Source organism: Chiloscyllium plagiosum, unplaced genomic scaffold (assembly GCF_037043375.1).
Source record: "Chiloscyllium plagiosum isolate Xiang-an unplaced genomic scaffold, Cpla_swu_hap1 HiC_scaffold_36, whole genome shotgun sequence".
NCBI classification, from domain to species: domain Eukaryota; kingdom Metazoa; phylum Chordata; class Chondrichthyes; order Orectolobiformes; family Hemiscylliidae; genus Chiloscyllium; species Chiloscyllium plagiosum.
The window spans coordinates 4,863,707-5,096,207 of NW_028270174.1; the positions used below are offsets into that span (position 1 = coordinate 4,863,707).

At 44.1% G+C, this 232,501-nt stretch overlaps 3 protein-coding genes across 4 annotated transcripts; all 3 read left to right on the plus strand.

The window, feature by feature from the left end:
* Positions 1-23,829: 23,829 nt before the first annotated feature.
* Positions 23,830-115,777, plus strand: arhgef38 (Rho guanine nucleotide exchange factor 38). The gene is made up of 14 exons (XM_043674467.2): positions 23,830-24,091; positions 63,897-64,084; positions 65,167-65,290; positions 68,349-68,496; positions 69,209-69,226; positions 77,614-77,813; positions 79,975-80,108; positions 81,172-81,276; positions 84,885-85,007; positions 92,490-92,828; positions 95,371-95,523; positions 101,009-101,207; positions 105,175-105,452; positions 111,372-115,777. Exons 1-14 carry the CDS (start codon positions 23,893-23,895, stop codon positions 111,555-111,557), a joined length of 2,394 nt encoding a protein of 797 aa, XP_043530402.2. The 5' UTR covers positions 23,830-23,892; the 3' UTR covers positions 111,558-115,777.
* A 12,190-nt stretch (positions 115,778-127,967) lies between these two features.
* On the plus strand, positions 127,968-213,039 carry abcg2a (ATP-binding cassette, sub-family G (WHITE), member 2a). 2 transcript variants are annotated; one of them, XM_043674466.2, is made up of 16 exons: positions 127,975-128,283; positions 138,045-138,262; positions 150,252-150,311; positions 154,263-154,377; positions 156,650-156,802; positions 159,428-159,585; positions 167,355-167,506; positions 173,318-173,422; positions 177,909-178,162; positions 190,383-190,465; positions 191,945-192,034; positions 193,374-193,498; positions 195,655-195,809; positions 197,042-197,131; positions 199,241-199,344; positions 206,732-213,039. In XM_043674466.2, the coding sequence occupies exons 2-16, from the start codon at positions 138,060-138,062 to the stop codon at positions 206,877-206,879; spliced, it is 1,995 nt and encodes a 664-aa protein (XP_043530401.2). In that variant the 5' UTR covers positions 127,975-128,283; positions 138,045-138,059; the 3' UTR covers positions 206,880-213,039. The 2 variants fall into 2 exon arrangements, with proteins under 2 accessions (XP_087836025.1, XP_043530401.2); XM_087979899.1 differs by lacking the exon at positions 199,241-199,344 and having other exon boundaries at positions 127,968-128,283.
* Positions 213,040-221,714: 8,675 nt separating this feature from the next.
* On the plus strand, positions 221,715-224,457 carry LOC122539293 (histone H2A.Z). Its single transcript, XM_043673987.2, has 5 exons — positions 221,715-221,790; positions 221,958-222,035; positions 222,317-222,430; positions 223,116-223,245; positions 223,963-224,457. The coding sequence occupies exons 1-5, from the start codon at positions 221,788-221,790 to the stop codon at positions 224,022-224,024; spliced, it is 387 nt and encodes a 128-aa protein (XP_043529922.1). The 5' UTR covers positions 221,715-221,787; the 3' UTR covers positions 224,025-224,457.
* The last annotated feature ends 8,044 nt before the right edge of the window (positions 224,458-232,501 follow it).

The following is a 232,501-nucleotide window of genomic DNA, read 5'->3' on the forward strand; positions in this document are numbered from 1 at the left end:
GTTCAGCACTGAAGGGCACCTTCCTCGGAATTTTGCAAAAGAGATTATTATCAGGAGCCATGAGTGACACACGGGATGACAAAGTAGCCTCTAGCAAACACAGTGTAAATATTTTAGCCAACGTGTGTTCAGCAGCAGCTTTCTAGACACAAGAGAAAAAGAAGTTCAGGATTATCAAATCAACCATGATCTCGTTGAATGGGGAAGCAGACTCAATGGGCTGAATGCCCTACTCCTGCTCCTATATTTTATGGTCTTTATAGGATTTGCATTTATAAAGAGCTGAAGACTCATCTAATTGGTTCCTATCCAGTGAGGTACTTTTTAACACTGTTGTGTAGAATTTGCATTTTGGAAACTCCATCTTTTGGTATAGGTCAAGTCCCAGCCCCAAGACTTGAGCACCAAGTCTCGGCTGACATTTTGTGTGCTGTTCTGACAGAGTGTCTGAGGTGGCATCCTCTACATTAATCTTTATTCAAATCCTGCTCTGTCTCCTCAGCTTGACAGAAAGACCACATGCACAGTATCATTTGAAGAATGGTGGACGATTCTCCTCAGATGGCCTGCCTGATATTCATCCCCTAACGAACATTAGTGAAAGCAGGTTATCTGGTTATGATAGAATAGAAATCGATAGAGCAGCTCAGCACAGTTCAGGCTCTTTGGTTCTCGATGTTGTTCGACCCATGATCCTGTTACTTTTTTCAGGGATCTTGCTGTGTGTATATTTACTGCCTTTCTTCCTACATGACAACTATGCCTTCACTTCAAAAGCACATAATGGTCTGAAGAGGACTTTGGGATATGCTGATGTGCTATATAAATGCAAGTTTTTCTTTCCCTCCTTCACTGTTATGCACCAAATACAGAGAATGCTGGAGAAACTCAGATGTTGTGCAACTTGAAAGGGTTCAGAAAAGATTTACAAGGATGTTGCCAGGTTTGGAGGATTTGAGCTATAGGGAGAGGCTGAACAGGCTGGGGCTGTTTTCCCTGGAGTGTCGGAGGCTGAGGGGTGACCTTATAGAGGTTTACAAAATCATGAGGGGCATGGATAGGATAAATAGACAAAGTCTTTTCCCTGGGGTCAGGGAGTCCAGAACTAGAGGGCATAGGTTTAGGTAGAGAGGGGAAAGATATAAGAGAGAACTAAGGGGCAACTTTTTCACGCAGAGGGTGGTATGTGTATGGAATGAGCTGCCAGAGGATGTGGTGGAGGCTGGTACAATTGCAACATTTAAGAGGCAATTGGATGGGTATATGAATAGGAAGGGTTTGGAGGGATATGGGCCGGGTTCTGGCAGGTGGGACTAGATTGGGTTGGGATATCTGGTCGGCATGGACGGGTTGGACCGAAGGGTCTGTTTCCGTGCTGTACAACTCTATGACTCTATGAGTCTGGCAGCAGTGGAGAGAGAATCTGAGTTAACTCTGAGTCCAGTATGACTCTTACATACACTGTACGTTGGGGTGCCGTTGTTCAGTTTATGATTAATGAGGTGACAACAAACAAGCTGTGAGAGGCAGCCTTTCCATTTCACATTGTTCACACAAGACACTGGAGATAGAATAGGCCCCTTGTTCTCTCCAGGGCGAAAATGAGTATTGCAGACGCTGAAGATCAGAGTCAAGATTAGAGTGCTGCTGGAAAAGCACAGCAGGTCAGGCAGTATCCGAGGAGCAGGAAAAACCTCCAACCTGCTCTTCCCTTTAATGCAGTCATGGCTGATCTTCCACCTCAATATTTCTGTCCTATCCCCACCCCCTTAGCATCCAAACATCTAACAATCTCTGAACAAGCACCCACAACCCTCATCAGGAGAGATTTTCAATTCTTTAGAGTTGAAATTAAAATTCCTCCTTATCTCACTCTTAAATGGCTGATCCTAATTCTGAGAGTAATCCAGCAAGTCCTATACTTCCCAGCCAATACAAACACCTTCTCAGCATCTCACTCAATAATTGGACATGTTTCAGCTGTAAATGCATGTGGGTGGTTTTCTTTTTGCTGCTTAGTCCCTGAAGTTGTCATCTCTTGCCTCTTCCATGGAACTGGTTGAGTAAAACTCCCAAACTGTCCCCATGCCATCCCTGTCATTAACGCTGACTTCCACTTACCAATGCAGACCCTTTGAACTCAGCCTCCTTGGCTACCAGTTTGGTGGGAGGGTGACCTCTCAGGGTGCTCAGCCGTCTGCAGGGTGCCTGCTCCTGGTGACTCTTACTGCCAGGAAGGACTTATGGCTAATCGAAAAGCAAAAGGTTTTGCCTTTGTGTTAGTGTGTGGCAGGATCAACATTGGAGCTGGGAGTTGTCAAGATTGAAGATGAGGTAACACAAAGGAGGTCCAGAAATTGTCAGTGACCTGCCTCAGATAGGTCCTACCATTAAAACCTGATGAAGGGCTTTTGCCCGAAACGTCGATTCTCCTACTCATTGGATGCTGCCTGACCTGCTGTGCTTTTCCAGCACCACACTCTCAACCCCACCCTTAAAAACTTGACCTGGATGACACAGCATGGAAACAGACCCTTCAGTCTAACTCATCCATGCCAACCAGGTATCCTACATTAATCTAGTCCCATTTACCAGCACTTGGACCATATCCCTCTAAACTCTTCCTATTCATGTCCCCATTCAGTTGCATTTTAAATGTTGGAATTGTACCAGCCTCCACCACTTCCTCTGGCAGCTCATTCCATACACGCACTCCCCTCTGCATGATAATGTTGCCCCTTAGGTCTCTTTTAAATCTTTCCCCCTCACCCTAAACCTATGCCCTCTAATTCTGGACTCCCCCAGCCCAGGAAAAATACAATGTCTATTTACCCTATCCATGCCCCTCATGATTTTATAAACTTCTATAAAGTCACCCCTCAGTCTCCAACATTCCAGGGAAAACAGCTTCAGCCTAGTCAGCCTCTCCTGAAAGCTCAAACCCTCCAACCCTGGCAACATCCTTGTAAATCTTTTCTGAAACCTTTTCAAGTTGTACAACATCCTTCTGATAAGAGAGAGACCAGAACCGCATACATGACCTCCCACCTCCCGTACTCAGTGCTCTGACCAATAAAGGAAAGCATACCAAATGCCTTCTTCACTATCCTATCTACCTGAGACTCCACTTTCAAGGAGCTATGAGGAACAATCATCAAATATCCGATTCCTTTCTCAGCTGGAGACTGGTACTTTATGGATTGCAACGTTATTTTTGGCAGAAGTCTACAGGTGGTTTTCAGAAACGAAGTTTAATGAAAAATCGCTCACATGTGGCTTTCAAATTATTATGTACAATAGTTGATGCCCTACAGCAGCTGTGTTAACATCAAATGAATAGAATCCACATAAACAGTCTATTCGACAAACTGCTCCTTGCTAGTGTTCATGCAAGCCCTTTTCCAGTTTAATTAATCCTGCCCGATCTACACCTTTTCACTCCATTCCCTTGTCCAGCATGGATGCATCAGATTCTTCCTCAAATACATTGGTGCTCTTTGCTTCAAACATTCCCTGTGACAGCCAGTTCCATATTCACATTCTATAGGTATATCAGGAATAAATGAATGATTAGTGTAAGATTAGGGCTAATCAAGCATAGCAGTGGGAGGTTGCGCGTGGAGTCAGAGGAGATAGGGGAAGTGCTGAATGAATACTTTTCATCAGTACTCACACTAGAAAAAGGCAATGTTGTCGAGGAGAATACTGAGATACAGGCTACTAGACTGGGTGGGACTGAGGTGCATAAGGAGGAGTTGTTAGCAATTCTGTAAAGCATAAAAATAGATAGGTCCTCTGGGCCAGATGGGATTTGTCCTCGGATTCTCTGGGAAGCCAGGAAGGAGATTGCAGAGCCTTTGCCTTTGATTTTTATGTTGTCATTGTCTACAGGAATATGCCAGAAGGCTGGAGGATAGCAAATGTTGTTCCCTTGTTCAAGAAGGGGAGTAGAGACAACCCTGGAAATTATAGACCTGTGAGCCTTACTTCGATTGTGAGTAAAGAGTTGGAAAGTGTTATAAGAGAGGGGATTTATAATCATTTAGGAAGGAATAAGTTGATTCGGGATAGTCAACACAGTTTTGTGAAGGGTAGGTCATGCCTCACAAGCCTTATTGAGTTCTTTGAGAAGGTGACCAAACAGGTGGATGAGGGTAAAGTGGTTGATGTGGTGTATATGGATTTCAGTAAGGTGTTTGATAAGGTTCCCCACAGTAGGCTATTGCACAAAATACGGAGACATGGGATTGAGGGTGATTTAGCAGTTTGGATCAGGAATTGACTAGCTGAAAGAAGACAGAGGGTGGTGGTTGATGGGAAATATTCACCCTGGAGTTCAGTTACTAGTGGGGTACCACAAGGATCTGGTTTGGGTCCATTTTTATAAATGACCTGGATGAGGGCATAGAAGGGTGGGTTTGTAAATTTGCAGATGACACTGGTATTGAATAAGCGGGACACCATGGGGTGGGGTGGGTAGCTAATGAGGTGAGTTTGATAAGATAGCACCAGGTAACTTGCTCAGCCTCGTTCAGCCTCTGTCACACTCAATGAAAACATCACTGAGACAAATTATTGTTAGATTCAGCCCAGTGAGTCATAAATTCTGTTGAAACCACAAACAGTCACAAAGCTGCAGTTGCTTGTCCAATGCTCTCCATCACAGAGAAGGACATAAACTTGACCTACCCTTGGGAAATAAGGTAGGGCAGAAGATTGAGTTATCAGAGGGGAAGCACTTTGGAACAAGTAATCATAATTCTATTAGTTTTTAAATCAGAGATGGAAAAGGATGAACTGGGTCTAAAAGATAATGGGTTTAACTTGGAGGAAGGCTAATTTGATGATATTAGGCAAGAACTTGGATGGGGTAAATGGACAAAGTCTTTTCCTTGGGGTCCGAGAGTGCAGTACTAGAGGGTATAGGTTTAGGGTGAGAGGGGAAAGATATAAGTGACCTAAGGGACAATGTTTTCACACAGAGGGTGGTACGTGTATGGAATGAGCTGCCAGAGGATGTGGTGGAGGCTGGTACAATTGCAACATTTAATAGGCATTTGGATGGGTACATGAATAGGAAGGGTTTGGAGGGATATGGGCCGGATGCTGGCAGGTGGGATTAGATTGGGTTGGGATATCTAGAGGGCATGGACGAGTTGGACCGAATGGTCTGTTTCCTAGCTGTACATCTCTAAGGTCGGTAAAGTTGTCGATAGTGATGAAGGATATTGTAGGTTACAGAGAGACATAGATAAGCTGCAGAGTTGGGCTGAGAGGTGGCAAATGGAGTTTAATGCAGAAAAGTGTGAGATGAGTCACTTTGGAAGGAGTAACAGAAATGCAGAGTACTGGGCTAATGGTAAGATTCTTGGTAGGGTAGATGAGCAGAGAGATCTTGGTGTCCAGGTACAGAGCTCCCTGAAAGTTGCCACCCAGGTTGATAGGGTTGTTAAGAAGGCATGTGGTGTGTTAGCTTTTATTGGTAGAGGAATTGAGTTTCGGAAATGCTGCAGCTGTACAAAATTCTGGTGCGGCCACATTTGGAGTAATGTGTATAGTTCTGGCCACCGCATTATAGGAAGGATGTGGAAGCTTCGGAAAAGGTTCAGAGATGATGTTGCGTGGTATGGAGGGAAGATCTTACGAGGAAAGGCTGAGGGACTTGAGGCTGTTTTCGTTAGAGAGAAGAAGGCTGAGAGGTGACTTAATTGGGACATATAAGATAATCAGAGGGTTAGATAGGGTGGACAGCGAGAGCCTTTTTCCTCGGATGGCAATGGCTAGCACGAGAGGACATAGCTTTAAATTGAGGGGTGATAGATATAGGACAGATGTCAGAGGTAGTTTCTTTACTCAGAGAGTAGTAAGGGTTTGGAACTCACTGCCTGCAACAGTAGTAGACTCGCCAACTTTAAGGGCATTTAAATGGTCATTGGATAGGCATGTGGATGAGAATGGAATAGTGTAGGTTAGATGGGCTTCAGATTGGTTCCACAGATCGGTGCAACATCGAGGGCCGAAGGGTCTGTACTGTGCTGTAGTGTTCTATGTTCTACGTTCAACCATTCTTTCTTTGACCTGTGAACATTGTCGTATAATTGCGTCTCCTTATTCTGGATCTGACCACAAGTGGAACCATTTTCTCAATGTCCACCCCATTGAATCCTTTCATCAATTTAAGGACTTCAATTAAGTGTCCTCTTAGTCTTTCCATTTCCTAAGAGGAAACTAACCTCAATCTATTATTTGGTAATGTAGCAATAACTATCCAATCCTTCCTGATAATTACCAGCTCTCAATTCTGGGAAGATAGTTGTGAATCTTCTCTTCAGTGTTTCAAGATTCTTCCTGGTGTGTAAGACCATAAGACCATAAGACATAGGAGTGGAAGTAAGGCCATTCGGCCCATCGAGTCCACTCCACCATTCAATCATGGCTGATGCGCATTTCAGCTCCACTTACCAGCGTTCTCCCCATAGCCCTTAATTCCTCTAGACAACAAGAATCTATCAATCTCGGCCTTGAAGACATTTAGTGTCCCGGCTTCCACTGCACTCCGTGGCAATGAATTCCACAGGCCCACCACTCTCTGGCTGAAGAAATGTCTCCGCATTTCTGTTCTGAAATGACCCCCTCTAATTCTAAGGCTGTGTCCACGGGTCCTAGCCTCCTCGTTTAACTGAAACAATTTCCTAGCGTCCACCCTCTCCAAGCCATGTATTATTTTGTACGTCTCTATTAAGTCTCCCCAGAATTTCCCACAATATTTCGAGCGTGGCTTAAGCAAAATTCTGTATAAATTTGACATTGTCTCCTTGTTTTCTGCTTTCAATCTCTTCAGTAGCTTTGATGTTCTTTGTGGATTCATCAATTTGTTACTTCATTTAAAGATTTACTCATTTATTATCCCTGCTCTCTTTACTCTTCTTCCATATGATACTTCTTTACCATCCAATGGTGTCTTTATTCCTTATCTCAGAACGAACCACCTGAATATTGTAATACTGAATTTCATTTTCTGACCTGCACTCACAGGCTGGTATTCTTCTTGTACTTTGGGGCAAACTCCAGACCTTTAGCTTGAAACATAAGGCTGGCATTCTGAATTACTAATCCAGTGTCACTACCACTATGCCACCTACTTCAAAAGTGCCCTCTCCATTTTCAATTCTAAATCAATGATTCATCTGATGAACAACAATGGTCCCAACATCACTGTCTGTGAAACAATAACCTGTCAATCCAAAAAAGCCTCTTTCAACCTTCTCCGTTGGTTTCTGACTTGCATTTTTCCAGTCAGCCTCTGAGGGTGTTTGCAGTGCTATGGTAGTGTCCCAACCTTTGGAACAGAAAGCCCAGTTTGAGTCCCACCTGATCCAAATGTTACAACATTTCTGAGCAGGCCAATTAAAGTTCCCAGACTGGAAATTAAAATTTGGAGTGACTCCTGACGTGTAATAAACCCATACCTCTGAGCCAGCATGTCCTGACGATGTTACAAGAGTCTGATGTGTTACTTTCTCAAAGGTTTCCAGATATGGGTTCACTGATGGGGTAGTACAGCTCTGTATGACACATTCTAATTGAGAACACAATAATAATTTCAAAGGCAGTCAGTCAAGGGTTCATGATCACTCCAGAGAAATACAGGCTGACATTCCTAATGCAGCACTGAGAAAGTGAAAGTGGCTCTTGTACTTTGGGAGGGTCAGTGCTGAGGGAGTGCCACACTGTCGGAGGGTCAGTACTGAGGGAGTGCCGCACTGTCGGAGAATCAGTGCTGAGGGAGTGCCGCACTCGGAAGGTCAGTGCTGAGGGAGTGCCGCACTGTCAGAGGATCAGTGCTGAGGGAGTGCCACACTGTCAGAGGATCAGTGCTGAGGGAGAGCCACACTGTCAGAGGATCAGTGCTGAGGGAATGCCACACTGTCAGAGGGTCAGTACTGAGGGAGTGCCGCACTGTCGGAAGGTCAGTGCTGAGGGAGTGCCGCACTGTCGGAGGATCAGTGCTGAGGGAGTGCTGCACTGTCGGAAGGTCAGTGCTGAGGGAGTGCCGCACTGTCAGAGGATCAGTGCTGAGGGAATGCCACACTGTCAGAGGGTCAGTACTGAGGGAGTGCCGCACTGTCGGAAGGTCAGTGCTGAGGGAGTGCCGCACTGTCGGAGGATCAGTGCTGAGGGAGTGCCGCACTGTCGGAGGATCAGTGCTGAGGGAGTGCCGCACTGTCAGAGGATCAGTGCTGAGGGAGTGCCGCACTGTCGGAAGGTCAGTGCTGAGGGAGTGCCTCAGCAAAGTTAAAAATCACACAACACCAGGTTATATATTAGATTAGATTAGATTACATTACATTACAGTGTGGAAACAGGCCCTTCGGCCCAACAAGTCCACACCGACCCGCCGAAGCGCAACCCACCCATATCCCTACATTTACCCCTTACCTAACACTATGGGCAATTTAGCATGGCCAATTCACCTGACCTGCACATCTTTGGACTGTGGGAGGAAACCGGAGCACCCGGAGGAAACCCACGCAGACACGGGGAGAACGTGCAAACTCAACACAGTCAGTCGCCTGAGGCGGGAATTGAACCCGGGTCTCTGGCGCTGTGAGGCAGCAGTGCTAACCACTGTGCCACCGTGCCGCCCACTATTATAGTCCAACAGGTTTATTTGGAAGCACTAGCTTTCGGAGCGATGCTCCTTTGTCACAACCACCTGATGAAGGTGCAGGCTCCGAAAGCTAGTTGCTTCCAAATAAACCTGTTGGACTATAACCTGGTGTTGTGTGATTTTTAATTGAAGACATAACAGTCAATTTTTAATCAGTTACTTGATTCTGAGAGTTTTTTGCTGAAACTGAATCTATTTGAACAGTGTGTCTGGAGCTACAGAATCCGTAATTCAACTCGAGTTTGCACTGATGGATACGTGAAATCTGTGGAGAAAGGTGGGGAGATCCCAGTGAAGTAGATGAATAGGTACGTACTGCCAGGGGACCCTATCCTTCAGAACTATCCCACATTCCAATGCCCACCACACCCCCCACCACCACTTCTGGCATCATGCAACACCCTCTCTCCCCCCACCTTGGTGTGCCAACCCCACCTTAAGCCCACACCTCCCTTACTCCACAGATTGTCACAAAGCCAAAATGTTCATATCAGCAGATCTATTCCCCCTCTCCAGTTCCCTGAGGCTGGCATCTTGTGGTTCTAAAATTTGTTGTGAGAGTTGGGGAGTGCTGTTTCATCGAGCCGGAGGGTCCCAGTGCCCTGGAGTGAGCAAATACCATTATTATAGCAACACTTGGCTCGCATTTGCGTGGGTTTATTCAATCCAGTTCTGAGGAAGAGTCATTGCACTTGAAACATTAACTCTGTTTATCTCTCCATGTATGCTGCCAGACCTGCTGAGCACCTCCAGCAGGTTCTGTTTCTACTTCAAATTTCCAGCATCTGCAGTATTTTGCTTTTATTATAGATGCAGTGCAATTGCTTCAGTTCACACCCCGCGTTCATTAATGCATGGGCCAATTGAAATACAAAGACAGTGATAGCCACAATCTTCTCAGTGGAACAGTATCTTTAAAAAGGAACTTGAGTCATCACAATGACAGTGATGACGGGGGATGGGGTGGCGGTCAGTTTACAGAAGTAATTGTAGACAAAGAGATGCCAGTTTTTAAATTCCTATCTTGTACTGTCTTGTCTTCATCCTGCACAACAAACATTATGTAAAGTGCTGCACTTAACATCTCATTTCCCCGCCACTGAAACCCCAGATTCTTGGTCAGTTTGTGGTCTTTCACAGTTTTAAACGCACCTTATTCCTATCCTCTTCATCGTCAAAGCGTTACGTCCAATCCAAAAAACGCCCTGGATTTAGAGTTATCGTCAACGTGTTCAAATCCCAGGCCCTCTCCCTCCCTTCTACTGCTCCCTGCTACCAACGGATTCATTCCTCCCATTGACCAACCAGGTTGTACCGTCTGTGACGCCTGTCTTCACCTCACCCCAGGAGACAGGGAGCTCTGCAGATGCTGGAGGTTAGAGTTGAGAGTGTGGTGCTGGAAAATCACAGCAGGTCAGGCAGCCGCTGAGGATCAGGAGAATCGACCTTTCAGGCCGGTCGCCTTCGTCAGGAAAGGGCCAATGAAGGGCTCCGGCACAAAACGTCGATTCTTCACTTAACCCCACTTCACCACCCGCCCACCCCACCCCCTTTACCTGCAGCTCCCCCTCACACCCATCCCCCACTCCTGAAGAAGGGTTACACCCAAAATGTCAACTACCCCCCTCCTGATGCTGCCTGCCTTGCTGTGTTCCCCCAGCCTCCTGATGCTGCCTGCCTTGCTGTGTTCCCCCAGCCTCCTGATGCTGCCTGCCTTGCTGTGTTCCCCTCCCTCCTGATGCTGCCTGCCTTGCTGTGTCCCTCTCCCTCCTGATGCTGCCTGCCTTGCTGTGTCCCTCTCCCTCCTGATGCTGCCTGCCTTGCTGTGTTCCCCTCCCTCCTGATGCTGCCTGCCTTGCTGTGTCCCTCTCCCTCCTGATGCTGCCTGCCTTGCTGTGTCCCTCTCCCTCCCGATGCTGCCTGCCTTGCTGTGTTCCCCTCCCTCCTGATGCTGCCTGCCTTGCTGTGTTCCCCTCCCTCCTGATACTGCCTGCCTTGCTGTGTTCCCCTCCCTCCTGATACTGCCTGCCTTGCTGTGTTCCCCTCCCTCCTGATGCTGCCTGCCTTGCTGTGTTCCCCTCCCTCCTGATGCTGCCTGCCTTGCTGTGTCCCTCTCCCTCCCGATGCTGCCTGCCTTGCTGTGTTCCCCTCCCTCCTGATGCTGCCTGCCTTGCTGTGTTCCTCTCCCTCCTGATGCTGCCTGCCTTGCTGTGTTCCTCTCCATCCTGATGCTGCCTGCCTTGCTGTGTTCCTCTCCCTCCTGATGCTGCCTGCCTTGCTGTGTTCCCTTCCCTCCTGACGTTGCCTGCCTTGCTGTGTTCCTCTCCCTCCTGATGCTGCCTGCCTTGCTGTGTTCCCTTCCCTCCTGGCGCTGCCTGCCTTGCTGTGTCCCTCTCCCTCCTGATGCTGCCTGCTTTGCTGTGTTCCTCCTCCGCCTGATGCTGCCTGCCTTGCTGTGTCCCTCTCCCTCCTGATGTTGCCTGCCTTACTGTGTTCCTTTCCCTCCTGATGCTGCCTGCCTTGCTGTGTCCCTCTCCCTCCTGATGCTGCCTGCCTTGCTGTGTTCCTCACTTCCGGATGCTGCCTGCCTTGCTGTGTTCCCTCTCCCTCCTGATGCTGCCTGCCTTGCTGTGTTCCTCACTTCCTGATGCTGCCTGCCTTGCTGTGTTCCCTCTCCCTCCTGATGCTGCCTGCCTTGCTGTGTTCCCTCCCCCTCCTGATGCTGCCTGCCTTGCTGTGTTCCCTCTCCCTCCTGATGCTGCCTGCCTTGCTGTGTTCCCTCTCCCTCCTGATGCTGCCTGCCTTGCTGTGTTCCCTCCCCCTCCTGATGCTGCCTGCCTTGCTGTGTTCCCTCTCCCTCCTGATGCTGCCTGCCTTGCTGTGTTCCCTCCCCCTCCTGATGCTGCCTGCCTTGCTGTGTTCCCTCTCCCTCCTGATGCTGCCTGCCTTGCTGTGTTCCCTCCCCCTCCTGATGCTGCCTGCCTTGCTGTGTTCCTCTCCCTCCTGATGCTGCCTGCCTTGCTGTGTTCCCTCTCCCTCCTGATGCAGCCTGCCTTGCTGAGTTCCTCACTTCCTGATGCTGCCTGCCTTGCTATGTTCCCTCCCCCTCCTGATGCTGCCTGCCTTGCTGTGTTCCCTCTCCCTCCTGATGCTGTCTGCCTTGCTGTGTTCCCTCTCCCTCCTGATGCTGCCTGCCTTGCTGTGTTCCCTCTCCCTCCTGATGCTGTCTGCCTTGCTGTGTTCCCTCTCCATCCTGATGCTGCCTGCCTTGCTGTGTTCCTCACTTCCTGATGCTGCCTGCCTTGCTGTGTTCCTCACTTCCTGATGCTGCCTGCCTTGCTGTGTTCCTCACTTCCTGATGCTGCCTGCCTTGCTGTGTTCCCTCTCCATCCTGATGCTGCCTGCCTTGCTGTGTTCCTCACTTCCTGATGCTGCCTGCCTTGCTGTGTCCCTCTCCCTCCTGATGCTGCCTGCTTTGCTGTGTCCCTCTCCCTCCTGATGCTGCCTGCCTTGCTGTGTTCTCCCCTTCCTGATGCTGCCTGCCTTGCTGTGTCCCTCTCCCTCCTGATGCTGCCTGCCTTGCTGTGTTCCCCTCACGCCTGATGCTGCCTGCCTTGCTGTGTTCCCCTCACGCCTGATGCTGCCTGCCTTGCTGTGTTCTCCCCTTCCTGATGCTGCCTGCCTTGCTGTGTCCCTCTCCCTCCTGATGCTGCCTGCCTTGCTGTGTTCCCCTCACGCCTGATGCTGCCTGCCTTGCTGTGTTCCTCTCCCTCCTGATGCTGCCTGCCTTGCTGTGTCCCTCTCCCTCCTGATGCTGCCTGCCTTGCTGTGTCCCCCTCCCTCCTGATGCTGCCTGCCTTGCTGTGTCCCCCTCCCTCCTGATGCTGCCTGCCTTGCTGTGTTCCTCCCCGCCTGATGCTGCCTGCCTTGCTGTGTCCCCCTCCCTCCTGATGCTGCCTGCCTTGCTGTGTCCCCCTCCCTCCTGATGCTGCCTGCCTTGCTGTGTTCCCCTCCCTCCTGATGCTGCCTGCCTTGCTGTGTCCCTCTCCCTCCTGATGCTGCCTGCCTTGCTGTGTTCCTCTCCTCCTGATGCTGCCTGCCTTGCTGTGTCCCTCTCTCTCCTGATGCTGCCTGCCTTGCTGTGTCCCTCTCCCTCCTGATGCTGCCTGCCTTACTGTGTTCCTTTCCCTCCTGATGCTGCCTGCCTTGCTGTGTCCCTCTCCCTCCTGATGCTGCCTGCCTTGCTGTGTCCCTCCCCCGCCTGATGCTGCCTGCTTTGCTGTGTTCCTCTCCCTCCTGATGCTGCCTGCCTTGCTGTGTTCCTCTCCCTCCTGATGCTGCCTGCCTTGCTGTGTTCCTCTCCCTCCTGATGCTGCCGGCCTTGCTGTGTTCCTCACTTCCTGATGCTGCCTGCCTTGCTGTGTTCCCTCTCCCTCCTGATGCTGCCTGCCTTGCTGAGTCCCTCTCCCTCCTGATGCTGCCTGCCTTCCTGTGTTCCCTCCCCCTCCTGATGCTGCCTGCCTTGCTGTGTTCCTCACTTCCTGATGCTGCCTGCCTTGCTGTGTTCCTCTCCCTCCTGATCCTGCCTGCCTTGCTGTGTTCCCTCCCCCTCCTGATGCTGCCTGCCTTGCTGTGTTCCCTCTCCCTCCTGATGCTGCCTGCCTTGCTGTGTTCCCTCCCCCTCCTGATGCTGCCTGCCTTGCTGTTTTCCCTCCCCCTCCTGATGCTGCCTACCTTGCTGTGTTCCCTCCCCCTCCTGATGCTGCCTGCCTTACTGTGTTCCTTTCCCTCCTGATGCTGCCTGCCTTGCTGTGTCCTTCTCCCTCCTGATGCTGCCTGCCTTGCTGTGTCCCTCTCCCTCCTGACACTGCCTGCCTTGCTGTGTTCCCCTCCATCCTGATGCTGCCTGCCTTGCTGTGTCCCTCTCCCACCTGATGCTGCCTGCCTTGCTGTGTTCCCTCCCCCTCCTGATGCTGCCTGCCTTGCTGTGTTCCCTCTCCCTCCTGATGCTGCCTGCCTTGCTGTGTTCCCTCTCCCTCCTGATGCTGTCTGCCTTGCTGTGTTCCCTCTCCCTCCTGATGCTGCCTGCCTTGCTGTGTTCCCTCTCCCTCCTGATGCTGTCTGCCTTGCTGTGTTCCCTCTCCATCCTGATGCTGCCTGCCTTGCTGTGTTCCTCACTTCCTGATGCTGCCTGCCTTGCTGTGTTCCTCACTTCCTGATGCTGCCTGCCTTGCTGTGTTCTCCCCTTCCTGATGCTGCCTGCCTTGCTGTGTCCCTCTCCCTCCTGATGCTGCCTGCCTTGCTGTGTTCCCCTCACGCCTGATGCTGCCTGCCTTGCTGTGTTCCCCTCCCTCCTGATGCTGCCTGCCTTGCTGTGTTCCTCTCCCTCCTGATGCTGCCTGCCTTGCTGTGTCCCTCTCCCTCCTGATGCTGCCTGCCTTGCTGTGTCCCCCTCCCTCCTGATGCTGCCTGCCTTGCTGTGTCCCCCTCCCTCCTGATGCTGCCTGCCTTGCTGTGTTCCTCCCCGCCTGATGCTGCCTGCCTTGCTGTGTCCCCCTCCCTCCTGATGCTGCCTGCCTTGCTGTGTCCCCCTCCCTCCTGATGCTGCCTGCCTTGCTGTGTTCCCCTCCCTCCTGATGCTGCCTGCCTTGCTGTGTCCCTCTCCCTCCTGATGCTGCCTGCCTTGCTGTGTTCCTCTCCTCCTGATGCTGCCTGCCTTGCTGTGTCCCTCTCTCTCCTGATGCTGCCTGCCTTGCTGTGTCCCTCTCCCTCCTGATGCTGCCTGCCTTACTGTGTTCCTTTCCCTCCTGATGCTGCCTGCCTTGCTGTGTCCCTCTCCCTCCTGATGCTGCCTGCCTTGCTGTGTCCCTCCCCCGCCTGATGCTGCCTGCTTTGCTGTGTTCCTCTCCCTCCTGATGCTGCCTGCCTTGCTGTGTTCCTCTCCCTCCTGATGCTGCCTGCCTTGCTGTGTTCCTCTCCCTCCTGATGCTGCCGGCCTTGCTGTGTTCCTCACTTCCTGATGCTGCCTGCCTTGCTGTGTTCCCTCTCCCTCCTGATGCTGCCTGCCTTGCTGAGTCCCTCTCCCTCCTGATGCTGCCTGCCTTCCTGTGTTCCCTCCCCCTCCTGATGCTGCCTGCCTTGCTGTGTTCCTCACTTCCTGATGCTGCCTGCCTTGCTGTGTTCCTCTCCCTCCTGATCCTGCCTGCCTTGCTGTGTTCCCTCCCCCTCCTGATGCTGCCTGCCTTGCTGTGTTCCCTCTCCCTCCTGATGCTGCCTGCCTTGCTGTGTTCCCTCCCCCTCCTGATGCTGCCTGCCTTGCTGTTTTCCCTCCCCCTCCTGATGCTGCCTACCTTGCTGTGTTCCCTCCCCCTCCTGATGCTGCCTGCCTTACTGTGTTCCTTTCCCTCCTGATGCTGCCTGCCTTGCTGTGTCCTTCTCCCTCCTGATGCTGCCTGCCTTGCTGTGTCCCTCTCCCTACTGACACTGCCTGCCTTGCTGTGTTCCCCTCCATCCTGATGCTGCCTGCCTTGCTGTGTCCCTCTCCCACCTGATGCTGCCTGCCTTGCTGTGTTCCTCTCCCTACTGATGCTGCCTGCCTTGCTGTGTTCCCCTCCCTCCTGATGCTGCCTGCCTTGCTGTGTCCCTCTCCCTCCTGATGCTGCCTGCCTTGTTGTGTTCCTCTCCCTCCTGATGCTGCCTGCCTTGCTGTGTTCCTCTCCCTCCTGATGCTGCCTGCCTTGCTGTGTTCCTCTCCCTCCTGATGCTGCCTGCCTTGCTGTGTTCCTCTCCCTCCTGATGCTGCCTGCCTTGTTGTGTCCCTCTCCCACCTGATGCTGCCTGCCTTGCTGTGTTCCCCTCCCTCCTGATGCTGCCTGCCTTGCTGTGTCCCTCTCCCTCCTGATGCTGCCTGCCTTGCTGTGTTCCCCTCCCTCCTGATGCTGCCTGCCTTGCTGTGTTCCCCCAGCCTCCTGCATATTTTAAATCTTTACACGGTGGCCTCTCTCTCCATGTCTCTGTGACCCTCTCCAACCCGCCTCGATCTCAACAGGGGCTGAGAAGATCACTCCCTGTCAGATCCTTGGCTCTCTCTACCACCGTACACCACCCTCAAAGTGGCTGCTGGGGTGGTGGAGGGAGCAGGTGGTTACAGACTGTCACACACCTCCTTCTGGGATGTGCGTTTGCAGAGAGAGGCTGGAGACAGTTAGAGGGGTTTTTGTCAAAATTCATTCCAGGCAAATTCCCGGGACAACTACAGGGAAACTCCGAGGCATGTCAAATTCCAATGAGATTGCTTTTTCTCTGCAAAGACTGTACATAACTCTTCCAGGACCTTTGCACGTACTTATGATCCTAGAATTATGCCCTGGAAACAGACCCTTCATTCCAACTCATCCCTACCACTTACTTGCAGATAAACTTTTGTAAATAATTATATTGTTGTAATAAAGAAAAACATGCAGTGTTTCATTGTTGATGGCTCTACATTTATTACTTAGCTACTTTTTTTTAATGAACAACAAGCCTGAAATGGGAAGGCCCTGAAGTTGATGACTGATTATTGTCTGGGCCGCCTAAGAGTGGAACATACTGGAGACTGGTTGATATTATTGCACTTGCTGTAACTTTCACGTGGAAATGTTTTGTTTTACAAAGTCTATGAAGGACTGATGTTTTTGGACAAAAAGAGCTTACATTTTGTATTGCCCTTTCACCATCTCATAATTTCCCCAATTTCTTTTCAGCCAATTACACAGTTGCTATATAAAAAAGTGATTGTTTTTTGGTGGGGGAAGGGTTTTTTGACATGCCCCCTCCCCGAGTACTTGGTAACCTTTTTTGTTATTCAGTGTTGACACATCCATATTCAGACAGTTGTGAGTGTGCTTTTCAAATGTACTCAGGTTTAAAGTAGTGTAGAACATCACATTTAAAAGCTTGTAATACACGCCCAAATGCTGGCTTTACGTAATTACTTACACCATTGCTAACAACAATTGCATTTATATAGCTTGTTCATCACTGTGAAACACTCAGAGGGACTTTAGGGGATGATTAACTCCTATATTTGACACTGAGCCACATAAGGAGCTATCAGATGGTAGGGGAAGTAAGGGATAAGGGTTATGGTGGAGAATAATGCATCAGACAAGATCCTATTGAATGGTGGTGCAGGCGTGAGGGGTCAAATGGCCTACACCTATCCCTATTTCCTATGGTCTTATTGGGACAGTTGATCAACAGATCGATCAAAGGTGGGGTGGGGGTGGGGGGGGTGGAGGGGTGGGTAGATCTTAAGAAGCAATGTTTCAGCCAGGTACAGATGTAAGGATGATGAAAGCCTTTTCACCCAGTGAGTACTTAGGGCGTCTGGAATGCACTGCCTGGAAATGTAGTGAGGGCTGGTTCAGTTGAAGCATTGAAGAGGGTATTGGATGGTTACTTGGATAGTAACGGTGTGCAGAGACATGGGGAAAAGGCAGGAGATTGGCACTCGAGGATAGAATCACTGAAAACACGATGGGCCAAATAGCCTCCTTCTGCACCATAATAATTCTGTGATTTTGAGGCAGCTGCAGGGATTTATAACCACTTCCAGCCCCAGTGTATACCCACCCACTCAAGCAGAAAATCATGTTTCCATTCAAGCCCCCCCTTCTCCCATGCCACCACCCTCCTGTACCCCGCATGCCCACTCCTTCCTGTTTACCCCTCCCCCGCATATCTATCCCTTCCCTTTGCCTGCCCACAGCCCCCTCCACCACAAGACTGCTCCTGAGCCACCCCCGTCACCTCACCAGAGACTCCACGTTTTCTAATTGAGTTTAAAAGTCGGACACCTTTATCCGTTCCCTCTTGAATAGGCACCTGTCAGCAGGTGGGAACATCCCAAGTGTACACAGAATACCTCTGTCTCTAAACTGAAAGTAACCACCTCCAAGGTCACATGACGACACCAAGTCACAGTGCACAAATATATTTTTCCAAACACACAACAGCGTTGGCATTCTATTGCATTGGAAGCAGTTCAGAGGAGGATTCCCAGACTAATCCCTGGAATGTGTGGGTTGGTCAGGTTGGGCCCATGTCAGTAGGAATTTAAAAGAGTCACAGGTAGCTTGATCAAAACACAGAGTCACAGAGTCATACAACACGGAGACAGACCCTTCAGCCCAACTCGTCCATGCCAACCAGATATCTCACATTAATCTAGTTCCATTTTATATTAGGTTAGATTCCCTACAGTGTGGAAACAGGCCCTTCGGCCCAACAAGTCCACACTGACCGTGTGAAGAGTAACCCATCCCACTCTGACTAATGCACTTAACACTATGGACAATTTTGCATGGCTAAAAATAACTCACCTGATCTGCACATCTTTGGATTGTGGGGGGAAACCAGAGCACCCAGAGGAAACCCACGCAGACACGGGGAGAATGTGCAAACTCCACACAGGCAGTTGCCTGAGGTTGGAATCAAACCTGGGACCCTGGTGCTGTGAGGCAGCAGTGCTAACCACTGAACCACCGTGATTTGCCAGCACTTGGCCCATATCCCTCCAAACCCTTCCTATTCATATACCCATCCAGATGTCTTTCAAATGTTGCAATTGTACCAGCCTCCACCACATCCTCTGGCAGCTCATTCCATACACGTACCACCCTCTGTGTGAAAAAGTTGCTCCTTAGGTCCTTTTTATATCTTTCCCCTCTCACCCTAAACCTATGCCCTCTAGTTCTGGACTCCCCCACTCCAGAGAAAAGATCTTGTCTATTTATCCTATCCATGCCCCTCATGATTTTATAAACCTCTATAAGGTCACCCCTCAGCCTCTGACGCTCCAGGGAAAACAGTCCCAGCCTGTTCAGCCTCTCTCTATAGCTCAAATCCTCCAACCCTGGCAACATCCTTGTAAATCTTTTCTGAACCCTTTCACAACATCCTTCCGATAGGAAGGAGATCAGAATTGCACGCAATATTCCAAAAGTGGCCTAACCAATGTCCGAAACATGTAAGACCCTGCGAGGTCTTCACCAAATGGTGCAGTGAGGATACGCTTATGGGAGAGTCTAGAACTGGAGGGACCCTGCTAAATAGTTAGGAATTACCCATGGAGATGAGGTGATTTTCTTTTCTCTCTCACAGGGTGTGCGTCTTTGGAACTACCTTCCTAAAGACCTGGTGGAAAGCAGAGACGTGAATAACTTTAAGGAAGAGTTGGATAAACTCTCGTCAGGCAACAAAGGAAGTAACAACAGAGATAATGGATACACTGGTAGTAATCTTCCAGGAATCTTTAGAGTTTGGAAAAACCCTGGGGGTTTGGATAACAGCCAATTTATGCAAAAAAGGGATGAAGAGAGAAAAACAGGCAACTCTAAGCCAGTTAGTTTGTCATTTATTATCAGGAAAATGTTAGAGTCAATTACAAAGAATGTAATAACAGAGTATTTACAAATATATAATATGATCAACATGGCTTCATGGAGGGTACATCAGACCTTGATAAATTTACTAGAAACCTTTGAGGGGGTAATAAGCAGGATTGGTAACAAGAAGAAAGGGGGAGCAGTGGATGGAATATACTTGGATTTTCAGAAGTTATTGGCTAAGGTAAGAGCTTATGGTGTTGACAGTAATATATTAGCATGGGTAGAGGATTAACCATATAACTAATATATTAGCATGGGTAGAGCATTAGAGCTGAAAATGTGTTGCTGGAAAAGCGCAGCAGGTCAGGCAGCAACCAAGGAGCAGGAGAATCGACATTTCGGGCATAAGCCCTTCTTCAGCCCTCCTGCTCCTTTGATGCTGCCTGACCTGCTGCGCTTTTTCAGCAACACATTTTCAGCTCTGATCTCCAGCATCTGCAGTCCTCACTTTCTCCTGGATAGAGGATTAACCATCTAATATAACTAATATATTAGCATGGGTAGAGGATTAGTTAGCTAATATAAGACAGTTGGGATAAAGATGGCATTTTCATGATGGCAACAGTGAGGGGTGAGGAAGATGCAGAGATGCTTCAGTGTGATTGGACAGGCAGAGTGAGTGGGCAAATGCATGGCAGATGCAGAATAATGTGGGTAAATGTGAGGTTATCCACTTTGGAAGCAAAACAAGAGGCAGACTATTATCTGAATGGCTATAAATTGAGAGGGGATTGTGCAATGATGCTTGGATGTCCTTGTACACTAACCACTGAAGGTGCAGCAGACGGTCAAGAAGGCAAATGGATCATTGGTTTCAATAGCAAGGGGCTTGAATACAGGAGCAGGGGTGTCTTGCTGCAATTGTACAGGCAATTGGTGAGACCACCCCTGGAGTATAGTGTGCAGTTTTAGTCTCCTTATCTGAGAACAGATATTCCTACTGTAGAGGGAGTGCAGCAAAGGTTTACCAGACTGGTGCCTGAGATGGCACGACTGATGTATGACTGATGTAATTAGGATTATTTCAGAAGAATGACAGAAGATCTCATTGGAACCTATAAAATTGTAACAGGATTCAAGAGGGCAGATTCAAGAAGGAATACCTTCCCTGAGGGCATTGTGAATCTACCTACAGCATGTGGACTGCAGCGGTTCAAGAAGGCAGCTCACCCCCACTTTTTCAAGAGGCAACTAGGGGCAGGCAATAAATGCTGGGCCCGGCCAGTGACCCCCACATCCCACATTATGAATTTAAAAAGACTCTGCTTTGATGACATGGGGAGCCCAGAACCAGGGGTAACAGTCTAAGGATACAGAGTAAACCATTTAGGACTGAGCTGAGGAGAAATGTCTTCACCCAGAGAGTGGAGAACCTGTGGACTTCTCTGCCACAGAAAGTGGTTGAGGCAAAACATTGAATGCTTTAAAGAAGGGATTTGATGTTGAACTTGGAACTAAAGGGATCAAATGAGTATGAGGGAAAGCTAAGAGTGAGTTGGATGATCAGCCATGATCCTTACAAATAGTGGAGGAGGCTTAAGGGCTGAATGGCCTACTCCTGCTCCTATTTTCTATGCTTCCATGTAGTGGAATGCCACAGGAATTAGAGTCATGGAGTCAAACAGCACAGAAACAGGCCCTTCGGTCCAACTCCTCCATTCCAAACAGGTGGGCCACAATTATTTCCAATCTATATTAACGACTTGAACGAGGAAATTAATCGTATTATCGTCAAGTTTATCACAAAAATAGGTGAGAAGGAAAGTGGTGAGGATGACACAAATATTCTGCAGACAGATCCAGACAGAATGAATAAATGGGCATAAACTTGGCAGATGGATTATCATGTGGAGAAACGTGAGGTGATGCAACTTGATGGAGGAGTTGAATGTTATTTAAATAGGGAAAGACTACAGGAAGCTACAGAATAGAGGGATTTGGGGATCTAGTGCATGAATCACAAAAATCTAGCATCCAGGTTCAGCAGGTAATAGGGAAGGTTAATGGAATGTTGGCTTTTATTTCAAATACAATGGAGTATAAAAGTAAGGAGGCTTTATTAAAATGAAACCAAGCACCTATCAGACCACATTTGGCAGACTGTGAACAGTTCTGGGCCCTTATCTAAGCAAAACAGATGTAGATTGGCATTGGAGACAGTCCACAGCCAGGTTCACTCAGCTCATCCCAGGTAAGGAGGGACTGTCTTACGAGGAGAGATGGTGTAGATTGGGCCTGTACGCTTTGGAGTTTAGAAGGATGAGAGGTGATCTTTTTCAAATATACAGGATTCTTAAGAGATTTTGACAGGTTAGATGTGGAGAAGTTGTTTCCCTGTGTAGGAGAACCCAGGACCCGAGGGCAGAATCTTAAATTCAGGGGTCAGACATTTAAGACAGAGATGAGGAGGAATTTCTTCTCTCAGAGGGGAGTGAATCTATAGGATTCTTTACCACAGAGGGCTGTCGAGGCTGGGTCATTAAGTATATTCAAGGCTGAGAGAGACAGTATTTTAATTAGAGTCAAAAAGTGTGGCGCTGGAAAAGCAACATCCGAGGAGCAGGAGAGTCGACATCCTGATGAAACAGGAGAATCTTCACCAGGAATGTTGTGGGGGGGGGGGGAGTTCAAGGGGGCTAAGAGATAAATGGGAGGGTGGGGAGTGGGGCTGGGGGCAAGGTAGCTGGGAATACGATAGGTGGATGCAGGTGGGGGGTGATAGTGATAGGTCAGAGCGGAGGGTGGAGTGGATAGATGGGAAGGAAGATGGACAGGTAGGCCAGTTCAATAGGGCTGCGCCAAGTGGAAGGATTGGATCTGGGATGAGGTGGGGGGGAGGGGAAATGAGGAAGCTGGTGAAATCAATAATGATGCTATGTAGTTGGAAGGTCCCAAGGGGAAAGATGAGGGCTTCTTCCTCCAGGCGTCAGGTCACTTGGATTTGGCGGTGAAGGGAGGCCCAGGACTTGTATGTTTTTAATTAGTAAGGGAATTAAGAGTTAGTAGAGGAAAAGGCAGGAAAGGGGAGTTGAGGATGATCAGTTTGGCCCATCAGTGCATGGAATAGTCTACTCGTGCTCTGATGCCTGATAGTATTAAGCCAGTGAGAGGTTTTCAAGGTAGGTGGGAGTATAGATTTGATGAGCAGCCATCAATGGAAGAGAAGGCTTGAGGAGCTGAATGGCCTATGTCTGCCCTGATACCTATTGGATGATAAGTGTGCCCCATTCCCCCCAAACATTAATTGGCCAATGGGGGAAATGACTGCATGCACAATCCCCGGTTCAGGCTCCTATTTGATCCTGACCTTAGGGTTGAGAAACCCACAGTGGGAATCACCCCCATGTGAACTTTGGAGATTTCTAAAAGACGTACTTGTCGATGGTTATGGGTGTCACTGATTAGGCTGCCATTTGTTGTTCATCCCTGATTGCCCTGTAGTGTTTTATGTGAGGCGTTTCACTCTGTGAGTACATCTAGTCTAAGTAAAGACAGACTTTGGAATCTTCCTTCAGGAGTGACCCTTTGGGGATGGGGATCTGGGCTGGGTTTGCCTATTGCTGCAGTTGACCCTCATATAACCCGATCTCACACTCCAGCCTGCTGCCAAGCTCTGCATCCCAAATGGGAGGGTTCCAACTGCTTTCAGAGTTGAAGTTCAACAAGTAATCATTCTAAACAAAGCCTGACAGAATTATTACAGCAAGAATGGAGGCTATTTGGCCCATTGCTTCTCTGAACAAACAGCTCACTCGCTGCCAACCTCTGGCCTTTTGCCTGTAACCCTTCCCTTTCAGATCCATCTAAATCCCTTCGAAATGTTTCAGTCAAACTTGCCTCCCACACTGTCTCAGGCGCAGCAATCCAGATCCCAGGCCATTCGCTGCATGAATCAAATTTCACAAGAAGAGACTATTTGGCCTCCATGTTTGTACTGACCTCTGACAGAGCCAGTGCCACTCCGTCTTGCACGGTGCACGTAGCCTGGCTCAGTGATTGGCACAGTGGTCTCACAGCACCAGGGACCCGGGTTCGATTCCACCCTCGGGCGACTGTCTGTGTGGAGTTTGCACATTCTCCCCGTGTCTGCATGGGTTTCCTCCAGATGCTCTGGTTTCCTCCCACAGTCCAAAGATGTGCAGGTCAGGGTGAATTGGCTGTGCTAAATTGCCGTATAGTGCCGAGGGATGTGTGGGTCAGCCATGGGAAACAGGGTTGGGTCTGAGTGAGCTGCTCTTTGAAGGGTTTGTATGGGCTTCCACACTGTAGGGATTCTGAGGTATTTTCTCTTGTGTAACACACACCTAATTCCCTTTTGAAAGGTGAATTCCAACCACATCACGGTAGCTCACTGCTCCCCTGATCTCCCCTCTGCCCTAGTCTGACTGGCAGAACAGGCTCCAGTCCTCTATGTCCCCCTCGTTAAAAAAGATCATACCAGAAATCCAGGTTATATAATCCAACAGGTTTATGTGGAATCACTCGCTTTCGGAGTAGCAGGTAATTCACCAACCTTCCTTCACGGGAAATATTTGTGGTCCAGAACTCTTTTTCCTGGGAATGGATTTTATTTGAATGCCTGACATTTGAGGGACGGGGGGTGGGGTGGGGAGTGTGAGTGAATCGACAAGGAGCTCACATTGCAGGCAGTCTGTACTGGGAGGAGCCAGTGTGTGTGTCCCAGGGACTGGGGCAGGTACACACACACACACACACACAGGGAGAGGGAGAGGCAGTGTCCCGGTGCTCAGTGACCCCCATCTCTCTCTCTCTCTCTCTCTCCGGCTGATGGAGCCCAGCACAGCCCCCGGGGCGGGCAGCAAGCGCAGGAACCTGGGCTTCTTCAAACCCCCGAGGCTGTACATCCAGGAGAGGCGCCGCACCGACACCATCATCAGCGAGAGTGCAGCCAGCAGCGAGGAGGAGAGATGCGGCACTCTCAGGAGGAGCCAGTCTGATCGCACCGAGTACAGTCACAAACTGAAAGGTGAGAGGGAGCCTGCGAGGGTGGGGACACGGGAGGGAGGGGGAACACAGGGGAAAAGGTTTTTTAAAAAAGGGGGAGACTCAACCCATTTAACATATCACTCCTTAAAGGTCTCAACTCTCATTCATTCCCCTGTCTGCCCAAGGGCACCTTGTCAAATCCAGGTTATAACTGTGGGGATGGGCCGATCGGCCTCTTCTGTGCTGTGGGATTCTCTGACTGTGTAACTGGAGCTGGGGACCGACCTGTTGCCCAGCTCACCTGAACCTGCGCACTCTGATACACATGATTTGGAGATGCCGGTGTTGGACTGGGGTGGACAAAGTTAAAAATCACACAACACCAGGTTATAGTCCAACAGGTTTATTTGGAAGCACTAGCTTTCGGGGCACTGCTCCTTCCCACCTGACGAAGGAGCGTCACTCCGAAAGCTAGTGCTTCCAATTAAACCTGTTGGACTATAACCTGGTGTTGTATGATTTTTAACTTTGTCCACTCTGATAGAGTCATCGAGATGTGAAGCACGAAAATTGACCCTTCAGTCCAACTTGTCCATGCAGACCAGATATCCCAACACAATCTAGTCCCATTTGCCAGCACCCGGCCCATATCCCTCTAAACCCTTCTTGTTCATATACCCATCCAGATTGCTTTTAAATGCTGTGATTGTACCAGCCTCCACCACTTCCTCTGGCAGCTCATTCCATACACACACCACCCTCTGTGTGAAAAAGTACCCCTTAGGTCCCTTTTAAATTTTTCCCCTCTCATAAGACCATAAGACATAGGAGCAGAAATTAGGCCATTCCGCCCATCGAGTCTGCTCCACCATTCAATCATGGCTGATAAGTTTCTCAACCCCATTCTCCCGCTTTCTCCCCATAACCCTTGATCCCCTTTACAATCAAGAACCTATCTATCTCTGTCTTAAACACACTCAATGCCCTGGCCTCCACTGCCTTCTGTGGCAATGAATTCCCTGGATTCCCCACTCTCTGGCTGAAGAAGTTTCTCCTTATCTCCATTCCAAAAAGGCCTTCCCTTTACCCTGAGGCTGTGCCCTCGGGTCCTAATCTCTCCTGCCAATGGAAACACCTTCCCAACGTCCATTCTCAATTTTAATTCCCAACGTTAATCACTCCACTGTCAGTGACTGTCCCTTCAGCTGCCTGGGCCCTACATCCAGGGATTACGGCTCAACGATACCCCTCAACAACACCACTCTCAGCCTAAGCCTACACCCTCCAGTTTTGGAGTCCCCTACCCTGGGGAAAGGTTCTTGTCTATTCACCCTTTCCAGGCTCGTGATGATTTGATAAATGGAGTCATGTGTGACTTTCAGTGTCAGTGCAAGACCATGGGCTGTATGTCCCAAAACTGGCTGATCAAATCCAGTAGCTGAGTCCTTTGGCTGTTTGCAATATATATAACATGCTTTATATCAACCAGCCTTCACTCTTAATATGGGGAGAAAGTGAGGACTGCAGATGCTGGAGATCAGAGTCGAAGAGTGTGGTGCTGGAAAAGCACAGCAGGTCAGGCAGCATCTGAGGAGCAGGAGAATTGACGTTTCGAGGATAAGCTCTTCATCAGGACTTTTACCATCCACTTTTAATACCCAAAATATCTTGGGTTAGATGTGATTCCAAGATTAGGGAGCACTTCCTGACTAACTCTGAGTGTGCTAATAGTGACACTAACAACCAATTTAAAATGATTAGTCAAGTTCATGCTGAGGCCCAGCTATACAGGCTGGAAGGGAGATGTAGTCATGTCCAGAGACCTGTTCCCTGCACACAAAACAAATACGTACAAGCCTGGCATTTTTTAAATTACAAGATATTATAATTCCCTGTTGTTTTCCACATGATAACACAACAATCAATTGGACCAACGTGCCAATCAATCAGCACCTTGTTTTCCTGTTTTATACATCAAAATTTGGCATTCTTGCATTTGTCCTGATAAGTGCACAACGAAAAGCCTCACAAACATCTTTTCAGCAAGATTCAAGCTCTGTAATATTTTAACATGCACCCCACCTGCTCCCCTATCAGCCCCTCATGCTGACTGCCCTCTACCAGCTCCCAGGAGAAAGTGAGGTCTGCAGATGCTGGAGATCAGAGCTGAAAATGTGTTGCTGGAAAAGCGCAGCAGGTCAAGCAGCATCCAGGGAACAGGAGAATCGACTTTTCAGGCATAAGCCCTTCTTCACACTTTCCTCATTCCTGAAGAAGGGCTTATGCCCGAAACGTCGATTTGGAAACTCATAGCCTCTTTTGTGCAAAATCAACTCTCTTGGCCCTCCCTATTTCTGGAACTTTGTCTCGCCTAAAGCCCTCATAGATATTGGTGCTGCTGCAGTTCTGGCCATTTCAGCATCCCCCAACTTTAATCCCCAACTTGAATCGCTCCACCATTGGGGACTGTCCCTTCAGTTGCCTGGGCCCCACATCCAGGGGTTACTGCCCCTCGAAAACCTTCAACAACACCAACCTTCTCTCGGCTTTGATGATGTTCCTTGAAGCTCACTTGTCCTCGATCACTGTTTAGGCAAAAGTGAGGACTGCAGATGCTGGAAATCAGAGTCTAGATTAGAGTGATGCTGGAAACGCACAGCAGGTCAGGCAGCATCCGAGGAGCAGGAGAATCGACATTTCAGGTAAAAGCCCTTGTCCACTGTTTGGTGGATTGTGGCCTGTGATGTGCCAATCATGCATCGTGTGATGCTTTATTGTATTAGAAGCCTTGGTTGAAAGTAAATTATTCTCACGTTAATGATAACCTTCAGTCCATCAGTTTGAAAACAATGAATAAGGTCTCCTACTTCATTGCTGTAGAACAAGGAATTCTCATAATTGTGTAACATTCCAGAAAAAATAGATTAACTGGTCATTAATTTTGAGTGTTTTTGGACTCTTAATTGTGTTTCAGAAAATATTTATTTTTAATAGTGTTTTCAAGATGTAGTGATATAAATACAAGTTTTTTATTTAGTTAAAAAGATTGAATTCAAATCATTGAAAAGATCTTTTTAACATAGAATCCATAGCAATTGTGTTAAGGGTTAAGATTAGGTTTACAGAGTAATGAATGATGATTTATTGTCACTTGGACTCTACTATGAACAACACAGTAAAACACAGTGAAAAGCTTCAACTGTTGCCACAGTCTGATGCCATTTTCAATAGTTTAAGAATAAGAAGATATAGCTGGAACATAGTGAGAAAAGATCTGGCTAAGTGTTATGTGGGAAAGTGAGAAATGGTTCATTTTGACAGAAAGAATTTTAAAAAGTATATTATTGAAATAATGAGAGTTTGCTGAGCTCTGAGGTGTAAAGGGATGTGGGTGTCCTAATGCATGTGTCACAGAAGGTTAGTATGAGGGTACAAGTAATCAGGAAAGCCAATTGAATGTTTATTGTGAGGGGAAATTGAATGCAAGACTATGACTATGTTTCAGTTAAACAGGGTGTTGGTGAGACTGGATCTGGAGGCCTGTTAATTGTCCTGCTCCCTATACTTATGGACGGATGTTTATGCGTTGGAAGCAACTCAGAGCAGGTTTCCCAAACTAATCCCTGGAACGAGTGGATTGCCTGATGAGGAAAGGCTGGACAGGCTGAGACCTGTATTCTCTGGAGTTTAGAAGAGACAGAGGTGACTTTATTGAAACATTTCAGATCCTGAGGGACCCTGACCAAGTGGATGTGGAAAGGATGTTTCCTCTTTTGGGAGAGTCTAGAGTTAGGGGTCAGAGTTTAAAAATGAGCCTGCACTCATTTAGACCATAAGACCATAAGACATAGAGTGGAAGTAAGGCCATTCGGTCCATCGAGTCCACTCCGCTATTCAATCATGGCTGATGGACATTTCAACTCCACTTACCCGCATTCTCCCCGTAGCCCTTAATTCCTTGTGACATCAAGAATTTATCAATCTCTGCCTTGAAGACATTTAGCGTCCCGGCCTCCACTGCACTCTGCGGCAATGAATTCCACAGGCCCACCACTCTCTGGCTGAAGAAATGTCTCCGCATTTCTGTTCTGAATTTACCCCCTCTAATTCTAAGGCTGTGCCCACGGGTCCTAGTCTCCTCGCCTAACGGAAACAATTTCCTAGCGTCCACCCTCTCCAAGCCATGTATTATCTTGTAAGTTTCTATTAGATCTCCCCTTAATCTTCTAAACTCCAACGAATACAATTCCGGGATCCTCAGCCGTTCCTCGTATGTTAGACCATTCCAGGATCATCCATGTGAATCTCCGCTGGACACGCTCCAGTGCCAGTATGTCCTTCCTGAGGTGTGGGGACCAAAACTGGACACTATACTCCAAATGGGGCCTAACCAGAGCTTTATAAAGTCTCAGTAGCACAACGGTGCTTTTATATTCCAACCCTCTTGAGATAAATGACAGCAATTTAAGGCAGTGATGAGGAAACATTTTTCTCTAAGGGTTGTGAGTCTTTTGAATTTCCTTTATCAAAAGGCAGTTCATGCAGAAGTTCTGAATATTTTTAAGGCAGATTCTTGGTGGTCCAAGGGGATGATTGGTGACACACTGGAATGTAGAGTTGATGTTAAAAGCAGATCAGCCATGATCATATTGAATGGTGGGGTAGACTTGAGAGGCAGAATGGCCTCTTCTTGTTCATTCCTTATGTTATTGGACCTTCCCTACAGTGTGCAATTCGTTTAAAAGTGATACCTTATAAGCCGCTCAGTACTTAGAAGAATCAATAGTCATTAATGTAGTCCATTTGTTTGTTTTTAATGTAATGGTCATTAATGCTCTATACTTAGTTGGTTTTAATCTTTAACTTGAGTTTTAAAAGCCTCAAATTATTACAAATATTTGGGAATGGAAATTGGGAAGTGGTTTAGGATTCAGATTTACAGGGTACATTACAGCTGCCTTTGAATTGTTTGTAACTTTATGTATGTCACATATTGCTGACTGACTGATAGGTGCCTAATGTAACCCAGCACCAGTGAAATAAAACCCTATTAACCTTTAAGGCTGTTTTTGTCTTTAGCTGTATCCAGTCATGGAATCATGTAGACCCTTCGGTCCAACCAGTCCCTGCCGACCATAATCCCAAACTAAACTAGTCCCACCTGCCTGCGCTTGGCCCATATCTCACCAAACATTTCTTTTTATTCATATACTTATCCAAATTGTCTACTAAGTGTTGCAATGTACCTGCAACCTTTGGATGTTCATTCCACACATGAAACACTCCGTCTCCTTTAAATCTTTCTCCTCTCGCCTTAAAAATACATCCCCTAGTTTTGAACCCACTCACCCGAGGGAAAGAAACCTGCCAGTCACCTTATCCATACCCCACATGATTTTGTAAACCTCTATAAGGTCATCCCTCAACCTTGTACACTCCAGTGAAGAAACTCCAGTCTATCCAGCTTCTCCTTATGACTCAAACCCTCCATTCACAGCAACATCCTGGTAAACCTCTTCTGAATCATCAAAGTCAGTCAGTGTTCCTTTTTGGGGTAGGTGTTAACTGAATTTGAACACGTATGTAAGACTGTGATTGTGTGAGCTGGAGCTCACTTACCTCTAGGCACAAGAGAGGGTTAAGTATGAGCTCATCCCTTGATGAATCACACTGTAATTAGACTCTAGCCTTGGCTCAGGTACATCCCACATCATAAGCATAATGTGACCAACCTGAACCAACAGGTGCATAGCTGAAGACATGATGTAATGTGTTACAGTTCCCGGTGAACAGGTGAATACTGCGCCATCTGAAGCCCAGACACACAAGGCAACTGCAAAATTCATAGCTTTTAACAGCAGGCACTACACACGTTACGATAATGAAGTAAATGCATTATTCAGAATATTTTAGAATTCCCCAACAGCTTTCTAGTCGTTTGGATTGTTTTTATTTTGCAGCAGAAAGTCAGGACCTTCTAAATTTAACTTTTTATCCTAAATATTACAAATTGTATTGTATTCGGGATCATGGGGGGGGGGGGGGGGGTTATGAAATTGGAATTAAAAAATAATTCAGGCTAAACAATAGACCATCCTACATTGAATCAACCAAATTAATACCAGCATCTGCTTGTCAGGGTGACCTGCACTGGGTGAACTGCTTCCTCGTTGTTGTTAACAAGGTGCATACTGCAATCTGAAACAAACGAGACAGGTGTAATGTCTGTCCTCCGTATGATCATGGCTGGGAGCATAAAACCAGATCCCTTAAAATACAAGAGAAGTTTTTCTGAAATTTGTTAGAACGAAAGCAAACTAGTCTTTCACAGCGGCAACCTGCATTAGTAAAACAGCTTTGATGTGGTAAAGCATTTCAGGGTTTCTGACAGGAGTATTGTCTGAGACAAAAAATACTACAGATGCTGGAATCCAAAATAGACAAGCTGGAGGCTGGAAGAACACAACAAGCCAGGCAGCATCAGGAGGTGGAGAGGTCAATGTTTCGGCTATAACCCTTCTTCAGTATTGTCCAGCAGGTTTTGACAAGTAGGCATGTTAGGAAATAGTGTGAACAGGTGAGTGAAAGCTTGATCAAGGGCATAAGCCCTTCCTGAAGAAGGGCTTATGCCCGAAACGTCGATTCTCCTGTTCCCTGGATGCTGCCTGACCTGCTGCGCTTTTCCAGCAACACATTTTCAGCTCTGATCTCCAGCATCTGCAGACCTCACTTTCTCCTCAAAGCTTGATCAAAGGAAAACGAGAGAGAGAGAGAGAGAGATGGGGGGATAATGTGTATGAGAAAGAGAGAGAGAGTGTGTGTGTGTGAGTGTGATAGAGAGAGACAGGTCCAAGACAAAAATCCCAAATCTCAGAATTCCTAATCGGAGCCAGACAGCTGAAGGTAAGGCTGCCTGGCCAATGGTGGGAAAATGGAGGCCAGAGATGGTGCCTTTGATCGTGCCACCTGTCTTTGTGTTTAAACAATCAGGCGCAGGCTTCCAAGAATCTGGTGCAGAAACAGTTTCAAACATAAACAGTCTATCTCCATCCAACTGCAATGACTCATATGTCACATTTTGCATACATGTTACAGTTCTGAAGAAAGGTCACTGGACCTGAAACATTAACTCTGCTTTCTCTCCAGATATGTTTCCAGATCTGCTGAGCTTCTCCAGCAATTTCTGCTTTTGTTTCTGATCTCCAGCATCCGCAGTTCTGTGGATTTTTGTATGGTGTTTTGCTAGTTCCCTGCAGAACATTGTGTGCCAACTACACAGTCCCCTGCCCAACTCAGAGGAAGAGATGAATGGTTCACACTCACTCATTCAGTGCCCCCATCCCCACCAGAGCCTAATCATTCAACAGGACAGTTGTGCCTATCCTTCCTTCCCACCTGGTCTCCATCATTGTACGTTGCCTGCACCTGACTGAGGTAGGCTGCTTGGATGCAGCTCAGGCCTTCAGCTCCTGACTGAGACGCATACATGCACCTATTCAGACACAAGAATCATAATAGTGACACTGCCCTGCACCACCTCTAATCCCCTCACTCCCCAGCTCATCCTCAATTCCCTTCCAGCCCCAGTAAACCTACATTAAACATGGTCCGAACCCATGGCAAGCCCTTTGCTGTTTTTAATGGTGAGTGCTTGGCAGTGTCTCCTGCTCCAACCTTTGGTCAGCTTGCCTAATAATCTCCTATGTAGTTCACTGTCCAATTCTGTTAGTAATGTGTCTGCAACTTACCTTGGGGCATTCTATGTAGTTAAAAACAATATGTAAATTCAAGCTGCTTTATAAGCTATTTTACTACATTAAAGACACTAACTAAAAGGCAATGTGTTTTGTTATTATTAATGAAATTGAAAATAAAATGTAGGAGCTGAGGACCAGGGATAATTTTAGTCATGCTACACTAGAAACATAACTCCGCCCAGCCCTCAAATATATGGAAGATAATCCCTCAACAAAATTTTAATTAACTTTGCATACATCAGGATTTTATTTTTAATTGCAGGAAATAGTCACCCATTGACAGTATAATTTCCTCAATTTAACAGCATCGGGCTATTTACAAGTAAAGATATTTCTTTGAGCAGGAAACTATATTCAATTAGAATTCCTATTTGCAACAATAAAAGTCTGTCCCCTCTCAAAGTAACCTATTACAAAGCAAAACAACTATTAAATACAAGGAACTGGGATCCTATTACCCAGTAAAAAACGCTTTAACACCAACCTGACGGATTTGTGAGCTGTAACAGATGAGTTCAGTAAACACTGACAGCCTGGAGCCAATGGATTTCAATAAGCCAATTGTAAAGCTTGCCCATTTCAAAGGATAATAATCTGAGAAATCGGAAGATGAGTAGGCTGTGTGGTTGCTCAAGATTGCCCCACATTTAGTAGGATCACAAGTAGTCTTCGAATTCCACTCTGCTCTCCCGCCCTCTCCATACCCATCATTCACCAGAGCTCGTTCTGTCTCAGCAACTCAATTGGCCTCCATAGATTCCCAACCCCCCTGAGTGAAGGAAATTCTGCTTATCTCAGTTTCAAATTACCCTGATACTGGCCCCCCCAGCAGTATGGCACACCCACCTCTACCTTGCCAAAGCCAGACGCCAACTCACTGACACCTCCTCCTACTGCCCCCCAGCCACAACCTCACCTCCCATCACCAAACCATCATCTCCCAGACCATCCACAACCTCATCCCCTCAGGGGATCTCCCACCCGCAGCCTCCAACCTCATAGTTCGGGAACCCTGCACCGCCCGGTTCTACCTCCTAACCAAAATTCACTAACCTGACTGCCCCTGTCTCAGCCTCCTCCTGCCCCACGGAACCTACCTCCTCATTTTTCAGCTCCATCCTGTCCCACTTGGTCCAGGAACTCCCTACATAAATTCGAGACACCACCCATGCCCTCCACCTCCTCCATGACTTCAGTTTCCCCGGCCCACTACACTTTATCTTCACCATGGATATCCAGTCCCTGTACACATCCATCAGCCACGACAAAGGCCTCAAAGCTCTCTGTTTCTTCCTCTCCCGTCAACCCAACCAGTACCCTTCCACCGACACATTCATTGGATTGGCTGAACTGGTCCTCACCCTCAACAATTTCTCCATCAAATCCTTCCACTTTCTCCATTGGCACCCACATGGGCCCTAGCTATGCCTGCCTCTTCGTCGGGTACATGGAACAGTCTATCTTCCACAGCTACACCGGCACCATCCTCCACCTTTTCCTCTGCTACATTGATGACTGTATCACAAGGAGATTGAACAGTTCATCAACTTCACAAACACCTTCCACTCTGACCTCAAGTTCACCTGGATCATTTTGGACACCACCCTCCCCTTCCTGGACTTCTCTGTCTCCATCACCGGCAAACAACTCAACACGGACATCTATTACAAACTCACCGACTCCCACAGCTACCTGAACTACACCTCCTCCCATCCCCCCTCCTGAAAAACGCGATCCCTGACTCCCAATTCCTTCGCCTTCTGCCGCATCTGCTCCCAAAAGGAGAAATTCCGCTTCAAAACATCCCAGATGGCCTCCTAATTCAAGAACCACAAATTCCATTCCCACATGCTCAACAATGCCCTTCAATCTCCTCCACTTCCTGCACCTCTGCCCTTGAACCCCACCCCTCCAATCACAATATGGACAGAACCTGCCTGGTCCTCACCTTCCGCCCCACGAATCTCCTGATAAGGCATAATATCTTCTGCCATTTCCACCATCTACAATCAGACCCCACCAGCTAAGATATATTTCCCTCCCCACCCCCATTTGCGTTCTGCAGAGACTATTCCCTCTGTGATCCCTCATTAGGTCCATGCCCCCAGTAACCCACCCTCCTCTCCTGGCACCTTCCCTTGCCACCGCAAGAAGTGTAAAACCTGCATCCACACTTTCCCCCCATCCCTCCTTTCACCTCATCCCACAAGGATCTTTTCACATCCGGCAGAGATTTTCCTGCTCATCTACCTACCTCATCTACTGTGTGCATTGCTCTTAATGTGGTCTCCTCTACATTGGGGAGACAGGACGCCAACTTGTGGAATGTTTCAGGGAACATCTCTGGGACACATGCATTAAACAACCCACTGCCCTGTGGCTGACTACTTCAACTCCCCCTCCCATTCCACCAAGGACATACAAGTTCTGGGCCTCCTCCACTGCCAAATCCAAGCCACCCGACGTCTGGAGGAAGAACGCCTCATAGAACATAGAACATAGAAGAATACAGCGCAGTACAGGCCCTTTGGCCCTCGATGTTGCGCCGATCCAAGCCCACCTAACCTATACTAACCCACTATCCTCCATATACCTATCCAATGTCCGCTTAAATGTCCATAAAGAGGGAGAGTCCACCACTGCTGCTGGCAGGGCATTCCATGAACTTACGACTCGCTGAGTGAAGAACCTACCCCTAACTTCAGTCCTATATCTACCCCCCCTTAATTTAAAGCTATGCCCCCTTGTAATACCCGACTCCATACGCGGGAAAAGGTTCACACTGTCAACCCTATCTAACCCCCTAATCATCTTGTACACCTCAATCAAGTCACCCCTAAACCTTCTTTTCTCTAATGAAAACAGCCCCAAGTGTCTCAGTCTTTCCTCATACGATCTTCCTTCCATACCAGGCAACATCCTGGTAAACCTCCTCTGCACCCGTTCCAGTGCCTCCACATCCTTCCTATAGTATGGCGACCAAAACTGCACACAATATTCCAGATGCGGCCGCACCAGAGTCTTATACAACTGCACCCTGGGACCCTCCAACCACACGGCATCAATGTCGATTTCACCAGTTTCCCCATCTCTCCTCCCCGACCTACCTTATCCCAGATCGTAGATCCAACCCTCCAACTCGGCACCGCCCACTTGAACTGTCCTATCTGCCCATCTTCCTTCCCACCTATCCACCCCACCCTCAGCTCCGACCCCCCACCTGTATCTAATGCCTTCCCACCTACCTTCCCACCCATTGGCATCCCCCTACTTATCTCAACCCCATATTCTCCCCCACATTCTCCTGAAGGGCTTATGCCCGAAATGTCGATTCTCCTGCTCCTCAGACACTGCCTGACCAGCTGTGCGTTTTCAGCTCCACACTCTACGATCCCCAGTTTCAGCCTATCCAGCCAGGGACAACAAACTCTCAACATTTGCCTGGTCAATCCCTCTCAGTTTCTTAAACATTTCAATAAGATCAGTCAGTCTTTGAAACTCTCCTTGCTGTGTTAATAGCTGTTACCTGTGGGACCGTTCAAAACCATGGGTACTATAAAGGCCTAAATTCAGGTTTTAGTTTATTTCATTGTCATCTGATAACTCTTACAAATAGGAGTATGTTCATCCTGGCCTAAATGAGTATGCACTATCCATGAAACGAGAAGGTAGACTTGCATTTATATAGCACTTTTCACAACTGCAGGCCATTTCAAAGCCTGTCATAGCTATTCAGGTCAGTCCCTGTTGTGATATAGGGAAACAGTGCAGCCAATATGCATACAGCAAGCTTCCACAAAGAGTAATGTGATAACGACCAGATCATATTTTTTGCGATTGTAGTTTAAAGATAAATATTGATCAGGATACTAGAGATATCTCCACGGATCTTCTTTTGCGTCCAGCTGAGATGACAGCTAGAGCCTTATTTTAACATCTGAAAGCCAGCATTCCTGACAGTGTGATATTCCCTCAGTACTGCAGGGAGATATCAGCCTGAGTTATAGGCCCAAGGTTTTGACGTGGGACCTGAACCAATGTCCTTTGGTTTCAGAGGTGAGGGTGTTAGCCATTAAGCCACATTTGGCAGCTGAAGGACAAGGAAAGACAGATTCCAATCAGGCAAGGAGCGATGTTCCGGCATGTTCCGACACTTGACATTTACTTAGATCATGGATGATTACCATTGACTCAATGTCACTGCTTGACTGTTCACACTGTTGTTGTCTCAATTTGGAGATGCCGGTGTTGGACTGGGGCGTACAAAGTTAAAAATCACACAACACCAGGTTATAGTCCAACAGGTTTAACTGGAAGCACACTAGCTTTCGGAGCGCTCTCCTTCACCAGGTAGTTGTGCAACCACCTGATGAAGGAGCGTCGCTCCGAAAGCTAGTGTGTTTCCAATTAAACCTGTTGGACTGTAACCTGGTGTTGTGTGATTTTTAAGTTTGTTGTCTCAGTTTTTAAAATTTTCAGTGGAATCCCAGCCCTCATTGTTTGTTTTGTGGTTTGAAAGGAGAGGGGATTTGTTTGTGTGTGTGTGTGTGTGGGGGGGGGGGGGTGGAGAGGCGATTTGTGTGGGGGGGGTGGAGAGGGGATTTGTGTGGGGGGGTGGAGAGGGGATTTGTGTGGGGGGGTGGAGAGGGGATTTGTGTGAGGGGGTGGAGAGGGGATTTGTGTGGGGGGTGGAGAGGGGATTTGTGTGGGGGGTGGAGAGATGCACATTTCTAGTGAATCCTGTGTGAGCCTATGCTTCTATTGCTCTCAGACACACACACTGATACACACACTGATACACACACTGATACACACACTGATATACACACTGATACACACACTGATACACACACTGATATACACACTGATACACACACTGATACACACACTGATACACACACTGATGCACACATTGATACACACACCGATACACACACATCGACACACACAGGAACACACACACCGACACACACACATCGACACACACACCGGCACAAACACTGATACACACACACTGATACATACACCGATACACACACTGATACACACACCAATACACACACTGATACACACACTGATACACACACCGGCACACACACTGATACACACACAGGAACACACACACCGGTGCACACACTGATACACACACCGGCACACACACTGATACACACACACTGATACACACACAGGAACACAAACACTGACACACACACTGACACACACACTGATACACTGATATACACACATCGACACACACACCGGCACACACACTGATACACACACAGGAACACACACATCAACACAAACACTGATACACACACTGATACACACACTGATACACACACAGGAACACACACATCGACACACACACTGATACACACACCGGCACACACACTGATACACACACAGGAACACACACACCGGTGCACACACTGATACACACACCGGCACACACACTGATACACACACACTGATACACACACAGGAACACAAACACTGACACACACACTGACACACACACTGATACACTGATATACACACATCGACACACACACCGGCACACACACTGATACACACACAGGAACACACACATCAACACAAACACTGATACACACACTGATACACACACAGGAACACACACATCGACACACACACTGATACACACACTGATACACACACCGGCACACACACTGATACACACACACTGATACACACACAGGAACACACACATCGACACACACACTGACACACACACTGATACACACACTGATACACACACATCGACACACACACTGACACACACACTGATACACACACTGATACATACACATCGGCACACACACCGGCACACACACTGATACACACACAGGAACACACACATCAACACAAACACTGACACACACACTGATACACACACTGATACACACACAGGAACACACACATCAACACAAACACTGACACACACACCGGCACACACACTGATACACACACAGGAACACACACATCGACACACACACTGATACACACACAGGAACACACACATCGACACACACACTGATACACACACTGATACACACACAGGAACACACACAGGAACACACACACCGGCACACACACTGATACACACACTGATACATACACATCGGCACACACACTGATACACACACAGGAACACATACACCGACACACACACACTGACACACACAGGCAAACACACTGATACACACAGGAACATACACACTGACACACATAAGCACACACACCAACACACACAGGTGCACACACCCCGGCACACACACATACACACACAGGAACACACACATCGACACACACCCCGGCACACACACATCCACACACACATCGACACACATAAGCACACACACCGGCACACACACTGATACACACACAGGAACACACACAGGAACACTCACACCGGCACACATAAGCACACACACTGATACACACACATCGACACACACACCGGCACACACACTGATACACACACAGGAACACACACACCGACACACATAGGCAAACACACCGATACACACACCGACACACATAGGCAAACACACCGATACACACACCGACACACATAGGCAAACACACCGATACACACACCGACACACATAAGCACACACACCAACACACACAGGTGCACACACCGATACACACACCAGCACACACACCGGCACACACACTGATACACACACAGAAACACATACATCGACACACACTGATACACACACAGGAATACACACATCGACACACACACACCGACACACACACTGACACACACAGGCAAACACACCGATACACACACAGGAACACACACACCGACACACATAAGCACACACACCAACACACACAGGTGCACACACCGACACACACACATACACACACAGGAACACACACATTGGTGCACACACTGACACACACACACAGGAACACACACCTACACACACTGATACACATACAGGCGCGCGCGCACTGACACACAAACAGACACACACACCGACACACACAGCCACACACAGGAATACACACAGGCTCACAAACCGACACACAGGCACACACACATACACACAAAGGAACACACACACTGACACACACACACAGGAACATATACAGACACACACACAGGCACACACACAGGAACACACACTGACACACACAGACACACACACAGGAACACACACTGACACACGCACTGACACACACAGGAATACACACCTACACACACAGACACACAGGCACACACACAGGCACACACACATACACACACAGGAACACACACATTGGTGCACACACCGACACACCTACACACACACTGATACACATACAGGCACGCGCACACTGACACACAAACAGACACACACACACACCGACACACACAGGCACACACAGGAATACACACAGGCACACAAACCGACACACACAGGCACACACACATACACACAAAGGAACACACACACTGACACACACACACAGGAACACATACAGTCACACACACAGGCACACACAGGAACACACACTGACACACACAGGAACACACACACTGACACACACAGGAACACACACCTACACACACAGACACACACACTGACACACAAACAGGCACACACACCAACGCACACACCGACACACACACACACAGACGCACACAGGTGCACACACTGACACATACACAAGTGCACACAGTGACACACACAAGTGCACTTCAGACACACACATCGACGCACTTCAGACACACCCAGAGGTACACTCATACTCACACTCAGACCCTCACTCACATTCAAATTCACTGTCTCTCATTCTCTCATGCTCTCACACTCACACTCACATTCACACATTATCTCTCACTCTCTCTCTCCTTCATTCTCTCTCACTTTCTCTCTCACTTTCCCTCTCACCCTCTCGCTCAATCTCTCAGTCATTCCTTTTAGGGTTTTGAAAGTACACAACATTTCAATGTAATTCTTTTGAGAACTACAACACTCTTATGTACAACCGCTTCAGTTCTGGGGCATAGATATACCTTGTCCTCATGTTGCTGAAATAGTTTTTGATTATTATGCAGATAGAATAATTCTCTAAGGGCTTCCTACTGTTTGATGTAGGCAGCTGGCCAACACTGTTACGCTGGGTGAGGATTTTAAATGTAATCCAAAAGGTATTCCTGCAAACTTGCAATCAGAGGTTGCACACAATACTGTCTGTAAAACAGGAGCCTTTAATTCAGCTCAATGTGAATGTTTTCATTAATTTAACACTGCCTTAACCCCTGCCCATAGCATGGAGCTGGTGATGGATACACACCTGGAATAACACTGCACTGTCAAGTCTAATCCTCTTGCTGATCTATTTTTACACCCACTGTTTAAAGCAATGGGCAGCAGCGGTGATACTAGTTTCTCTTTCACTGAAACCCATACTGATCCTGCAAAGAGCATCCAAGCCAGACCCACCCCCTTACTCCATCCCTGGCCACTACAGGCAATTTCCCACAGCCAATCCACCCTGTCCTGCACATCTTTGGACTGTGGGAGAAAACCAGAGCACCCAGAGGAAATCCACACAGACACAGAGAGAATGTGCAAACTCCACACAATCATCTAAGGCTGGAATCAATCAATTGGGGGTGGCACGGTGGTACAGTGGTTAGCACTGCTGCCTCACAGCACCAGGGTCCCAGGTTCCATTCCAGCCTCGGGAGTCAGTCTGTGTGGAGTTTGCACATTCTCTGCGGGGGTTTCCTCCGGGTGCTCTGGTTTTCTCCCACAATCCAAAGCTGTGCAGGTCAGGTGGATTAGCCATGCTAAATTGCCCATAGTCAGGGGTGAATATGGGAAATGGGTCTGTGTGGGTCACTCTTAGGAGGGTCGGTGTGGACTTGTTGGGCCAAAGGGCCTGTTTCCACACTGTAGGGATTCTAATCTAATTAGAGTCCCTGGCACTTCAAGGCAGCAGTGCTAACCACTGAGACACCGTGCCTGTCCCTTCATTCTCTTCCATTTAGTTTGAACCCTGCTTAGTGCCGACCTGTCTCCATGTGGGAAATTCCTCATCCTCCTAATAAAGCAGGATGATCTCTCCAGTCGTGCTCCTGCAAAGCACCTTGTGAGGTTTGACTCTTTTAAAAGCGTTACAGAGGAGCCTCGAATATCTGGCATTCGTTTAACTGCATTTCGGATTATCTGAACAAGATCGCAGGGTTCCAAAGTGTGGTTAACTATGTTATCCGGCATCGATTATCTGGCATTCAATTAACCAAACGCGATATTTCTCCACCCATGTTGTTTGGATAATCGAAGTTCCTCTGTATGCTAATGCAAGTTCTTGTTAAGCTCCCATTCGATTGATTTGATTTACTGTCACGTGTACCTAAGCACAGTGAAAAGCTTTGTTTACGAGTAGTACAGGCAGATCATAGTAAGCAATAACAGACAGATCATAGAGTGGGAGAAAAAACTCTTGGACAGAATGAGGCATACAGGTTACACTGCACAGGATGTGCGCTGGGAAGGTCAATGTTAACAAGATCAGCATTAATTGAAGTTAGAGAGTCCATTCATCTGTCTAGTAACGGCAGGGAAGAAGCTGTTCCTGAACCTGTTGATGCATGTGTTCAAGCTTCTGTATCTTCTGACTGACAGAGGAAGTTGTAGGAGAGTATTCCCGGGTGGGAGGGGTCTGTGATGATGTTGGCAGCCTTTCCATGGTAACGAGAAGGGTAAATGGAGTCCATGAATGGGACTTTCCTGAAGAAGGGCTTATGCCCGAAACGTCGATTCTCCTGTTCCCTGGATGCTGCCTGACCTGCTGCGCTTTTCCAGCAACACATTTCCAGCTCTGATCTCCAGCATCTGCAGACCTCACTTTCTCCTCCATGAATGGGAGGTTGGCTTCTATGATGGTCTGGGCTGTGCACACCACCTTCTGTCCTGGGCAGAGCAATTGCCATACCAGCCCGTTATGCACCCAAACAGTATGGTCTCAAACATGCTTCTGCAGGAATTGGTGAGAATCCTAATGGACATGCTGAATTTCCTGAGCTGCCTGGGAAGAAGAGGTGTTGTGCCTTATTGACCGTCACATCGATATGGAAAGTCGGCTATCATCACTCCGAGGAACCTGACATTGTCAACCTCCTCTCTGTTGCTGCATTGATGTAGATTCCATTGACTTGTGGCCACCAGTCAGGCTGGCTGAGGGAGTGCTGCTGTCTGATGAACCATTCCATTTGGGATTTGATTTACAGAGGTGTGCAAAAGTTATCATGTCAACATTTGGGTCTTCTATCACATTGCTCCTTACTCAGTACATGTTGGTTGCTGTGTCTGTCTGCAACGTGACAGCATTTTGTTTTTGGTGGGCACTGGCTGGGCTCAGCTTTTATTGCCCATTCCTAGTTGCCCCTTGAGAAGGTGGGGGTGAGCTGCCTTCTTGACTCGCTGCAAACCATGTGCTATAGGTAGACGCACAATGCCCTTAGGAAGGGAATTCCAGGATTCTGACCCAGTGACAGTGAAAAAACAATGATATATTTCCAGGTTAGGATGGTGAGGGGCTTAGAGTGGAACTTGCAGGGGAGTGGTTTTCCCATGTATCTGCTGCTCTTGTCCTTTTAAAGTGAAATTTTATTTAATTCTTTCCTTTCATAATTACAGGGTGTTTCACAAATATTGTTAGGTGAATTGGCCATGCTAAATTGCCCGTAGTGTTCAGGGATGTTGGGTGCATTAGTCAGGGGTAAATGTCAAGTAATAGGGTAGGGGAACGGGTCTGGGTGGGTTACTCTTCAGCGGGTCAATGTGGACATGTTGGGCCGAAGGGCCTGTTTCCACACTGTAGGGACTCTCTGATTCTATGATTCTACAGCTGATTAAAGACTTTGATGAAATGTAATCACTGCTGTAAGAAACACAGGGCCTGATATGTGCACAGCAAGATCCCACAAATAGCAATGTGATCATAACCAGATAATCTGATTTTGTGGTGATAATTGAAGAAGAAACTTCATGATCTTCATGATATTAGTTGGGGGGTGGTGGGGGTGGTGGTGGAGGTATTTGTGTGCCCACAATAGATTGGGGTTGGGATGTGCAGTGCCCCCCCCCCCCCCCCGGTACCCAGTTAAAAGACGACGAGCCCACCCAGCAGGGGTAGAGTGGGGGTGCCCTACCACAGCATGTGCCAATAACACCAGCGCAGGCGTAGTGGTGACATGACCCCGGTGTGAGGAGGTGGCAGGTGAAATAGATCAGAATGAGTATGTTTTTTGATGTTGGTGAGGGGGAGGTGAGAGCTGGAGGAAGAAGAGGAACGTGGGAGTCTGCCCATAACTGGAGCCAGTGAAAGGAAAGTGAGCTGGAGGGCAAGGGGGGGGTGTGCCCTATCTCAGTTGTCTTTAATGGGTGGGTGGGCCACCCGAATCCCTGATAGCTGCCTAACTGTGCTGGGCATGGGCGGTGTGTGGGCAGGAGAGAGTTGTATCCAGTTCTATCTGTTTAACATCTGATTGAAAAGACGGCTCCTCCAACATCACAGCAGCCCTGCAATACTCCCGCAAAGCCAAAATCCTTCTGAGCTCAAATTCTGAATGAAACTTGAAACCAGAGCGGCAGAATGAGACGAGAATGTCCCTCCCTGCACTGAGTCACATTGACACCCCTCAGAAAGCTGTGCAGGTCACAGGCCTCAGGAGGTGCTCATGACAGTTCTCCTCAATCCTACAACACATTTTCAAATCCTTTAATTGTGGACTGCTCGGGATTGTTTGAGGAAATATACCTCAATACAAGTTCTTTCACCCAACTAGTCAACAAAACGAATTATAACGTGTCTGCTTCCTCATTGTTGTGACCGAACTAACCAGGCAAACTATTGAGGAACTTCCTTGAAGTCTTTGTTCTTATGAACAATACATAGTCGGCAGCGAAGTCCGTTTAATTCTCAGTGAGGTGTGGCGAGTTTATTTGCTTCCACTTGTCGATGTTGCAAAACCCAGCTGCCTCTTCCGATCCAGCCGCTGTGCTGGAATGTCGCGTTTATACAGATTGAAGTGAACAGGAACTAAGCTTTGTGGTTGAATATATTAAAAGTCACTATTGTGAGAATTGTTTGTGAGGTGGAGAATTTAACATAATTTAAAAGACAATGGGCCAGCATTTCAAAAGGTGGATAAAAGATGATGAAATGTAATTGGTGCAGGTACCTTTTGTTGAAGAGTTTCCAACAACAAGGTTCATATACACAGGATAGCACCTTTTGTTTCCCCTGAGAGGGCTGACTAGGCCTTATTTAACATCTCAACTGAGAGGTAGCACTTTCAAATAGGATTGGAAGTAGGTTACTCAGTTTATCAGGTAGGCGCCACCATTCAGTGAGATCATGGGCTGATTTAATAATCCTAAACTCCACTTTCCCACATAATGTTTGGTTCTCTTACTGATTAAGAATCTCTCACAACCTTAAATATCGAACTGTGCAGCATTGCCTCAGTATTGCACTGGGAGTCTGGATTAGTGGTGCTGGAAGAGCACAGCAGTTCAGGCAGCATCCGAGGAGCAGTAAAACGTCAGCCTCAAGTTGAGATATTCTTTATCACTCACTGTTTCATCAATAACCAGCTAACAATCTGAATCAACAAGATAAAGACTCTTCTTAATCAGGATAGTGTACTCTTCTCTGTGATAGTGTGTAGCCTCTATGATATCCATTAATCAAGGAACTAGCTATTGGGTTTTTTTCTTCACAAAAGTATCCTTTATCTTTATTGTTCATTCATACGATGCGGGTACTGATGGCTGAGCCAACATGTTGCCCTTCCTTAACTGCTCTTGAGAAGGTATGCTGAGTTACCTTCTTGAACTGCTGCAGTTCCTTGGGTGTAGGGACACCCACAATTACTATTAGGAAGTGAGATCCAGGATATTAACCCAGCAACATTGATGGAATGGTGATATATTTCCAAGTCAGGATGGTGAATGGCTTGGAGGGAAGTTGCAGAGGGTGGTGTTCCCATTATCTGCTACCTTTTTCCTTCTAATTGAAAGAAATCATTGATTTGAAAAGCGCTAAGGAGTCTTAGCGAATTGTGGCAGTGCATCTTGTGGATGGTACACACTGTGCATTGGTGTAGGAAAGAGTGAATGTTGCAAGTGTTCAGTGGGGTGCAAGTCAAGGGGATTGCATTGACTTGGATGGTGTTGAGCTTCTTGAGTGTTGTTGGAGCTGCACCCATCCAGGCAAGTGGGGACTATTCCATCACACTCCTGACTTGTGCCTTGTAGATAGTGAGCAGTCAGGAGGTGAGCTACTCACTGCAGGATTCCTAGTCTTTGAGCTGCTTTTGTAGCTGCAGTATTTATGTGGCTCGTCCACATCAGTTTCTGGTCAATGCTCAGTCAAAGAATGTTGAAGTGGGAGTTGCTGTTCCAGAGAGTTGAGCAAGCGATCCAGGCAACCACGTGACGAAAATGAGCACTGCAGATACTGGAGATTAGAGTCAAGAGTGTGTTGCTGGAAAAGCACAGCAGGCCAGGCAGCATCCGAGAAGCAGGAAAATCGACATTTCGGGCAAAAGCCCTTTATCAGGAATCTAGGCAGCCACCCATGTTGCCATTTAACCAGGGAATACTGCACTGTTGGGGATGCTGTCTTTCGTTTGCAATATTAAACTGAGGCTCCATCTGGCTTTGTTGGCACATCAGAGAAATCCTATGGTCATTGTTTCAATAGAGAGCAGGAGAGACTTCCTCCTGCTGGTCAATATTCACACTCTGGAATCATGGAATCCCTACAGTGTGGAAACAGGCCCTTCGGCCCAACAAGTCCACACCAACCCTCCAAAGTATATCCCACTCAAACCCATTCCCCTAATCTATTTACTCGACATTTACTCCTGACTAATGCGCTTAACCTACACATCCCTGAATACTACCGGCAATTTAGCATGGCCAATTCACCTAACCTGCACATCTATGGACTGTGGGAGGAAACTGGAGCACCCGGAGGAAACCCACACAGACACAGGGAGAATGTACAAACTCCACACAGACAGTTGCTTGAGGCAGGAATTGAACCCAGGACCCTGGCACTGTGAGGCAGCAGCGCTAACCACTGGGCGACTGTGCCACTCCAAGATTATTAAAAAAGAGATTGTCAGGACCATCTCATTTTAGCTACCGGTGGGACCTGGCTGTGCATACATTTGCTGCTGTATTTTTATAACTTAACAACAGTGACTACATATCAAAGAGACAACATTACTTCAGTCACAAATCTCTTTCAGGCATTCCTGAGGGTGTGCAAGGTGCTACATAAATGCATGTTGTTTGTTCTTGTCATCTTGAATGCTGAGCTGTTAGAATTGTCAAATCCAAAAGAAGTGGAGATTTGAGTGGATCCATTTGCCTACGGTATACTCCACTCCCCCTGCAGTCCCTCACGCTTCCTCAGTTGTCCCCCACTGGGTGGATAAACTTGCTGGGAAGGTGCAGCAGGTCTAGCAGCGTGTGTGTGTAGAGATTCTCGTTAGGCAAGGGGGTGAAAACCTATTGGGGGTAGGTAGGAATGCCGATTTGAGGTTACAGCTATGGTCTTATTGAATGGAGAAGCATGCTCGAGGGGCTGAGTGGCCTACTCCTGCAACTTCTGCATGGTTCAAGAAACTACGTTAACGTTTGAGGTCATAACCAGCTTTCATCAGGACAATCCTAACCATAGAATACCGATAGTGTAGAAGCAGACCATTCAGCCCAGAGCGACCCTCCAAAGAGTGTCCCACCCAATCTCTGTATTTCCCATGGCTAATCCACATAACCTACACATCCCTAGACAATGGGCCATTAAATTATGGCCAGTCCATCCTAACCTGCACATCTTTGGACTGTGGGAGGAAACCCGCACGGACATGGGGAGAACGTGCAAACTCCACACAGACAGTCGCCCGAAGCTGGAATCAAACCCAGGGGTCCCTGCCTCTGTGAGGCAGCAGTACTAACCGCTGTGCTACCCCATGAAAACGCAGTCAGTTGGACACATTAACTGTGGCAGTGTTCTACCTCTGGTAGTGTGTTTGCATTGGGGAGCTGTTAAGATGCAGTTACTTTCCCATCCCTCAAACCCCACCATCACAGGCCCAGAAAAACCCAGCTGGATGTGTCTCACATGCAGACAGTACAGTTTAGACCAGAGGCCAAAATATCAGACTGACATCTTCATCAGGATTCTGGGTAATCCAAGATGGAGGATGGGAAAAATTTCTAAGTATAACAGCTGTTCCTTTTTTGAGGTATTTTAGGTTTTGGAGGTGATTTCCTCAAATTCCAGGAGCAGCAATGACTGTTTTATACACTGTTACATTGTTTTGGAACTTTGAAGAAAATGAGCTGCCAGAGGAAGTGGTGGAAGCTGGTACAATTACAACATTTAAAAGGCATCTGGATGGGGACATGATTAGGAAGGGTTTAGAGGGATATGGGCCGGGTGCTGGCAGGTGAGACTAGATTGGGTTGGGATATCTTGACGGCATGGACGGGTTGGACCGAAGGGTCTGTTTCCATGCTGTACATCTCTATGACTCTATGATTCTATGTCATGGTTAGTGAATTTGTGGAATTCTCTGTTGATGTTGAGTCATTTAAGTACACTCAAGACTGAGATAGACAGATTTTAATCAGGAAGGGAATCAAGGGTTATGGGGAAAAAGCAAGAATGTGGAATTGAGGGTTATCAGAACAGCCATGATCTGATTGAGCAGGCTTGATGGGCTGAATGACCTACTTCTGTTCCTTACTATTAATGTCATGGCTGTTTTGTTGCAACACCAGCCTTTGATGAGTAACCTGATGAGTTAACACACTAACTCAGGAGACAGCGTGCTATTGTTTCAATGCTGTTCTGGTATCTCATTCATTTGCTGTTACTCCTTTTTCCCAGTTGATGATCTCACTGCACCTAGTGCACAAAACGAGACTCATCAAACTGCAATGCATTGTCACCACAGGGTTTATTTCAAATTACACTTTCGAAAACAACTCTAGACCTCCATGTCAATATTTCACTCCCCAACCCTTTCAGCATTCCGCCGAGACCATTCCCTTTCCCTCTGCGACTCCCTTGTTAGGTCCAAACCACCCCCACCCCAACCCTCCATCCCGGCACCTTCCCCAGCCTCCACAAGAGGTGTAAAACCAGCACCCACACCTCCCCCTCACCTCCACCTAAGGCCCCAAAGAATCCTTCCACAGCCGGTAGAGATTTTCCTGCATGTCCAAAAATCTCATCTACTGTGTCCGTTGCTCTCGGTGTGGTCTCCTCTACATTGGGGAGACAGGACATCAGCTTGTGCAATGTTTCAGAGAACATGTCTGGGACACTCACACACACCCAAACATCCCCATCGCCCTGTGGCCGAACATTTCAACTCCCCCTCCCACTCCACCAAAGATATATAAGTCCTGGGCCTCCTCCATTCCCAAATCCAAGTCGCCTGATGCCTGGAGGAAAAACCCCTCATCTTCTGCCTTGGGACCCTCCAACCACATGGCATCAACGTCGACTTCACCAGTTTCCAAATTTCCCGTCCCCCTACCTCATCCCAGATCCAACCCTCCAACTCAGCACCACCCTCATTACCTGTTCTACCCGTCCATCTTCCTTCCCACCTTTCCGCTGCACCCTCCTCTCCGACCTATCACCATCAGCCCCTACCTTCATCCACCAATCGCATTCCCAGCTACCTTCCCCCCCCAATCTCCACTCCCCCTCCCATTTATCTCTTAGACCCCTTGGACCCATCCCCCCCTCCCCCACATTCCTGATGAAGAGTGTATGCCTGAAACATTGATTGTCCTGCTCCTCAGCTGTGCTTTTCCAGCGCCACACTTTTTGACACTGACATTGGTGTCAAATTCCCAGGTGCATTTTGTACTGTCATTCTCGCAGCTTATTTTGTTGATTCATGGGATTTAGACACCCCAGACATGACCAGCATTTATTACCCATTCCTGATTAGTCTAGAGAAGGTGGTAAAGGGTTGAACTGCTGCAGAAGTGGACTGACTGAAAAATATGCTGCACTTTCCCAATCTCCCCAAACTGAAATGTGCTTTGTGATTCTTCATTTTCAAGATCACTTGGACACCTGACCCTCAAGGAAGGAAGTTTAATGTCTGTCCACTTGCAAATGCTACTTGGCTGGAACTGCCGTCTGGTTTACATTAACTCCCCTGCTTACAGCTAGCCTTTCACTAGCGAAGAGCTCAGTTTCCACAGCAGCCTTGCACACTGGTTCTGGGAATGTCGGTATGGTTAACAAATACATTCAAATAACATTACACAAAACACTCAGTCTTTTCTGATCATTGATTCAGATATTCTCAGTAAACACAAGAGGGCAGAAAACCCATTGGGCAGCAGCAGAAATAGGATCACAACATTTCAGCCCAGATGAGCATTTATAGAGTCATAGAATCATAGAGATGTACAACACGGAAACAGACCCTTCGGTCCAACCCGTCTACGCCGATCAGATATCCCAACCCAATCTAGTCCCACCTGCCAGCACCCGGCCCATATCCCTCCAAACCCTTCCTATTCATATATCCATCCAAATGCCTTTTAAACGTTGTAATTGTACCAGCATCCACCACTTCCTCTGGCAGCTCATTCCATACACACACCACCCTCTGCATGAAAAAGTTGCCCCTTAGGTCTCTTTTATATCTTTCCCCTCTCACCCCAAACCCATGCCCTCTAGTTCTGGACTCCCCGACCCCTGGGAAAAGACTTTGTCTATTTGTCCTATCCATGCCCCTCATAATTTTGTAAACCTCTATAAGGTCACCCCTCAGCCTCCAACGTTCCAGGGAAAACAACCCCAGCCTGTTCAGCTTCTCTCTCTAACTCAAAACCTCCAACCCTGGCAAAATCCTTGTAAATCTTTTCTGAACCCTTTCAAGTTTCACAACATCTTTCCAATAGGAAGGAGACCAGAATTGCACACAATACCCCAACAGTGGCCTAACCAATGTCCTGTACAGCCGCAAAATGACCTCCCAACTCCTCTACTCAATACTCTGACCAATACAGGAAAGCATACCAAACGCCTTCTTCACTATCCTATCTACCTGTGACTCCACTTTCAAGGAGCTATGAACCTGCACTCCAAGGTCTCTTTGTTCAGCAACACTCCCTAGGACCTTACCATTAAGTGTATAAGTCCTGCTAAGATTTGCTTTCCCAAAGTGCAGCACCTCGCATTTATCTGAATTAAACTCCATCTGCCACTCCTCAGCCCATGTGCTGTTTAAAAAAACAATCCATCTGACCCTTCCTTTGGAGAAGAAAATCAGCTATCCTTCCCTTGTCTACGCGTGACTCCAGGCCAACAGTAATGTGATTGACGCTGAAATGGCCAAGTGAAACACTTAGATCCAGGGCAATTAGGGACGGAGAATGAATGCTGGTCTTGCCAGTGTCACACACGCCTCTATAAAGGAAATAAAAAGTAAAGGCACCCGTTTACCTCAAGTTACAGATTTGGCCTAGCTGCTCTGTATCAGGAGCCTCACAGAAACCAGGTGCAGGCCACTTAGCTGTTCATGTCTGCTCTGCCATTTCATGTGATCATGGCTGATCCCTGTATCTCAACCCCACTTTCTCACCAAGACTCCTTTAATATCTGAACAAATGATCAATTGCTGTCGTTAATATGTGCAGTCACCCAGCTCCACAGCCTGCTTTGGTAATGAATGGATGCCATATGTTACCTGCCCTCTGAAGAAAGCTTTCCTCATCTCGGTCCAAAATGGTCTGCCATGTATCCTGAGAATGTCAGCCATGGTTCTACACCTCCCAACCAGGGAAACATCCTCCCTGCATCGAGTCTGTCCACTTATATCTGAAAGTGATAACTTATAACTTCATACATTTTAATCAGATTCCCTCTTATCCTTCTAAACTCTAGTCAGTACAGGCCCAGTCTAACCAATCTCTATTCATGGGACAGCCCAGCCACTCCCAGTATCAGTTGAGTGAACCTCCACTGCCCTCTCTCTGTGACAATTCTTCCGTAAGGCAGAGAGAGAAAGCTGCACACAATTCTCCAGGAGTGATCTCACCACAACCTGTATAACTGCACTGAGATGGCCCTACTTCTGAACTCTCATCCTCTTGCAATGAAGACCGATACGCCATTCACCTTCCTAACTGCGTGCTGCACCTGCCTGTCTACCTTCATTGACAGATGTACAAGGGTGAACACGGTGGCTCAGTGGTTAGCACTGCTGCCTCACAGTGCTAGGAACCCAGGTTTGATTCCAGCCTCGGGCGACTGTCTGTGTGGAGTTTGCGTATTCTCCCTTTGTCTGTGTGGGTTTCCTCCGGATGCTCTGGTTTCCTCCCATAGTCCAAACACGTGCAGATTAGGGTGGATTGGCAATTCTAAATTGCTCATAATGTCCAGGGATGTGCAAGTTAGGTAGGTATGCCATGGGAAATGACTGGTTATAGGGAAAGGGGACGTGTCTGGGTGGGATGCTCTTTGGAGGGTTGGTGTCAATTTTATGGGCTGAATGGCCTGCTCCCACACCGTAGGGATTCTATGAAGTACACCCTGTGTACAACCACACTTTCCACTATATCACCATTTAAATAATGCCCTGCCTTTCTGTTTTCCACACTGGAGTGTGGTCTAGTGGCACAGTGGTAATGTCCCTATCTCTGAGCCAGGAGGTCCAGATTCACATCTCACTGTTCCAGAGATGTATAATAACACCCTTGAAAAGGTTGATTAGATTTCTCCATGTTATACTACAGCGGCAAAGATTGTCTCTGTCCAGTCTAACTCCATCAGTCCTTCTGCACTATTTACCTCAATCACTCCCTGTGGGTTCGCACTGCTTTCAAAGAAAAGATGATTTGCCCAAAGGAATTTTGAAGCCTTTTTAGCTGTGAGGACAGGCTATAAAGATTTAGAACACCTTGAAGCTTCACTGTGCTGGTACAGTGCAGCATAAACATGCAGCTTCTCCAGGGTAAAGCTCCCTGCCATGAGTCTTTAGAAACCTTTTCTTCTTGAGTTGGTTCATTAAGCTATTGCTAAGCAACTTGGTGAAAGTCAAGAATAAGTCATCAACTGGGAATTGGAAAAGGATGGGCTCTAATGGGAGTTTGACATACAGTAGCCAATCTCAACAGTGAATGTGAAAATATATTCCAGTCTTCTCTCTCCCTCTCACTTTCTCCCAATTTAAATAAAACGCACAAACATTTTCCTTTCCAAACGAGCTGAATATTTACAAGGTTTTACTTATTGGATCTTGGCTGTTGGACAGTTGCATCATTGCTTGGTTGGAAGAATGTTAAATGTAGGAGAACACATCAGCTGAAGTGTGTTGCAAGAACATAACGTGTTAAGATGTAAACATAAGCCTCAGGATAATAAGCTGAGGTTATTGAAAACCCAGGAGGTGTTGCACACATGAATCTCTCTCTAACGTATGTTGTTCGACAGGAGGTGCATTCTGTGCCCGGTTTCTTCCACTTGCAGTCCAGCACACGTGGCAGAATGGATAACAGAGTGCAGATAACAGAGAGCAGGTGTTTGAGAATCACTCCTTAAGGTAGATGTTCCACAGGGATAGATGTTCGGCCAACTGTTCTACCAGTTACAAACACAACTTGGACCCAGAAATGAGAGAACCTCCATTTCCAAATTTGCAGATGATACCAATTTTACGGTGTAGTTAATGTCTTGGGTTTCTATGAGACCACACGTGGAGCACTTAACAGTATTAGTCTTTGCATTTAAAACGTAGCTGGCATTGGAGGCTTTATTAAGAACAGTTACAGAGGTTAGACCTTTATCCATCAAAGTTTAGAAGGAGGAGGGATGATGTGAGGGGGCTTGATGGCGCAGCTATTGGGGATCATAAAACCCAAGGACATAGTTACAGAGTAAGGGAGAGCTCATTTACAATTGAGGTGTGAAGGGAATTCCTCTCCCAGAGGGGAGTGATTGTCTTGAATTCTCTACCCCAGAGAGAGGCGGAGGCTAGATTGCTGGGAGTATTTATAGAGCCATTGAGATGTACTGCACGGAAACAGACCATTCGGTCCAATTTGTCCACAATGACCAGATATCCCAACCTAATCTAGTCCCATTTGCCAGCATTGGGCAATAGGTATATTATTCATATACACATCCAGATGCACTTTAAATGTTGTAATTGTACCAGCCTCCACCACTTCCTCTGGCAGCTCATTCCATGCACACACCACCCTCTGCATGAAAAAGTTGCCCCTTAGGTCATTTTTAAATCTTTCCCCTCTCACCCTAAATCTACGCCCTCTAGTTCTGGACTCCCCGATCCCAGGGACAAGACTTTGTCTATTTACCATATCCATGCCCCTCATAATTTTGTAAACCTCAATAAGTTCATCCCTCAGCCTCCAACGTTCCAGGGAAAACAGCCCCAGCCTGTTCAGCCTCTCCCTATAGCTCAGATCCTCCAACCCTGGCAACATCCTTGTCAATCTTATCTGAATCCTTTCAAGTTTCACAACACCCTTATTTAAAACGGAGGTAGATTGATGTTTGAAAAAGCAGAGAGTTTAGGACTATGTTGATCTGGCATGAAAGAGGATTTGAGACCTGGGCAGATCGACCATGACCATATTGGATGGCGGGTTAGACCTGAGGGCTGTATCGCCTACTCCTGCACCAATTATTAATGTTGTTAATACCAGGAAAATGTGACGAAATACAAGTAGGTATTGAAAATGTTGCAGAATGGCATGTAGATGACAACTGAATTTCAATCATGATGGGAGGTGGCACATTTATTGAAAGGAATAAGGAAGAGAGGAAAATCAGAGTCTAAATGGGGTCAAGAGGTCAAGCTGTAGAGAAGTAGTGAGTCAGGTCAATAAGACCAACACTGGGCATTTTTCTACAGGAAGAGAACCAAAAATATAGGAAATATGCAAAACCTGGATTGGCTTTGGTTAGACCATGTCTGGAGTATGGTTCACTGTCGTGGTGTCCAGGTTATATAACAGACAACCAGGTACAGGAGCAGTTGTCATAAAATGATTTCCCAGAATGATACCAGGCTAAGGGGCTCCTGAGTAGGAAGGTGTGAAGGCAACATGATATCATGTAAAATCCAGCAAGATGGACTTGCCATTGCCTAGTTAATGTTCAAGGGTCATGGGTTCCCCTCCCCCAAGTCCCTCCTCCCTACCTTTTATCTTAGCCTGCTTGGCACACCTTCCTCATTCCTGAAGAAGGGCTTATGCCCGAAACGTTGATTCTCCTGCTCCTTGGATGCTGCCTGACCTGCTGCGCTTTTCCAGCAACACATTTTTCAGCTCATGGGTTCAAATCCTACCACAGTAGTTGATGCAGTACAAATTTGGTCAAAAGTCCAAATTGGAAATGTCAGTGCTGGGTACCATCAAGGATTACTGTAGAACCCATTTGGTTCATTATTCCCCTTCAGGAAGGGAATCTACCATCTACCACCCGCTGAGAAAAAGAACAGGAAATGACATCATCACAGGAAATGACATCGCCACAGGAAATAATATCACCAACCCAAAGAAACCCAGACATATAAATAGAAAGCAGGAATCATTTACACTGCTTCAACTGAGGCCCACTGAAGATGTTCTAGGAGAAAGTGAGGACTGCAGATCAGAGCTGAAAATGTGTTGCTGGAAAAGCACAGCAGGTCAGGCAGCATCCAAGGAGCAGGAGAATCGACGTTTCAGGCATGAGCCCTTCTTCAGGAAACTTCAGGATTGCATGTGACTTCAGACCCACAGTAATATGATGGAACCTCAACTGTCTTTGGAAATGGTTGAGCAAGGCACAGAGTTCAGGAAAAACTAGGAATGGCCAAACAATTTTGGGGAGGGGGCTAATCAGAAATGCCCATGAAGGAGGAAAAAACAAAGTTTTAAAGAAAAGTTTTTTCAAAAATGGGCCACTTCTTTTGACTTATTCCCACTCCCCGGTGATGCAGGGAATCACACCTGAGGAATTTAGTTTGGTTTTGATTCTCTTAATTGGCATTCCACTGAGAAGAAAGATCTATAACCTGATACATTTCAGGGCCATGAGCTGTGAACATCATATTGAGATTGAGCTTTAGAGAGGAACTCTTGATTCTCCTGTTTTCCTGGTAAGCCCAGGCAGGTTTCACGCTGGGCAAACAGAACACAGATACTAACCTACCCCCTGGGAACACAGAGAGAACAAAGAAATACATGTGATAAATTCAACAGAATCCCTCTCTGAGAGATTGATTTAAAGGACCAGGAGAATATGACAGATCAGATCAAAATCCCAACAGAGTAGCAGTTCACCACCTGTAACCAGAAATATCCTTTTCTTTCAAGAATGTGCTATTCACTGTCAATGATTGGCACATGATCATTAAATGGAAGCACAGAGTTCAAAGCTCAGCGTATCACTGTGCATAGCCATGGTTACAGGAAGTTTATAACATGTATGGACTATCTCTGAGCACTGTTTGGTTGCTGTATCTCCAGCGATAACAAACTCCCTCAAATGGCATTTGTTGTCGATTTACTTTTGACAAAGGCTAAATACATTTCCTTGATTAAATATTTGTTTTTCCATTCTACTCACCGAGAGGTCTATTCACAAGAGGACATGGTAGATAAAGACAAGAACAGCCATTTTGTCAATTCTTCTCAAAAACCCACAGTCTCTTATCACAGCACCAGTCTTCTTTTAAGAGACACCTGGGCTAGAAATTCAATTGTAAATCACTCTGCATGAACAGACTTCAATTAGCCTTTTCACCGGCCTTTATATAACATCCCAAGAAGTATTTATAGCACCACTGATCTTCATTGATGTTAATGCTGTACCTCTATCATCTGACTTTATCTTGCCTTGTCAAGTATATCCATCTAGTCCTTTCTCTCTCTGTTTGGTCTTTCTAAATTCTCTTTAATACACCAATACTTTTTGTCTCCCTATGGCAGTGAGTTCCACACCACTATTTGGGGAAACAGTCCGAGATTTCGATATTTTTTCTCAGAGATGTTACTACACAACTCTAGAGCAGGCAGGACTTGAACACAGACCTCCTGGTTTAGAGACACTACAACTGCACCACAAGAGCTCCCTAGTCTGGGTTCTTTTTAGGAGTGCAATTTTTTTTAAAATTAACCTATTTTTCTAATCAAACTGTTCAGAGTCATTATTACACAGCTCTGGACCCAGGTCTCCTGGTCCGGGGGTAGGGATGCTACCACTGCATCACAAGAGGGCCTCCCAGTCTGGGTATTACATTTTGTTGCAGGCTTCCTTCAGCCCCCGCATTTTCAATTCATCCAATCAAATGTCAGATTGCCAATTAGCGGCCAACCTGTGGGAAGGTGACCAATTAGAGAAGGGGGTTGGCTGGTGTGGAATGCTCACCACCCAATCAGGACTGCAGGCAAAGATATCAGGCATTAGGGGGTAACATTGTGTATGGCAAGTCAGTCATAGCTACAGGTTTCAAGGCCCCCTGCTCTTGGAATTGGCCTTCATCTTTGTTTTAGTCTCGAATAAAAATATTTGTTTAAAAGAGAGTCAGAAATCATATGGACAGCGCCACCCTGCTGCCTGTGCTGTGCCTGCTATAAAACCCTTCCTACATCCAACTCCCAGGAAATGCAGCACGCCACAAAACAGCACACAACTGATCCGGATTGTTAACTAGTTCAATATTTTGTTAATGAGTGATTTTGAGATGGCTGGTCAGCTGCAGAAGCCTTCACCTATTTGCTTCCTGTGATTTGGGAAATTGGCGGAATGACAGAGCTCATGATATCATGATTCCATACTTTACATACACAGTGGTGGAGGGGGAAGAGGGGGACCCAGTTGTGGGGGTATGGGAGCCCACCCAAATGGCTGATGTAAAATATATCCCAAAGTGTTTCCTATTGGAGCTATTAATGAGTACCTGACGTTCATGGCTCCTTATTTTAGGCTTATTCAGAAATGAACTCATCTTTACATCCATCCTGTCAAACTCCTCCATGATTTTAAAAACCTCCAACAGGTCTCCCCTCAGCCTTCTTATTTCTGTTGGAAATAGACTCAGCATGTGCTGATTTTCATTGCTATAACCTCCCAGTTCTGTTTCCATCCTTTTTGTATACTCTTTTTAAAACATCATACACTGGTATAGTCATGTGGAGACCAGACTGTACAGGGGACTCTTAGGTTTAATCTAAGCTGAGCTCTAAGTGTGTATTGCTGAAAAAGACAGGTTTTGTTGAAGTTTCCATCTTGCATCAGGACAATTTGAAATAAGTAGCAATCTAAAAGGGAATAACATTTGGAAATGCATAAGAAGCGAGTGCTGATTGGTTGTCAAGTGGACTTACATTGGTAGAGGTTTTCCAGTTGGGAATGCACCAGTTAGGGGATGACTGACAGTTAACTGCCAAGCTTGGTTTAAGTTTAAACCAGGCAGGTTGACTCTGATTGGCTAAGGCATTGCCTTAAGGATTGGAGAAAGTTTGAACTATTGCTTATTTAGTTATGATGAGACGGGCGCAATGCGTGTACATGTTCTTTCAGCCTGTAAAGCTTGGTTCGGCACTTCTTGCCATTTCACCATTTTGTTTCTGGGCAAGAAAGTCCATTGGCAACATTCATAACCTCCCACCAGTTTAAACCGTGAAGTGTTAATGAACAGCCATTATGGAAGCTCAAATTATCATCTCTGTGGGAAGCTAGAGAAGTGATTGCTGGGCCTCTTGCTGAGATATTTGTATCATCGATAGTTACAGGTGAGGTGCCAGAAGACTGGAGGTTGGTAAACGTGGTGCCACTGTTTAAGAAGGGTGGTAAAGACAAGCCAGGGAACTATAGACCGGTGAGCCTGACCTCGGTGGTGGGCAAGTTGTTGGAGGGAATCCTAAGGGACAGGATGTACATGTATTTGGAAAGGCAAGGACTGATTAGGGATAGTCAACATGGCTTTGTGCGTGGGAAATCATGTCTCACAAACTTGATTGAGTTTTTTGAAGAAGTAACAAAGAAGATTGATGAGGGCAGAGCAATAGATGTGATCTATATGGACTTCAGTAAGGCGTTCGACAAGGTTCCCCATGGGAGACTGATCAGCAAGGTTAGATCTCATGGAATACAGGGAGAACTTGCCATTTGGATACAGAACTGGCTCAAAGGTAGAAGATAGAGGGTGGTGATAGAGGGTTGTTTTTCAGACTGGAGGCCTGTGACCAGTGGAGTGCCACAAGGATCGGTGCTGGGCCCTCTACTTGTTGTCATTTACATAAATAAATTGGATGCGAGCATAAGAGGTACAGTTAGTAAGTTTGTAGATGACACCAAAATTGGAGGTGTAGTGGACAGCGAAGAGGGTTACCTCAGATTACAACAGGATTTGGACCAGATGGGCCAATGGGCTGAGAAGTGGCAGATGGAATTTAATTCAGATAAATGTGAGGTGCTGCATTTTGGGAAAGCAAATCTTAGCAGGACTTATACACTTAATGGTAAGGTCCTAGGGAGTGTTGCTGAACAAAGAGACCTTGGAGTGCAGGTTCATAGCTCCTTGAAAGTGGAGTCGCAGGTAGATAGGATAGTGAAGATGATGTTTGGTATGCTTTCTTTTATTGGTCAGAGTATTGAGTACAGGAGTTGGGAGGTCATGTTGCGGCTGTACAGGTCATTGGTTAGGCCACTGTTGGAATATTGTGTGCAATTCTCGTCTCCTTCCTATCGGAAAGATGTTGTGAAACTTGAAAGGGTTCAGAAAAGATTTACAAGGATGTTGCCAGGTTGGAGGATCTGAGCTATAGGGAGAGGCTGAACAGGGTGGGGCTGTTTTCCCTGGAACGTCGGAGGCTGAGGGGTGACCTTACAGAGGTTTACAAAATTATGAGGGGCATGGATAGGATAAATAGACAAAGTCTTTTCCCTGGGGTCGGGGAGTTTAGAACTAGAGGACGTAGGTTTAGGGTGAGAGGGGAAAGACATAAAAGATTCCTAAGGGGCAACTTTTTCACGCAGAGGGTGGTATGTGTATGGAATGAGCTGCCAGAGGAAGTGGTGGAGGCTGGTACAATTGCAACATTTAAGAGGCATTTGGATGGGTATATGAATAGGAAGGGTTTGGAGGGATATGGGCCGAGTGCTGGCAGGTGGGACTAGATTGGGTTGGGATATCTGGTCGGCATGGACGGGTTGGACTGAAGGATCTGTTTCCGTGCTGTACATCTCTATGACTCAATGACTATGACTCCTCAAAGATGTGCTTTATTGGTAGTCAGGAAAAGTGGCAGACCCCCTGACTGAGTAACCTGAGTGACTCCCTGCTCAGTAGTGCCAGGCCTCAATTGCCCTGATCTTGGGTAATTGGATCCATGGATTGGGGCTAAGAGGTAGCGTCTGAAATCCGCTCTCTGCCCATGCCCCTGACTCCTCTCCTAGAACCCTTATCCTATGACAAGAAGGTATGAACACTTATCTTCCGGTCATTGGATTTGCTGAGGAGTAGGCCTTGGCTGACTGTCTTTAGGACCCAGAAGCCGCCGGCCTCTGTTTAGCCTCTGAAGACCCCGGATACCATGTCATGGCCTGTGATAGACCAAAGCTTTCTATTCAGCTTTTAACAAGCAGATTGACACGTACCAAGACAAATTTGTCATGTCAGTCAACACATAGCCGAAAGGAGGCTGGAGAATTGCTTTGGAAACGATTAGTAACTAATACAAAGTACATATATTGCTTTATCAGAGGTGTCAAGGTGAAACATGGTTAGATATTATGTGGTGAGCTTTACAGCAGATCCTCACTTAAAATTGTTATTGCATTTCTGAAAATCATAACTTTAAGTAAATCATAGGATCTCACAGCAATTAATGTTAAAATTGGAGTTAGGTTCCTTCAGACATTTCTCAGGCTCCTGGCCTGGTACAGCGGCCTGCCAACATTGGCATGGCAACCTCCCGGCCTGGCCTGGCCTGGCACAGCAGCCACCCGGTGTTGGCATGGCAACCTCCCAGCCTGGCACAGCGGCCACCCGGTGTTGGCATGGCAACCTCCCAGCCTGGCACAGCGGCCACCCGGTGTTGGCATGGCAATCCCCTGGCCTGGCACAGCGGCCACCCGGTGTTGGCATGGCAACCTCCCAGCCTTCCACAGCGGCCACCCGGTGTTGGCATGGCAACCTCCCAGCCTTCCACAGCGGCCACCCGGTGTTGGCATGGCAATCCCTTGGCCTGGCACAGCGGCCACCTCCCTTAGGGGGCCTCTGGCATTGACGTGGTGACCACTTGGCCTCCTGCAGCGGCCTCCCACTGTTGGCGTGTCACTGTGCAGTCAGGAGCCAGGGCCCAGTGTGGACTGGAGTTAGGAGCCAGTGTGATCTGCTGTACTAAACATTTATTTCTATAATGCTAGACCTTTTATTAATCTATTGTTTAAAATCTTGTAACTAAAGAAAGCTGTGCCTGGGTACATTTTGTATCCAAATCAGTGCTGTAATTGGCAAGGTATATACTTTTCATGATACTCATTGAGTATATGTGGCAATTACGGCTATTCTATTAAATTCTAAAAAAAAGAGCAATGTACAGATTGAGTTGTTGCATAGTCCTGGCTGAAACAACTTGCAAAATAAAGTAAATCAATTAATATAAAAGAAAGACTTAAACATTATCAAGTTGGAATGGTGTGCATTCCTAAATGCCTATTTTCATGAAGAAAATAACCTTTAAAATACATTTGTGTTATACTGCACTACATTTATAAATGACAATATTGTAAATAAATGTTAGGAAAGTGCTCAGATGACAAAGTTTTAATGCAGGCTCCATCTTCTGGCAGGAACTGGTCAGTGCGGGCAGCCCCTGAAGTTCAGAACATCCTGCACTGACTAACTCCTGGTACCAGGATTTCAGTGCAAGTTCAGAACAGGAGCCAGAGAGAAGCAGAGCAGCAAGTCCCCACGAGTGACACCAGAAATGTTAAAGATTGGAACAGAGGGTGGGAACGGGAACTGTGGTGGGTTGGAAAATCAGGTATCAGGGCAGGGCCAGGAACAAGAGGCAGGCTGAGGGAACTTCAGGACTAAGGGAAGAGGAAAGATCTTGTGCAGAGGCAGGAAATGGACAGATGTGGCAAACTACGTTACAGTGAAATCTCTCAATATGAAACAGATATTGTCACTGTTTTATTAATGGTGTTAAGGAGAGACAGCATTACCTGAGTCACCTTGAGACTTATTGTATCTGGTCTCTGCATCTTTCTCTACAAGAGTCTTCAAAGTATTTAATTGGGCTGTGGAATGTTATTGGATGTCCTGAGGATGGTCTTTGAGCCAGCAGTGGTGCATTCTCATTCCTGAGTCACAAGGTTTTGGGTTCACATCCCAATTCAGGATGAAGGGTGACAGTTCAGTGCAGTACTGAGGGAGTACTGAAAATGTGTTGCTGGAAAAGCGCAGCAGGTCAGGCAGCATCCAGGGAACAGGAGAATCGACGTTTCGGGCATAAGCCCTTCTTCAGGAAGAAGGGCTTATGCCCGAAACGTCGATTCTCCTGTTCCCCGGATGCTGCCTGACCTGCTGTGCTTTTCCAGCAACACATTTTCAGCTCTGATCTCCAGCATCTGCAGACCTCACTTTCTCCTGAGGGAGTACTGCATTGTTGGAAGGGCTGATCTTTCCAATGAGGTGAGGAATCCGTCTGCCAGCTGTAAAAGATCCCGTTGCACTATTTCAAAGCGATCAGGGTGTTTTCTCCTGGCCGCTGTTCATGAATCAACCAAATCACAAAAACAGATTACCTGCTCGCAACAGCAGCATGTATTGGGACATCATGTTGTGTGCAGATTGCTGGTTGTGTTTCTTGCATTGTAACAGCGATTACACTTCAAAGGTTACTGCATCCGCTTTGAAACACTTTGTGATGTCCAGCGATCATGGCAAGTGCGAGATAAATGAAAATTCTTTCCTTCAAAATGGCTGCTTAAAACACAAAGGAAGAGTAACCAGTGGGCAGCTAATTACATTCCTCAGCAATATAAATCCAGTGATACCCTTTCACAGAGTGCACACTCGCCCACAGATCCCGGGCTGTTCATACACAGATCTTTGAAGGTGGAAGACCACGTTAAAAGCTGCTTAAAAATAAAACCCTATTGGGTGGAATGCTGTTGAGGGGGCAGGGGTCTTGGCTGCTGGCAGGGGTGTGTGGTCTGTTCCACTGGAGGCCTACCAAAGCAGCATCCAACCCTACACCTGGAATTAACCCCCTGCATAAAAGGAGGGAGAGAGAATGGGAGAGGGAGGAGTTGGGGGTGAGGGAGGTGGAAGCCTGCCCAGCAACAGCTGCTGGTCCGTGATATGCTGGCGGCTCTTGTGCTCAGCAACACCATGGTGAAGACCATGGCTGCATTTGGAACTGCACCCAGGCCTGTTTCAGGGAAAGTACTGTCTGGATGGGTGGGTGGGGTTTCTTTTGTTGGGGAGTGTGGCTAGAGGGGGTCAGAAGCAAGGGCAGGGGGATGGCTCTCAGTATACTGACATCTCCCCCACCCCACACTCTACAGCCCCCTCGCTCCAGCCCCCACCCCACACTCCAGCCCCCACCCCTCTCACCAGCCCCCACTCTCCAACCCCCTCACTCCAGCCCCCACCCCACACTCCAGCCCCCACCCCTCTCACCAGCCCCCACTCTCCAACCCCCTCACTCCAGCCCCCACCCCACACTCCAGCCCCCACCCCTCTCACCAGCCCCCACTCTCCAACCCCCTCACTCCAGCCCCCACCCCACACTCCAGCCCCCACCCCTCTCACCAGCCCCCACTCTCCAACCCCCTCACTCCAGCCCCCACCCCACACTCCAGCCCCCACCCTGCAGTACCTCCAGTCCTTCAATGGGGCTGTCCTTTGAAATTCAATGCCCCCCACACCCCCAGCTCCCAATTTGACTGCATGGTGACAGACCTTCCTGCAGCTGGGTTGTTCCTCACAGTGGTGGTTGGGCATCAGGCCCTTATCTGGTGATCTGTTGCCCTCCCAAATACCCCAGTTGGTGGCAGAACTGGGAGGTTGAACAAGATTCCTGCCTCATACTTGATTCCGGAGGAATGAGGAAGATACAGGGTTTGAGAGTGCCGCCACTACACCCAATACGATGTCCTTGTCAGCTCCAAGCTCACCACCTGTGGGAGCAGGAGATTCTGCTCAAAGGATCCTTTGTTTATCAATAGAAGTATGGATACTGTATAACAACCAGGAAGGTACACTAAAACTTTATAAATCTCAGAATTTGCTCAGGATGAGGAACACCAGTCAATGTGAAGAAACTGGAGGAGCTGGAATTGTTCAGAGCAGGGAGTGTTAAAGGGAAATTAAATCTAGCAGCTCGAAATTATGAAGAGGTTTTTGTAGTGGAAAGGGTTAATACTCAAATCTGTAAATGGTCAGCCTCCAAAAGCAGTGATTTAAGACATCTACTAACACCAGAGTCTGGAGAGAGGGAATTCTGTATGGGTTTTCATGTTAGGCTTAATTGTGTAAATAGTTAGCAAAATGCTAATTAAATGCAAATTTATCAACAGCTTAGCCATGAGATCCTACCAAGCACAAGACCCCATCTAAGATCCACACCCTAATAACAAATTTTGAATTTTGACTTGCATCAATAGCCAAATATTTAAGATAAGTGGCAAAAAATATGGGGTTGGTGGGTGGGTGAAAATTCTTTTGAGTTGGAATGATCATCACATAGTCCAGGGCTGATGGATACTAAATGGCAATAAAAATCTGGAACCCTTTCCAAGTAAGCTGTTGAGACAACAGGAGTTTCAAATCGGAGACAGACAGGTGTTAAAGACTCAAGGTCAGTGATGGAGTTCAGGTAAAAACCAGCCACAATCCATTCAAGTTGCAGTAAAGACTCAAAGGGCTTACTAGTCTCCCCTGTGTCTTGATTTCTTTTAGTTTCTGAATAACCTCCTTTTTATTCTCGGATCATTGATTCTGATGTTCCTTCCTTCCTGCCTTCACAGCTAAGATGACTCCCCACGCCATTCCTGAGGCACCAATGACCCCACCTCTGGACCCTGAGGAGCAGAGGCAGCGCATGATGGGCAGGAGGTTAAAGGTCATCAAAGAGCTAGTAGTGACTGAGAAAGATCACTTCAACGACTTGGATCTGTGCATCACACACGTGGTTCACCCACTGAGAGAGAAAAGGGTAATATTCTCAAAACATTACTTGAACCTTTCCTCTTTGTAGCTTTGATTTGTTGACTTGCTTTTCAGTGTGCTGACATTCTGTAGGTTTTCGCAGAGTTATAATCAATTCCACATTTTTACCTCTTGTTGTGTTTTTTTTTCTCATGAGGACATAGCAGCAGTCCCCCAAATCTGGTGACAATACTTTGAACCCTTTTCATTACCAAAGTTACCTATTTCCATTTCCATACCACCACCCGTTATGTCCCTTCCTCCACTCATCTTTCACTGCAGACCACCTACATGCCTTTGTTATTTGTAGCTCTGAATGTTTGAATGTTTTCCTGTCTCTCCTCTCTCTTTCTTCCTTCCTAAAAGCTGATCTCATCCAAAATATTACAGACCATATTCTAACTCACACCACATCGTGTTCGCACATCACCCTGTGCTCACTGATCCTCATTTAGTCCAAGTCGGACAATACCTCAATTTGATAAGTATTTTCTTTGATTTCAAATCCCTCCATGGTCTTGCTCTTTCTTATCTCTTTGGCGTTCTCAAGGTCTATGAACTTCCAAGATCATTGTATTCCTGCAGACTGTAACCTCACAGCCTTCCCTGATTTCGTCACTCTGCCATTTACACCTCTGACTAGACCCGAACCTCTGGACTTCTCTCTCCATACCACTCTTTCTCTGTTTTGAAGACACTCTTTGAACCTAGTTCCTTGATCAAGCCTTAGTCACCTGCCCTAACACTTCCTGGCGTGGTCAAGTGTGAAATGTTTTCTTAAAACAGTCCATGAAACACCATAGAGCAAAGAACAACACAGTACAGCAACAGGCCTTTAGGCCCTCTCAGCTTTGCCAACAAATTGAGCCTTTCTGTACTGAAACTGTCTTCACTTACAGGATCTGTATTCTCTTCCTTTTCATGTATTCACCCAGGTGCTGCTATTGTGTCTGCTTCCACCACCACCACCACTTTCCAGGCACTCACTACCCTTTGTAGGAAAAACGTGCCCCGCATATCTCTTTTAAACATCATTAGACAGTCTGGGTTGTGTTGTCTTTGTGATTTGACCTTGATTTGTATCTGCAGATGGAGTGTCTTGATGTCGATGGGTTGTTCAGCAACATTGAATCTGTTCATCAGATATCTGCCAAACTCTTGTCCATGTTAGAATATGCCATTGCTGAAGATGATCCAGAGATGCAGATGATCGGTATGTGAGCAGTGATATGTTTATGTTTGACAATGAAATATCCCTGTGGGAATCACAGGCACCTACAGAACAGTAGCAGGGCGCTGTCTCAGACCCACCACACTGACTTTGTGGTGGGACAATTCCAAACCAATCTCACTCTCTCTCTCCATTACCTTCACTAAAGCCGTCGGAGTTGGCCACCTACTCTCCAGTAGCACCTCACGCAAAGATAGTTCCTGTCATTCTCCTCTTCCTTTCTTAGTACATTTAGTTGTTATGCTCTCATTTCTCACTCTGCAACCAGAGGGATAATCTTACTCTCAGTTCTCTCAGTTGGTGTTTTTACGATTTTAAAAACCTTACTTAACCATTTCTTAATGGAGTCATGAATTGCGGTGATTCCTCATGCCTGAAACGTTGACTCTCCCGCTCCTTGGATGCTGCCTGACCTGCTGTGCTTTTCCAGCACCACACTCGCGACTCTGATCTCCAGCATCTGCAGTCCTCAATTTCTCCATGAATTGTGGAGATGTCAATTTGAGATATAAAGTCAGCCATGGTCTTATTGAATGGGGAAGCAGACTGAAGGAATCAAATGGACTATCCCACTGCCTTTTCAACCGATTTTTGACTTTTCTATTCTGTTGGCACACCTTTCAATATTTCACATTTCCGGTAACACCCTTTTATTGTGCTGTCTGCTCCTTATGGTTTAAAGGGTCTTTCTGAAACCACCCACACCACTCCAGCTGTGACCAACCAATGTTTTGTACAACTGATTAATCCTCAAGTATTCTGTTTCCAAAATGCAAAAGCTTTGATTTTATTTTTGTATAACTTTGCGTTCCTGTCCTTACACTTTCAGTAGTTGACATCTTTTTTCAATGATTTCACCTTGAGGCCAGCATAGCAGTATTGTACTGGTAATAACACTGGGATTAATCACATTACTGTTGGATAGCAGGAGATGAACACCAATAACAGCTGGAAATTGTGCCCTTTGTGTATTTGATCGACAATCAATAGGGAAAATGAGGAATAAGTGTAAACCTTTAACACAACCTCCCACTACACAGCCTCCCACTGTCATTTTCTCTTCTCATTCATGTGAATTGGGAGCTTATTTCAGACTGTGAAATACAGCCCCCACCTATTCCACCATCCATACCTCGGAGCAAAGAGAACTCTGGGAACTGCTACTGAGCACGTGCATAAGGAGCTGTGTCATGTTGATGTCAGATCACACGGAATAGGAAATTTTCAGAAGTCTTCTTTTAACATCCTTTGTAAATAATTAAGCTTCTTAGAGTTCAGTAAGAATGTGTGCCTCACCTTACAATATACACCCCTACCAGCAGCACACCTTCAGCATTTGCCGGACAAGATTCAAAACAAGAGGAGGCTTGACCAGGTAGACATTGAGAAGATGTTTGCACTAATGGAGGAATCACAAACTTGGGGCTGTAGGTGCAGAATATGGAGCAGGGAGGGGTCTCATTTAGTGTGAAGGCATTTTGTCTCCCAGATGGTAGTGCACGTCTGGAATTCTCTGCCTCAGAGAGCTGGATCTCTGAAAGTTTAAAAAAGAGGAATTAGAAAGTTTGTTTTTAAAATATTGAGGAGTTGAGGGGTGTAAGAAGATGAGATGACTCGAGTTGAGGCTTGGGGTGAAGCATCCACGATCGCGTTGAATAGCGGGCTGAATGGCCTGCCCCAGCTCCTGTTTCTTATGTTCTTATGACAGTAAGTGAGATATCTTGTATGGTTCAGTAAATAGCTATCTTGTACTTATTGATTTTGACAAAAATTCTGCTATCTTTAGGCAAGTTCAGGTCTGTAATCTGCTTCTCATACCAGGTTAAAGTGCAAGGACCTTAATGATGAAATGTTCGATATAACCATTAACAAGTAGTTGAGGCAGCTGATAAAGGGAGACTGATGTTCTTTTGATGGCTTGGTCTTTTTTTTAACTCCCTATCACATACTAAGCTCAAAAATCCTGTTAACCATTACATTCCTGCTGAAATTACCATGTCAATCTTCCCAAACACTTCTCTCTACATATCAATCAGTGAATATTCAGCATTCAAGGGCAAACCCCCGAAACCCCATTCAGATTACAATGCAGCCTCCTTTGTTTCCTCAGTGTCTGCATCTTTGTGAGCTTGTGGCAATAAATGTGCAACATTAATACACCACTCATGCTGAAACAAGATAGTACAGTTGCTGGAAATCTGAAATAAAAAGTGGAAATGCTGGAAACAGGTACTGGTGAAGAGAGAGTAACAGTGCTAATGTTTGAAATCAATGTCTTTTTGTGAGAACATAATCTACAACTTCCCTCATTTCCTATAAATATTGCAAAAGGGATCCAGAGAGTAAATGCTGGAGATTTCGCACATGCAAACATAATCACTGTTAACTCCAACCCAACATCTAAGCAATTTCTGTAGCTGGGAATGATATGAGTAAGTGGCCACAGCAGAAATAAAGATTATGGGGGATGGGAAGAGTATGTAGGTGTGGATGGGGGAGCAGGTAGTGAGGGTGGGGGAGGGCGTGGTGCCAGGAGCGATGGGTCTACGGAAATGGGAGGGAGAAAGCGAGGTGGGTATTTGTCACAAGAAACAGACAGGAGCATGTTTCCTGAGTTTTCTTTTTCTTCAGATGAATTGCAACAACATCCGTTTGTATACCTTCCGCAATCTGCAGAAGCATTGCTAGGATACACAATCAGACAAATTAGTCACTGGACATTATGCCCCTTTCTTTAATCGCCATTTAATTGTCATTAGGGAATGGGGACATTAATATTTCAGCAAAGAGTTTTAATGGCAGTCTTAAGGAGCGGAGACAGAAATGGAGAGATTTAGTTAAAGAATGTTATAACTTGGACCTAGGCACTGCCACCAGTGGGGGAGCAGAGAGACTGTGAGGCTAGCTTTCTCACTCTGATTCTAGCTGAGATCAGTTAAGTGTCCTGGTAGGATTAGTTTATGATTTAGTATTTCTAAGTGTGAAGGCCAGTTTCAAGGAGCTTTCTGTTTACTTACATTGTCTTCACTTCTTTCAACAGGTGAAATATTCTTACAGCTTAAAACTCCTTTGGAAGAAGTTTATAAAATCTATTGTTATCACCACGATGACGCCAATAGTTTGCTTGAAACATACGACAAAGATGATGACATTCGGCGACATTTAAGGAACCAAGTTGATGCTCTGAAGTAAGTACCTGTGGCTTTCTGAGGTGAATATCAGTTGTGGCCCAGTGGGTAGCAATCTTAACTTAGATCCTAAAGGTCTGAAGCATAAGCAGCTCAAGCCCCCATCATTGAGGCTGACATTCCCAGTGCTATAGTAAGGGAGTGCTGTATTGTCAGAGGTACTGTTTTTTTGAATGAGTTCCACTGTTTCACTCCCTTAAGTTCTCCCTCCATGTCTTGACAAACATTTATCCTTCAAACAACATCAGGGGTCATATGGTCAAGAATCATGTGAGCAAACCTCCAGAAATAGCACCGGTTCCAACTCTATGTTGACCGTAGCTGTTTGCTAAAATTGGGGTTCAAGTAGGATGGGCCAGGTCCTCATCAGAACTAGGCAGAAATGGGTACTGCCAAGAATGACAGGCATTTGCCCGAAATGTTGATTTTTCCTGCTTATCGGATGCTGCCTGACCTGCTGTGCTTTTTCAGCACCACTCTAATCTTAACTCTTCATCAGAATTAGTCAATGGTCTCTTTGGCATTAAAGTGCTCAGTGAATTAAAAAAAAATCACACTCCCCTTGAGAACAGCATGAATATACGGGTCTGAAAAGGTAATACGTAATAGTAGATCTTTTCTTAAACTATACAGCCTTCAATTTCTAAAATTGCTTTATGTTCAAGTTTTTTTAAACTTGTTTTAATTATGATTTATTTCTTTTAAAAATTAGGAAAATATACCAGGAGCAGTGAGTATACAATTTTATATATGACAAAAAAATTACTTCCACCTTTTAGTTTTCCTTGATCCTCTGGCTCTGGCTCTGGCTCTGGCTCTGGCTCTGGCTGTCTCTCTGAGTATACGATGATTTATACATTAATCTGTCACTAGAATAGTTTCTATTTGTTCCGTGGCTTTTAGTCATCTTTGGTTTGCCTGCCAATATGACCATTAACTCAGGGAAATAATCTTGGAAGTTTCTGAGTAAATGTTTATCCCAGAATTATTGGTAATCCACTAAAGCTATAAACTGGATTTGTAAATGGGATTTGTGATCAAACCATACATTTGTAGTTACTGTACTCCCTTCTTTAATCATTTATTGAGGTTTTCATCTTGCGTTCCTCGTAAAAATACCAACAAAAGGGGTTCAATAAAAACCGAAAGAACTGCAGATGCTGTAAATCAGAAACAACCACAGAAGCCGCTGGAAAAGCTCAGCTGGTCTGGCAGCATCTGTGGAGAGAAATCAGAGTTAACGTTTCAGGTGCAGTGACCCTTAATCAGAACTGGGACCTCAGTGCTGACTGGTCGGCAAGTGACCTATGGATTGTAGAGATGTTGCCATGAACAATACCAGTTCGATGATGATTGGTAGTTTACAGCCAAACCTGTAGTTCCACGTGTTATTATAGATTGACCTTATGCACATGGGACATTTCTACATGGTGCCAGTTTGATGCTGACAATAGAGAACATTATAGCCATTCTGTGGGATAATGGCTAACCTAATCAGATCATTTCTTGTTGTCTATCGTGCAAGTTCATGAACGGATGTAGGGCCATGACTTGCAGTCCCAAAAAATCCCACACTATCTCTAAAATTACCCATCAAGGGTAAATTCTGTCATAACTTTGCATAACAGGTAAAACTAGGTATTTCACAAGTAATGTTCACCAATAACAGGATGCTATCCTCAAGCTAAAAAGATGTTCTGCCTACCAAACAAATGAGCAATGTGATATTTAATTTCAGTGCCGGTGTGATGCCAGGTGTGTTGGCCATATGCCCAAATGATTGGCAGATTGTATCAAACATTGTGTCTTTTCAGCGATTCGCCACAGACAAGCTATTTACGGTACCCAACCAGATATTGCTTGTAAAACTCACAACATAGTGTGGTGTCCAACATTAGATGTGATTCTGTGACTGGACAACATTTGCTGAAGAATCCTGAGGATGCTCGGAATTATACTGACACCAGTTTAAGACTGACAGTCAGGCTCTCTCTTCCACATATACAACACAATGGGGCCAGTCCTTTGCAGACAGAAAGAACACATATGCATATAGTTATCTCTTCTATAATGCTATGGTTGCGTTCTTGTGTAACCCTGTGTTATATAAAAACACCCAATTAAAAATAGCACTTAAAGTGTTGGCGATGCAATCGCGTTACGGTCAACACACGTTTTAAAAGTTTATCCTTTGGACACAGCATCCCCTATTTGTCAATCACCTTACAGTGAATTTGCGTTGTAGAAGAATAACCTGTACTGTCCTTGTTGCAACACAGTACAAGAGGCCACAGCCATTCACTGGTTCATTCCTCAGGGCAATGCCTTGACCAATGAGTGTTGACCTTCAGTGTTCAAATATAAACAAAGCATGGTGGTTAATTGTCAGTAATCATCTAACTGGTGCATTCTACATGACAACACCTCTACCAATCAGAGTCCACCTGCCAACCAAACAGAACTCTCTTCTCCTGGAGTATTTAAAAACCTTACATTGATATATCTGCAAATGTCCTGAAGTGAGCAAAATGAAAAGCTTCAAAAAATGCCTTTTATCCTGCAATTCTCAAGTTCTGTACTACCAAACAATAATAAAGGAGAAACCCTTTTCCGAAAGGAAGTTGTGTGAGATCTGTGAGTCCTGAATAATGTGTAAAGTGATATGAGAGATATAAAATCATGAGTTCAATCTGGAATAAATAGAATATGGGATTGTCGAGTAGATCAATGTGTAATGGATAACATCAAGTGTAAACTGCATTTCTTTCACAGCTATGTCACTATACGTTACCACATTTCAACTGCATTGGGATCCAAAGTCCTTTTCCCAAGAGAGCAAATGAATTAACCAACTAACCAGCAACGTAGGGACAATATATTCCCACAAACAATATATTCCCTAAGAATCAAGAAACTATCTCCCTTACTTCCATCTCATTCCCACATTTTGCAGCAGAGTGTTAACCAACTTTGCTTCACCTCAATGCTGTGCCTTTTTCTTTTTTTAACTTCCTCCATCAGGTCTTTTTTTTAGTCACTCAAAGAAACCAGCACCATCCAGGGTAAATATAGTCATATATTTGGCCAAGGTTCCATCCTGCAATCCTTCCCCGCATACCTCAAAAAGGTCATCTTGGGGTGACACAGTAGCTGAGTGGTTAGCGCTACTGCCTCACAGCCTCAGGTTTGATTTCAGCCTGTGGCGACTGTTCTGTGTGGAGTTTACACATTCTCCCCGTGCCTGCATGGGTTTTCTCCCACAGTCCAAAAATGTGAGGGTCTGGTGAATTGCTGAATTGTCCATAGTATTAGGCATATTAGTCAGAGGGAAATGGGTCTGGATGGGTTACTCCTTGTGGACTTGTTGGGTCGAAGGCCTGTATCCGCACTGTAGGGAATCTAATCTAATCAAAAGAGGTTAAATGTATGCAAGAATTAATGTAGCACCTTTCACAACCTGTACTTTACTACACAGCTCGTGAAGTGTAGTCACTGTTATAATGTAGCAGATCAGGTGGTCTTTTATTCTTCGATGCAATGTGGCTTGCTTGGCCGTTCAGAAAGTAAACCACATGTGGATATGGTGGCACATGTAGGTCTGACCAGGTAAGGCTGCTCGATTTCCATCACTAATGGCGTTAGTGAACCAGATGGGTTTTTACAACAATCGTTGACAATTTCATGGTCACCATGGCAGAGACTAGCTTTCAGTTCTGGATTTATAAGTTGAATCGACATTCCATGGTGGGATTTGAACCCATGGCCCCAGGGCTTTACTCGGTCTCTGGATATTTAGTCCAATGAAATTAGTGCTTTACCATCATATCCCCTTTGTGCACAGCAAGATTCCAATAATCTATCTTATTGATGGTGTTGAAAGCCTGGCTTACTTAGTTGCTTACCTCCTTCCCACTGCATTAGCCTGAATTGCACTGCAGGACTTGAGCTTGTGATCCAGGCTGCTCAGAGCTGAAAATGTGTTGCTGGAAAAGTGCAGCAGGTCAGGCAGCATCAAAAGAGCAGGAGAATCGACGTTTCGGGCATGAGCCTTTCTTCAGGAATGAGGAAAGTGTGCCAAGCAGGCTAAGATAAAAGGCAGGGAGGAGGGACTTGGGGGAGGGGCATTGGAAATGTGATAGGTGGAAGGAGGTTAAGGTGAGGGTGATAAGGTGAGGGTGATAGGCCGGAGTGGGGGTGGGGGCGGAGAGGTCAGGAAGAAGATTGCAGGTTAGGAAGGTGGTGCTGAGTTCGAGGGTTGGGACTGAGACAAAGTGGAGGGAGGGGAAGTGAGGAAACTGGAGAAATCTGAGTTCATCCCTTGTGGTTGGAGGGTTCCTAGGCAGAAGATGAGGCGCTCTTCCTTCAGCCGTCGTGTTGCTATGGTCTGGCAATGGAGGAGTCCAAGGGCCTGCAAGTCCTTGGTGGAGTGGGAGGGGGAGTGAAGTTGGAGGTGGTTCGGTTGGTTGGTCCGGGTGTCCCAGAGGTGTTCTCTGAAATGTTCCGCAAATAGGCGGCCTGTCTCCCCAATATAGAGGAGGCCACATTGGGTGCAGTGGATGCAGTAAATGATGTATGTGGAGGTGCAGGTGAATTTGTGGCGGATATGGAAGGATCCCTTGGGGCCTTGGAGGGAAGCGAGGGGGGAGGTGTGGGCGCAAATTTTGCATTTCTTGCAGTTGCAGGGGAAGGTGCCAGGAGTGGAGGTTGGGTTGGTGGGGGGTGTGGACCTGACAAAGGAGTCACGGAGGGAGTGGTCTTTTCGGAACGCTGATAGGGGAGGGGAGGGAAATATATCCGTTTGGAGGTGGCGGAAATGACAGCGGATGATACGCTGTATATGGAGGTTGGTGGGGTGGTAGGTGAGGACCAGTGGGGTTCTGTCCTGGTGGCGGTTGGAGGGGCGGGGCTCAAGGGCGAGGTGCGGGAAGTGGAGGAGATGCGGTGGAGGGCATCGTCGACCATGTCTGGGGAGAAATTGCGGTCTTTGAAGAAGAGGCCATCTGGGTTGTTCAGTATTAGAACTGGTCCTCCTGGGAACAGATGCGGCGGAGATGAAGGAATTGGGAATATGGGATGGCATTTTTACAGGGTGCAGGGTGGGAGGAGGTGTAGTCTAGGTAGCTGTGGGCTACTCAGTCAGTGTGGCACTAACTGAGTGCTGCATTGTGAGAAATTCTGTGTATTAAATGAATCTTCAAGCCAAGACACTGTTCAGATATATCAAAGATGCACCACTGAAAGAAAAAGGTGGAAGTCTTCTGGTTAACATCTTTCCCTTTATTTTGATGGAGTGATTTTTTTAAAAAGTAATTCGTTGGCCGTGAAGTGTTTAAATTTTCCAGAGAGCTTGATTAGGTACGACCTATATGCCAGTTTGAATCATGGACAGAACAAGGCCATTCAGCCCATTGTGCCTTACTGGCTCTTTAAAAGAGCTATTCATTTCTTCACACTCCCCTGCCCTTTCCATATAGTCCTGTAAGCTTTATTCCCTAAAAGTATTTATCCAGTTTCCTTTGGAAAACTCCGATTAAATCTCTTTCCACTGCCTTTTCAAGCAGAACATTCCAGATCATACATCTGTTTAATATTGAATTAACTGATAACTATTGATTTGTTTTATTTCTATCAAAATTTTCAATTGAATCCCATCCTCAACAACTTAAAAACATTCCAATAAGGATCACAAGTGGGCCATTTGTACCATTGGGCCTGCTTAACCATTTAACAAGATCGTGTCTGATCTGATTACTCCACATCCTACCTACCCCAATAATCTTTCACTCTCTCTTGCTTAACAAGAAATCTATCCCCCTCTGTCTTAAACATGTTCAAGGACTCTGCTTCCATTCGCTTTTCAAGAAGAGAGCTTCCCCTCAGAGGAGGCAGTGGCCTAAGGCTATTATTGTTGGACTGTAAATGCAGAGACACCACGGCAGATGGTGGGATTTGAATTCAATAAAAATACTCAGAATCAAAAGCCTAATGATGACCATTGTCGATTGTTGGAAAAACCCATCTGATTCACTAATGTCCTTCAGGGAAGGAAACTGCCATCCTTACCTGGTCTGGCCTACATGTGACTCCAGACCTACAGCAATGAGGTTAACTCTTAAGGCTGTCCTAGCCAGTGATGCCCTTGTCACATGAATTACATTTTTAAAAATTCCAAGGATTCTCAATCCTCTGGAAGGATAAACCTTCCTCACCATCTTTTAAAATGGGTGACCCTAGTTCTAATTATGAAACGTTATTAAAAAATGAAAGCCCCCCAGCACTGAGTTTTGTGGCACAAGACTTGTTACATCATGCCAAGTAGAAAGAAGATAAGATTTAGATTAGATTAGATTACATTAGATTACATTACAGTGTGGAAACAGGCCCTTCGGCCCAACAAGTCCACACCGACCCGCCGAAGCGAAACCCACCCATACCCCTACATTTACCCCTTACCTAACACTACAGACAATTTAGCATGGCCAATTCACCTGACCCTGCACATCTTTGGACTGTGGGAGGAAACCGGAGCACCCGGAGGAAACCCATGCAGACACGGGGAGAACGTGCAAACTCCACACAGTCAGTCGCCTGAGGCGGGAATTGAACCCGGGTCTCAGGCGCTGTGAGGCAGCAGTGCTAACCACTATGCCACCGTGCCGCCCACTATGCCCACTCTTAGTTTTCTGTTAGTTTATTCAATCATTTATCAAAGCCAATATGTTACCGCTTATACCAAATGCCTTCATCATCCACACTAGCCAAACTGCTCTGCCCAGGACCGTAAGAAACTACAGAGAGTTGTGAACACAGCCCAGTCCATCACACAAACTAACCTCCCATCCACTAACTCCATCTACACTTCTCACTGCCTCAGGACTGCAGCTAATAGGGGCAGCACGGTGGCTCAGTGGTTAGCACTGCTGCCTCACAATGTCAGGGACGCAGGTTCGATTCCAGCCTTATGTGACTGTCTGTGTGGAGTTTGCAAATTCTCCCCGTGTCTGTGTGGGTTTCCTCCGGGTGCTCTGGTTTCCTCCCACAATCCAAAGATGTGCAGGTCAAGTGAATTGACCATGCTATGTTGCTCATAGTGTTTGGGGATGTGAAGATTAGGTGTATTAGTTAGGGTTAAATGTAGAATAATAGGGTAGGGGAATGGGTCTGGGTGGGTTACTTTTTGGAGGATTGGTGTGGACTTGTTGGACCGAAGGGCCTGTTTCCGCACTGTAGGGATTCTATGAACATGATCCCACTCTAGTTATAATCTCCTCTAACCTATTCCATTGGGCAGAAGATACAAAAGCTCAAGACATGCACCGACAGGTTCAGGAACAGCTTCATCCCTACTGTTATTAGAGTTGTGAATGGATCGCTCAAATTTTTCACTGTACATAGGTATATGTGACAATAATAAAACAAATTTAAAAAAATCCACTGGTTCCCCTTTATACAGATGTCACTACTTCACAGAACTACACAAAATGATTAAAATGATTTCCTTTTCACAAAACCATATTGGCTGCCTGATTATGTAGAATTTTTCTAAATGCCCTGCATTCACTCATTTAATTACAGGTTCATAACATTTTCCTCCTGATAAATGTGAAGCTAAGTGACCAATAACTCCCTGATCTCTAGTTACCTCCCTTTTTGAATAAAGGAGTTACAACTGTTAGTTTCCAATTTAATGGCACATTCCCGAATCAAGAGAACCTTGGAAAATTACAACCAATGTTTAAACTACCAGGCTAACCACTCTTCTTTACACCCTCGGACAGTGTCCGTCAGGATCCAGTGACATATCAGCCCACAGCTCCAACAATTTACTTCAGTCTCACTTCCCGAGTGATTGTAACCTTGTTTAGTTCCTCCCTTCCATTTCCTGATTCGTAGCTATTTCTGGGATGTTGGCTATATTGTACACTCTGAGGATTATTGCAGACGACCTTTTCTAGAGAGGGAGAATTCCAGATTTTCACACTCGTTTATGAAGAGTCACATTTCCAGACATCACTCCTGCAGAGGCTAGTTCGCACTTTGAGGTTATTCTCCTTTCTTTCACTCTCTTAACCACCCTGGAATCCAGAATTGGAAATTAGTCTCAGTGATAATGAGCTTGAAATGACCAGCAATTGTTGTAAATGCCCATCTGGTTCACTAATGCCTTTTAGGGAAGGAAATCTGCTTTTCTTAGCCCCTCTAGCCATAATGTGACTCCAGACCCACAACAATGGGGTGAACTTCTAAATGTCCTCTGAAATGACTGACAAGCCACTCAGTTTAAGGGCAGTTGATGAAGGGCAACAAATCATAGAATCCTTACAGTGCAGAAGCAGGCCATTTGGTCCATCGAATCCACAGCAACCCTCCAAAAAAAAAATCCCACCCTTTCTCTGTAACGCTGCACTGCTTGTGGCTGACCCACCTAGCCTGGATTAGTGGTGCTAGAAAAGCATAGCAGTTCAGGCAGCATCTGAGGAGCAGTAAAATCGACGTTTTGGGCAAAAGCCCTTCATCAGGAATACAGGCAGAGTGCCTGAAGGGTGGAGAGATAAATGAGAGGAGGGTGGGGGTGGGGAGAAAGTAGCATAGAGTACAATAGGTGAGTGGGGTGGGGATGAAGGTGATAGGTCAGGGAGGAGAGTGAGGGAAGGTAGCAAAGAGTACAGTGGGTGGATGGGGGCCCACCTAGCCTGCACGTCCCTGAACACTATGGGCAACTTCCCATGGCCATTCCACCTAACCTGTACATCTTTGGATTGTGGGAGTAAACCCACACAGATATGGGGAGAATGTGCAAACTCCACACTGACAGTCACCCGAGGCCGGAATCGAACCTGGCACTGTGAAGCAGCAGTGCTAACCACTGAGTTACCATGCCACCCTGTGCTGGCTTAGCCAGGGATGCATGCGTCCCATGGAAGACTAAAGAGCTAACCTCTGCCACAAACGTAGAAAATAGGGAAATGATATCAGCTTATTATCATAAAACACCTCAAGAGATTGAGTGATCTACTCCAGGCCCAGTGTCCCTAGATATTCAGCATGTTATAAAACGTTGGTTCTGATTGTTTGTAAGTAGGAATGATGAGTATCTCTTTCTGTCCCTGTTTCTAGAGGGAAATCCACCTTGTTGGATATGGGATCGCTGCTTATTAAGCCTGTGCAACGGGTGATGAAATACCCGCTGCTATTGAGTGAGCTTTACAAATCCACCCCAGAGTTGCATGCGGATCATAAACCAGTTGGAGATGCATTAGCAGCGGTGAGGCAAATCAACGTGAACATTAATGAGTTCAAAAGGAGGAAAGATCTCGGTAAGATCATTGCTGTTCATCGTTGTAAATTCTTCAACATGAAAGGGAGTTATTGATCGTGGGTTTTTTGAGTGAGCAAGTTGCCAACATACAGCCAGATGTGGTAATTACCATCCAAAGCCTAACAGAGGAGACTATTTTATACAAACATGTTTAGAAAAGCTTTTGTGTGATTCAATTGGTAGCAAACAAACCAATGTGGAAACAGATCAATGTGACTTCCCAGAAGCTTGTCAGTGGATTTACGTACGGAGGCATATCCACTAACACAGAGCTTCTCATTTTCTGCTTTGGGGTCCTGCAGCATTCTGGACTCAATATCGAGTTCAATAACTTGAGGGCTTTGGCTCTCCCATGTCCTTATCCCAATCCACACACACCAAGCCTTGTTATCACAGTCTGCTATTACACACACTTACTGTCCCCATTAACAGCTCTTCATCTTCCTGGTCAGATTGTGATCCACTCCTTTGTCTGTCCAGCTGCTCTTCCCTTTCTTTGGGCTCTATCCCCACCCATCATTTACTCCTTACCCCCTCCCCCCACCCTATCTTCTAAATATAAGCCTACATTTTCCTAGCTACCATCAGTTCTGAGGAAGGGTGACTCCATCTGAAACATTAACTCTGATTTCTCTCCACAGATGCTGCCACTTGTTGAGTTTTTCCAGCCACTTCTATTTTTGTCTCTGACTTACAGCATCTGCATCCTTTCGGTTTTTATTTAACACCACTCTTCTGCTCGTTTCCCCGGCAGCTGGGATTTCCGGAACCATCCGCGGTGTCCCCTGCCCTTGGTTTTATCCCCGGTGTCTACCTGCTTTTCTCATCCCTCCCATTATCCCCACACCCTGGACTGGACCAGGGTTGGCACATTGTCGTACTGAAGGGAAGACCCCACATGTTTTGCGGATGTCCTCACCCACATTCCTCCAGATTGTAAATGTATACAGTTTACAGGTTGACCCTTGCAGAAGCAGCTGTGAAATTAATTCAGTGCAAAGTAAAATCCCATTTGGAACTTTGTTCCCAGAAAACTTGTCTAAACATCTAAACAGTTAGAGAAAGAGAGTGTAGCTTTAGCCCTTTCTGCTGGGAAACGAGTGCAAATTTTGGATCAACTATAACCCCAAGAGCAACCTCAGTGACATAACCAATGGAGGAGGCAATGCTTTAACCTGAAACCTGGGCTAGGAGAATGGTAAAACCTGGAGAGTCGCACTGTGTGCTAACCTGGGAGAAGAGTGGGCAAGTCCAGTTTTTGTATCCTGACCTTTCCAAAACCTGGCGATGTGCCAGTGGATACTGAGCAGTTCAGTCCTTTTTGTGTTTACATTTTTATGATATATAATAGTAAGTAATTATGAATTAAAAGTTCGCATTTGGCTTTTGTTCAGCTTTTGGTGGTTGGCTGAAGATCAGCTTTTGAAGATTGAGCTAGATGCAAAATAGTGGATTCCAATTGTAGATATAACTCTTAATAATTTTGAGACCTGACTATGTTTGAACAAAGTAGACAATAGTGTGAAACGCTGCTGCTGTATTGAGCGTTTAGCTTCTACGCTTCACCTGCAATATGTGTTCAACAATGATGAAATTTTACCAAATGTTCTGGAGGTAATCACTTAAAACTAATCATGTAGCAGAGGCAAACATTGAGTAATGCATCAGAGAGGGAGAGACCACCCATGACATATTCTTCGAGAACTAAACTTTCAAAAGCAGTTCTACAAAACTTGTTTTCTCATCAGCTCATTCAGAGATGTTATTATGTACCTTCAGAACAGGTGGGCCTTGAACCCAGGTTTCCTGGGTCAGAGGCAGGGTCACTATCACAAGTGCCCCTCATGATTAACGTTGTTCATTATTTAACCTATTTTCCCTAATAGCCTGTTCAGAGAGGTTATTACACCCTAACCTCCCGGTTCAGGGATAGGGATGCTACCTGTATCTCTGCGCCACAAGGAGACACATAATTATAACTTTGCTTTCCGAACAACCTGTTCAGGAATATTACTTCACACCTCTGGATTAGGTGAGATTGAACCTGGACATCCTAGTCCAGTGATAGGGACACTGCCACTGGACCACAAGAGAGCCTCACGCAATGAATATTTTCTGCAGTCAGACTAATTTGCTCCACTTGCACCTTGTTCCTTCAGTGATGAAATACAAGAAAAGTGACGAAGATGAGTCTCTAAGGGACAAGCTGTCCAAGGTGAACATTCGATCAATTAGGAAAAAATCCAACCGTGTCACCAGTCACTTGAAGATCCTGACCTGGGGGGAGCTGCAGGTATTTTCCTTGTTATTAACATTGTGAGCATTTTAAACACTAGATCAATTTAATCCTCAACTGTGTTTTGACTCCATATCCTCGTTGTCACAAGATTATCTACGTCCACCTCTATAATAGCGCCTATCTCTGTCTCAGCCTGTGTGCTGCAGAAAACACTCCCAGCCTTGGCTTCGATATATTCTAGATTCAACTATTCCAAATGCCATGTTGGACTTGCACCTCCTTCATCGCAGCAAATTTCTGATGTCCTGTTTCTGAACAAGTGCTGTGGCCAAAATGGTTTTGCTAATCCAGAACCTCAGGCTAATTCTGGGGTCCTGGGTTTGAATTGTGCTATGGCAAACAGTGGAATTTGAATTCCATAAACTCTGAACTAAAAGCTAGTCTGATGGTGACTGTGTAATGATTGGGTGTAACCTTTAGGTTAACTAACTTCTGCTGTCCTTACCCAGTGTGGACTACAACAGATCCACAATATTACCTCCTAACTGCCCTCTGAAATGGCCCAGCAGACCACTCAGTTGTATCAAAACCACCGCTAAGTCGAAAGAAAGGAATTGAATTGGACAGAACACCTAGCACCAACCTAAGCACAGGAACCAAGAACTGCAAACACAGCCCCGTTGAATCCGACCACATCCTCCTTACTTACATCTGGGGCTTGTGTCAAAACTGGGAGAAGGGTCCCACAGCTATCCTCATCACATGGTCATCCTCCTGGAATCAGCCTTTGTACACCATGCCCCAGACACCATCATCAGCACCCATCCCAGCAGAGGTCTGGTCTTAGTTTGCTTGCATGCACTGCTGGAGTTTAACTAGCTGAAACCACACAGATTGGCAACAGGGAAGCACTGGTAAGCCATGGCACCTTGATGGTTTGAGATTGACTTGCAAATGTTGTTTCCCACTGGGTAGGCTGAAAATCTGTAACTGAAGTGGTAATGGCTTATCTATTGGCAAGTTGGAAGCAAGATGTTTGTGTGTGTTTTCATAAACTGTAATCCACACTGTAATCTAATCTAAATCTAAACTGCAAACTGCATTTGGTTATTTACAGGTCAAAGATGAGACATTCGATAGAGAGGAGAAAATATTTCGAAACCTGGAAAAGGCTGTGAGACTCTGTGCAAAGAATACTTTCTGTTACCATCAAAACATTCAGGTAAGGGTCAATGTTGTTATTGAGTTGATTATTCACAACATTTTTCCCAGGTTTGTTTTGGTGACTGTAATTACAGAATGACAGCCACTTTTTGCATCTGTTTCATGTGTAAGTTATCAGGAACTGAGCTGTGTCTTCGTCTGTGGAAACATACATGAAGACTGGAAAGATGATAAATTTTATGCATTGTGTGGAGTAAACTTTACTACTAAGTTAGAAAAATGTTAAGAATAAAATGAAAGATGACAAAAAGAACATTTCATCAGCAAAGTTCCTGTTATTGGGTCTGAGCAGAGCTTTGAATGAATTTGCTTGGGCAGGACTTTATGATCAATGTGCACAGATGCGTGAATGGGTAGAAGATTTTGTTGGGCTTCCCAGACGTAGCACAAAAGTAAGAAGGAATCTATTGAAACCATCTACGTTGGTGAAGAGAATTGTTTCATACTATCAGCGGACTTCACAGGACTGCAGGGAAGTGTTTTCCATTCTGCCAGCATCAAAGAAGAGCCAAAGGATGAAATTGCTGCAAAGTTAGCCATGAGAAGCTAATGCTGAGAACAAAAATGAGCAGTGCAACCAGCCAGAGGTCATTGGCTAATCTTCAGCTGAGGTTGTGGGGACAGCAGAACAGGTCACTGAACAGACTGAGACAGCAGGTTTTACTTTGATTGCAGTTGATGAGCCAACACCAGTTCAAAAGCTCAAGTACAAAAATTTGAGTTCAATCTTTTTATCCTACAATAAATAATCAGCAATGACAAAAGACAGTGATATGTGGAGAATTTGGAGTATTATGCGCAGTTTTGGACCCCATGTCTCAGGAAGGATGTACTGGCCTTGGAGTGTGTTCAGAGGAGGTTCATGAGAATGGTCCCAGGAATGAACAACTTAACATATGAGGAACGTTTGAGGACTCTGGGTCTATACTCATGGAGTTTAGAAGGATAAGGGGGAATGTCATTGAAACATGCAGCATACTGAATAGCTTGGACAAAGTCGATGTTGGGAAGATGTTTCTGTTAGTAGGAGAGACTAGGACCCGAGGGCATAGTCTTAGAGTAAAGGGAAGACCCTTTTAGAACGGAGAGAAGGAGAAACTTCTTCAGTTAGAGAGTGGGGAATCTATGGAATTCATTGCCACAGAAGGCTGTGGAGGCCAGGTCATTGAGTACATTTAAGATGGAGATAGATAGGTTCTTGAGTATCAAGGGGATCAAGGGTTATGGGGAGAAAGCAGGAGAATGGCAGAGCAGGCTCGATGGGCCAAATGGCCGAATTTCTGCTCCTATGTCTTATGGTCATATATAAGCAGCACTTCTCCAGGACTACGACCATGGAATATCAAGTTCACCAGGAAGATACCCACAGAGAGTGAATGAATGAAGATACCTAACCTACCGAACAGGGTGTTATTAAGAATTACATGTGTCAACACAGGTCAGTCAGCAGATCGAGAATAATGATTCACCTGAACAAAACGGAGATAAGCTACAAGCTATTCCATGGAGGCCAGACCAACATAGCAGCAGCAGCACAGGGCAGCATGGTGGCTCAGTGGTTAGCACTGCTGCCTCACAGCGCCAGGGTCCTAGGCTCGATTCCAGCCACTGACTGTGTGGAGTTTGCACATTCTCCCCGTGTCTGTGCGGGTTTCCTCCGGGTGCTCCGGTTTCCTTACACATTTCAAAGATGTGCAGATTAGGTGAATTGTCCATAGTTGTTAGGTACATTAGTCATGGGGGGGGGGGTGGTGGGTTACTCCTTGGATAGTGAGTGTGGACATGTTGGGCCAAATGGCCTGTTTCCACACTGTAGGGAATCTAATCTAATCAAGAAACATCAGAGTTTAGGATAAAATTAGAAACAAGGAAGAGCCTGGTCGAAAACTACAAGGAAAATGGTATTTGTTTTGACGGAGTAGTCATCTTCCATGATTAGGGCTGGTGTGGTAGTGGTAAATGTTCATGTATTTCCGTACCTGAGAGGATATGGGGGACGTGGTGATTTGGGGGAGGGGGGAGAGGGGTGAGGTGAGAAAATGTTGGAGAGAGTGCTGTTTCATGTAATAGTTTTAAAATTATTAATATTGCAGAATGTATTAGGCTCCAACTGATCTAATGAAGTCCCATTATGTTGAATGGCAAAAGCAGAAGTTCAGCCCTACAGGGCTATATTGTGATCACTCTATTCAGGGGTGTTATGACACACCTCTGGAGTAGGTGGTCTTGAACACAGGCCTCCTGCCACTGCATCACAAGAACCCTGTGTTCAGCTCTAGATCCTAATGTGTCATTTCTGATAAACTTACTCTTAGTTATTAAATAGAACTAACTCATTGCAGCTATTGGAAGGATATTGTGAAACTTGAAAGGGTTCAGAAAAGATTTACATGGATGTTGCCAGGGTTGGAGGGTTTGAGCTATAGGGAGAGGCTGAACAGGCTGGGGGTATTTTCCCTGGAGCGTCGGAGGCTGAGGGGTGACCTTATAGAGGCTTATAAAATCATGGTTAAAAATCACACAACACCAGGTTATAGTCCAACAGGTTTAATTGGAAGCACTAGCTTTCGGAGCGACGCTCCTTCATCAGGTGATAGTGCGTTGCTCCGAAAGCTAGTGTGCTTCCAATTAAACCTGTTGGACTATAACCCGGTGTTGTGTGATTTTTAACTTTGTACACCCCAGTCCAACACCAGCATCTCCGAATTATAAAATCATGAGGGGCATGGATAGGATAGGGTCTTCCTTGGGGTAGGGGAGTCCAGAACTAGATGGCATAGGTTTAGGGTGAGAGGGAAAAGAGGGGAAAGGGGCAATTTTTTCATGCAGAGGGTGGTACGTGTATGGAATGAGCTGCCAGAGAAAGTGGTGAAGGCTGGTGCAATTGTAACATTTAAGAGGCACCTGGATGAGTATATGAATAGGAAGGGTTTGGAGGGATAGGGGCCGTGTGCTGGCAGGTGGGACTAGATTGGGTTGGGATATCTGGTCGGCATGGACGGGTTGACCGAAGGGTCTGTTTTCGTGCTGTACATCTCTGTGACTCTATGACCAGTTGACCAAACAAGTATTGACCCTTAGACTCTAAATAGAAATGAGGATTGGTGACATCACCTGACTGTAATCACAAACTGCTGGTGATCAGTTCCACAAATCTGACAAATTCCAAAACTCAGGGCCTAGTATCTGTGATACAGTCACCCTCAAATTTTTAATATGAACTGCCCACAGCCTAGCCCACCTTTCATTCTTGAACCTTATTTTGTTAAAATTCTTTTGAACCAAGGAATAATTATTGTTGTACCATAAAACAGGTTTTGATGAGGAGTCAGCCAACTCAAAATGCTAATTCTGCTTTCTTCCCATAGATACTGCCAGACCTGCTGATTTTTTTCAAGAATGTCTGTTTTTATTTCATATATCCAGCATCTGCAGTTCTTTGTTTAATTTTCATGTGGCACATCTCTCCCAGGGATGCCCACCTTGATAAAGTTCTGTTCCTCTGTCTGACAGGACTTCAGTCTAACCTTTCTCCTTGTTCACCATCATTATTTGTGTTTTCTGTCCTGATATTTGAGAATTATTGTTGAATCTTTTCTTGCTCAGGAAGGCATGTTACTAGCTGTCCAGAATGTGCACAGCCTTCAGAGGATTGTTCAGGATTGCAACCACAACAACGGTGACTCTCTTCAGGAATTGAAGACCTACCAACATTCCTTTGAAAGTTTTGTAAGTACCGGATCTGATCTGAGAATTTTCTTCATGTTTCAGCTGCCAGATCCTCTTGGAGCATTCGTGAAGTCACTGGGAATTAAATGTTAATCTCCTGAACAATGCTGGGAGTAAAGGTGCAGCGCAGGTGGCTCAGTGGTGAGCACTGCTGCCTCACAGTGCCAGTGTCCTGGGTTCAATTCCAGCCTTGGGCAACTGTGTGGAGTTTACATGTTCTCCCCGTGTCTGTGTGGGTTTCCTCCCATATCCAAAAATGTGCAGGTCAAGTGAATTATGCATTACTCAGGGGTAAATGTACCTGGAATGGGTCTGGATGGGTTACTCTTTGGAGGGTCGGTGTGGACTTGTTGGGCTGAAGGGCCTGTTTCCACACTGTAAGAAATCTAATCTAATCAACAACAAAAAAAGACAAGGAGAAAAAGCCAAGGATTATTATGTAATATTGTTCACGTTTTCTTCATTTTCCTGAAGTATTTTGACTTAAGGTTAAATGAGTGATTCTGGAGAGAACTGTTGAAGTGCACAGATTGGTTGGAAGTAGAAGATATTGGGATTAGACCACGAGGACTAGGCCCTGGCACCTAGAAACCCTGTGAGAATGTGACCTGCCTTTGACCATTTTAGTCATTGGTTTTGTGCCAGATTACTGTGGGCTACTATTTTTAATGCATGATTATCTTAGTGATTATGTTAAAATGGAGGAACAGAACACTCAATCACTTCAGCATCAAGAGCTACTGCTGGTCATTGAACTCCCTCCTTCAGTTAGAACTGATTCAATGCCAGGGCAAGGGGCTGAATGGCCTCCCCCACCCCCCGTCTCATGAGGAAAGGTTAGGTAGATTGGTCCTGCAATCCATGAGGAGTGACCTTATTGAAATAAATGAGATTCTTAGGAAACTTGTCAGGGTCAATGTGGAGAGGTTGTTTCCCCGTGTGGGAGAGTCCAGGGACCAGACAGCATCATCTCAGGACAAGGGGTTGGACATTTAAGATAGAGATAGGGAGGAGTTTTTTTTTCCCTCTCAAGAGGAGTGTATCTGTGGAATTCTTTACCACAGAGGGCTGTCAAGGCTGTGTCATAAGTATATTCAAGACTGAGATTGATAGATTTTTAATCAGTGAAGAAATTGAGGTTTATAGAGAAAAGGCAGGAAAGGTTGAAGGTTATAAGATGGTAAGATATAGAGGCCATATTAGGCCATTCAGCCCATTGAGTTTGCTTTGCCATTCAATCATGGCTGATGAGTGAAAAGTGATGCAAAATATCAGCTCACTTCCTCTGCCATTTCTTTGATCATTGTTTCTGCTTCTTCAGTTCATTTTTTAAACAGTCCAATGTCCACTGTTACCTCCCTCTTACTTTTCAGAGATGTAAACAACTCTGCTACAGTCTTTTTTTGAAACTAGCTAGCTTCTTCTGATAGTTCATCTTCCTCCCCAGTTCTCATGCTCGTCCAGTTATCCTCTGCTGGTTTTTAAAGGCTTCCCACTAATCTTCACCACATTGTATGCTTTCTCTTATGCTTTTATGTTCTCCCAGACTTCCCTTGTCAGGCATGGTTGCCTCATCCTTCCATTAGTACGTTTCGTCTTTGTTGGGATGAACTTCTGCTGTGCCTCTCAAATTACCCCCAGAAACTCCTGCCATCGCTGCTCTACCGTCTTCCCGGTTAGGCTCCCTTCCAATTAACTCTGGCCAGCTCCTCCCTCATGTCTTTGTCGTTCCCTTTACTCAATTGTAATACCATTCCATCGAATTCCAGCTTCTCCCTGTCAAACTGCACGGTGAACTCTGTCACGTTATCGTCACTGCCCCTCAGGGGTTCCATCACCTTCAGCTCCCTAATCCAGTCTGCCTCATTACAGATCACCAAATCCAGAAGTACCCGTTCCCTTGTGGGCCCAACCACAAGCTGCTCCAAAAAAAAAACCACATTACAAACACCACAAATTCCTTTTCTCGAAATCCACTACCGATCTAATTTTCCAGTCCAACTGCACATTGAACTCCCCCATGAGTATTGTAATAGTACCTTTCTTACATGCCTTTTCTATCTCCTGATGTTTGGTCTGTCCTACATCCTGACTACTGCATGGAGGCCTGTACATAACTCTCATCGGGGTCTTTTTCCCTTTGCAGTTCCTCGAATCTACTCACACAGATTCTATGACTCCCGACTCTATATGATTTATTGCAATCAATTTAATTTCATTTCTTACTAACGAGGCAACCCCACCCTCCCCTTCTATCTGCCCATCCTTTTGATAGGACACGTATTCATGGATATTTAGTTCCTTGCTCTGATCCCCTTGCAGTCACATCTCTGTGATACCCACAACCTGCCAATTTCAGTCTACGCTACAAGCTCATTGACCCTTGTTTTGGATTCCACATTCATTTAAGTGCAACACCCTCAGTCCTGCATTGACTGCCTCCCTTCTCATTGTCTCATTATCTGCTGTGCATGAAGTTAGATTCCTGACCCTTGCCCTCTCCTATTACTTGTTCTCAAAATTTTAACTCTGCTGACTCCTCCCCCTTTAACTTTCCATGGAACGGAACCCTTGCCCCTACTATATCGTTTGAAACCTTATCCACAGTCCTAGTTATGGGATTCGCCAAGTTTCTGGTCCCAGTCTGATTAAGTGGAGCCCGTCCCATCTGAACAGCTCCCTCCTTACCCAGTACTGGGGCCAATACCCCATGAATTCAAACCTGTTTCTCTGACATCAATCTTTGAGCCACACATTTACATCTTTAATCTTACGTTAATTTGCTGGTGGCTCAGGGAGTTACCTGGAGGATGCTACCTTTGTGGTTCTGTTTTTTTTTAAATTTAGCTGCTAATATTCCCTCAGCAGAACCACTTTCCTCTTTCTACCTACACTGCTGGTGCATCCGTGGATCACGACAACTGGATTTTTCCCCTCCCACTCCAAGCTCCTCTGCAGCCCAGATGAGATACCCTGAACCCGGGCAGCAGGCAGGCAACACAGCCTTCGAGACTCTCAATCCTGGCCACTGAGAACAGTTTCCATTCTCTGACTATCCTATCCTGATTACAATTACATTTCAGTTTTCTCTCCCCTCTTGCACAGCTCCTGGTACCACGGTGCTATGGTCAGTTCAACCTTCCCACAGCCCCCTCCCCGCTCCCATCGACATGGAGTAAGCAGCTCCCACTCCCCCGATATTCCCTGGTCCACTGTGCCCTTTCCCACTCCCCTGATACTGCCTGACCCACTGTGCCCTTTCCCCCGATATTTCCTGACCCACTGTGCCCTTTCCTGTTCCCCCCGATACTCCCTGACCCACTGTGCCCTTTCCCACTGCCCCTGATACTGCCTGACCCAATGTGCCCTTTCCCGTTGCCCCCGATACTCCCTGACCCACTGTGCCCTTTCCCACTTCCCCCGATACTGCCTGACCCACTGTGCCATTTCCTGTTCCCTCCTCATATTCCCTGACCCACTGTGCCCTTTCCCATTCCCCCCTGATATTCCCTGACCCACTGTGTCCTTTCCCGTTTCCCCCCCCGCTACTGCCTGACCCACTGTTCCTTTCCCGTTCCCCCCAATACTGCCTGACCCACCGCACCCTTTCCCATTCCCCCAGATATTCCCGGACCCACTGTGTCCTTTCCCGTTCCCCCCAATACTGCCTGACCCACCGCACCCTTTCCCATTCCCCCACTTATTCCCTGACCCACTGTGCCCTTTCCCACTGCCCCCGATATTCCCTGACCCACTGTGCCCTTTCCTGTTCCCCCCGATACTCCCTGACCCACTGTGCCCTTTCCCATTCCCCCCTGATTCTGCCTGACCCACTGTGCCCTTCCTGTTCCCCTGATACTGCCTGACCCACTGTGGCCTTTCCCACTGCCCCCGATATTCCCTGACCCACTGTGCCCTTTCCTGTTCCCCCCGATACTCCCTGACCCACTGTGCCCTTTCCCATTCCCCCCTGATTCTGCCTGACCCACTGTGCCCTTCCTGTTCCCCTGATACTGCCTGACCCACTGTGCCCTTTCCTGTTCCCCTGATACTGCCTGACCCACTGTGCCCTTTCCCCCGATATTCCCTGACCCACTGTGCCCTTTCCTGTTCCCCCCGATACTCCCTGACCCACTGTGCTCTTTCCTGTTCCCCCCGATATTCCCTGACCCACTGTGCCCTTTCCTGTTCCCCCCGATACTCCCTGACCCACTGTGCCCTTTCCTGTTCCCCCCGATATTCCCTGACCCACTGTGCCCTTTCCCACTGCCCCGATACTGCCTGACCCACTGTGCCCTTTCCCACTGCCCCGATACTGCCTGACCCACTGTGCCCTTTCCCACTGCCCCGATACTGCCTGACCCAATGTGCCCTTTCCCACTTCCCCCTGATACTGCCTGACCCAATGTGCCCTTTCCCGTTGCCCCCGATACTCCCTGACCCACTGTGCCCTTTCCCACTTCCCCCTGATACTGCCTGACCCACTGTGCCATTTCCTGTTCCCCCCTGATATTCCCTGACCCACTGTGCCCTTTCCCGTTCCCCCCTGATATTCCCTGACCCACTGTGTCCTTTCCCGTTTTCCCCCCGCTACTGCCTGACCCACTGTTCCTTTCCCGTTCCCCCCAATACTGTCTGACCCACCGCACCCTTTCCCATTCCCCCAGATATTCCCTGACCCACTATGTCCTTTCCCGTTCCCCACAATACTGCCTGACCCACTGTGCCCTTTCCCATTCCCCCTGCTACTGCCTGACCCACTGTCCCTTTCCCGTTACCCCCAATACTGCCTGACCCACCGCACCCTTTCCCATTCCCCCAGATATTCCCTGACCCACTGTGTCCTTTCCCGTTTCCCCCGATACTCCCTGACCCACTGTGCTCTTTCCTGTTCCCCGATACTCCCTGACCCACTGTGCCCTTTCCTATTTCCCCTGATACTCCCTGACCCACTGTGCCCTTTCCCATTCTCCCCAATACTCCCTGACCCACTGTGCTCTTTCCCATTCCCCCGATACTGCCTGACCCACTGTGCCCTTTCCCATTCCCCCTGATACTCCCTGACCCACTGTGCCCTTTCCTGTTCCCCCCGATACTGCCTGACCCACTGTGCCCTTTCCTGTTCCCCCCGATACTGCCTGACCCACTGTGCCTTTCCTGTTCCCCCCGATACTCCCTGACCCACTGTGCCTTTCCTGTTCCCCCCGATACTACCTGACCCACTGTGCCCTTTCCCACTGCCCCCGATACTGCCTGACCCACTGTGCCCTTTCCCACTGCCCCAATACTCCCTGACCCACTGTGCCTTTCCTGTTCCCCTGATACTGCCTGACCCACTGTGCCCTTTCCCACTGCCCCCGATACTGCCTGACCCACTGTGCCCTTTCCCACTGCCCCCAATACTACCTGACCCACTGTGCCTTTCCTGTTCCCCTGATACTGCCTGACCCACTGTGCCTTTTCCCATTCCCCCGATACTCCCTGACCCACTGTGCCCTTTCCCATTCCCCCTGATACTCCCTGACCCACTGTGCTCTTTCCTGTTCCCCCCGATACTCCCTGACCCACTGTGCCTTTCCTGTTCCCCTGATACTACCTGACCCACTGTGCCCTTTCGCACTGCCCCCGATACTGCCTGACCCACTGTGCCCTTTCCCACTGCCCCCAATACTCCCTGACCCACTGTGCTCTTTCCTGTTCCCCCCGATACTCCCTGACCCACTGTGCCTTTCCTGTTCCCCTGATACTCCCTGACCCACTGTGCCTTTCCTGTTCCCCTGATACTCCCTGACCCACTGTGCCCTTTCCCATTCTCCCCGATACTGCCTGACCCACTGTGCCCTTTCCCACTGCCCCCAATACTCCCTGACCCACTGTGCCCTTTCCCACTGCCCCCAATACTGCCTGACCCACTGTGCCCTTTCCCATTCCCCCCGATACTGCCTGACCCACTGTGCCCTTTCCCACTGCCCCCAATACTCCTTGACCCACTGTGCCCTTTCCCACTGCCCCCGATACTGCCTGACCCACTGTACCCTTTCCCACTGCCCCCAATACTGCCTGACCCACTGTGCCCTTTCCCATTCTCCCCGATACTGCCTGACCCACTGTGCCCTTTCCCACTGCCCCCAATACTCCCTGACCCACTGTGCCCTTTCCCACTGCCCCCGATACTGCCTGACCCACTGTGCCTTTCCTGTTCCCCTGATATTGCCTGACCTGCCGTGTTTCTCCAACTCCCAGAATTACCGCTGTCTTATTCGAGAAAGCCACTTTTCAGAGAAGCTTGTATTCATCCTCAACAGTGAACATTGTGCACATCCAAACTCAAGTTTTTTTTCCATCTGTTCACCAGCTGCATACAATTAAAACACAATGAATATACAATTAACACCCACCACCTGCCAGTTCCCCTTCAAGTTGCACACCACCCAGACTCCGAATTATCTCCGTTGTTATGGGTCAAGACCCTGGTGACCCTTCCCTAACTGCACTGTCACTTTACCAACACAGTACAAGTGGACATCTTCCTCAGGGCAGTTGGAAATTACGCAGTAAATGCTGGCCTACCCAACAATGTCCAAATCCAATGAATGACATTTTGAAAATTCAGAACAGAGGACAGACACTTTGATAGACTGTCCCACTCATCTTGTCCCAGGCTGACCCCAGAGACTCCACACGGAGCAAGTGGGAAGGAATTTCTCTTCCTCTTGTTCCCTCAAGGATTCCACAGCGATGTAATATTTTTAAAGGTGGACCTTATCTGGCTGGGTGACTCCCTCTTGTGAAGTAAAATGTCTCAGAGGAGTATTGTTGACAAAGTTTGACTGTGGGACAAATGAGGAAATATTGGGTTAAAGAGGTGGGTTTTACAGAATGGTAAGAGAGAGATTGAGAAATGGAGCAGTTTTGTCAGAATTCTCGGAATTCCAAAGTTTAAGGCCCAGGCAGCTGATGGCACAAATGCTGTTTTTTCAAAAAATTCATTTGTGTAGGTCTTGCTATCTCAGCCAGCAGTTATCGTCTGTCCCTAATTGCCCAGGTAAGGACGGCAGTTCCCTTTCCTAACGGGCATTAGTGACTTGAGGGGTTTTTCTGACAATCGATAATAGTTTCAATAGACACTTAATTCCAGCATTTTATTGAATTCAAACTCTACAATCTGGGAACATTATTTGAGTCTCTGGACAGTCTTGCAATAATACCACTATTACATCACCTTTACCCAATGATGGAACAATGAAAGTTTGGGAAATGAAAGGGGACAGAATTGGAGGTGTGCAGAGATCTTGGAGGGTTGTGGGGCAGGAGAAGGTTATAGAGATGGGGGATGAATGAGCCATGGATGTGTTTGAGCACAAGGATGAATCTTGTACAAGTGGGATGCTGCCAGACTGGGATTCAGTGTTGGGCAGAACACCTGCTTGGGTCTATCTCTAACCCCAACCATAACATCTTACTCCTGACTTATCATTTCAGAAAGATCGTTTGGAAAGGCTCGTTGTGACGCCACTTGCCACGTTACACATCCTATTTTCGACTCCTCAGAAGCTCATACAGAAGCGTTATGACAAATTGCTCGATTATGTCAGCTGCCTCAAGCAGTCCGAAAGCATGAGAGACAAGAGGGAGGCAGAGGAACTGAACGAGGCAAAGAAGGATTATGAAGCATTGAATGGCCAGTTGGTGGAGGAACTTCAGAAGTTTAACAAGGCGGCAAAGAAAATACTAATTAACTGCATCTTCTGCTTCATGGCTGTCTTCAGGGACCTCATGAGCTCAGCGCTGCAGGCCTCCCCACCTGTAAAGACCATCCTGGTGGGTTTGAACCTGTGGGTGAGGGGCTTCAGTTCACCGAATTTACCTTGAAACCATTTCATTAACATGTACTGCTGAAATTCTCTGGTACTCTGCTCAGATGGATTGATTTAGAAGTATTGAAGATTAAAGGATTGTCTCATTGAGATTTTGAAGCTGGTAAAAGGATTTGATGAGGTAGATAAGGTATATCCTTTGACGGGGGAGGGTGGAACAGAGTCTAGAATGAGGAGACATAAACTTAGGGCTAGGCTATTTAAGAGGCAATGATAGATGACACTTCTCCACACAGGCTACTGATTATAACATTGCGCTATACTCATGGTGTGGAGCAGAAGTTATTGCCGTCTTTAAAAGGAGAGATATTTTAAGTACGGATGAGTAATAGATGAAATTTGGATTGTCTGTGTGCAGTGCCTACATCATAGTTTCTGACAATATGAATCCATTACCCTCTGCGGTACATTGAAATGTAAACACCCATTGACTGTTCCTGGGCCAAGCAACCTCTACTGCACACCATGGTTACACCAGGGGGCAGTGCGAGCATTCTCTCAGCAGTTCCATTCTGTATTTCAGCTCACACAATCATGGTTCAAATGCCATTGTTGTTGAATCAGAGACAAAAAATACTGCAGATGCTGGAATCCAAAATAGACAGGCAAGAGGCTGGAAGAACACAGCAAGCCAGGCAGCGTCAGGAGGTAGAGAAGTTGACATTTCAGGTGTAACCCTTCTTCAGGACTGGGGGTGGGTGTAGGGGGGAGCTGCAGATAAAGGGGGTGGCGGGAGCAGGATGGTGAAGTGGAGATAGGTGAAGACAGGTAGAGGAAACGACCTCTACATCCCATTGGTCAATGGGAGGAATGAATCCAGTAGGTGGCTGTGAGCAGTTGAAGGGATGAGGAGGGGCTGAGAAGGGAGTCGAGGGATGGGGAGGGAGGTTATTTAGAATTAGAGAATTCAATGTTGAGTCCTTCGGGCTGTGGGCTGCCCAGGTGGAAGATGAGGTGTTGTTCCTCCAATTTGCGGTTTGGTTCACTGTGGCGTTGGTGGAGGCTGAGGATGTTGAATCATATAATTCAGGAAGAATTGAAAAATGTGGCACTGGAAAAGCACAGCAGGTCAGGCAGCATCTGAGGAACAGGAGTCAACATTTCGGGCATAAACCCTTCATCAGGAATGTCAGAGAGGAAGGGTGCTGAGAAATTATTCAGGGGAGCGGGGGTGGGAGTTGAGGTTGGGGCTGGGAGTAAGGTAGGTCAGAAGGTGATAGGTGGATGCAGGTTGTGGGTAATTGTGATAGGTCAGTGGGGAGGGTGGAGCTGATAGGTGGGAGGGAAGGTGGACAGATAGGACAGGCCAAGAGGGCAGTGCTGAGTTGGAGAGTAAAAACGGAAAAGCAGTTCAGGAATAGGCCTTTCATCTTGTGTTGACTCTTTGAAAAACTAACCACTTGCCTCTGTCCTTTGCCTACAGCCCCACAATTTATTTTTTGATGTTTCTAGTATTTATCCAGTTCCCTTTTGAAACTTTTTAACTGAACCTGCTTGCATCACCCTTTCAGGCAGCGTGGCCCAGATTACAACTCCCCTCTCAGTAAAAAAAAGCAACTTTTGTTTGTCTTGTCTCTGCTTTGTTTGCCTGGAACCTACCTGGGGAGCTTTTTAAACTCCTTGGTATTTTCCCCCTGTTAGATTTTGCTGCCACTTTACAATCACTGATTTCCACTCTTCCTCAACAATGAAATGAGTTAGTAAACCAGTTGTCACCACTGCTTCCAATGTCTGTAAAAATATAAAGAAATGGAAAGAAATAGGAAGCCTTTAAACCTTTTAGCCTGTGTTGTTCCTGTTGTTAATCTGTGGTTGTATATCTGTTCAGGAGTTCAGATTCTTTCAACATTCTAGATAATTGAGTTTACTTTCGCTGGAGGATGTAGAATTTGCAAAGATACCAAGGGGGAAATGAGAAGCCTTTGATTTTTTTTTTAAACTCAGGGAGTTATCTCCTGAAATTAAGGTGGCCTGGTGACTCAGTGGTCAGCATTGTTACCTCATAGTTCCAGGGTCCCAGGTTCGATTCTACCCTGGGCTGACTGTGGAGTTTGCACATTCTTCCTGTGTCTGTTTGGGTTTCCTCCCACAGTCCAAAGCTGTGTGAGTTAGGTGGATTGGCCATGCTAAATTCTCTATAGCATTCAGAGATGTCTAGGTTAGGTGCATTAATGATAGGGTAGGGGGGATGTGTCTGGGTGGGATAATTTTCAGAGGGTCAGTGTTGGGCCAACTGGCCTGTTTCCAAACTATAGGGATTCTATTCTATTTTTTAAAAAATGCACTCCTAGAAAGGTAATAACTTTCCAATGGGAATTGGATCAATACTTGAAACGGAAATGAATGATAAGGCTATGCCAAGACAAAGAGGAGGGGTAGCATGGCTCGCTCATTCAAAGGTACATGATGGGCCAAATGGCCTCCAGCAGTCTGTACAATTGGATAACTACTGACGGGTCATAACCTGGTTTGTTTTTATACTTTAGGTTTCTCCTTCAGACAGGGTTCAAGACAGGAAAAAGCAAGCCATTGAAGAAATTCACAGTTTGTCATTTGGTAAAGAGTTTGGATCTCAGAGAGTGATTGAAAGGAGGACCAGCTTAGAAGAACGGTCAAAGAAAAGATCATCTGCCTCCGTGGTTAGTCAGCACTGTCCTTTCTCATTAAGATGCATGTTTTATGAGTGTAAAAGAACTGCCCTTCTTGCCATCTGTTTCTCAGTAGTGTAGCATTGACAATGCCTGTTATTTTTGTACTCGAGTAGTTTCTCTTCTGAATACATTAAAAGTTGCCGCAGTCCTACCAGACCATGGAGTGCTCCCTCATTAGAGAGATGACTGGTCATGGTTTAAGCTGAGGGTCACTGTGCCTCAGAGTGAGGAGAGAGGTTGAGAAGGAGAGTCCTTCAGGGTAACCTCAGCCGGTGATAGGAACGGAACCCACACTGTGAGGTCTCTCTGCATCGCAAATAGACCACCCAGCGAACTGAACTTCCCCCCTCCACCCCAGTATATTGTTGGCCGCCTGAAATAGTAGCTCAGCTTCTGGGGATCTAGGCTCTGGAATTCCCTCCCTAATCCTCTCAACCTTACTCTTTTATCCCCCATAGGATGGTACCTTAAAATCTACCTTTTTAAACCAAACTTCATGTCGCCTGCGCTCATCTCTGGTTATGTGTTGGATGCCAGATATTGCTTCATGGTACAAAGTTTCACATTGGGAAGTTTTTGATTGTCAAATGCACTGCAGACATGGAAGCTCCTGTTACTAAGGTCTTCCTGTATCCAGTCAGTTTGTTTTAATAGAACATAGAACAGTCCAAGTCCTTCAGCCCTCGATGTTGTGCTGACCTTTAATGCTACTCTAAGATCAAGCTAACCTACCTCTCCCCTCCCCAATCTATCCCAGATCCAACCCTCCAACTCGGCACCACCCTTTTGAACTTCTACCATCTGTCCATCTTCCTTCCCAAACCTCTGCTCTGACATATCACCATCCATACCCATCTGCAGCCACTTATCGCCTTCCAAGTACCTTCCACCCCCAGCCCCACACCCCTCCTATTTATCTCTCAGCACAACCCTCCCCCCCCCCCCCCCATCATTCCTAATGAAGAGCTTCTGCTGGAAATGTTGACTCTCCTGCTCCTTGGAGCGGCTGTACTTTTTCAGCCATCCTTTTTGAGTCTGATCTGCAGTCCTCACATTCTCCACCATACCCTACCTTTTACTATCAGTCACGTGCCTATCCAAGAGTCGCTTAAATGTCCCAAATGTATCTAACTCTACTACCACTGCTGGCAGTGCATTCCCTCACCCCCCACTCTCTGTGTAAAGAACCGACCACTGACATCTCCCCTACACCTTCCTCCAATCACCTTAAAATTATGCCCCCTCATGATAACTATTTCCACTATGGGAAAACATTTTCTAGTTATCCACTCTATCTATGCCTCATCATCTTGTCCACCTCTATCAAGTCACCTCTCATCCTTCTTCGCTCCAATAATAAAAGCCCTAATTCCCTCAACCTTTCTTCATAAGACATACCCTCCAGTCCAGGCAGCATCCTGGTAAATCTCCTCTGCTCCCTCTCTAAAGCTTCCACATCCTTCCTATAATGAGGCGACCAGAACTGAACACAATATTCCAAATGCAGTCTAACCAGGGGTCTATAGAGCTGCAGCATAACCTCCCAGCTCTTAAATTCAGTCCCCCGCTAATGGGACTTTCTCAATGACCTCAGTTCAAACAAAGGACAACATTTCAAGAACAAAGACAGAAATTGCTGGAAAAGCTCAGCACGTCTGGCAGCATCTGAGGAGAAAAATCAGACTTTACGTTTCAGATTGAGTAACCCTTCGTCTGAGGGGTCTGGAGTTCTGAAGAAGGGTCACTGGAACCGGAACATAAACTTTGATTTCACTCTACAGATGCTGCCAGACATGCTGAGCTTTTCCAGCAATTTCTGTTTTTGTTTCTGATTTACAGCATCCGCAGTTCTTTCTGATTTCATTTGGAAGTCAACACTTCATTATTGTAAACCCAAGGTCTCTTGGTTGCCCTGTTCTCTGAACCTGTGACCCTTTTCCTCTTTTCCGTTCCACTTCAACTTTGACATTTGTTTTTCTGATCTAGTTCTTTAGGAAAAATATGCTGCATCCTCTGAAAATTCAGGAACTCAGCCCTCCAAAACAGTTGAGGCCTTTTTAAATTTTCAGACTGAAATTGATGGGTTTTTGTTCAGTGAGGGTTATGGGATCAGGCCAGTCCAGGAGGTTAAGATACAGTTGCGCTATGATCTAATTAAGATGCACAACCTCGAATAACCTCCTCCTGTTCCTGTTACCCATTTTGGATCAGTTTGTTAATTATTCCAAATGTTCATTCCATGTCAGCAGTGCATTCCCAGTGCTTACCCACTCCATCTATCCAAGAGTAGTCTCTGCCCAATTTACACAATACCCAACCCCCAAACACCAGGCCTTGTTATTATATAGTCTGATATTACACATAGATTAGAGTGGTGCTGGAAAAGCACAGCAGGTCAGGCAGCATCCGAGGAGCAGGAAAATTAACTTTTCGGGCAAAAGCCCGAAAGCCCTTCCTGATGAAGGGCTTTTGCCCAAAACATCAATTTCCTGCTCCTTGGATGCTGCCTGACCTGCTGTGCTTTTCCAGCACCACTCTAATCTAGACTCTGATTTCCAGTATCTGCAGTCCTCACTTTTGCCAGCTAGTACACATAACCCATTGTTAGCTGCTTACAATCCCCATTCATTCTTCCAGGTTGATCATTATCCTCTCTTTTCTCTATCCAAACTGCTCTTCTCTCTCTTTGGGCTCTATCTCCACCTATCATTTACTCCTTACCCCCTCCCCCACCCTATTTTCTGTAAATAAAAACCAACGTTTCCCTAGCTGGGAAGGGCTTCCCGATGAAGGGCTTATGCCCAAAACGTCGATTCTCCTGCTCCTTGGATGCTGCCTGACCTGCTGTGCTTTTCCAGCACCACACTCTCAACTCTGATCTCCAGCATCTGCAGTGCTCACTTTCCCCTAGTTTTCCTAAACACTGCCAGTTCTGAGGAAGGGTCTCTAGGATCTAAAGCATGAACTCTGATTTCTCTCCACAGATGCTGCCTGACCTGTTGGGCTTAGCCAGCAGTTCATGTTTTCATGATACAACATCCGTCCGCTTTCATTTTTTCTCTCTTTCATTCATTCTCTCCACTTCCCTCTATTCCTATAATTTTTCTTGATGTTCCTCTTTATCAGTTAACGTATGGTTCTCGCTCTTTATTTTGTTAAATTTGTCCATTTACCTCAAAATATTCTACACTGCACACTTTTTCTCCTCACTTCTTCACTGAGTTGAAATTATGACTCACCACATTGACTTCTAATTTGTTTAATTATGGGTGGCATAGTGGGGGGGACATGGAAGGTCAGTGATTAATACTGATGCCTCACAGCACCAGGGACCTACATTCAATTCCAGCCTCGGGCAACTGTCTGTGTGGAATTTGCACATTCTGCCCGTGTCTCCACTGGTTTCCTCCCACAATCCAAAGATATTCAGGTTATGTGAATTGGCCATGCTAAATTGCCCATAATGTTCAGGGATGTGTAGGTTAGGTGCATTAGTCAGGGGTAAATGTAGAGTAATAGGGTAGGGGAATGGGTCTGGGTGAGTTACTCTTCAGAGGGTCAGTGTGGACTTGTTGGGCCTGAACGCCTGTTTCCATACTGTAAGGATTCTATAATACTATAGATACCAAACTATGGAATTCAATTTCTCTACAATATTCAGCCTATTAAATTGCATGTTAACTTGTGTCTATATCACTGCTACTTTTCCTACTTATCTCTTTCATCCTCCTCTCCTCATCCTTCTTGAATGCTGATTCCTTGTGAAGATGTATTTCCAAGACTTTGGTACCTCGTCCACCTGACTGCCCTTCATTGGCGAGTCTAGAGACTGAGCAATTTCATTACAAGTGGCATCAGATCCACTCCTGCAACTGTCTTCACCCTTAATCTGATACATAAAAGGGTAGAATTATTTAGAATTAGGTGCTCTTTGCCAGTCAGATGAATACTGTCTCAATTTAAGGGCAATGGTTGATGCAGTGGTCAATTGGCTAGATTAATAATCCAGAGGACTAGACTTCTGCAATTGAAAGTTACTTGCTGTGATGTTGACCATTAAACTGATAAGTGATTGTTGTAAAAACTCATCTGGTCCATGAGCACCTTAACATGTGACTCCAGAACAACATCATGTGGTTGACTCTAAACTGCCCCCTGGAATGGCCTCGTTAAGCTACTCAGTTCAAGGGTAATTAGAGCTTGGCTACAATCTCATTAATTCACAGGACGTGGGCTTTACTGGCAGGGTCAGCATTTACCACGTATCTCTAATTGTCCTTGAGGTGATTATGGTGAGCTGTTTTCATGAACAACAGCAGTGCATGTTCCATAGGTATACCCACAATACCACTTAGGAATAGAGTTCCAGGATTTTGACCCAGCAACATTGAAAGAATGACAATATATTTCCAAGTCAGGGTGATGTGTAGCTCAGAGGGGAATTTACAAATGGCGGTGTTCCCATGTATTACAATAGAATAGAATCCCTTCAAATCCAAGTCCACACCAGCCCTCCAAAGAGTAAACCATCTAGTCTCATTCCCCTACCCTATTACTTTATATTTACCCCTAATTAATGCACCTAACCTACAATTCCATGAACACTATGGGCAATTTAATTTGGCCAATTCATCAGACCTGCACATCTTTGGATTGTGGGAGGAAATTGGAGCACCCAGAGGAAATCCATGCAGACACCGGGAGAATTACAAACTCCACACAGACAGTTGCCCGAGACTGGGAACCTTGGTGAATTTCAGCAGTGCATCCTCTGGATGGTACACATTGCTGCTACTGTACTGTTCACTGGTGGTTGAGAGCGTAGATGCTTGTGGTTGTGTTGCCAATCAAGTGGACTGCTTTGTCGTGGTTTTCAAGCTTCTTGAGTGTTGTTGGAGCTGAACCCATCCAGGCTTAGCTTCATCAGGTGGACAGGATTCAGGGAGTCAGAAGCTGAGTTGCTCCTTGCAGTATTCATAGTTTCTGACCTGCTTTTGTAACCACTGTATTTAAATGATTGTCCCAGTCAGTTTCTGGTCAGCAGTAATCCCCAGGATTTACTTGTGGCACATATAGGCCAGACAGGATAAAACTTCCTAACCCAAAACATAGTGGCGAATGAAATGAGTCTTTACAACAAATGAACTGGTTCTGATGAAGAGTGAGTGGGCTCAAAACATTAACTCTGTTTTCTTCCCAAGTTGCCAACCATACCAAATCTAGAAATGCTGAGCTGTGCACTGCTCACCCACCCCCTTCACAAACTTAAATAAAACAAAAAAACTGCATATGCTGGAGATCTGAAACAAAAAGAGAAATTACTGGAGAAGCTCAGCAGGTCTGTGGGGAGAAAGCAGAGTTAACACTTCAAGTCCAATAACCCTTCTTCAAAACTTCATTCTCTTTGACTTTTGGAGCTGTGATTTTGTTCTGAGGTATTTACTGGTACTTGGTTTACTTCTGTTCCTCAAAGCCTCAGGCTCCCCAACAGACTGAAGATGTCAGGGCTAAGCTCTTGGCCACACACAGCCCTGACAAACTCTTTCAGGCAAAACGAAAATTCAATGCTGCCCAAGATTTAGATGCATCTCTTCATGAGGGGGAAATCGTGGCAGTCCTTGAGAAACAGGATCCTCTCGGGAGTGTGAACAGGTGGCTCATTGATACAGGAGGTGAGTGTTTCCAATTCCCATCACTCTACGTTGAGTTGAACTTTGCTGGTCTTTTAATATACTGCTGTTTACAGTCATAGAGATCTATAGCACAGAAAAAGGCCCTTCAGTCCAATGTGTCCAAGCTGGTGAAAAATAACCATCTATTTATTCTAATCCCGTTTTCAGGCACTTGGCCCATAGCCTTTTATTCCTTTTGTTCCATCACAACTGCACATCCAAATATGACTTAAACTTCTGAAGAGTTCTGCATCTACTGCCTTTGCCAATCCACTCCATTGCCCTTCTTGTATGAGCGGTTGTGTTATAATCTCAGCTGATGTTACTCCTAGTCAAGACACATCGCAGACTGAAATCTCTCTTGATAGATCGTATTTCGTGTTTCTTTTGGAATAGCAAGGTGGTCTCCCCCTGAAACACAAACATTCAATGTTATGAATTTGACTTTAATGAAAAAGCATAAGTTTATTAAGCAAGCTATATTAAGATAGAATAGAACAAACCAGACAACTTACATATATCTCAACTGTAATGATTTTGAAAATCACGGTAACACATAATGCTATTAATCCATAAAAACGCAAATCTCCGTACAGTACCCAAAAGCACCAATTGTACAATACTAACACCAGAGTAAAATCACCACCTCTAGCATCTCTATAGGTAACTGTGATTTTCACATCCAGTCTGCAAAATGTTCGTGCACCTGAGCTTAAATGTTCTCAGCTTCAAATAATCTCTTCAGGTTTTTATTCAAACACTCCTGGTCTGAACTGTTACTGAACTTCTGGCCTTAAGGTTATTCATTTTTTCTACATTCCTCCTTTACACATCCAACTTCATCTGAGACTTTTGCAGAAACATGCAAATTTGAAACTTCAAAGCAAACTTTTGTTTTTCAAGGTATGGGTGTTTTCCCTAAGCTTAAAAGTGCCAGTCCCTGAAGTTAATATTTTAAATCTTAATGCAGTTATTTACCTTGCTTAGTAACAGACTTGGAGAAAGTGTGGACTGCAGATGCTGGAGAGTCAGAGTTGAAAAGTGTGGCACTGGAAAAGCACAGCAGGTCAGGCAGCATCTGAGGAACAGGAGAGTTGACATATCAGGCATAAACCCTTCATCAGGAATATGGGGGCGCAGGGGGCTGAGAGATAAAAGGGGGATGGGGCTGGGGAAAGGTAGGTGAGGGGTGAAGGTGATAGGGTGGAGCGGAGGGTGGGAAGGAAGATGGACAGATAGGACAGGTCAAGAGGACGGTGCCAGGTTGGAGGGTTGGATCTGGGATAAGGTAGGGGGAGGGGAAATTTGGGAACTAGTGAAGTCAATGTTGATGCCTTATGATTGGAGTCCTTCCTCCAGTTGGCAGGTGGCTTGGATTTGACAATGGTGGAGGCCCAGGATTTGCATGTCCTTGGGGGAGTGGGAAAGGGTGATAAAATGGTTGGCCATGGGATGGTGGGGTTTGGTTATTTGGTGTGTATGTCCCAAACGTTCCTAATATAAACAAAAAGTCCATTAATCCTGGAGGCTATTTCTCTATCTGTATAAGGCTGTTTAAAATAAATCATAATGGCTACAGAAACGCATGCAAGTTAATCATCAACCCCTTCAGACACAGAAAAACCAACATATCACTAAACATAGAATGTAAAAATAGCTGATATTAAAATACAATCTATATAAATCGCGCAGCCCTTCCATTCCAATTGGATAAGACAAAACTACTCTCCATCACAGTGCAACCCTTATTGCATTGGAATCATTGACATTTAATCATTATTGTTGAGTAATTTTATGTTGTTTGTGGGGTTTTTCTTGTATTGAGTTTTGTTTTTAATTCACTCATGGGATGTAGGCATCAGTAGCTTACCTGCATTCATTGTCCATCCTTTATACATTCTGTGATGTTAAAATGAAAATGTAATTCTGTTCCTTAAACAAGAGGGGAGACAGAAAACAGGAAACCACAAACCAGTTGGTTCCACATCTATCATAGGGTTATTGTTAAAAGATGTTATTGAAGTTGTTATAACAGGGCACTTGAGTTCAGGTAGGTTTAACATAGTTTTGTGGAAGGGAAATCCTTTCTCACCAAAATGACTTTGATGAGGTGCCAAATTTGTTAGTGAAACACAGACAGATAGGAAGTTAAATTGTGAAGACCACTTAAGAAAGCTACAAAAAGATATAGATAGATTAAGTGAGCATAATTGTGAAATTCTCCATTTTGGCAAAAAGAATATAAAAGAAACATATTATCTAAATGGTGAGAGGCTGCTGAGCTTAGTGTGGTCTGAGTGTTCTAATGCAATCACAAAAGATTAGGCTTCAGACACAGTAATTATGAAAGGTAATGAATGTTATTGTTTATTGCAAGAGGAATTAAATACCATAAAACCATAAGAAATAGGAACAGGAGTAGGCCAATCGGCCCCTCGAACCTGGTCTGCCATTCAATAGAATCATGGCTTATCCAATGTTCCTAATGTACACTTCCCTGTCCTTTTCCTATTTCCCTTGATTCCCTGACTGATCAAGAATCTCTCTCTCTCAGCCTTAAATATACACAAGGACTCTGCCTGTCCAGCTCTCCATGGCCAGGAGTTCCAAAGTCTCACAACCCTCTGAGAGAAGAAATTCCTCCTCATCTTCGTCGTAAATTATTCTGAGACTGTGCCCTCAGGTCCTAGACTGTCCCATGAGGGAAGCATCATCTCAGCACTTATTGTGTCAAGCCCCATTAGAAGCAAAATATGTTTCAATACAAAATACACAAATAGGGAGATTATGCTTCAGTTAAGCAGAGCCCTGGTAAGACTGCATCATGAGTGGTATGTGTGCTATCACTCTCCTTATTTAAGGAACACTTGGTAACAGTTCAGAGAAGGTTTGCCAAATTAATATTTGGAATGGGAGGGTTGTTTATGAGGAAAGGTTGGGCAGGCTGGGCTGATATCTGCTGGCATTTATAAGAATTAGAGGTGACTTGATTAAAACATTTAAGATCCTGCCGGGTCTTGACAAGGTAGCTGTGGAGATGGTGTTTCCTCTTTTGGGAGAAGTTAGAACTATCACTGTTTAAAAAAAAGACATGGTAATTTTTTTTCTCAGAATGTCATGAATCATTGGAGCTGTTTTTCTGAAAGCTAGTGGAAGCAGAGTACTTGAATATTTTGAAGGCAGTGGTGGGTAGATTCTTGGTACACCAGGCAGTGAAAGGTTATTGGGTGTCAGCGGGAATGAGGAATTAACATTACAGTCAGAGCAGCCGTTGTTATTTTTGAATGGGAATCAGGCCCAAGGAACAGAACTGCATATCCTGCTACTTGTTCATATAACTCCAACTCATTCCCTGACTTATTCAAAACAAACTTTTCTTTTGAAATAACAAATAGAATTGTTAACAGAACAAGGCTGTTGTTCTTTTTATTAAAATTGTGTCAACCATGATTAGCACTCCCAGCCCTGACTCTGGACGTTTGAGCCTTTAATAACCTGAGGCCCAGTTTTGCTCTCCAGTAGAAACACAGGAATTCACAGTGCTGTTTCAATGCAGGGCAGACACACACACACACACAAACTCTCACTCACTCACACTTTCTCTGTCTCTCACATATACCTTTCTTCTCTCTCTCTCTCACACACACACACTCTCTTTCACTCTCAAACAGTCATACACACATATGGATGTTGGTTGAAGGGCCAAGTGTCAAGTGAAATCAGAGTGCTTGGTTTGAAATCTGGGACAGACCAGGATCCAATATATTTTCAGCTCATTGTTGTCGCTAGTTATTTGAAAGCACATGAAGGTTCAGCCGTCAGGCCACAGCCAGCAACTGAAATAATGTGTGATGATAGTTAATGGATAAGTGTGAACTCCATCAGTAAAGAATTTTGCTGAATGAATTCTGTTGAAAAAATGTAACATAACATTGTAGGGTGAATAACTGTTTTTGATTCCATGTAGTGTTGCAAGGTTATGTGTATTCCTCATTTCTGAGGCCATACAATCCTGCAACGGGCCAGAATGGAGTGTCCACAGATGGATCAGCGCTTGATGAAGATTTTGATGACATTAGCCTGTTTGTGTCTTCACCCTGTGGAGATACCAACAATGCAAGGAGTGTGCACTTTAACGCCAACGACGGTGAAAACCCTCTCCTCAACTCTCAGGAAGTGTCTACACCCGAGACATCATCCATTAATGGAAATGACGACACCTCAAGTGACTTAGAAGATCAGCAGGTAAAGTAGGGGAACTATTTACAAACTACCAGGCAGTGCTAACCTTTGGCTGTCGTTACTGTTCCTCTCTTCCCTGGCCACACGCCATGAACATGATGTCCACCTTCCCTGAATCTATCCTATTTTATGAGGTTTTTTTGTGGTTTGCTGACATAAAAGTCACAAATTACTGTTGGTATTCATTTCCGTGGTTCCACTTTCGTTGTCGTGTCAGATGCTGACACACTGGTAGCATTTTGTTTTATATCTGGGTCAAAAGTCATAGATTTGAAACTCTGTTATTCGGAGAAGACCCAGGGGATTGTTCAGGCTAATGTTTATTCCCTGTCACAGTGTCAGCCCCTCACTTGCTGTGAAGCCTTTGGAATATCTCAAGACCATGAAAGCTTTATTTTTTTGTTTTTAACCGGATAGATGAGATATTTAATTGGCTCCTTGTGTCACTGCACTGGCTGCAAATTGCCAGCTGTGTTTGCCCAGGGCTCGAAAGAAATCATTTGGCTGTGAAATACTTTGCATTGTTTTGTGGACTTAAAACAGTAATGGGCAAACCTATTGGTGTAAGGGTCACATTGGGAATGGAAATTGTAGGGCAGGCCATCAGAGCTCAAGAATCAAACAATCCCAGTTTAACCGGGGATGACATATCACACTGCTTCATGAGAGTCATAGAGTTGTACAGCAAGGAAACAGACCCTTCGGTCCAATGTGTCCAGGCAGACCAGATATCCCAATCTAATCTAGTCCCTTTTGCCAGCACCTGGCCCATATCCCACTACACCTTTACTATTCCATATCCCCATCCAGATGCCTTTTAAATGCTGTAATTGTACCAGCCTCCACCACTTCCTCTGGCAGCTTGTTCCACACACACAACACCCTCTACGTGTTAAAGTTGCCCTTTAGGTCCCTTTTAAATCTTTCCCCTCTCACCTTAAACCTATGTCCTGCAGTTCTGGACTCCCCCAACCCCAGGGAAAAGACCTTGTCTATTTACCCTATCCATGATTTTATAAACCTCTATAAACCTGAAACCTCAAACACTTGATGAAAACTAAAGCCTGGGATTGGCTTTCTAAAGTTATTTGCTGGTGACTCCCAGACAATTCAGGGAACTTCGGCAACTTAGAAAGTTAGCAGCAGTTTTCTATAAATATAAACAGCTATTGCTGAAAATAGATAAAACCATGCATGCTAATAATAATGACCTGTGGCAAACATAATACTGAGTGAGGGAGTTCTCTGATCGAATGGTTGTTACAGCTTACCTCTTGCATTGGTGTGACCTGTCTGAATCCACTTTCCTCATCGTCATTCTATTCATAGAACTTCATTTAATTATATACTTTCTCCTTGAAATAAAGAAAGTCCTGCTCAGGAAGCACATGAAAATGCAAATTAAGGGAAGGAGTAGATTACTCAGTCCCCAAGAGGTGACTCCACTATTCCATAAGATTGTGGCTAATCTGATCCCTTTATATTCCCACCACATCCTCAAATTGCACACCAATGCACAAATATTGGGGCATTTCCACCTGTTTTACTGCACTTCTGCAAAATGTGAGCAGTTCCTCCCTTGCAGTCATTCCTACGGATGTAGACCTGTGATATTTCCAACACCCACCCGATTAAGTGTTCCATGCCCTCCCTGCACTGCAGCTGATACAGGAATTGTAGTTCCTGTGCATTCAATCTACATGTGCCATCTGCTGCTGAGGTCTGCAGCCCCAAATCCTTCCTAACATTTCTCGGCACTCTCACCTTTACCCTGCTTGGTGTCCTTTTGAGTGTCACGTTGCAGTGACTACACAGTATCGCATTACCTATCGCATTTCCAACGCCCCTCCTCCCTACCTTTTATCTTAGCCTGCTGGACACACTTTCCTCATTCCTGAAGAAAGGCTTATGCCCGAAACATCGATTCTCCTGTTCCTTGGATGCTGCCTGACCTGCTGCGCTTTTCCAGCAACACATTTTCAGCTCTGATCTCCAGCATCTGCAGTCCTCACTTTCTCTTCGATGGTAATACTGGACAAGTCAGATCCCAGAGTGAAACCTGACTTAATAGATCATAAGTTTATTTTTGCAATTTGGTTACTGTGGCAATTAGTCACTGAACATATTCACAAGAGGCTATCAATGTACTTTTAACAAAAGAAAAGTTTATTACACAAATGAAAAAAATGCTATTCATTCGAAAGATATGTGGAAACTGCAAAAGATTCCCAGCAATGTCCGTTACAAGCATTTTCCCTAAGTAAAAGTATCACTTCTGCCTTTGCTCTTTGATTTCTTCCTCAATTAGAATCATAGAATCACACTGTGCAGAAGTGGCCCTTTGACCCATCGAATCTGTACCGCCTGAAATATGCTGCTGTGTGCCTGAACCCCAGTATCCTGCACTGAGCCCATAGCTTGGAGCGTTATGACATTTCAAGTGCTCATCCACGTAGGTTTTAAAGGTTGTGAGGTTCCCTGCCTCAACTCTCCCCCAGGTAATCCGTCCCATTCCATAACCATTCCGTAACTAAACTCATGCCCCCTTAGTTTTGATTCTTCAAACCAGGGGAACAGCTGCTTTCTATTCACCCTGTCCATCTCTCTCGTAATCATAGATCCCTCTATCAAGTCCCCTCAACCTTCTCTGCTCTGAAGAAAGTAACCTGAGCTTATCCAGCCTCTCTTCAGGGCTGAAAGGGTGGCTCAGTGCTCCAATTTTCTCTAACAATCCAGTGATGTGCAGGTTAGTTAAATTGGTCAAGCTAAATTGCCAATCATGTTCAGGGCTGTGTTGGCTAGGTGCATTAGTCAGGGGTAAATATAGGACAGTGGGTTGGGTGGGTTGCTCTTCGGAGGATCAGAGTGGACTTGTTGGGTCAAAGGGCCTGTTTCCGCACTGCAGGGATTCTATGATTCTATGAAATCCTCCATACCAGACAACATCCTTCTGAATTTCCTCTGCACCCCGGCTAATGTAACCACTGACATAGTCCCTTTGAGCTTCTGCACATTTACAGGATGTGATTCTCTGCTGCTGTTTCTCTCTCTGTGTCTCTGAGATGCACAGACGTAACCTAATTCACTAAATATTTGTACAGACCTTGGGGCTTTTTCCAGCCCTGTCTACTCGAACTGCCAAAACAGTTTAAGATGTATTTCCACTTCTGAAGTTGCCTTTCTGCTGGTATGGACCTTCTGTTTTGAACAGACCCGTTTCTGGCCCCTATCCAGCTGTTTCCCTCTGGGTCGTAATTCTTAACTTAGTAAACACTTCAGCAATTGCCTGACAGGGTAGCTTGACTCGTCTTTTAGCTTAAATCTCATGATGTCTTGCGTTGGCTGCTTTGACCTGGTGCTACAAAAAATGAGATTCTGACTCATTTTTAAAAGAAAAACCTTCACAAAATTGAAAATCAAAACCCCAGTTACCTCAACTTTAGAACCCAAGTTCTGGAATAATAAAATAATAATATGCTATTTCATACATCATCATAGGAAGCAGTAATTGAGGTTATTATTAATGTTGGAGGATGATGTAAAATCAGAAGATTTTGCTGCAGCTCTGAGGCATCCATTGCAGGATCATATGAATTGTGGGAAATGAATGCCTGTTCAGGTGCCCTTTTAATATTGTGCCTGCACCTTTGACCTATCTGCCCGTACTGCGTAATTAGCTATGCTCCTCCGCCGCATATAGCTAATTGGTGAGTCACCATGTGTTTGAATACGAACAGTAGCCTTGGAAGGGTTACTGACGTCCTGTCTCACTGCCGACCAGATCAGCAAGACCAGGGGTTCCTCCCTGGTTCTAATGAGTTAGACACTGACCTTACTCTGTGAGACCCAGAATCAAATACAGGCCAGAATCTTATTCAGTCTGAATGATCAGGCCTTTGTGTGGAGCTGCAGGAGGTGGGGGAGATACTAAACGAGTATTTTGTATCTATATGTACTGTGGAAAAGGATATGGAAGATAAAGAATGTAGGGAAATAGATGGTGACATCTTGAAAAATGTTGATATTACAGAGGAGGAAGTGCTGGATGTCTTGAAATGCATAAAAGTGGATAAATTCCCAAGACCCCAAATCAGGTATACCCTAGAATTCTGTGCGAAACTAGGGAAGTGATTGCTGGATCCCTTGCTGAGATATTTGTATCATCGATAGTCACAGGTGAGGTGCCGGAAGACTGGAGGTTGGCTAACGTGGTGCCACTGTTTAAGAAAGGTGGTAAGGACAAGACAGGGAACTCTAGACCATTGAGCCTGACCTCGGTGGTGGGCAAGTTGTTGGAGGGAATCCTAAGGGACAGGATGTACATATATTTGGAAAGGCAAGGACTGATTAGGCATAGTCAACATGGCTTTGTGCGTGGGAAATCATGTCTCACAAACTTGATTGAGTGTTTTGAAGAAGCAACAAAGTGGATCGATGAGGGCAGAGCGGTGGATGTGATCTATATGGACTTCAGTAAGGCATTCCCCATGGGAGACTGATTAGCAAGGTTATACCTCATGGAGTACAGGGAAAACTAGCCATTTAGATACAAAACTGGCTCAATGGTAGAAGACAGAGGGTTGTTTTTCAGACTGGATGCCTGAAACCACTGTAGTGCCACAAGGATCAGTGCTGGGTCCACTACTTTTTGTTATTTATATAAATGATTTGGATATGAGCAGGTATAGTTAGTAAGTTTGCAGATGACACCAAAATTGGAGGTGTAGTGGACAGCAAAGGGGGTTACCTCAGATTACAATGAGATATTGATCAGATGGGCCAATGGGCTGAGGAGTGGCAGATGGAGGTTAATTTAGATAAATATTGGAATATTGCATGCAGTTCTGGTCTCCTTCCTATCAGAAGGATGTTGTGAAACTTAACAGGGTTCAGAAAAGATTTACAACGATGTTGCCAGGGTTGGAGGATTTGAGCTACAGGAAGAGGCTGAACAGGCTGGGACTGTTTTCCTTGGAGCGTCGGAGGCTGAGGGGTGACCTTATAGAGGTTTACAAAATTATGAAGGGCATGGATAGGATAAATAGACAAAATCTTTTCCTTGGGGTGGGGAAGTCCAGAACTAGAGGGCAGGTGGGACTAGATTGGATTGGGATATCTGGTCGGCATGGACGAGTTGGACTGAAGGGTCTGTTTCCATGCTGTACATCTCTATGATTCTATGACTCTGTTGCATGTGGATATACTCTGGTCACACCTGTTCATAATTTGAATCTTTGTTCAAGTGAGTTCTGCATGGCAAAAGGGTGGCACATTGGCTCAGTGGTTAGCACTGCTGCCTCACAGCACCAGGGACCCGAGTTTGATTCCAGCCTCAGGCAACTGTCAGTGCGGAGTTTGCACATTCTTCCCGTGTCTGCATGGGTTTCCTCCGGGTGCTCTGGTTTCCTCCCATAATCCAAAGAAGCGCAGGTTAGGGTAGATTGGCCATGCTAAATTGCCCATAGTGTTCATGATGTGCAGGCTAGGTTGTTAGCCATGGGAAATGCAGGGTTACAGGGATGTGGTGGGTCTGGGTGGGATGCTGTTAGGAGGGTCATTGTGGATTTAATGGGCTGAATGGCCTGCTCCCACACAGTAGGGATTCTATGATTTCCCTTGAATTGCTTAACTTAAATATTTTTTGAGCAGATTTAACAGTAAAGATGAGATTGTAAAGATGGCACATGCTGGGGCTCTTTTCTCTACAAGTGGGGTAACTTTATTGAAGGGTCTTCAGAAAGCAATGGAAGAAAATAAGGATTGGGCGAGCCTGTGTGTGTAGCATGGATCAGTTCAGCTGAATGACCCATTCTTGTGTTGTAGGTTAATGTATCCACACCAGACAGGACATTATACAAACCACTTTTCCCAGTGATATGCCTGTTATGGTTTTTGTGATGCTTACAGTTTTATCTTTTCCAGATCTTTTATGCTGTTTATCCTTTTGAAGCACGGAGTAAACATGAACTCAGCCTACAGGAATACGAACGAGTGACAATTGTGAAATCCAGTGACTTGAGTGGGAACCCAGATTGGTGGTTGGCAGAAGTTAAAGGGAAGCGGGGATATGTCCCTGCGAACTATCTGGGAAGGATGACCTACGCATGAAGGCTCAACTTGTGACAACCTTTAAAGAAACTCTTGGGTGGAAAGCCATGTTCTTGTAGCTGTTCTCTAAGTTTACTAAATCATAGCAAAAGAGTTGAAGTTTGCTTTTTTTCTCCTTCTCTCTTGGGATGTGGGCATTGCCGGCTGGCCAGCGTTTATCGCCCGTCCCTACCTGCCCTTGAACTGAGTAGCTTATTAAGCCATTTCAGAGGGCAGTTGAAAGTCAACCACATTGCTGTTGGTCTGAAATCACACGTAGCTCAGAGCAAGTGAGGATAACACATTTCCTTCCCTGAAGTGAGGCAGATGGATTTTTTTTCCCCAACAATCAGCAATAGATTTCATGGTTGTCAGTAGATTTTTAATCCCAGATACTTATTTTAAAACTTGAATTCAAATTCCACCATCTGCCGTGATGGGATTCCATCCTGGATCCCCAGACCTTTAGCTGAGTTTCTAGATTAATAGTCTAGTGATAATACCACTTCGCCACAGCCACATAGACGCAGAGGTGTGAAGAATTGTAACAAGAAGACATGGCTACAGATACCTGGTCTGGGTCACAGTAGTCGTACTGATAGCTATGATTGAATACAGTCACACATTTTTCTGTTCCACTGGATCCAAGGCACATGGTCTCTGTGTTTACAAACTTTCAAATGCTTTGCAATCAAATGAAGGGTATTTAACTTATCATGAAGGATATGAAATTATTAGCACGTCGCAACTTTGTAGGGGATTGTAGCCCCATGTTTGTGTATGTAACTGTGTTTGTGTGTGTACAAGTGTTTGTGCGTGTACTTGTGTTTGAGAAGGAAATGAACACAAGTGAGGGAAATGGCAAAACACTTGCTTCCAGTCTAATGACCAAAGACCACATTAATGTATGTTCTTGAGACCGAAAGATACACATTACTATTAAACATTACTCCTGTGGAGTAAATGATTTTAAATTAAAGTTGAAAAACATGAATTTGCAAATATTTTTGCAAGATCCATATGTAAAATGGTGCAGCTCAGACAGAGATCTTTAAGCCTATTGTGAAAGTACTTTCAGAAAGAAATGTGTTTGTGTCACTTGTGTCACAGTTGGCAGATAAAGGCAGGGAAAGCCGGATCAACCGCATTGTGTCCCAGTGACAGGAATCAATGCATTCATTATGGGTCTGATGCACTTTGGAGAATTTTAGGGTGGCAGTCCAGAGCTTTGAAATCAATGATTATTAAATTCGGAGCACCAAATGTCAGGTGCACAGACTTCCATGCTTGTTTGGTTGGCATTACCTGACACAAAGAAAGGTTGGCGATGAACTCCATCTCTGGAAATGGAATCCTACAAAGCACATGGCTAATGTTTGTAATGGGATAAATGCGGCTTGTTCGATCTCCTTCACAATGTCCAAAAATCACAGAATTATTACAGAAGGTTGCCATTTGGCCCATCATGTCTGCAAAAGCTCTTCAAATGAGCATTGGACCTTTTGCCAACTCCTGCTATCTCCACAATCCTGCACACTCTTCTCCTTCAAGTAATAGTCCAATTCCCTCTTGAAAAGCTCAGTTTAATGGTCTCTATTACATTTTCAGGGACTGCGTTACAAATCTTAACCATCTGCTGAATCTTTTGGCATTTACCTTAAATGTTTTGGAGGTGGGCCAGGTCAGTTTTCTGCATAGCTGGTTGGTGATGTTTAGTGATGCCAATAACACGGGTTCAATTCCTGCGCTAGCTGAAGCTACCATGAAGGACTCTCTTCCTCAACCTCTCCCCTCACCCAGAGGCATGGGGACCCTCAGATTAAGACCATAAGAAATAAGAGTGGAAGTAAGGCCATTCGGCCCATTGAGTCCATTCTACCATTCAATCATGGCTGATGGGCATTTCAACACCACTTACCCGCACTCTCTCCATATACCTTAATTCCTTTGTGAGATTAAGAATATATCAATCTCAGATTAAACCACCAGCAGGCATTTTTCTCTAATGAAAGAGCGGCCCTGTCGTCCAGTAAATCTGTGGTGACTTTACCTTTTAAATGACATCTCGAGTTGTGCTAAACGCAGAGTTCCCCAACCCTCTGGAAAGAGCAGGAATGTTGTTTTGTCTTTGGGGCAAATCCCTTGTGTCATGATTAGAAAGGTCATTTTCTGCACAAGTCCATGCAACAAAAAAAAAACAAAGAGGCAAACTGTCTGATTTTACTGCTTAAATCCCTTCTTGACCTCACCTCTCCCTATCTCCAGACCTAAGCCATCTGAGACCTGTTCTGACTCTGGCCATTTGCACAATTAATACTTCTCCAACATTGGTGGCTGAGCATTCAACTGCTGGGCTGGATCCTAAGCTCTGGAATTCTCCCGAAATCTCTCTGGCTCTCTCACCTCCTTTATGGTGCTCTTTTATACATAGGCCATTGACCCAGTATCTCTTTATGTTGCTCCGTGACAATTTTATTTTGAGAAGCACTTTCAGACATTTTACCATGGTAAAGGCTCTATATACATGCAAATTGTTGTTATTGTTGTCTATTGAACTTGAAACCAATAACTAACATCAGAAGAACGATCATCAGAAAAATCCTTCTGGCTCCTAAATCTCTCCAGCAAAGAAACCTACCAGCAGGATCTGATCTGATCCTAATAGTGAGAGCAAATTACTGTAGATGCTGGAATCTGTACTGAAAAAAAAATTCTGGAGATCACTTTGGGTCAGGCAGCATCCATGAAGAGAGAGAGAAAGCTAACGTTTCCAGTCTAAATGACTCTTCATTAGAGTTCTGATGAAGAGTCATCTCAACTCAAACGTTAACTTGCTTTCTATACATTGGGTCCCACCGTGATCTTCAGTATTTTTTGTTTTTGATTCTAATAGTAATCTCTGAAGTGGCCTTGAATGTTGTTAGATGTTAAAACAATACTTACAAAACAAGACCCTGGTCAGTGGGGTCACTCCTATTGAAAGTTAACAATTCAGTCTGAGCCATATTAACCAAAGGTTCATATTTATTGTTGAATTAAGCTGCTTTATTACCTTATTTTTCATCTAATTTGTTTTGTTTCAAATTGTAATTCAACACAAAATCCTGAGCTATCATCATTCCCAGACAGTTGTAATTATGACAAACGGCAATATTCCTGAAATTCTGACATGAGGTCTGGTGCTTTATACTTATTTTCCAGTATTGATGACTAACTCACCCATTGGAACATTTAGGTGGATTAGGCATTAAAACAGAATTGATACTCAAAAGTAACTGATAGTCAGGTAACTGGATCCCCATGTGCCAACTCTTTTAAGCCATGAAATTATGAGGGTTTTATGCTAGTCTCTGATCTTTTTCAAAAATATTGCTTTTTTTCTATGTTTTATAGAAGTTTTAAGCAGTTTTTCAGAATGTATTTTATCACAGTGAGCCTGATGTAATATAGATTGCACACTAGTTGCAGACATATACAATGAAGGTCACAAAGTTGTACAGTTCGAGATGATAGGTTGGTGTGCTTTGTGAGAGGACTGAAATGATCTCAGGTAAAGTAGCACAGTGTGTGTGTATGTGTTTGTGTGTACACATCTCAGGTCTATGTTTCTCTCCCACCATATAATGCACAGAAGGTTTTTCACTGGAGCAGAGTGGAACATTATTCTGCCTGTGCTTGAGCAGGAGGAGATGTTTGAGAAAGTTTAAATGATGCATCACAACTGCCAGTCACGTTTCCAATGTACCCTAATCCAGTGAGGAATCCATAGGGGTTTGTCAAACAGTTCCCATTCACCATCAAATTGCTTGTTATGGCCACAGACTGAATCCCTGGAGTACGGACTAATGCAAGCAATCTTCCTGTTTGGTCAATAATCATTAATCCCACCACCTAACACATTGCAGTTCCATTAAAAGATTCAACCAATCATGGGACCATAAATGAATTTGATCTTCATAACTCCGAAGAGTAGTTTTTGATGATAGAGTGCACAGAAGGAATGTTTGTTGGCTTTGATATTTGCACATTTTCAATCTGTCTGGCATTTTTCTTGTGGAAATGTTATATTATTTCTTTCAGCATTTTAAACATTTGATGCAATCGTTGCTTTTCCCGTCAGGGAATGCAATTTACCTTACCAGACTTTATGATTGATTGGATGAATTTACACATACATTGTTTGATTCATGACTTGTACCTAACTTTCTGAATTAACTTGCACTATAAAATGATTATTTTTTTTTCCCTCTGCTTTGGTGTGGAGTTTCATTAAGCTGGTGGGAAGGGTAAAAATGCCTGGCTATGAGAAAGAGACTTTAAGTTCTCATTCCAGAGCTAAGTTAGCAAGGAGAATACATGAAGCTACATTAGAACATTATTCCAACGAGCCCCACCACACACTGCAGCACAGAGGAACTATGCAGAGCAGAGGAAAAATCACCTATACAGTTATTCAAAAAGAACAGGTACTCAATGAACACCGATTTCTCAGCAACAAACCCAAACAAGCAGAGAAAACACTTCCAGAAACCCTCGCCACTCTCCCCTACATCAAAGACGTCTCGGAAATGACAGCCAGACTACTCAGACCCCTTGGCATCATGGTAGCCCACAAACCCTCCAACACACTAAAACAGCAGCTAATGAGCTTGAAGGGCCCTATACAGACAATGAGCAAAACAATGTCATTTACAAAATACTGTGCAAGGTCTGTAACAAACACTACATTGGACAAACAGGAAGAAAACTAGCCACCAGGATACATGAACATCAACTAACCACAAAAAGAAATGACCCACTCTCACAAGTATCTTTACATACAGATAAGGAAGGACACCACTTTGACTGGACAACACATCCATCCCAGGACAAGCCAAACGGAGACACACACGAGAATTCTGAGAAGCATGGCATTCCAATCGGAACTCTATCAACAAACACATTTACCACCCCCTCAGAAAAAGAATAGGAAATGACATTGCCATAGGAAATGACATCACTAACCCAAGGAAACCTAAATACATAAAAAGTCGGCCATACCACCAGTGCTTCATCCGGGGGCTCACTGATGATGTTGCCTAGCTTGGTAACAAAACGTCTGAAACCGAACCTTCCAGCTCATTGAGGAACCTAATCCAGAACCTCAACTTGAGCTTCAATTCCTCTCAAAACTCAAGGATGCATGAAACATTTAACCACAAAAACAAACTACCCACCTCAGGCAATTTTTCTTGTTCTTCAAAAGGATTGAACTCATAGCGGACTTGAATACACCAAGACAAAGGTTACAACACTTTGGCTTGAAGTAGTTCATAGCTACATTCAGCTCAGCTGAAAAGAAAATCTAAACAACTTTGAGATCATTTAAAGCCAGTGCTTTGTTGAAGGGGAATTTAAGCAACCGAATCCACAGAATTATCCAGAGCAGTAGACTCACTCTGTTGTGACCATTCTAATCTCTCTGCGCTATCTAACTCCTGGATCTGACAGCATCAATTAACATCACATCAGAAGGCTCATTTTGCCCATAGTGCCAAAGCTGATTTTTTGAGGAGCAGTCTAGTTAGTTCCATGCTTCCCCAGTTCTTACCCTATCATTCTGCAATTTATTTTTCCTTTTTAAATATTTTACCCAATTCTCTTTTGAATGTTGCTATTGAATCTGCTCTACCACACTTTCAGACTGTACATTCCAAATCAAAAAAATCCCCACCTCCTTGCATTAGTTGCAATTTGTAATATCTTTTCTGATTTAGAAAAGCTTCAGACTTTTCATCTGTGATTTTTTATTTATATAGCCAGTTATTCAGTGATGTAAATATTCTAGTGATATAAATATGTCATTGGCCATTGCACATCCCTCCCATATTCCTAATCTAGCACATTGTTCTGGGTAGACAGCTAGAAAATAACATGGCTTCTTCAAAGTTTTAACGTCACAATGGTCAATGTCTTTTTTAGTAAACTCTTCTGTATATTGCTGAGAAAAAGATACATTTTGTCAAAGCTTTTTGTCTTGCATTTAACAGGATGATTCACAAGAATACTAATTCAAGTGGCAAAGCAACATCAAAACTGAATGAGAGCAGAATGCTGATTGGTTGGTAAATTATCTGATTGTTAAAGGTGTTAGACAGAAAATATGAGCAGAACTAGACCATTAGACACATCAAGCCTGTTCCACCATTCATTATGATCGATAGTCAGTTCCCACTTTTCCTCCATTTCTTTTGATCCCTTTAGCTCCAAGTGCAACATCCAATTTCTTAGAGTCATAGAGATGTAGAGCAGGGAAACAGACCCTTCGGTCTAACTCGTCCATGCCGACCAGATATCCTAAACTAATCTAGTCCCACCTGCCAGCACCTGGCCCATATCCCTCTAAACCCTTCCTATTCTTATACCCATCCAGATGCCTTTTAAATGTTATAATTGTACCAGCCTCCATCACTTCCTCTGGCAGCTCATTCCATACACGCATCATCCTTTGTGTGAAAAAGTTGCCCCTTAGTTCCATTTAAATCTTTCCCTTCCCACCTTAAACTTGTGCCCTTTAGTTTTGGACTCCGCTGCCCTGGGGAAAAGACCTTGACTTATCACATTAACAAAGCTCATTATAATTTTATAAACCTCCATAAGGTCACCCTTCAGTCTCCGATGCTCCAGGGAAAGTAGCACCAGTCTATTCGTCCTCTCCTTACATCTCAAACCCTGCAACCCTGGCAACATCCTACTAAATCTTTTCTGAACCCTTTCAAGTTCAACAACATCTTTCCTGTAGCCTGGAGAAAAGAATTGAACGCAGTATTCCAAAAGTGGCCTAACCGGCTTGAAATCATAATGTTTAGACCTAGATTGTTTTCTCAATAGCAAATTTCACAGGCTCACTACTGTTTCGGTGAAGATATTTCTCCTCATCTCAGTCCTGAATGAATTACCCCATATCCTTAGAATGTGAGCACTGGTTCTGGAATCACCAGCCATCAGAATATGCTTCCTGTGTTTACACTGTGTAGTCCTCTGAGAATTGTATACATCTTCATGAGCTTCCCCCTTCATTCTTCTGAACTCCAGTGGATATAATCTAAACTGATTCAACATCTCCTCATACATCAGTCCCACCATCACAGGAATCAGTCTGGCAAAGATTCGCTGCACTCTCTGTATTGCAAAAACATCTTTCCTCAGATAAGAAGACCAATACTGTGGGTGTAGTCTCATTATGGCTGTGTACAATTGCAGCAAAACATCCCTAACCATATCACTCCCATGGAGAAGGTACCAATTAATGATGATTGACAGTTAACAGCCAGGCTTTGTTTAAATTTTAAGCCAGGCAGTCTGACTCTTATTGATCAAGCCATTGCTCTGACAACCAGCAAAATGGCTGTCACTTATTTTTTTGAGATGAAGTAGACACTGTGTGTGTGTGTGTGTCTGTGTGTGTGGTATTCTTTTTGTCACAAATAACCAGGCCTATTTTATGCATGTGTACAGCTTCAAGTGCACACAGGTGCGCCACACTGCAAGCTGAAGTGACAATCGAAAACTAATGCACTCAGAGTTAACCATTCATGTGGTCCAATTGCAGAATCACATCCAATATTGAAGATTGTTGTGGTTTTTGAGAACACGGGCTGATTGAGTACCGGTGGTACCTTGTTTGCTGCAACCAGCTAAAGGAATATGCTGTTTAATACTTCCACATCTTTTGTAATTGTGTTGCAGGTTGGTACATCCTCATTAATCTATTGTAGACAATAGATGTAGCATGACTAGAAATAAAGCAAAACTATTTCACAGCTTATGAAGCAAAGGAAAATTGATCTCCATTCCCATTTGTTTCTATATAAATCCACCTCTGGCCTCACCTGTCCTTTTGTTCTTATATCACTCTCCTTTTGTAGGATACCATCAAATCTTCGCCTGATGATGATCTTATGAAGAGCCTGGGACATTTCACAGTGCTCAGGATGTTTTATGAATGTCAGTTTTTGTGTAAATGCACACTATTATCTTTTGCTGTAGAGTTTGAGTAAAGTACTGTTGTTTTCAGATAACTACTTGTTGTGGAGAAAAAATGTGTTATTTTAGCTACTTTGACTTGCCAAAGTTTATTGACAGGGCTGCTAGTGAAGTGAAGGATTTGTGACCATGAAATCAGCCAGAGTGGGATCCGTGAGGGTTATCTTGTAATAGAACAGATATATTTCCTTCCTCTCTATTTGTAACCTTATTTGGATAACAGATGACAGGAGTATATGGAATTGGGAAGAGACATGAAAGATAAAACTTGACCTGGATGATAAAAATGATTGATTTCAGTTGGAAAGGATGAGGACAAATGATAAAAATGAAAAGTGTATTTGTTATGTAGGACCACTTCCATCTAGAAAGACAAAGGCAATAGATATATGGGAACATCACCCCAGCAAGATCCCCCCAAGCCACTCACCATCTGTCTTGGAAATATATCGCCATTCCTTCACTGCCATAGGATCATTGAATTTCCGACAGTGCAGAAACAGGCCATTTGGCCCATTGAGTCTGCACTAACCCTCTAAGAGCATCACAGCTCCCCAACCTATCCTGGGAACTCTCCTATTCCCATGGCCAATCTACTGACCCTGCGCATCTTTGGACGATCAGAGGAAACTAGAGCACCCAGAGGACTGCAGATGCTGGAGATCAGTTGAAGAGTGTGGTGCTGGAAAAGCACAGCCAATCAGGCAGCATCTGAGGAGCAGGAGAATCAACGTTTCGAGCATAAGCCCTTGCACCTCAGATGCTGCCTGGCCAGCTGTGTTTTTCCAGCTCCACACTCTTTGAAAGCAATAACTCCACGCAGACACAGAAATATTTCACCCTAAAATGACCTTCCACACACATATTGCCCCATCATCAGCAAGATAGCTTATTTCAACTTCAATAATGTCACTCAAGTTCACCCTAGTTTCAGTTCTTCTCCTGCTGAAACTTCTGTTCTGTCCTCTAACTCTAGACTATCCTAACCCACTTTCAGCCAGCTTTCCACATTCTACCTCCTCGTAATCTTGAGGTCATTCCAAAACTCTGCTGCCATGTACTACTAACACCCAATCTGTTCACCTATCACCCCTGTACTCACTAAGCTACAAAGGCTCCTGGTTGGAAAGCAGCAACATTTTAAAATTCTCATTTCTGCCTTCCTTCTTGGTTGTGATCATCTCTCTGTGTTCTCCTCACACCACACATCGTTCAAGATCTGTGCACCTTACGAAATTCTGGCCTTGGGCACTGTAGATTTTCATCAATCCAGTATTGGTGGCTGTTTCTTCAGTTGTCAAAGAAGAATTTCTTCCCCAAAACTCTCTACCTCACCATCCTCCTTTAAAACATTCCTTCAAACCTTCCCTAGTGGGAAAATGTTCAGTTACCTTTCCGATATTTCTGAATGTGGATCAAGGTCAAGTGAATGTGGCTTGTTGAATTGCCTCAGATCATTGGATGACTTTAAAAAAAACAAATTCTTGTTGCCCTGGATGTATCTCACTGATCCTTCATCATTTCTCGGTGAATAACCTAAAATCTTATCAATGACCTAACTGGCCTATAATTTCCTATCTTTGGCCTCCCTCCTTTCTTAAATGGAGGTGGGGGGGGTTACATTAGCCACTTTCTCCAGTCCTCTGGGACCCTCCCTGACCCCAGTGATTCCTGAAAGATCACCGGCAATGTCTCCAGAATCTCCTGAGCTATCTGACCCTGGGGTGTAATCCATCTGGTCTGGGTGATTTATCTACCTTCAGACCTTTCAGCTTCCCCAACAACCTCTCCTTAAATGATGGCCACTACACTCACAGTCTACCACAAACGGCATTTATTTCCCATTCCTGATTACCCAGAGGGCAATTGAGAGTCAGTCACATTGCTGTGGGTCTAAAGTCACATTTAGGTCAGACCAGGTGAGGACAGCAGTTTCCTTCTCTAAAGGACATTACTGAACCAAATGAGTTTTCTCTGACAATCAACAACAGTTTCATAGTCATCAGTAATCATTAGGATGGCACGGTAGCTCAGTGATGAGCACTGCTGCTATCTCATAGCTCCACGGACCTGGGTTCGATTCCAGCCTCGGGCGACTGTCTGTGTGAAGTTTACATCTTCTCCTTGTGATGCGTAGGTTTCCTCCGTGTGCTCCAGTTTCATTTCACAGTCCAAAGATGTGCAGGTTTGGGTGGATTGGCCATGCTAATTGCCCTATAGTGGGCAGGCTAGGTAGGTTTGCCATGGGGAATGCAGGGTTTCAGGGATGAGGGTGGGGTCTGGGTGGGATGCTCTTCAGAGGGTCTGTATGGTCTCTGTGGATCAAATGGCCTGTTTCCACACCGTAGGGATTCTATGAAATAATCTCTGAATTCCAGATCTTTATTGAATTCAAATTCTACCATCTGCCATTGGTGGGATTTGAACCCGGTTCTCCAAATCATGCCTTGCATCTCCAGATTAATAGTCTATTGATAATACCACTAGTCTATCACCGTCCCATGATGAGCTTAGAGTAATCAGATTTTGTTAAAATGTAGACAGATTTGGCTGAATGGCCTCTTTCTGTGTTGTAAATATTTTTGAGTCTATGAGACGAGAGATGAGTTCTGTCAGGGGGTTGTGTTCTCTCAGGGGACTATATAGCTCTCTCCCTTAGATAATGGTGTAAATGGGACATAGAACATTATTTTAAGGCCGAGATAGATTGATTCCTGTTAGGCAGAGAAGTCAAAGATAATTAGTGTAGATGGCTGTGTGTGGAATTTGAATCATAGCAAATCTTGTTGAAAGATGGGACAGGTTCAAGGGGCTGAATGGTCTACTTCTGCTCCTAATTCATACGTCTGAATGAAAGTCTACCAACAGTTCCACATGCTCCTTCCCTACGGCACTAGGTTCAAGTAGAGGTGCTAATCCATTTGATGAACATTTCCTCAGAGAAACATTACTTTCTGAGAAGCCTTTCTCTGATTCTTATTCAAGGAATATTCACGGAGTTGGATTCTGAAGGAGAAGCCAAATACACAGATGTGGAAAAGGATGTGCTGAATGGACCTGATAAAGTAGGGTAGGTGTGCAGCATAAACATTAACATAGATTTATGGACAGAATGGTCGGCTTTTTTTAATGAACATTCTGTGCAATCAGGAGATCGCTGCATAGCAAATGTGCATTTTCTGATACTTCAAATGCATTTGCAGGCTAGCAAACCAATTAGCTGCTTTGCCATCAAAACAATTTGCATGGTTCACCTTCCTTCCCCCTGTCATTCTACCTCATCTACCTCTGTTTACTGTTTATTAAGTAACAATGGTATGGACTTGCCAAGCGAAGTCACGTGCCTTGAGATGACATAGATGGCCCGTTAAGTCATCTTAAACTGCTTATTGCAGAACTTGTTTGGATTGGTTGTCACGCACACTTAAAAAAAAAATTACAAGCTGGTTTCTTGGCAATAAACATTAACCAGAAAATTATACCATTAATGGTGCAACAGGCATAAGGGGAACATAGTAAAGATATTGACCTGCAATGTAAATGGCTGTTTATTGCCCATAAGCCTGATTAATCATAAATGGGGAAGGTCAAGATTGATCCTCAGAGTGGTGACTCATAGAACTGCAGTGAATTTACAGCACAACACAAGTTATTTGTTCATCACACCCACTTCCTCCCATTCTTCTTCATCTCATCCAATCTGCAGATTCTTCGATTCTTACCTTCCTCATGTGTTTGTCTTCTGCTTCACAAACCTCAAGTTCCTGCCAGTGGTAGTGAGTCCCACACTCCAATGACTCTGGATAGAGATGTTTGTACTGAATTGCCATTTGATTTATTTGTAACTATCTACTATTTCTGACCCAGAGTTCTGAACTCCTCCATATGTTGAATCAGCTCCTATATACCTACCCTATCAAGTCTTTTCACAATTTTATTCCTTTGTTTTCTCTTTCCGAAAGAAAACAGCTTCAGCTTGTTCAAACTTTCTTGATGGGTATAACATGGAATATACCTCTCAGTTCTGGTACCAGCACTTTATTTTAAATTTAAAATTATTTTAAATACTTCTTACACTTTCTCCAGGGCCTCTATATCCCTTTTAAAAAATGGAATATGGGGACGAGAACAGTTCAATGTTTTCCAAGTCTGCTCTAACTATTGTATGATACAGGTTTAATATAACTTCCCTGCTTTTCAATTCTATTCCTGTAGAAGTGTGTCCTAATATTTTGCTATCTTTATGACTTTATGTTCACTATTTTTAGTGACTTGTATTACAATTAGTCTGACCTAGGAGGGGGCAGAATGCTTTGGTTAAAACTTCTGATTGTGTTTCCAAGTCCTCTGATGAAATGCACAAGAATGGATGCAGTTATTATTGATTATTTTATTGAATTAGCAATCCAAAGTCATGAGGTAATAATCCAATGCTCAAAACCCACCATAGAGTCATAGAATGGGCCCAGTACCAAAGATCATGTCAACAGTCATTCAGAAAACCCCACTGCCCTATCTTTTCTGCACAGCCCTGCATAGTTATTTTCTCTTTGGATAATTATCTAATTTATTGTTAAAAGCTGTAACTGAATGCGCCTCTACCACTTTCTGGTGCAGTTCATTCCAGATCCTAAACAGTCACTGAGTAAAAACTTTCCTCATGTTACCTTTAACTTTTTGCCAATCACCTTCAATTGGTGCACTCTCATTCCCGATCCTTCTGTAATTGGTGCGCTCTCATTCCCAATCCTTCTGTAATTGGTGCACTCTGGTTCTTGACCCTTCTGTAATTGGTGTGCTCTCGTTCTTGACCCTTCTGTCAATGGGAATGGTTTCTCCCTATCTACTCCATCCAGACACATTCATGATTTTGAATGCCTCGAATAGATCTTAACCTTCTCAGAGGATGATAGCCCTAACTTGACCATCCCACCTTCATAACCTCATCCATCCTCGTCCATGTTTTGATTTTGGTCCATACGACAAACACTGTTCCCTAACCACAGACTCTATCCCTTTCCATGGCAAATGTCTGAGGCTGAATGAATCTATTCACAACCTGTTGCAGTTGACTGCAATTTGAACGTCCCAACCATTTTACCAAACCATAACCATTGCTCATGATGTGGAAATGCTGGTGTTGGACTGGGGTGCACAAAGTTATAAATCACACAACACTAAGTTATAGTAAAATAGGTTTAATTGGAAACACAATAGCTTTCGGAGCGCTGCTCTTTCATCACAACCACCTGATGAAGGAGCGTCGCTCCGAAAGCTAGTGTGCTTCCAATTAAAGCTGTTGGACTGTAACTTGGTGTTGTGTGATTTATAACCATTGCTGATTACTGCCACCTCCATTTAATGACCTATCTCTGACCTGCCTCAGGTCATCTGCTGGTGAAATCATGATCTGTGTCCTTGTTAGCCCCAGATGTAACTATTCTAACATGCTCCTGTCCTGCCTCTCATATTCTAACTTCCTTAACCTTAAGGTCAATCAACCAATATTCTGCTGCTTATGTTTTTACATGAAGTCAGTTCTTCTCACCCGTCTGCTTTTTTGACCTACATTTACTCCTATCTAAGTAATGGTGTGATTTAAAAGTTCACATCATTTACAAATTCCTTCCTGACTTCACCTGTCCCCTCATTCCATATCTCCGCAATCTCCCATGAACCACAACCTGACATCTGCACTACTCTAACATTAGCCTTATAAGTGGCACCACTTTTAATCACTGTAGGGAAACCTTCTGTGGATGACTACCTCTCACTTTTCCTCACCCTTTCTGTTACTTTCAGCTGATGAATCAATGCTTCTCAATGTTGTATACCACTGGGTGGAAACACTGAGGGTGACAAGGATGCAGAAGATACTCTGGCTGGAGGACTTCAGCACATTACTGATTTGAACTTGGGTTGGGTCCTAAATGACACAACTGCTGGACAGCGTGTGTGACAGGTCTTTAAGGCACCAACAAAAGGGAAAAACATGCTGAATTTTATCTTCACTAATCTTCCTGTCACAATTGCATTTATTTCATGACAGCATTGGTAGGAGTGACTGTCCTTGTGGAGATGTGGTCCTGTCCTCACATTGAGAATATCCTCCATCTTGATGGGCGGCACCATCATTGTCCTAAATGGGATAAATTTCAATCAGATCAAGCATCACATAACTTAGCATCCATGAGATGCCATGGGCCGTTAATAGCATCAGAATTGTGCTCCAACACAATCTGCAACCTCATGGCCCAGAAAATCCCTCGTTTCACCAGTACGATCAATTCTCCAATTTGCCACGGGATGACCAGAGGCCATGAGGGTGGGTATGTCCAGTGACCAATGAAGGGACAGTGAGGTCAGAAGCCTCCTTGATTATGTTTAGGCAGAGTTGGTATCCCAGAATTCTGTTCACACTGTTGTGTGGCACTATCGTTCCTTCCAAAATAAGGGAGTTTCACTTTGAGCAGGAACAGCAGACTCTGAAAAATCTAATCTCCAGCATTGCACTTTGTGAGATAAGAGAGAGGATGAGCTAGAAAGAATTGTACATAAAGCAAAATACTTTTGTGTAATCTGTCTTAGCAGATACTGCTACAGTTTACAAGTCAGGTATTCATTGTTTCCTTGCCCACATTGTATCCTGCTTTTGGAGAACTTCCAGCCAGTCTCAGGCCTGTGTATGTGTTTGTATTTTCATTTGTGTGTATGTTTTAGAGTCATAGGGTCATACAGTCCTACACCACGGAGACAGGTCCTTTAGCCCAAATTGATCTATGCTGACCAAAATGTCCGTCCACTCTAACCCCATTTCCCTGCACTTGGCCCATATCCTTCTAACCCTTTCCTATCCGTGTATTTGTCCAAATGCCTTTTAAATGTTGTTGATGTACCCACCTCAACCACTTCCACTGGCAGCTCATTCCATCTGCGTACCACCCTCTGTGTAAAAGCATTGTCCGTCAGGTTCCCTTTTATTCTTACCCCTCTAACCTTAAACTGATGTCCTCCAGTCCTCGAATCACCAACCCTGGGAAAAAGACTGACTGTATTCACCCTATCCATGCCTTTCATGATCTTATACACTTCTATAAGGTCCCCCCTCAGTCCCTTACACTCGAAAGAAAAAAGTCCTAGTTTGTCCAACCTCTCCCTATAACTCAGACCATTGAGTCTTGGCAACATCCTTGTAAATTTCTTCTGCCCTCTTTCCAGTTTAATATCATCCTTCCTAAAGCAAGGTGACCAAAACTGAACATAACACTCCAAGTGCGGCCTCACCAACATCGTGTACAACTACAACATAACTTCCCAACTTCTGTACTCAATGCCCTGACTGATGAAGGCCAAAAGCCTTCTTCACTGCCCTGTCTACCTGTGAGTCCACTTTCAGAGAACTGTGCACATGAACTCCAAGGTCCCTCTGTTCCACTACACTTCTTAAGGCCCTACTATTCACCATAAAGCCCCGTCTTCATTTGACTTTCCAAAATGCAAGACCTCACACTTTTAAATATTAAACTCCATTTGTCATTTCTCAGCCCACTTCTCCAGCTGATCAAGGTCCTGCTGCAATTTCTGATAACCTTCTTCACTGTCCACAATACCGCCTATTTTAGTGTCATTTGCAAACTTATTAATCATGCCTTGTACATCCTCATCCAAATCATTGATATAGATAACAAACAGTAATGGGCTCAGCACCGACCTCTGAGGTACTCCACTAGTCACAGGCCTCCAGTCCAACAAGCATCCTTCCACTAAACAGTTTATCTACCCATACATTCAAGCACAGGGCAGCACGGTGGCACAGTGGTTAGCATTGCTGCCTCACAGCACCAGGGACCCGGGTTCAATTCCTGTCTCGGGCAACTGTCTGTGTGGAGTTTGCACATTCTCCCCGTGTCTGCGTGGGTTTCCTCCGGGTGCTCTGGTTTCCTCCCACAGTCCAACGATGTGCAGGTTAGATGAATTGGCCATGCTAAATTGCCTGTAGTGTTCGGTGGATTAGTCAGGTGTAAATATAGGGTGGAAGCTGAAAATGTGTTGCTGGAAAAGCGCAGCAGGTCAGGCAGCATCCGGGGAACAGGAGAATCGACGTTTCGGGCATAAGCCCTTCTTCAGGATGCTGCCTGACCTGCTGCGCTTTTCCAGCGACACATTTTCAGCTCTGATCTCCAAGCATCTGCAGACCTCACTTTCTCCTTAAATATAGGGTGGGGTGGGTTACTCTTCTTAGGGTCGGTGTGGACTTGTCGGGCTGAAGGGCCTGTTTCCACACTGCAAGTAATCTTATCTAATCTAAACTACCTGTGTAGCAGAGTTTGCAGCATGTGCACTGTCTTTACCAACCCACCCAGACTGGAAGGAGAACAGGGAGTGAGAGGCTGTTCTGTGAGTGTTTGAGTTCAGAGCAGGTTAGGAGGCTCTAGCCGTGTCTACTCTGTGGCTGTGGGTGACAGAGCCTGTACGTGTCTGAGAGAGCGTGGAAATCTCTCACTGAGTAATGTCAGTGTGTGGTCGATAAGGCTGTCAGAGAGGAAGAGGCGGTGCCCACCCAGCCTGTTTGACAGTGGGAGGAATTCGCTGGAGACACGCAAAGTCCTGTTAAACGGAACGCTAAAATATTTCGAGTTGAGATGCGGCGTGTGATGTAGAGTAAATGCTCCTGGTTTTCTGTTCACCGTTATTCCTGGGCTAGAGGCACTCAACACAAAAGGTGAGAGAAAATCCTGTCCTATTGACAGAGTGAGAGGGTCATCAATCCCTCTCGGGGGTGTTAGGGGATTGGGATCTGGTGATCGCAGGTCAGGAGTAAAATCAAATCAAGAAACCATTTTTATTTTTAATGTAACAGTTTTGTTGTACATTGTTTATTTTCCTGATACTTATCAGGCCGTCATTTATGTATCTATTAGTTGTGTAAGTGTGGATGGAGAGGTTATTGCAGTCCCCGAATGATATATTTTTTGGGGTTATGTATCTACATTTAGTTTTGGGAGTTTTGCAGTTTATTGCAGTACAACAGCGTGAGGCGGAGAAAGGAAACACGGGCTTTCTTTTTGTACACACTCCCCGCTCTGCTCTGCTCTGGGCATTTACCCCACTTTCCCCCTCTCCTTGCTCTTCTCCCTCCCTTGCCCCGTGTCTCCCCCACTTCTTCCTGCCACCTCACTTTCTCCACTTCCTGGTTCCCCTCCTCTCAATTCCCACTCTCCCCAAAATCTGCAACCACATTCCCCCCCCCCCCACACCAATCCCACGCACTGTTTCGCCCCCTCCCCTTTCCCTTCATTTCCATCTCGTCCCCTGCCCCCAGTCCCCTGTCCCCTCCCCAAAAATAATACATAATGTGTATCTTACTCTTATTATCATTATAAAATGCAGTAGCATCAGTTACAATTCTCAAAGGTGTACTGGAAAGACTTGAATATGTGACAATTTGCCTGTACTCCTGGTCTTTCATCATTCTGCAGGAGCATTATTGAAAGAAACCCACTTGCTATGAAAGAGAAAACGTTCCTTGCACGAGCAGTATTTTATATTGTTTATGCAATGAGACACTCACTGGGTGCATAATTGGGCAAACGTTTTCTTAACTGATAGAAAAATAAGCACATTGCAGAAGCACAGTCTATAGCAAATGAAAATGTAACCATTTTATCAAGTGTGGAGTTCAGTTAATTCACACTATCACAATAATAGTAATATGGAGTGAGAGGTGACAGTAAAAGCTAACTATAGCTGTTCATGTGAGGAAGCAGCTTTGCAATGTATTCACCTCTGTGATTTATTTATAACTTATGGTGAATGCAACAGGGACGCGAGATAAAGACCATGAGAATATTTGGAATCACATGTGCACAAGGCCATTTGAACTGTCACATCTGTGCAGGGTCTTTGAAAGAGTTGTCCTGTCAACTCCATTTCTTCATAATTCTGTCAGAGTCTGCTTCAAGGAAATGTCTTTTGAAAGGTTTAGTGGACTTGGGTACAAATGTTACCTGCAGTGAGTGGGTCACAGTCATACAGGCCGGAAGCAGACCCTTCAGCCCAACTCGTCCATGCCAACCAAGTTTCCCAAACTAAACTAGTCCCATTTGCTTGTGTTTGACCCATATCCCTCTAAACGCTGCTCATTTGTGTACCTGTCCAAATGTCTTTTAAAAGTTAAAACTGTACCAGCATCTACCACTTCCTTTGGTAATTCATTCACATCCAAAACACCCTCTGCCTCAGGTCTCTTTTAAATCTTTCTTTTCTCACCTTAAAAATATGCTGCCTAGTTTTGAACTCATTCTCCCTAGGGAAAAGACTTTTGCTGTTCACTTTATCCATGTCATTTGAGGACACTCTGTGAAGAAATATATTCTTAGATCCAAAAGCATTTGAGGGGATCTATGATCTCTACTAATTTATTAATTGCAAGAGGCTTTTTCCTTCTTTACACATTTATATTCATAATCTTTTTTAGGAATTTAGGTTATTTCATTCAGAACTGAGATAAAATACTACAGGTTAGCTCAGTTGGATGGATATAAGCATAAGTCAGGTAAAGACAGCAGAGATTGAGTAAATCCTTAGAATAGTATAAAGGTAGTAGGAGTATACTTAAGAGGGAAATCAGGAGAGCAAAAAAGGGGACATGAGATAGCTTTGGCAAATAGGGTTAAAGAGAATCCAAAGGGATTTTATAAATACATTTTAAGGACAAAAGGGTAACGAGAGAGAATAGTGCCCCTCAAAGATCAGCAGAGAAGTCTATGTGTGGAAATGTAGGAGATGGGGGAGATAGTAAATGAATATTTTCAGTGTTTATTGTGGTGAAGGACATGGAAGATGCAGAATGTGGGGAAATAGATGGTGACATCTTGAGAAAAGGTCCATATTAAAGATGTGGTGTTGTTGTTGGATGTCTTAAAATGCATAAAAGTGGATAAATCCCCAGGACCTGATCAGGTGTACCCTAGAACTCTGTGGGAAGCTAGGGAAGAGATTGTTGGGCTTTTGCTGAGATATTTGTAACATTAATAATCACAGGTGAGCTGCCGGAAGACTGGAGGTTGGCAAACGTGGTGCCACTGTTTAGAAAACTATAGACCAGTGAGCCTGACATCGGAAGTGGTCAACTTGTTGGAGGGAATCCTGAGGGACAGGATGTACATGTATATGGAAAGGCAAGGATTGATTAAGGATAGTCAACATGGCTTCATGCATGAGAAATCATGTCTCACTAATTTGAGTTTTTTGAAGTAACAAAGAGGATTGATGAGGGATGAGCGGTGGACGTGATCTATCTGAACTTCAGTAAGGTGTTTGACAAGGTTCCTGATTGTAGACTGGTTAGCGAGGTTAGATCTCATGGAATATAGGGAAAACTAGCCATTTGGATACAGAACTGGCTCAAAGGTGGAAGACAGGCTGTTTTGCAAACTGGAGGCCTATGACCAGTGGTGTGCCACAAGGATCAGTGCTGGGGTCTTTGCTAGTCTATGTGTCGGTGTACCAGGAAGTGAGACTACGGGTCTGAGGGGGGGGGGGGGGCCTTGTTTATGTAACTCCAATAATCCATAGAATGTGTTGGATCTTTCAGGTTTCATTCTTTGGAGATCTGTCTTGTTAATTTCTATGTGGATGACACCTTTGTCATCACAAAATGCAACAAATTAGAAGAAACACATAAACAACATCCTTACCGGTATAAAGGTCACCAAAGAGGAAGAGAACAATAACAGACTCCCCTTCCTAGATGTCACAGTAGAACGAAAAACCAATGGAGAGCTGCAGACCAGTGTCTGCATGAAAGCCACACACTGACCAGATACTCAACTACAGGAGCAATCACCCCAAAACCCACAAACAGAGCTGCATCAGGGATGTTTTTTAAATGGACCATAACACACTGCAGCACCCAGGAACAACGAGAAGCCAAGGAAAAACACTTGTCCAACGTATTCAGAAACAATGGGTACGTGATACACACAGTCTGTCAATTCCTGCACAGCAGACCCAAACAAGAAGACACAACACACCCAGAGACTTTAGTCACCCTGCCATACATTAAGGACATCTCAGAGATGACGACTAGACTATTCTAGCCACTAGGTATTATGGTAGCCCCCAAACCAACAACCATGCTGAAACAGCTCCTGATGAATTTAAAGGACCCCATACCAACAACCAGCAGAACGAGCATCATCTACAAATTACCCTGCAAGGACTGCAACAAACATTACATTGGACAGATGGACAGGAAACTAGCCACTAGGTTACATGAACACCAACTAGCCACTAAAAGACATGACCAACTATCACTGGTATCCATACACACAGACAAAGAGGGACACCAGTCTGACTGGAACAATACATCCATCCGGGGATAGGCTAAACAAAGACATGCACGGGAATTCCTAGATGCCTGACATTTAAACCTGAACTCCATTATCAAACACATTAATTTGGACCCCAACCTCTGAGAGAAAGAACCGGAAATGATATCACCCACCACAACAGATCCAGACACTCGCATAGCAAATGGGACAGACTGCTAGCGTTTCACTGGAGGCTCTCTGATGATGTTACCTGGCATGGTGACAAAATGTCTGAAAACAAATCTACCAGCTCAGAGAGCAAACTTACAACCTGAGTCATAGTTATACAGCACAGAAATAGACCCTTCGGTCCAACCCATCCAGGCCGACCAAATATCCAAAGTTATCTTGGTCCCATTTGCCAGCACTTGGTCCGTATCCCTCTAAACCCTTCCTATTCATATAACCATCCAGATGCCTTTTAAATGTTGTATTTGTACCAGCCTCCATCACATCCTCTGGCAGGTTGTTCCAAACACGCAACATCTTCTGCATAATAAAGTCGCTCCTCAGGTCCCTTTTAAATCTTTCTCCTATGCCCTCTAGTTTTGGACTTGCCTGCTCTGTGAAAAATACCTTGTCTATTCACCCTATCTATGCCCCTCATGATTTTATAAACCTCTATAATGTCACCCCTCAGCCTCTGACCCTCCAGGGAAAATAGCCTATTCAGTTTCTCCCTCTAGTCCCAGTAACATCCTCATAAATCTTTTCTGAACACTTTCAATACCTTTCCTATTGCAGGGAGACTCGAAATGAATGCAGTATTCTAAAAGTTACATTTGATCTCCAGTAACCACGTGACATGTTTGCTTGTATAATCTGTGTCTTTTAGCACTCTGGATACACCTATCATCTCAAACCTTTACAGACTGGAGGGCAAAGCAGGGAATTATTATCAATGTCACTTTGGCCCAATTGCTGTGCTGAACTGTCTTTCATTGCCTGAGTGGTTTGGCCATTCCAGGTGTATTTTTCCTGATTGAGTTTTTTTTTATAACCTTTTTTGTTCAAGAGATTATATGGCCAGGGAAGAAGGGACGATGGGGATGAAGGATGTCTGGTTGTGTTGTTCCAATCTCTGTGGTATGAGGAAGCTGATCATTGTCCATCAGTTTTATCATTACTTTTGTTAGTAGCAACAACATTCCTGGAAAGCCAAACTGCAAATACCATTCGTTGTGTATCTCTGATGAACAGGTGTTACCTGTGGGTTGCAAGACATTCTTGACAGTATCCACAAGTGGTATCATTTTCTTCCTCTTCCGAATGGAAAGCATGTAGTCTTTCTACAAATTATCAGATACAACAGCAAAACCACAGAGGCAGACAAGCTCCTGTTTGGTGTTAACGATATCCTTCCAGCTCTTTAAAACTTTTCAACACTCTGTCCATTCAGTCTGCTGTGATAATCGTGATAAATTAATAAAGAATACAGTCTCCATGGTGCTACTTTTTTTTAATTTCAAAAATATACTTTATTCATAAAATAATTTGATGGTCTGTACAGTTGGACATGCCATACATATGTAAGCATTCTATTTGTTTGCATTCCGAAAACAGAGTAATCATTCCTATTTACAGGTCTGTACGATTACATTTTTAGCTGAGGCGTCAGCAGAGCCCAAATGACTGCGTGGGCCCCCTGTTCTTATTTAGGCAGGCAGATGTTACACAGTGGTCTTTCCCCACCGCGCCTTGGCGGCAGCTGCCCCAAGCTTCAGCGCGTCCCTCAATACGTAGTCCTGGACCTTGGAATGTGCCAGTCTGCAACACTCAGTCAGGGTTAACTCCTTCAGCTGGAAGATCAACAGGTCTCGGACCGCCCAGAGAGCGTCCTTCACTGAGTTGATGATCCTCCAGGCACAGTTGATGTTCGACTCGGTGTGCGTCCCGGGGAACAGGCCGTAGAGCACGGAGTCCCATGTCACAGCACTGCTCGGGATGAACCTCGACAAACACCACTGCATTCCTCTCCGGACTTCTTCTGCGTAGGCACATTCCAGAGGGAGGTGTGTGACAGTCTCGTTCCCCCCCGCAGCCGCTTTGAGGGCAGCGTGCGGTGCGGTTGAGAGTCCGGGCGTCCATAAAGGATCTCACAGACAGAGCCCTTCTCACCACCAGCCAAGCCATGTCTTGGTGCTTGTTGGAAAGTTCTGATGATGAGGCATTCTGCCAAATGGCTTTGACAGTCTGCTCAGGGAACCGCTCGATAGGATCTGCCCTCTCCTTTTCCCGAAGGGTCTCAAGGACACTACGTGCTGACCACTTCCTGATGGACTTGTGGTCAAAGGTGTTTTTCTTCATAAACTTCTCCACGAAGGTCAGGTGATACGGAACGGTCCAAATACTCGGAGCGTTCTGCGGCAGTGCGGCCAGGCCCATCCTTCGCAACACCGGGGACAGGTAGAACCTCAGTACGTAGTGACACTTGGTGTTTGCGTACCGGGGATCCATGCACACCTTGATGCAGCCACACACAAAGGTGGCCATCAGGGTGAGGGTGGCATTGGGTGTATTTTTTTCCCCTGTTGCCCAGATCTTTGTACAGCGAGTCCCTTCGGACCTGGTCCATCTTTGACCTCCATATAAACTGGAAGATGGCCCGGGTGACTGCAGCGGCACAGGTTCTGGGAATAGGCCAGACCTGTGCCACGTATAATAGCAATGACAGTGCATCTCCATGCTGCTACATTGATTCAGCCAATGGAACTGCATCTCAGCCACAATTTTATTTGCACAAGACTCAGCAGTGATGTGATGGGACACTTGGTATTATTGGCAATGTGTCTGCCATGTGGTTGAGTTTCTCTTCATGGAATGTGCCTTTTTTTTAATAAATTGGTCACAAATAACTGTTGACGTTGGTATCATGTGTTTTGCCATGTAGAAAAGCTTCAATGCCGTCTTCCAAGTTTCTGTGAAATTAGGTTGGGTTCAAATGTGCAACCTTTATGATCCAATCTCTGCCTTTGATGTCTCTTGATTGCCTCAGTGTGGTACAACCTGCCGAACAAGACAGTCCTGTTTATCATAACTTTGTTATAATATAGCCATAGTCAGTCATATTATCAGCACATCACAAGATTTATTTCTCTTGTTTACATCATAGAATCATACAGTATGGAAATAGACCCTTCAGCCAAATCATCATAGAGTCACAGAGATGTACAGCATGGAAACAGACCCTTCGGTCCAACCCATCCATGCCGACCAGATATCCCAACCCAACCTAGTCCCACCTGCCAGCACCCGGCCCATATCCCTCCAAACCCTTCCTATTCATATACCCATCCAAATGTCTCTTAAATGTTGCAATTGTACCAGCCTCCACCACATCCTCTGGCAGCTCATTCCATACACGTACCACCCTCTGCGTGAAAAAGTTGCCTCTTAGGGTGAGAGGGGAAAGATATAAAAGAGACCTATCAGACTCGACCACGAGACCTCTCTGACCTGTTCCACCATTCAGTTACATTACTGCTGACATGTATCTCAATCCCGTTTTCTTACTTAACATCTAATACGTTTGCTAAACAAAAATTAACCTAACTCAGAATCGAGATGGATTAATGGTCTTTTCTTTTGAAATGTTGAAATTTTAGTGGAAACATGAAATGATTGGGAGGATACGTCTGTTTGCAGAAACCTCTTCTAGCACAGAGTTACGTCAGTTACATCAGTTCCCTAGACTAGCAAGTACCTTGGGCTATTACCAGGCGGCTCACATGATGGCCACTATTGAGAAAGCAGTGTGGATAGCAGCCAGGGATGTTGCTTGCCCTGGGAATTTTCTACAAAAGAAATACAGGGTTATCATTTGGGTGGCAAAGTGGCTGATCGCCAGGGACCCAGGTTTGATTCCACCCTCGGGTGGCTGTCTGTGTGGAGTTTATACGTTCTCCCTGTGTCTGCGTGGGTTTCCTCTAGACACTCCCTTTTCTCCCAAGATGTATAGATTAGGTGGATTGGCCACGCGAAATTTCCCATAGTGTCCACAGATGTGCAGGCTAGGTGGACTAGCCATGATAAATGCAGAGTTAAATTGATAGGGTGGAGGGAGTCTGAGTGGGATGTTCATCAGAGGTGAATTGTGGGTTTGATGGGGATTTTACGATTCTATGTTGATTAACACTGAATATAGGGTGGCGTGAAACTGGACTGACACAATTCCTGCTGACTATGACTGGTAAAGATGAATATCTTCCTTATTTTAATGTTTCACAAATATGAGAAATGTGTTTTTAAAATCTTTTACCTGTTTCCAGAATATTTTTCTGGGGCTTCATGTCAAAGAAAGGCACAGGAGACACAGAAATTACAGAATTGTTATAGCACCTTAGGAGGCCATTTGGTCCATTTCTCTGAGCAAGCAATTCACCGAGTGTCATTTCACTGCCTTTATCCCTAAAGCCTGTGCATTCTTCATTTGCAAGTAACACACAAATTCCCCTTTTAATATTTCAGTTGAACTTGCCTCCAACACAATCTTGGACGGTATATTCCGGATCCTAACTACTCGCTGCATAAAAATAAATTTCCTCTTGTCTCTTTTGTTTCCTTTCTCAAATACATTAAATGCTCTTGATTTTTCATAGGTAAAACATTTTTCTATTTCAATTTTGTCCAGAACCGTCAAGATTTGACCATCTCCATCAAATCTCCCATTTTCTCCAAGTAAATAAATACATACTAATCACTCCTAATTCGAATATGAAATTCAGGAGAAATATCTTTATCCAGTGAGTGTGTGAAACTCAGTACCACAAGGAGTAGGTGAGACATAGATGCATTTAGGTGGAACCTGGATAAGCACACGGAGAAAAGAATATCAGCATATTGCTGATTCGGCAAGATGAGACTCACTGGGCTGATTGGTCTGGCTATTTGCGGTTAATCTTTTGTAATTGTATGTTTTATGGAGCCTAGATTTATACATGAGAAAACTATATTCCCTGAATTTAAATAATAAACAAATTAAGTAAGTTGTTTCATTTTGGGAAAAGATTTTATGTATGTGATGCTGTTGCTCCTTTTACAAGGCATGTTGTTTTTGGCTTTTTTTTCCGCAAGATTGTAAAAGACACAGATTCTGAAAAGTCTGATTTGAAGGATTTAGGGCCAATTTGATTATAGCTAACAGAAACTGCCTCAAGAGCAAGGCTTTCAAAACACTTGTAGAATGAAAGGGGAGTGGCCAGTTCTCCCAGCTCAGTTTTTCTCTGGTTTGGTTAGATTAGATTAGATTCCCTACAGTGTGGAAACAGGCCCTTCGGCCCAACCAGTCCACACCGACCCTCCGAAGAGTACCCACCCGGATCCATTTCCCTCTTGCACCTAGCACTGTGGGCAATTTAGCGTGACCAATTCACCTGACCTGCACATATTTGGACTACAGGAGGAAACCGGAGCACCCCGAGGAAACCCACGCAGATACGGGGAGAATGTGCAAACTCCACACAGACAGTTGCCCGAGGCAGGAATCGAACCTGGGACCCTGGTGCTGTGAGGCAGCAGTGCTAACCACTGAGCCACCGTGTTGGTCTGGTCTGGTCTGGTCTGGTCTGGTCTGGTCTGGTCTGGTCTGGTATTTAGCAAGCAGTAGTGGTTGGAAGCTGCTACCCAAAGAAGCAGGTCCACGCTGGTCCTCTCTCTGTGACTCCTCTCCTGTAAGAACCTGTGTTTGATTTTTCCTTTTTTGCCAAGGAGTATTTATGGGGATTGTTGCAAGTATTGGAAAGCGTCATTAAGTTGGGATAATCTGTTGGGGCTTCAGATAGGTTAAGTTATTGTTTTCTGTTGTTTGTGTTTCATTCGGTAACCTTGTAAATAAAACCTGTTTTGTTTAAAACTAAGTGGTTTGATCAACTGCATCCCTCTTGGAACATCCACTGTACACGTGATTAAAGCAACCAGCAAAGTTAGGCTCTGGGCTACTTTCTTGAAATGTTTTGAGGGGGTCTGGCCTGGTCATTGCTTGTTGTGATTTCGCTATACAGATTGTAATTTTATGGTGTTTATAGATGCTATAAACCTTAGAGAGAGGTACTGAGGAATTATTTACAGGACTGTAAGTCTTAAAATCTTTATTTTGTGTTTCATATGCCAGTGGTAACCAGATATCATGGATAACAGTGGCTCTGTCAGCGAAATGCCAATGAATGATGTAACTGTCACCTTGGAACAGAATCCTCCAGACCCGAACAAATATTCGACATCTAAAGGATCGACAGTTAGCTTCCACAACATTTACTACAGCGTGAAGATCAAGAGTGGTTTACTCTGCTGCCGTAAAACCAGTGAGAAGGAAATCCTAAAAGATGTCAAGTATGTATTTGCAGTCTTTTGATTTGCGTGGAGTCGAACAGTAACAATGATTCAATGTTTAATTATAACTTGCCAGAATGGGATTTTTCTTGAAGATCTACCAATTGTGTGAAAGGGAATGTAGCATCACTACTTTAAGAAATGGAGAGATGCTGGCTGAAAATATGACTGGAAATGTTGGGTCTGTTTTTTAGCGGAGTGTGGGAAGAAGGTGAGAGAAGAGGAAGCATCGGCACGCATTAAAGCTGGTAACTTGGAGAAAGGGTTTGATCTAAATGATATGTTGCAGTCTCCCACTGAACAAGAAGCTACAGTTAGAGATCATGGGGATTTGCCTGGCAATCGGTTGGTGCTGGGATGTGTGGAGCTCAGCGAGCGTGTGGTTGATGAAAGGACTCTTGATCTTCACATTCAGAGCTGCAAATGGACAGAATTTCGGAGAGCTCAGAGATATTAAACGGTTAATCAAGCTGGAGGAGGTTTCAAGGAGAGGAAAGGGTTCGGTAGTACATTGTGGCATCTGCAAGTAAGGACTTTAAAATACTGTGGTGACAAAATTTATAAAGTTGTTTGGAAAAAAAAACAGCCTCCTAAACGTGAACTTTCTTTGGCAAGAAATATCAATGTTCAAAAGTAGAAAGCTGAGTTCAATGAGCTAAGTGGGTTGTTTGGTTAAGTTTTGAACACAAGCCAGGACAGTAACCCTGAAAATCACCACCACAGAGTTAGCGTGCTTATCAATAGTTCCTAATCTCAACATTGACTGCAAATTCTATCGACTCACGAAGAAACTATTACCTATAAAGATGCTATGCCAGTGCATGAATCTGGTTAATTATTAATGTGGTTTATGTCAGTGAAATAAATGATAAAGGTAACTTAATCTTCCCTTCAGTCACGGACACCCTTGTCTACAGCTTACTTGCTTCCCTTCCAGTCTTGGTCACCTTGTTACAGGAAGGATTTTATTAAACTGGAACGAGTGCAGAAGGAATTTACAAGGATGTTGCCTGGACTCAGTGGTCTGAGATATAGAGAGAGGTTGGGAAAGTTAGGACCTTTTTTCTTTAGAGTGTAGGGGGACTGAGGGGGGATCTTATAGAGGTGTATGAGATCACGAGAGGCACGGATAGGGTGAATGCAGGGTTAGGAATCACAGAATAGAAGATGTCATACAGACTCTTTGGTCCAACCCGTCCACACCGACCTGATATCCCAACCCAATCTAGTCCCACCTGCCAGCACCCAGCCCATATCCCTCCAAACCCTTCCTATTCATATACCCATCCAGATGCCTTTTAAATGTTAAAGATTAGATTAGATTAGATTAGATTACTTACAGTGTAGAAACAGGCCCTTCGGCCCAACAAGTCTACACCGCCCCGCCGAAGCGCAACCCACCCATACCCCTACCCTAATACTACGGGCAATTTAGCGTGGCCAATTCACCTGACCTGCACATCTTTGGACTGTGGGAGGAAACCGGAGCACCCGGAGGAAACCCACGCAGACACGGGGAGAACGTGCAAACTCCACACAGTCAGTCGCCTGAGGCGGGAACTGAACCCGGGTCTCTGGCGCTGTGAGGCAGCAGTGCTAACCATTGTGCCACCATGCCACCCCAAATTGTAATTGTACGAGCCTCTACCACTTCCTCTGGCAGCTCATTCCACACACGTACCACTGTCTGCATGGAAAAAGTTGTCCCTTAGGTCCCTTTTATATCTTTCCCCTCTCACCCTAAACCTATGCCCTCTAGTTCTGGACTCCCCCACCCCAGGGAAAAGACTTTGTCTATATACCCTGTCCATGTCCCTCATGATTTTATAAACCTCTACAAGGTCACCCCTCAGCCTCTGATGCTCCAGAGAAAACAGGCCCAGCCTATTCAGCCTCTCCCTATAGCTCAAATTGTCAAAATCTGGCAACATCCTTGTAAATCGTTTTTGAACCCTTTCAAGTTTCACAACATCCTTCCTATAGGAAGGAGACCAGCATTACATGCAATATTCCAAAGTGTCCTGACCAACGTCCTGCACAGCCACAACATGACCTCCCAACTCCTGTACTCAATACTCTGACCAATAAAGGAAAACATACCAAAGGCCGCCTACAATATCCTATCCACCTGCGACTCTACTTTTAAGGAGTTATGAATCTGCTGTCCAAAGTCTCTTTGTTCAGCAACACTCCCTAGGACATTACCATTAAGTGTATAAGGAGAAAGTAAGGTCTGCAGATGCTGGAGATCAGAGCTGGAAATGTGTTGCTGGAAAAGCGCAGCAGGTCAGGCAGCATCCAGGGAACAGGAGAATCGACGTTTCGGGCATAAGCCCTTCTTCAGGAACCTGAAGAAGGGCTTCCTGAAGAAGGGTTCATTAAGTGTATAAGTCCTGCTAAGATTTGCTTTTCCAAAATGCAGCATCTCATATTTATCTGAATTAAACCCCATCTGCCACTTCTCAGCCCATTGGCCCATCTGGTCAAGATCCTGTTGTAATCTGAGGTAACCCTCTTCGCTGTCCACTACACCTCCAATTTTGGTGTCATCTGCAAACTTACTAACTATACCTGCTATGTTCACATCCAAATCATTTATATAAATGACAAAAAGTAGAGGACCCAGCACCGATCCTTGTGGCACTCCACTGGTCACAGGCCTCCAGTCTGAAAAACAACCCTCCACCACCACCCTCTGTCTTCTACCTTTGAGCCAGTTCTGCATCCAAATGGCTAGCTCTCCCTGTATTCCGTGAGATCTAACCATGCCAACCAGTCTTCCATGTTAAACCTTGTCGAACACCTTATTGAAGTCCATATAGATCACGACCAGTGCTCTGCCCTCATCAATCCTCTTTGCTACTTCTTCAAAAAACTCAATCAAGTTAGTGAGACATGATTTCCCATGCACAAAGCCATGTTGACTATCCTGAATCAGTCCTTGCCTTTCCAAATGCACATAAATCCTGTCTCTTGGGATTCCCTCCAACAACTTGCCCACCACTGACGTCAGGCTCACTGGTCTGTAGTTCCCTGGCTTGTCCTTACCACCCTTCTTAAACAGTGGCACCACATTTGCCAACATGCAGTCTTCCGGCACCTCACCTGTAACTATCGATGATACAAATATCTCAGCAAGAGGCCCAGCAATCACTTCCCAGGCTTCCCACAGAGTTCTCGGGTACACCTGATCAGGTCCTTGGGATTTATCCACTTTTAAGCGTTTCACAATATCCAGCACCACCTCCTCTGTAATATGGACATTTTTGAAGATGTCACCATTTATTTCCTCATATTCTATACCTTCCATGTCCTCCTCCACAGTAAACACTGATCCAAAATACGTGTTCAGTATCTCCCCCCCCCCCCCCTCCAATCTCCTGTGGCTCCACACAAAGGCTGCCTTGCTCAGTTTAAGGTCAGAGGGGAAAGAATAAAAGGGGCAACTTGTTTACATAGGGTGATATGCATTTGGAATGAGCTGCCAGTGGAAGTGGTTGAGGTGAGTACATTAACAACATTTAAAAGGCATTTGGACAAATACATGGATAGGAAAGGGTTAGAAGGATATGGACCAAGTGCAGGGAAATGGGGTTAGCACAAATGGACATTTTAGACAACACGGACCAATTTGGGCCAAAGGGCCTGTCTCCATGGTGTAGGACTCTATGACTCCATAAAATTAAAAGACCAATAGGACATTTTTTTAAAATAAAAATTAAGAACTAAGTAATTAAGATAGAGATGCCGGCCCAGGCGATGTGTTGTACCTGTTTGATGTGGGAGCTGGTGGACCCACTGGGCTTCACAGTGAGAGGCTGAATAAAGAAACAGAACCAAAAAAGTGGTTAACTCCAGGTTACTACCTGAACCCAAGATAATTGGCACAGGGTCTCCAAGTTTAAAGAGGTGAATGCATAGCTCAAGGATTTGTGTGGGTGAAACTTGCTCAAATTTATGGGATATTGGCACTAGGACTGGGGAAGGAGGGAACTATTTCAATGGGACAGACTCCACCTGAATCAAGCTGGGTTCAGAGTCCTGTCTAATTGTGTAACATGGGCTGTGAGCAGTGCCGTTAGGGAGGGCCAAGGGATCTTAATGAACAAAGAATTGGAATGGGATAGATGAACTGAGTGCAAATTATAGAGTTTTAAACTAGTGAAAGGAGTAAGATTCAGGAGAGTTTCCAGAACAAATAATAGACCGAAAACATGGATAAGTTTGGGAATCTAACTTCAGGCACAGCAGATAATGGGAGCAGGCAACACAACACTGAGGGTGTTGTACATAGCTGTTCACATTTTACAAAAAAAGATAAGTGAGCTTGTAGCGGAGATTGAAATTGGTGGGTATGATGTAGTGGATGTCACAGGGACATGGCTGCAAAGGAGCAGGGCCGGGAACTAAATATCCAAGGATACACGTCCTATCAAAAGGAGTGGCAGAAGGGGCAGGGTTGCCTTGTTCGTAAAACCTGAAATGAAATTGATAACAAGAAGAGATTAGAGGTCGGTAGGCGTAAAATCTGTGTGGGTAGGATTGAGAAATTGCAAATGAAAAATGATCCTGATTGGAGTTATGTCCAGCCCCCTAGCAGTAGTCAGGATGTGAGGCAGAAAGTACATCAGGAGATAGAAAAGGCATGAACATAAGACACCATTATAGTAATCATGGGGGACTTCAATATCCAGGTGGACTTGGGAAAACCAGGGTGGTCGCAGTAGCAGTTGTTTTTTAGAGCAGCTTGTGGTAGACCCCACTAAGGAACAGGCAATTCTGGATTTGGTGAGGCAGACTTGATTTGGGAGCTTAAGGTGAAGGAACCCTTGGGGCAGTTTGAGAGGGAGAAGCTCGAATCAGAACTAATGGTATTATAATTGAATAAAGGGAACTACAAAAGACATGAGGGAGAAGCTGGCCAAAGTTGATTGGAAGGGGAGCTTAATAGAGAAGACGGTAGAGCAGCGATGGCAGGAGGTTTTGGGGTAATTTGAAAGGCACAGCAGAAGTTCATCCCTAGAAAGAAGAAACATATTGAGGGGAGAGAGAGGCAACCGTGGCTGACAAGGGAACTCAGGGACAGCAAGAAAAGCAAAAAAAATTAAGATACAATGTTGTGGAGATTAGTGGGAAGCTAGAGGATTGGGAAGCCTTTACTAACCAGCAGAGGTCAACTGATAAAACCAGGAGGGGGCAAGATGAAATGTGAGAGTAAGCCAACTGGTCTATTAAAAGAAGATGGCGAGGGTTTTTATACATACCTAAAATGTAAGAGATTGGCAACATTGGATATGGGACCACTGGGAAATGAGGCTAAAGAAGTAGTAATAGGGATAAAAGAAATGGCAGTGGAACTGAATACATATTTTGCGTCAGTTTTTCACAGTGGAGGACACCAATAGCATGGCAGAATTAGGGGGCCAAGGTGAGTCCAGTGGCCATCACTAATGAGAAAGTACTGGGGAAGCTGAAAGGTCTGAAGATGGAATAATCACCCAGAATAGATTGACTGCACCCCAGAGTTCTGAAGGAGATAACTGAGAAGGGTGTAGAGGCATTAGTGGTGATCTTTGAGGAATCACTGGAATCAGGAGTCCCAGAGGGCTAGAAAATGGATAATGTAACACCTCATTTAAGAAGGGAGGGAGGCAGATAATAGGTAACTATAGGCCTGTTATCCTGTCCTTGATTGGCGGTAAGATTGTAAAGTCTCTTTTGCATGATGAGATTGAGGAGTACTTGGAAGTGCATGGTGAAATAGGGCTGCATCAGCAAGGCTTCATCAAGGGGAGGGTCATACCAGATACATCTGTTAACATTCTTTGTGGAGAAGTTAGATAAAGGAGAGCCAGTGGATATTATCTAGTTGCATTTTTGAATAAGATAAGCGCCCATGATGTTAGGGGCAAGGTACTGGCATGGATAGAAGATTGGCTGACTGGCAGAAAGCAGATTATGGGATTAAAGAGGTTTATTTTTTAGGACAGCAGCTGGTGACTAGTGGAGTTCCATAAGGGTCAGTGTTGGAACCATAACTATTCACCTTATACAGTAACAATTCCTGATGAAGAGCTTATGCCCGAAATGTTGATTCTCCTGCACTTGGATGCTGCCTGCCCTGCTGTGCTTTTCCAGCACCACACTCTCGACTTTTATAGTAAAAATCTGGATGAATGAACTGAGGGTATTGTTGCTATGTTTGGTAGGAAGAATAGAGGCATGGACTATTCGCTAAGTGGAAAAAGGCTTCAGAAATCTGAAGCACATGGAGAAAATGTTTCTCCTAGCAGGAGAGACTAGGACCTGAGGGTACAGCATCAGAGTGAAGGGACGACTCTTTTGAACTGAGATGAAGAGGAATTTCTTTAGCCAGAGGGTGGGGAATCTTAGAACTCATTGACACAAAGGGCAATGGAGGCCAAGTCAATTATTGCATTTAAGACGGAGTTAGATAGGTTTTTGATTGATAAGGGGGTCAAAGGTGAAGGGGAAAAGGCAGGAGAATGGGGTTGAGAAACATATCAGCCATGATCAAATGGTGGAGCAGACACAATGGGGTCAACTGCCCTAATTTGCCCCCATATTTTATGGCCTGATTGAATAAGCTGTTCTTAAGAGACCATAATTGTTCATGTCAACGGATCCCAGTACATTGTCATTTGCTTGCTGTCTTGGAGTCCAGTTTTACAGCTTTTTCTCTCACTTCACTATAAATTTAAACAGTGACATTAAATTACAAATACAAAAATAATCCTGAATGTCCATTCCATTCTGTGTATAGTATTGAGCAGGAGTAGTTGAGCAGTACTCTTGGGAAATTCAGTGCCTGCATTCTTTCTTTGTTTCCCGATTGGCTGCAGCTTCACAGCCTGCTGGGGTTCGACTGTGGTTACTTCAGAGGGCTGTGCTAGGAGAGCTCTAACATCTCTCGGCTCTGAAGGCTCAGCTGGTCTCAGCAGCTTCTTGGTCTGGACAGCGCCTGCCTAGCCTGGTTTGTTGTGACACTGAAGAGGTTACTGGTTTGAAAGGGGTGCAAGCATGTTATTGTCCTGATTGAAGACAGTAGGCACCTTTCCCTGGAGCCACAGTCACTCTCCTGATACTGTGTGCCTCACACTCCCATGGCACCACATGTGAAGAAGGGTGCAGGAGAGATCTATTCTGTGCTACAGACTGTCAACACTGGCTCTCAAAGCCAAGATTGCAGTTTCTGAGCTTCCTTGGTGCAGGGTGAGCTTGTATTTCTGAATTGTGATTTTTTTTGTGCCTATTTTGTGCTTTTTTTAATTCTACATGCTCCTTTAGTCACGCCACTTTCTTGACTTTCTCTTTTATGGTCTCTGTCCATAATATACTTCATCTTTTATTTGTTCCATTTGACTTATGTAGCTGTTAAATTATGATCCTTTAATTGCTGATATATAAACTCTCTTCCAACTTTTTTTTTTACTTTATTCAAAATGCTGCCATTTCATGAAATATTTTTTTACAGTGTTTTTTTGTATTCTTACTGTAAAATACACGTGACAGTCAAATCAAATGATATTGCCAGCTTGGATTAGTGTGATACCTTTAACACAGTGAAGCATTCCAAAATGCTTCACGGGAGAGATGTTTATCAAAGTTTGATAACAGTCACATGGAGATATTGGGACCAAAGTTAACAATGAAAATTGAGGATGGTCAAGGCCAGACCTGAAAGAAATCTCTGCAGGTAATGGCTGGAGGAAGCTACAGAGGTGGAACAGAGTGAACCTGGGAATGGAACAACAAATTACCATGACTTGCAAAACCATTGTCATAGAGCCAATGTTATGGAATGGAATTTGGTATATGTGGAATGCAGATAGCAGAGTTTTAGATGAGCTTGTTTGTTTATGCGTGCATCAGAATTTTTATGCCTGATTATTCAGCATAATTCTATTGGGAGTTAATAATTAAATATAACTTGAACTTTTCCCCTTAAATGGTGAGATGCTAATAAATAATAAATGCACACAGGTGTATTCACTAAAATTGTGCTGTACTTTCATTTTTTAAAGTCTCCGTTCTGATATATTTTCAATTAATTGCTTTCCCTCTGTATTCTATGTTCTACCTTGGGATTGTTCTCCTTCTAGTAAAGAAAGCTGAGAAGTGATCTGATTGAACTGTTGAAAATCATGAGAAGTCTGGACAGAGTGATAGGGAGAAAATGTTCCCATTCGTGAAAGAATTGAGAATAAGATGGGACCGATTTAAAGGAATTAGTAATAAAAGAGGCAAAAGTGATATGAGAAACATCAAAACTAATAGCAGGAGTAGGTCATTTGGCCCTTCGATCATGCTCCATTGTTCAATTTGATCATGGCTGATCCTCCATCTCTCTGCCATGTTCCTGTTTTCTGCCCATATGCTTTGATGACTTTAAAATCTAAAGTTTGAGCTGTCTCTTTATTCAGTGACTTGGCCTCCACCACCGTCTGTAGTAGAGAATTCCAACGGGTTCACTACGCTTTGAGTAAAGAAATTTCAGTCCAAAATGGTCCGCCCTGTATCCTGAGATTGTGTCCCTGGTTCGAGACTCTCCAACCAGGGAAACATCCTCCCTGCATCTAGTCTGTCCAGCCTTGTTCTAACTTCATATGTTCAATCAGATCCCCTCATATCCTTCTAAACTCTAGTGACTGTCAGCCCAGTCAAACCAATCTCTCCTCTGGACAGTCCTGCCATTCCTGCTTAGTGAACCTCCACTGCACTTTCTCTGTGGCAAATGTAATCTATCTTAGGTAGGGAGACCACAACTTCACACAATTCTCCAGGAATGGCCTCACCAAAGCCCTGTATGACTGCAGTAAAACATCTCTACTTCCAGACTCTCATCCTCTTGCAAAGATGTTGAGGTGTCAGTGTTGGACTGGGTGTGGACAAAGTTTTTAAAAAATCACATAACCCCAGGTTACAGGCCAACAGGTTTACTTGAAAGTACAAGCTTTCGGAGTGCTGCTCCTTTGTCAGCTAACTAGCAGGGCAGGATCATGGGGTACAGAATTTATAGTAAAAGATCAAAGTGTCATACAACTGATGCGATGTATTGAACAAACCTAGATTGCTGTCAAGTCTTTAATGACTTAGAACGGAGATGCAGATTTTGATTGATTAACATGTAAATCCCAAAACTTCTTTCAAGTCACAGTCCCAAGATAACTTAAGATAGGCAGTCAGTCCATATGACATTTTATCAATTCCACTTTGGAAAATCGCAATAGAACTAGTCTGACTCAAGATTGAGATACAGACTCTAACCTCACACCTTTAATGCATTATCTGAACTGAGATGTCACCTTATTTTTATGCTGATAAAACCTTAAGTTATCTCGGGACTGTGACTTGAAAGAAGCTCTGGGATTTACATGTTAATCAACCAAAACCTGCATCCCCGTTTTAAGTGATTAAAGACTTAACAGCAATCTAGGTTTGTTCAATACATTGCATCAGTTGTATGACACTTTGATCTTTTACTATAAATTCTGTGCCCCATGATCCTGCCCCACTAGCTACGTGACGAAGGAGCAGCGCTCTGAAAGCTTGTACTTTTAGGTAAACCTGTTGGACTATAACCTGGTGTCGTGTGATTTTTAACTTTAACCTCTTGCAATGACGACCGATACACCATTCACCTTCTGAATTGCTTGCTTTACCTGCCTGTCTACTTTCTTTGACTGTACAAGGACACACCTTATTCTTCTGTACATCCACATTTCTTGACATGTTGCCATTTAAATAATATTCTTCCTTATTGTTTTTCACATTCAGGTGTAGAACTTCCTTTTTAGCCACTTTGTTCTACATCTTTTGTACGTTTGTCATTTTCATGCAACTTGTCCAAAGGCATCACATCTCATTACTCCAAATTCTGTTTTCACATCCAATACGGCATTTGTGAAGAAAGCTGGGATGCTCACCTCATGGTAAAAGTGTTTGTTAACCATGAACAAAAGTCCTGCAAATGAAAACAAAATAAATGTCCATTTATCAGAACACATACGGATCACTAGGAGTGTGAGGGTAGAAGGAACAAGGCAAAGGGTCCTGTCTGATGCAGCAGTCACTAAATGTACTCCATCCCTAACTCCTTATGTGCAGTGATGACTTGGTGAACAGGCTGCACCTAAGACCAAATATTTGCCTGCCAGCTTTCCCTTGTCCAAGCCATGACTGCATGATCGAGTTGAAGCTGACATCTCTGAGGAGGAATTAAAACCAAGACCTATCTTATTTCCCCAAATGGATGGAACAGAATCATCCAACGCTCGATTTTGAAGAGAAACTGGGGAACATTCCCCAATCTCCATTTATCCTCCAGCCAATACCACAAAAATTGATCATGTGGTTATTACCACATAGTTGTTTGTGGAAGCTCTCTGTGCATAAATTGGCTGCGCAATCTTCTGTATTGCAATAAGGACTCCATGGGACCACTGGGGCAGAAGTATTGAGCCTGTTCTACCATCTCTGTTTTAAATGGCCTCCCCCTCATCCTATAAGAACAGAAGATCTAGGAATGGAAATATGCCATTCAGCCCATTGAATCTGCATCCCCGTTCAATGGGATCATAGCTGATCTGATAACTCTGATTTTCCCTGTATCTCTTGATTCCCTTACTGATTAAAAATCTATCTAAGCCTTCAATACCCATACTACCCCCAGCTGAACAGCCCTTTAAAATAAAGGTTTCCAGAGATTCACTACCCTCCTAAAAGAAGAAATTCCTTCTCTCTCTATCACAGATGGGTAGCCCTTATTCTGAGATTATATTGTGTGGTCCGAGACTCTCCCACAAGAGTAAACCACCTCCACACATCTACCTGCCAAGTCCCCTAAGAATTTTGTATGTTTGAATAAATTAGCCTCCTGTAGTTACAAATGCAAATGAATACAGACCTCACCTACGCAATCTCTCCTTATGGGACAGTCCCTCCGTACCTAGTATCAGTCTCATGAACCTTTTCTGAGCTGCCTCCAATGCTGGGAAATCTTTCCTTAGATAAGGTGTCCAGAATTATTCACTATGTGGTCTGACCAGTGCTTTGTATAGCTTTAGCAAAAACTCTTGACTTTTATTTGCCATTCATTTGAAATATTGGTCAAAATTCCTTTCCTTTTACCCACTGAGCCTAGGTGTTAGCTTCTTCTGCTTCATGCAGAGAGTTTCTAATCTGTAGCTTCCTGTTGTTTTCCTCCATTTTAAATATTATTTGCCTCCCCCAGTCTTCCTCCTAAAATGCCTAACCTGACAATTTCTCACATAATATTTCATTTGCCAAATTGTTGCCCACTCACTTAATCTGTTTAATATTCCTCTGCAGGCTCTTGGTATCATCTTCACCACTTGCTTTCCTTCCTAAATTTGTGTCATCTGTAAATATGGCTATAGTATATTCATTTTCCTCATCAAAGTCATTAATATATATTGTAAATAATTGTGGCCCAGGCGCTAATGACTGTGGAACTCCATGAGTTACAGGTGGTTATCCTGAAAATCACTCCCTTATCCCAACTCTGTTTTCTATTAGTTAGTCAACTGCTGTAGAAAAAAAAGTCTTAATGTAGTGAGTGGTTAAGGTCTGGAATGCACATCTGACAGTTAGATTGAGGTACATTCATATGAGGAATTCAAAAGGGATTTGGATAGTTAATTGAAAAAGAATGATCAGGTTTCTGTGGCAAGGCAGACCAATGGCACTGGGAACAATGCTCATCTGTAGGCTGGTGCAGACTCAGATGGCCAAATGGCTTCCTGTGCTGCACCAATTCTGTGTTTATTGTGTTGCGTCATACATCTGTGTGTGTGTGTGTTCTGTTGTATAACTTTCACAAGTACAAGTCATAAACTACATGATTTATTTATGACATATTATTTGGCGGTTGTTTTTCTGAAAGAAAATCTTTACTAACATTCACAATATTTACATGACCTTTGTTTCCTTTGTGTTTTTCTCACAGTGGTGTCATGGGACCTGGAATGAACGCTATCCTAGGTCCTACAGGGAGTGGAAAGTCTTCGTGAGTATCTCAGTAATACAGAATTGGATTGTGTCTCCCACAGTGAAACAGCCTAACTGGACTCGCTGGTTATATTTACTCAGCCACCTGTCCATCTTCCTTCCCACCTACCCGCTGTACCCTCCTCTCCGACCTATCACCATCACCCCTCCCACCCCACCATCTCCATCTACCTATCACATTCCCAGCTACCATCCCCCCCTTATTCCTTATGAAGAGCTTATGCTCAAAACATCGACTCCTGTTCCTCAGATGCTACCTGACCAGCTGTGCTTTTCCAGCACCACACTTTTCGACTCTGATCTCCAGCATCTGCAGTTCTCACTTTCTCACTGGTCAAACCAGTGATTTTGCTTCACAAAAGCTTTGTCCTACCCTTCTTCATTTCAACCTTACTGCAGATCCTTCTAATTCTTTCCCCCCATTTGCTTCTCCTTTAAGGGTATCAATGTTCTTCTCCTCTATGTGTTAATGTGGCAGTCATATTCACTCTAAAATAGTGACAATTTTAACTCCTCCCAAAATAAAGCTGTCCAAGCTGGTCATCAGTGAAACTTTCAAAACTGGAATTGAGAGGATTTTATTAGCTAAGAAATATTACGGTTTCTGGAACCAAGGGAAATGAATGGAATTAAGATACAAGAGAGTCATGGTCTAATTAGGAGAAAGTGAGGACTGCAGATGCTGGAGATCAGAGCTTAAAAATGTGTTGCTGGAAAAGCTCAGCAGGTCAGGCAGCATCAAAGGAACAGGAGAATCGACGTTTCGGGCTTATGCCCGAAACGTCGATTCTCGTGTTCCTTTGATGCTGCCTGACCTGCTGCGCTTTTCCAGCAACACATTTTTAAGTCATGGTCTAATTACATGGCTTGAGAGGCAGAATGACTGCCTCCTGTTCTTATGTTCCACTTTCTCACCAACATCAAAGTTGGACTGAAATGTCTGTTTCCGTGCTGTACATCTCTATGACTCTGTTTAGCACAAAGTTTAGAGAGTTGGTAGAGTGGTAGAGGTGGTTACCATTACACGTGCGAAACTGGAGCTACTTTTTTGGATGATTTCATCAAGGGACAGAAGTAGATGAGAAACAAGAGGGAGCTGCAGAGAGAGGTCCTTGGGGATACCAGAGCTACCAGTGCATTAATGGTCTAGCATTGGGAGGTTATATTAATGAGATTTTGAATTGTTGAACTATCCTTTTGAAATGTGTTTTTTTTTAATAGGTAGAGGGATAGTAGAACTATGATGTCTGTATTCGATTTGTAGAGAATTGATAGAGACTGCTGAGTTCATTGTGTTTTCTCTAACTCTCAGAAAGAACCATCAATTTGTTATGATCTTTACTTAGAGTCATAGAGCATGGAAACTCTTCCACGCCGACCACATATCCCAAACCAATCTAGTCCCACCTGCCAGCACCCGGCACATATCCCTCCAAACCCTTCCTATTCTATACCCGTCCAGATGCCTTTTAAATGTTGTAATTGTACCAGCCTCCACCACTTCCTCTAGCAGCTCAATTCACACACGCACCTCCCTCTGCGTGAAAAGGTTGCCCCTTAGGTCTATTTTATATCTTTCCCCTCACCCTAAGCCTATGCCCTCAGTTCTGGACTCCCCATCCCAGGGAAAAGACCTTGTCTATTTATCCTATCCATGCTTTTATAAACTTCTATAAGTTCATCCCTCAGCCTCTAACGCTCCAGGGAAAACAGCCCCAGCCTATTTAACCTCTCCCTATAGCTCAAATCCTCCAACCCTGGCAACATCCTTGTAAATCTTTTCTGAACTCTTTCAAGTTTCACAACATCTTTCCAATAGGAAGGAGACTAGAATTGCACGCAATGTTCCAAAAGTGACCTAACCAATGTCTGTACAGCTGCAACATGACCTCCAAACTCCTGTACTCAATACTCTGACCAATAAAGAAATACCAAACGCCTTCTTCACTATCCTATCTACCTGCGACTCCACTTTCAAGGAGCTATGAACCTGCAGTCCACGGTCTCTTTGTTCGGCAACACTCCCCAGGACCTTACCATTAAGTGTATAAGTCCTGATAAGATTTGCTTTTCCAAAATGCAGCACCTCCCCTATTATCTAACTTAAACTCCATCTGCCACTCCTCAGCCCATTGGCCCATCTGATCAAAATGTAATCTGAGGTAACCTTCTTCACTGTCCACTACACCTCAAATATTGGTGCCATCTGCAAACTTACTAACTATACCTCTTAAGCTCACATCCAAATCAGTTATATAAATGATGAAACTTGGGCCTGTTGTTCATTAATAAGGTAGAATGAGATTGTGGAGGAAGAAGATTGACACTAATATGTGGTTGAATAGATTGAGTATACTGACAGGAGGTGATATGTCCAATTTCTGCCATTGGTAAATTACAATGGAAATCCATTATAACTACATGAATAATAAAATTCCTGTCTTCTATTCTTAGCTCGTGAAGATTTAAATAAAGACTTAGCTGTCTTGGAATCCATGAAATCCTACTGTTGTAAGCAATTTGGACTATATTGAACCAATTTTTAATAGTTTTTCGCTGTATTTTCACAGTTGCTACTTGGGTTCAGTGACAAGAATCACTTTTTCAGTTATTAGTTAGGACAGATTTTGTTTTTAAAATTATCCAGATTTAAAACTGAACATAATCTGGTTTTATGGATTTGAAGTGACTATCATATGGATTTGCATCTCTTCAAGAGTCCCTGAAACTGAGCTTCCAACCCCATAATCAATCCATCACAATGTGTGCTTCCATCTTCATTGTTACCTCAGCCCATTTAATGCAGAAACGTTTATTCACATTGTTGTCAACTCCAGAATCCACTGTTCCAATGCTCTGTTGGGTGACCTTCCTCCCTCTATAAACATCAGCTCACGCACCGTTCTGCTGCCTCTTTCCTATAGTACGTCAGTTTTACCTTTCTCAGCTGACGTTAGTTATATGAGCCTTGTCTTAGTTTGTAGCATCTGTTCTGAGTCAGAAGTTTGTGGGCTCTAGTTCCATTCCAAATACTTGAGCACAAATCCAGACTGAAAGCACCAGTGCAATACTGAACAAATGCTGCATCTTTGCAAATGAGATGTGAAACTATGACTTTGTCTATTATCTCAGTTGAACATAGGATCTCATTGGCATTGTTTGAAAGATAGCAAAGAAATCAATCAATATTTATCTCAGACAAAATATACTACCTGATCATTAACATGTTGCTGCATATTGGAGATTAGCTGGAGTATTTCCCACAGTTGACTTCAAAAGTATGTAATTGGCTGTGAATCACTTTGGGATATCCTGAGGTCATGAAAACTGTGAATGTAGAGAAACTTGTGTTTTAATTAGTGAAGGCTTGTATCTCTATGAGGCTGTGTTAACTTAATATTATTCGAATTACACAGCTCTTTCTTGACACTTTTCCTGCTAGGTTGATGCTCTGTAACTAAAAACCTGAGAAAAATAGTTTTAAGAGCTGACATCCCAGTTGACTTCAGGCCGATCCACATCCAACAACCTGCTTTGAAAACTGCTTACATTTTGACAGCTTTGACAATTCCACCACAGCAGCTGAGACCTCTCGTAACATTCTGAAGGAAGGAAACGTTCTAAACACATATCATTTTAGACAAGAAGTCAATATTCCCTCTCTGCTAACATTAATTGATTCTTTAAAAAATTAATTCCAGGAGCCAGATCCAGATTTGCATCTATGCAATATACTAATCAGTTCTTCCTTCGGCCCTATCCTGCCTTGAGTAACAAGTATGATAGAAACCAGTCAGTTATATTATTGTAAGTATGTTGTTTACAAACATGGATGACAACAGTACCTCAGCCTACTTTTATTACTTCTCTGATACCAAATAGCTATCATTAACACCATAAGAGAACAGATAATACCTAATCAGTAATGACTCTGAATATTGCTTCCTAGGTTACTAGATATTTTGGCTGCAAGGAAAGATCCTTCTGGCTTGAAAGGAAAAGTGCTCATTGATGGTGCTCCACAGCCCTCTAACTTCAAGTGTATCTCTGGATATGTTGTACAGGTGGGAATCCTTTTGCTGCATTTTCTAAGACACATTTTTCAAAACTGAGATACGTTGGAGAATTCTGCACAACATACTGATTTTCTGATGTTCCCCACGTGTGCAGCCTTGATGCTTGTCGTTTGGCACAAATTAAGAAATCGGAGATTTGACTATAAGTAACCCCAGCTTCTGGCTGCCTGCAGGACACGGTCATTGAAGACCCCAGTTAGTCACTCCTGCAACCCTTTCTGATGGCCAAGTGATCCAGAAGATAGACCAGTACTATTTTGCTCTTGCCAGCTGTTGGAAGCCAACAATGTTGGCTGTGTTGTGTTACCTCACTCAGGGAGTTTTCATTATTGTGGTAAAATGCACTTTTACATGCGTGTTACTTGAGCCATTAAAAAAAAGGTAGACGTTCTAAGTTCCATTCCATCACATGGATGACTGGGAATCTTCCACTCTTCTGTATGTTGGAAGGGTTTACATGTTGATACTCAACATGCTTGGTCATGTTATGACACACTTCTCTTGGCCATCAAGTCCTCGGGTAGGATTCAAACTTCTGGCTCTGAGCAAGATATATTCTGTATTGTACCACTAAACCACCTAAACACAATTCACCAAATTGGTTGGTGATTGGCATATCTAGGGTTATTTAAAGGGCTGTTTATATTGTGCACAAATGCATTGCCTATTAAATAGAATAAAGTTTCCTTCATTATAATTGAACAGGCTATGGGGATACAGGGAAGACCTCTACTGGTTTAAGGGATGTGTAACTTGGCCAGAATTTTAACTCCTAATCAGCTATCCTGAATTTCTGTATATGGTATGGAGAGGATGTGAACAGGCTGGGTTGTGAGGCCTTCCTTTTCTTATTCAGTGCACGTTGATCATTCTGTCTTGGTCAGTAAGAAGCCTCTTCTGATTCTTATCCCCTTCTCTCAAGATTCAACAAATCAAAATAGCGGGAATGTCGCACTGTGATGTTCAGTCTATGGTATATATTTTAGTACACCTTTGAAAACACAAGCTTATTTCAGATAATACAGTGTGTAGCACTCCGACTTCTGAGTCAGTAGATTGCGTGTGTTCCCCTGCTACTCAGACATACTTGTGTATTTGGAACTGATGCTCCCAGTGCAGTACTGATGGATGCTGAATAGCAACAAAGGTTTGAACTATTAAGCTATAGATCCTGGTTGATCTGTGACCTAATTCCATAGACCTTCGTTTATCCCTGCATCTTGTAATACTATGATTAACAAGATTATCCATCTCTGATTTACAAATGACTTATTGTCCCCACATTGATGGTGGGGAAGAAGAGAAGTTCCAAATTGCTATAATCCTTTATGTGATATGTATTTCCTGATTTTATGCTTGATGCCTGGCTTTAGGCTATGTCCCTCACTCTTAATTTTCCAAACCAGAGGAGATAGTTTATCTGTATCCATCCTACTTGTTTACCTTGCTATCTTGATAACTAAGAGCAAATCATCCCTTAACCTGCTCAGTTCCAAGGCATTCCCCTTGTATAAACTTTCTCTTGTGATAACTTTTGGTGTTCATGTATTATTCTGCTAAATGGCACTGAACACCCTCTGTGGACGATATAAACTTTTTAAGGTGTGGTTCCCAAAACTGAACACTGTCATATAACTTCTCCTATGGCATCCTCTAAATATGGAGCACAAGCTTCCATTCCCCTTTTGATTATTTCAATAACATTTTAATGATCAGTGTACATTAACCCTTTTTTCAATCGACCTCCACTGTTTCTAGTTTTTGACTATTTAGCATTTTCTCTGATCTATCTTTCTATGATTCAAAGTGTGCAGTCTGACGTACTATCTTTCAATTTAGACATTAAGCTAAAGTGCCCATCTACCTCCTCAGGTGGGCATGAAAAATTCCATGGCAGTATTGAAAAAACAGCAAGAGTATTCATGCTGCTGTTTAATTTATTATTCCTCAAACAACATCACTTAAAACATATTATCTGGTCATTATCATTTGTTTTGTGGGATTTCACTGTACACAAAATTTGAACAGCTTATGAAGTGATTTGTGCTACCCTGAGGTTGTGAAAGATGTTATCAAAATGCAAATTATTTTTCTTTATTTCTTCTTTCTCAGAACTATGGAACAACAGGAGGCCATTTGGCCCAATGACTGCTTTGATGTCTATTTGAAACTTCAGTTTCTTATTTCCTTGATCTAGTAATGATTTCTTGGCTATGATTGGTCAGTTTACTGTGTGTTTTTTTATCTTTTTGTTTTACAGGATGACGTGGTAATGGGAACACTGACAGTGAGGGAGAATCTCCAGTTTTCCGCTGCATTGCGTTTACCAAAGAATATCCGCAACAAGGAAAAGAATAATAGGATTGTCCAAGTTATTAAAGAGCTTGGACTGAGCAAAGTGGCAGACTCCAAGGTACCTGAACATTTTTATCCAATACTTTGTTAGAAACTGAAATACCTTGTCCTAACGTTCCTGCGAAAGTCTTACTGATAAACCTTAAAGGTACACTTTGATAGGCAGTTTTTGACAGTAAAATGCATTAATTTCAAGTCTGCAATTCCATAGCACCAGCTGGAACTCAATAGCTGATGAGCTTGGCTAAATGTTAAACGAACAGAACACTAGAAAGCCTCTTTTATGGATATGTCTCACCTTCATACCTGCATTTTTGTGGTTATCTAATGATGGGATATGGTCCAGCCAGCTACAGCATCAAGAATACCTTTCTGCAAACCCCCCTCCCCCCAACATACCACCATCTAAAGGGTCCACCATTGTTAGTTTAGGAACTCAGTCCTTTATCATGTATAGGCTGGAGCGCTGGGTCCTCAGTACACCCAGCATCAAACCTTTCTTCACAGTGACCAGGAGCCTATTACTACTTCAGGTAAAAGTCTGACATGTTGTAGATAATTTGTTTCCATCTTTCTAATGGAACAAGCATTAGGCCAATGGGTTAAATAGCCTTCCACTGTGTTCTGCATTTTTACGATAATTGGACATGATGTAGCATCGTGGAGACACTTGCCCTACAAGTGTCTCCACGATGTCTCCTAGATTGATGACATTGTGAAGGCAGCTGATCACCACCTTCTCCAGGGCATTTAGAGAGTGGCAATAAATGCTGGAAAAACTCAGCAGGTCAGCTGGCATGTGTGGAGAGACACAGAGTCAATGACCTTTCAATCTGTTGTCTTGTTAGCCATATCCTGTGAATGAATATTAAAGTTATTTAAAGAAAATCATCACACTGAATTTCTCTATTCTAACTTCTTGGTTTGAATTTTGCTTTGATTCGATGTAGATTTATCGTGCAGTGTATATAAAAAATACAATGAAGTGTTTTTTAATGTGTTACATGCAAGGTGTTGCCACACTCTGGTGCCACCTTGAAATACTAAATATAATAAAAGATTTTACTACAATAGAGTTCATCTTTCACTCCTCATCTTGTTCTTCCTTTGCTGCCCCTCCAGTTGATGCTTGATATCAGCTGGAGTCTCTGTAATGGTCTCTGGGGTCTCAGTTACAGGCCTCTGCCACCACCACACCCACAAGCGCTATGTGCGAGTTAGAGCCATGGACCTGAGGATGTGGGGTTCCGTACCTCCTGTTCCCCATCCCAATGCACCTCCAGTTGCTGTCCACCAATCAAGTGGATTACTTCATATATATCCATGTCTACTGCATCCTCCATGCATACGTCTGCTCAACTTATCTAAATTGTTGTTAGGCCTCTTTACATCCTTCTTCCACTCCCACCTACTTTTGTGTCATGAGCAAATTTGAAAGTATTCCCTACCTAAATTGTCAATTTATGTTCTCATACCTGGGGCCCAAGCTTTAATCCTTATGGTTCCCACTTATCACTGTTTCCTATCTGCTAATTCTCAGTCCATTGCAAGCATGTTACTACCAATTGGATGTGCTTTGATTTTGCACAATAACCTCTAGTGTGAGATGTATTAAAAGCTTTCTGAAAATCCGATACACTTCATTGCTCGTTCTCCCTCATCTATTCTAATTATGACTTTAAAAAAACTCCAATAGGCTTGGCTTGTCAAACATATTTTATGTTGACTTGCAAAATTGTTGGCATTATCTAAGTGTCCTGTTATCACTTTATGACAGATGCCAATTTTGGGCTCTTGTGGCTTGGCGTAACGTACTTATCTCAGAGCTAGGAGTGCTGGGTTCAAGTACCACCTGCTCCAGGGATGTTATCATAAAATCTCTAAACAAGTTGATCACTCCAGTCCAGAAGAAAGAAACAATCTGTCCTTTTTGATTTTTAAGCTGTTTAAGACTTCACTGCAGCTGAGAACTCACCCTTTAACTTCAGCAAGATGAAAAACTGCAGGGTCTGTATGAGCCCTGACCCTGCCAACTCATTCTTTTGTCTCAGCAAAAGCCACTCAGGGATAGTTCAAACGCTGTTTAGTCACTGCCTGTCTGAAGCAGACATTCAAGTACCATTGCGACCAGTCCCTTTGTAAGAGAAACAGCACAGATCACATCTCTCTTAAAAACACAGTACCATCACATCCCTACTACTGATGTTAGGCACCCAGTTTGTTATTTCCAATTTTCTCCCTCATTCCTTTGTTTTGTTAAAAACAGTGATGTTACAGTTGCATCTCCTCAAACATCTGGGACTCTTCCACAATTCTGAGAAATTTGGAAGATGACAACCAACGCATCCATTCTTTCACAGCCAGATACCATGGGATGTAGATTAATTATCTGGTCGTGGGAATTTATTAGCTTTCAGTCCCTATGATTAGCCTTATATTCCAGAATCGTTAGTTGAGTTTAAATTCTACCAGCGCCTATGGTGGGATTTGAACATGTGTCCCCAGAGCTTTAGCTTTACTCTCCGCCCTGTGGCATTACCACTACCCCAATACCACCACCAACTGCTGCCATCGATGCCACTCTTTGGATTAGTTATATTTTTGCTTGACAGAGATATACTCATTGTCAGGAGGAGAGGGGGAAAGGGCTTTATGGTAAATGTTTCCTTTATGTTTAAAACAGGTTGGAACTCCGTTTATTCGGGGAGTGTCTGGTGGAGAAAGAAAGAGGACAAATATTGGAATGGAGCTGATCATTGACCCATCTGTGTTGTTCTTGGATGAACCGACTACTGGTTTGGATGCTAGCACAGCACTTGCTGTCCTGATGCTGCTACAAAGGTGTCTTTATGCAACCAGATCACTTTTAACAAATCAATGCTGTCAACTCTGAAAGTCAGAAAGAAAAGTAATGTGGACGATACACTTAGCAAATCAGGCAGTATTTGTAGAGGGGGAAACAGAAATTCATGTTTCATGTTTAACCTTTCGTTGGAATTGGAATACTGATACAATCAAAGAATCCGTACAGCGTGGAAACATGCTCTTCGGTCCATCGAGTCCAAACCGACTCTCTGAAGATTAACCCACCCAGACCCATTCCTCTACCCAATATTTACCCCTGACTAATGCACCTAACCTACACACCCCTGAACATTTATGGGAAATTTAGCATGGCCCAATTTACCTAACCTGCACATCTTTGAATAGGTTTTAGGCAGGTACAGATACAGGGAAAGGGAACAAAGAGGGAGAAAGAGTATAGGGAAGGTCTATGATTGAAAGGCAAGAGAAGAGATTAAATGACAGAAGGAGTGATGGTGGTAGACAAAAATAGTTGGTAACGGGACAAGAAATAAAAAAAGGGAGGTGTAAATGGGAACAAAGGAATCATCACCAATAGCTAATATCTGAAATAATGTTGGAAATAATGGGAGCAGTGATTCTGACCTGAAGTTTTTGAAATTAATGTTGTCTACAAAGCGTAGTACTTTTCTAATGAGGAGTTTTAGTATCACTGTGCAAAACTCCATGGTTTTGTGAAGTCTGGAAAATGAGGGTAAACGTTATCGGGTTTCTGGGAAGTCTCTAGCAATTTCCACGGAATCTGTCACAAGATAATGTAATTAAATATGGGAATTAATTATAAGAACTGTGGTAAGGATCTTAGAGGGTTTCTACAAAATATGTTTCAGGATTTAGAAGGCCGGAAACATGATGCAGTTCAGTAACTTAAGCTTGTTCACCATTCCGTTAGAGCCTAAAGGATCTAAACCTCAACCCCACTTACCAGATTCTGCTCCTCAACCACATAGTTACTTTATTTTTTAAATGGGGAGCTTTAAAACTTTTTCTGTCAGTGACACTGGGCAGAATTTAATGCTGTCACTGAGGAGGGTTTTGAAATGGGGGACATTTAATTGGTTTAGAGAGTGTGACACAGAGCCCCTGCTGCCTCTGTGCTGTTTATCATTGAGGTGCATAGACTTGTGGATAGTCCTCCTGCAATCATACCAATTGAGGTCATTCTTTGGACAACTACTGTCTATATAAGGATCTTATCACATTAAAAGTACTATTCACCCAGTGATGGGTGTGGGACTTGCCATGCAGAAAACCGAACGTGGCTCAGTGGTTAGCACTGCTATCTCACAGCGCCAGGGACCCAGTGTATGTGTGGAATTTGCACATTTTCCTCGTGTCAGCGTGGGTTTCCTCTGGGTGCTCTGCTTTCTTCCCATAATCCAAAAGATGTGTAGGTTAGGTGCATTAGTCAGTGGGAAATGTAGAGTAATAGGGTAGGGGAATAGGTCTGAGTGGGTTACTCTTCAGAGATTGGGGCCACTCCAATCCCCTTGTTTCTTGTCCACACCACATCCTCAGCTATATTCCCTCCTTCCAATTCCACATCCCATAGCCCCAATCAGTCACCTCTGGTTTGGGTCTCTCTCTGATCTCTGGTGTGCGGTGGGTGAGTTTCCAACAGGTACCATTTCTTCCCTGATCACACTGACAGCAATAAGGAATCACAAATGAGCTGACAACTCCCAGGGTAGAGATCTCTGCCCCTAGGCTCCTTGATCACAAGGAAGGCTCACTGCTGGCAATTTAAATGCTCAAGAGGAGGGCACGAGGCCTCACTGGGTGAACCCTAGTTACCTGGATAAATTATGCCCATTGTGTGGGTTATCTAGATTACCTATGGTAGTGTTACAATCAGAAATTATTTGCAAAGAGTGAGACTCGTATTCAAAGTGTCTATAGATGCACTGGCCTTTTTATGGCATTTACTGAATCCTGTTTCATTGTCAGTTTTGAGCAGCTTGCTGGGCATAATTGAGTGAAGAGACTTCCTTCTAGTAATTATGAATGTGCGTCATGGGAATAGATTGTCAAACCCTTGCCAAAAGATGCACTAACAACTTGCACTTAAATATACCATATTCATGCAATAGGCACGCAAGTTGTAAGAGCAGGAAAGGGACATTTAGCGTTTCAAGCTCACTCCATCATTTAATGAGATTATGGCTGATCTTCTAATTCAACAATATTTTCCGGCAATATCCCAATATCCCTTTGATATTTTTAACATGTAGAAGTCTATCAATCGTGTCTTGACCACACTCAATGACTGTGCTTCCACAGACCTCTGTGGTACAGCATTCTAAAGATTCTCCGCCCACTGAGTGAAAAAAACTCCCCTTTGTCTCGGATGGAGATAGGTTACCCTTTGTTCTAATCCTATGTCCCTCGGTTCAAGCTTGACACCCCCTGGCCACACAAGCCAGCAGATGATGTGTTAACTAAACATTACCAGACTCCTTGTAGGATTGTCAAACAAAATATGTCAATAAACCATGTAAGAAGGTCGGCATGGTGGCTCAGCCGTTAGCACTGCTGCCTCACAGCTCCAGGGACCCAGATTGGCCATGCTAAATTGCCCATGATGTCCGTGATGTGTAGGTTAGGTGCATTAGTCAGGGGAAATGTAGAGTATTAGGGTAGGAGAATGGGTCTGGGTGGGTTACTCTTCAGAGGGTCAGTGTGGACTTGTTGGGCTGAAGGGCCTGTTTCCACACAGTAGGGATTCTAATTCTAATTCAAGATATTAGGACAGGTGGCCAAGTGTTTGGTCAAAGAGCGAGGTTTTAAGGAAAGTTTTCCAGAAGAAAAGGGAGGTGAGGGATTTAGAGATGGAATTCTGGAATGTAATTCCTGAATGACTGACTGAAAGCACACCTGCCAGTGGTATGATGAAGGGGAAATCAGGGATGCACGAGATGCCAGAACTGGAGGAATACAAGAGTTCTCAGATGGTTGTTCTGGAGGAGGTCATAGATATGATGAGATGAAGTCATGAAAGGATTAGAATACATGGATAAGGATTAAATTTGAGGCATTAACTGGATGAGATATTAGTGTAAGTTAGTGAGCACAGAGGTGATGAGAGAGCAATGCTTAGTCCCAAGACAATGATGTTTATATTTAAATTATCTGTACCCTGTATTTTAAAAGTATGTTTGAAAGGTAAAGGTCAAGTTATGAGTCTAATGCCTTACATGGTGAAGAGATGGCTTGACTGCTCAATAAAGACCCAATATAAGTTAAGACAACTGCAGTGCTGAAATAATAGTTAGAAAAACAAATATTACCCTCTTATTCATCCCGAGTAGAGTGTAAATTTATTTTCTTCTGTATCGTTACCTCTATTACTGACTTTCTTTGCAATCACCAGTACAATCCAGAAATCAGTCGTTGTTAATGCCATTGTTTTTGGAATGTTACCATCATTATCTAAGCTGATAAGCTTTGAGTTTTAGCTTGGTTACTCTCAAAACCAGCTTAGCACTTGGGTCAAGGATTCCCGTCTTCAATGTTTATATGATTTTGACTGAAAATGCTTGAATAGAGGTTAAATATTGATTGAATATTAATTATTCAAAGTAGATATGGCCTTTCTCAAAATTTGTACGTAGTTCACCTTCCACATTGTGTCACCCTTTTGTGCTTCTTACATCTGCTTCCCTCAACTGCTGGAAAGTCTATATGCTGTAGAATTGTATAGAATTTACAACACAGGAAGAGGTCATTGATCCAGTAAGTTCATGCCAGATTTTATAATACACATGAGCCTCCACACACCCAACCCTTTTTATCATACCCTATCGGCATTGCTTTCTCTTCCTTTTTCTCATGTTTATCTCGATTTTCCTATACTATGCTGGTCTATACAATTCTCTTCAATCACTTCCTGTTGTGGAATGTTCTACATTCTCACCACTATCTTCATAAAGACTTTTCCCTTGCATTTCCTTTTGCTATTTTTGTGTTTGAATATTTTTCATTTCTTTCTTATCAAAGAATCACAGAATAAATCTCTATAAGTGCCTTCTGCACAATGGAGGTAGAGAACAGGAAGGAATATTTGTTGAAGTGATTTTATTTTGGTAGGAAGAACATGGAGACAATATGTAAAGCAGACCATTCTAAATGAGATATAGGAGCAGTGGGTCCTGGGTGACCAGTCCATAAGATATTGGAAGGGGTCACTCTTGAGAGGATAATTAATAAAGCATAGAGTATTCAAGGTTTAATTTATAAGGGCGTAAAGTACACTGTAGGGAGTGAATATAGTGTATTTGGATTTTCAGGACACTTTTGATTCGGTCCCTTAGAAGAGGTTAGTGGGTAAAGTTTAAAGCTCATTGGATAGGAGGTAATGTTTTGGTACATTAGATCAAGAATTAGTTGACAGACAGGAAATAGGATTGGAACAAATGGATCTGTTTCCAAGTAGCATGCAGTGACCAGTGGGGTAACACAGTGATCAGTGTTTGGGCCCCAGTTATTCATGATGGGTATAAATAACCTGGATGAGCAAACCAAATGCAACATTTCCAAGTTTGCTGATGACACAAAACTGGATGGGATTGTGAATTGTGACGAGGATGTAAAGAGGCTTCAAGGTGAACAAAGAACAGTTCAGTACAGGAACAGACTCTTTTGCCTCTATATGGTCTGAATCCCCCCCCCCCCCATTCGCTGCCTATTCATGTATCTGTCAAGATGCCTCTTAAATGTTGCTATTATATCTGCCTCCACCACCTTCTCCAGTAGCACATTCCAGGCACTTGCCACCCTCTGTGTAAAACAAAACAACTTGCCTCTCACATCTCCTTTAAACTTATCCCCTTTTGCCGTAAACTTATGTCTTCCAGTGGGAATCGGTTTAGCTCAGTTGGCTGGATCGTTGGCATACAGAGCAGAGTGATGCCAACAGTGTGGGTTCAATTCCCATCACCAGTTTGAGGTTACCATGAAGGACTCTCCTTCTCACCTCTTCCCTCACTTGAAGTCTGGTGGCCCTCAGGTTAAATCACCACCAGTCGCTTTTCTCTCTAATGAGACAGCAGCCCCTCTGATCTGGTAAGACTATTGCGACACAACAACAAATGTCCTCCAGTAACTGACATTTTTACTGTAGGAAGAAGACTCCAACTATTCATTCTGCCTCTCACCATTTTATAAACTTCTATCAGATTGCCCTCATTCTTTGACATCAAGTGAGAACAAACAAATTTGTCTAACCTCTTTTCATAGCGAATACCTTTCAAACCAGGAACAACCCTGGTAAACCATTTCTGTATTCTGTCCAAAGCCTTCACATTCTTCTGGTATTGACGCCCATAACTGTGCGCAATATTTGATATGTGGCCAAACTAAAGTTGTTTACAGCTGCAGCATGATTTGCCAATGTTTATTCTCTATGTCCCAACTGATGAAGGCAACCACGCCTCTTGACCACCTTATCCACTTGTGTCGTTGCTTTCAGGGAACTGTGGACACTTATGTCAACGCTACTAAGAGTTCTGCCATTTATTGTATATTTCCCTTCTGCACTAGATCTTCCATAATGCTTCAATTCACATTTATCTGGAATAAACTCCATCTGCCATTTCTCTGCCCATGTCTCCAGCCTGTCAACATCCTGCTGTATCTTGTGGCAATTCTGCTTACTATCCACATCTCTTCCAGTCTTTGTGTTGTTAGCAAACTTAATAATCAGGCCACTTACTTTTTCCTCCAGATCATATATATATATTATTTATATAGCAGGGGTCCCAGCACAGAGCCCCGTGGAATGCCAGTGGTCAAAGATCTCCATTCAGAAAAACACCCTTCAACTGCTCCTCTGTCTTTATCACTAAGCCAGTTCTGTTTCCATCTTACCAGCTCACTGCGGATCCTGTGTGACTTCACTCTTTGTATCAGCCTGCCATGAGGGACCTTGTCAAAGACATTGCTAAAGTCCAAATAGACAACATCTACCACCCTTCCCTCATCAATCATCTTTGTCGTTTCCTCAAAACTCAATCAATTTTAAGATATGACCTTCCCTCCACAGTTATGCTGCCTTTTGCTAATAAGTATATTTTTTCCCAAATGTGAGGACAATCCCTAAGAATTTGATCCAGTGACTTTCCTACCACTGACATAAAGCTCACCTGCCTATAATTTTCCAGGTTATCTCTGTTGCCCTTCTTAAACAAAGGAACTATGGTAAGGTAGATAAGTTGAGTGAGGGGCTAACACATGACAGATGCAGTAGAATGTGACTACATGTGAAGTTATACACTGGTGTGAAAAATGGTATTATATAAATGGTGACATATTGGGAAGTGTAAATGTACAGAGGGAGCTGGGTGTCCATGTACACCAGTCGATGAAAGTAGACAGGCAGGTACAGCCAGCAATTAGGAAGGTAAATGGTATATTGGTCTTCATTGCAAGAAGGTTTGAGTTCAGGAATGGAGATGTGTTATTGCAGTTATACCAGACCTTGGTGTGACCACAGCTGGAGTATTGCTTGCTGTAGGTTCCCTGACCTAAGGAAGGATATACTTGCCTTTGCAGGAGAGTTACAGAGGTTCACTAGGCTGACACTGGGGAGGACAGGATTGTCCTATGAAGAAAAATTGGTTTGACTGGGTCTACATTCACTAACATTTAAAAAGTATAAGAAAGGATCTGATTGAAACATATAAAATTGTAACAGTGCTGGACAGACCAGGCACGGGGATGTTTTCCCTGACAGGGAAGTCTCAAACAAGGAACTATAATCTTAGGATTGGGGGTAGACCATTTAGGACTTAGATGAGGAAAAAAAAACTTTCAAAGGATAGTGACCCCTGTGGAATTCTCAATCACAGAAAGCTGTGGAGGCCAAATCACTGAATGTATTCAAGAAAGGGAGAGAAAACGTTTTAGATGTTAAAAGTACGAAGGGGATGGGGAGAAAGTGGGAATATAGTTTTGAGATGGAGAATCAGCCGCAATCATACTGAGTAGCAGAGCAGACTCAAAGGATCAAAAGGCCTCCTCCTGCTCCTGGTTTCTATCCTTTGTGTAGAGAATTGTATCTATGCCCATAACTATACTGTCGCTTATGAACACTACATTCCTGTTTATTCTTTCAGATTGAAAAGCTTCCTATGCCATAATGTAATGGTCAGTTCACTCATCCACCTTGCAGTCCCTGCTTTTGACCATACAAGCTGCAGGAACCTGGAACTTCCTTCATCCTCTCATCCGCCTCACTCACAGTCAAACCTCCCGGCCACTGACCACATTAGAAGACCTTATCCTAAGCAGTGTAACTACTTGCAGGAATGAAGTGACTTTCCCTTTCCCTGATACAACTTTTGGAATCCCTGCACTTCTCCAGTCCTGGTATCCAGAACATCCTTAATTTTAAATGGCATTATTGTTGACAACCCTGTTTTCAGCTGCCTTGATCGTCAGTTTTGAACTTCCCTCATTAAAACTCTCTGCCTCTACCTTCCTCTTGTTCTTTAAGACATACCTTAAAATCAAACTTTTGGTCTTCTGTTCCAATAGCTCCTTCTACTTCGGTGTCAAATTTCATTTGATAATATTCCCTTACTACCTTAAAAGCACTGCATCAATGGAAAGTTATCGTTTGATGTGCAAAAGTGAACAAGTTACTAATTGAAGAGGCTGCTCTCATGAGCAAAGTTTACCTGAGTTTTGTTGTGGATAACTTGAATGCAACTTTGGCATAATGTTTAAATTTGGCATTTCTTTTGTAGAATGTCGAGGAAAGGCAAAACGATTATTTTCTCAATCCACCAGCCCCGATATTCTATTTTTAAGCTGTTTGGCAGCCTGACACTTCTGGCTAATGGTAGATTGGTTTACCATGGTCCATCTGCGGAGGCACTGGATTATTTCACAGGGATTGGTAAGTGTTTAGAAGTGAGTCATCGAATGATTGCTGAGAATCTAATTTGTGAAGAGCAGGGAGACTTACGTCAGCGCTGTACAGATCTTTGGTTAGGCCACTGCTGGAGTACTGTGTGCAGTTCTGGTCACCATAGTACAGGAAGGATTTGATTACTCTGGAGTGGGTGGAGAGGAGATTCACCAGGATGTTGTGTGGGATGGAGCATTTCAGCGATGAAGAGAGGCTGGATAAGCCTGGATTGTTTTCTTCCGAGCAGAGAAAAGTGAAGGGGGCACCTAATAGATGTGTATAAGATTATGATGTGCATGGACAGGGTGAACAAAAAGCAGATATTCCCCTCAGTTGAAGGAGGCACAATTTTAAAATGAAAAGCAGAAGGCTCAGAGGTGAATTGAGGAATGCTTTTTCACCCAAAGGTGATTAGGATATGGAATGCACTGCCTGAGATGGTGGTTGAGACAGAAAACCTCACACCCTTTTAAACAGTACTTGGATGAGCATTTGAAATCTCACAACATTCAAGGCTATGGGCCAAGTGCTGGAAAGTGGGACCAATAGAGGTTTAGTGGAGCTTTGGTGCTACGTACTCAAAGGACTAAAGGCCCCTTCTGTACTGTATGACTCTATGAAAAGGCAGTGGCTGTTAAGGAACTGGGAGATTGATTAACTTGGGGGAGGTGATGGCTGGAGTGGTACTATTGCTAAATTTTTAATCCAAAATTCCACATAATGTTCTCAAGGCCTGGGTTTGAATCCCATTATTGTGGAATTTGAATTCGGTAAAAATTCAGAATTAGGAGTCTCATGCTATCCGTGAAACTGTTGCTAATTGTCAAAAAAAAACATCTGGTTCACTATTGTGCTTTAGGGAAGGAAACTGTCATCCTGGTCTGGCCTACGTGTGACTCCAGACCCACAGCAATGTGAGTGAGTCTTAGCTGCCCTCTGGACAATTAGGCACAGGCAATAAATACTGGCCTTTTTAAGGTTTTTGCGAAGATTTGTAGTTCGGGTTGTGGATGCGGTTGTTGGTTTGCTTACCGAGCTGGGTTGTTATTGCAGACGTTTTGTCACCTTGCTGAAGTTGTTCTACTCTGCTTGATATTTCTATGGAGAAGAAAGTGAGGTCTGCAGATGCTGGAGATCAGAGATGGAAATGTGTTGCTGGAAAAGCGCAGCAGGTCAGGCAGCATCCAGGGAACAGGAGAATCAACGTTTCGGGCATTAGCCCTTCTTCAGGAATGGGGAAAGTTTGTCCAGCAGGCTAAGATAAAAGATAGGGAGGAGGGACTTGGGGGAGGGGCGTCGGAAATGTGATAGGTGGAAAGAGGTCAAGGTGAGGGTGATAGGTCAGACTGGGGTGGGGGCGGAGAGGTCGGGAAGAAGATTGCAGGTTAGGAAGGCGGTGCTGAATTTGATGGATTTGACTGAGACCAGGTGGGGGGAGGGGAAATGAGGAAACTGGTGAAATCCGAGTTCATCCCTTGTGGTTGGAGGGTTCCTAGCCGGAAGATGAGGCGTTCTTCCTCCAACCGTCGTTTCGCTGTGGTCTGACGATGGAGGAGTCCAAAGACCTGCATATCCTTGGTGGAGTGGGAGGGGGAATTGAAATGTTGAGCTACAGGGTGGTTGGGTTGGTTGGTCCGGGTGTCCCAGAGGTGTTCCCTGAAACGCTCCGCAAGCAGGCGGCCCGTCTCCCCAATATAGAGGAGGCCACATCGGGTGCAAAGGATACAATAGATGATATGTGTGGAGGTGCAGGTGAATCTGTGGCGGATATGGATGTTTCCTTTGGGGCCTTGGTGGGAGGTGAGGGGGGAGGTGTGGGCGCAAGTCTTGCACCTCCTGCGGTTGCAGGGGAAGGTGCCGGGAGTGGAGGTTGGGTTGGTGGGGGGTGTGGATCTGACGAGGGAGTCACGGAGGGAGTGGTCTTTACGGAATGCTGATAGGGGAGGGGAGGGAAATATATCATTGGTGGTGGGGTCCGTTTGGAGGTGGCGGAAATGGCGGCGGATGATGCGCTGTACATGGAGGTTAGTGGAGTGGTAGGTGAGGACCAGTGGGGTTCTGTCCTGGTGGCGGTTGGAGGGGCGGGGTTCAAGGGCGGAGGATCGGGAAGTGGAAGAGATGCGGTGGAGGGTATCGTCGACCACGTCGGGGGGGAAAATATTGATATTTCTATGATCCGGTCTGTTAAGGCGGGTGGTGTCATTTCCGGTTTTGCTCTGCAGTGGTTTGTATATGGGGTCTATTTCTATATGCATGTTGATGGCAATCCAGGTTGAAAACCAGGCCTCTAGGAATAAGGGAGAATGGGTGGTGCCATTTTGCTGCTAGTTAGTGTTCGTGTGTACGTATTGCTAGTTTTCTTCCGGTCTATCCGACCCATTCTCCCTTATCTCAATGCGTGCAGGCAAGGAGGGCCATCCATTTGACTGGGACAACGTAGCTGTCCTGGGACTGGCTAACCAGAGACATGCACAGGAATTCCTAGAGGCCTGGTTTTCAACCTGGATTGCCATCAACAAGCATGTAGAAATAGACCCCATATACAGACCACTGCAGAGCAAAACCAGAAATGACACCACCCGCCTTAACAGACCGGATCATAGAAATATTAAACAGAGAAAAACAACAACGCTTCATGGAGGTTGCACTGATGATGTTATGTTGCATGGTTACGAAACATTTGCGTGACAACCCAACAGCTCAGCGAGCAAACCAACAACTGCAAATACTGGCCTGTCCAGTGACGTCCACGCCCTGAGAATGAATAGAAAATCCAGAAAATCTCCTCCTACTTCAGACCTGTGATAAAGTTTACAACTGACATTTTTTTGGAAGATGTCAAGGATTTTTGTCTTGGAATTCACCTCACTGATGGGGAAAATGGAAAAGCAAAATAATTTTCATCAATCGCAATATTACGCTATAGTATGGAGATACTATCCTGAATAAATATCTATCAAATGAAAGGCACTTTTCACTGAAGCCATGATTTAATCTCAAAATGATGAAAGAGGGACACTAACTGACCAGCAGAGATGTTACCAATATTTTTTTACATCTGAAACTCATTGTGCTGAAGTAGATATATAAGAAGGAGAAGGTGAGGACTGCAGATCAGAATCAAGAGTGTGGTGCTGGAAAAGCACAGCAGGTCAGGCAGCATCCAAGGAGCAGGAAAATAGATGTTTCAAGCATAATCCCTTCATCAGGAATCCTCCATCCCAGAGGATATGTATAAACCAGTGAGAGAAATTAAGGACAGAAAATATTTTGATAATGTTAGTGCCATTCACTATGTCTGAAAATACTTTTGAAGCATAGTCACTGTTGTGGAACTGCAGCAGCACAGCAAGCTCCCAAAAACAGGATTGTGTTAATAAGCAGATATTCTGTTTTTATGATCTTGCATGAGGGATTAATATTGGCCAGGATACTGGGAAAACTCACCAACTGTTCTGTGGAAATGTTTTACCTCCATCCCAGCGGCCATACACGATCTCAGTTTTACTGCCATCCCACAGGATATACAGGATAATTCATAATGATTCATTTATAATAATAATTCATTTGAATGTTTGCTGGCAATGCAGTACTTTGCTCAGTACCGTACTGGAGTGATGGCATAAGTTTTTGTTCCCGTGTCCTGGAATGGGACTTGAGGATCTCCAACTTGCCGACTCGGGCAAGCGTTCTACCCAGCTGAGCGACAGGTGACTATTTAGCCGTAGTGTTATCAAGTCATTATTGTAAAAATATAACAGCCCAAAAAGAATTGGAGAGAGAAATTTAATTAGCACCCTTTTATCATGAGACTCCTAATTCTGAATTTTTACTGAATTGAAATTCCACAATGGTTGGATTCGAACCCAGGCCCCCAGAACATTACCTGGAATTTTGGATTAAAAGTTTAGCAATAATACCAGTTTGATCGTTGCCTCCCCAGCAAATCAATCTTCCAGTTCCAGAGCCACTGTCTTTTCGTAGAATCATACAGTACGGAAGGGTACGTAGTATGTAGTACCAAAGCTACACTAAATCTCTTTTGGTCCCACTTTCTATTGTTTGGCCAGTAGCCTTGAATGCTATGACATTTCAAGTGCTCATCCAAGTACTACTTGAAGATTGTGAGATTTTCTGTCTCAACCACCCCATCCCAGGCAGTGCATTCCAGACCCTAACCACCCTCAGTGAAAAACTATTGCGTAAATCTCCTCTAAACCTCCTGCTTTCCATTTTAGAATTATCCTTGCAGCCTTGTTATCGGTGGAATAGGATGCTCCTTTCAATGTTAATTTCTATCCAGAATCTTAGTTCTCTGGAGACTCATGCATTTGACCATCACAAAACTCATTGAAAGCGAGCCGTCTTTTCAAGAAGTGCTGAGATTCACCTGACAAAGGAGCAGCACTTCAAAAGCTTGTGATTTTAAATAAGCCTGTTAGACTGTAACCTGTGACTTCTGACTAGATTGAATAATTAAAGGAAAGCAGTTTTCAAAAGCTGAAGGGTCAATATGGGAATAGGTTGTTTACTTGTGGTGGTTAATAAATGAAAAGAATATCATGCATGATTTCATAATTGAAAAAACACTCTGTTGGGTGTATGACCATATTAAAAACAAGGGAACAGATTATCCTACCTGCTCCAGAGGTGTGTAATAACATCTCTGAATAGGTTGATTTGAAAAGTAATTGACAAAGGTAATTGCTACCTTGAATGACAAAATGCTGGGCTGCATTATAATTTCGTGTTGCAGTTAAGGTACTGAACACCATAGTTACTGTTCATGGTCTGCAATCAGCAGAAACTTTGTTGCAGCATTAATATCCTCGTGTGAGGACAGGGTGTGCTGTTCCCACTTGGTGAAAGTGAATGAAATTTTTTATTTCACTATCATTCTCATCACTGAGTCTTGCATTAGCAACTTTACTGGGAAATTGCTGCTGTTGTGGAAAAAGAAGACCATTCCAATTAAATAGAGTAAGAAATTATAAGGTCCCTATTGGTGCAGTGATAGTATCCCTCCCTCTGGGCAAGAATGCCTGAATTCAAATACCACCTACTCCACAGGTACGTTACAACCTGAACAATTGGTTGATTAAAGTATCTAAAAGAGACCACAAGAACATGGATATATAATTGATTGAGTCGCAGTAAAAAGTAAGGGAAGAATTGAAGGTGGTTGACAGAAGAGCTTGGTGATGTGAGGAAAATGCTTTCTTTTTACTGAATGCACTGGTGAAGGATATAAAACGGAGGGGTAATGGGGAGAAAAAGCAAGTAAGCGAGTGAAATCACCTGGATTGGTTTTTGAAAGAGAGAGCGTAGACATGATTAACTGAATGGTCTGTGTCTGTGCTGTATTGGTAAAAACAATGACTGCAGATGCTGGAAACCAGAGTCTAGATTAGAGTGGTGCTGGAAAAGCACAGCAGTTCAGGCAGCATACGAGGTGCAGTAAAATCGACGTTTCGGGCAAAAGCCCTTCATCAGGAATACGGTATTCCTGATGAAGGACTTTTGCCCGAAACGTCGAATTTACTGCTCCTTGGATGCTGCCTGAACTGCTGTGCTTTTCCAGCACCACTCTAATCTGGACTCTGTGCTGTATTGTTCTAAGGCCAGGAATATTCTGTGGATTGTGCGTTGCCATAAATTGCTGGATAATTTGGTTCCAAAACCTGTTAGGAGCTGGACAATCCAAAATAACAATGACATTGGAATGAAATTAAGCAGTTAAGTTGTTAAATATTAATTTTTTGGGGGTTAAAATTCACTCTTTTTTTTTTGACTTGACAGGATACACGTGTGAGCCATTTAATAACCCTGCTGACTTTTTCCTCGACATTATCAATGGGGACTCGACTGCAGTAAGCACACACAAAGCTTTAGACATTTATCCAGGTATGATCCTTTCAGTGGGGTTGTAATATACGTTGGCTGACCATTCATAATTCTTTTGTAGTATTTCTACCCCCACCAATGATTTACAATAAAAGGTTTTCTTTAAAATGTGTTTTTTATCTATTAAAGACTTACAAAATGTTTCCCCAGCAATGTCTTGTAATACAGTGATACTGCCCCTACCTCTGCCCTAGAAGAGATTTGAACAGATTGAATGAAAGTCTCCATATATGTCTTGTTCCTGTACTTTTTCATAATAGCTTCACTCTAATAGCTATTTACTTGGTGGGAAAACAAAACCTGACCGATAAGGGCAGAAGCAGGTGTCTAGCCCATTGAGTCTGCTCCAACATTCATCTGATGATCCTCAACTCCACGTTTCTGCATTTTCCCTATAACCGCTGATTCTCTTACTGATTAAAAATCTGTCTATCTCAGCCTTGAGAATATACTTAATAACCAAGCCTCAACAGTCCTCTGCATTTCTATAGACTCGCTATTCTCTCAGAGAGAGAATTCCTACTCATTTCTGTCTTAAATGTGTTACCTCTTATTCTGAGATGATGCCTTCTGGTCCTAGACTCTCCCACAAGGGGAAACAACCTTTCCACTTCTACCCTATTAAGTTCCCTAGGAATTGTTTATGTTTTAATAAGATCACCTCTCATTCTTCTATATCCCAATGAGTACAGGCTCACTTGATTCAACCTGAGGGGTGACCTTACAGAGGTTTATAAAATTGTGAGGGGCATGAATAGGGTGAATAGCCAAGGTCTTTATCCCAGAATGGGGAAGTCCAAAGCTAGAGGGCGTAGGTTTAAGGTGAGAGGGGCAAGAATTAGACTCTGCTTCTGTGCTGTACGACCCTGTGACTAAGATTCGGTTAACACAAACTGTGTGGTTTGATTGGAGATTCCCAACTATTCTAATTGTATCATTTCAACCTACTATGGTTGGGTTCCAGTACTACCTTTAACTGCTGACAAATATTCACTTATGCTGAGCAACACCTCAATTTCAATAAAAGCAAAATACTGCAGATACTGGAAATCTTAAAAACAGAAAATGACAGTGAAACTGGCAGCATCTGTGGAGAAAGAAATAGAGTTAATGTCTTGAATCTGATATGGCTCTTCGTCAGAACCAAAATTGTGTTTTTCTGCTGTGGACAGAGGGGAGGAGAAATAGGAACAGATCGTGAGGATACATAGAGCAAAGGGAATCCTAATGATAGGAAAGGAGGGATTGAGGTATAAAATAGATCCAAATGAAGAAAATGGGTTTGCTTTGCTAATGATGGGGACAAGATAGAATGGTGAGCTTAGGGGAGGGGTAATTGTAATCAAATTAGAGGACAGTGATCATGCTTTGAAGTTGGTGAACTCAATGTTGAGACCTAGAAACTTAAATGCCTAAATGGAAAATGAGCTTCTGTTCCTCTAACTTATGTTGAGCTTAGTTGGAACACTATAGCAGGTCAAGGATAGAAGTGTTAGGGCAGGAGTATGATTGAAATGACAAGCACCTGTATGGTCAGGTCATTCTAAAGGACAGAGCAGAGGTGTTCCCTAAAGTATCATCTGTCATATGGCTTAGTATTAATTTTTTTCTGATTGTCCCAGGACACTTCAGGAGTGACATTTTATTACTTGAAAGGTGCTACATAAATGCACGTTGTTAAAGGTTAAGAGAGACTGAAAAAAGCAATTCTGATATCTCATGCAGGTTTAACCTGGTGTCCTTTCAAAAGAATAGCAACCAACTTGGACAATCTTGGTCCATTGTATAGACTATAAATATATTTTATAATGATATCCAGTCGCTTTGTGACTTTAATCTCTGAGCTGCTTCTATAAATCACATTAAACGTCAATGGTGAACAATGAAATGGACCGAACAGGAGCATTGACTGCCTCTGGATAAAGACCTTTCATTAATAATGAATAGCTATAGCCCCTTTCATTCAGGATGACTTTCCTGTGAAAGAAGGGATAGGATAATCCTTTTGTCAAAGCTGCTTTTTTGATAGACCCAGGTATCTCCAGACTTCCTTACACATTTTTAACATTTGTAGGGTCAGTTCCATTGGTTGTAGCAGCATTTATATTAATCTATCATTTCCTAATTATATTTCTAAAAGTTAGTTAGTCTTGCTTTTGTTCATTTAACTGTGATTTTCTTTTGTTTAGATAGGAGCGGCTCAGTGGTTAGCACTGTGGCCTCTCAGTGCCAGGAATCCAGGTTCGAATCCAGCCTCGGGTGACTTGTCTGTTTGGAGTTTGCACATTCTCCCCATGTCTGCATCGGTTTCCCCCAGGTGTGCCAGTTTCCTCCCACAATCCAAGGATGTGGAGGTCAGGTGAACTGGCCATGCTAAATTGCCCCTAGTGTTCAGGGATGTGTGGGCTAGGTGCATTAGTCAGGCGGAAATAGAGTCATAGAGATGCACAGCACGGAAGTAGACCTACGGTCCAACTCGTCCATGCCGACCAGATATCCTAACCTAATCTAGTCCCATTTGCCAGCATTTGGCCCATATCCCTCTTAAACCCTTCCTATTCGTATACCCATCCAGATGCCTTTTAAATGTTACGTTATACCAGCCTCCACCACTTCCTCTGGCAGCTCATTCCATACATGCACCACACTCTGCATGAAAAAGTTGCCTCTTAGGTCACTTTTAAATCTTTCCCCTCTCACCCTAAACCTATGCCCTCCAGTTCAGGATTTCCCCGTCCGAGGGAAAAGACCTTGTCTATTTACCCTATCCATGCCCCTCATGATTTTATCATCCCTCAGCCTCTGATGCTCCGGGGAAAACAGCCTATTCAGTCTCTCCCTTTAGCTCAAACCCTCCAATCCAGGTAAGATCCTTGTAGATCTTTTCTGAACCCTTTCAAGTTTCACACCATGTTTTTGATAGGAGGGAAGACCAGAATTGTAGACAATATTCCAAAAGTGGCCTAACCAACATCCTGTACAGCCTCAACATGACCTCACAACTCCTATACTCCATGCTTTGTCGAATAAAGGAAAGCATACCAAACGTCATCTTCACTATCCTATCCACCTGTGTCTCCACTTTCAAGGAACTATGAACCTGTACCTCAAGGTGTCTTTGTTCAGCAACACTCCCCAGGACCTTACCATTAAGTGTATAAGTCCTCCTCTGATTTGCCTTTCCAAAATGCAGCACCTCACATTTGTCTAAATTAAACTCCAATGTAGAATAATAGTGCAGGAGAATGTGTCTGAGTGGGTTACTCTTCGGGAGGGTCAGTGTGAACTTATTGGGCCAAAAGGCCTGTTTTCACACTGTGTGGGGATTCTGTGAAAAGTCATTAAAATGTGAACAATAATGTTGCGGTGAGAGAATCAAGGTGTTTAGAACCTCGATGAATAAGGCTGTGTATCTCCTTAAATTAGCAGATGGAAGGATTAGGAAAGTATGGTACAAAGACTGAGAAGAGACGGTAAATCAGATCAGACATGTTTACAGTCTCCCATCCTTCAGAGTGGGCTATCAGTCTGCTTTTGGGTCAAATTAAGCTCTTGTGTAGGCAGTTATTTGGGACTGGGAGATTTGCCCTACCCCAATTAACAGTTTGATAGCCATTAACTCAGCTCGGGATTTCCTGCCATTTGGCAGCAAGTCTGCCACTGATGTTTAAAGCTGGCACAAGCTCAATGCATCTGCATGAAACTCCAGCCTTAGGGTGGGTGAACTCTGTGTCACGTCGGGTGTGGAAAGAGAATTACATTGAAAAGAAAGATTAACTTAGAGGATAAAAGGAGACTGACAGAAAAGTAAAAATAATTATGGTGTTTTAATTTTAAAAATTAAAATCTGATTTTAAAAAGTGACACTTGTTGAAGTTAATTTTCAGTCACAGAAATGTTATTTAGCAGTAATTTACACTTATCACATCGTTAATACTCAGCAGTGTGACAAGATACACTGCAGAAAGTTCCTTAGACAACACCTTTCAAACCCATGACCACTTCAGTCCAGAAGGACAACAGCAGAAGATATGGGAACGCCACCACTTGCAAGTTCTCCTCCAAACCACTCACTATCCTGACTTGGAAATATATCACCGTTCCTTCATCTACGCTGGGTCACAATCCTGGAATGTCCTCCTCAGGGGCATTGTGGGTCTACCTACAGCACATGGACTGCAGCGGAGCAAGAAGGCAGCTCATCTCCACCTTAGGGATAGACAATAAATGCTGATCCCGCCAGCAATGCCCACTGTCTGAGTGAATTTTACAATATGCTAGATTGAAATGGGCGAGACCTAACTTTCTATGCCAAGTTTAATATTAATTTTTCATGCAATTGCAGCAACTTCACACCCTTCAATGATAAATCAGAAAATTATGTGGTTATTCAACAAAGTAAACAGTATTTAAGGTGTTTAGATTTTAAATGTTATATGTTCAATTGTGTAGTTTATTGAAATGTTTATTATTCCTTTCATCGTAGAAATGGCTGACGATTCTTCTGCTTTAAAGAAAGAGACCACCATTGCAGAGAACCTAGCAAATGAATACTTGAAATCGAGACACCACAGTGAAATGATATTTGAATTAAACAAGCTATCTCAAGGAAATGCTGTAGAATCTGAACCTGTTACTAGGAGGATCACATATGCAACATCATTCTTTCACCAACTGAAATGGGTTGCTAAACGATCCTTCAAAAACCTGCTGAGGAATCCCCAGGCCTCTGTTGCTCAGGTAACGCTGAACCTTTCCACTGTTAATAATGATGAAACTCAAGGTAAATGGATTACTTTCATTTAATGCTTTTTTTGACAACGTGCAAATCTTACAAAAACATAGAAAAGGAGATTCATGTACACAATGCTTATCAATATCTTTGACAGAAAATCCCAAATGCCTTCCTGTGATTTGTTTGGAACTATGATCACTTCATATTATAGACAAATGTGGACTCGAACGGCTGTACAATCAATCAAGTGAAAGACTTGATTCATTCTTTACATTTTACAATTTAGGGAGAAACATTGGCCAAAAAATTAGAGAATGCACTGATTTTCTTTTGAGCAGTTCTTTGAGATCTTTTAGCTTCTGCTCAGAGATGTAGGTGACTCCTTTTCAAGAATTTGAATTGTGCTATCTTAGGTTGTGAGCTCTGTAGTAGGGGTATGGGTTAAGGGTCGTAGAGTTAAGGGGGTATGAATGCTACACACTAAGCCAAATTTACGCTCAGGCCAAGATGGTCACTGAACAAATGAAAATATGAAGGGAATGGGCAAAAGTAGAATTAAAAGAATTGGAAGGAAGATGTTAAAACGTGTGGAGGTGAAGGTGTAGGTTGAAAAGAAAAGTTAAATGTTAGGAGTCACCAGACTGTGTTCTTCCCACAGATTTCTTTCATTTCATAAAAAATCTTTATATACACACAGTCATGAAAGTAATTCAGTTTTGTACAGTCTTTGCACACGGAGAAACAAACATTGGAGTTTGACTTTCCCGATAGTTCCAACAAGCCAAAAGGCACTTCTTAGTCATGCAAGATACTGTTTACATATGTTTGATGTGCCTGATACTGTCGGACCTATTGAGTTTCTCTTACAATTTCTGTTTTTGTTTAAAATGCTATGTATATGACAAATCTGCTAGAATTATTTGAGGAAGTAATGAGCAGGTTAGACCAAGGAGAGCCAATGAATGTTATCTACCTGGACGTCAAGAAGGCCTTTGAAGGAGGCCACTGAGTAAGATAAGGGCCCATGGTTTTAGAGGCAAGGCGCTAGCATGGATAGAAGTTTGGCTGTCTGGCAGAAGATGGAGAGTGGGGATAAAAGGGTCTTTCTCAGGATGGCAGCCAGTGACAAGTGGTGTTCCTCAAAGGTCAGTATTGGGGCCACAACTTTTCATTTTATACATTAGTGATCTCGATGAAGAAACTGAGGGCATTCTGGCGAGGTTTGCAGATGGCACAAAGATAGGTGGAGGCACAGGTAGTATTGAGAAGGTGGGGAGGCTGCAGAAGAATTTGGACAGGTTCGGAGAGTGGGCAAAGAAATGGCAGATGGATACAATGTAGGAAAATGTGAGGTCATGCACTTTGATAGTAAGATTAGAAGCTTGGACTATTCTCTAAATGGGGAGAAAATTCAGAATTCTGAAGTGCAAAGAGACTTGGGAGTTCCAGTGCAGGATTCTCTCAAGGTAAACTTGCTGGTCGAGTCAGTAGTAAGGAAGGAAAACGCAGTGTTGGTATTTATTTTGAGAGGACTTGAATATAAAGCAGACATGTACTTCTGAGGCTCTGAAAGGCTCTGGTCAGAACACATTTGGTGTATTGTGCCCAGTTTTGGGCCCCATACCTCAGGATGGATGTACTGGCCCTGGATCGTGTTCAGAGGAGGTTCATGATGTTAGCGCGGATGAAATGATATCAGTCTGAGCCCAGAGTGCGGTTCAACAATCGATAACGTTTATTGCTACAGTAACGCCGGCGGAGACCAACCGAGGTCCGAATCTCGGCTGCTCTGCTGTTCCCGCGCACAGCTACATATTATATACTTTTAGTTGTCAGGATGTGTGGAATTTGAGGATGAATAGGATGATAGTTCCCCATCATCACTGGAGTAGGTGCAAATAGTATGTTTCCTGCCGTCCCAGGAGAGTTGCAGGGCACGCACAATAGGATGCTAATTGGTTTATGTAAAACGGGTCCGGATATTATCTGTTTGTCTCTCTCTGTGAGGGCAGGGGCAAGTACCCCCCTTTATTCCCTTGGGGTGTTGGTGTGTATTGGTCTGTCCGTTCCTGTCTGGTGGATGCCTGTCCTTTGTGTCAGGATGGTTCCGTATCGATGGGTATGGGTGTATTTCAGTCAGTCTCTTAATGTGATTAGGAGATGGGTTTCCATATTAATTAATTCCGGAGTTTTGGTCTATGAGTCATGGGTAGTGTTGGTCTAGTGTGGATTTTATCTGTCCTCTGGCTCGTATCTCCCGGTCACGTGGGCGGACCGGCAGCTGCTGAGTTTTTGTGGGTTTAAAGCTGCGACTGCTGTTTAAAACACAAAATGAATTCTTATAGTTTCCTGATGTAGGCATAGTCCCGTGGCAAATGCGGGGCGGCTATGATGCCCGCTTGCAGTCCCCCCTTTCGGCAAGGGGTTGGACACGTCCACACCCCCGATGCCGATATTTTAAACGTCGGCTCCTCGCCCGGTACATTCCGCCGGCCGTCATGCTGCAGTCTGGGGCCTTTGGATAGTCCCGGGAGAAGGTCACATTAACTCGAGCCCTGTGAGCTCACGGTGCCTGATCGCCCGCCAGGAGTCGATGGCGTGGAGCATGGTCTTCCTGGCCTTTCGTTTTTTGTGCTGGCGGCATGAATGACACGCCAGCAGGAGCCAGGCCAGAGCCAGCAGTAACTGTATGCCTACAATGGTGTGCGAGATGATTCGGATCCAGGGATGGATGTTCACGTTCAGGCCCCAATCCCACACCCTCTGTGCCCACCCCTGGGACTGCAGAGCTGTGTCTGTGTCCTCCTCTAGGTCCTTTACATGCGACTGCAACTGGTGATACAATTTCACTGAGTGTCCTACCCGGGTCCTAAGCTCCCGTAAGACCTCAGCCAAATGTGGGATGGGGGCTTGTTCAGGCTCCTGATATTCCCTGAGGGTGTCCATGAATTTGTCGGTAGTTTGTATGGACTCGGGGTTCCGTCGTCGGACCTCTGAGATGTGAGCTTGCCCAACCGTGACTGGGCGCCTGGGGGTGAAGCAGAACTCGTGCTGGGGAATCGGGCACTGCAGTCCATTATACTAAAATGAGGTTTCAAGAGTGGAGACACAATATCGTCCCCCCCCCCCACCATACCCCGCCCTAGTGAAGTGAGGGCACTGTGGGTTCGATTTCAAGGGTGCAGCCCTGTGTCCGGTTGAACCCGCAGTCCGCTGTTTCACTCCTCCGTAAGGGGTGAGGGCAGATGGTAATCGTCCCTCGCTGCTTGCAGCCTGTATGCGGCACACCGTACACAGCGCCGTTTCGAGATATGGCTATGTGGTGAGCTAATCGATATTTGAGGGAAGCGTTTTCCCGTATGACTCCGATGTTCTCAATGTGAAACAGGGGAAATGGCCCCGACTCTGGGGTGACCACGGGGATCAGGAGGACAATCCCGACTCCTGTCGCCTCACTGACCTCAAAGTCGGGAATCACTGAGTATACTCTGGTCATACCCTTCAGAGTCCGGCTGTCGAGCGGCCCGGAGCGCCCCGCGAGTGAGGCCAGTTTGGCACTGTCGATCCAGTCGGGCACCTCCCCCCTTTGGACCTGGTCAAGATTATGCCGGATCTGGGCTACCATCCACAGGCCATACGCATGGCACAGCTGTCCCTCGTGGATATGGGCCGTGTTTTCTCTTTCCCGGTCTATAAGGCGGTTAATGGTGTGGGCGTGTGTCTCCAGGACTGCAATGCTGTCGAGCTGGGTGTACGCTCCCTCTTCCCCCAGGCGTGCCTGGTCTGCCTGATTTGTGAGAGACCTCTGTAGTAGGTCCCTCGTTACCCCTTTTAGTTGCAGAGCGTACAGAGTGTCTGTACGCTCGGGAGGACCTCCAGCCAGGCGATGTAGAACGCGTCGATCTCGTCGGGCTTGTCCCTTGCAGGAATACAGATGGCGTCGGACGCGTTGAAGGCAACACCGTGGCGGTAGAAGTTGTCATATATTTTGGGGAAGGAAGGCACTAGTCGTAGGGCGAAGAGGAGAGCAGGGAGGAGAGCGGTGCACCGGTGAAGCATGATCTGTGGGAAGAGAGGGAGAGAGGCACCCTTACCAAGGGTGTAGGGTTAGTGTGTGTAGGAGCAGGTCTCCCTGGAACCGGTCCACCCGTTGCACTGTAAGGAGAAAGAAGGGCGGTTAGAGTCAAGTCAAAGGTGGGGGGGAGTGTCTGTCCGGTCGGGGTTTAAGGGTAGGGTTTCCACCTGCCCTTTCCCTTCATGTCGACACAGGCGCACGTGTCGCTGGTGAGGATGATTTCGTGCGGTCCCAGCCACTGGGGGGCGAAGCCGGGCCGGTCAGGGGCGGCCCTGACCAGGACTTTGTCCCCAACGCCGGGAAGGGGTTGGGCGGGCAGATGTGGTTGCAGTTTTGTCTGGTCCCTGATGTCCTGCTGGTCGCGCGCAGTTTGTCTAAGGGCCCGCAGCTGCTTGTCCAGCTGCCTGATATAGCACGTCATCCTGTCCCTCAGGGGGGCCATGTCTTCCCCTCCCGACCGTGACGTTCTCTGGTAGTCGCATGGCCCTCCCCGTCATGAGCTCGAAGGGAGTGAGGCCAGTGGAGCGGCCTGGGGTGGCCCTTAAGCGCATCAGTACGCAGGGCAGAACGTCCACCCAGCCCTGCCCTGTTTCGGCGATCGCCTTTGCAATCGCAGCTTTGAGGGTCCGGTTCATGCGCCCGACCATCCCGGAGCTCTGGGGATGGAACGGAACGTGGAAGCGCTGTCTGATGCCTAGGAGGCGGCAGGCCAGTTTCATAGCGCGTCCGGTGAAGTGCGTGCCCTGGTCTGAGTCTAAACATTTTGAATTGACCTGCAGGGTCCAAGGCTTTTTACAAAGTGAAAGGTTAGGGTTTCTTCCACTCTTTGTGTGAAGAAATGATTCCTGACATTATCCTTTTATTGTCTGGCTTTAATTTTACACAGTCTTGCTCTTGATTCTCCTGCCAGAGGAAATCGTTTCTCTCTGTCTGCCCTTTCAACTCTTTTAGTTATCTTAAACAATCCAATTAAATCATCCTTCATCACCTTCATTGTATGGAGTATTTGGGTCTAATCAATGTGGAATTCATGCTCAAATTCTAATTGTTCTGTCATATTTTTGCCAATAGTCTTTCTTTCCAGCAGCTTCCTGGACATTATCTCCCCAGCTCAAGTTAAGCAAATCTTGCAGCCTCATTTTAAATCCTTAAAAATTTGGCCTTTCCAATTTGAGCATGAGGTTCCATCTGCATTCCCACAAGGTAAACATAGAAATTTGTTCTTGTTAACTTTGCTATTTGGCTTCCTCTTCGATTCTGGCAGATTAACTTGTGAACTTCTGGGATATCTTTTGGAAAGCCAATAACCCAGTCCTACTCTGTCAAGGTCAATCTCCATGGCAGCATGAATCATATGAGTCTTCTTGTATCCAGCCAGATAGAAACGTTCATTAGTTAACCTTTAGTTTCCAACTATTGGACTCAAGTAACTAATTTAAAGCAAAAAGAAATTATAGTCTGGCATTCTCAATACCTGAGACTTGGAGACTAACAGTCTATTCACTTTTAACACAATCTACCATTGTCTACAAGTGTGAATTCCTCATTCCTGAAGAAGGGCCTGTGCCCGAAACGTCGAATCTCCTGTTCCCTGGATGCTGCCTGACCTGCTGTGCTGTTCCAGCAATAAAGTTTCAACTACAAGTGTGAATACCTTCCCACGAAAACAACTAAGGGACAACTTTAATCTTAACAATCCAGTTTGCTGTCGGTGAAATTCAAATCTGCCTCCATGTTACCCTAATTTACTGACAGCCCCAAAATGTAACCATCTTGTAAAAATAATTGTCTGGTAGTACTGAACTTAAAACATGTCTAAAAAGAGACATGTGGTTGAAGCTTTTAGGCTTGCACTCATCAGGATTGAAATGAAGCATAGCCTTAATAAGTTTCTTATTCTTGTCAGCTATAAAACGGGTAAGGGAACCCTCTTGCCCCCAATCTAGGTCTTCGGCCGCGTTCCCACCTATGGTAGGGGCGCAGCGGGTGTAACTTAACAGAAGCTAATTTAAAGTAAAGCTAGCAGGCGTGCTAAGGGATGGTGCTGGCACTGGCTTATTAATCTCCCAGTTGGGGAGCCCACTCCCTGTAAGTCGAACCCTAGCCCCGCGGGTCAACCTGGGCAGGGGGGGGGATAGTTACCGACGGGGCGCGTGTCGATTCCTGAGCGCGCAACCCCAGGTTTCCGTGAGTCTCTCTCTCACCGCCTGACGTTCAGCGGCCGTGTGTACCCCATAAACACTGAATCAGGGGCCCGAGTGCAAAGGGGGGGCGTGAAGTCAGACCTAACCGCGCCTGATCCTACAGAGGCCAATACCTCGGGACCGCAAGGTCAATGGGCAGAGTGTATAACCGGCGGTTGGCCCAAAGGCCCCGCGTCTCGGGCTGGTTTGGAGGACTTCCCTTCTTGTAGCGCGCGCGTAGACCTCCCAGCCTCTACCGCGTACGCAAGGAAGGCGCGAAAACCGGGCTCAACGTACAATGGGGTCCCCTAACTCCCACTGCAGAGGTCAACCAGGAAAGCTTGTTTGTCCGGTTTTTAAACAGGGGGGGTCCATCTGTCGGTGTCTCGTACCTAAAGTCGTCGGTCCAAGGATAGTCCGTCACATTGACAATAAACGACAATAATAATAATCACGCACACTGGGAGGCTGGGAGGTCTACGCGCGCTACAAGAAGGGAAGTCCTCCAAACCAGCCCGAGACACGGGGCCTTTGGGCCAACCGGCAGTTATACACTCTGCCCATTGACCTCGCGGTCCCGAGGTATTGGCCTCTGTAGGATCAGGCGCGGTTAGGTCTGACTTCACGCCCCCCCCCCCCCCCCCACTGCACTCGGGCCCCTGGTTCACGCCCAGTGTTTGTGGGGTACACACGGCCGCTGAACGTCAGGCGGTGAGAGAGAGACTCACGGAAACCCGGGGTTGCGCGCTCAGGAATCGACACGCGCCCCGTCTGTAACTATCCCCCCCCCGCCCAGGTTGACCCGTGGGGCTAGGGGCGCGTGTCGATGCCTGTCCTTTGTGTCAAGGTGGTTCCATATCGATGGGTATGGATGTGTTTCAGTCAGTCTCTTGATGTGATTAGGAGATGGGTTTCCATATTAATTAATTCTGGAGTTTTGGTCTATGAGTCATGGATAGTGTTGGTCTAGTGTGGATTTGGTCTGTCCTCTGTCTCCTATCTCCCGGTCATGTGGGCGGACCGGCAGCTGCTGAGTTCTGTGGGTTTAAAGCTGCGACTGCTGTTAAAACACAAAATGAATTCCTATAGTTTCCTGATGTAGGCATAGTCCCGTGGCAAAAGCAGGGCGGCTCTGATGCCCGCTTGCAATGAGAATGGTCCCAGGAATGAAAAGCTTAACATATGAGGAACGTTTGAGGACTCTGGGTCTGTACTCGATAGAGTTTAGAAGGATGAGGGAGGATCTAATTGAAATTTACGGAATACTGAATGGCCTGGACAGAGTAGATGTTGGGAAGATGTTTCCATTGGTAGGAGAGTGAGACCCGAGGGCACATCCTTAGAGTAAAAGGAAGACCTTTTAAAATAGAGTTAAGGAGCAACTTCTTCAGCCAGAGAATGGTGAAACTATGGAATTCACTGCCGCAGAAGACTGTGGAGGCCGGGGAATTGAGTATATTTAAGATAAAGATAGATAGCTTCTTGATTATTAAGGAGATCAAGGCTTACAGGGGAAAAGCAGGAGAATGGGTTTGAGAAACTTATCAGCCATGATTGAACGTGGAGCAAACTCGATGGGCTGAATGGCCTAATTTCTGCTCCTATGCGGTCTTATGGTCTTCTAACTTACTTTAATGGAGGTTGCTGCTACAAGGTAACATGCAAATTATGAAGAGAGAGGACAAAGGGTGGAGCCCTGATTACAGCAAAGGTGACGCTATGTACATTGGAGAAGCATCACTGGGTAAGACTGAAGACCTGAAAGGGCATTATGATAAAGGTGAATATTAGGGGAGAGCTACTGGGAACAGTGAAATGTTTAATGTTATTGAAAGCATTAGAGAGGTTGAGAAGAAAAGTGCTGTGCATCGGATGCCTCTCGGATTGGAGGTGCTAGGTGTTAAATTTTGGGATAGTCGAGAGACTTGTACTGTCAGTGCTGCGTGAGCTTGAGGTGCTCCTTGTGGAAACTTTTCCTGACCTGGCCTAGACTTAGAGTGATAGAGGTGTACAGCATGGAAACAGACACTTCAGTCCAACCCATCCATGCCGACCAGATATCCCAACCCAATCTAGTCCCACACCTAGAGAGTGTGGCTGAACAAAGAAGCCTTGAGTGCAGGTTCATAGCTCCTTGAGAGTGGAGTCGCAGGTAGATAGGATAGTGAAGAAGGCGTTTGGTATGCTTTCCTTTATTGGTCAGAGTATTGAGTACAGGAGTTGGGAGGTCATGTTGCAGCTGTACAGGACATTTGTTAGGCTATTGTTGGAATATTGTGTGCAATTCTGGTCTCCTTCCTATCAGAAAGATGTTGTGAAACTTGAAAGTGTTCAGAAAAGATTTACAAGGATGTTGCCAGGGTTGGAGGATTTGAGCTATAGGGAGAGACTGAATAGGCTGGGGCTGTTTTCCCTGGAGCATTGGAGGCTGAGGGGGTTTACAAAATTATGAGGGGCATGGATAGGGTAAATAGACAAAGTCTTTTCCCTGGGGTCGGGGAGTCCTGAACTAGAGGGCATAGGTTTAGGGTGAGAGGGGAAAGATATAAAAGAGACTTACGGGGCAACTTTTTCACACAGAGGGTGGTACGTGTATGGAATGAGCTGTCAGAGGAAGTGGATTCTGGATTAATGGTGCTGGAAGAGCACCACATCTGATGAAGGGCTTTTGCCCGAAACGTCGATTTCGAAGCTCCTTGGATGCTGCCTGAACTGCTGTGCTCTTCCAGCACCACTAATCCAGAATCTGGTTTCTAGCATCTGTAGTCATTGTTTTTACCCTGTCAGAGGAAGTGGTGTTGGCTGCTACAATTGCAACATCTAAGAGGCACACTTGACTTGATTTTCAGTAAGATAGATTGAAGCAATGGAGGAAGGGAGGTCCATTATTACATTTTTCAAATGCCAAATCACCTTCAACACACTGAGCCAATCAGTGTCTTTGAAATGGCTGCTTGCATTGATTCCAGCATTCATAACAAGAATGAAGATAATTCAGGAAATTCCACATCGGTGGTCACACCTGAAGGATTGCACTGCCATGAGTGATGGATTGATTTTACATAACTTATATAATTTAGCTACCCTCAAATCACTGTGTATTTTTTATTTGTTCATAAAATGTGGATATCACTTTGAGACCAGCATTTATTACCTATCCCTGATTGCCCTGGAGAAAGTTGTGATGGGCTTCTTGAACCACATCAGTCCTTGGGATGTAGGGAAATCTACCATGTTGTTGGAGAGGATTTCCTACTGAATTAAAACTGCTTTAGTTTTGTTATCAGCATACTCTGCTGGAATTCCAGTCACGAGCTCTGTTTGCTGTAGTTTGTAGAGAAGTTTCAAGTATATACTGCGTGTGAGAGATATTGCTCTATGGGCTAGGCAGGGAGTGAATCGACAGACTCTTATCTCCCAGAAAAGTATTCAACCAAATGAAAATGACAGTGCAACCAGGAAACAAGTCTCCAAAATGAGTTTAAACTGAACTTTAGTGGAAAGAGTATTAGCATGGTGAGCATTAGTGTGCTGTTTCGAAAGGTGAGTTTCATCCCCTCTGCTTACCCTGACTCCTCTTCCTGTAACTGCTGGCCTGCTTCCACCCCATTGGCTGAAATGGTGGCATCAATAGGTATGATATGGAAACTAGCAATTCAGGCTAATAAAGCAGTAACTTTGGATCAGCAAGTTTGATGTGAAATATCTAAATAAGAAAGATCTTTCATTGATTTTAACACCCCCACCCTCTCACCCTTATTTAAAAGAGCACTGACTGGTTTTAATATATCAGATCCACTCCCTGTCTTATTTGACTTTACTTGTCAGCATTTTAAAATTCCGATGGTACTATGCAAAATAGTGAGGAGAACTGTTACTGAATAAAATGGTGATGTTCCTACAGTGAAGTGACGCACTTTAATGGCATTTACATTCAGCATTCTGTATTTCTCACACACAATTTAAAAAGTTTAATTAATGCTTTGTTACATCATTTCTTCAATTGTGGACCCTAGTATCTGTACAATGGGGACTATGCTTCTGTGCACTCTATTTTTCTTACTAATTAAAAATTAAATTGGCAGTCGAGCCAGAGAATCTATATGTTTTCTGGTTAGGTTAGAGATTACCTACAGTGTGGAAACAGGCCCTTCGGCCCAACAAGTCCACACTAACCCTCCGAAGAGTGACCCACCCAGACCCATTCCCCATATTTACCCTGACTAATGCACCTCACACAATGGGCAATTTAGCATGGCCGATTCACCTAACCTGCACATTTTTGGACTGTGCCACCATTCAGTGCTCAGTTGGACCTGGAGGATGGAAAAGGCAGGAACTGAGAGTTCAATAGTTGCCCTAAGCCCTCTACTAAGATAGAAAAGTGTTAATATGCAGGGGGTCCTGCCTAATACTATTCATTTGGGCGGCACGGTGGCACAGTGGTTAGCACTGCTGCCTCACAGCGCCAGAGACCCGGGTTCAATTCCCGCGTCAGGCGACTGTCTGTGTGGAGTTTGCACGTTCTCCCGTGTCTGTGTGGGTTTCCTCCAGGTGCTCCGGTTTCCTCCTATAGTACAAAAATGTGCAGGTCAGGTGAATTGGCCATGCTAAATTGCCCGTAGTGTTAGGTAAGGGGTAAATGTAGGGGTATGGGTGGGTTGCGCTTCGGCGGGGCGGTGTGGACTTGTTGGGCCGAAGGGCCTGTTTCCACACTGTAAGTAATCTAATCTAATTTCTGTGGAGGACTTAGGAGCACGAGTAGATCATTCAATCCTTGGAGCCGTTTCTGTTTTTCGAATGTATTGTCATCAAGCATAGATGGGGGTCAGAATCAGTTGCAGTATATCCAGACTTCTTGCATGACTTGGGCACAGTATCTCGCTCCTTGTGTAAGATACCAAAGGGCAACATGCATGATTGGGCTATCTATCCTGCGCAGATGTTAATTTATTTTATCCATCCATAAGATGTGGATGTTGCCAGCAATGCCAAGTCCTAATTTAGCTGCGGAGGAGAAAGTGAGGGACTGCAGATGCTGGAGATCAGAGTCAAGAGTGTGCTGCTGTAAAAGCACAGCAGGTCAGGCAGCATCCTAGAAGTAGGTGAATCGACGTTTTGGGCGTAAGCCCTTCATCCAGAACCACACTCTCGACCCTAATTTAACTACCCCTTGAGAGCATTATGGTTGACTCTTGATTCAATGTAGATTTACACGTAGGCCAGTGTGGGTAAGGATGCTGTATTTCCTAATTGAAAGAAAATTAATGAATCGTATCAATTTTTTTGACAACCAATGATTATATCATAGTTACCATTACTGACGCTAGCTTTATAATGGATAAAGCTATCTATTGTAGTTTTATCTATTATAAAGATCCCTGGAGCATTAGCCTGCAACGCCAAATTTCTAGTCCAGTGACGATACCACTATATCACCTGAAACACCTTCCCTAAAGGTGTTTCCTTCCCTTAGTGGGCGGCATGGTGGCACAGTTAGCACTGCTGCCTCACAGCGCCAGAGACCTGGGTTCAATTCCCGCCTCAGGTGACTGTCTGTGTGGAGTTTGCACATTCTCCCTGTGTCTGCATGGGTTTCCTCCGGGTGCTCCAGTTTCCTCCCACAGTCCAAAAATGTGCAGATTAGGTGGGTTGGCCATGCTAAATTGCCTAAATTGCCTGAAGGGGTAAATGTAAGGGAATGGGTCTGGGTGGGTTGCGCTTCGGCAGGTCGGTGTGGACTTGTTTGGCCGAAGGGCCTGTTTCCATACTGTAAGTAATCTAATCTAATCTAAAAGCATCAAGAAAACAGATGCCCACCACTGCCTTACTTCTCAAAGGCGCCTAGGGCTGGCCAATAACTGTTAGACTTGGCAGCAACACCCACATTTAATGAATAAAAAAAAACAATTGGATCATGTATTCTTGAAATGTTTTATTGTTCTAACAAACTCTACTCTTAATTAGGTGATGGTTTCACTTGTCCTGGGACTGATTGTGGGAGCCATATTTTTTGGAGTACAAAATGATATGACGGGTATTCAGAACAGGTTGGTATAACTTGAGAGATCAACTTAAAAACTTAACTGAAAACTCTAAATTCCAAAGGAGAACATGCTAGTTGACATGACAACATAAATTACACTTATGCAGTGGCCCACCACATCTTGAAACTGAGCTACTATTTCAGTTCTTTTGTTTGTCAATCATGAATACAATCAAAAAATGATCACTTCAATTAATGGCAATTTTGTGAAAAATACAAACTTAGAAATGCGAACTTCATTGTGAAAATTGTATAAATTCTTGAGGTATGCTTGCAAGGAATGCCAGTCAATCCAGATTATAGCAAATTGTTCAGAGTATGGTGAATTGTAGAATGAGATGAAGACAGCACCATTGGTATGGGTCAGGTAGTTAATGATGTATATTTGGTAAAAGATAGTCATAAAACCCACTAGGCATCATGGTAAGAAATTATCCATAAAACCTGACGAAGTGGGGGGTAGGGGCAGCCGAAGAAATTTAAGATAGACAGGCAGGAGGCAGGAAGAACACAGCAAGCCAGGTAGCATCAGGAAATGGAGAGGTCGACGTTTCAGAAGAGTCAGTCCTTGGTGTGTTAATACCACAGTTGACAATGTATAGCACTGGGAATTGATATCACAAGCACATTATGAAACCATATATATATATTTGTACTCATTTCAACTCTGAGTATGCATCTTTAGTTATTTACTAACAGTGCTGGTTCATAAATTTGAGACTTATTGTGACAAAATGTCTGGCTGCTAAGTAATAATTGGAAATCTGTACAATGTACAGTACTGTTAATCATTTGATAATGCTTTTAGATTGGATTTTAAATCTTAGATTATTTATCTTTTGAGGTATTCCTAACCTTAGTAATATTAGACTTTGAAAATCAATTTGATCTTAATCAAAGACCTTTCTTGCAATAATGTTCTGTTTATCTGTCCAATTTTTGTATGACATTTTGCTACATAGTTTAATATCTAGAGCTCCCCCTAATTGTAAAACATTGACAATGTATTTATTTGAAAACAGTTCTATAGGCAGGAATATTCAGCTGTTTTTATATTTGCTGTTCACCCTCTCATCTTCAGTTGAATATTTCAAATCTCTCCTGGTCTCCTGCATCCTCCTCAGGCTTTAACTGACACCACATTCCTGCTGTATTGATCCTAACTGGCATCAATTATTGTTCACTGATCATCCATGGGATCACTGGATTCTCTAATCCTAACCTTATCACTTGGTCCAAAAGTTCTTATCCTCATTTCCAACAGGCTCCTCCTTTGAATTCACTCCTTACAACCTATCCCTTGGACCAAGCTTTTGATCACATGTCCCAATGTCTCTTTAAGGGGCCACAGTTAAATCTTATCTGATAATTGTTGCTAGACATCTTGCAGTACTGTAGTAGGTTAAGGTTGAACAAATGCAGTAATTGCATTGGGAAAATCTGGAATAAGTAACGTTTGGTAATGACTTCTTTTTTCTTACAGAGCAGGTGCATTTTTCTTCCTGACCACCAATCAGTGTTTCAGTAGCCTGTCTGTTATCGAGCTCTTTGTTATAGAAAAGAAGATTTTCATGTAAGTGATAACTTTGACTTTCCTGTATTAATGCTAAATCTGAAATGTTTGTCTATAATTAGAATTGTGAGTTAGAATAGTTTGCTTGCAGCAAACATTTTTGAGTTGAAACAACCAGCAATAGCTCAAATAGATACTCCGATACAGTGTGGGAATTGGATGTTGCCTATTGGGTGCTTTGTGATTGAGGAGAATTTAATATGGGGAGGGTGCCCAGGCCAGCACCTTCCCACCCACACCCAATCACACACCTGTAACACAGAGGAAACGGTGCCAAATTCATCAGCCTGCCTACTGCGCGGAAATGAATGTAAAGCTCGATTGATCCCAATAGTAAGCTGTCCACGTCATAATATGGATAGCATGGGTGTCAGGCTGGTGGAAGTGAGACACTCAATGTTTTAAAAATGCTTAACACTGTGGGAAAGAGAAGAGGTGCTATCACTGGAGGGTGCCCATTGACCACTGGGGGCACCAGTCCCAAGAAGATAGCAAGCCAACTATTTCCTTCCATTCACCCGTTCTTTAAAACACACCCTGTCAATACTCTTGACCCCTTCTCCCTAAGTTGCCAAAATTTCCCAGTCCAAAACCCCAAAACAACAGTGCCCACTATCCAGCTTAACTCCTAATTGACAGTTCTGAAGGGCGGGACTTGGCGACAAGCGTGACTCTGAGCTTGCCCCGCCATCAGCAGTATGTTATTAGCTGCGAGGTTGGTTTCCAACAGGCCAGTCTGTTGAGTGCTTGAGGCACACCTGACAGGCAAACACTTGCTTGTGGGCTCTGGAGAGTGAAAGGAAGTGTGGAGAGGTTCTGTCTTGATCAAAGGCATTCAGTGCCTAATCAGTACATCCAAAATTAGGAAGGCAACTGAGAACCAGTTCCTTAATGCCGAACAACCTCCTCCATGATTTTTCACCCTTCAACACCCATATCCACTACCTCTCACAATCATTCACTTGAGGCCTAAGATTAACACTTTTAGTGATTGCCCTTAGCAGTGATGTTGCCATTTAATAGACCTGCAAGGCTCTGTTTGATAGTAGCTCTCGACAGATGGGACTTGTGCCACCATGATTCTTGATCCTGGGGATGGCCTTCAACTGCCCAGTTAAGAGCCTGATGGGAACTTAATATTGCAGACATTCCCTAAAAGAAGCAACTTAGGGTCTCCCAAGTTTTCCAGTCAGTGAGCTACGCCTTCATCTCCTCCATTAATTTCCGTTCAGAGAAACTGTTTCCTTGGCGCTTGAGGGGAGTAGGTGGTAAAGATGGTGTTTTGCTATGTCCAATCCTGACTAATCATAATGTTATGGTGATTTTATTTTCCTCACAGACACGAATATATCAGTGGCTATTACAGAGTGCATGCATACTTCATAGCAAAGTTACTTGTTGACCTGATTCCTATGAGAGTAGCACCAGCCACTGTACTTACAATCACAACCTACTTCTTGATAGGTGAGTTGCGATGCTGCAAGGGCAAAATAATTCTAGAAAGCAGAAAGTGAACATGGAATCAGTACATTTTTCACCATTAACAAATGGCCAAACATTAAGGAGTGATCTAATTGAGATTTGCTTTTCTGTGGATTCCTGTCGTTCAAAGATAAACTATCAATATTGAAGGTGCTGGTCTCCTTCCTATCGGAAAGATGTTATGAAACTTGAAAGGGTTCAGAAAAGATTTACAAGGATGTTGCCAGGGGTGGAGGATTTAAGCAATAGGGAGAGGTTAAATAGGCTGGGGCTGTTTTCCCTGGAGCATTGGAGGCTGAGGGGTGAACTTAGAGGTTTACAAAATCATGAGGGGCATGGATAGGATAAATAGACAAAGTCTTTTCTCTGGGCTGGGGGAGTCCAGAACTAGAGGGCATAGGTTTAGGGTGAGAGGGGAAAGATAATAAAATAGACCTAAGGGGCAACTTTTTCACGCAGAGGGTGGTGTGCATATGGAATGAGCTGCCAGAGGAAGTGGTGGAGGCTGGTACAATTGCAACATTTAAGAGGCATTTGGATGGGTATATGAATAGGAAGGGTTTGGAGGGATATGGGCCGGATGCTGGCAGGTGGGGCTAGATTGGTTTGCGATATCTGGTCGGCATGGACGGGTTGGACTGAAGGGTCTGTTTCCGTGCTGTACATTTCTATGACTCTATGACTCTTTGAAGTTGTAATCTATTAAGACATTTTAGATGGTTAAAGGATTTGAGAGGGTCGATAGAGAAAAAATTATTTCCTTTGGTAGGCAGTCTGGAATAAGGGGTCAGAACTTTTAAAATTAGAAGCAAACAATTTGGGACAGTGACAGGAAGCACTTGCTCACGTGAAAGTGAGTGGAAATCAGTAACTTATCCCCTCCTAATAAAAAGTTGTTAATGCTGGCTCACTTGGAAATTTTGAAACTAAAGTTAATATATTTATTAGACAAGGGTACTAAGGGATTCAGAATTAATCCAGACAGACAGTGTTGAGATGTAGATTAGTAATGACTTAATTGAATGGCAGGATAGGAAGCAGAATGACTTTGTCCTACAGGTATTAGATTTTTTTTGTTAAATAAAATAAACCTGTTTTGACATGATACACCATGGTTCTGGGATAGATGGGGTCTTGAGCCTGGAATTGCTGGCCCAGAGCTAGGGACCCTACCACTGTGATGCAAGACCTCTCCGAAAGTGTTCTGGGCACGTTTCATCTCGTGAACATTTGCTGACTCCAACAAGAATTGAACATGCAAACTTTGTATCAGACTCTGATCATCTAGCTAACCAACCAATATAATTATTTTAATCACCCTTGTTGGAGATGTCATGACACATCTCCAGGGTAAGTAAGTGTTGAACACAGATCTTCTACCCAAAGCTGGAATGCAAAACAAAATCTCAATCCTGCTGTTACACTGTGTTGACATTCCAGCATTAAATGAGCAGCCAAACCTGTGGCAGTGGGTGCATCATTCACATGTAAAAGACCTGAGCCTAGTCTAAGACTAACCAGAAATTAACTAAATTAATGTTTGTTTAAAATTACTGTTGTCAAACATATCAAGCTCAAAAGGCCAGATAACACGGTATTTAATAGTTTCATAAAAATATCGCTCAACATTAGTTTAATGCCATAATTAGAAAACTGAACAGTTCTTTTGCTATTGTCAACTAGATTAGTACAAAGCTAGATCTAATCTCTGGTCATTGCTCAATATCTGGATGACTCCTGGTTTGGGGTTGTTTCAAAAGTAATCATTAAATGTACACTAGTAACAACATTGAAAAATATGAATGTGCTTGGTATTAAATCCCATGATATAAACAATTTTTGAAGGAAATATTCCATAAAATAAAATTTAAACAAATTTAGTTAAAGAATATTTAAAGCATGAATTCAGAAAGTTTCAAGCATGTCGACCTGTCTAATAGATAAAAAAATAAATTAAGTCTGTTTTGATTAAAAATGGTTCAGAGCCTACAAAGAAGGCTACCAAAATCTACGTCACTGAAATATAATGGAGATAGAATGTGATGCAGCACTGTGCTGTGATTATGGACTAACAGCTTTTGTGAAATATATTTGAGTGACACTGTTTTTGAAATTAGACTACACATTTTATTTTTCAGGATTCAAGCTGCAGCCTGGAGCCTTTTTCATCCTATTGTTGACATTAGCCCTAGTGGCCATTACAGCTGCATCTCTGGGATTGGCTGTTGCGACTGGACAGAGTATTATAGCAATTGCCAACCTGATGATTACTGTTATTTTTGTTCTCATGATCGTATGTTGAATATATTGCATTTTTATTTACACTGACATCTCCAAATCTCTCCCTACTTTTATCATCTGCACCGGCCCTATAATCCACCCAAATATCTTTGCTCTCCCAGTTCTGGGCTATTAAGCATTCCTCATCATCAGAATTTCACTATTCATTATTGTTCCTTCAGTTGCATATGTCTCAAGCTCTTAAAGATAACCTCTCTTTCCTCTTCTTTAAATGGTCCTTAATCAAAAAACTCACTCTGATCAAGTTCCTGGTCATCTGTCCTAATTTCCTGTTTTGTGGCTCAGTGTCAAATTTTGAGAAGGGTATTCTGAAAGGAGAGTTGTTGCATAATGTCCACCAGTGTTTTTCTTTTGTTATGTAGGTGTTTCCCATTTGATGGCATGACTCATATAGAAACATTGAACCAATAAATAGCCAACTAGAATGAAAAAGCAGTATCAAACCACAACTCTAATGCCAAATTATACACCATTGTTCACACAAAAGTAGCCCAGATATGAGTTGACGTCCTGAATATACAGGACACCATTCTCATTGGCTATTACTGGATTACAATCTCACATTACAACTATACCTGTGACCTAATGCAATTTTTAACTCCTGGGAAGTGGGTGCCGCAGTCCGTCTCTCGTTCTCCTTGAGAAGGTGATGATGAGCTCCCTTCTCGAATTGCTGCAGTCCATTTGTCCAGATCCAAAATGAAGTGGGGCAGGGAGGGTTCCAGGATTTAGACTCAGTAATACTGAAAGAATGGTGATATATTTCCAACACAAAGATAGAAGTTGCTGGAAAAGCTCAGCAGGTCTGGCAGCATCTGTGAAGAGAAATCAGCGTTAACGTTTTGGGTCCGGTGACCGTTCTGTGGAAGGGTCACTGGACCCTGAACGTTAACGCTGATTTCTCTTCACATGCTGCCAGACCTGATGAGCTTTTCCAGCAACTTTTGTTTTGTTACTAATTTACAGGATCTGCTGTTCTTTCGGTTTTTATTGATGATATATTTCCAAGTCAGGATGGTGTGTGGCTTGGGGGAGAATTTGTAGAAGAATTAATTAGTAACTCAGTTTTAATTATTTTTCTCTCTCGAGTAATAGTAGAGTGTTTATTTAAATCATCATTTCATAGTGATTATGTTTTGATTACAAAGTCTACCTCAGTGACAGCCAACATGGTTGAAATCTTGGGGTTGTGTCTTTCTGATAACTATTTGTAATTGTCTCTAGCTTTTCTCTGGCCTCCTGGTGAACTTGCCGAGTGTGGTAAACTGGTTGAATTGGCTAAAGTATTTCAGTATCCCACGTTATGGCTTGACCGTAAGTATCATGAAATTACCACCTTAATAGAAGAATGGGTGTTTGGAAATACAGTCATGCAACACAAGAGGCTATTCAGTCCATTGTGCCTATTCTAGCTTTTTGAAAGAGCTTTCAAATTAGTCTTACTCCTTTGCTTTCTCATCCCAGAGCCTTACAATATTTTTTTTCCTTTTCCATATTTGCATTGAAAGCTACTATTGAATCTGCTGCCTCCACTTGTTCAGGCAGTACATTCCAGATCACAACAATTCACTGCTTTTACAAAAAGTCCTCCTCCTCTCCACCCTGGAACTTTTTGCAAGTGAACTTAAATCATTGCCCTTCAGTTATTGGCCCCCTTGGAAGTGAAAATTCCTGTTAAAATTACTCATAACCTTCTCTGCTCTAAGGCTCCTCATCATTCTTTCCACATCACTGAAGTCTCTCACTTTTGCATTTCCTGTGCATCTTTCCCAAAGCCTATGGATCCATTCGAAAGTACAATGGCCAGAATTGAACATAATACTCTATCTGAGGTCTATCCAGTGATCTGTAGAAGTTCAGCATAACTTTTGCCTGTATTCAAAAAAATCCCATGTTTCTTTTAACTAAGATATCAGTATGTGAATTCCCCCCTAGTTTCTGCATCTGTTCTTAAAATTCCATTCATATACAGTCATCGAGATGTACAGCACGGAAACAGACCCTTCGGTCCAACCCGTCCATGCCGACCAGATATCCCAGCCCAATCTAGTCACACCTGCCAGCACCCGGTCCATATCCCTCCAAACCCTTCCTATTCATATACCCATCCAGATGCCTCTTAAACGTGCAATTGTACCAGCCTCCACCACATCCTCTGGCAGCTCATTCCATACACACACCACCCTCTGTGTGAAAAAGTTGCCTCTTAGGTCTATTTTATATCTTTCCCCTCTCACCCTAAACTTATGCCCTCGAGTTCTGGACTCCCCGACCCCAGGGAAAAGACTTTGTGTATTTATCCTATCCATGCCCTTCATAATTTTGTAAACCTCTATAAGGTCACCCCTCAGCCTCCAATGCTCCAGGGAAAACAGCCCCAGCCTGTTCAGCCTCTCCCCGTAGCTCAAAGCCTCCAGCCCTGGCAACATCCTTGTAAATCTTTTCTGAACCCTTTCAATTCTTCCTTCTAAAACTAATTACTTTACACTTCTATTAATTACTTTGTACCTGCCATTTGTTTGCACATTTCACTAAGTGTGTCCAGTGTTGTCTTGAGCCTTTGGTTTGGAAAAAAAAATCACTGGTTTCGCCTCAACTGGAGTAATGTTGGGAGCTGCACTTTGAAAGATGTGAACACTTAGGATGCAGAAAAGGTTAATGAAAATGGTTCCAGTGAAGAGAGATGTAACTTAAATCTCAAAATTCCTGATTTGTCCAATACCTCCATACAATACATTATAGAATAAGATTCTGTTACCTTTGATGCTCATTAAAGCTCTGATGAGGAACTGAACCAACAGGAAGGTTGAAAGTGACAGTTCCCATGCTGTGGTGCAGATTATTGGCTCATTGGCAATTGGCATATCCAAATTAGCCTAAATTTTAAGAAATCCTTAGAGTTTAATTTAGAAGCTAAATGTATAATTGTTGTTTTCCTGAGGGCAGAGAAAATGGAGAGATGATGAATGCGTTCTGAGTCATGAACAGCTTTGCTTAATAAGGAGTTTCCACTGTCAGCTAACCAGAGCTACGGATCTACAGTTATTCATAAAAGATGTAGAGGGGAAGTAAGAGATTTATTTTTAACACAATATTCTTGCTAGCAGGAATGCTGCAGCCAAAAGGGATATTTACAGAAGACAGTTGGATAAATGAAAACATTTTTATAGCTGTAGGGAAGAGCAGGGAAGTGGAGCTAATTGGGACAGCTCTTTCATGGAGCTGGTAGACACAGGGGCCAAGAATCAATCCTGTGACCTCCAAATGAACTTTGAAGAAGTGCTCTATATTATGAGTAGCCTAAATATACTCAGTACCTGGCTTGTGTGCTTTATTTTGTCTCTTGAACTCTCAATTTTACTTGAGTTAAGAAAGTACAAAGAGTGATCATGTTACCCGATATACTGCTTTGGTTTAACACAGGCTCTGCAAGTGAATGAATTTGTGGGACTGAATTTTTGCAACAATTCTGAATCAGTGTTTGTTCCCAATGAAAACAACTGCAGCACAAACTCCAAAATGCTGATGTAAGTTGAAAAATAGCCTAAATATTACAGAATAATTTCATTTTAATGACTCAAAGATCTATTGCATGCCACTATTTACATATGCAAATCCAATCCTTATTTCTAGTTGAATCCTAAAATGAGTTAGGGGCATTCTAGAAAAATGGGGAAGCGGAAAGGTGGAGGAGAGAGGAGGGGGTGAAGATGTAAGTAACGTTGTTGGATAGGCGTAGCTTCTAGCATTGCTTGCAGAGTAATGGGACTGGCCTTGACTGGGTATGTTTTGGCAGGATGTGATGTAATGTAGGTTGAGTGCCCAGCATGCCAACTTCACCCAGTGCTGAACTTGCTCCATCACGCAAAGAATCCATGGTCAATCAAACTTATTAAAACTGGTCCTGATAATATACTGCCCATGCCAAAATTCGTTGTTGTGCAACAGATGAGTAGGAATGGGATTTTTTTTAAACAGGATTTTATGTTAAAAGATATTGTACATCCACTTCCTTCCCAGCTTTGTTAAAAAAAACACTCCCGAAATCCCCTCATTCCTTCCATTACCCCACCCCTCAAACAAGTTTTCTAAATTTCCCTGACACAACAAGGAGTCCTAGAGATTAGTTAGTTTAACAATTGGATGGTACAGTCGCTCGGCAGTTAACACTGCTGCCTCACAGCACCAGGGTCCCAGGTTCGATTCCAGACTCGGGCGACTGCCTTTGTGGAGTTTGCACCTTCTCCCTGTGTCTGTGTGGGTTTCCTCTGGATGCTCCGGTTTCCTCCCACAGTCCAAAGATGTGCAGGTTAGGTGAATTGGCCATGCATTAGGTGCATTAGTCAGAGGGAAATGGATCTGGGTGGGTTGCTCTTCGGAGGGTCAGTGTGGACTGGTTGGGCCAAAGGGCCTGTTTCCAAACTGTAGGGAAACTAAACTAAACATCTGAGGCATGGTCATTGAATATTTGTAAGGCGCTGTTGGCAAATTGTTAATCTGCAAGGGGGTGAAGGGTAAGGTCAAAAGGCCTTAAACATTGAACAGTGGTAAGCTTGATGGGCCAAATGGCCTATACTCCTGTTCCTAATTTTTACGTTTTTATAGAGCAGTAACAGTAAGAAAGTTTCATCAGTAATTTAAAACTCGTATTTTCATGGTTGTTTTTACCACTTCATAGAGTCATAGAGATGTACAGCATGGAAACAGACCCTTCGGTCACTTCACGTGACAAAGGAGCTGTGCTCCGAAGATGTATGATTTCAGATGAACCCTTTGTACGATAACCTGGTGTCTGACTTTGTACCCCCACCCAGTCCAACACCAGCACCTCCATATCATAACTGTCATGCAGAAACACCAACTGGACTTTCTGGGAAACATTTTTATTCCTGTTGTTCTGGTTACCTGTTTCGTATAAATAACATCTATAAGTACCAAATAAATAGCAAGTTATATTTAGCAGTTGTGGCATTCTAAAATGTAATATAAAGGTGGTCATATATCTTTCAAACTTGGAACAGTATTTTCACAACAGACTTCTGAAGGTGGCTAAGAGGCTCAAAGGGAAATCAGAATCTCGCACTGAGTCAGAAACGATCATTCATCTATGATTCTCCATGAATTGACCAATCGGTAGTGTTGTAAAGATGGGTGTGTCATTGAACATGGAGGAATACTGATATAAGGGAGGAGGGGGGTCTCCACCTGATAACCAGCAGGTTTCCTTGTCCTTTTGTCCTGATGCCATGTGACTTCCAGGGGTCTGGAGATAAAGGGCCACTCAACTGCATACCATTGTCAACAACAATTGAACTTAACCTGTGGATTAGACAGGACATAAGTGAAGGAGTCTAGAACTTGACTGAGTCACCCAAATTTGCCACAAGTTTCCAAGTGAGGAAGACATAGCATAGTAGAATGGGCAAAGTGACTGTTTATTGTTTAAAGTGCCTGTAGGATGATGAAGATGTGCTTATCTGGTTTCATTCTCATTTAACTTTTCTGTACTGGTTTAGTTGTACTGAATGACTTGCTAAATCATTTCAGAAACAGATAAGGGTTAACTACATTGCCATGGGGCTAGAATCACATGTAGGCCATCTGACCAGGACAGGATGTCAGATTTCTTTCCCTGAAGGGAATTACTGAATAAGATGTTTAGCTTCATGGCCACTATTATAATATTAGATGGCAGGATTTAAACTCATGTAACCAAAGTGTTAATCTGGGTCTTTGGATTACCAATCCAGTTATTGTACTACTAAATTCCTTAGTTCTAGTCTATAAGATTGACACACCTCTAACCTTCTACCTGTAAGCTTGTCCTGTAGATTGGACAGAAATTGCTGGACATCTCTTTAAAATCTTGGAATGGTGATGATTATACAGTACTGTGAAACACTGCCACCTGGTGGCAGAGTAACCACAGTCTTCATCATTAATTACTTTGTGACTTTACAAAACTGTCCGAAGAAGATTCCACAGTTACAACACGTTTTGGCCAGAAGTGGGTGAGAATGTACAACTGTACTACAGGGAAAAGAACAGCATGTATATATTTAAGGAAAAATTAGACAAATGCATCAAAACATCTTTCCTATCTGCTATACACCCCTCCCTCCACCCTTTACTCGTTTGATGATCTGGATGCAGTCTCACCCAGACTTGAACATATTCAATAACAAAGCCTCACTAAATAGTGAACTCCAAAGATTAGTGCCCTCTGGAAGAGATTACTCCTCATCTCCTTACAAAACAATATGAATAGGAGAGCCCTTATTTTTAAACTGTTTTCCCTCGTTCCAGATTCCCAGAGAAGTATCTGGCAAGCATCTACCCGCCAAGCTTCCTCACATTCTCATTCTTCTCAACTCTATTGAAATTGGTTAACTTGGCTAATCTTTCTTCAAAAGGTGACCCTCTCAATGTAGGAATCAACTGAGTGAATCTTCTCTGAATTGCTTCCACTACAAGTAAGGAGAGTAAAACTGTACACAGTACTTGAAGTGTAGACTCAGTAATTCCTTGTATAGTTGCAGCAACACGTTTCCATTTTTATGATCCATTCCCACTGTACACAGTACCAAAATTATCCTACTTTTATACTGGAGTCATAGAGCTGTACAACATGGAAACAGATCCTTTGGTCCAACTCGTCCGTGCTGACCAGATATCCTAAATTAATTAGTCCCATCTGCCTGCAATTGGCTCATGTCTCCCCAAGACCACCTTATTCATATACCCATCCAGATGCCTTTTAAATGTTGTAATTGTACCAGCCTCCACCACTTCCTCCGGCAGCTTATTCCACACATGCACCACCCTGTGTGTGAAAATATTGCCCCCTTGGTCCCTTTTACATCTTTTCCCCCTCACCTGAAACCTATGCTGTCTAAATTTGGACTCTCGCACCCTGGGGCAAAGACTTTGGCTATTCACCTTATCCATGCTCCTCATGATTTTATAATCTCTATAAGGTCACCCTTCAGCCTCTGACATTCAAGGAAAAATAGCCCCAGCCCATTCAACCTCTCCCTATAGCTCAAACCCTGTAGATATGCTTCTAAATCTTTCCTGCACCCTCACAACATCTTTCCTCCAGCAGGGAGACCAGAATTGAACACTGTATTCCTGAAGTTGCCTAACCAATATCCCATACGGCTGCAACATAACATCCAAACTTCTATAATCAATGCACTGATCAATAAAGGCAAGCATACCAAACGCCGCCTTCGACTATCCTATCTACCTAAGACTCCACCTTCATGGAACTATGAACCTGCACCCCAAGGTCCCTTTGTTCAGCAATAGTCCCCAGAAATCTACCATTTAAGTGTATAAGTCCTGCCCTGATTGCCTTACCAAAATGCAACACCTCACATTTATCTGAATTAAACTTCATCTGCCACCCCTTGGCCCATTTGCCCATCTGATCAAGGTTCCATTGTACCCTGAGATAACCATCTTCATTGTCCACTACACCACCAATTTTGGTGTCATCTGCAAACTTATTAAACATCCCTCCTATATTGACATCCGAATCCTTTTTATACATGACAAAAAGTAATGGACACAGCATCAATCATTGTGCATACCACTGGTCACAGGCCTCCATTCTGAAAAACAACCCTCCACCACCAACCTTTGTCTTCTACTTTCAGGCCAATTTTATATCCAAATGGCTAGCTCTCCCTAGATTCTAATCTTGCTAACCAGTCTACCGTGCATACAGACAACATCCTATCCCTCAGAATCCCTCCAACAATTTAGCCACCACTGGCTCATCGATCTATAGTTCCCTGGCTTTTCCTTACCATTTTTATTAAATAATGGCAGTACATTTGCCACCCTCTAGTCTTCTGGCACCTCACCCATGGCTATCAATGATACAAATATCTCAGCAAGAGGCCTAGCAATCACGTTTCTAGCTTACCCTAATGTTCTGGGATACACCTAACCAGGTCCTGGGGATTTATCCATCTTTGTGCTTTTTAAGATGTCCAGCACCACTACCCTATGTAATATGGACACTTTTCAAGATATCACTGTTTATTTCTCCAAGTTTTCTAGCTTCTATAAACTTCTCCATTTGAAGATTTTCTTGCACAGTGGGTAGCATCCCTATCTGTAGCCCAGAAATTCTGGGTTTAAGACCAGGTTTTAATGGGCATAATGCAGGTAAAAACTGTAAATCTTTTTGATGAGCCCGTGACTGATGGTAGGAAGTTTTCTGTCAGTGAGACCCGTGTGAAAACTGTAACACAACGGTTTCCCTACTTTAAAAGGCCCATCTGCAGTTTCTTGCCAGTTGGAAACCTTCTGTCTGAGGCAGTATAATCAAACTAGTCCTAAAACCCTTCAACCCCAGACTTTTCAGAGTCTGTGTCTTTTACAATCTCGCTGAAAAGAAAAGCCAAGGACAACATACCTTGTTAAAGAAACAGCATTGTCACACTCTTTAGAGAGACAACAGGTGGTGGCTTAATCTGGAGGTCACCACAGCTCAGATGAGGACCTCAACAGTATGGGGATTGAACTTGTGCTGTATATATCAAATCAAAAACAGCCATCCAGCTAACTGTTCTAACAGACCACTACACAGGTTTATGCACACATTCCATCCAAGCTGCAGTGAAGAAAAATGGAATGTTGGCCTTCCTACTTGCTGTATCTGTGCGTATCACCCTTGTGATCAAAGGACACCCAGATCTCTCTGTAGTACAGCATTATATAATCTCTCTCCATGTAAATGGACTGGATGCACTGAACAGCATATTCCCAAGGTCTAAATGCTGTAATAGTTGCTAACTGATCTACTAATGCCAGAATTATTTACAAATCATTCTAAAGTAGAAATCCCTCCATGGCTTTGCCCTTCCTTATCCACCAGTGCATAAAGATATTTGCCTTCTTCCAATTCTGCCATCCTTGACTTACATCACTCTCTACCATTTGTGTTTATGTTTTTGGTTGCCTAAACTCTAACCTTTGGTTAAAGACAAAAAAATTGCAGATGCTGGAATCCAAGATAGACTAGCAGGAGGCTGGAAGCAGGGCTTATGCCCGAAACGTCGATTCTCCTGTTCCCTGGATGCTGCCTGACTTGCTGCGCTTTTCCAGCAACACAATTTCAGCACACAGCAAGTCAAGCAGCATCAAAAGTTGGAGAAGTCAACGTTTCAGGTATAACCCTTCTTCAGGAATAGGGGTGGATATAAAGGGAGCTGCAGATAAAGGGGCTGGGGTTGCTGGATGGTGAGGGGGGGGGGATAGGTGAAGACATGGTAGAGAGTATTACCTGGTTGGCTGTTCGGAGGAATGAATCCGGTTGGTAGCTAGAAGGAAGGGTCATTGAGAGGAATGGAAGGGAGGGGGAAGGGAAGGGATGTTATTTGAAATTGGAGAACTCAATGTTGAGTCCTCCGGGCTGTCGGCTGCCCAGGCAGAAGATGAGGTGTTGTTCCTTCAATTTGGAGTTTGATTCATTGTGGCAGTGGAGGAGGCTGAGGATGGTCATGTTGGAAAGGGGAATTAAAACGGGCAGTGACTGAGAGGTCAGGTTGGCCCCTGTGGGCCCACCCATTTTAATTCCCCTTCCCATTCCCTTTCCGACATGACCATCCTCGGCCTCCTCCTTTGCCACAACAAATGAAACCACAAATTGGAGGAACAACACCTCATCTTCCACCTGGGCAGCCTTCAGCCTGGAATACCTCAACACTGAGTTCTTCAATTTCAAATAATCTCCCTCCCCATTTCCCAACTCCCTTCCCAGCCCCTCCCCTTCTTTTCCATTCTTCACATCAACCCTTCCTTTTAGCTACCAACCGGATTAATTCCTCCCATCAATCAACCAGGTTGTACCTCCATCTGTATTCACCTATCCCCACCTCACCACCCTGCTCCCCCCCACCCCCACCCCTTGATATGCAGCTCCCCTTGTACACACCCCCAGTCCTTAAGAAGGGTTATGCCCAAAACGTTGACTTCTCCACCTCCTGATGCTGCCTGGCTTGCTGTGTTCTTCCAGCCTCCTGCTTGTCTACCTCGGCTGTAATCTTTGGAATTCCCTTCCTAACCCTCTACACGTCTCTCTCCTCCCTCCAGACACTTAGGGGAGGCAGTGGTAATATCACTTGCTAATTTCCTTGAGGATAGTGGTTCAAGTCTAACCATGGCAGATAGTGAAATTTGAATTCAGTAGAAATCTGGAATTTTAAAAAAAGAAAATTTAATGAGGACCATGTTACCTTTATCAATTGTCTTAAAAACTGAAATGTAATCACTCCTATTATTAATGAAAGAAATCTGCCAACCTTACCTGATTTGGCTTACATGTGACTCTAGCAATGTGGTTGACTCTCAACTGCCCATTAGGCAATTAAGGGTGGGCAGTAAATGCTGGCTGAACCACTGATGGTCACATCCCATGAATGAATGGATAGGTCAATGGACTAGTAATCCAAAACCCCAGAATATTGGTCTGAGCATGTGGATTTATGGAATCCGTTAACTTCATTGGATCTGGCCTACATGTGACTTCAGACCCACAGCAATATAGTTGATGTACAACTGCCTTTTGGAATGGTGCTAGTAAGCCGCTCAAGATCAAGGTAATTAGGGATGGACAATAAATGCTAGCTAGTCAGCCAAGTCCATATCCCATTAATGAATTTAAAAAAACTTTTCAAAGCAGTCTCTTTGACCAAGCTATTGTCTCCTTATGTGATTCAGTAAATTACTTTTCTTAATAGTCCTATGGAATTCCTTGGGACAATATTTTTGTGTTAAAGGTGATACATAAATGGATGTCACTTTTGTTCAATGGTAATGACTACATGGTAAAATATCAATCACCAGAGGCCTTAACTTGCAGACTCAATGAATAAATTTGTGATGTTTTGTGTATTGTAGATGCACTGGAGAAGAATACCTTACCAGACAAGGAATTGAAGCAACTGAATGGGCCTTGTGGCAGAATCATATCGCGTTGGCTTGCATAATGATTATTTGTTTCACCATTTCCTACCTGAAACTCAGATTCATGAAGAAAATGTCATAATTTATATAACTAGACACGGACTCCAATCTCCTCTGTTTGATGTCCTAGGTTTTTTGGAAGGGATCCCTTGCTCACTATGCCACTGACATATTATTTGTTTCAAAGTTAGTTAATGATTCACACTGCTCAACCATGTGTCCTTATGGAAGTGTACATCCACATGATTGGCTGTGAATTTATTTTTGTTTGTTGTGCTATTCTGTGACTGTCTGTCAGTGGAATCTTCTGTCTTGTAATGAGCATGCAATGAGGTGAAATGGTGGCATACTTGAATCTCTGTCCAGGATTAAGTTCCTGGTGGCAAAGCCCATAGTTGACCTCCCTGTCCCATCTCTTTGAGCCCTTAAGTAGCTAGTTAATGACTACTTGAAGTCTTCACCCTTTGCCATTGGGATTACCCAAGTGCAGCCAGGCCTGTTGCCAAGCAATGTGGACAGCAACTAAAATAGTGTAGCTGTTGGTGATTGTGTATGTGTGTGTTGGGGATTGGGGGCAGTATTACCTTTGACTGACAAAGGGACTGGATATTGATAGGAGGGCCCAATGGGAGCTAAGTTTCTGCCCTTGGTGAGAAGTCTGCATTCTTCTCTGTGATTACCACCCTACAAGATCATAACTTCATATTTTTTTACATGTGTCTGGGTAGCTCAGTGATCCTCTGACAGCAGCCACCATCTTCCTTGTCATTGACCTGCAGCTCTCATTAGGTCTTGGTTCCAGGGGACACATGATTGTTGTGTGGTTTGGTGGGCCTTCTCTTACCACCTGGCAGGGAGGCCCACCCTCAACACCATTCTGTCCAGTTTGTCTATCTACATCACCAACTGTCTTCAACATCTTGACTAGGATAGGCTTTACATTATCCCTATGTTGCTTGGTCTTACAAAAGCTGCCTTTTTTGTGTTTGAGGTTGCATTGATATTAGGGTTGTCAACTTTACTTGGACATAATCCTTAAATTTGCCTTATCCAATCTCCCACTTCGCCATTGATTGTCTGACACATTCATTCTTGCAATGCCTATACCAGCAGGAAACAAACAGACTCTTCATTACCCAGTTGGAAACTTCCTGACTGACTGAATAATCTTCTTTCTCTTCATGTCCAATCTTTTTATAGCTAGCAAACAAAGATTCAAAAACTTTAAATGCACATTGCTGTGTCCAGGAAGTTAATCTTTAATTCCTGGAGACTCTGGGATAATCCTTGAGGTTTGGCAGCCATTGATTATAAGAGTTTATAAATGATCAATTGCACTGCTGCCCATCTTGAGAAATCTTCAGACGTGTTTTGAGTTTTGATGCCAGTTTGGAGGTCTATGCTGTGCTGCAGTATATGAAAGAAGGCATGCTATTGTTTTCCTTTGTACTGTTAAAATGTAAAAAATTAGAACTGCAAATTGAAAATGCTGAAAAGGATAAAGGTTGTTAAATTTTGTCATGTTAATTATATATTTTTGGGAAATATATTTTGCAAATTATTTTGATACGTTTAACTTGAAAGAAATCACTATTGGATCATTACTTGTGGAAGTAAAGTTCAACATTCTGTGCATTTTCATGACTTTGGCTGATGACATAATGAATGTATGCACCCAGAGTGTACTATAAAGTTCAAAGTTTGTGTACTATAAAGTTCAAAGTTAGTGTACTATAAAGTGGCTGCAATTTTCGCAGTGTTTGAAATTGTGTATCTGTATAGCATGTGCCTGTCTGTTTAAACACCCCAAGCCCTACACAAGCAAACAATTCCCACCTACCCCAAAAAGCCTTTAACCACTTGCTTACCAAGAATCTATATATCTTTGCCTTAATAATTAACAATGGTGGTGGTGGGAGGAGAGGTGGTGAATGCTGGTTGTGAGTGGGACACCGTGCTGTGTTGGAAACCAGGGGAGGTGACTTTAGGCCTGGAGTAGCACTTGTCCACCTGATTTCAGCCTTGGCCCTTGTCAGGTCCCCTCAGGAGGACCTCCTGTTTCAAATCAAGACACTTTTTTTATTTTTCTAAATTCCAGCAGATATATTCCCAGTCTGTCCAATCTTTCTTAATAAAACAACCCAACCTTCCAACTTTTAGTCTCATAAATCTTCTTTGGGCTGTGTCCAATGCACTGACGTCCTTCCTTAAATAAGGAGATAAACACTGTATACAGTTGGTCACACTCTGTGTCCTGTATAACTGAAGCATGACCTCCCTACTTTTGCATTTAAATCTCCTTGCAATTAACAATTATAGTCTACTAACATTCTTAACTACATGATGTACTGATATTTAAACCTTTGTAGTTCATGCATTAAGACACCCAGTTACCTCTACGTCTTGCAGCAATCTCTCACTATTTAGATAATATGCATTTTTTAATTCTTTCTGCCAAAATAAAAAATCTATTGGAATGCTGCCTTATCAAAAGCCTTCTGGAAATATAAGTTCAGTACATGTATCAACGCCTGTTTAGTCACAGAACTTCATTTGATCAAAGAATTCCAATAAATTGGACAGTCTTTCTGAGATCATTGCATTCTTCCAATTCTAGTTTCTGGACCATCCCTGAATTTTTTTTAATCACTCCACTATTGGTGACTCTACCATTACCGGCTTAGGCCCCAACTCGGGAATTCCTTCCCTCCCTAAACATCTCAACTTCTCTTTCCGTCTTTTAAACAGTTATTTTTAAAAAAAAGATCAAAAGGACAGGTTTTGTTGTTAGCCCTAACTTCTCCTTGTGTGCCTTGGAGTCAAAAGAAATACCCTTGAGGTGCTATGGAATGTTTTATTATGTTCAAAATACATACCCATTGTGGTGACCTGTTCGTTACTGTCTGTCACCCTCTCCAACACTGAAGTGTAATTAATTAAGATTGAAGTCATATCACTTAAGATTACATTGGAGATTTTAAAAATTCAATTTTAAATTTCAAAATATTTTTCATTGTCTTTTTTCCCTCTCTCCTAATCCAATCTGTCTTTGTTCCTTTTTGTGTCTGTATTCTGGATCAACACGTCATTTGTTGAGATGCATAAGGCACATCCCTAAATACTCTCCATTCCTCTTTTCTGCATCTGATTCAACATTGCCTTCACCCACTGTAATGATTTTTGTGGGAGGTGTTAAGATGCATTGGGTTGCATCCATGCCTCTGAATAGGTCCCAAAGATCTGATGACCAAAAAAAGTATATTAATGCAGCCAGAGTATGATCTTGTAAATCCTTCCAATATGTTAATGGCAGGCAGTAAAGACAGCAGGAGAGTTGCCTGGTACAGATACAGATCAATGCCCTTCAAGCTATCGCCTCTGGTTTCAAGCTTGCAAGTTGTTCATTGGGGAAACTAACTAATTGTGGAAATAGGTTTAATCACATGCTTTGTCTCATGTGCAAAGAAGATAAAAATTATAAACTGTTTCCTACAGATACTGCCAGGCCAGCTGAAAATTTCCAATATTTTCTGTTTTTAAAATACTTAACTGCCATGTTCCCAAAGTGGTTCAGTTTTCTACTGTTCATTTTGTTGTGAATTTAGGGGATAGTTGCAGATGTACAAACAGGCCATCACGTTTATTTGTTAGCTGTGGCTTAGTGGGTAGTACAGTAGTGCCTCGACTTACGAACGACCCCGTTCATGAACAAATCGGTTTACGAACAGGATTGTACGTAAAATTTTGCTTCAACGTATGTACGAAGTTCAAGGTACGAACGCAAAAAGCCCGTGTGCGACCACGTGGTTTCATTGTTCTGCTTTGCTACGCGCTTGTTGAACGCAAAAGCTCTCAGGCCCTGTGTGATCTCATTCAGTTCATCTTTGGCGCGTGCGCTGTGAACAGCCGTCCAAGTATTCTTACGCTATCTGAACAATGGGAAAAATTGATTCAGTTCGCGAACTTTTCGGTTCGCGAACCAGGTCCCAGAACGGATTAAGTTTGTAAGTCGAGGCACTACTGTATTCTCATTTTCAGGGTTTCAAGGTTGTGGGTTTAAGTCCCACATAGGTGACTTGAACACAAAACTCCATGTTGACACTTCAGTGCAGTACTGTGGTAATGCAGCATTGTCAGAGTCATCACTGAGGTGATATGCTACATTGTTAGAGACGCTATCTTTCACATGAAGTGTTAAACTGAGGCCTGCTCTTGCCTCTCAGATTGACATACAACTTCAATAGTAATCCCTCTAAAGCAAACATTATCTAGTTGCTACCTCATTTACTGAGTCTGGGATCTTTGTGCACAAAATGGCTGGCACGTTTGCTGTATTCCAAAGATGACTACACTTGGAAAAGTATTTCACAGCTGTAAGGCATTCTGAATTTATGAAAGATACTATGAAATTGCGAGTCTTTCCAGTTTGAGACTAGTTAAAAATGCAGAAATCTGTCAACAAAAGTGATCTTGTCAATCCATTTAATTGCGTTAACCATTATTTTCAAGTTCTAATAATTGACTTCTTGATTCTCAATTTCTCACAGTGGCCAGTCTCTTGGTCATTCTCTAACATACTAATGAAATAGTTTGTAATAATTCATTAACGTTTTCTGTTGTGTTGCTATTAACTTTTTTATTTCCAATGTTCACCTCAATTGTAACCAGCTTGGGCTTTTCCCATTTCTATAATTATTTATGCTTATGCTCTGCCAAATTGATCTTCCACCATGTAGAATATTTAAATCATTTGAAGGTATTTTCGATAAGTTATCAAAGCTCAACTAATCCCAGGAGCAAATAAAATGCAAACCAAAACCCCTCCAAATGGTAAAAATGTGTAAAATAAACAGAAAACTCTAGATGGACGGGCTAGTAAATCTCTGTGGAGAGAAAACAGTTAATGTATTAATAACCGTGACGTTAATTCTACCAAAAATTGATAGTCTATCTAACTTAATCTTAATGAGCCAGTGAATTTTGTATGGCGCGTAGAATTCACTCTATACTGGAATTTATTGATGATTGTTACAGAGATTGGTACTTTTACTTTTGTTTGTCATTTATATAACTGATTTAGAAAGAATATAGAAGGCAAGGTTAGTAAGTTTGCAGATGACAACAAGATTATTGGTATATGGTCAGTAAAGAAGGTTATCTAAGATTATAAGGAGATCTTGATCAACTGGATTCATGGCTGAGGAGTGGTAGATGGAATTTAATTTGAATGAATGTGAGCTATTCCATTTTGGTAATACAAACAAGGGCAGGACTTATTCAATTAATAGTAAGGCCCTCGGAAGTATTATAGAACAGAGAAACCCGGGGTTTAGGTACATAATTCTTTGAAATTTGTGTCTTATGTAGATTATAGTAAATAATACAGTAAAATACAGTGAAAAGTTTCAATAGTTGCTACAAACTGACACCATTATGAATACTTTAAAACTAAAAAGGATGGAAGATAATCAAAAGAGAGTCCTGAGATGCAACCCTTCCTCCACTGTTTTGCCACCGTATGTGCCGAATCCACCATTCTTTTAGTTATCATCTCCTCTTCACTGCTGGGCCAACCTTGTCAAGGCCAGGTCCCATGCTGAACCCACACTCACCCTGCAACAGGAGTACGTGGCCTTGCTGCTGCCTCAGTGGCACCAAACGTCCCAGCTCTGGGTGAACCACGCGGCTGCAGCAAGGCCAGTGTGGGATATAAATGAATTAATGTTATTTCTGCAAGTATAAATTCTGATACAGAATAGGAATGAGAAAATACATATTCAGCAAAAAGAAAGGATATGTGAGCATGAGACATGAATACAGAACAATGGTGGATATATGGGCAAACAGGAAAACATCTGTTCTCCTCGCTTGTACAGAGACACAGGAACAAACCCTAATTAAAGAGGTCAAAGTGGCCTCTGGATGGAAATAGATGCTGATAGAAGAAAAGATATGCCTAATCAATAATCTATAATAGACTGACGTCAAACACCCTTATGGGAGTCAGAGATAAGAGTTTGTCACGGACAAAACAGGATAAACAGAAGTTGTGGGATCAGTCTTAAGGAAATGAGTGACGTAAGCGAAGCAGGGAACAAACAATGGAATAAGGAAAAATATGGGGATTCAAACTGTATAAATTTCGAGAGTTTGTTGGATTTGGTGTGCATTTTGTCATTACCTTACCTGGTAATGAGACAGGGCACCCACCTATAGGTGTATAAATAAATGGCGGATTCAGATATTTGTCTCGGACTGAAATTATTAAAGTGAGTGAGCTTTTGTTTCTCACAATTGGGGGCTCGTCCGGGATTTTCTTCCATCACCGGGGGGAGTGGCTGGCCTTGGACACTGGGAAGACGCGTCCCGTTCCCCATTGAGGAGCGGTCTCGTGTCCCGGTTTGGTCTGCTCCCTTGGGTGACTGATGTGAATCCTATAAGAGAGACATCTGAATCAGACAGTGATAGGAGCTCGATAGAAAATACGGTGACAAAAGGGGCCAGGCAATTCTGTGCACAGACCAAGGTAAGAAAATTGACTTTTAAGTATTGCCTTGGTGGCCGGGATTGAGTTTTAGTAGTTAATAAGGGACTAACGAAGGAACTCAATATGGCTTGCGCTTTGGGTAAGGAAAAAGCCTCCGGGGAAACAAAGTAAGGAAAAGGCAATGGAAATGGAGGCGGGGTCCCTTACAACATTCCTCCGGAAAGTCCTTTGGGCAGGATGTTGTGGAAATTGGCAAAATAATACTTGTGCAAGGGAGAAAGATGATTAAATATTGTTGCTTTGTATGGACTAAGGACTCCATTCTTCATCCCGCTGTCTTCTGGCCAAAGTACAGATCGGACGAAGACTGGGTTTGTGAATATCTGAGTTTATATGTCAATGTGCGAAAGAGAGAGAGAGAGAGAGAGAGTGTGAGAGAGAGAGAGAGAGAATGAAAAGAGCTGTACAGCTGGTAGGAAGTTTAACCCTTTGTGATTTGGTTTGAGTGAACATTTGTTTGTTGGTGATTGAATGTTTGTGTTTTATTCCCTGGAGCTTGTGTTCCAGGACTGTTTTCAATCTGATTTTGTTATGGAAACTTAACATGATTTCTTTTAAGGTTAAGGATTCTATTGTGATTATGAAAAAAAAAAGGAATGATAACTCCTGTTCTTTTTACAGATCATGACTGCCTTACTATCAGTTTCTAACTAATCTCTTTTATCTTTACATAAAAGCGATTTATGGAGGACAGTTGAAGTTTCAGTTCAACATTAGATTGTAGTAAAAGCAAAATTCTATGGTTAATATCTGTGACCTTGGATTCAGCCATTGTTCATGCATTAGAAGTTTTTTTTTTAAAATAACTTGAGTAGACAAATTCTTTTAAGGCAAGTTCTGATTATTTTACGACCTATAGTATTGTAATTGAGCAATGATTGGTCAGGACTATTTAAGAAAACTAATTTTGGATCTAAATTAAAGGACTAAAACTGGGTAATTACAGTGAATTGTAAAATTGGGAACTGTATGCATTTTGCATTTTGACTATTAAATACTGAAGAAGTGAACGTAAATATATATAAATATATTTATACGTTAGGAACAGGCTTTGAAGGTTAGTCAAGCAGTAATTGATGAATTGGTGTTTGAAGTTATGGGGAGCTAGAAATATTGCAATATTTCTTTAAAAAAAAGAAAAAGGGGAAAAACGTAACGACTTATCCCCTTTGGGAGGTGCCCATAGGGGACAAAGAGATTGGGTTTGTAAGTGCCCCCCTCACCAATGGGGAGGTCAGAACATTTAAAAAGGAAATGGAGGTCCTGGTTGAGGATCCGGTGGGGTTGTCTGAACAAATTGTTCAATTTTTGGGGCCCAGTCTGTATACCTGGGCTGAATTAATGTCTATTTTGAATATATTATTTACTGGGGAGGAAAGGGGACTTGTACGAGGAACTGCCATTAAAATATGGGACAGGGAACACCCGATTGGAGATGGGGATGCTGGACAGGGAGAGATGAAGTTTCCCCTCAGAAACCCCCAGTGGGAAAACCAAAACCCAGAGCATAGAGAAGAAATGAGGGAATTGAAAGACCTGATTCTAAAAGGAATAAGGGAGGCAGTTCCGAAGTCACAGAATTTGATTAAAGCCTTTGAAATTAGACAGGAGAAAGATGAGACTCCCTCAGCTTTCTTGCAAAGATTAAGGGACTCAATGCGGAAATACTCTGGAATGAACCCTGAGGACCCAGTGGCACAGGGTCTTTTGAAAGTACATTTTGTGACAAGAGCATGGCCAGACATACAGAGAAAGATACAGAAGATAGAAGGATGGAGTGAAAAACCATTAGATGAATTGTTGAGAGAGGCACAGAAAGTGTTTGTAAAGAGGGAGAGGACAAGGGGGAACATTTGATAGAGGGTTTGAGCGACAGGGGCAGAGATGGAAGTCGCTACAGGAAGGATGCTATTATTGTGGAAAGATAGGGCATTTTAAGCGGGAGTATCCTGATCTACAAAGGGAAGAAAAAGGCAATTTCGCTTATGAATTATGATGAAGAATAGGGGTGTCAGGGGTTCCTGCCCTCGGGGGCCCACCAGGAACCCTTGATAAACTTGAAGGTGGGACTGTGTAGGGAGGAGGTAATCTCCCTAGTAGATACGGGGCAGCACGGTCATCGTTGAATTTTAAACCAAAGAAAGTAGAAATGTTTACACGGTCAATTACTGTTTCGGGGGTGAAAGGGGAAGGATTTACTGTTCCAGTATTTGAACCTATGATGATAGAAGGTCCTAAGGATAGGATCACAGGGGAACTGCTGTATATCCCTGATATAGGAAGTAATTTACTGGGGAGAGACCTAATTATCCTTTTAGGACTGGAGATTGAAATTCAGGAAAAAGAATTAGTTGTACAACTGGCAATATTGACAGAGGATGCAGAGAGAGAGATAGACCCTATTGTATGGGCTAGAGAAGGGAATCGTGGAAAACTACAGATCCCTCCCCTTACAATAAATTTAAAACGGAAAGGGGACGTTGTCTGTGAACGACAATATCCTATTTCCATAGAAGGTAAACGAGGACTGCAGCCAGTAATTGAGGGACTGATTAGAGATGGTTTGTTGGAGCCATGTATGTCTCCTTATAATACCCCAATTCTACCAGTGCGGAAATCTGATGGAACTTATCGATTGGTGCAGGATTTGAGAACATTAAATCGGATAGTGCAGGTCAGGCACCCAGTAGTGCCAAACCCCTATATGTTATTAAGTAAGATCCCTCATGATCACAAATGGTTTAGTGTGATAGATTTAAAGGATGCCTTTTGGGCTTGTCCCTTGGCGGAGGAAAGATTTGGGACTATCCCCCTATGAAATCTTATTTGAATTACCTTATCTGGGAACGCAGGGAGAATTGCCAATTCCCGAAACTAAAGATTTGTTTTTAAAGAAGTATATACTGGGCTTGTCCTCCTCTTTATCTTTCCTCAGAAAACAGGGTCTATTGGCACAGACTCCGCCCCTTGAATTTGCTGTTCATCCCATCCAGCCAGGAGATTGGGTCTTAATAAAATCATGGACAGAGACTAAGCTGCAGCCAGACTGGGAAGGGCCGTACCAGGCTCTTTTGACTACCGAAACGGCAATAAGGACGGTGGAGAAAGGCTGGACTCATTATACTCGGATCAAAGGGCCAGTGGACCCTCCAGTTGAGGAAGAAGTCTGGACAGCCGAATCAACGCAAGACCCGCTGAAACTCAGACTAAAGAGACTTTGAGTAATTGACTATACAGTGGCGACGCGAGCGCGGGATTATTTCTGTAAGATTGTATATTAAGCCTTTTTGTGTTCTAGCATAATGATCAGAATACTGGGAATGCTTAGAGTTATGATGCTAGCCCTCTTGGTATTAGGATTTTGTCACATATCATTTTCATATGGATTATTAATGGTTCCTGAGTCTGATAATCCACAAGTAATAGACACTGATATATGTAGCTTAGTAAATTGTGGGAATGTAGCTAATCAGAGACAATACCGCAACTCAGAGATACATCTTAAGTCCTATGGGGATGGCCTCGGGGATGGTACCTGGTATAATGGTCTTGTCACAATACACCGGGCCCCCTTTCAACCAGCACCGATTGTCCCGATAAAAAGTGTAACCCCATATATTTAACGATAAGAAAAACCACATGGCACGGAGCGGTTTTGGGAGGTGGCACTTATGAGGTACAATTAAATGAAACATTTGGGATTGAAATGAAAGCAAATAGGAAGGAGTTTGTGGGCTGTTGTTTTCGAATTAGCATAGGACAGGGAAAAATGGGTAGAATTACTGGGTCATGAGATACAACCTTTCACCCCTCCCAATGATCCTACAGTAGTAAAAATTATAGAGGTAAAGGATTTGAAACAGACCATCGAGATAGAGACTGGGTACGGGGATGCAAATGCCTGGGTTGAATGGGTAAAGTATACTGTAAAAAGTCTGAACAAAAGCAATTGCTATGCATGTGCCTCCGATAGGTCAGTGGCCCAGGTGGTTCCCTTTCCGCTTGGGTGGAAGCGAGACAGGAAGGGCATGAAATGTATGATAGCCCTGTATCAGGATGAGACTGCATGGAATGATAGGAATTGTACCTCCCTATCTCTGATATTCCCTCCCTTGGAGGAGAAAGATGCAAAAGTTCCCCCCACATTTTCCGCCGCAGTTGGAAATCACACGTCATGTGTGCACAAGCGAGGTACGAGTCGGTCGAGAGATTTGGGGGAGCTGAAATTATGTACAGAGATTAAGAATGTTACCGAAACGGAGAAGGGAGGGAACTACTCAGCACTAAAGGTTCCCCGAGCGGATCTGTGGTGGTACTGTGGAGGAAAAATATTGAGACCCACCCTACCTCCGGATTGGAGAGGGATATGCGCAATTGTACAATTGGCAATTCCATTTACCCTGGCATTTGAGAAGGAAAAGATAGTAGGGAAAAAGGGAAGGGGTAAGAGATTACTGTTAGATAATTCTTTTGATGACGGGATTTATCTTGATTCAGTAGGAGTCCCTAGGGGAGTACCTGAATTCAAGGCTCGTAACCAGATTGCAGCAGGCTTTGAGTCAGCTCTCTTTTGGTGGGTAACAATTAATAAAAATGTAGACTGGATAAATTACATTTTTTATAATCAACAGCGATTTATAAAATTATACGAGAGAGGCGGTTAAAGGAATATCAGAACAGCTTGATGCGACAAGTAGGATAGCATGGGAAAATAGAATAGCCCTTGATATGATTTTAGCAGAGAAAGGGGGTGGTGGTTTTTATCCTTACTTCCCTGATAGTAGTAGTCGGGGTATTGGTGGCCATTGGCTGTTGTGTCATACCCTGTATACGAGGGCTCACCCAGAGGCTGATTGAAACAGCCTTGATGAAACGAATGCCCCTGAGGGGAATCAGACAGAGGAACTTTATCAACTAAATAATAAGGAAATGAGTGAGACTAAGATGGATGAAATCTCTGAAATGATGCTTGCGAATTTTGGGAACAATGTTGAAAAAAAAAAGAGACAAAAATGCAGAAGATAACAGATAGTAATGAAAAGAAAAAGGGGAAATTGTGGGATATAAATGAATTAATGTTATTTCTGCAAGTATAAATTCTGATACAGAATAGGAATGAGAAAATACATATTCAGCAAAAAGAAAGGATATGTGAGCATGAGACATGAATACAGAACAATTGTGGATATATGGGCAAACAGGAAAACATCTGTTCTCCTCGCTTGTACAGAGACACAGGAACAAACCCTAATTAAAGAGGTCAAAGTGGCCTCTGGATGGAAATAGATGCTGATAGAAGAAAAGATATGCCTAATCAATAATCTATAATAGACTGACGTCAAACACCCTTATGGGAGTCAGAGATAAGAGTTTGTCACGGACAAAACAGGATAAACAGAAGTTGTGGGATCAGTCTTAAGGAAATGAGTGACGTAAGCGAAGCAGGGAACAAACAATGGAATAAGGAAAAATATGGGGATTCAAACTGTATAAATATCGAGAGTTTGTTGGATTTGGTGTGCATTTTGTCATTACCTTACCTGGTAATGAGACAGGGCACCCACCTATAGGTGTATAAATAAATGGCGGATTCAGATATTTGTCTCGGACTGAAATTATTAAAGTGAGTGAGCTTTTGTTTCTCACACCAGGTACTCCTGTTGCAACGCCAGGAGTCCTCACTCTGGGCCTACTGCAACCAGGAGTCCATGGCTCTGCTGTCAGACCAGGCTGCAGCCGCCATCTTGCCAAGAGTTCCATTCCGGCAGCCTGCCTCTGAAATATCACTTTGCTGGTACAACCGTCTTCAAGTCTGCTGTTGCCTCTATTCACTGGAGGAGCATTGCCACTGCTGCCGCCACCATCCCCGAATATGGGAGGATGTCCCTGTTGCTGCTACCACCGCTGTCTCCAGCCAATGGGAGAAGCTGCCAATCCATGCATGGCCCACTCTAGTTGCCATGCCGATTTCACCAATAAACCCACTCCAAAGCAAAGAAAATAAAAGAAATTAAAGAAAAAGAGAAGTTTTAAAAAAAAAGGGAATAAAGCATGGGAACGAATGAGGCCCAGGCAAAAGCCCACACGCAGCCCTGCTACTCTGCTGCCATCTTCAATCAATTGGGATGTCATGATGAGGTTGTTCAGGATGTTGGTGAGGACTGTTCTGGACCTTTTGTGCAGTTCTAGTCACCCTGCTATAGGAAGGACCTTTATAAGATGGAGATGGTTCAGCAAAAAGTTATTGGGATGTTGCTGGGAATTGAGGGTTTTAGTTATAAGGAGAGGCTAGATTGACTGGGACAATTTTTGCTGGTGCTTAGTATTTTGAGGGATGATTTTCTAGAGATTTATAAAATTATGAGGGATTATAGATAAGGTTAATGGCAAGTATCTTTTCACTAGGGCAGAGGATTTGAAGAGTAGGGGGCATATTTTTAAGGTGAGAGGAGAAAGATTGAAAGACTTTTTTTCACAAAATGGTTTGTGTGTGAAATGAACTTAAATAGGAAGTGTTGGACGCAGGTACAGCTGCAATGTTTAAAAGACGTTTGGATAAGTCTATGAATAAGAAATGTTTGGAGTCATATGGGTCAAGCGCAGGTGGGTGGGATGAGTTAGGGGTTATGGTCAGCATGGACTGGTTGGACCGAAGGGTCAGCTCCATGCTGAATGACTCTCTGACCCTATGATTGGATGTTTGGATCACACATTGCTGAGCACTACCTGAATTATGGAAAGAACATGAAGTTCAAGCTGGAGCAAGGTATTGATCTTCTAGATGAAAACTTTTCAAGTGGATGTAAAAGATCCCATGGCACTATTTTGAAGAGGAGCAGGGAATTATTCTCAATGTCTTGGGTCCAACATTTGTCCCTTAACTAACATCATGAAAAGCACTGTCTGCACCATTTATTGTACTATGGGATTTTTGCACTGTACAGGTTATTTATCATTTCTGTACTCCCAACTGCATAAGCATTTCCAAAATACTTTTTTGGCTCTTTAGTGCTTTGGAGCTCTCTCTCAGGTTGCAAAGACTGCTGAAAGAATCCAAGTCATTTCATATACAATGTTAGTGCAAATCTTTCTTTGTGCATGGACTCTTGCTATGTGTCAACATTGAAATTATAGCTTTTTTTCAAGGGTATGGTCTCCCCAATATTGACATGACTCCTTTTTTTGTCTTTATGATAGAATATTGTTGCAAGCAGTTTTTCAAAAAACTATGCTGTAAGTAGAAACAATGCTGGAGAAACTCAGCACTGAGCCAGTTAGGATTTTTCTTCATTTCATTGAAGAATCATATCAGACCTGAAACTACTGTATTTTTTGCTCCTGATGCTGCCAGACCTGCTGAGTTTCTCCTCTGAGTGTTCTGAGATTGGAATAAGGCTAACATTTTTAGTCTGATATGATTCTTCTTCTTCAAAGATGAGTCAATATCAGACAAAAAACATTAATTCTGTTTCTCTCTCCACAAAAGGCTGCCAAAATTGCAACACTTTGTTATTCATATTTCCAGCATCTGCCGTACTTTTAAATATTTTCTAATCGACCTGTTCAGAGATGTTATGATGTTCCTCTGGGACAGGTGGTAATTGAACCCAGGATTGAAAATGTGTTGCTGGAAAGGCGCAGCAGGTCAGGCAGCATCCAGGGAACAGGAGAATCGACGTTTCGGGCATAAGCCCTTCTTCAGGAATTCCTGAAGAAGGGCTTATGCCCGAAACGTCGATTCTCCTGTTCCCTGGATGCTGCCTGACCTGCTGCGCTTTTCCAGCAACACATTTTCAGCTCTGATCTCCAGCATCTGCAGACCTCACTTTCTCCTCATTGAGCCCAGGATGCCTGGTCTAGAGGTAGGGACATTACCACTTAACCAGACCACCCCCCAAAATAAGCCTTGCATGTTATAGCATTTCAAGTGCTCATGGAAAAAAACTTGTTGAATGGCTTCAATGAGTTTCCTCCCCTACCAGCTTTTTCTTTAGGCAGTTAATCAGGGAAAGAGGTGTATTTTTTTCTGAGGAAGGGTCTCAAGGACTGGAAATGCTAACTTTCCACACATTTTGCGTTTCCCCAGCACTTGTGATTGCGTCCTTGTTGCAGATTTGCAACATGCGCTGTCCATGGAGAAGCGCATTGTCTAAAATGCCATGCAACTTGGGACAAAGTCCCTGGCGCTTTTGCACAGGGCTCGCGGGCACCACGTGCACCGGGAAGGGAGGCGCGGACGAGCACGGCGCGCGCACCTCCCACCTCCCCCACCCCGACCCTCACTGGCGGCGCGCGCGCGCGCCTCCCGCCAACGTTTCTATTGGCCGCCGCTCGGCCGCCTGAGGCCCGGATGTAGGCAGGGGCCGGGCTATAAATAGGAGCGGCGCCGGGGCGGGAGCGCAGAGCGGTTTGAAAATCGGGGCCTGGAGGACACGAGGCGGCGATGGTGAGGGAGCAAAATTTTTTGTAAAATTTAAAAAGAAAACGCATACATAATAAATCCGCAGTTCAAAAGAAAGCAATAATTTCGACGACGGTACAAGCACCGTTTTTTATTCCTAATCTCATCGTATTTTTTTTTAAACCTCAGCTGTTGTTGTTATTCTCTGACAGGCTGGCGGTAAAGCGGGTAAAGACTCCGGCAAGGCGAAGACCAAAGCGGTTTCCCGCTCGCAGCGAGCAGGCCTCCAGGTCAGTGCGATCTCCTCCTCTTCCTTCCCGCTGACTGACTGCGGGAGCGGGCGGCTGCATCAGGGGCCAGCCCCGCGCGACAGAAGTGAATGCGGGCGGGCGCTGCTCACGATATTTCTTAACACGCCCCTCCCCCTCCTCCCCCGGGAACTGGCTGCGGCCGGAAATGAGTCTCTTCACACCCCCCGACACATAAATATATTGTTTCACGTCGCGGGCTTTCGGTTGTTTTCCTGACCGCCGTCTTGGTTTTTTTTTCTGACCTCCTTTTATTTCCGCAGTTCCCGGTCGGTCGCATCCACAGGCACCTGAAGTCCAGGACTACCAGCCACGGGCGGGTGGGCGCCACGGCGGCGGTTTACAGCGCGGCCATCCTGGAGTATCTGACGGCCGAGGTGAGTGTGGGGGTTGGGGAGCGCTATAGGCCGCGGCTCCATGGACGCGAGGTCCGTCGCCGGAAAGGTTCCGGGCTGCTGGCGCCTGGTGTGGGTCGAGGACAGCGTTCCGGCTTGGGTTGTGGTGCTGAATGGAAGGTTCCGGTAGTCATCACCTTGTCCCTTGTTGAGGTTTAAGGATAAATCAGACGTATCTAATTAACTGCGGAACGACCATGCCTTATCTGCTTTAGGATTCTCTTGTGTCTACATTCCGGTTCAGCTGTATATGTTTACTTTGATTCGGGCTTGTTTTTCATGCCCTTTGGGAGTGGTATTTTATTTATAGCAGCTGGTAGTCTAGTTGCATTTCGAACTTTTGGATTTGTGTTTTTTTTAAAAAATCCCCACCATTGGTTGACTCTTCTGAAGTTCCGTCATCCTTGGTCCCTACCCCTCTCGACAACTAATCTCAGTTTTGAGTTTTCACTGACTCCTTCGGTGAAAAATGCATTGAGGGTTGCACATTAATTTCTTTCTCTCCAGATGTTGCCTGCTGCGTTTCTCTGGCAATTTGTTTTATTACCTTGTATTTGATTTCAATGTTATGACTCTGATTATGCCCTTCACTTGATTGTATTCAATTAGATCAGTTCTTAGCCACGAGACTCTATATTTTATTTCTTCTGGTTTGCCTTTCTGCTAGGTACTAGAGCTTGCAGGAAATGCATCCAAAGACTTGAAGGTAAAGCGCATTACTCCTCGCCACTTGCAACTTGCCATTCGTGGTGATGAAGAGTTGGATTCCTTAATCAAGGCTACAATTGCTGGTGGTGGTGAGTTAACGTTTTTAAATCATAACTCCCTGAAAGTGAATTTATAGATAGATATAGGATAGTGAAGAAGACATGTGGCATGCTTTCCTTTTGTTGGTCAGCATCGTGTGTAGAGGTCATGTTGTGACTGCACAGGACACCTTTACAATACTGTGCAGTTCTGCTCTCCCTCTTATCAGAAAGATGCTGTGACACTTGAAAAGTAAATAGAAACTATAAAGATTTTGTCTGGTTGGAGGTTGAGTTGTAGGGAGAGGCTGAGGCCAACTTCCCTGGAGTGTTGGAAGCTGAGGGATGACCTTGTAGTGGTTCACAAAATCATAACTGTTATGGATAGGGTAAATAGACAGGTCTTTTCCCTTGGGTCGGGAAGTCCAAAATAAGAGGGCTTAGGTTTAAGGTGAGAGGATACCTAAGGGCTACTTTCAAGCAGAGTGGTGCATGTATGGAATGAGAGAAAATGGTTGATGCTGGTACAGTTACAACACTTGAAAGGTTTCTGGATGGGTACATAAGTAGGATGGGTTTAAGAGTGATATGGGACTAGATTGATTGGTATTTGGTTAGCATGGGCTTGTTGGATGCAAGGGTCAGTTTCTATGCTGTACACCTGTCGCTGTTCACTTGGGTATTTGAATTTTTTGCTCCTCTTTCCCCTTCCCTGCAAAACCTTATGCTTCCAGACTGTCCTCACTGCTCACTTATCTTGTATTCCAGGAGTCATTCCTCACATTCATAAATCCCTGATTGGCAAAAAAGGACAACAGAAGACTGTTTGATAATGGAAACTTCCTTTTTGGTTCGTTATACTCAGGACTCCATCTCCAAATAATCAGATGTAGAAAGTTGGAGGAATCTGACTGGAAAGACACTGGACTTCTGAAATGTGATTGCATAGACATTTTTATCTCAATAGTATTCGGGGAGGGGTCTTTTTAAAATAAAGCTCAATCAAACTTCCGTGTGCACTAGTCTGGGAAAGCCAAATCTGGGACCATATCCTCCAAGGTGGGACTGTATCTAGGTGACCTGGATTTGTTTCCTGGTTACTGCCTTTTCATAGCATCCCTGTTGCAGTGTTTTAAATGCAGGAAGAGCTCACTGCTTGTATGACTTTTATTTTTGAAGTAGATTTAAATCCAGATGGTTTGTTCTGACTGTTTGTTCTGTCTATTGGTGTATGAAGTTTTCAATAAAATGTATTAAAAGCTGTCTAGTGTTTTGTTGTTTTTTGAGAATGCAAGAGTTCTGCGGTTAACCATGGAAATGAAGTTTGCCCAGCAATAAAGACTATCTTGTCTGGGTTGAATGGTGCAGCAGCTGTTGGATGGAGAGAAAAGAGCTGACGTTTTGAGTCTACCTGACCCTTTGTCAAAGCTTTGACAAAGGGTCATTTAGACTCTAAGTCAGCGCTCTCCTTACAGATGCTGCCAGACCTGCTGAGATTTTCCAGCATTTTCTCTTTTGGTTTCAGAATCCAGCATCTGCAGTGATTTGCTTTTATCCAACTATTGCATGGTATTTACTGTTCAACTTCCCTGGGGGTGGAACCTGACTTGCCCAGTGTGTGGGGGGGGGAGAATTGTGTTGCAATGGCAACTCACTCTCTTGGCTCCTTCATAATTTGCCATGTTCTGCCTGTTAATTACTTAACTAACATGCAAAGAATTTTTCCTCAATTTGCCCTGTAGATGCTTTGACTAGTTTCTTTGCCTTTGTCCTGAAACTATCTCTCGAATGTGAATTTTTTTTCCTTCCATATGGTCCCCATCAAACAGCTCGTACTCTTTTTACTCCAAACCAATCATAGTCAAAGACCTCCTATCTGTTTGTTTTTTTTCCAAGGCTGTAACAAGATAATTTAGTTTCTTCAGAGGTTGGTGATGAGTTACTACACTGGTGAAATTCAAGTATGGGTGTTTGTAATCATGGGAATAACTTCAATACACTGAAATGTAGCTGGATTAAGATGTCAAAGTTTGTCATCAAGTCTGTACTAGACAGTGAGCAGTTGAATGTAAGTATGAATACCAGGATTGCAAATGAAATCAGTGAAACTTTGTTTACTTTCTGCTTGTTTGTCTTGCATCAGAACATTAATTTATTCTAGTTAGCATTTGTATGAAAGGCCACTGTTCAAAGTGTCTTACTGTTGATTGACTTAACCCTGGGAGGCTTGTTAAGGTGGACAACTTCATTTCTTTTGATCATCTCTGGGATTCGGAGTCCAGAACTGGAGGGCAAAATTTTGAGTAGAAAGATATAAATGGGACCTGAGGGATGATATTTCCACATGGTTCATCTGTGGAATGGTGGTAGATCTAGATATGCATCTAGACATATATACTGTTAAGGATTGAGATGGATATGGGCCAAATGCAGACAAGTGGGGCTCGCTTGGGAAATGTCAGTATGGATGAGTTGGACTGAAGGGTATGTTCCCATGCTGTCTGTCTATACTGAGATGACTATTCAAGTCCTCACAACAGGTAATGGACCAAATGCTGGAAAATGGAGCTAGTTAGATTTAGTTTTTGTGCAGACTTTGGGTTGTGGGGCCTCTTCTGAACTGAGATTTTCATTTGAAATAAAAGCTGTCTGCGTGATTAAGATCAGTGACCTCAAGTGCATCTTAGAAAATATTTGTAAAAGGGAATTTTTGTTCTTATTCCTAAATTCCTTGTGTGGTGCCTACATTTTTTGAGGCAAAAGTGAGGACTGCAGATGCTGGTGAGTCAGTTGAAATCCATGGTATTAGAAAAAGTAGAGTGGGTCAGGCACCTAAGGAGCAGGAGAGTTGGCCTTTCAGGCATATGCAGGAATTCCTTTTTAGGTGCACCCTTTAGATAACTTAAAACTGGTTCAAAGATGAATGTTTTGTGAGTTGGTGTAAGATTTGTAGGAATCATATGGGTCACCTTTTAGAGATGTTTAATCTTAATACACTTTATAAAACATTTTCATATACAATATCTCCTTTGGCTAAAAGGCTGACCCTTAATTTTGTCATAGTGCCTTTCAGTACTGCACTTGCAAGAAGATTTGCAATTTACGTGTTCACTTTGTCTAAACCATATAGGATCTTTGTCAATAAAGTCACTGAAATTTAGAAGAACAAGCCCTAGCTGTCCACACTGACCGCTCGTTCATTTCAGGTATAGCTACAGGGTATAGCCTTTTATAGCAAGTTTCAAACCCATGATCGCTAGCACCTAGAATGGAAAGGGCAGTAAAAGGGTGGGAACATCACCACCTGCAAGTCTCCCTGAATACGCTATTGTCACAGAGATATGTTGTCACTTTTTTCACCTTGACTGTGTCCTAAGTGTGGAACTCCCCTCCTAATGGTACTGGGTGTGTAAACCCCCAAACATGGGTACAAGAAGGGAGTCCACTCACTTTTCCAAGTCATTTAAGGATGGGTAATAAATGCTGATTGACATCTTTATTCCATGAATGAATTTAAAAAAACTTTGTTTCACCTGTGACATCTATACACTATTACTGTACCATTACGAGGCAGAAGGTATGAATCTTTTATATTTGGGGTTGTTCACAGCATTTATCAAACCTTTGCTGGGATCAGTTCATTGTTTCTAGTCCTCTAAAATAATTCCACATTTTGAGAAATTTCATCTACTAAGCACACTCAAAACCCATATGCATGTAAAATTAGTTTCCTATAGAAACTTACATCAGGTCATTTGGCCTTGTGTGTGAGATAGCTCTGTGGAAGAACTATTCTAAGCCCCCCAGGCTTTTCTCCCATATCACTACAAAATTAGTCCCCTCCACGTCCAATTTCCTTTGAAAGTTTTCATGTGGAAGCTTGACTTTTAACACCCTTTCAGGTTGTGAATTACAGAATGTAGATTAGATTACATTACATTACAGTGTGGAAACAGGCCCTTCGGCCCAATAAGTCCACACCGACCTGCCGAAGCGAAACCCACCCATACTCCTACATTTACCCCTTACCTAACACTTCGGGCAACTTAGTATGGCCAATTCACCTGACCCTGCACATCTTTGGACTGTGGGAGGAAACCGGAGCACCCGGAGGAAACCCACGCAGACACGGGGAGAACGTGCAAACTCCACACAGTCAGTCGCCTGAGGCGGGAATTGAACCCGGGTCTCTAGCGCTGTGAGGCAGCAGTGCTAACCACTGTGCCACCATGCTGCCCCCTTTGAAGAAAATGCTCTTTTCCAGTCAGTTTTATTTCTGTTTTAGATCTATAAGCCCTGATAACTAACTGACAGTTTCTTGACACTTAGTCTGGCTAAAAGCAACTTTAATTACTTTTTTTGCAAAACTTTGTTCTTACATTTCTTTCCTCCTGTGGTTCGTTCTTTTCACCCCCCCAATTGTGTACCACTTGCATCAAAAAATTTTAAATTTCATGCAAGTTACTTTATAAAAGAATATTGGCATTTATTTCAGATCAATGGCCTCTTTTTTTTCAAGTCACAGCCCCAGCCAGACAGCAGCTGATAAGAGGAATACCGTTCTGGTCAATGCCCAATCTCTGGTTATTAACCCCCAAACTCTGATTTAAAAAAAAAAATTCAGAAAAACAACTGCACAGCTGCATATTGTGATGCCTGAGACGACGACTTTATGGACAAAAAATTGTCTCAAGCAGATCCTGCAAGCATTAGAAACAACTTTGGTAGGTAAAGGAATATTTACCACTTCCAAAGTGGAAGACAAAGTTAAAAATCACAAAACCAGGTTATAGTCCAACAGGTTTAATGGGAAGCACTAGCTTTTGGAGCGACGCTCCTTCATCATGTGGTTGTGGAGTACACAATTCTAAGACACAGAATTTATAGCAAATGTTCACAGTGCGATGTAACTGAAATTATACATTGAAAAATAACTTGATTGTTAAGTCTCTCATCTGTTAGAATGACCATGTTACTTTCACTTCTTTCATATGTAAATCACAAAACCTTTTCTAAAAGTTAAATACTCAGGTTAACTTTAATAATTGGTGTCAGCCCACATAATATATTGAAGGTGTTAGCCCCCTGTATGCTGTTGTTTGTGCCATAATGTTTAGACTGATTCTAATCTAAAAAATGAGTTAACAGAGTCTTACAAGGATTCATGCAGTTTTTGAGCAAAGTACAATGTAACCCTGCAAGTACAAATTCACCCCACAAACGTGTATGTGTGCATATGGGTTTGTGTATGTGTCTGGGGTGGGGTGTTGTGAGTGTCTGTGAGAGAGAGTGTATCTTTGTGTATGTGAGTGTAAAGGTGTCTTAAGTCTGTGAGAGGGTGTGCATGTGAGAATGTGTGTAAGAGTGTCTGTGCGTGTGTATAGTGCAATGGTGGTCACCTGTAGTGTGACATGAACCCAAGATCCCGGTTGAGACCCTATCAGCCTCTGCTCGGCCACTTTTCGTTGCTGCCTGTCCCGAAGTCCACCTTGGAGGATGGTCACCCGAAGGTCCGAGGCTGAATGTCCTGGACCACTGAAGTGTTCCCCAACTGGGAGGGAACCCTCCTGTCTGTTGATTGTTGTGCGGTGCCCATTCATCCGTTGTCGTAGCCTCTGCTCGGTTTCACCTATTTTCACCAATGTATCATGCTAAACAGACAAGTGGGTATCAGGATGCATCAAGACTGAACTTATATTAGAAAGTCATTCTGCGTGTTTCAGATGTACAGTCACCTAATGGTTATACAGTGGTCTAATAACAATCTAGGGATTTGAACTAATGTTGTGGTTCTGTTCGCCGAGCTGGAAGTTTTTGTTGCAAACGTTTCGTCCCCTGGCTAGGCGACATCATCAGTGCTTGGGAGCCTCCTGCGAAGCGCTTTGATGTTTCCTCCGGTGTTTATAGTGGTCTGTCCCTGCCGCTTCCAGTTGTCAGTTTCAGCTGTCCGCTGTAGTGGTTGGTATATTGGGTCCAGGTCGATGTGTTTGTTGATGGAGTTTGTGGATGAATGCCATGCCTCTAGGAATTCCCTGGCTGTTCTCTGTCTGGCTTGCCCTATGATAGTAGTGTTGTCCCAGTCGAATTCATGTTGCTTGTTGTCTGCGTGTGTGGCTACTAAGGATAGCTGGTCGTGTCGTTAGGGATTAAATAGGGCAAAAAGCTAGTATTAGTAATGGAGACATTGAAACCCATGTGGTTCACTAGTGTACTTTTGGGAAGGAAATCTGCCATCCATACACGGTCTTGCATTTGACTCCATACTCACAGCAATATTATTCAAAACAGTATCACTACTCCCAGTAGTGTTGCCATCACGTCTCTTGACCTTCCCACTTCTAAACTGTCAAACTGCGTGTCCAACATCCAATACTGAAGGACAAGAAATTTCTTTCACCTGAGGAACAGGAATAGATCATTCAGCCCCTAAAGCTTGTTCGATTGCTGAATGAAATCATGGCTGATTTGTGACCTAACTTCATATATCTGCCTTTTGCCAATATCTCTTAATTCCTTCGCTCAACAAAAAATTATGTCAAATTTAAAATGCGTCATATAAAACAAAAATTGGTGGTAAAACCCAGCAGGTCAAGCATAATCCATGGAGAGAGTAAAAGGGTTAATGTTGCAGATTGAGGTGATCTGTAGACTGGCTGCAATATTGGTGTTCTGTTTGTCCTGAGATGAATTTGTGCCAGCACTAAAACCTAAAAAGTACTGCAGAAGAAATGTTCCTGGATCGGAGAATGTGTAAAATCCATACAGGTGGAGGCAAGAAATAAGGAGATGAAATCACTGGAAATCACATAGTCCACCTAACAGTCGCAGTATTGTAAGTCAGATAATAAATCAGGAGACTTCTGAGCTTTTCAAAAAAGGTAGTACATTAACATGAGTGACTTTAATCTTCATGCAGGTTTGAAAAATCAAATTGGCAGAGGTAACCATGAGGATTAACTCATAGTGTTTTTGGAACTGTTTCCCAGATCAATACGTTGCAGATCCCAATCAGGGATCAAACTATTTGGATCTGGTGACATGTAATATTGCAGATTTAATAAATGATCTAGGAGTAAAAGAAACCATTGGATACAGTTACCATAACATGGTAGAATTTAGGATTCAGTTTGAGAGTGAGAAAATTGGGTCAGAGTCAACTGTGGTATGCTTAGATAAGGGTAATTATAAGGGAATGAGAGCAGAGTTTGGAATGACCTCAAGCTTACAGAGGATACAACGTTTGAGAAAAGCCTGAGATGTATTGGAATAGTTAAGTCGAGGGGTGACAAAGACAGAAAGCTTCTGTAGCATATAGATGCAGACTTGGGTTATGTCAAGGAGGTGATAATAGGCAGTCCACAAGCAGAAGTCAGCCATTTGGCCTATTGTATCTGCTCTGACATTCAGTTAGATCAAGTTAGCTAATCTGACAATCTTCAACTCCACTTTCTTGCCTTTTCCCAATAACCTTGACTCCCCTACTAATTAAAAATCTGCCTATTTCAGTCTTAAGTATACTTAATAACCCAGCCTTGACAGTCCTCTGTAGTAAAAAAATTCACAGATTCACTACCTCCTGAGAGAAGGAATTCCTCCTCGTCTCTGTTTTAAATGGGTGACCCCTTATTCTGAGATTATGATTTTGGTTGTCTTTTGTTGGTTGTTAAAACTTCCATTGATTGTTGCTCTATTGCATTTTTTTTTTCAATTTGTCGCTATCCTTTACTTCCTTGGTTAACTATGGTTGGCTTATCCCCTTCCTAAAATCTTTCTTCCTCATTGGGATATATCATTTTCTTAAACACCTGCCATTGTTCATCAATTATCTTCTCTAATAAACTCCTTTCCCAGTCCACTCCAGCAAACTCTGTCCTCATGTCTTTGTAATTACCCTTATCTAAGCAGCTGTTTCTAACCCAATTTTCTCACGCTCAAACTGAATCCTAAATTCTACCATATTATGGTAACTGTATCCAATGGTTTCTTTTACTCCTAGATCATTTATTAAATTTGCAATATTACATGTCACCGGATCCAAATAACTTTGTCCCTGATTGCGATCTGCAACATATTGATCTGGGAAACAAAAAAACTATGAGTTAATCCTCATGGTCACCTCTGCCAATTTGATTTTTCAAACCTGCATGAAGATTAAAATCACTCATGTTAATGTACTACCTTTTTTGAAAAGCTCAGAATTCTCCTGGTTTATTATCTGACTTACAATATTGCGACTGTTAGGTGGACTATAAGTGATTTCCAGTGATTTCATCTCCTTATTTCTTGCCTCCACCTGTATGGATTTTACACATTCCCCGATCCAGGATCATTTCTTCTGCAGTACTTTTTAGGTTTTCGTGCTGGCGTAAATTTGAGGTGAAAACCCAACTCAGGACAAACAGAACCCCAACAGTGCAGCCAGTCTACAGATCACCTCAATCTATAACATTAACCCTTTTACTCTCTCCATGGATTGTGTTTGACCTGCTGGGTTTTACCACCAATTTTTGTTTTATATGACGGATTTTAAATCTGACACAATTTTTTGTTCAGCAAAGAATTTAAGGGATATTGGCCAAAGGCAGATATATGAAGTTAGGTCACAGATCAGCCATGATTTTGTTCAATGATGGAACAGGGTTTGGGGGCTGAATGATCTATTCCTATTCCTATGAATGAAGTTCCTCGGGGAAAGAAATTTCTTGTTCTTCAGTACTGGATGCTGGACACGCAGTTTGACAGTTTAGAAGTGGGAAGGTCAAGAGACGTAGCAATACAGAGTGGATGTTGAGAACATTAATGGGAAAAGTGATACCATGTTTATGAATAATATTGCTGTGAATATTATGGTTTCTGAGGAAGGGTCACTGGACCCAAAGCCTTTAACTTTGATTTCTCTGCACAGATACTGCCAGACCTGCTGAGCTTTTCCAGCAACTTTTGTTTTTGTACCTGATTTGCAGCATCTGCAGGTCTTTAATTTGTTACAGTATAACAGGTTTATTTGAAATCTTTCGGAGCACTGCTCCTTCATCAGGTTTCACCACGAAGGCTTGTGATTTTGAATAAACCTGTTGGACTATATCCTGGTGTCATGTAGCTTCTGGCTTTGTTCACCCCAGTCCAACACCTCCACATCTTCACTCAGACAGGGTTTGAGCCACATCAGGAGGATATTGTATTGTGTAATAATTTGGAGGTGCTGGTGTTGTACTGGGGTGGACAAAATTAAAAATCACACAACACCAGTTTATAGTCCAACAGGTTTGTTTGGAAGCACTAGCTTTTGGAGCACTGCTCCTTTATC

Bases quoted from the DNA above. Each gene is read 5' to 3' on its own strand.
- arhgef38 (XM_043674467.2), top strand. From the start codon at position 23,893: ATGGAGCCCAGCACAGCCCCCGGGGCGGGCAGCAAGCGCAGGAACCTG. The intron at 64,085-65,166 runs GTAATATTCTCA...TTGTATCTGCAG, and splicing joins ACCCACTGAGAGAGAAAAGG to ATGGAGTGTCTTGATGTCGA. The intron at 105,453-111,371 runs GTAAAGTAGGGG...TATCTTTTCCAG, and splicing joins GTGACTTAGAAGATCAGCAG to ATCTTTTATGCTGTTTATCC.
- abcg2a (XM_043674466.2), top strand. From the start codon at position 138,060: ATGGATAACAGTGGCTCTGTCAGCGAAATGCCAATGAATGATGTAACT. The intron at 195,810-197,041 runs GTATGTTGAATA...AATTGTCTCTAG, and splicing joins TTATTTTTGTTCTCATGATC to CTTTTCTCTGGCCTCCTGGT. The intron at 199,345-206,731 runs GTAAGTTGAAAA...TGTGTATTGTAG, and splicing joins ACAAACTCCAAAATGCTGAT to ATGCACTGGAGAAGAATACC.
- LOC122539293 (XM_043673987.2), top strand. The intron at 222,431-223,115 runs GTGAGTGTGGGG...CCTTTCTGCTAG, and splicing joins TGGAGTATCTGACGGCCGAG to GTACTAGAGCTTGCAGGAAA. The intron at 223,246-223,962 runs GTGAGTTAACGT...CTTGTATTCCAG, and splicing joins GGCTACAATTGCTGGTGGTG to GAGTCATTCCTCACATTCAT.